Source organism: Equus caballus, unplaced genomic scaffold, assembly GCF_041296265.1.
Source record: "Equus caballus isolate H_3958 breed thoroughbred unplaced genomic scaffold, TB-T2T haplotype2-0000448, whole genome shotgun sequence".
Lineage (NCBI taxonomy): Eukaryota > Metazoa > Chordata > Mammalia > Perissodactyla > Equidae > Equus > Equus caballus.
The window spans coordinates 926,991-1,181,271 of record NW_027221892.1 but is presented as its reverse complement, the minus strand read 5'-3'; the positions used below and the strand labels follow the sequence as shown (position 1 = coordinate 1,181,271).

The window sequence follows — 254,281 nt, the reverse complement described above, 5'->3', positions numbered from 1 at the left end:
CACCCTGGCAGGAGGCGACCTCTATGTTGACCAGCCTGGAGACGGGCCCCACAGGTGCCCAGAAGGTAAGGGTGCCTGTGGAGGAGGGGCCCAGGAGTCGCAGGAGAGGGGACTCCCCTTCCTAGCCGGAGGTCTCTACCAGCAGAGAGGGAGCCTTTCTCCTCCAGCCCTGCTCCTGGTGCCACAGACCTGAAATGCCTGCATTGGAAGTGACCAGGAGGAGGCCTGGAACGGATGGGCGCACAACGGATTTGGGACAGGGAGGGGCGGGGACCACGTACCCTGGGTTTTGCCAGAGCCGGCTGCTGGGAGGTGCCTGGAGGAGTTTGGGGTTCCTGGAGGAGAGAAGAGGAGGAAATTGGGGGGAGGCCGCCTAGGTGGGTAGCTTGGGCTGGGCAGGAGGCTGGGGTGAGGAGTGGAGGAGAGGTCTTTGACGGCTCCTGAGAGCGGGATCTCATCACCGTCTCCACCCCGCTGGCACAGGGGCTCATCCCCTTCCTTGGCACATTCCTCAATTACCTACTGCTGCTGGACACCAACATGGAGGATTACCTGGAGGTGAGTGAGCCTGGAGGTGGAGCTGGGGATCAGGATTCGGAGATTTGGGAGGAGAGACTTGCACTGAGGCCTGAGCTCACAACCCTTGGCAGAGTCCTCTCGTGAGGGCCTCACAGCCACCCCGGGAGCTGGGTGTCATGGCCATCTTAGTGATGAGTGAATATAGGATCCAGGTGAGCCGCCAGTCCAGGCTGCCTGACTGCGGAGCTGCTGGAGGGTGTGTCTGAGCTGGACTCAGCCTCTCCCTCAGGCCCCGCCCCTGCAGGGAGTGAAGCCAGGCCCCTCCAAGGCAGGAAGCACACGAGTGGCTGAGCATCCCTTCCTGCCTGAGGCCTCAGTCTGTCTGTCTGTCAGAGAGGGCTGTCTTAGAATGTCCCTGAGCCATAGCCCCGTGGCCTCCTTGCTCTGGAGCTCAGAGTCTTGCCCGGGACCCATTCCCGTTTCTGGTAGCGCCTGCTCCCTGGTCGACCCTGCTGGTAGTGCAACCTGAGAAAGGGTGGAGACGGGGGCTAGCTATGGGCTAAGGGGGCTGTTGCTCATGGGCTTTGGCTCTCTGCCTTCCAGGGAAATGAGATCAATTTTGAGAAAAGGAGTGAGGTGAGCAGCTGTGGCCTCCCCGTGCGGAGGGTGGGGCTGTGGCAATCAGAGACTCCTCCGGGGAAGACCTTCTCTGGCCCGATGCCTTGGGCCTTGCTTTCCTTGGGAGAGTTCGGCACCCAGAGCTGGGAAAGCCGTCCCATTGGTGCGTGGGGGAAGGGGCTGGCACCAAGGACACCTTCCTGCAGGAGGAGCTATTTCAAGCCAACTGTGAGAACGAGCAAGTCCTGCACGGAATTGGAGGGAAGGAGGGTTCCCATGTGGGCCAAGACCCCAGACCAGCTCCTTGACCCTCTTCTCACCTGTCTGAGTCCCCAGCACGGTCCCCCACCCAGGCCCCGTCTGCATCATGTCCTTTCTCCCAGGAATTCAAAGTCACCGAGCAGATCTTCCTGCTCCAGGAGGCAGTCCATCTTTACCACATTGAGGCTGAGGAGCGATTTGGGGCCTGGTTCGAGGCCATGGAGCCCCTCAGCGAGGATGAGAGGTGAGGCGGGGCAGGAGTTGGTGAGGGCAAGGCGGACTCTCTCTGATGGCCAGCTCCAGGGAGCCCGTGCCCGTGGCTTCCGGGTCAGTCCCGGGGCTTGTCGCATGGTCACCCGTGGGGCCCTGGGACTCCAACTGCTGGCCGTCTCTGGGAGGGTCACCTGAGGTGTGGCTCCCGGTAGCTGAAAAGTCCCCTCTGTCCTTTAGCTACAGCCTGTCCTGCCACCTGGAGCCCCCACAGGAGAGGGCCGGCAAGATGCGCCGGTTTTTCCTGCCCAAGAAGAACCGCGCGTCTCTCAGCTCAGGGCTCGGTGAGTGTCCAGACAGGCAGGGACTGAAGCCAGGGGCTCCGGAAAGCTTCGGGCTAAGCACGGGCCTAGGGAGATGGACAGCCGGCACGGGGATCCCAGCTCCACTGCTGACCAGGCCTGTGAGGGACAATTCCCTTGACCTTTGTGGGACTCAGCTTCCTCTTCTGTGAAATGGGGGAAGCGAAATGCCAGCTCCCATGTCAGGGACAATGGGGTAGTGTTGACTGAACACTCAGGACAAGGTTTGGAGCAGAATGCAGTGGGGCTGAGGTGTTGGGCTGGGATACTGGTGTGACCCCCCCAATCATCAGTGTCTTCTCTTCAGTCACCAGACCCCTGACGCAGAACCCAGCAACAGTGGCAGATCCCGGTCCTTCCAACAGCTCGAGTGCAGCCTGCTCTTCAGCGGCGGGGACGCGGCTGGGAAACACGCGGGGCCCCAGGCCGGCTCCTCCCATGCTGATGGGGAGAAGAACATTCTAAGCCTTTTCCTGGGAGCCCTGGAGCCCAAGAGGGAGGGGACGACCCCACCCCACAGGCCTGGCAGCTCCACCCCAGCGCCTGTTTACCACTTGGGAAGGGGCCGTATTTCTTTCGTGTTAGTAGTTAGTGCTAGTTTTGAATTTGATGTTAAAATCCTGTTTCTGTTCCAGCCTGCGAGTCACGGTCTGGTTCTTTCCCCTCCTGTGCTCGTGTCAAGGAGACACAGACTCTCGCGTTCCTCCTGGAATGAAGAAATCTTGCAGGGTCTCGGCTTATTGTATGTGAGAGAAGGGAGAAGGGCCAGGCCCCTCCCTGGATACTGAGGGACACCTCCGCGCCCCCCCTTACTCAGAGGACGGCTTCATTTCAGTGTGGTTCACGTGGGCCAGGAGCAGAGACAGCACCCAGAGCTCCTGGCATTTAGAGGGTGGAGGTACTTTCACAGGCAGAGCAACAACCACTGGAATGCGGGTGTCTTTAAAATGGCACGGGCCAGCACCACGACCTGCCCCAGGACAGTGGCTGCTTTTCCACCCCTTTGGAGGAGAGGCCACGTTTTCGGCTTCTCTTGTGGAGGTTCCTCTTCACCAGATGTTAGGAACTTGTCGTTTTCTAATGAGGCTCTGGACAGCAGCAGCTCTAAGTGCAGAGAACGATGTAAAAGCTCAAAACGTGCATGTGGAGGGTCAAGGCCGGAGAAGGTCATGTGCAGATGGACTAAGGGCAGGCAGGACCCTCCCTCCCCCGGCCCCTCTGGGGGCTCCATGTTCACCCTTCACCTGGATTGGAATCCTCTGGGATCCTGGTCCACGGCTCCGAATTCCTTTCCCTGCAAGTTTGGTATCCAGGGGGACAGATCTGTGATGCAGCTTTGAAGGCTACATCTGGGCATCCTTCCCGACGCATCACTGCTCCTTGTCCACCAGGATTTCCTGCCTCCGTGCACTTCCTTCTGCAATTCTTGGAAGGGCAGAAATTCCCTCGAATGCCTCGGCCTCTCTGTCCCGTACCTCGTGGCCACTCCTCCCTGGCAGGGTCTGACGGATCACGGGTGGAGTCTGCTTTGCAAACATTAGATACCCTAATCCTGGCCAAAGAATGACCTATACTCTCCCTCGCTGCCCAGGGTGACATCTGGGCCCCTGTGGTTCTGAGGTGTGTGGTCTCAGGCAATCACCTGTTCACACACTCAGGCATGTTGTTTCTGACTCATCCTAACGGGGCAGGAGGACCTGAGCCTATAAACCATGCAGCCCCTCGGAGGGCTGTGTTCTCTTGCCCAGCCTTATGCTCCGTTTATGGTGTGGGTGTGAACCTTTCCCGTTGGAAGCTTTCAGAGATGAGTCGTGAGAGGAGGGTGGTTGAGGGGTCCAGCAGGGAACGCAAGCAAACGGATGACGGGTAAACACAGCCTGACAAAATTAAAACACTTAAATGGTTCCAGTCTGGTGGTGAGCAGACACTGCTCCGAGCTCACTCCAAGAACCCACCCGGTGACCAGGAGCTAGAGGGTTACCACCTGGCATTTTGAACGCCCCCCCCCCACCCCACCCCGGGAAAGACCCTGTAAGACTAGGACCACAGGAAGTGCTTGGCCCTTCTGAGTTCTCCCCTCCTTTCTGATGGCTGCAAGTGTCACCCAGACACACAGCAGCGTGAACCCTGCCAGGGAGGCCTCCTCAGTACGGCCAGCAGCTGAGGAGAAATGCTGGTTCCCAGCAGCCCAGGCCCTTCTTGGTATGGCACAGCCATCCAGGAAGGTGACTTTCTAAATGGAAGCCGGAGCCGGCTGTACCTTCCCGCCACAGAGAAAGAGAAGTGCCAAGTCCCAAGGCTAGTGCAGGCCCAGGAGGAAGACACCGTGTCCAAGGGGTTTCCCTCACAGGGCCGTGAGGCTCCTGAGAGCCGACCCTTTGGTTGCAGCGCTTTGTTTGTCATGAGCCTACCAGACGGCAGAGGACAATAACTCGCTGCCTCTTTGGGCTTCCAATGGCCAAAAATGAACTGATCGCCAGCAAAAAGAGGCCCACATGTGCAGCACCTGTATCTCATCAGTCTTTATGTTACTTTGATATAAATTTTAGAGAGAGAGCTATATATATATGTTCACTCACACACAAATATATCATGCACTCTAACTTATTCCAAACAGAATCAAGAAATAATACTCATACTCCTCAAATGCACGGTTTTGCAGCTGGTTCCCTCTCGGTAGCTGGTATTTATAAGCACCTTCTTCCAGGACCCATTTCATCTTCCCTTCGCCCTCCACAAACCCCGCGGCTGGTCATGGTGCTCTGCCTGGTTAGGGGACCATAACCTGCCTTCCTGAAGGGTCTGGGTCATGGCAGTCCTACCTGGATTGGATTCTGCTCATTCCCTGGGGACTTCAAGCCCAGGACGTGCTAGCCCACAAAACGCGGTCAGGAATCTCCTGAAGTCCACACGTGGGCTTCCTCCTCTCCAGGCTGAGGAGCAGAGGGAAGCCCGAGTCCCAGAGGAACACGAGGGCTCCAGACAGTGTCTGCTTTGCATGTCAAGATGGAGAAAACTCAGGGGAAACTCTGAGGGTGAAGCAAGGCAGTCCGTTGTCATCATTCTCTGCACTGAATCCACCCAGACGGTTCCAGCAGAGGCTCCACAACAAGCAGCCCCAAGCACCCAGGCGGGAGGCCGGCTGCGCTGTCCTGCCTGGGCTTGCCCAGTACATGCATGGTCTACATATTTTGCAAATGACCACAGCTGAAGATGCCCAAGGGCTAAGATTCACCCTGAGCTAACATCCATTGCCAATCTTCCTCGGTTTTTTTTTTTTTTTTCGCTTGAGGAAGACTAGCCTTGGGCTAAGATCTGTGCCCATCTTCCTCTATTTAACACGTGGGATGTCTGCCACAGCATGGCCCGATAAGCGGTGTGAATGTCCACAACCGTGACCCGAACGTGCCAATGCCGGGCCTCCAAAGTGGAGTGGGCCAGTTTAAGCCCTGCGCCACCCTAGGTTATTTTAACACATCACTCTCAGAAACTGATAAATCTGTCACGTGAAGGTAAGCAATTCTAAAGAGGATTTCCATAATACTGCAAGCTCCATCCCTCCAATAGACAATCAAGTCCTAACAAGCAGCGGTTTATTGTCACGTTGCTGATGCCGGAAAAGGTCTCTGTTGACAGCACGATCCCTCAAAGGCCTTGTCCATTTCTGTGAATCCAATTTCCAGCACATAGAGATCTAAAGATTGAGGCAAATGTGGTCTTTCCTCCTTGCAACTCTGAATTAACATGCAATAAAGAGCAGAAAAATGGAGACCTGGAAGCAGACCTCTTATTTGAGAACAGAGATATACCAGCGCTTTTGAAATGATCTTTGGAGTCTACCGGAGTATTGCACAGAAGGAATGATCCATTCCGACTAGGTAGGTTTTACTGTGTCGCTGTGAGGGCGACAACGGAATCATCCCGCGAATCGGTAACTCTCTGTGACTTTCAAGCGCAGATAAATAATATACTTCGGAAAGGAAAATGCGAGAGCACCGTGAAACGGAAAGCCCTCCTTGCTCTACTCAGCTGAAATCCAGTCTCTCCTCCACAAGAAATCCCTGTCTATGCTTCCTACGTCCCACAGAGGAGTTTAATAAAAGAAAAGGATTGGTATGTCTTGAAGTTGCAAGAGCTCAAGCAAGAAAACGTGGGACCCTTCAAGGAGACGTCAGTGAAGTGCCGGGCTCCATCTCAGGGGCACCAGCGTCTCCTCTCTTTCCTGGTGCTGTCAGCACATCCTTCTTGGGCGCTCACTTTCTCTGCCTGGCTGCTGAGCCTGTCCACAATCGCTCTCTCCCGCCCTCTTCCCCGTCCCCTCCTGTTTGCTCAGATCTTCCACAGTCACCAGCAATTGTTGGCCGTGGAGCTATGGGATGCCCAGACCAGTTCCCAGAATCATCTCTGCCAAATCTGAGGAAGGGCAGGGGTGTGTATGGGACTGGACGGGGCACCCCATGCGAGCGCACCCCGCAGGAATTCACCTCTGCTGCAAGGTGCAATTTTGCAAGGCTACGGCAAGTTCCAAAGGGCTTGCCACTTCTCTCCTGCCAGCAGACCTGTTGGGGCTGGTGCCACGTGCTCTCCCAGCGACCCCTCACTGCTGGGTGGGATGGCATTCTAGTAACTGGCCTTCTGAATATGTAACTGCGCATCCTCAAAGAGATGGGAATTCTTAATCCGGGCTTTGGTTTGGGTTGATTCCCACGATCACGCAGCTTCCTCTGCGAAGACTTGACCATCATCACTTCTTTTCCTCTCATCCTGTAAAAGTAATCATGAAACTGGACCCAAATGAGAAATGAAGCATGGCTTCTTAGGACAATTATCTCAGTTTCCCTATACTTCCACCCTTCCTCTCTCCCTCTGGAGCTCTTCTGACCTGTGTCCCAGGACATCGTCAAGCAGATTTGGGTCAAGGACAGAAAGCTCAAGGTCAAAACTCAGGACTGCTCCAGATCAGTTTTCCTCCCCCGTCTCGTAACACCCCCTCCTTGTTTCAGTGTGATTTTATTCTCTTTTATTGCTCTTGCCATTCTCACCTGTGCAAGTCCTGGCACTCTCTCTGAGGACACGTGATCCCCCAGCTTACTATAGATCCCAATTCCCATCCTTTCTGTGTTTTCTGACTATTCCTTTGGTTAACCCATTGGCCAGTTGTTGCTCTTAGCCTCTTTAGGGTCTAAATCAATTGTGACATTATCAACTACCCCACTCTTAGCGACTCACTCCCAGGTCCTGATATTTACATAACCCAAACGATCATGTTCACAACTAAATAAGTTAGAGTCCAGCCCCATGGCTGAGTGGTTAAAGTTGCGTGTGTTCTGCTTCAGGGGCCTGAGGTTTGCGGGTTCAGATCCCAGGTGCAGACCTACTCCACTCATCGGCCACGCTGTGGAGGCATCCCACGGACAAAGGAGAGGAAGACTGGCACAGATGTTAGCTCAGGGTAATCTTCCTCCTAAATAAAGAAATAAACCCTTCAGAAAATGTATTCATCCACCACAAATTCCTGATTTCCAATATGTCTTCAAACATTCATACAGAAGATACCTGTTCCTTCAGATCGGAAGTGATGCCAGATCACCATGTCCTCACTTTAATTTCCTCGTGGACCTGTCAGTCCTACATTCCACGGACTGTGATCTCAATAATTTCCTTGAAATAATCAAAAATTCCTTACCACTCGTCTTATTTGTGTTGTAAAACTGGAAACCCGGGAGATCCTGATTATCTGCTTTGCCATTCTACTGCTAGTCTTATGATAACTGCTGAAGAAAAAGCACACAACACGATATTTTGTCATCACCATAAAGACAAAATCATCTGCATCAACTGGGAAGCATCCATAATGCCTGGACATTTTTTTTTCTTTTTTCATCTCTCGGGTCAATAGCAAAAACACCAAGGCACTCAGTTAACAAATGGGCAAAGGAGTAGAATAGCCATTTTTCCAAAGAAGACACACAAATGGCCAACAGCCACATGAAAAGGTGCTCAGCATCACTAATCTTTAGGGAAATGCAAATCAAAACCACAAGGAGATATCACTTGACACCGGTTAGGGCGGCTATTATCAAAAAAAGTAGAGGTGACAAATGTTGGTGAGGTTGTGGAGGAAAAGGAAGCCTTGCAACTGTTGATGGGAACGTAAACTAATACTGTAATGATGGAAAATAGTCTGGAGGTTCCTCTAAAAATTAAACCTAGCGTATAATGTAGCAATCTCACGGTATTGTGTTTTGTACTTCGAATTTCTAACAGAGTATATATTCTGTTAAGTGTTCTTAAAGCAAAATAATGATAATAGTAAAGGGGGTGGGAGAAAACTTTGGTAGATGATGGATATGTTTATGGCCTCGATGGTGGTGATGGTCTCATGGGTGGACACTTATGTTCAAATTCATCAAGTTGCATACGGAAAAGTATGACATCATTACCGATTCTTCTGCACCTTAAAACACAACATGTCCTCATCCAGAAAATGAATATTGACTACGTCTGGGGACAGACGTTAGTTAGACTTATCGTGGTGGTTATTTCACGATACATGCAAATCATTATATTGTACAAATGAAACTAATATAAAGTATATGTCAATTATACCTCAATTAACAAGCGCACACATCATACAAGACTATTTGAACATTGTAAACGAGTTCAGTGAATCCCTGAAACTATGCCATCCCCAAATGTCACAGGAAGCAAGGAGGATGAAGTAAGATGGAAAGTTGTTGTGCAAAGCTGCATGCAAATTAAAATCCTTTAAGTTGCGTTCAGCTGCTGTCACTGCAAACCAAGACAAGCATGGACAGTCCTTGGTGAGTCAGCTTCCGGTCAGCTCTTCCCCAAGGCCCGGCAGTCATGCGCCCCTCCCCTAGTGGGTCACTCTGCTCTGTCCTCCAAAGTGGCCAGCAGGAAACCCTGGTAAGATTCTGGAGGACAGCCGCTTTCTATCCTAGATACTCACGTTTTAACAGACACTCGAGATGAAATGTCAAGACTTAAAAGCATAAGTGTCTATTTGTGTAGTGTAGGGTATAAGGGAAACCATAGGAGGTCTTTTCAGCATCTCTCAACTCATAATGCAAACATAGCCCTGTCTTCAGAAGGACCGTCCTTGGTCTTTGGTGCAGAGTAGGGCATGTCGCAGGTGGCACGAAGGACAGGTTGTAGCAGCACTATCCTCACTCCAACAGAACTATCTCACTGGACATGACCCCGTGGGTCTCCAAAATAAGTTACTGAACATAAAGAAAAAAACCTTTCTTGAGAGGGGCAATTTTACCGATCAAGGGAAAACTTCTGAATTTTCGCATCTTATAACAAATAAATGATATGTCCTATTCTATCCTAATGAGGTAGCATGGGTACTTCCATAATAAATACTTTTCATTTTCAGTTCAAACATGCTCAGCTGCTTTCAAAAACCAAAAAACCAAAACAGAAACCCAGGCATGTAAAATTAAGTGTTTTAACTTGATAAAGTACTAACACAGCAGTGGCTTCTAAGGGAAGAGCTTTCAAACGAAATGATCATTTTTGGTAATGACCGTAGAAGATGGTGCTATCGCTGTGAAAGGATGGAACCAATCCAGAACGAGCCAGCTTTTGATTAAGGACAACGGAATTGAATCAGATGCCAGAAATACTCACTTGGAAATCAAAGTCCCATCATCATCCCTGGAAGCATTTCTGGAACTTTCCCTTTGGACACAAATTTTTGTCTTCCAAAGGAGCAGACATAATACAGAGCAAATAGCAGACAGAGGAAGATGAGTCCCAGTTTGCCAGGCACCAAAAGGGAATTAGTGGCCCTGAGTCACATCTCTAGGAGCCCCACTGGGTGAGGGCTTTCACCAGGACCACACATGTCCACTCAGCAAGGGGAGTCCTCAGGGATGTTCACCTTACTCCCCAGCCCATCGAAACTGAAACAAGACAACCCAGAGAGAGAGAGAGAGAGAGAGAGAGCACATGTTAAATTCAATGAGTTGGGGGGCCAGCCCCACGGCCACGTGGTGGAGTTCCCGTGCCCCGCTTCAGCAGCCCAGGGTTCGGATCCTGGACAGGGACATGGCACGGCTCATCAGGCCATGCTGAGAGGGCATCCCACATGGCACAACCAGAAGGTCCTACAACTAGGATACACAACTATGAACTGGGGAGGGGAGGTTGGGGAGAAGAAGAAGGGGAAGAAGAAGAAAAAGATTGGCAACAGATGTTGGTTCAGGCGCCAATCTGGAAAAGAAACAAAAAAAATCAAATGAATTGCTCACGTAGGGCACGCAAAGCGTCTAACTGTGAGGTGAAACAATGGAAAAACAAACTTTCTGGCCTCCTGGCAGGAACCTTGTTCTTTAATGAGCACAGGCCTCGTGCTTCACTGTCTCATCCCCTGGGATGATGCTGTTTGGTGCGACAGAGGATGAACTTTCCCTGCAGAGGTCAACATGCATTTGTTTTTATAAAATCAGGATTCTGCTCTCTACTTTCATATCTCGGTTGTCAAATATCCACTGTGATTATAATCATTTTACTATTATTTGAGACAATTTCAAAGGTTACACAATATGCAATCAAAAGAATGTCCTAATTTGTTCCACAGTGGCCTGAAGGGAAAGTCACCAGACAACAGGCGGGGAGGGAAGGCTTACTTCAGCAGCAGTTTGAACAAAGGGATCTCGGAGGACCTGACGTTTTGAACTGAAACGGAGTATAGAGTAGGAATACGTGTGTGGATCCTGGGGCGGAGATGAAGGGTGACTGCTCAGTGTGCTGGCAGCAGCAGTGCTTGTTCTGTCAGGTGGTTCTGAGAGTTTGCGTTAAACATCACTCCCTGGATGTCAACTGTAGTCATCAGACGAGATCGGAGACCGAGAGGTGAAGGGGTGTCTAGTTGGCGAGGGGGAGTTAACAGCTTCCGTTGGAAATATGTTTGCTTAAGGTGCCTATAACATACACCTGGAGCATTATAGCTCAGAAATAAGATCTGGACGTGGTTTTTAGACATCGCCATCATAGAGATAACAGTGGAAGGCATTGAAGCAATAGAAGAAATGCACAAGAGTACTGAGACAACGTAGGGTCAATGGAGAGAATAGGGCTCACATTGAGTCCTGAGCTTTCGCAATAGTGCTGTGTGAGAAGGACCCTGTGAAGGACACCAGGGAGTGTGAGCTGGTTCACAGGCAGTCAGGAGCCTGAGATGTCGAGAAACGGAGGACAGGGAATCATTCCAAAAGAAAATCGTGGCCCGGTTCTGCGTTTGTTCCAAGTAATAGAAAGATGCAGAAACACTCTTTGGATTTAATTATGGGGAGATAGCTGTGATATTATCAAGATTGATTAATACACAGACCATTGTCTGAAGTGTGGGGGAGTGAGGAGCTGGTAATTCCATGAACACTGATCTTTCAGCTTCATTGTGAAGGGGAAGGAAGACGTGGGGCGAGAACTAGAGAGAAATGGGTTCAGGAGAGGCTGTTGTTTCAACAATGAAGAGATTGAATGAGTGAAAGGAATTCGATGGGGGAGGGGAGGGGAGATTGCTAGCAGAGAACATGACGTTTGGAATCAATAATAAAACTTCTCTAGAGAGGAGGAAGAAGGGAGACAATTAGGCTAAACCAAGGATCAAGATGAATTTTCAATGGAATCAGGAGAGGAGTCATTGATGGTTAAGAATGGTGGGATATTTGTAGACTTTGCGGCAGTGAGCTCAAGTATTTCTTGTAATGATCTAACTCATCAACATAGCAGGAGATGACCCCCTTGGTGGAAAGTGAGGGGAAAGGCAAGAAGTTTTTAGATTGGAAAGGCTCGGTGAAGGTCTGAACTGTTTCTGAAGCCCGGAAGGACGCACCAACTATCACGGCGCCGTAGGATGTAAAGGGAAGGAAAAGGAGGACATGTCGCTTCTCTCCTGTCAGGATGTGTGTCTGCTGGCACAGCCTGAGCCAGCAGCTGGGATGGCTGCTTTGTGTCCTGAGAAAACAGGGTCCGAGGTGGAAACCTACACCGAGGACCGGGCCGGGCAGTTCTACGGGAGATGTGCAGTGACATGTGGAGAGCCCGTGCTGCTCAAATCACAGCCTAATGTGCTAATGACATCTGAATCCCCCAATACACAAACACGCACTGTGGTAATGTCTGGTAACACCAGCTAAATTGACAGGAAAAATGTCACAGCTCAGTGTCATAAGATGGACACTGAGCATCCTGGCTGCTAGAGTATTTCGGGTCTTCGTTGTTGTCAATCTGGATGTTTCAGACATGCATCTCTCTTCTCACCACTGAGACTGTGCCTGTCGCCTCCTACTCAACCTCTGAGGCCCCACTGTGATGCCGTCGTCTTCCCTGACGCTTCCTCCTTGGCTGGTTCACCGTGTGCTCTCTCTGCTCCTGACGGTTTGCCCCTCTTTAGAGCTCTTTGCACGTGGACCCAGAGTTATTTCTTTACCCTGCATCTTTCTGGCTGGTTTGTGAGCAGGGTCTGTCTCTTATTCATCTTTGCAGCTCTGTTCTTCCACACAAGAATGCCAGCAGAAGTTGAGGGACATACCCTAAAGGGAAGACTTAGTGATTGTATTATTGGCGGTACTTTGATGTTTTGTTTTGATTTTGGTGAGGGTGCTAGAGGGTGGACTGCCAATCAGTGACAGTCCCAATCGCTCAGTGCTCAGCTTATTATTTTGACTTGAATTTTACTAATGAGTTTGTGTCATTTACTCAGTATACAACATGCTTGATTGGGCTAAATGAGGAGAATTCCATAACTCAGGACCTGCAGGGAGGCTGATGCATGCACAGCAATCTGCAGTACTGTCCCCAAAGTGGGATTACACAAGTCTGGGCAAAGTCCTCGGAGGACCAGGAGAGGGGGCCCAAGGAGGATGTGGTTGAAAACCAGAACAGTGATGACATCGCTTCACATTTTGCTCCCTTGACACCCTCAGACCTCAGGGCTTTGCTGTCTATGATCATTCTCAGAGTGCTGGGAAGCCCGTTATGTATCGCACTACTGCCGTCCCCACTACTGTAGATTTTGGTAGAGTGTTTACCTTGGCTTTGATTGCGTCTCTACAGAGCCAGCCACCTGGTGGTCTGCTCATGTCGGGTCACACTTGATATTTAGCCTTTTGTGGTCAGAGACAGCGCTGTCCTGTGTATTCATTCCTCTGGGGCCTAGAACACAGCAGGTGTCCAATCACTAGGTGGAAGGCATCCATCCTCATAGAGCCTTCAACTCTGTGCTTTGTAATTATCGACTTTAACAGAAAGATTTGAAAGTACAGTGCTTCGCAGTAATTTTCTGATATTGTCAAGAAAGACTGTCCCATCAAGAATATGAAGCGTATCTTTATGAAGTGTCTTTACTTGAATGGGGATTAAGTTGGCTGCCCTGGAGACATTTTCCTGTCATTTCTGTTCGTCTACTTGCTAGTTGCATTGTATCTTTGATAAGTACTTTCTCAAGATATTGAGCAGTGTTTGCTAAATCTTGACTTCTGTTTCTTTTATAGATAGTCACTGATGATTTTCTCCCATTCCTATCGGTCCAAAACTCTTTCATAAAGAACAGATTTGAGTATCTTCTTATTCACTGTGGAGGCTTTTGTGGTCATGATGTATATCTCATAGACTAGACCTCAGGGATATTATGCTTTTGATTAAAGATGAGTATTTATTATATTATTATGGTGTATGTAGGAGGAGAAAAATTGAGAAGGAATGATGGTTTTCAGTTTCTCAGGTATGTGTATATATATATATAAACATATATATTGAAAATTTTGGGGGCCGGCCCAGTGGCGCAGTGGTTAAGTTCGCACGTTCTGCTTCTCGGCAGCCCGGGGTTTGCGGGTTTGGATCCCAGGTGCGAACATGGCACCGCTTGGCAAAAGCCATGCTGTGGTAGGCATCCCACGTATAAAGTAGAGGACGATAGGCACGGATGTTAGCTCAGAGCCAGTCTTCCTCAGCAAAAAGAGGACGATTGGCAGTAGTTAGCTCAGGGCTAATCTTCCTCAAAAAAAAAAAAAGTTTCTTAATAATGAACGTGTTACTTTTTAACTCAGGATAAGATAAAATTTAAAAAAAAGAAGCTTGTTTATGATATAAAGGTGGAGTTGAGAACTGGGATATAATGCAGGTAAGTCATACCCAATGGAATTTACTGCAGAGCCGTGTGTTTTCATCCCGCCATTGACAAGGTGGACATTCACGCGGGTCCAAGTCAGGCTGAGTTTGCCTGGTGACCAGCTCTTTCTTCTGACCATCACCTCTGGGATGTGAGTTGCTGTCAGTGGCCCTGCTGTGGGGACCAGGGCCGGTCACAAGGTCTGCTGCAAGCCCAGGAGAGTCCCCAGTGATCCTGCTCCAGGGCCAGAACATCAGCATACCGGTGACTCCGTGTGGCTTTGTTTCCTGGGTGTATCTTGTAGGTAGCCTTGTAGACTCATCGGGTCATATTCTGATCCCTGGAATCTATGACCACGTGGCTCCTCTTACTGAAGAGGAAAAAAAAAATGTACGAAGCCATTGACCTGGACCTAGAAGAATACCGGAATAGCAGCCAGGTTAAGAAATTTCTGTTTGACACCAAGGTATGATCACAAGTTGATGGATAATCTGAACAAAGAATGATGGTAACAAATATTTTCCCAAGGCTTAATTTACTGTGTCCTGTTTATCTGCACATCTTAGAACTGAAAGCAGATGTTAATTCCAAGGGGGACTTTCACTTTCAAGGCCACTTCCCTGTGGTCTAGATCAAGCAGACCTTTATCTGGGGTCCCACTGGCACCGGACTCAGGCACCTAACCGTGGAGCAATTGCTCATTTCACAGATGCGTTTTTCCAAATCAGTTTTCTGGACTCAATCCCAAGCCGGCCTGCAGCCGGTGAGCTGGGCTCCCTAACTGTTTAAAGATTGAGGATAGTCTGAGGTTATTCCAGCTCCATGACCCTAATTGTTCATTTTTCTAGACAAAACCAAGAGACTTAGGGGCTAATCTGTAGACTGCCACGTCACTGCTGCCTTGGTGTAATAAGTAGACCCAAAGCCGAAAGCGTTACTGGCAAATTTAGATTTTTTCCTTTTCCCTTCTCCTCCTCCTCCTCCTCCTTTCTAAAACGCTTGCCTGCTAGGGTGTTTGCTAGCTATGGCTGGTTCCTGGGGGAACAGCCAAGAGAGGGAGAAGCATGCAGAAGAGAGCGATAGAGTTTCTTATCATGAAGTGTAGCTCTTCCTCAGACTAGCTCTACAGCGGCCATAGCAAGATTGAAAACTGGCTCAAACATCTGCAGAGTTCTTTGAAGCCTTCTGAAAAATAAAATACATTTAGCACACAAATTATCATCGCAATGACTGGGATAGAAATTTATAAATGAACCCAAGTTTCTGAAAGGGCCCCTTTGCCATCTAGTAACTGCAAACTTCAGCGACGAGGGGCCCTCGCCAATGGGAGTGGCTTGGGCAGGCGAAGGCAGCAGAGATCTCGTGTCCTGAGGGGAAAGTCCACTTGTACTGTTTGTCCAGACATATCTAAGTGAGGCGATAATTAACTTGCCATTAACCGTGTCACAGATGTACAGAAATTGGTGATGCAAGCAATACAATTCAACTGAGTTTTAATTAAACATTCTTTCATATAATAAAATACTTTTATTTCAATTTAGGAGGAAATTCTAATGCACCTATGGAGGTACCCATCTCTTTCTATTCACGGGATTGAGGGCGCCTTTGAGGAGCCTGGAGCTAAAACAGTCATACCTGGCCGAGTTGTAGGAAAATTTTCAATCCGTCTAGTCCCTCACATGAACATGTCCGTGGTGGAAACACAGGTAACAAACGTGCATTGTTCTTCTGTCCAGCAGCGCCGTTCCTGAGAGCCACATGCCACACAGTAGCGAGCAACTCAGTTGTTAGCATTGAAGTATCACTTTTTTCCAATACAGAAGGGACTGGAACAAATGTCAAGAAACCAACAGGATTTTTGTTCAGTAAAAATCTCTTCCCTCAATTATATGCAATTACAGTCATCAGACAAATAACCATTTGGAGTTGGAGTGATGGGAAATTTTTGAAAACTAAATGGTGCATAAAAAGGCAAGATGGGTTTTACACACAGACGGAGAAGCTACTTGTCTACGGCTGGACTGAGCCGGAAAATCTTTACCCCCAGCGTTGGTTCGTCCATGATGTCTGAAATGAACCCCCTGAAAGCAGCCACCTTAATGAAAATGTTTGTGTCTGGAAGGAGGTGCGTGCCTGAAGTATCGACCTATCATCAGTGTACCTCAAGTTGCACAGAAGGTAGACTCTGAAGAAGGGAGCTCAAGGAATACCTCGGCGCCCTCTCTCCATCCACTGTCCGCTTTTATCGTCGTCTTAGCGCTAATTACATTCTCAAAGATCCTCCTTCCCCTCTGCGTCCCTCCGTCTTTTTGTTTCCATCTTCCTCCCTCCTTCCCTTTCTGGATGGACTGTTCCTCCTCCTCACAGCACACACTTTACATGAGCGCAGGACGGTCTTCGTCTTGCTCACAGCTATGTCCCAGCACCTAGAACAGTTCCTGCCACGTGACAGGTGTGCCTTAAATCTTTGTCGAAGGGATGAATATTTCAGAGTATGGAGTTTTTCTCTGGTGGATTTCCATAATGGCAACCGGAATGGAGCCCAGGGGAGAGAGAAAGATGCTGTCAATGAGCCTCCTTCACAGCTTAGCGTGAAATTGCTCCCACTTTTTGGAAATTTCCAAGTGTGTAATGTTCCCAAAATATTCCTTAAGATACTGATAAGTCCAAAAAGAGGGATATTCAAATTGAGAAGTTCTACTTGTGTTGTGTTTCATAATTACCTCAAACATTCATCATATTTGTATTACCCACAATATCATTCAAGGTTTCATAATTACCCAAATTCATAATAAGCCGACATTAACAGTGAGACACTGTGGTCGGGGAGGGGTGGGGACGGGAGGGGGGATTGGGGGGTCTCGGGAGGGGTGGGAGTGAGAGCAAGCATTCCTCACACTGGGCGCAGCTCTCCGTCCTGGAGACCCGGCTCACTCCGCGTCCTCCCTCTGGAAGAGCTGAGGGAAAATCAGAACGCTTGAATGCGTCAGCTTGGGATTCCAATCAGTTTCTTGATACAAGGCTATGAGAGCTACTCAAAATTTTCTCTTACAACTGAAAATGTTACCTTTAGGTAAAGCAGCATCTTGAATATATATTTTCCCAAAGAAATCGTTCCAACCAGATGGTTGTTTCTATGGCACTAGGACTACACCCATGGATCGCAAATATTAAAGATAATCAGTATCTTGCAGCAAAAAGAGCCATCAAAACAGGTTAGACTTATGCTATTTTGATTGCTGGTTTACACTGGGAACAAGGGGTGGTACCCGGTGGGGCTGTAGATAAAGCAGACACTTTTAAAACTTCACTGTGGACTCTCCTTTTATATGGGCTGCATTACTGACGGTAAACGGTGTGGTTCAGGGCTCTTTACACACACTGTCTCATGAATCCTCCCAACAGCCCTCCCCGGGGTGCAGATTAAGGCGAGAAGAGATTAAATAATTTGCTGGAGGGCACTCAGCTAGAAGTAGCGAAGCCAGGGTTCAAACTCACGTTCTGGAGACCTGAATTTGGGGGAAAATGATGGACTTGGAAACCTCCCAACCCTCCTTCTGCAAAACTCATGGAAATATTGGCCGATACATAAAAACTTTTAAAAGCACAGCTGAACTTGCACGAAAGTAAAGGAAGTCCTCTGGGGTTAAAAATGAAGAAGCTAAACTGTAGTGGAGCGAGCAAGCTGGCACCGGGCTGCCCTGTGGGGACTTGCTCTTCCCGGTCACAGAGCTCTGGGTTTAATGGCCTCCAGACCTCCTTGGAGCACTAACTCTCTGCGTCTATGAGTACAAGGGACACAGACGTCAAAAATTAGAGGACAAGTCCAACACCGAGAGCCATACTTCTCTACACAATCATCCCCACTGCCCTCAATTGTAGCAGTATTTTACCAGTAAAATTTGGGGGTGAAGAAAAGAGGAAGAAGAGTTAGGAAGTTAAATGGAATGCCAGCTGAAGAGAGATGTGTGATTGAAATGTCAAATTCAACAGTAAAGACATGAAATACAGGAAAATGCAGGAATGCATAAGGCACCTTTTTGTCTGTCTGTGTGCTAAACCAGTCCTGCCAACAAAGGACAGTCGTCTGCCACATAATGAGTTTTTCGTCAACAACGGACTGCATGTATGACAGTGGTCCCATAAGATTAGCACCATATCACCTAGGCGTGTGGTAGGCTATACCACCTAGGTTTGTGTGAGTACACAACAATTAAACCATCTAACAACTAAATCACCTAACGATGCATGTCTCAGAATGTATCCTGTCGTTAAGCAATGCATGAGTGTACATCATCTTTATTCACATTCACGCCTTGCTCTGTGGATCCAGAAGACACGGCATGTTCTCTTTTGTGTCTTCATTTATTTTTCATTCCCACTCCATCTCTGGCAACTTTCCCTATAGCCTAGAAGGTTTCAACTCATCTCTTTCTAGACCCCAGGATATCCATTAAAACTGTTTCCTGGGATACCTTGAAAGTTGAGTACAAACACTGCAACATTCAGGTGAAAGTTGAGTACAGCGATTTATTCATATGTTGGTTACAAAAGAAACACAAAACACCAAAGAAATGTGTTCCTAATATTTAATATTAGTGTTTCTAATACTTAATTCGTGAAGCAACCATAAAAGTAGGTAGGTACATCTTCTGTGGTACTCTGGCCAAAAACACATGACCTCTTCCAATCGTGAAAAAACGTCAGATAAACCCAAACTGAGGGACATTTTACAAAACAACTGATCAGTACTCTTCAGCAGGGTCAAGGTCATGAAAGACAAGGGAAGACTGAGAAACAGTCACAGACAAGAGGAGACTAAGGAGCAATGACAAAATGCCGTGTGGGATTCTGCATTGGATCCTGGTACAGCAGAAGGGAAAGAGTGAAATTCAAATAAAGGCTGAGTCTAGTTAATAATATTATCCAATGTTAATTTCCTATTCTTGATAATTGTACAATAGTTATGTAAGATGTTAACATTAGGGAAAGCAGAGTAAGGAATATATGAGAACTCTCTCTGTACTACTTTTGCAACTTTTCTGTAAGTCTAACGTTACTTTAAAATATTATTTAAAAATATTTTTTGAAAGTAGATAATAGTAAATAAGGCAACCACAGTTTTCTTCTTGACTCTATTGACTATTTTAGAATATAAATTGCATGATATCAGGACGCTTACTTATCCCAGCCACCAAATTTCATGGTGGGAAAAAAAAAAAAAAAGAAAGAAAGATAAAGTGAACACGACATTTGCGGAGATCACTGGGGGTAGTCTTCTCATTAATTTATTCAATGCCTTCTTTTCCTGTGTTTCAGTGTTTGGAACAGAACCAGATATGATCCGGGATGGATCAACCACACCAATTGCCAATATATTCCAGGATGTTATCCAAAAGAGTGTGATGATGCTCCCGCTGGGCACTGTGGACGATGGAGAGCACGCGCAGAAGGAGAAAATCAACAGTGAGCAGGTTCTTGAGGGGGCTGATCTCTCAGTGTGCAAACCACAGGGTGTCCACATCAGTAACCTTCCGACATGCTGCATATTTTAGATTGAATTTATGTCATCAAATCTTCCTGTTTAAATTGTAGACTACTTTTCCTCCATTATTTGAATGGAAATAACAGTTTCTCTTTATTTCTTCTTTTGTTAGGTGGAACTACATAGAAGGATCCCAATTATTTGCTGCCTTTTTCCTAGAGACGGCTAAGCTGCATTAACAACGACGGGAACCTTCCAGCTTACATCTGAGCTGCTGACATATCCCCTCTCTCACATCCCTGGACAGGAATAGAATCTAAATATCCAGAGAATTTCTGTCCAGTAAACAATATTTTCCCTCTTTAATACGTCTTTGGACATTTGGACCAGTAATAAACTATTTTAAAGGTAGAGACACTGGAAATGGCTTAATGTCTCTGTTGCACACCTCTCTAAAGTCACAGCTACCTTCAACAACTTGATTTCCCCAAGTCTGGCCCCAGTAGTCCCCGGACTGGACTCATTCTGCCCTTCCAGCACAAGGATGGTTCTTCGATTAGACTTCTCTTGCCATTTGATTGGTGGAATTGCTCTAGTTTGCTGTGTCCTGAGGTGCTCAGGACACATAATCATTCATCCACTGACTGTCAGTACTTATGTCACCGTTGCTTTCACCACACATTCCTTTTATATTGTTAATAAAAACATTGGTCTACCCCACCGACTACCATGATTTCCCTGGGGGTTCATTTTCAGATGAGTTATTGAAGCGTGATACATATTCACTTCTTGCCTCCCCTTCACTTTTTCCTTTCTTGAAAAGTTTTGAAACAGAAATGACCAATATTCACACTCTTATGCCATTTGGGATTCCTTGTGAGAAGATGCGTCTATCTTTATTCTAAGCCTCTTTACCTTTGCTGTGAGTGACGCCAGCCCACCGCCCCTCCTGCATCCTGTTCTGTCTCACTACCCCATCGGGAGAGGCCACTCTCCCTCTGACACCTGCGCACATGGAAATTCACCACAGCAGAATCAGCCCTGATGGAATTCTCTCACCCCGTTGGGATTTTACTCAGTGACTACATCTAAATTGTTCAAAGCTTTAAATAGCATCAATTTTAGACAGAGAACTGATCAACCTGACATCAGTAACACATCCCAAATTTAAAGCTGTCAGCTCAGGTTGCATTCATCAGTCATTTCAGTCGACCATCTTGTTTGGCTTGATTGGATTTGATGGTGTAAACAAATAAACAAAAGCACGTAAGTTTTCTACAGCTAAGTATAAGTAAACAAATCACTTCAGTCTTTATGAATTCACTATTTAAATAGCATTAATGGAGAAGAAGTTAAGGGTTTATTAAAAATGTTTCTCTTATGATTCCAAATAAAAACAAAGTGCCACACATTCCATCTCTTTGTGGGTGCTTGAAATGTCAGTTTTAAAGCTTGCTGCGTCATCTCTAAAACGGCTGGATCATGGGGCCAGCTTACCCTGCCTCTTGTCACAGAAACGGGACCCACCTGTGGCATCAGCCTCGCTGAGGCATCCATAAGGAGCCACTTCTTCTCTGGTGCTGGACAACATCAAGTCCTCTTGGTTAAATATTCGCAGGTGTTTGGTACTCGTCACTATTTAAGCACAGTCCATGCTCGCCAGATTTGGTTGAATCTTGTGAGGTTTTCGGATTCCGTGGACCTACCTGATGTATTTGGCAGAGGTCCCAAGGACTAACTGTACACGAGGTTTCTGACGCCAATTTATATTTTAACAAGGGTGTTCATAGTAGTCAATTAACAAAAGTTGGTTGTAAAATATAACCATTTCTGAGCAAGGGAACATCAGTTTTACCAAGTCACTAAATAAGAAGATGTATTTGCTGATCTGCATTCCTGCTGAATCTCTGAGACCTGCAGTGTCTTGGTCAATTATTCAGCTGCCACCAGGTGAGGAGAGGAGGAGGACGAATGAGGTCATTGAATCTAGGAGATTCCAACCCTGGGATGCCTGAGTCCAGAGCCGTGGTTTTCTGCCTCCCCGGGTCATGATGGGTCTCCCCAGCTCTCATTGATGGGTCCACGTTTTCTACCCAAACCCAAGCCATGTGGCTACCTGGGTCTTGCTGTGGTTTGGGAGCCAGATAGGAAGTATTTTCCAGATAGATTACATTCAGAGGGATGACAGAAATCCGCCCAGTGATTAGCCAGAAGACCAATTAACTAGTAATAAGAAGACAAAGAGGTTGGGGATAGAGAAATTTAAGTATTTGCTTTAAAAAATTTTACCAAAGAAGCATATGCACATGGATAAAGATGACCACCCAGTATACTTATTGGGAGTATATAGTGACATGATCAGGAGGGGACGTCATCGTATTGAAGGAGGGCAACATGTCAGGTTTGGGACTGTCCAGGTTTGGACTGTCAGTTAGATTTGGTAGATGCTCTTATGGAAGATAACGAGGACTGGGAATGTTCTTGGTTTTACGTTGTATTCATAAAAATAAACCTTGCGTGAGTGTGTGCTGGACAGTGCAAGAGCCCTGTGGTGACACACGTTCTCTGCACTTGCAGCTGGAGGAAGGCAGTCGGCCACAGACACACAAAGAACCTGGTCTGGGCTTCTTCTCGCTCCACATGTTCATTCCAGCGCATCCCTCCCTCAGCCTCTGTGTTAGCCAGACACCAGCCCAGCCCAGCGCAGCCCAGCCCCCTCTTCTGAGAACTGGACCCCGATCCTCCTGCATTTTTCATTAGAACCCGTTAGAATCCGAATTCGGCTCGTGGCTTCCTAGGGTCTGCGACTCTGAGGACCCCTGCTAGGAGCATCCAGAGGCTGTTCTCCTAACCCGGAGGTGCGCACGCGCCTGGCACAGCAGGAAAACCTCGCTCCGTTAGAGGAGGCCTCAGAGGCGCCGGGCATCGCTTGGGCCGGTGGAGGCGGAGGCCGGCCGCCCGGCCCGCAGGCCTCCGGCTCCCGCCCGGCCCGGGCGCGTCCGTTTCTCCCGCACCGCCCTCGGGGTTCTTTACCGCGGGCGGGCGAGCGAAGGGGTGGAGTGAGGAGGGATGGAGAGGGAGGAGGCGGGATCGCCCGGGGGTTACCCGCTCGGGGAGCCGCTGGAAGTGCCAGGTGGCCTTCCCGGTCAGACGCCGCCAGGCTCTCAGCCTGACGCGCGTCTCCCCTTCCTTAGATTGACTCCTTCGGCTTTCCGTTTTCCTCTTGGGGAGGGGTGGGACTTCCGGTTTCATCACCGGAAGACGACGAGCCGGAGGAGTCCGTCAGAGGGGCCAGCAGGAGCGATTGCGTCGGCAAACGGGTAAGTTATTCTCTGACCGGGCCGGGGGGGGGGAGGTTTGGAGGCGGGGACCGTCCAGCGTCTGCGCGGGGCCTGGGGGCGGTGGCTTGAGGGCTCGGGCCGGGCAGCTGGGCGCCGGGAGTCCCGCCAGGGCCCTTCGCTCTTCCTCCTCCCTCCTCCCCCCGCCTCAGCCCCTCCCCCGCTCGCCGGTCCCTCCCGACGCCGCCCAGACTCGCCCGACACCCGCCCGCCGCCCGCGCGGCGTCGCAGCCGCCCTGCCCCCGCCGTCACCTGCTCGCTCCGCGAGCCGGGCTCCCGGGGACCCGGCGGGCCTCCGTTTCCCCGCGGGCCCGGGCTCTCGGCGCGGAAGCGGCGCCCCGGGCGCCCCACGCAGCCCTGCACGCAGTCGGGGCGCTTCCGACCGCCTGGCTTCTCCGACTGGAACGCGGGCGCCCAGGCGGGGAGCTGCCCGGTGGGGGGGGGGTTTCTAGTCCGGGCGGTGATGTCCGTGGCTGCCCGCCCACTCCCTGTTTTCCCCAGCGCACCGATGCGCTGCTGCCACCCTCGCCTCCTTCGGTTGAGGATGCTGGTGCCCGAGAGCACCACGCCTGGAAGTGGACGGTCCTGGCCACTCAGGGTCCAGCTGCTCTCAGCAACTAGCGGGAGACCCCAGGCTGCCGCACGTCGCTGCTGGCAGCAGCGGGATCGTCCCTGGAGATACCCACCTCTTCCTAGTGGGCGAGCACGGCCTGAGTGTGCGTGCCCGCTTTCTGGAGCTTAGTCGGGGGGAGGTGGGTGCCAGGAGCTGCTGACCCCTGCGGTTGCGTTGAGTTTTGAATAGCCTGTTTATTGGGTTGGGGGGTTCTGGACTAGGACATCTTGGCAGGGTTGGCATCTGTGGACACATATGTAGGATTATTTTCTAGGTAATCATAGCCCGAATGGTGATTGTGTCGGGACTTTACAGTCCGTGCCGGTGGAACTAGTTACAGTATGCACCTGGTTTGCGGTGAAGCGTTAGTCCAGATGCAACACTGCCTGGGGAAGGTCACTAACACGTATTGATTAGAACATCGTTAGGAGAGATTTTGATGCCTTTTGCTTTAATTAGCAAAAGGGAATGAACAGATATAATTGGGTTTTGAAATAAGCCTGTCACTATCAACAAGCATCCTGTTTCCTCCAACTTTGTTAAATGTACTTCTAGAGGCAGAATTCTGTGGAGGGAATGACGTTTTTCTGTTATTGTCCACATTAAAATGTTGCCATATTAACATTAATGCAAATTTTTGAACACTTCAAATAGTTATATTTTAACAGAATTTTGACCTGAAAAAGTCTATAACTTCCGTTCAAAGAGGTGATAATTATTTTGTTTGTTCATGTGAATATACCAAAGATGGAACTTTCACTGCAATTTTGTACTTGTATATTTGTGATAGATTTTTAACCCAGTTTTCAATTAGGAAAGATAAATTTTAACTTTTAAAAGTTTACCAAAATGTATAAACTTTCATGATTTTTGGATATTATGTCTATTTTATTTAATTACTTTGGCTAGTTCTACAGAGTTTACACACATTAATAGAAAAATGAAATTGAAGAAATGGTATAAACTTTTCCAGTGTGGTATGAGATTTCTAATTTTCATTTTTTCTAGTGTAGGAGTATTGATTTTTGTTTTAATATTTTCAATTTAAAATTCTAATTAATTCAGATTTCTCTTACTGAGTAGAAATGTGTAATTATACATTTTCTTCATTTTTTTTTCTAATGATCATATCTAAAATAATTGAATAGTGTAGTTTGGGGAAATGTTATAATGTTTTTACTGAATTTAGGTTTTCCCCCTCTATCCTTAATAGGTACTATTCTTTTTCCCACAGCTATTCAGACAGTGTGAATACTGTCCTCATGGGCCGAGGCAGCTGTACACTTAATAACTTTGGGATTGTCAACATCACCTCTCTTCTCTGAGTGTTATTGAAAAATTTGAGTAATATTTCTGTAACTATACCTCACAGTGATGCTAGCGTCAAATGAGATAATAAGAATGCTTTTTAAGTGGTAAAGAGCTATAAGTTTTACTACTGTATTTTTAGTATCTAATATGTTTACTAATGTTCACTAGCTTACAAGTTGACAATCAAAATGAGTTAGTCATTGTCTTTGAGTTTTGCCCTCTGCATTTTAAATCAATGTAGTGAACCTGAGTGGAGAAGGGAAAAACAGTCTCTGAAAATAAAAGTCAGAGCAGTCAAACTTAGTTGTATAAGAAGGAATAGTTCCAAGTTCAATGAATGTGATAAATCCTTCATTTTACTGGGTAATTGGGCAGAGTCTTTTAAAGTAGCACTCTTGTTATTTTATCTGATGTCCTGTCAGAATTAGACAAGTGGATATGAGTTGTTTCTGTCCATTCCTCATGGACCCATTTCATGGAGAGGGGGCACAAAACTTCAAAATTAAATTTGGATTTTAATTAGTATCCAATTGTAATCTTGCTTATTTTGGTTGGCAGAATAATGCAACTCCTCCTTAGCCCTATCCCTCCCAATACAAAAGATTCCACGTCCTAGTTGCTAGAATCTGTGACTATGTTATGTTACATAGTCTATGGAATATGTAGTAACGTGTAAAATGTAATAATATGTAGTGTTATAATTTAAAGCAAAGTTATTCGTTAAGGTCTATTTCAAAGTGAAATATTTTTTTTGGTAAGGTTGATTGGCCCTGAGCTAATGTCTGTTGCCAATCTTCCTCTTTTTGCTTGTACACTTAATAACTTTGGGATTGTCAACTGACCTAACGTCTGAGCCCATCTTCCTCTATTTTATGTAGGATACTGCGAAAGTGTGGCTTGACAAGTGGTGCTAGATCCGTGCCCAGGATTGGAACCTGCGAACCCCTGGCTGCTGGAGCAGAGTGTATGAACTAACCATTACACCACTGGGACGGCTCCAAAAGTGAACCATTTTATTAATGTTCATTCATTCTGTTTTTTATTGTGAACTTCAGAAGAACGCTAGGTGAGTGGTTTGGCCCTGGCATGCATCATGTATGTGTCCTGGGTTAGTGTTCTGAGGCCTGTATTGGACATCTTTAAAATGTGGTTGTTAGGGAGGCAATGTAGTTAGTGTTAGAATTCTTGGGGGTTCATATTCCAGCCTCTATGTATTAGTTGTAGGAAAATGGCCTTAGTTTCTTCCTCTCCAAGTGGAGAAATGATGTGTCTTTGAGTAGTTGATGAGATAATGTGTGTGAGCGTGGCTTAGAAACTATAAAATGCTGTCTCTGCACAGATTATTAAGACTACTCTACAGTCTTTAAATCCAGCCTTAATACATGCAACGTGAGAGTTCTGCACAACAAGAGGTCGGAAACATGGATTCTGTACCATGGGTTCTGTGGAGCAGGCAGAACCTTACCTTGCTGCCATATTGGTTTTGCCTTCTCTTACTTGAAAAACCAGACAGGCGCTTCCTTCCTTCTTTTTAGTCCCATTTGTAAGATTGATTCAGAATGGGAGTATAGGAATTAGTTTGCATTTTTCCAGAACTAATTTGTTACCTTTTTCATTTCTTGTCAAACATTTTAAGTTTAAAGAAAATGATTATTTTCCGTTTATTTAAATTCCCAAAATGCTTTATGTTCCAACAAATTCACTTCATTTAAAATTAATGAAGTTTTTGAAAAGTCTTTGTGCTAGGCACAAAAAGTAAACCATCCCACTTCTTGTCCTTGTAATCTTCAGTAACCCCAGCAGTCAGTCCCAAGATACTGGCTGTAACAGAACATTTGTCAGTGCCAGAGGTGCACGGCGGAGTAATTAGCTTGGCCTGGAGAAGTCACAGAAAATATCACAGCAACGTGGAAGACCCATGGGAGTTTTCTGTGCGGATGTAGGAGGAGAGGGCTTTTTAGGCAAAGAGGGCAGCTTGTTGGAAGGCACACCTGGTTGAGAACCAGTCAGCAGCCTAATGTGGGTCTTAGCAGGGCCTAAAAGAGGGAGAAGCGCCGAAAGAGGACAAGGTTTAGTTTGTCAAGGGCTTTGAATTGAAGGCTGTGTGCTTTACTTGGTACTTTTTCCTATGGTCAAGTTGAAACCGTCAAAGCTGTCAGATCTCCCACCCTCTGGTGTTGTCCCTTTTCCTTAATAGGTACCATTCCCTTTCGCACAGCTATTCAGACACTGAATACTGTCCTCAGGGGCTGTGTGAGAAGCTCGCTTCAGTAACTGAGGCTTTTCTGTGGAGGCCCCATTAGAGGAGGCTCTCTCCCTGGAGCCACTGAGGCACGCGAGAGGCTGGAGTTGATGACGTTCCACATAAGGCAGTAGAAGTAGAGTACAGAGGATAGAGTGGAGAGACATTTTTGATGTGGAAAGGACAGGATTAAGGGCCAGTGAAGGAGGAGGTGAGAGAGGGAGGAACTAAGAATAGTTTAGAGCACTGATCTTTGTGTAGAGAGCTGGCAGACTAGCTCCATGGAAGCAGGTTTGGGAGAGGAGAGCAAGATGAATTTGTTTTTGGTTGTATTGAGTGTTTGATATCTGTAGGTCATCCAGGAAGAGATGCTGAGATTAGAAGTAAGGTAGAGACTGGAAATAAAGGCAATGAGTCCCTGGACCATTTGAGGTGGCTGGAGAGCACGCAGAATGAATGAAGTAGACCAGGGAGGAAGATCGAGGCTGGGCAGGGGAAAGAAAAATACAAATAGCTGGGATTTGAGCATGTTCCTTCTTAGTATATGCCCGATGACGTCTGCAGAGTTTATCATTCCCTTTTAAATAGCAGGGGTCAGAACAAAGAGGACCCGAAAGGCCAGGTATTTGCTTTATTGGTGATTGTGTTTCAGCTCTGTGTGCTTTATGTTTCTCCTGTTGTACGATCAGTGTCTGAGTTGGTGATCTCTAAGCAGACGTGGAACCGTGAAATAGCATATCTCAAATTGCAGTCCAAGTTAGGAAAAAAACACACGAGGGATTTGAAATAAAAGATTTCCAAGATTCTCAAAATTCTAGGACTTTTTATTAAGTCTTGAATATACATTGAGTTGACACCTTCACAAACACAAACCCCTTTAGATTAGGAAATGACGTGGGAACGACGTTACACATTAAAAAAATCGGTCATTATATATTTATTAAAATCCTGAGGAAAACTTCAGATTTATCTAGAGCATTTTAGTATCTTACGTTCCTTTTGTATAATGCAGTGAAAATATCCATTTTGTTAGTATTATGTAATTAAAACATAACTTCTATTAAATTTTAAGTCTCTAAGTGATAGAGTTTTTAAAAAAAAATATATTACATAGTTATTTTTTAAATATCCTCCTCCAGTGAGCAGATTTGACCTAGGCATTTGGAAAACTTGGCTCAGGTTGTTTTGTCCTGATAATTAACATTAATCTTTAAATAACTCTTTTGGCTTCAACATGGGGGAAGTTTATTAAAAGGGAAATGTCATTTGCTCTCTTTTAATGAATAAAACAAAACATAATAGCTGCCAAATTTTGTAGTATGTGCACAAAGATACTATATTATAGGGAATAGCCTGTGTTTTAGCAATGTATGATGTCCTACTGTTTTATTACTATTGAGTATGTGACAGTGACCGTCATTGCAAATATTTTAAATTTAAAACAATTTACGCCCTGCGGATAGATTATTGTGCAATAGCCATTTCTTTCTAAATGACGGTTAATGGATTTATCCTTTGAATACTATGTTTAGCATAATATAGCAGAACTAAAAGTAATGATCAAAAGACCAAGGTTAGCATGTGACGTTTCCTAAAGGCTTGAAATAACTTGGCATTATGTATTAATAACATTCAGAAAACATAGTCATGCCTTAACATATTAATCTGCTTATATATTTCAGCTGAGGTGGTGATTTTTACTTTTGGCCGTCTTATAGAAAAGCTTTTTGAAAAGTTAACTTTCTCACATCAGCTGAAGTCTTTAAAAAATCTGATTAGTATTTTATAGAGAATACTTTCTTGCCTCTTTTGAATAATATAGGCTAATCATAGGCAGTAGCTTCATATATTGTTGGAAGAAGTGTAATTACAAAAATTAACTTGTCATACACCACAGCTCAGCAAAGTAACTTTCTTATAAGTCCATGGTCACAGTATGTTTTTGCAATTCAGCATCTGGCTCTGTGGGATATCGATGGCTTCTATGAAGAAAAGTACCAGGGTGAGCAATTAAATGCAAAATGACAGCATAAAATATGATCATTATGGTTATACAAAAGACGCATTTATGAATTTTGCAGATAACTGTCATTTTTCTGCTCATATTTTTCTGTTGCTTTGTTAGCTTAATAATTTTAGTACAATTTATTTTTTTCTTCTAAAAAATGAACACTGCCATTTTTATTATCCTGGCACTTGTTTATATGTCTTTTTTGTTTGTCAGTTTTGAAGATTAATGATAGTTGTTTCACTGTCTTTTGACACAATACTTTCAACTTGATTTCAAAATTGAAGAATTTAAAAAAATTGCATAGCAGTTGTATTATAAGAGTACCACTTCTTATGATGAGTAGTATTTTATCACGTGTGGTTTGGATAATAATCACCACCCGAAAGTAAGTTTTGCCAGTAGTTTCCTCGTAACATCACGTAGTGTTTTGAAGTATTTTTTATGGTATCAACTCTCTGATTTGGTCCAGGGTAAAACAGTGTTGACATGAGGAATCATATAGCAAAGTTGTTGTCTTTCTTTTGTCTCTTACTTGCAAAATGTATTCTACATGCAATGAAACTGCTGGACGTTGCGGAGAGGGAGTCACTCTGGAGGACTAAGTGTCCGTGTGACCTTTGGAGCATGCCATTGTGTGAAGCTCCGTAATGTTAACCTCCATTTTGTTAAGTTCCATTATGTTAACCCCTCTTGGCTCCTCTGCAGCCCTGCCTGTCTTTCCAGCCTTACCTTTCACTGCTGCCATTTTTGAAAACCTATGTGTTACCCAGTTGCTCTCGTTTTCTTTTACTTGTGCTTATAGTATCCCTGTCTCCCGAAATACAGTAGTCCCCCCTTATGTGGGGGGGATACGTTCTAAGACTCCCAGTGGGTGCTTGAAACTGCATAGTACTGAAGCCTGCATATACGTTTTTTCCGACATGTACACTGCTGTGATAAACTTAGAAATTGGGCAAAGTAAGAGAGTAACAGCAATAACTTCTGTTTGGCATATCCAGATTTCCAGCACGACTGCTCTTACACGTTGGGGAAATTATTAAATAAAATACGGGTGACTTGAACACCAGCACTGTGATACCTTGACAGGCGCTCTGATAACCAAGAGGGCTACTGAGTGACTGACAGGCGGGTATCGTGGATCCGGTGGAGAAAGGGATGATTCACGGCCCCGGTGAGAGGGAGCTAGATGGCACAAGATTTCATCACGCTACCTAGAATGGCGAGAAATTTAAAATTTGTGTATTGTTTATTTCTGGAATTTTCCATCGAATATTTTTAGACCTCTGCTGACTATAAGTAAGTGAAATTGCAGAAAGTGAAACCACAGGTAAGGGGGGGACCATTGTACTTGTTTTAGCCATTTGGTTAAATTCATCCTGAGCTTGAATGTGTGGTTGGAACTCTGTCCATTCTGTGAAGACTTTCTAATCTTAGCAGTCAACAGGAACTTCTTACTTTATGCTCTTGTGGCATATTTTGGGTGTCTGTTGTTATTATCAAAATATGCTTTGCAGATAGAGCATAGCTTAAGTTTTTTTTAATAAGTTTAAAAAAATCGTATTTACTGAAATCCTACTATATGCTGAGTACTGTGCTGGGTTCTGGGATGCTAGTGAAAGAGTTTATTTCTTCTGCTCAAGAAGGTCACATGCCAGTTGTAACGCAGAGTAGTAAGAACTGTGGTGGGGGCAGATGGGAATGTGCAGGCAGAGGGCTAATCCAGTGTCAGGGTTGGCAGTCTGGTTCTTGGAGGAGGCAGCAAGCCTGAGGCCTGAGGACAGCAGAGCACAGCCATGGAGCACGCGCAGGCCTTGCCCACCAGCCATAACTGCTTAGATGGCTTGGTGGATGGACCCGAATCATTGGGGACTTATGTCTCATGATGTTCTTGTTTTTTGTTTTTTTTTTTTTAAATTTAATCATTTTCGTGAGAACCTTTGAAAAAATTAATTTCCTAGTTTTCAACTTTTGGAACCTCTCCATAACCTGATTTAATATTGTCTCAGTGACTTAGGATTATTATTTTGTGCGTTGTCATGTTGGGCTCTAAGAAATCATGTCCTCTGGGCATTTTGACCCAGAGAAGGGTGTTTTTAAATATCTGAATGTTCCCTGATTACTTTTAATTTTTTCTGTCTGCTTTTTCTAGTTTTTCTTCCCTTTTCCCGTTTCACTGCTATCAGTGATCTTGTCTAGAGTAGCACAATTGCTCTCCATTATTTGCCATCGATAAGAAGCCAATGAATCAGGTTTATCAGTAAGTATCAGGAAGGGGTGATGGATCTGAGGAAGGAACTTAGAGACTCACCTTCAATCCCAGTACCTAAATTCAAACATCATCTCTTCAAATATGTTTTGCCGCTCCAAGCCCTTTTGGGCAGGTTTCTTACTTTTAGCTAAGGCTTGGTGGGTGATGTTGCTGCCTTGGTGAGTTTTTGATAGCTGAGGTGTTCGTGTTTCCCTGCATCACGATTCAGGTCATTTTGTTTTCGTTGCTCTCCTGATGTGGTCTAACTGTTTTGTCTGATTTCAGGAATGCTTTTAAATGGTTTATGTTTTAAGAATTAATAGACAAGGCTTATATTATCCATTTGTTCTTATATAACTTACTTCAATTATAGTATCAAAGCAGGCATTTTTTATTGTGATCAATTTTGAAGAAATTAGGTATATCAGTTTTATTTATTCATTATTAATTTCGTTAATAATCAAGTTCATGAATGATGAGTTTAGGAATCAGTGACACCCTCTGAATTAATTGCTTTGTTTATTTGGCAGTAAAGCAAAACTAGGACAGTATTATACATTTGCGATATGTTTCTATATTTAGATAGAGAGAGGTACTATCTGTTGTTATTAATGTTACTGTTATCTTTACCTTTTAAAAACAAATATATATACTAACAAACATGTCTGTGTGTGACTGAGAGAGAGAGTGTGTAAGTGTGTGTTTTTGTGTGTGTCCATACATATCTTTTAGCATTTCCAAATTGGCCCAGGTGATTCTAATCTAACCTTTCTGGTCAGAATTTTAAGTATGTAAAAATTCTGTATGAAAATGGTAATAAAAACGCAGTCATTCAGTTTCATAGTGCAATTACTTATTGTGACAATTCTTGTTCAGGAGGAGTCTGTTTCCACCAGCATTGTTTTGGACAGGGAGATGGCAAGTGTAGACTATACTCTTGAGTCTGTTAGGGAGTGACGCTTTTTCTACTGTAGTGCTGTAATAGCTTTACATTTTGTGATTCTGTGGGCTACGCAGACGTGATGTGTTCAAGATGAATCAGACGATAAAATTGACTTGTTTTCCATCTGATAGCTGGTACTGCTTTCAGCAGTAAAACTGAATTATTTCTACAGATCGAAAAACAATCTATGAGATATGAGGTCATTTTCCTTATATAGCCATAGTTAAATGATTTGTTTCTATGACTGGTTTTTATAGTATAACCTGTTAAGGTTTTAACCCTTATGCTCAAGACAGATTTAAGACTTAAAACAGACAAATTAGAAGAAACAAAACTAGAGATTTTTTAAAAAGTGTAACTTGTTTACAGAGTTTCCTCACCATTTAAATTTTATTCTTTCCTTTTCAACAGGTGTATAATGCTTATTTGCTTTAAAACCCTTGTTCATTCACTCACTTATTCTTTTGTTTATTTTTTTGCTCAAAAACTTTATTGCAGAATAGTTTACATACAATAAACAGCATCTATATAAAGTGCACAATTTGATGGGTTTTGACAGTTCTATACACCTCTGAAGCCATCTACAGAATCAAGATAAAAGAACATTTCTCTTACCCCCTTAAGTATCCCCATGCCTCTTTGCAGCCCACCACCTCTTCCTGCCTGCCACAGGGAACCCGTGACCTGTTTTCTGTCACTGTAAATTAATTTGCTATATCTTGTCGTATGTGCTGTTGTCTGAGTCTTTGTGTGAACACGTGTTTTCATTTCTCTTGGGTAATTACCTAGGAGGGAAATGACTGGGGTAATGTGATGACTCTGTGTTTAACTTTTTAAGAAACTGCCATCGAGTCTTCTTTAATTTCTCTCAGTCGTGTTCTCTAGTCTTTAGTGCATAGGCCTTGCACATTTTTTGGTTAAATTTATTTTTGCACAATTTTAAATCAAATCGCATGCTGTTAATATTTAAAAGTGCAATTGATTTTTGTTTATTAACCTTTTATCCTTTGAATTTCCTAAATTCATTTAATTGTTCTAGTGTGGGCGTGTGTGTGTGTATGTGTGTATTTTACATCCTGAGGATTTTCTATGTAAACGAGAATGGAAGTAGTTTTACTTGTATTTATCCGGTATTTATGCCTTCACTTCTTTGTTCCTCTTCACTTTTAGTAAGTCTTCTTCCTAAAATCTGTTCTTAGATCTGGCATTCATCTACCCACTCTGGCTGTCCTGTGGTTACAGATTGCATGAGAGTATCATTTCCAGGTTTTATATTTTGAATATATTTGTCTCTGAATGTTAATTGTGTCTTTTATGCTTAGCACATAGTTTTGATCTTTTAATACAATCTGATAATTCTTTTTAACTGTAGTGTTTATTAACATTTAATGTAATGTAGTTGGTTGGATTTATACTATTTTGCTCTTTATTATTCTGCGTCTCCTGTGTTTTCTTTGTCTGTTCCTCCTTTACTGCCTTATTCTGTGTTGACATGAATTCTGTCATCTTCTATTTATCTGGGAATGTCTTTACTGCCCCTTCATTATTAAAGTATAGTTTTGCTGGATATGTGATTCTTTATTGATGGTTTTTCTTTCAGCACTTTGACTGTATTATTATTCTGGCTTTCGGCCTCTGTTATTTCTTCTAAGTCAGCTCTTATTTGTATTTTTTTCTCCTCAGTGTGATGCAAAGTCACCTGTTGAACATGTAGCTGTTCCTTGTATGTGGTGGATTTGATTGCTTTCCAGATTTTCTTATTGTCTTTTTCTTTTTAGTAATTTGACTATGATGTTTGTAGGTGTGACTCTCTTCGTGTTTGTACTTATTCATGTTTGTTAAGCTTCTTGTATCTGTAGATCAATGTATTTCATCAAATTTAGAAAGTTTTCAGCTATTACGTTTTAAAATATTTCTTCTACCCCTTTCCCTCTTTTCTCTGTTATTGGGATTCTTACTGCACATTTGTTGAAATACTTCAAATTGTCCCATAGGTCTCTGAAGCTCTTTTCATTTTCCTTAAAGTTTTCTTTCATTTCCAATCTTCTGAGTCGATAATTAATATCATTCTATCTTTAATTTGACTGATTCTTTCCTCTGCCTTCTCAAATCTGCTGTTTTCCCATGTAATAATTTTTTCATTTCTCTTATAGTGCTTTTCATCTCTAGCATTTGTTTGGTTGTTTTTATCATTCTCATTTCCTTATTCGCATTCCCTATTTGTGGAATCACTGTTATTATATTTTTAAAAAATTTTTGAAAATTTGAAAGAGTTCTTAGAACCTCTTTACAGGAGATACTTGAAGACTTTCTCTGCTACATTGACATCTGGGCCAATTTTCCATTGACGTTTTTCTCTTCCTGAATCTGGACCATAGTTTATATTTTCTTATAAACACAGCTTATGATTTCTTTCTTTGTTGTTGTTGAAAATAAGACATTTTGTATAGTGTGATGTGGAAAGTTTGGATTTTGATGCACTTTTCTAGAATGTCTTTTTTTCCCTTAACTTGCATGGTCTTAAAAGCATAGAATTTTATCTCCCTGTGGTGTACAGACACTGATGTTTATGTTCAGTTTTTAAATGCTTGCTTACTTGTATTTTGCTTTACTCTCTGGGTGTTTCCCCTGTAAATGTAAGAATTAATGGTCACACAATGATTTGGGCAGAATTTGTAGTCAAACACCTTGAGCCCATTATGATCTTTGCCATCTGTCTTTCTGTTTGTGGGTGTACAGGGGGCACATTCAAAGTTTACCTAGTTACCAAGCCTCTGTTCTGGGGCTTTTACTGTCTACCACGTTCCCTCGAAGTTTCTTTGCTTAGTCAACCAGGCATGTGTGGGGAACTTCATCTGGTCCTTTTATTGGCCTTTCATTTATAGGATCTCCTTGCTGAGTTTCTTGCTAGTCTGACAGTTGCCCAGACTGGGCTCATACCTCTGTGGACCAATGTTGTGAGATTTCTTTGGTTGCTTCCCACCAACTTTGGTCCCTTCTGGCTGACAGAGCGATAGAGGTTTGCTGCCTGCTCCAAATAGCTTCCTCCCTCCACCACCTTAGCTCATAGCTCCTCTTTTTGTGCCAGTCATGTGTTGGTAGAGCTAGCATGCTCTCTCACCAAGTCGCGGGGATGGTAGTCTCCCAGGCAAGTGCTCCTTTCTCAGCCTCTTACCTAGGGCTTTGGATAAAGTGCATTTTCCACTCGTTGCCTGAATATGGTTTTCAGAATCATAAAATTGTTGCTTTTGACAGTCCTATGCAGTTTTATACTTGTATCTGCTGAGAAGGTCCACTGACTTCTTTATTTTGCCAAAGCTGGATATTCCTGAGTAAGCCGTTGTTTCTTCAGAAGTGTCTTCTGCTCCGTTTTCTTTCTCTCTCTCTCTTTTCCTCTGGGACTCTAGCTAATTAGTTATACATTAGACCTTTTGTAGTCCTCAGATAGGACCCTGAGAGTCTCTTTTCTTTTTTAAATTTATTTTTTATTTATTTTTCTGAGGAAGAGTGGCCCTGAGCTAATGTCTGTGCCATTCTTTCTCTATTGTGTATGTGGGATGCTGCCACAGCATGGCTTGATGATGGTGTTGTAAGTCCTCATGCGGGGTCTGAACTCATGAACCCTGAGCCGCTGAAGCAGAGTCCGTGAACTTAACCCCTACACCACCAGGCTGGCCCCTCTTTACTTTTTTTTTTAATTCTGTCTTTTTCCTTAGATTCTTTTTGTTAAATGATTGCTGTTGATCTGTCCTCAAACTCACTGATTCTTTACTTTGTCATTTCCATTTTGTTATTAAGCCCCTTTTTTTATTCTAAATATTTTATCTTTTGTTTCTGACATTAACATGTGGCTTTTTAAAGAATAATGTTTATTTCTTTGCTGAAATTTATTATTTTTTTTTCCATTTGTTTCAAACATATTTTCTTTACTTCACTTAATATTGTTGTAACAGCTACTGTATGGTTCTTTTAAAATAATTCCATCATTTTGACCATCATGTTTGCCATACATCTTTTTGCTTGAGATTTGGACACGGTTTTCTGACTCTTCCTAACTCAAGTAATTTTGGTCATTTTGAATTTTATGTTGTGTGGTCTCTGGATTTTGTTGTGTTGCTTTAAATATTGTTGGTGTTTTCATTTTAGCAGGCGGATGACTTGACTACGACCACATCGTTATCTGTCATGTCTGCAGTAGTCAGCCACTCCTATCTCATTCCTGGTGTTTAATTGCAATCTGCTTTCACTCTTGTTCGTACATGGTTTATGTTTTCTGGGTTTATTCATAGATTCAGGTGTTCCTTTAGCTCTCTCCTTTATGGTATTTACTTCTTACTCTTCTGTGGCTATCATTGCATTCGGACACTTTCCCTCTGATCCAGAAGTACAACTGGTTTTTCCCTTGTGATTTAGCTGCCTGTCTTTCGTCAGTGGTCTCCGACCCTGGATATCCTCTGGGTAAAGCCTCCCAAAAGGGGAGGCGTGCTGGATTACCTTTTGACATTTGCTTGCTTTGGGCCTTGACTCCACACTAAAAACTTCCAGCTTTTGTTTAGTCTCCAGAGCCATCACATAGTTATTTTTTTAGTATTTTATCCAGACTTCGTAGCTGTTATTTGTGAAAGGTTTGGTTTGTTAGAAGCTTAGTATTTTGTACCAGAAGTATATGAAGTGAAAGAAAAAAAAACCAAACCTCTTTTTTTTTTTTTCCAAATTGAGGAAGATCAGCCCTGAGCTAACATCTGCTGCCAATCCTCCTCTTTGTGCTGAGGAAGACTGGCCCTGAGCTAACATCTGTGCCCATCTTCCTCCACTTTATATGTGGGACACCTACCACAGCATGGCTTTTGCCAAGCGGTGCCATATTTGCACCCATGATCCAAACTGGCAAACCCTGGGCCGCCAAAGCAGAACGTGCACAGTTAACTGCTGCACCACCGGGCCAGCCCCCAAACCTCTTTAAAAATAGTTCTAAATTTTGTTGTCAAGGCATTATATGCTCGTTGTAGGAAATTGAGAGGAATTAATAAATTCTAATGAATCTGAAAAAAAATTACCCATATCCACTTTAATATTTTGATTTTTTGGGGGGGTATTACACAACTGAATGTGCTATGCATAATATTTTAAAATCTGCTTTTGGTTAAAATCATGTGAGAAGTGTTTTTCTTTGTCATTAGATATTCTTGGTAGATATTTTTATGGCAGTATAATACTTCGTATGCATGCATATGTTGGTTTATATGACCATTTTTTAATGCTTGTTACGTTGGTTGTTCAGTTTTTTACTTTTATATATGACCCTGTGGTGGACATCTTTTTGTATACATCATTGCAACCTTTTCATATTATTTTCTTAGGACAGGCCCCTAGAAGTAGACATACTGGGTTTCAAAGTGAATGATGAGGTTTTAAAGTTGTTCTTAGATACAACTGAATTGCTTTTCAGAAAGTCTGACCCATTTGACACTTGTGAGTGCTGTCCAGCTTACTGCACCTTCTAACCATTAGCATTAGATTTTTGGTATTTTCTCATTTAATGGATGGAAACTCTCATAATCTGCTTTTGGCAGTTTTTGATGAACTATTTTGGCCAAACTTCTTTATCTAATTTTTAAAAATTTACATCTCTCTGTTTTAAAATGATCCATTCATGTTCTATGCCTATTAAATGTATGTTTCAGTCTATTGTTTAAATAACTGCTTTTAAAACTATTTTAATGGTAGATGAGACAGAACCTAATTTTGTACCTGTAATACTATTAACTATGAAAACAGTTTTTTAGTATATCATTTCTTTTTGACGATCTCTTTGAATATCTTCATGTTTGCGTCTCCCCTTCCTTAGATTGACTCCTTCGGCTTTCCGTTTTCCTCTTGGGGAGGGGTGGGACTTCCGGTTTCATCTCCGGAAGACGACGAGCCGGAGGAGTCAGTCAGAGGGGCCAGCAGGAGCGATTCCGTCGGCAAACGGGGAAGTTATTTTCTGGCCGGGCCTGGGGGGAGGTTTGGAGGCGGGGACCGTCCAGCGTCTGCGCGGGGCCTGGGGGCGGTGGCTTGAGGGCTCGGGCCGGGCAGCTGGGCGCCGGGAGTCCCGCCAGGGCCCTAGGCTCTTCCTCCTCCCTCCTCGCCCCGCCTCCGCCCCTCCCCCGCTCGCCGGTCCCTCCCGGCGCCGCCCCGACTCGCCCGACACCCGCCCGCCGCCCGCGCGGCGTCGCAGCCGCCCTGCCCCCGCCGTCACCTGCTCGCTCCGCGAGCCGGGCTCCCGGGGACCCGGCGGGCCTCCGTTTCCCCGCGGGCCCGGGCTGTCGGCTCGGGAGCGGCTCCCCGGGCGTCCCACGCACCCCTGCACGCAGTCGGGGCGCTTCCGACCGCCTGGCTTCTCCGACTGGAACGCGGGCGCCCAGGCGGGGAGCTGCCCGGTGTGGGTTTCTAGTCCGGGCGGTGGTGTCCGTGGCTGCCCGCCCACGCCCTGTTTTCCCCAGCGCACCGATGCGCTGCTGCCACCCGCGCCTCCTTCGGTTGAGGATGCTGGTGCCCGAGAGCACCACGCCTGGAAGGGGACGGTCCTGGCCACTCAGGGTCCAGCTGCTCTCAGCAACTAGCGGGAGACCCCAGGCTGCCGCACGTCGCTGTTGGCAGCAGCGGGATCGTCCCTGGAGATACCCACCTCTTCCTAGTGGGCGAGCACGGCCTGAGTGTGCGTGCCCGCTTTCTGGAGCTTAGTCGGGGGGAGGTGGGTGCCAGGAGCTGCTGACCCCTGCGGTTGCGTTGAGTTTTGAATAGCCTGTTTATTGGGTTGGGGGGTTCTGGACTAGGACATCTTGGCAGGGTTGGCATCTGTGGACACATATGTAGGATTATTTTCTAGGTAATCATAGCCCGAATGGTGATTGTGTCGGGACTTTACAGTCCGTGCCGGTGGAACTAGTTACAGTACGCACCTGGTTTGCGGTGAAGCGTTAGTCCAGATGCAACACTGCCTGGGGAAGGTCACTAACACGTATTGATTAGAACATCGTTAGGAGAGCTCATTTGATGTATACTCTGTAGACTTCATGTAGCACGGCAGCCGTGTAGGGTCGGAATTACTAGTCCCTTTTCACAAACTGAGACTAAAGTTAAACAGTTTGACCAAAGTTAAGGTCAGGATTAGCGTCTCAAGTGTTTGTTACTCATTGTTTTTCAAGTTTGCTACATGTAAGGTTACTGACTCCTGCTGGCACGTCTGAAAAACACTGAGGCAAGGCTCTCTAGTAGCTGGTGTCTTCTTGCGTGACATGTAAGGCAGGTGTGATTATTACTGATAATACACTGGCTCCTGGTGCCTTTTTTAAAAAACCTGTTTATTTTGGAATAATCTCAGATTTGCAGAAAAGCTGTGAGATAGCACAGAGAGTTCCTCTTGTATTCAGCAAAGCAGAGTGGCTCCACTTGAGCAAACTGCTTCATGCCAGTCACCATTCTAGGTGCTGGAGAGAGTAACACGCTGCCCTAGATGATTTCAAGGTCTGGTGGAAGAGACAGATCCATAAACAAGTATAGTGCCTTTTGCTCAGTGCTGAAATGGAGAAAGGGGAGCACAGAGTAATTTATGTCTGACTGCCTGGGAAGGAGTGGCGCGAGCTTGCAGGATACGGCATTTGAGTTAGGTCTCAAGGATTAGTGGGTATTCACTTGATTGGTGGGACATTTCTGCCCACATTCGTGCTACCTAGGTTTGTGTTCGAAGAGAACTCTCTAACCTTTATAAAACGGACTCTTCTTATTTGATTCTCCTCTCTCCCTCTTTCTCACATCTCCTCTGAGAGGTTTTTGTCATAGTTTCCACAGGCTGTGAGAAGAATCGCGGTTTATAAATCCATGACTAGGAGATGAAATTAAGCTGTGTTTCTTAGTAATGGAAGTATCTAGATCTGTACGTTTTAAAATTCTTTCTCTTTCATAGTTGCTGAGTACTTCAGTGGTCTGATCACACACGTTCTTTATGCGAGGTTGGAGCACAGTTCTTCTGAACTATGCCCACAGCAGAGGGGTATTTTGAGTGAGTGTGTTGGTCATTGTGGGCTGCTGTAGGAAAACACCATAACCCCAGGTGGCTGAAACAACAGTCATTTACTTCTCCCAGTTCTGGAGGTTAATTCCAAGATTAAGGTGCTGATTCCTGGTGAGGGCTCTTCCTTGCTTACAGACAGCCACCTTCTTGCTGTGTCTTCACATGGCAGAGATGGAGAGAGAACTCTGGTCTCTCTTCGTCTTCTTCTAAAGACGCTGATCCCGTCTTGGAGACCCTACCGTTCTGACCTCATCTAAACCTAAGTACCTCTCAGAGACCTCATTTCCAAATACCATCACATTGGTGATTAGGGCTTCGGCATCAAAATTGTGTGTGTGTGTGGGGGGGGGGGGTGCACAATTCAGTCTGTAGTAGGTGGGTTTCTTGGAATTTTTGTTATTATGAGGAATTGCTCCAAAATAGACTTGATAGAGAACTAAATAGGAAACTGTAAAATTAGCATTTATATGGCTTTTGCTACAGCAAAGTAGTAAACAGAATTTTATTTAAAATCAGAAGAAATTATTGTAGCTATGTTAAGTCTGATTCAGAGGCTGGTGGATGCCAAGAAGAAATTTTAATTGTTTCATTTGGATGAAAGAGAGAAATACGTGGTGAAATACTGCAGTGGTGTTTTCACTTTTAGGCCTTATACAAATGAATGCTTTCATGGTTATCAAATGAGGGTGTAAGGACTGTGGTAGTGAGCTATTGCAGTTCCCTCACTGATCAGGAGGCTGAGCCCCACAGAAGCTGAGCGGCTAATGCATTGTAGAGGTGTTAGTGGCAGAGCAAGGATTGGAATCAGGCCTCCAGATTCACGGGGCCAGTCTTTCTGCTGTTCCATCAGTGGTTCTCAAACTGATGGTGCATCAGAGTCAGCTGGGGGGGCTTGTGAAAACGCAGATGCTGGGCTGGGTCTCTGAATCAGCAGGTCTGGACTGGGACTGAGAATTTGCATTTCTGACAAGTTCCTGGGTGATGTTAAAGCTGCTGACTCTGAGGGCACACTTTGAGAACCCCGGCCTTCTGTGATGTTGCCTTTGACCTCTTCTAAGAGGATAGTAAGTAAACGTCTGTGGGTTTATACCAGCTTGACCCTTCCTTGACGTTCAGAGAATCAAGTTCTTTAATTTTGTGTTGTGTACTGTAATGCACCAACAACATAATGATTAGATGGGAAAAAAGTACTAGAAATGGAGTATGTTTTAGAGTCATTTTGGCATCTTCAGGGATAATTTTTGGAGATAATTGTAGAGGTCAGAACCGCTTATGCTGAAGGGGATGCACTTGAGCTCCTAGCAGCAATCACACTAAAAAGGGTGCCGGTATTGATTGCTAGATTGTATGGGAGTGAAAAGTTCCTTCCAGTTTTGTTACTCTATGTTTTTCTTTGTCATTTTGTGTACTGAAATGTTCTTAATGTATCAAAATCTTATCAGGCCCCAGCACAGTTCCATGCCCATAGTAGATGTTAAATAAATATAAGTTGAATTGAATTAAAAAAGATTAATAGGGAAAATGAGGTAGATTATTTATCTGGAGAGACTTCAGTGCCCTAGGAAAGTTAGTCGGCTCTCTAGATTATCCCAATCACAGGTTTTTAGTGAATACTTACAGATTATTCTGGTTTACGCCTTATTTGCAATTACTGGGTTTTTTTTAGCACAATTATTGGAGGAGGTAGCATAGTTTTTTTTTTCCTTTTTCTCCCCAAAGCCCCCCAGGACATAGTTGTAGATTCTTCGTTGTAGGTCCTTCTAGTTGTGGCATGTGGGACACCACCTCAGCGTGGTTTGGTGAGCAGTGCCATGTCCACGCCCAGGATTCGAAGCAACGAAACACTGGGCCACCTGCAGTGGAGCGCACGAACTTAACCGCTCAGCCACAGGGCCAGCCCCGAGGAGGTAGCATATTTTTATGTAAGAGTTATTGAGTGATCCCCCATATCTCTTTATCATTCATCTGAAGTTACTTTTGCAAACTTTTTACTTTGAAATAATTTTAGAAGTAGAAAAAAATGGCAAAAATAGCCCGGAGAATTCGTATATACCTTACACCCAGCGTCCCTTTGTTAGCCTCTTATGTAACCATAGTGCGGTTATTGAAACCAGGCAGTTGATAGAGTTAATCTAAAGTCTTCTATTCGGGTTTCACCCGTGATGTCTTTTTTCTGGTCGAGGATCCAGTCCAGTAGCCCACACTGCATTTAGTTATGGTGTCTCCTTGGTGTCTTCCAATTTGTGACAGTTTTTTATCTTTCGTGACCTTGGTACTTTTCCAGAGTACCGGTCAGTTATTTTGCAGAATGTCCCTCAGTTTGGATTTATCTGGTGTTCTTTCATGATTAAATTGAGGGTTAAGCATTTGTGACAAGAATACCACAGTGGTGAGGTTGTTCCCTTCTCAGTGCATCATATTGGCACATGTGTGATGTAGATAGGTCTTATCGCTGGTGAATGTTAACTTTTGATCTCTTGGTTGAGGTGTCTGACATGTTTCTGTGCTCCAAAGAAAAAAATTTTCCCTTTGTAATTAATGACTCTCGTAAGTTTACTGATTGTAGTGCAGATGTTTAAATGAAATGAATATAGAATGTCAGAATCCTTTGAGCCTGACCCTAATTATGAGATCTTTCTTATCTTGGAGGCTTCATTATTATTTGTTAGATCCCAACATAGTAGGGAAGGGTAAAGCTGTAGACTTGTAGAAGAACAGTTATTTGTTCAAGAACTTGTACCTGATCTTGGTCAGTCTTAGTCTTGAATTGTCAACAGCGGAAGCTCTTTGTTCCAATTCTTTTTCTGTGGTTCTGCGATCTGTCTCGCATCTGTCTTCCAGTGGATGACTTTCCATAACTACATTGCGTTTCTTAAGATTCTCCCTAGAGCATTTTTGTAGAAGATTTGTGTGCTTCAGTTCATCACAAGGCAGTTGCTCCAAGTATCCTCTTGTTGACCCACTTCCTAGTCCATACGGCTGAGCGTGTGTGTTCTCTTTGTAGACTATGCTGATGAGGTGCTGCAGATATTACATAGATACACAGACACATATAAATGGTCTGTATTTTCAAAACGTATATCCCTTTAATATGCCAACAGGAGTCAGTTGGAAGATATGTATGTGGCCTGTCTCCCTCCCCCTCATCCCCCTCCAAAGCTTGTAAGCTCCTTAGAAGCAGGGAACAGATCTCTTTTTGTTTACCAGTCACTTGCTTGGTGCTTGGCATACACAAGGCTCTCCATAAATATTTGAGAATAAAAGAATATCATATGTGCATCTTGTTAACTGGTTTTGGAAATTACCAGACTATTAGAAACATCTTTCCACATTAACACAGCTATGTAATCATCATAGTATTCCACTATAGTCATGCCTTGCTTAACAATGGGGATACGTTCTGAGAAATGTGTAAGTGATTTTATCATTGTGCAAACATCATAAAGTGTACTTTCACAAACCTAGATGGTCGAGCTGTTGACACGAATAATCAATAGTCATTCTACAGCGGGGAGTTTTATTCGAGCCAAGCTGAGGACTGCAGCCTGGGAGTGCAGCCTTCGTAAGTGCTGTGAAGAAGAGTGATTTTTCAGCACCATTATATACCATTTCCAAACAGACATACATCAAGTGTGACAGGGGTACATTCTCTCAAGGGTTCAAGGAGATACTTTGTTATAGATGAGTACATACACAGTGGGTCAGCATGACCCCAGTGTCATGGGAAAGGACACTTATCTTCAAAAAGTACTGGTGTCATAAGAAGAGAGGCATTGGTTCTTACCTTCAAAGAGTACATTCTGGGGCCGGCTCTGTGGCTGAGTGGCTAAGTTCGCGCACTCTGCTGCGGCGGCCCAGGGTTCGCATCCTGGGTGCGGACATGGCACCGCTCATCAGGCCACGTTGAGGTGGCTTCCCACATCCCACAACTAGAAGCGCCTGCAACTAACATATACAACTGTGTGCGGGGGGGGGGGGGGGGGGGGGGTTGGGGAGATAAAGCAGAAAAAGAAATATTGAAAAAAAAAGAGTACATTCTTTATTTTGGGACAATATACAACGAACATTTGACAGGCTGTAAGTCAGGCTTCTTTGGTTTAAATAAAATTTAGTCCAAATCGCATTTAAACCAGAACGGCTTCCCCATACACCTCAATATATAAAATTTTCTTCTATCATAGCCTCCTACACATGTAGGCTCTGTGGTACTAATCTCATGGGATGGCCATCATCTACGTGATGTACTGTTGACTGAAACGTCCTTAGGTGGCGCATGACCATATATGGATGTGCTGCAGCAGCTACGTCTGTAACCCATCCTGCGTTGTTGGAGATTAGGCTGTTTCCAATTTTTTCTATTAGAAAGAGTTCCATGGTGAATATTCCTAAATATGTATTTTGTTCAGTTGTTTCCTTAAGATAAGTTCTGTAAAGAGTCATTGATAGCTCAAAGAAGATATGTATTTTAAGGCTTTTGATATATTGCAAATAACCCTCTAGAAAGTTTGTATAGATTTATATTCCAGCCAGTACTGTTGAGAATGCTCATTTTGCCACACTTTCCCCAATGCTCAACTTTCAGTTTTTTAGAATAAGACTAAATTTAGAGTTAAAAAAATTTGTTTTTTGTTTTTACGATTTGCACCTTTGTTTTTCTTCTTCTTCTCCCCAAAGCTCCCCAGTGCATAGCTGTGTATTGTACTTGTAGGCCTTCCTGGTTGTGCTCTGTGGGACGCTGCCTCAGCATGGCCTGATGAGTGGTGCCATGGCCCTGCCTGCAGCCAGGATCCGAACTGGCAAAAGCTGGGGCTGCTGAAGCCGAGTGTGTAAACTTAACCACTTGGCCACAGGGCTGGCCTCTTTTTTTGTGTGTGTGGTATTTTTAAGGATTCTTCCTGGAGTATGGTGGGGTGGGGATCATAGTCTCACTAATTTGCTAATAACCCTCCAAGTTTTCCGTATGAAAATTATCCAGTGTTTGGTTTGCCTTGATGAGAGAGCAGAATAAACCTCAATAAGGTAGGGGTTAACAGGAATCATTATCCTCTCTGAAGTTATAGTTGGTCATATCTGTGGGCCTTAGCCAATAGGAAACTTCTTGAGAGTGGGATACATTTCTAATTCATATCATTCAGAAAAATCAACTACAGGTGAATTAAAGGCTTAAATACAGAAGGCAAAACTATGAAATTTTTGGAAGACAATGTAGGACAGTAATTGTGTGAGTCTAATACAAGGAAGAGCTTCTTAAACAGATCAGAGAAGGTGTAGACCATAAAGGAAAAGATTGACCGCTTTGACAGCATTAATTTGACAGCTTGTGGTTATGAAAAGAAACCATCAAGAAAGTGAACAGACAAGTCACAAGTGAGAATAGATATTTTCAGTACGTATTATTGAGAAAGGATTGTATCTAGAAAGGTAAACAGTGACAAATCAGTAAGAACAATAGAAAAATGGGCCTATGACCCAAGTAGGCATCTCACAGAAGAGGAAACCTGCATGCAGAGATTCTCGACTTCGTTAGCAATTAGGGAAAGGCAGTTTAGGACCAACGTGGTGTATAGTTTCATAACATTGGGTTGGCAACAGTGTAAAAATCTGACAATGTCTGCTGTTTAGGAAGGGCGGAAATAACTGGAATGCTTACACACAACTGGTGGGATTGTAAATTGGTACCATAACTTTGGGATTACCTAGTAAAGTTAAAGATGGATGTACACTTTGACCCAGTGATTCTACTCCTGGGTCTTTATCCTGGAGCAGTGCTTCTAAATTGTGTTTTCAGCATCTCACAGGAACTTCTTATAAATGCAAAATTTGGGGCTCCACCCTAGACCTATTGAATCAGAGGCTTTGGGGATGAGCCAGCTTTCAGTCTTAACAAGCCGTTCAGGTGGTTTAATGCATGCTAAAATTGGCAAACTGGTGCCCCAGAGAAACGCATGTATGTGAGTGCCTGAGGACATGACAAAATGCTCACAGTTGCACTGTTTGTAAAAGGCAAAAACTGGAAGCAGTGTCCATCCGAGGAGAATGGATAAATTGTATTCCTATAGGAGTGCAACTGAATGGATTTTAGCCACCTGCACCACTGAGGATTATTGTCAGGAATATCATATTGAGGAAAAAAAGCTACTTCCAGAAGAATGCACATAGTATTTTTCCTTTTTTAAAGTTTTGAAACATGTGAAGCAAAAGTCCATACTGTTAGGAATACAGATATGGCAAAGTAATAAAGCAGATTAATTACAAACACATTCAAATTAGTGGGTAGCTCTATTAGAAGAGAGAAGGTGATAGGGATCCCGAAACGGAACTGAAAGATAGGAATTTAATTTTTTTCTTTTTTTTTTTTGGTGGGGAAGACTCGTCTTGAGCTAACATCTGTTGCCTGTCTCCCTCTGTTTTGTGTGTGGGATGCCTCCACAGCATGGCTGATGAGTGGAGTAGGTTTGTATCTGGGATGCGAAGCTGTGAACCCAGGCTCCTGAAGCTGAGTGTGCAGAATTTTAACTGCTTGGTCATGGGGCTGGCCCCCTGAATTTAATTTTCTTAAACTGTGATCTGTACTCAGGGTTTTCTTATGTTATGCTTAGTGCCTCGCACATATTCAAATTATTTTTTGTACCTGCCAAATTTTTAAAAAACATACACTTATGTCTTTTCTTTTTGCGAAGTCTGTCTACACAGGGACTATTCAGTTTGTATGAAAAAGATCTGGTGGGGGTGATGGTGGAGAAGATATGTTCTGGCAGCATTATGGTCTGAAAGTACTTTCAGCAGTAGGGATATCAAACAGAAGATTGTTTTTGATGATGATGATGGTTAATACTTGCTGAGCACTTGCCAGGTGCCAAACACTGGTCTAAGGACATTACGTACTGAGTTTATCCTCAGTTAACTGAGGATTGAGCCTCACAGTGAGCATATGGGGGTTGGTACCACGACTCCTCCTGTTTCCTAGGGGAGGAAAGGTGTGTGTGGATACAGAGGTGAAAACGGTAGAGGCTGGCTGACTCCTAACACTCTGTCAGACCTGGTCAGAGGGAGAGGACAGCCAGACAAGACTGTTATGCCTGAGAGCGTTGGAGTTTCGAGACAAAAAGGAAAAGTCAAAATAGGAATGGGAGTGTGGAAGACTGTGGAGAGGGAAGGCTGTATATACCCGCATTTTTGAAGTTGCTTTCTTTATGTTAGTAGGTTTGTTTCTAAACCAGCGTATATGAGTGTCATTCTAGCAGATGCTGAGTCCCTAAAGCAGAAAAGTAATTGGATTTTGTTTTTAGTTTTAAGGATTGCATCTTCCAGTTCATTAGAAATTGGTAAGATCACACCATAGGATTTGGGAAATCTTACTTCTTTGCTTAGGCAGTTTGGTTGCTAAAAAGGGCACTTTTGGGGACTCTCCCTTTGCCTATTGTTTTCTAGCCTTTGATAATTGTTTTTGTATCATAATTATCTCATATTATGAGGACTATTTCTTAGATACACATTGGTTATATTGTAAACTTTATTTTAAGCCACCGTAGTATGACAGTCACTCCTTAAAATGAACAAATACAGAAAAAATTAAAAGATGTTCCAGAAGCCATAAGTCAAATGATATGAAACCAAATAGCACTACTGTTTTTGTTTGGTATTCAATTCAGAGTGCTCAAATTGTCTAAACCACATGAACTGTCAAGCATTTGTAATTGTGTAATGTCATGCTTTCCAGCAGAGTCAGCCCCTTACTAAGCTGACAGCCAGGAGAGTCCTTCCATAGCAGGGATGTCTGCATTTGAGACACATGTAGTGCTTGTTGGAGATCCGAACATAGGCTTCTTAAAACAAATTTTAAGTACTTCAGCTCTTCTAGTTTCAGATGCATTTTGCTGAAGCTGGATAATCTCAGTCTTAATTGCCAGTGCTTTTCAATGTGTTTCATGTTCCTATTTCTCTTTTATTTTCTCTTATATGCTTTTTTCCTCCCTTTAAACAAAAACACGAAAAGTTTTAAATAAAAACAAGTAAGGTAATAGGAAGCCTAATAGGAAAAAGATATTTATTGTTTGATGCATTTGGAATAATAGCAGTGTAATCATCAAATGTAGCCAAAGCCCAGCATGCTTGTCAGTTACTAAGGATAATGGAAACTTTGTGTTTTAAACCTAGAGCAAGCAACAAACCACTTCTTTCAAAGTGTGTAATTCACTTGTGATTTCTGCTGATCGTGGATTCCGGACCAGAATTTGATGCGTATTATTGGATCAATTATTCTAGAATGAGAAATCACAGTTATAGAAGTTCATATAACTATAAAACCATTAGAATTTAAACTAAGGTGGTAATCTGCTTTTACAAATAGCTTAGACAATTTAGATCATTCGAGGAGAGGTAGTAGGAATTATAGTCTTTCAAAAAATGAGACCAAATGGTTTTCATTAAGAATCTTCAGGGTCTGTAATCTGGTTTTCCATATGGGTGGTGTTTAACACCCTAGGATTTCAGGGTGGGAGGTGGAGGCAGTGTTTGCTAAAAGTGACATTCCTCAGAGTCATTTTGCATGAGAGATTGTTTTGGAATCCCTGTGTGACATCCCTATTGAGTGCGTTTGTTTACTCTCCTTCCTCATTCACCTTTCTTCTCCTTTTTTCCCCTCTTCTCCACACTTCAGCTCTCTGTCTAGTAAATATATGTTAGGTTTATATTATTTTTTTTTGAAGTTAGAAGGGACTTTACTCCAGGGGGTCCCAAATCTGGCTCATCAGAATCACTCAGGGAGCTCTCTGAAACTACAGATCCTTGTCCTTACCCCAGACTCTCTTAATCAGGATCTCTCCATGGGTGGGACCAAGGGATTCATGTTTGGCTGATTAGCTAAACTGATAAATGATTGGTATTGTCTGTGGCTCCCTTGTGTTACAGACGTGGAGGTAGTAAGTCCAGGCATGCTCTTCCAGGGACAGTTGCGTTTCTCAGAAAAGGTTGTCGAAGGTCTTGCAAAGCCTTCATTAATGGTAGAGTGACAAGCGATATGATAATTTTTGGGCATTGGTATGTGGCAGAGATGGCTAGCTGTCCATCTAAATCGGTTCTGTCCTTCCATAAGATACAGTTCTACAGCTCCAGGTTTCACTTTTCAGATTCCCTTGCGGCGAAGCAGGTATGAGTGGAAGTGGTAGATGCCCCTGTCCGGGAGGGGGAAATTTCCCCCTTATTCCTCTTGAGTTCTTGTGGCTGGCCTCATAGTAAAATGAACACAAGACAGATTAAAGAGAAAACTCGAATGTAATGCGTACACGTGGGAGATCATAAAATTAACGCTCAGAAGTGACCAAAGCAGGCAGCTTTTATACTTTTTACACACAGAAACACTAAATTTGTGAGGATTTGACAGGACAAAGATACTTAGGTTTGGGTGCTTCATTAGTAAGCAATCTAAGCAGAGTTTGGACTTGTGGTGGTAAATTAGTAAAAAAGTAACAAGGTGTGTTTATACAGGCCTCTCCGCCCTGAATTCCACCCCCTCCCAGCCCCACCCTTTTTGCTTGAGGAAGATTGTTCCTGAGCTATCATCTGTGCCAACCTTCCTCTGTTTTATGTGGGATGACGCTGCAGTGTGGCTTGATGAGCGGTGCTAGGTCCGCCCCGGGATCCGGACCTGCAAACCCTGGGCCGCCGAAGCAGAGCACGCCAACTTAACCCTTATGCCGTTGGGTCAGCCTCGTGAGGAAGCTGTTTTTCACATGGGAGATTCGTTTGCTGCTTTCAGGGGGAAATGGAAAGGGTCAAAGTGCAATTTTTGCATCAGCTGCTTCTCAAATAACTAAGTCAAAATAATCAGCGTGCCATTGTAGCATATTTTGGGGGCAGTCTGCCCTGGGTCCCAACACTGCTTTTGAGTCAAGATTGCAAGACTACTGTTAGTTATGTCTGACCAGATACTGAAAGTCAAAGGTCAGCAGATGGAAGCAGAGCTGGTTGGGACATGGAGAATTGTCTCAGAGCACGTCTCGATGATACTTCATCAAGAGTCTGCTGCTTCCAGGCTTGCTTTCTTCAGTCAGCTGAATGCAGGGAACGAGGAAGCTCCAGGGCAGAGCTGCAAGATGGAAGGAGCCAGGATCCCTGAGTCGGCCTGCAACAGACCGCCTGCTGACCAGGAACACCTGCCGTGGAAGTTTACCAGAGCGAGAGAGAGGCTTCTGTTGTGCTTTGGCCAGTTGTAAGTGCACGTTTTATACCAGTATGGTATTAGGGCATTATCTTCTTGTTAGATGGATTCTAGCCACTGTATCCAAATCTCAAAGGAAAGGCAGGTTCTGAGTATGTAGAAAATTAGTATTCTGCAGTTTTCCTTCTCCACGTGTATAATTCTGTTATCTGTTCCTCAGAATGTAGACGTGTGATGTGACAGAGTTGGGACGTTTTATTAGGCTGCAGTACTTTCTTAGAGGTGTAATCTGAAGGAGGCTACTACTCAGGTGAAAACTGGTGAATGAGGATTTGTGATGCCAACTGTGAAGGTTGCCAGCAGTGGAGGAGAGACTGATCTTCAGAGCACTCTCGTTTAATAATGATCTTAGGGCTAAGAATTATTAGTTTTTATTGATTTCCTAGAATTTACATAATTGAAAAATTAGCAAATGTATAAGGTATGTATGATGTGGCATTTTCCAAACTTAAGTCATTTCCCTACTCCTTCATTGTTTTTGCTGTGTTTTATACCACAGCATTTTATCTCACTCTTGTTTTTTGTTTGTTGTTCTGTTTGTTTGGTAACGTCTGTTGCCAAGCTTCCTTTTTTTGCTTGAGGAAGATTCTCCCTGAGCTAACATCTGTGCCAGTCTTCCTCTATTTTGCATGTGGGATGCTGCCACAGCATGGCCGATGAGTGGTGTAGGTCTGCACCTGGGACCCGAACCCACCAACCTGGGCCACTGAAGTGGAGTGTGCCGAACTTAACCACTACACCACAGGGCCGGCCCCTTTCTCACTTTTTTCTTTTTAAACTTAGCATTGTCATAAGAAGTAATACATGTGGAGTCATAGGTTGGTGTGTTATTTTTTCCTAATATCTATTTGAATAATACATACTTATTTAAAAATCCCAACATGTGGTAGATAACTTTATTTTAAACGCCACTAGTGATATTTCTGTCATACTTGGGAAATACTGTTCACATAATGAATATTATTTTTTAGGATCTTCAGTGCTTAATCCATAAAATCCTAATAGAAATAGATGCAGTCACAGGAAACTAGCGGACGTACTGTGTCTGACAGGGCTTTGGTTACAGCTTTTTCCTATCACAGATTAGTATTCTGTTTGATTAATATCTACATTTGTTTGTGACTGAGGGACAACGAAAACAGTGTATTTAAATAATTTTTGAACAGTGTTAAGCAGGATGTGCTTCTAAAGTTAGTGAGGAATGGGCCTAAGGAAGTGCTAATGACCGTGACATTAAGATACAAAAATCTTGGAAAATACTGATACTTGTGGTAGAGAAAGAATTGGATAATCCCGTGATCCGAGGGTGAAGAAGATAATGAGGCTTGAACGGCCCGGGGAAGCGTTGTTCCCTGCTCAGGTGAGTGTCAGGGCATCGCTGCTGGTGAACAGATGGGAAGGTCTCGAGCCCTTCCTTCCTGACTCTGACCAGCTCATTCCCTAGAGACCATCACAGACAATAAGAGGCTCGTGTGGTTTCTGAGGCAGCGGCTTGGTCAGAATCTAAAATGTTTTGACTACAAATTACTTCTGGGTACCTGCATTAATTTCCTAGGGTCACTGTAACAAGTTGCCACAAACTGGGTGCCTAAAAAAACCATAAATGTCCTCTCCTCCAGCTCTGGAGGCAAGATTCTCAGATCCAGTTGTCGGCAGGGCCGCGTTCCCTGCAGAGACTGCGGGGAGCATCCACTTCACGCCCCTGTGGCTTCTGGTGGCTGAAGCTTCCTCAGCTGGTGGCCACATCCCTCCAATGTGTCTCTGTCCTCACGTCGCCCCCTCTTCTATGTCTGTCTTCTCTTGTGTGTGTCTTATAAGAACAGCTGTCACTGGATTGAGGGCCCACCTGGATCCTACAGGATGATCTCATCTCAAATCTGTAATTTAACTACAACTGCAAAGGCCCTTTTTCCAAATAAGGTAACAGTCACCAATTTCAGGGGTTAGGATGTGGACATATCTTTTGGGGACCACCGTGCAGCCCACTACAGTATTTGAATAATGTCTATGAAGTTTAGGGCTCATTTTATTACATTTCCCATATTTCCCTAATTCTTAGCTGTTTTTCCTCTTATTTCTTTCATTAATAAAAACAAAAACAAAGAATGCATCCCTCTATGTCAGGCATCTGTTGTCACAATAACGAGCATAATAAACCCACTTCAAAACGTAACTTGGGTAGAACAAAAAACCTGTTACTGACCATTTCTGCACAGTCTCGGGGGTAGCTGGCTGCTTGCGCTGGTCTCGGACGGGCTCTGCCGAGCTCTGTTGGGCTCACTCAGGTGTCCGCATTCAGCTGGCTTGTCAGCTGGGTGCTGGCTGGTCTGGAATGTCCTCTAGGGGGAGTGAGGCATCTCTCCTCCACATGGTTCCTGATCCCCCAACAGGCTACACAGACGTGTTCTCATGATCACGACAGAGGGGAAATCAACTCCACAGGCACACACAGCTTCTGAAGGCCTAGGGTCAGAACTGGCACACTGGCACATTTGCCCACTCTGTTGACCAAAGCAGCTCACAAGTCTAGGCCTGTTTCGAAGGGCTGAGTTGGCAGACGCTGCAAGTCACATGGCGAAGGGCACAGAAACCGAGGGATGTGAAATATTGGAGCCTCCGTGCCACCCAGCCACAGCAACTTCCTACACCCAACCAGGAATCTGCCACTTCTAACAGGGTTCATTGAAACTCTTCCAAATGTCATTTCAGTTAAGATAGAGGATTCAAACTTTATTAGCTTTTTAAATACATATTTTGCATCTCATTTGTGAATGGGTTTCTCCTCTAATTCAGCAAAAATATGTTTTAGTTTTCAGAACCTTGCTGTACTCACCTTACAAGGCTTGAACAGCTGTATAATGAGCATCTTATTACATTTAAATGATAAAGAAAAACTCAAGTTGCTCTGTAGTCAACATATTCCACATAATAGCCAAATTCCCAAAGAAAATGTAAACTATTGTAAAATATTGAAATAGTCAACAGCATGAGGAACTGTGGTAGAAGCCTTTACTCCAATGAAAAAAAGGACATGCGCTGCACCTGACGTATTTTGTGACACTGTTGTGTCACAACGGTGCAGGATGAATCAGCACAGTGGAGAGTGGTCATCTTGCTACATCTGTTCTAAATAACTTAATACAGATGTGACTGCAAACCACAAAAATCAGTGCCATTCAGCCAAATTTAGTCATACCCTAAGTCAGCTTTGTCGTTCTCAAGCCTTCTGATACGAGAGAATATGGGATGTAGGGAAAGTTGAGAGTTGGAGACAGGAGTCAGTTGCATTTAAAACTATTTCAACGTTACAAAAAAATCTCTGACCAGGTGAACAAACTGCTGGATTTTATCCCAAGGCCCTTAAGGAGTGCAAGCAAGTGTAGGAACCCTGATGGCTGAGCTTCATTAGCTTGATGGAAAATGCTTAAGATCATAGCTTTTATGGATTAATCTAGGATCAGAGTGGCAGCCGCTAAAGGGAATAGTTCCAAATTTGCTTGAAGCAGAGGACCGTCTCTGGACCTCACTGTCACATAGCTGCAACTGGCTGAAGGATCAATAATACAGATGATGATCCCTGGGAGTAAAGACCACACCCTCCCCCAGGCTTTCATATGATTCCTGAAACAGGGTTTTATCTTCTCTCTCTCTTACTTTCGTGATATTTTAACAATTTTAATAACTGTCATTCATTTAAGAATGTCTAAAGTTAGTTATGATTAGTCTCCTCCCAAGATATACAAGATGACGCATATAATTTATAGGTATTCACTTTGGTTCTTTTCCAAATCTGCCTGGTCCTTACTGAAAGAGTTTTTCTTTTTCTTATTTTCAATTCCTTCTTTTATCTGTTTAATCACTTACACATATTTTATAGTTTATTGATTTGTTTAGTGCTAGCTGTTGCTGCAAAAACGCAATCAGTCTCTGTGCCATGTATTCCTTGCAAACAGAAATCAGATCAACAGGTATTTGGGGCTGAGTGGTCTTCCTTGTGCCTATTTGAGTATACATCTTGGATCCTCCTCCTCCAAACCCATACTGTTCTCTCCATTCTGCAAGGTTGAGAATGGAGGATTGTATTTTGGAAGTTTCTATCAAGTAGGCCTGAAAGTGACACATTCCATAGGCCAGAACTTGGTCATATGGCCATAGCCAACCATAAGGGAAACTTGGAGATGTAATGACTCCATCTCTGAATCCGAGAGGAAGATGAAATACATTGAGAGAACAGCTAGCCAGTCTACACCACATAGTCTCCGTCCAATAATTCTATTCTGCTTTTCTTGACAGATTAGTGATGCGATTTGTTTCTGTCTGCTGCTGACATCATGATAGCTTGCTTCCTCTTGTATTTTGTTATTTTAGATTCAAAGTTTCCATTTGGTGCGACTTTATCTCAGAAATCCTGTGTCGTCTGAGTTCCCAGACCTCATAAGTAAAGCAATACAAATATGAGCACAAAAATCCATGTGAATGGAAGCATGTGGTCATAAAATGTTAGGGGGAAAATTTTTTTTCTACCCTTCCCACAGCCAGAACTGAAGCAGACAATATTTCTTTTCATTTCCTATTGAAGGTGGGCATTTTCTTTTGGTCCACATTTACACGGAGAGCAGAGATCCTTTGCAAGTCCCGGCTTCATGCTCAAATCTGTTGCTCAAATTCCCACATCCTATGTGACCATTAGCACTCAAGCCCTTTGATCACCACTATCAACAATTGCCACAAGCACGGCTGAAGCATCGGTGCTCCCTTTCAGCCCTAGTGTAGAACTTACACGTTGTCTTGTGGACGACTATCAGCCAAGCCTTCGGTCACCACTATACAGACGTGCCTCCTGGCACAGCAGCTGTGTCAGCTCTCACTTTCCACTCCAGCTGTCCATTCACTCTTTGTTTTTGGAGCCGAGGTGTTACACTTTCAATCATGAGCATTTCAGTATACCTTTACAATGGTGTTTGCAATATTCTAAGTGCTTTTGTCATGAGAGAATTTTCAAAGTCCCTTCTCTTCTATATTCCTGAAACAGAGTTTTATCTTCTCTCTCTGACTTTTGTGATATTTTAACAATTTTAATAACCGTAATTCATTTAAGAATGTCTAAAGTGAGTTATGATTAGTCTCCTCCCAAGATATACAAGATGCTTATTATCTGTTACTTCCAGTTACTCCACTGCCTCCTGTCTTACACACTTTTCTTTTCCATAATTTTTTATATCTCCAGAACTTGGGTAAACCTTAATTGGACTTACCCATGTATCTAACAGATTCTTCGATCCCCATTGGATCTAGTATCCTATTCCTTCCTAGTGTGGAGACTTCCCTCCTCCTAAATGACACCCTTTGTAAGTTCTTTTATGAATGTCTATAAGTGGTAGACACCTCCTGCCTCGTGGTTTCTCTAGAAAATGTCTATTTCATGCCTACGCTTAATGGTAGTTTACCTGGGCTTGGAATTCTAGAATGATAGTTAATTTTTCTGAGCACCATGAATATATAATATTATCTTTCGACATTTTATTGATGTTAACTTTAACGTCAAGCTTACTGTTTTTTGTAGTTATCCTGTCTTTTTTCCCCAGGCTGCTTGTAAGATCTGACTCTGAAATTTCCTTTAGAATATTTCTAGGTATAGATTTATTGTTACTTATCCTTTTGGGGGGTAATTATACTTCTGGGATCTAACGATTTAAGATAAGTCTGGAATATTTTCAATCATTTTCACATCATATATTGCCTCTTTCCTTTCCTCAAAGACATTCCATTAGATATGTTAGACCATACAGTTTTATCCCACAAGCTCATTAAACCTTACATATTTGTTTTTCACTCTAATCTGCATTCCCTTTAGTCCTTTCTTCTGGTTAACTAATTCTGTCTTCAGTTGTATCTAAACTGTTATTTTACCCGTGTAAGGTGTTTTAAATTTTAATAAAACTTTTGTTTATAAAATTCTACTTTTTTATACCTACCCCTTCGTGGTATCTTATTTTTCAGATTTTAAGATTGTGTCTTAATCATTTAAAATATGCTTTTTATAATTTATCATACCACTTTTATAAATTCTTAGCATTCTAAACCTACTTTCAGTTGATATTAATTACATTCAATCATGTTAGGTTTTTTCATAATGGGCCTTATAACTTGGCATCTTTAGCTCATAATTTGTCATGCTTTATCTATGGAAATACCGTGCAGCTTGTCAGAGTACAGAACCAAGAAACCAGAAGTCAAAGCCAAGCACCATGGGGAAAAACAAAACAAAAGCAAGAAAAAAACCCTCCAGAGAGTAGGGCTGAGCCTACATCAGAGAACTGCCAGCATGCACCTGGGTGTACCTCAGAATTGCTGTGGATACACAGCATATGTATCCGACACTGTATCACTGTTACATAACAAATTTTTTTTTTTTGCCATCTTTTTAAGTGGGTATATCAGTAGCAGTTATCCAATGCCTGTATCCCCACAGATGTGTATGTTTGGAAGAGGGGTGTGGCTAGAGGGGGCAGAAAACTTACCTCTTTGCTTCACAGGTCTTCATATCAAGGGTGACTGTATCTGAAGAACTTAATCTGGCCTGGATCTGATTTAGATTATGAGATCCTGGGCCTTGAACCGGACCCAAATGCTGTAATGAAATCAAATTTTTGAGGGGTCTTGGGAGAAGGTAAGTATGTTTTGCAAGTGAGAGGAATTTAAATAATTTGTAGCCCAAATGCAGACTGTGGTGTTTTTAAAATATGTCCATAAATCCTTTAACACTCTTCTCATTGAGGGCAGTTTCCGTGTCCCCTTCCTTCAAATCTCAGCTGATATAAGTAACTCACTTTTAACAAATAGAATATAGCAGATGTGATGCTGCAGGACTCCTGAAGCTATGTCATGAAAGGCAATGTTGATTCTGACTTGTTTGCAAAGACGCTTGCTTTTGGAACCTTGGGGCCACCATGCAGTGGAAATCCCAAGTCACACGGAGAGGCCAAATGCTGGTGCTCCTGTGAACCCTCACTGAGGACCCAGACTACAGCCAAAATCAACTCACAGACATGTGAAGACTCCTCTGATTGATTCCAGCCACCAGCCACGGAGTCACCCTGACCTGTCAAGTCTTCACGAGCCTGTGCCCCAGACACCATGCAACATGTAGAAGCTTCCTCCTATGCTTTTCCTGAATTCTAAACCCACAGAACCCATAAGTATATGGAAAGGTGGTTTTCAGCCAGTAGTTTTGTAAGAATTTGTTATCTAACAATAGAAACCCCAATATAGGATTTGTAAATTTATATTTATACTAGAAGCTAAAACTTCATAATGCAACTGTTGTGTAGCCTGGGTGTAGAGTTTCTCTTGCTACGGAAATGCAATTAATTTAGAATATACTTTTATATTTATTTTTCGGCTAGACTTTTCCTAGGTACAGTTGTGGTGGACACTGAAGCCACACCAACTGGATGGCACACATTTAGTGACAAATTCTTAGAGGAATCCCAGCTGGAGTCCAAGAAAAAAACAAAGACTTGTCTGTCAACTCCCTGTGTTTGTGGGTTTCTATTTCAGCCAAGTTTTTCATTGAGGGTTAGTTTTACTGTAGGGGTTTCATTGTGAAACACGGATCCTTCAGGGTCCCAGTACAGAGTTCCTCTTCCAGTAGGGATAGTAAAACCCAATCCTCTAGGTTCTAGAGAAGCTCCCCACCCATCCTCCCATACCCATCAACTTAGGGAAGCGGTCCACCAGCCTCAGCACTGGATGCTCATTGAGCTTGTTCTGAACTCCTCCTCCTTTGTGGAAAACGAGGCATTGTGCTTTCCTTTATATGACCTCAATTTTGCAGGTACAAGAATGCTTGATATAATTTGTCTTGCATATCCAGGCGTTTACAGTGGAAGGTTTTTCAGATTAGCTACTCATGCACAGTGCCATGCCTTATTTTATTTTTTGTTATGAACAAAAAATGGTGCCTTTAGAAAACATAAATAAGCATTTTCAATGTTTTTTACTATGTATTTGTTCAAATAATGATAAATGTTTTTATTTTACCAAAATGAAGTAATATCAGACACAGTGTCTTCTAACTCTTTTTACTTAAAGATACTTCATGGCTATATTATCCATGTTATTAAACACAACATTTATTAAATACTCATAACTTTTATTGCCTCTATTTTGTACTATTGGATTACTTCAAATATTTTCTGTTAGTCTTCTAATATTGGCTGGTTATGTTTCAAATATTTCAAAATTAAAAGCAGATTTGTGATGATTATCTAAATATTTTCTGATGTGTGGTCTATGTTTTGGCTTATGGTACCTGCTTGATTTCTCTCCAAGGGGAGGTGGTTTTGTATTTTAATTAGGCATGCATCTTCATTATGCACATCAATTCATATAGAACTATTTTAACCCACCACCGAACTTGATTGTCACGGTAGCTGTGCTGCTTTAGTCAACTGGAAACAGAGTAGCTAAATCCCAGATACTCTGGAGTTGGACTGTCCAACACAGTAGCCATTAGCCACATGTGGCTATTGAACACTTGAAATGCAGATAGTCTGAATTGAGATAGGCTGTAAAAGCCAGATTTTGAAAACTTAGTACAAAAAAAGAAGATCAAATATCTCATTACTAAGTGTACACTACGTACACATTGAAATGACAATACTTGGAAATACTGGCTTAAGTAAAACAAATCATTAAAATTAATTTCACCCGTTTAGTCTTACTTCTATTTTTAGTGCTTAGGGGACTGCTGAAGGGCTAGATGGTGAATGGGAAGTTCCTTTTGATAGCGAAAGTACACAACTTTATTCCAAGTGGAGACAAAGGTTGGGGTTACAAGCTGAACAGGTGAAATCCAGTCACATTCGTCTCTCCATCTGACGTTGGGAATGGATCCAGAGAATGGAGATGATGGTTTCACCCAAGTATTTCCGCAATTAGGAGCTCCTTTATGAAATAAATGCATATCTAGCCAGGAAAATAGTCCATTTTTATTCTGGTCTCACGGATATGTACAGGAGAAGAAATTAATAGTAAAATGGTGTGTTCATACATTGTTGTAGACTTTCAAAATACATTTTTAAAAGAACAATTTAATGAAACACATTTATAGCACTTTTTCCATTCTTGAAACTTCCAAAAGTGACTTTTTTCAGATTGAAAACAAAAATGAATTTGCCTCAACTTTTGTTATACTGTTACTAATGAGCTCAGAGTGAAAATTATGTCTTAAAAACATAATAATAATATCTTAAACATAATAATGATAATCTTGAACATAATAAAGATACTATTAAACAGTTGTCTTAAATTTACCAAATAAATAGATGTGCTATTATAAGATAATACTATTCCTGTTGTTTCTCTATCTCTTTCAGGATCATATATGTAACTTCAAAATTAAATCGCCCCTTTTAATTTTCTCTTTTCCACGGCCCAATATTTTCTCACAGAACACAATGTGTTATTATCATCTACCCTAAGTCTATCCTATTGCGTTAGTAAGAAAAACCAACTTAATAGCAGCAGCAACGGATCAACGAGTATATAAAAGCTACGGTGCCTGGCAGCACATTGTTAAACCCTCTGTCATGTGCATTATGGGTACATCAGCCCTTTATGTTCTCACAGAAACATCTTTATATCTACAAGTTTTTGCTACAACTATTTACTTCTGTTTTCTAGCGTAGTACCATTCAAACTGCAATACCTGTTTTCATTACATTTTCCAGAATGCCTAGGTACAGTTTTTGAAAGCACATTTTAAAAAATGTACATTGAAAACTTCTATTATGATCTTTTTTTGAAGTAGTGCACCTTTTCTAAAGTATTTTTAATTATTTTATATTTATAAAAATATATTTTGTAAATATCAAGTACCCTATAAAATATATGTATATTATGTTATTTAAATAGAACCTAGAATACTTGACATTCAACAAATATATACTGAATGAATAACTTTTTTGATGACGTTGGCAGTCCTTAGTGGTTGGCTAATCAATTTCCATCCCCAAGGATGTTCTGCCTCTCCCATCTACCAACTGTAGAGGCAGGCATAGTTAAGTCTCAGTGCGTCAGCCTCATTGCCCTTAGAGGGAATCAAATGACACAGCTATGGATAATAAGATGTATATGAAAGTCTGCAAGGGGTGGTCATGAGAAAACTTTTGCTTCCTTATGAACAGGGCAGCTATAGCTTGAACCATTCTCCCCGCTTCTTCCTGCCCTTTAAGGTTATTCTTACTGGAGCCATGGTGATCATCTTAGGGTCTTGGGGAGAGGCCATGAGAATTGCAGATACAGAAACTGCAAGATTATTGAACTGCTATGGCTATTACCGTCACTACCAATTCTTCTTAGGTGATAAAAAATAAGAAAAAAACTAATTTGTTTAAGCCATTGCTAGGCAGACTTTCCTTGACAATGACTATGATAAGAAATAATACAATGACCAAGATGAAAGTATTATTGAGAGCCAGGTCGTAGACATCACTCAAACACAGTGACCGCACCAATTCTTTGTTTTATCGCATGGCCTCCTTTTCCAGTCCTCTTTTCCAACTCTGCTTTCTTGGAAGGGAATTCATGAGCTGTAATACTTGAGGACATTCTCCTCTGTAGGTTTCAGGATTTTCTTATCTGCCATATTCACCACCCGTCCAGGAGCAAGACCAAAGAAAATCTGCCTTGGGTCCTTTCGAGTAGTAACTTTGAAGAGTTCATCTTTAGTAACGTCAGGTAAAATATAACCATACTTCTGGGCGAGTTCAAGTCTTGCTTCAGGAAATTTGGCCGGATCCGCCAGGTCACCACGATTCTTTGCATCAGTATAATACGGCACCAGTGCTTCAGGTGCAAGCATTCGTTTTGGAATGGGTTGTCCACGCAGAAAGAATGGAACAGGTTTGCATAGAATTTCTAAAACAATTTTTAAATTAAAAAAAGAGAAAGGCAAATGTTGACTATTTTATTTACATGATGGTTTTCTTTTAATAATGGTATTTTATAATCATTAATTTTTAAATATGACCAAGATGAGAACTTAATTCCAAGAACTCTTTTAATTAAATAAGCTTGTTTTAAGTAAACAAATGGAAATGCTTAATTTTCAAAAGTTTGTATCTTGAAAGTCAGAGTTACTCCTGGGTTACCAACCATTAGTGAGTTTCTACACATAGGTAACATTGTATTTAAGCCCTGTGTTCAAAAACAAAAACAAAACCTTTTTATGACCTACTGGCTGAGGTCTATCAGAGGACAGAGCCCCACCAGCCACAGCACTAATAAGAAATCCTGAAACAGAAAACAGAGGTGTCCAAACGGCAAGTCAAACAGCCATGAGGACTTTTACAATCCTCACATGCAGCCAGCATGAGACAAAGAGGGAGAGAAGAAAATGACTGCGGAGCAAGCTTACCCAGACTTCTGGGATCACAGAAGGCTGTAGTAACGACACCACCACTCTCTTCGATTGCAGCAATGGCTAGTTCCGAAGCCAACTGTACTTCAATATTAACTTTCGCCTTAAAGGTATCAGCACCCTGTAACACGTCAAAATAGTCTGTGAGTAGCTAGCTTGGCTAAAAGTAAATTAACTATGGCAAGCTTCCTTTTTACACTGTGTTTCCTCCTCCAAAATGCCCACAATGTAACAGCAATTCCTACTTCAAAGACTTCTGCTTCCAGGTCCTATCAAATAACATCAAATTCTTTTACATTTTCTAGGCCCCCTTCTTTTACCAATTTTCCTTCCCTGTGAGCAGAGATGACTATATTTTCACTTGATGTATTTCGTAGACACCAATATAAGCACCCATTCCCAGTACTTCGGTAATAGTTGGCTGTTTAACCCTCATAACAACCCTATGACAGGATTATTGCTAAACCAACTTCACAGATGGGGAAACTGAAGCACAGATAGGTTAAATACCTTGCCCAAAATCACAAAGCTAGGATTCTAACCCAGACAGTCCAGCCACAGTATGTGTTCTTAACCACAACATTATGCTGTAGGATACAGATCATGACTTATCTTCCTATCCCTTAACAAGCAAGAGGCCAAGAGAAGGTTAAAGAGGGGCACGAGTGGGCTAGAATCAGCGAAAGAATAAAATATCTGAGCTTTGGAGGGGTCACCCCCTCTAAGAAAAAAGGGAGCAAAGGACAACAGAAATTCACTTTGCATTCATTATTGACTTTACTACAGCCTCTAAACTGACAGAAAATAAGTTTACCTTTCCCTACCATGGTCAACACTGAAAAATGTAGTCCTGAACTTTTTTAAGTTCTACTTTTGATCACTTTAGTTAGGATGTGCTATATTTTAATTTCAAAACAGATTCTGACAAAAATAAAAAGATGGCATCATTACCATTCTTTTTGTAGTGATAAGAATTTTTTCCTATTTTGGTGTGGTTGAAACAAGCTGGCTCCCAATCAAGTTCCTTTTATTAATTATGAACCTTTAATATATTTAAAAAATATTCCAGCAATTCTAAGATACACTTTTTCCATCTATGATACCGACCTGCATTTTAATAATTATGGTACGTTTGACTCAATAAAGTAAGGTCTTGCCATATTATTTGTGATTTTTTTTTTTTTTTCTGCTGAGGAAGATTCACCCTGAGCTAACATCTGTTGCCCGTCTTTCTCTATTTTGTCTGCGGGTTGCTGCCAGAGCATGGCCGTCGACGAGTGGTGTGGGTCTGTACCCAGGAACTGAACCCAGGCCACAAAAGGGGAGGGCGCCAAACTTAACCACTAGGCCACAGGGCCAGCCCCTATAATTTGTGATTTTTAATTACTATTCCATAGATTGCTTGACCACTCCCCATCCTTGGACACTGGGGTTAGTTGCAGTATTTTAAGTATTATAAAAGCATTTTTAGGAATGTCTTTCTATCAGTTAGGTTTATTTTGTTTTTCCTTGAAAACATGTCTTTCCAAATTGGTAATTTTATGCTGAAGGATCAGAAAGTCTTATTATCCACTATTTACTACAAATCTGAAATCAATTTACAGCGCTGTAAACGATGTGGAACTGTACTTACACAACCACTGCCCTGGTGTCGTTTTCAGGATTATTTTTGTTAGTTTAATAGACACATACCTGTGAGTTGCTGGGATGCGCAGTTTAACAGCTGAAGAGGTCACGGATTTTTCCATGTCAATTTACATGTGCATTCCCTTATACACCCAGAGTAGGATACTGAGACTTAATCGCATATTTGGTAATCTATCTTCAAATCATCTTATTTGAAAATCCTTTATCCGTAAGGTTTACTTTTTCAAAGGAATCTAAAAGGTTTTTCCATAAACATATGCCTCCCTCTAGTGGACACTAAGTTACTCACACAGTTACATTACTGACAACAAGGAGGAGGAGCAGTTAATTAACAACACGTTTATTTGCTTATGAAATGCCTGGCCAATGTCTATAAATAGAAAAGTCCTTTACTGCGATTAGAATTGGATTTGATCCCTTTCTTCCATAAATACTGAGTTATTATCATGAGCCAATATTTCCAATATTGCAAACATAGGAATGAATCACAGTACCTGCTCTCAAAGAACTTACATCACACTGAGGAAGACAGTGAAAAATAAATGCATTACTTAGTAATAAATGTCAGGTGTTCATATATTCAAAGAAAAAATACTTCGGGCAGAGTAATGCAGACAGAGTACGACTGTGGGGGAAGCGGGTGGGGGCTGAGTGTTCCTTTATAAAAGAAAATCAAAAAAGACCTTTCTGATATTATCAGATCTGAACAGAGAACCAAAGGGAGGGAGGGAACAAGCTGAACGGACACACGGGAGAAGAGCATTCCCGGACCATGGGAACAGAGGCCCCTCGACGTGATCATGCTGGCTTTCTAAAACCACAACTGAGTATAAACACAATCACCACTATGTAATGGTTATAACAATTCAAAAGGGATAAAAACAAAGGAGGCAGAGTATAGATTATATGAAAATCAGAAATAGCCTCCTATCTAACTCCAAAAATACTAATCCAGACTTACCTCCTCTACCAGCTGGACACCATAATCCCTTTTATATGGCTGGATGGTCACACCTCTCCCATTGACAAGCTGGGTTAAGTCAATAGGCTGAGTAGGATCAACTCGACCCAAATCAATAAGACACTGCAGCCTGTTGAGACTCAAAGGCTGATACCGGCGTCTGAAGCTACAAAACAAGAAAGTAACAGTTGGAAAACTCAACTCTCTTCCTCTTAAGTTCTCCAAATCAACTTAAAAGTTTTGTTCTCTATTTTCCTCCAACAATTTAGATGGTAACAAAATAAGACCCTCCTGACTACAACAGAAACGTTATACTGCTTGATTTTTGGTAACGACACAAAACCAGTATTTCCTTTATTTTGCTAAAAATACTTTGCCTCTTAAGCATTTTACTTCACTCATTTACACAAATCAACAAACAAATTTGGGGAAAATTTAACCCACTATCTGAATTATGCATTAATGGAACTCAAAGTAACCATCGTAGTTGTCATTTATTGGGTAATCACAATGAGCCAGGTTTTTATATATATTATTGCTAAGCCTCTAAACAACCAGGAGAGCAGGCATCATTATCTCCATTTTGCAGGCTCAATGTCTGGGCTTTTTTCCCTGCTATTCCAAACTAATTGCACGACTAAAGATGCTTCAGAGGAACAGGGGCAAAAGTTTGCTTCAAAGTGACTATCAATTTCTACCAAGCTATTTTTTAGGTGATTCTCAGCGAAAAACAGGGCTTTCTACTTTAAAAAGCAGAACAACCTACCTATGTCCTTCATTAAACCCGTATTTTGGGATTTGTATGTAAAATGGAGTCTGGCCTCCCTCAAAGCCCAGTCGGGGCCGGGTTCCTCTCTGTCGTTCTCCTTTATCTGTCGCCTCTGCCACATCTTCTACCTCTTCTCCGCCCCCTCGGTCGTCTTTCCTAAAGGAAAGAACAAAGTTTTATGATCTACAGATGCCTTTTTATAAACTGTATCTCATCTTTTCGTTGTATATTTTTTGTTACACCATTTATTCATCCAACCAACCAGTACTAGCTAACACTACCTTGTGCCAAGCACTGTCCTAGCTGCTCTAGCGTCCAAACACTCTAAATCAGCATCTTTGCCTCTGAAGATGTACCTAATTCTTGCAACCAAAGTGCAAGCTGTGTTTCAAAGGCAAACTTCCAAGGATGGGATGGGGATAAGGGTTCTACAACAGGCTCGAACGGAAAAAAACCTAGAGTTAAACATCCACAACAAACAAAGCTTACATGATAGTTAAGAAATTCTATTTTGGAATTGTAAATATGTCATTGCTACCCATACATTATTTTATTTAAAGATTAATTTATAAAGAAAACATTTTTCTTAATTTACTTCCTGTCACTTCACGAAGGCAACGAACTGATTTTCAAAATTACAGTACGTCACCTAACAGCTTTTCTGGCTGTATTTAGTGATTTGAAGAGACATCTAACGGAATAAATCAATTCAACTCTTTCCCATGAAGCTATACTGGAAAAGTCCTTCATTTTAATTCCAATTTTGAACGGGACAATCATTTTGCAGTGCGACTTCGCTCCTACGCCCTAGCATAATTATGCTTTTAAGCATAAACCGTATTACGAGTTGACACCACGCGAGAAGATTTTCCTCTGCAGTTAAGGAGAACAGGGACTCAGAAACCCTACCTCCATCCCAATACCCTCTGGAGTAAGCAGTCCCCGGAAAGCGCGGGCAGTGCAGGGCCGCTTCCATCGCCCCGTGCGCCAGCGCTTGCCCGCAACGCCACCAGCCACTTACCAGTTTCCTGGAGCCCGGATTCGGCTTTAAGTTGGCCAGGCTAACCCGGGGCAGGGTCCGGAGCAGGTCCAGAGCCCTGGACCCACTGCCCTGCACCGAACCTGCCATGACCCCCCCAGGAAGAGCCTCCAAGGGCACCGGGCCGCGTCGGAGCCCACGTGGTCTGGGGCGCTGCTTTACGGCTGCGGCCCCGCCCCTGTCGCAGTGCCGCGAGCGCGCCAGCGCCCTGGAATCCGGCAGCGGCTTCGGAAGCTTTAGAAGACTGACATGTCGGTGTTGCTCTGCCTTTTTTTTTTTTGTAAATTCGCTGCGGATGTCTTCATGGTTTGAGAGATCGTGGCTTGAGCCCGGGCTTGAACGTCCGGTGTTCTCTTCCGCCACAGCAAACGCGCACTGCAAACGCTGCGGTCTGCGGTCCTCAAGAGGCAGCGTCTTCTCTGACCGCGCCGTGGAGAATGAGATAACCTGAGCGCAGAATTACTAATTTTGAATTTGGCTAATCAAACACAGTGAGATTAAACAATACTCAGAGTCCAGCTAGTAAAATGCCTGGCTAATACTAACCTGTGTAATGAAATTCAACCTACGCATTCCCATCAGTGTGCTTCTACGTGTACTGCATTGACCCACCGAGTCGCTGAGATACGAACTTCACTGAGCTGCTCGTGATGACAGGTGCCATAGGAGCGCTTGGCACGTGTCATCGCTGTGTTGTCAGCCTTATTCGATCAATAGCTTGTGGAGGTAGATGTTACTACCTTTTACGGACCGGGACGGTAAGGGTTGGCAAGGTCGGGTAGCTTGACCAAGGTCTCACAACAAGCGGCAGAGCCAGGACTCACACTTACACTGCCTCCTAGTAGAACAGTAGTGTTTCCTAGGATATAAAATTGAATATCTGCAGCATAGAACACATAACATTATTTTCAAGCTAAAAAATAGCTTCCCTATTTTTGTCTTAAGTGAATGTGGTATAGAAAACAAGGTTCCTTTCTTTTTCTTTCTCTTATTCTTTTTATATTTCACTTGTCTCGCTGGGGAGTTTTCTTTCTGGTTCCTCTTAGTGATCACAAATAGTGAAGGAGAGAAATTTTTGGAGGGGAGCTACTTCTATGTTTAATTAAACCCTTTTCAACTTATTTTAAAACAAGTATAAAATACTACAGAAAGAAAAATTTGCATTCATGCTTTATTTAAGCAATATTTATGAGCAAGACACTGAAACCTGTTACTGAAAAATATACGTGGATGAAGTCAAACAAGATCTCGCTCCCACGTTGTTTGAAATCGAGTAGGACAGACTTTCCCAAATTGAGTATTTTATAAAAGTTAAAAAAAAAAAGTACGTCTCTTGTGGACCTAATAATGCAAATTCAAGAAAAATACAGATATATGAGTTCTATAAAACAATGTGAAGATAAAGTCCAGACTCTATTTAGAAGTACAAAAGAAAATACTGAAAAAAAATAAGCTAGTTCCTGCCTTTAAGAGGTTTCACTTCAATATATTTCATAATCTTTTCTTTAGAATTTTCATACTTCTGAGAGGAAAATTACAAAATATGTTGCAAAATGTGCCCTCATCTACAGAAATATATACAATTTTTTTCTCTACCTAGAAAATCGTTTGCATTAAGTAATGAACTTTTGGATGAGTGTTAACACCAATAATGTTTCTCATGGAAAAAATGTGTATTGAATAAATGAGATACAGGAAATAAAAAACAATGTGCTGCATTTCTTGCAAGTAGATGCTCTTTGTTGTGTAGGTTATATAATGCTATTGGTGAACATCCGTTAATAATAGTGGAAATAATTGTTTGTAGTTAATTGTAGGCCGTTTGTTTATCCCATATCCAACATGTTGATGAAGCATATAAAACTGTCAAAATAATTTAATGAGTTTCATCTGTGTTTTAAGAATGTAGTTTAAGGTGTGTGGTGAATAAGTCATCAACCCTTACCTGAAGCCTATAGTTTTACATCATCATTATCACTGCATGATAATACTTACTAAGCACCCACCTGCTTGGGGTGTTGTGCTATACTCTGTTTAAATGATGTTAATGAGACCTTGCCATAAGAAAACATCTCAACAAGAGATTTAAAGTCCATCCTAATTCCAGTCCCAGTTGATAGTGACTACTGAATCATTACGTAAAAAGAATAAAACAAGCCCTGTAAAGATGGTGTAATTTGAAGTTCCTTGGGAAGGCCTCTTTCTCACACACTCCCAAATAATTTTCCCCTACCTATCCCAGTGCCTTAACAGTCTGCCAACAGAGATGAATTCTTTTGAGCTCATTATTTAGAGTTAAAATTCTCAAGGTGGGTAGAGAATGAGAGAGGGGGATGAAAATAAAAGGGGATAAATTTATCACATGAGGTACTTGGTATGAACCGTAATACTAATACACCGTGCAGTGAAGCATCTGATCAATTTAACCCTCTGTTTCTGAGATTAAAAAACAAAAACATGCATATAAAACTCTCCCATCTAATCTCCCTAAATGAGATCACACATTAAATAATATTTGGCAGGGATGGGAACAGGAGGAGGAAGGGAATTTCAGTTATTAGATTATTACTGATTTTTACCATGAGCCAAAACCAAATCATTTTTATTTTTTATTTATTTTTTAAATTTAAGTGCAAAAGCACTGAAGAGCTTTACTACAAATTACAACCTAGAAACACGTTAACTGAACAATTAAAATTCATACAATCAGATTTAGATATATAACAACACAAAGTAGGAACAGAATTACAGTACAACACAAGACAGATACATGAATTCATTAGAAAATATTGTAATAAATAATTCATGAATCATAGAGCAATTGATTTATGCATAAATATAACTAATTGCCTAACAATCAGTTTATATTAACAAAATCTGTCAAAATCAAGGCAGCCAGAGTTTTACTAAATTACTGTGACAATGGAAATACTGCAATTAAAAAACAAATACAAGTATTTGTACTGTAAACAACTAAAAAAATCAGTCTCACTAAAGTTAGTATACAATTTAATATAAAATTATCATTAGCTACCAGAAATGGTTTAAACAACTTTACTGAGCAGTAGTTTTCTAAAAACAGAGGCACCGTTTTTTCTTTTCCTTCTTTTTTTTTTAAAATATAAAATACTTGAGGAACATTCAAATAAGTAGAAAGCACATAATGGTTGCTTTCACCTTCATTAAAAGTCTGCTGAAACTGGATTTTTCAGAAAATTGTCAATTAATAAGTAATAACTGGTAACTAAATTTATAAAGTACTTTGAAAGTTTAACATAGAGAATATCTTAATGGAATCACTGGGGGGAAGGGGAAGCCATAAATTTCCCTGCCTTTCCAAGTTTGTATGATCAAAAGTGAACTCAGTAACTAGAAACATTTTGTTTCTTTTAAAAGTTAGGAGTTGGGGGCTGGCCCCGTGGCCGAGTGGTTAAGTTCGCGCGCTCCGCTGCAGGCGACCCAGTGTTTCGTTAGTTCGAATCCTGGGCGCGGACATGGCACTGCTCATCAGACCACGCTGAGGCAGCGTCCCACATGCCACAACTAGAAGAACACACAACGAAGAATATACAACTATGTACCGGGGGGCTTTGGGGAGAAAAAGGAAAAAATAAAAAAATCTTAAAAGTTAGGAGTTGATCATTACCTACAAACTATCAAAAAATATTTAATTTACTATTTCTGACCAAAAATAAATAATACAAGTACTAAAACGCGGCAAATTAACTATAATATTACCTATAAAACTACTGAGCACTGTGAAGTCAATAGCAAAATGATCCCTGATTTTATGAATCCTGTCAAGTTTTTGGTCAGGTCATCTTTTAAATGATATAAAAGTGTTCTGTAAGTATCCCTTTACTATAAACTTCTCAATCAATTTATTAATGTAAATATAGTGTGAGGAATAAAAAAGCTCAATACAATATAAATATTATGTAATGCCTTCAAGCCCCCAAATTTTTGCAAGTAAAATTCTGTATAAAGAGGTCAATAAAATTGTGTTGAAACATTAACTTTGCTTTTCACTGGGGGCGCGGGGGGCGGGGAGGGGAAATACATTAAATCATCCAAGTTCTGGCCCTCACAAAATATGGCTTAATTCTTTAAAAAGAAAGATGACCCTGACATCTGCTGTTTTGCAATCTATTATGTATACTTTCTTGGGGGAATAAAAAAGAGCGAGAGGATTCATACCCTAGCATGCAGGTAACATTAATTGCTGAAGAGGGTTCAGTATAGATCGAAGAGACCAAATATCTACTTGGTTGTGTATTTCCCTCTCTTCAGTTTCCTTATACATATGTAAGCAGTTTTTCAATGTAATAGCTGAAAATCTCTTTAGTATTACATGTATATGTGATTATTAGATACACACAAACACAAGTGTAAAAACACAAGTATTTGACAAGGTGCACTTATTTTTTAAATTCAGCTTTAAGTATTCCTTTTGGACTTAGGAAAACTGGCTTAGAAAAATGATCAGAACCTGACTTTTAACAGAGCAAAGGGGCACTCGGAGAACTGTGAACATATGAAGCAAATCCCCAATCTTTATATGGAGGCACATGCTTTATAACATTTTACCACTAAAACGGCATACTCCATAAATCCAACATGGATACTCTGAACCACATTTTAAAACTGCTATATAAAAATTACTGGTCTCTTTTATGAGGCTAGTAAAAGTTAAAATGCACTGCCCAGCTTCTAACTGCCCAATTAGTAGAGTTTACATTACTGAAAGTTCAAAACAGCTTCAGTGTTAAATATTTGTAAATCCATTTAAGACCCTGAACAAACTGCAAATTTGGTTATTAGCAAAACGATAATGTATCGCCCACCAAAATGAAATCTGTAATTCATTTTTGATAAACTGAAAATGTTTTGAAATGTCACAGCAGCAAATATATTAAAGTTACACTGAGGTTTTTCAATAGTAGGAGTCTATCACAATCCTTAAAATTTAAAGTAGTCATAACATCAACCAACCAGCACATTTAAACCAAAATGATCATTCTCAAGCTTTTTCTGTGCCCATTATAAACATGCTCTAAGTTGCATTCCAACTTTCTTTTCTAATCTTACACATTAGCTTATTTTTCAAATGAAAAACAAAATTAAATTATTTTAATAATTAAATTTAAATTACTTTTTGTTCTTAGTATTCCATCTTATATTAAAGGATTTTATAGCTCCTGGGGTTAACAATGTGTCAGTTTTTTTCAAAAAGTGTATACCTTATAAACCCCAACTTCCTGCTACAACAACTGTTAAATGATAAATATTAAATTTCATTATACATATCATTTAAGGTTTTCTTGTCTATTCCTGGTGGATGCACTTGAGTGCATTTCATATTTCATAGAATGCACTGTAGTGTCCTAATACTGTATATATTAATTTTTCTTAGTATGGAGATAGCTGCGTATTTAAACTCTGATTGGTTGGTTGACGTACTTACAGTAACTCTAAGTATGTTAGGTAAAAATGTTTAAAAACTATTAATATCATATTTCCATTATAAGATGGTTTAACTGAATGGCTGGGGTGGTCTTTCACCTATAAAAATGTTTCACTTGACAATTACTTGTTTTCCCACAACGCTTTATGCTATTGACTACTAAAGAAAACCTCAATCTTTTTCACCTATTTATACAAGGATTAAATACAAACTATCAGAATTAAGTAAGCAACTATATAATTCTGTCCACAGTGAAAACCCTGAATAAAACTTTTTTTCAAAAGGCATGTAAGTGGTTTTTCAACTGCAAAATTTCATGTCTCCTGTCAGAGTGAGCATCTGTAATTCCCACGTGTGTGTATATAGACACACAAACACACACCTGTGCACATACACACACACACACAAACACACGTACAAACATTTTCCTAACAAGTAATCTACACAGGCTTGCTGCTGTTTTTGCAGCTGCCAGTCCCTGAATCTGTCATATTATATAACCCAGTGTCTGGTACTCGGAGTTTCTTCGGAGGAGGAGTCTTCAGTGTTCCAGATCTTTCTTTTACCTTGTATTCTAAAGTGCCGTGAGGTACCCCATAAATTCCTTGTGCTTTGGAAGCACTCATTTTGCCACTCATTACCATTGCAATAGCCTCTTCCATTATTTCATGATCATACTGCCGATAACGGCCACGTTTTTTCCTGGGCTGCTTATTATCTTTTCGATCCAATCCATCTTCAGTATTTTCAGAGGTTCCATCAACTGTTCCATTTTTAGAATTAAGACACAAAGGAGAGAGGTCCCCGGGTAGAAAGTAAGAGTCAACACTTGAGTGAGTTACGGGCCCAGAACATTCTATTTTCTTCTGTTTAGGGAGTATATTTTTCAGTTTTTGGAGAGCTGATCCTTCTAGGACTGGAGAGGTTTTGGAAACTTGATACATAACATCCAGCAGACCAGGACCATCAGGTTGTGGTTTTGAAACAGAACTTACTCGTAGTTGAGGAATTTTTAACTGTACAGTAGGACGTGAAGTTTCATATTGTAGGCTTTCATTTTTTTCTTTAAATTAGATTGAGTTTACTTTTTTCTGTGCGCTCTGCTTGAGCTCTTGCCCACAGGGCTACTTTATGCAGCACTGCACAAGTTTCTTTACTGTCTTTATATGAGTAACTATCACTGAAATCTCGAGCTTTGTTTTTAAAAGATGCAGGCTTCCCTGCTGGTAAGGCTTCTAAGTGGAGAAGTAAAGTTTTTTGAGGTATGCCTGCTTTATTTCTGTCCAGTGCTCCAGACTGAATGTCTTTCAAAGCTTTTGAGAGCAAACCATCTGCAAACTCAGCACTTCTCTCCACATAGTCCTCTCTGTTTCTCTGTAGTCTCCCAGCCATTGAATTTTCAGAAGAAGGATCGCATACGGACGACTCTTCAGATTTTATGCTGGTTTTCTTTGTAGAGAGATCTAACACTCCATCCCCTTGCTGAGTATTTTGTTCTTGCATTCGATTCACAGTGAGGTCTAAGGGGCCTTCCTGTTCTTCCTGAAGGGAGTTTTCTGCTTGATTCATTTGAATACTTTTACATATTAGACTTGGTCCAATTGAACCATTTCTATTCTCTTGAATTTTACCACTTTTTGAAATATACTCAATTGCAAACTGACGTATCATCTTTTTCATTAATTCCTGAGCAACTAGGGGAATGTTAGGATCACAGTTCTGAGGAAGGTCTTTCTTTCGAAAGAGTGCATTTAGCTAATTTTCTGCTTGGCATTCAGTCTTTCAGTGTTGGACTGGCCCTGAGATGACAGTTTCTCTGTTGGTGTTGACTGTGAAGAATCAAGAGATGGTAGACAATCCTTCAAATAAACTCAGGGCTGTTCGTAGCCGTGGTCCATAAAGCCCTTCTAAAATACTCTCAAAACCTACACAGTGCATGAGACGGTGGCGCCAAGAGTCGAGTTCCCGCCGGCATCCTCTCCTCTCCGCCGCGCACCGAGGGCTCCGGCACCGGGCGGCGAGGGCAGCGGCCACTCTCTCTCTTCCCTTGTCCATCCGCGTCCCGCGTCACGCGCCCTCATTTACATACGAGCGGCGCAGGCACGAGGCAGGGGCGCGAGCCCCGGAGCGCCAAAAACAAATCATTTTAAGAATGAGACCAAGAATAGACTCATTTTGTAATGATCAAAGTTGAGGAGCAGAAAACAACCAGAGATGTGCTTTTCCTCAGTGAAGGCGGGAGGAAGCCAGGGGCAGGAGGGCAGTGAATCCCTTTGATACTGGGAGAAAACCAATTCCGAGAGAGCCAATCAGAGGGCACGGGAAGGGGCTGGAAATAAATGTCACCTCGACAAAACCTACCCAGTTGTATCAAAGCTTGGCCCTGACTTCAAGGCCTTCATTCGCAGTTAAATAGTTTCTGTTTTAATTTTATTAAAGTATACTAACGCATACATTTGTTATGAAAAAAATCAAGTCATACAAAATAATAATGAGGGACAAAAGTTCTCCACAGGCAATTACTTTTCACTTTGTTTTTTATTTCTTCCGGTGACTGCCTCCATATTTATAAATTAAAGGATCTCAATCACTAATTGTTTTATCAATTTTTGACATTGTGGATTCACTTATGACAGGTGAGGATTTAGATAATTTAAACTATTTCCTCTTAGTATTTTAGTTATTTTATGATAAACCGTATAATTTAAATAAGGTAAGTACTTCAAACATCTGTTTTTTTGGATTTTCAACTTTCAAAATTATACATTAGCTCCTCACTCTGTGCGAGATGAAGATACTCACACACCTAACCTCTCACACTTCTTTGCTCCTTCTACTTGCCAACTTCTGTTAGCTATATATTTTCTTTAACATTGTTATAGATTATAATGTACTTATACACTTTAAGTGATCATTTAGGGTAAATAAGAAGCTACAACAATCACTGTATTTGCTCTCTCTAGAACACTTTTCATTATTGCCCTCTTTCCTGGCCACAAAGAACTGGCTTTCAGGTTGACAAGCTTTCTTTAAATTCCTGATCACAAACCTTAAGCTGGTCATCCTTTTCCAGGGTTTTAGAAAACTTACTTTTTCGCTCTCCGCGATGACTATTTTGTATGTTCTCTCTTGGCCAATGATTTTCCTTTACACTTCAGAAAAAAGTCACGAGATAGGGAACTTCTCCCACATCCCACCACTAAATGTACAATCCTTCCTACAACTGCATTTATCTTCTGCATCATATTAAAGAGAAGGAAGTGGCTTTTCTTCTGTTAATCTTCAGTCTTTCCAGCTGTGATCTGGACTCCTATGTCTGCTACCCACTTAGGGGTTTAGTTGTTTTCCTTATCCCCTCTCTTTACTGCATCATCAATCTCTCCTCAGGCTGGATGGTCTCTTCATCATAAAAAATGTTGTAATATCGCTCATCTTAAAAAAACAAAGACAAAACACCACTTTTCTTTACCCCGTAATCCCTCTAGCTGAGCCTATTTCTCTGCTTGCTTTCATAGCAAAACTTCTTGAAAGAGTTCTACGTGGACTCTCTTTTCCTCCTCTTTGATTCATACGTTTTCCTATGAATAACCTCCATATTGCCAAATCTGATAAGAAATGCAAATCAAAATCACAATTGAGATATCACCTCACAAATGTTAGGATGACTATTACCAAAAAACAAAAAATGGCAAGTGTTGGCAAGGATGTGGAGAAATTGGAACCCTTGCACACTGTCGATGGGAATGTAAAATGGTGCAGCCACTATGGAAAACAGTATGGAGGTTCCTCAAAAAATTAAAAGTAGGGGCTGGCCCAGTGGTGTAGTGGTTAAGTTCAGCTCTCTCCGCTTCTGCAGCCCAGGTTTGCAGGTTCAGATCCCGGGTGCAGACATACACCGCTTGTCAAGCCATGCTGTGGTAGCAACCCACATATAAAATAGAGGGAGATTGGCACAGACGTTAGTTCAAGGCCACTCTTCCTCAAGCACAAAGGGGAAGATTGGCAGCAGATGTTAGCTTAGGGCCAGTCTTCCTCAAAAAAAAGAAAAATTAAAAATAGAGGCTGGCCTGGTGGTATAGTGGCGAAGTTCATTCGCTCCACTTTGGCGGCTGGGGTTTCATGGGTTCAGATCCCAGGTGTGGGCCGACACACCATTCATCAAGCCACTCTGTGGTGGCATCCCACGTACAAAAAATAGAGGAAGACTGGGGCCAACCCGATGGCATAGTGGTTAAGTTCGTGTGCTCCACTTTGGCGACCTGGGGTTCGGAGGTTCAGATCCTGGGCATGGACCTAGCACCATTCGTCAAGCCACACTGTGAAAGCATCCCACATACAGTAGAGGAAGATTAGCACAGATGTTAGCTCAGCGACAATCTTCCTCAAGCAAAAAGAGGAAGATTGGCAACAGGTGTGTTAGCTCAGGGTCAATCTTCCTCACCAAAAAAAACCACATTAAAATAGACTACCACATGATCCTGCAATTCTACTCCTCGGTATATATGCAAAGACTTGAAATTAGGATTGTGAAGAGATATCTACACTCCCACATTTATTGCAGCATTATTCACAATAGTCAAGATATAGAAACAACTCAAATGTCCATCAATAGTCAAGTGGATAAAGAAAATGAGGAAAATGCGAGATAGACACACAATTAAACATTATTCAAACTTAAAAATTAAGGAAATACTACCATTTGTAAAAGCATAGATGGACCCGGAAGATATTATGCTAACTGAATACCATTCACAATCGCAACAAAAAGAATAAAATACCTCGGGGTAAATTTAACCAAGGAAGTGAAGGACCTATATAATGAAAATTGCAAGGCCTTTCTGAGAGAATTGGATGACGACATAAGGAGATGGAAAGACATTCCATGTACATGGATTGGAAGAATAAACATAGTTAAAATGTCCGTTCTACCTCAAGCAATCTACAGATTCAACGCTATCTCATCAGAATCCCAATGACATTCTTTACAGAATTAGAACAAAGACTCCTAAAATTTATATGGGGCCACAAAAGACCCCGAATTGCTAAAGCAATCCTGAGAAAAAAGAACAAAACGGGAGGCATCACAATCCCTGACTTCAAAACTTACTACAAAGCTACAGTAATCAAAACAGCATGGTACTGGTACAAAAACAGGTGAACAGATCAATGGAATAGAATTGAAAGCCCAGAAATAAAACCACACATCTATGGACAGCTTACCTTCGACAAAGGAGCTGAGTGCATACAATGGAGAAAAGAAAGTCTTTTCCAAAAATGGTGCTGGGAAAACTGGAAAGCCACATGTAAAAGAATGAAAACTGACCATTCTTTTTCACCATTCACTAAAATAAACTCAAAATGGATCAAAGACCTAAAGGTGAGACCTGAAACCATAAGGCTTCTAGAAGAAAACGTAGGCAAGTACACTCTCTGACATCAGTATTAAAAGGATCTTTTCGGACACCATGTCTTTTCAGAGAAGGGAAACAACAGAAAGAGTAAACAAATGGGACTTCATCAGACTAAAGAGCTTCTTCAAGGCACATGAAAACAGGATTGAAACAAAAAAAACAACCCACTAACTGGGAAAAAATATTTGCAAGTCATATATCTGACAAAGGCTTGATATCCATAATATATAAGGAACTCTCACAACTCAACAACAAAAAAAATCAAACAACCCGATCAAAAAATGGGCTGGAGACATGAACAGACATTTCTCCAAAGAAGATATACAGATGGCTAATAGGCACATGAAAAGACGCTCATCATCGCTGATCATCAGGAAAATGCAAATGAAAACTACACTGAGATATCACCTTACACCCATTAGAATGACAAAAATATCTAAAGCTAATAGTAACAAATGTTGGAGAGGTTGTGGAGAGAATGGAACCCTCATACACTGCTGGTGGGAATGCAAACTACTGCAGCCGCTATGGAAAACAGTATGGAGATTCCTCAAAAAACTAAAAATAGAACTACCATACGATCCAGCCATTCCACTACTGGGTATCTATCCAAAGAGCTTGAAGTCAGCAATCCCAAAAGTCCTATGCACCCCAATGTTCACTGCAGCATTATTTACAATAGCCAAGACATGGAAGCAACCTAAGTGCCCATCAACAGATGAATGGATAAAGAAGTTGTGGTATATATATACAATGGAATACTACTCAGCTGCAAAACAGAACAAAATCATCCCATTTGCAACAACATGGACGGACCTTGAGGGAATTACGTTAAGTGAAATAAGCCAGTTAGAGAAGGATAATCTCTGTATGACTCCACTCATAGGAGGAATTTAAAAATGTGGACAAAGAGAACAGATTAGTGGCTACCAGGGGAAAGGGGGGGTGGGGGGCGGGCACAAAGGGTGAAATGGTGCACCTACAACACGAATGACAAATATTAATGTACAACTGAAATCACACAAGATTGTAACCTATCATTAACTCAATAAAAAAAAGATATTATGCTAACTGAAACAAGTCAGTCACAGAATGACAAATATAGCATGATTTCTCCTATAGGAGGTATCTAAAATAGTCAAACTTAGACAAGCAGAAAATAGATTGGTGGTTGCCAGGGGACGGGAGTGGGGAAAATGGAGAGTTGTTGTTCAGCATCAAGTTTTAGTTATGCAGGATACATAAGTTCTAGAGATCTACAACATTATAAACTTAAGAGGATAAGTCTTAGGTTAAATGTTCTTCCCACACACACACACAAAAGCAAAGGGACGTAAGAAATCTTTTGGAGGTGATGGATATATTTATTACCAGGATTGTGGTGATGGTATCATGGGTGTAAGCATATTGTCCAACTTCATCACAATGTATACATTAACTATGTACAATTTTTTAATGTTAATTATACCTCAACAAAGCTGAAAAAAATATAAATTCTCTGTTCTCTTAAATGAGTTCTTAGCAGCATTCAAAGCAGTTGAGCACTTGCTCCTTGAAATACTTTTCTTGTTGGGTTTCTGGATAGCCCATGCTTCTCTCACTTTTAGTGGCTCCTCTTATACTATCTAACCCCTAAATGTTGAAATCTATTTTTCCTATGCAGGTGATGGGGTTCAGGGCATGCCCACACCCCCGCCCCGCCCACCGCAAGATGCACCACTCTGGTATGTGGATTATTTCAAGCTGAAGAAAATAAAGGCTCAGAAGACTCAGGAAGAACATTCCACCTTCTCCCCAACTGACTAAAAGAAATTTAAAATAAAGGCCAGTCCCCAGGACAAGCCATCACCTTAGATAACTCTGGGTATCTGGTAGACTGGGAGGATCCTTGCTAAGCCCATTCTTATCAAAGTTCTATTTACCAAACATTTGCTTTTCCATTTCCAGGAGTTGCCTTCCTCCCCTTTGAAGCTCCAAATCACTACCCCCAACATCCTCCTTGTCTGTAGCTGAAGAAATTTAAACAGGCAGCCTCAGCCAGATGACTGAGTTACTGTTTCTCCTGAGTTTCTCCCATGTATACATGCTATTAAACTTTGTTTGATTTTTCTCCTGCTAACCTGCCTTTTAAATTATTTGACCAGCCATAAGAACCTTAAGAAAAAGGGGTGGGGGAGGAATTCTCCCACTTCCCCAACACAGGTGATCTTAAATGGTTTATAAATTCTCAGGTTTATATCTGCATCCCAAATCTGAGTTCAACTTGTTTGTATTGACAAATAAAAATGGCAAGCAATAGGATATATTGGAGAATATGAGGAAGCCATTTGGTGTAAACCTAATTCGGCCTCACCTTGTCTTTCCAAAAGGGCCTGACCGTGGCTGTTGAGCATGCATTGTATATCTGCTTTAGATATTCCCTATGGCAAGAACAAAGGCCCTTGAGATAAAGGTGCAACTTCCCTCCCTCTCCCAAAGTTGGCATCTCCTTAAGGCTTAAGCGTCTTTCCTTAGGCTAGAAACTGATTGCTGTGCTCACCTGTGACTGCCCAGCTCGAGACAACAGACTTGCCTCCTGCTACGCCCTCTGAGATAGCAGACCCACTACCTGCGGTGTCCATCAAGAGCTGTGCCGACAGGGCAATCTTGTGACTATTGTGGGAGGGACATTTCAATCATATGTGAAACGTCCTGCTTGGCGGTATATAACCACTCTGTACACCTCACTTCTTTGGTGCCCTTTCTTCCTGTGGGAAGAAAGGCCCCGGGCCATGGTCCTCAGATTTCAGCTCAGAACAAATTCACCCATATTTTCGTTTATAGATTGCTTATGGATTATTTTCATGGACAGTATCTAGCTGTTTAATTGATATCTTGACTAGGATGTCTTCATAACATAGTCAGAAGGAAATTCTAGATATCCAACTCTCTGCCACAGTCCCCCCAAAGTGCTCTTCCCTTATATTCCCCATCTCATTAAATGGCACCTCCATTTATCTAGTTATTAAAGCCAGCAACCTAAGAGTCTTCTTGATGCTTCTCTTCCCTAATTCCCACATAAACAAGACCTATCTTTTTGATCTGCAAACACCATACTTGTTCAACCCCCCTTTATCTTGCCTAGAACAATGCTAGAGTTTACTGACTGATCTACTTTCACTTCCACTGTTGCCCACTTCCAGTCCATTCTCCAAAAGTAGTCAGAGTCTCATTACCCTTCAGTGACTTCACATTGCACTTACCATGGCCTGTAAAAATCAGGCTAATCTGATTCTTTCATGTCTCTCTATCCTCAAAGTGCTGGGAATACTGCAGTGAATGAAACAGGCAAGTCTTCTATTCTCATGGAGTATTCTGGGGGCTTTTTTTGGCAGGGGGTGGGGAATAGAATAAAGAAGTGCAGATAAATAAAACCATTTCTGAAAGTAAAGAGTACTATGAAGACAATTAAACAGGGGATTGTGTTAGACAGCAACTGATATTTGCGGTGGGTTTTAGACTGCGTGGTCAAGGATTGCCTCTCTGAAGGGACATTTGAACTGAATGATACAAAGGAATTTTTAGCACTTTCTCAGCAAAGGTTTATTTCTTGATTGTATCATAATCTCATCAAGGATCATCTGGGAACTCTAGTTTTTATCTAATTCCAGGACCCAGGCTGAGAGAGCAGCCACCAAACTGAAACTTGCAGGTTGCTGTGACAAAAGGAAGTAAGATTCTGAAGGGCCTCACACCAGCAATGAAAAGCTCTAGTCTGTAAGTGACACAGATTTCTTCCACCTATACTTTATTAACCAGAACTATTCACATGACCCCACCCAAACCAAGAATCTGGGAATCGCAGTCCTACCACGTCCTGGAAGGCAGAGAATCAGAAATATTCGGAAAACATAATTAACTACTACTATAGTCCTTCATGTTCACAGGGGAAAATATAAAGGAGGGAAAGTCATAGATACATGCATGGTAGTGGCAGGAGTTCTCCTACAACTGTGCAAGGCCATTAGAATTGCTAGTTCTGGTTCCTCTGGGAGGCATATGGTAGAAACAGAAGACAGTTTGGTGAAGCTTTCCGAGTCTTGCTGCTATCTGATCCCTCTAATACTGAGGAAATGGTTTCTTACTGTTTTGCAGACCTGGAAGAATGAATCCACAGAATGTGACCTCATTGTCCCTACTCAGGATTCTAGTTTGCTCACTTCAGTCAAGGTGCCTTAAACTTTTCTAAAAGTCAAGAACAGTCTGGAAATACATATATTCTCCATATCAACTTCTCAGAGCAAAAATCAAAGAAATGGGCACAAGACCGGCTCAATGTTTTTTATGAATGATTGATAATATTAATTTGAAGACTATTTCTTACATATTATACATCCATTTGTAGAGGGAGTAAAAGGTTATAGACACCACTAAGACATACCTGCTTTTTCTTCTAGCATTTTCAGTTTGTCTTTTTAAAAAACTTAATCCTTTGTTCTGTTTGAAATCTTTCAATTGTGAAATATTTCAGGACTGATATTAAATGTGACTAACACTAAGCCAAATACCTATGTGCCCAATACCCAGCTTATGAAATAAAATATTATAAAAATAGTCATAGGTCTTGTTTTTGCACGCTTTTTGGTGAGGAAGATTGGCCCTGAGCTAACATCTGTTGCCAAGCTTCCTCTTTTTTGTCTCCCAAAAGCCCCAGTACATAGTTCTATATCCTAGTTATAAGTCATTCTAGTTCTTCTATGTGGGAGGCTGCCACAGCATGGCTTGATGAGCGGTGTGTAGGTCTATGCCGAGGATCCGAACCAGCGAACCCCAGGCCGTGGAAGTGGAGAGCATGAACTTAACCACTCGGCCATGGGGATGGCCCCCTATAGGTCTCTTTTTATACCTAATCACATTCCTCTTTCTCCCAGCTTCCCCAGAAGTAACCACTATTCTGAATTTAGAATTTATCCTTCTTGTGCTTTTCTTTGTACTTTTACTACATCTGTATGTATCTGTTATCAATATGTAGTATTTTTGAGATTTGGGGTTCTAGCAATGATGGGGTAAACACAACTGGATTAAAAAGAAAACAACAAGACTTATCCTCCCACCACACACAACTAAGAAACCGGACAAAACATACAGTGGTTTCCAGATATTAGACAACAGTCAGTGAAAGATAATGATCTCTGAGAGAAATGAAACAAAAGATGTGAGCCATATTATTGCCCCAGCTTACAGCCTGGAGAGAATTTTTAGGCTATGTGCAGGCAGGAAGTACCCAAACGGAGCCTGCTGGTTCCAGGAGCTAAAGATACAGAGCTCATACAAGGAAATCTTATGAGCATTTATGGGATGAAGTATGAGAGAAGACAGATCTGCGCAGGAAGAGCTCCAAATGAGTACTGATCAATGCAGGTGTGTGAGGAAACTACTCAAGGCCAGTGAAAGACCATGAGAAAGATTCAAGTATAGCCATCCCAGAACTCACACAGGGCTGGTAATACTCTATATTCCCACTAGCCAAATAAAAAAAACCTCCTAATACAAGGACATTCTCAAGAGGGTATCACATCAGTGTTGGGACCAAATTAGTCCTATACTAAAAGTTGTACTGGATCCACCTAACAAAGCAAGAAAGCAAGCCTCAAAATGGCAGAGTTGATTACAAATGGCTTAACTGAATCTCAAAACAAAGCCTGAAAATATTTTAGAAAAAAAATACAGAAACTCCAACAACTAAGAAAATAAAATTCACACTATGTGGCACTTGACAAAAAAAAATTACCAGATATGCAAGAGACAGGAAAATAAGACCTAAAATGAAAAGAAAAATCAATCGATATGAACAGACCCAGAGATGACAGAAACAGTTGGCAAGAATGTTTAAACACTTAGTATAAATATAGTTCATATGTTCAAGAAGGATGAAAGATGAGCATTTTAAGGAGATATGGAAGATGTAAAAGAAATCTATTCCTCAGCAATATGAATTTACTTAACACTACTGAATTGTGCTACACTCATAAATGGTTAAGATGGTATATTTTATATTTTTAGCATGGTAAAACAACCTTTGTTAATCTAAAAGGAAACAAACAAAACAAACCACAAATAAACATCTAGAAGTGAAAATACAATGTCTGAGAAGAAAAACAGTATGGTTAAAATTATCAACAGGTTAGACACTGTAGAAGAAGATTAATGAACTTAAAGACAACAGAAATCATCTAAAATGAGAGAGAGGAAAGATTGGAAAAAACTAAACATCAGCGAGCTATAGAAAAACATCATGTGCCCTAATACAGATATAACTGCACTCCCAAAAAGGAGGAGACAGATAGGACTGAAAATTTTGAAGGACTTACGGATGAAATTTTTCCAAATTTAATGAAAACCATAAACTCATATTTCCAAGAAGCTCAATGAACCCCAAGCAGAAGAAACAAAGAAAACTACACCAATGCACATCATAATCGTATTGCTTAAAATCAGTGATAAGGAAAAAACGTAAAAGCAGCCCAAAAAAAGACACGTGTACAGAAGAAAAATGAGAATTACAGCAGACTTCTCACTGGATTGAATGAAAGCCAGAAGAAAACGGAGCAACACCTTTAAAGAGCTGAAAGAAAAATAATGGTTGCCCAGAATTCTATATACAGTAAACATACATTTCAGAAATGAAAATGAAATAAATACTATTTCAGACATATCAAAGCTAAAATTCATCACCAGCAGCCCAGCAATATAATACATATTAAAGAAAATCCTCCAGACAGAAGGAAAATGACACCAACTATAATTCTGGATATACACAAGGAAATAAAGAGCACTGGAAACGCAAAGTTTGTGAGTAAATACAAAATACACTTTTCCCTAATTTTTAAACATCTTTAAAACATTACTGACCGGTTAAAACAAAAATGTAACAATGCATGTGGGGTTACTAATATATGTAGAAATAAAATGTATATCCACAATAACCTAAAATCTAGGAAAGGTGAAATGAAAGTAAACTATTGTAATGAGCTTATACTATACATGAAGGATAATAATATGATCAGAAGGTAGAGCGCAATAAGTGGAAGATGTCTAATATAAACCCTAAAACAACTTATAAAATAAAGAAAACAAAGAGTACAGATAACATGAAAAGAATATTGACTTATTCCTAACAAGTCAATAAAGGAGATTAAATGGAATTAGAAAATGTAAAATTTTCTGCCTTCTAAAAGAAGGCAGAAAAAAAATACAAAGAGATCACAAATAAGAGAGAGAATGAATAAATAGCACAATGGTACATTTAACCACTTTAATCACAACAACCAGTAATCATTTTAACTGTGAATGCTGTAAAAAAAAATCAAAAGGCAGAGATTTTTGAAACAGGAAAAGATAGAGACTGTCATGAAAAGGTAGAGACTGTCAAATTGTATGGAAAAGAACAACAACACTAAATACATATTCACCTAATGACAGAACTTCAAGATACATAAAACAGAAAATGATAAAATTAAAAGAACTGCACCAATCCACAATTATAGCCACTATTATAGATGTCAATACCCTTCTCTCAATAAATGACAAATGAAGTAGACAGAAAAATCAGTAAAGGAAGACCCGAATAACTCTATCAACCAACATTCTACCTAACATTTTTCCCAAATACAACTGGATCACTGACCAAGATAGACTGTAAGATTGGCCGTAAAGAAAGTCTCAATAAATGTAAAAGAATTCAAATAATAAAAACTATGCTTTCTGGCCACAATGGTATTACATTAGAAACTAACAACAAGCCAAAGCAATCTCGAGAAAAACCAACAAAGCTGGAGGTATCACAATCTCTGAATTCAAAACATACTACAAAACTACAGTAATCACAACAGCGTGGTACTGGTACAAAACACACACACAGCTCAATGGAACAGAACTGAGAGTCCAGAAATAAAACCACACATTTACGGACAGCTAATTTTCGACAAAGGAGCTAAGTACAGACAATAGAGAAAGGAAAGTCTCTTCAATAAATGGTGTTGGCAAAACTGGACAGCCACAGGCAAAAGAATGAAAGTAGACTATTATCTTACACCATACACAAAAATCAACTCAAAATGGATTAAAGAGATGAATGTAAGACATGAAACCATAATACTCCTAGCTGAAAACATAGCCAGTATGCTCTTCAACATTAGTCTTCGCAGTATCTTTTTGAATACCATGTCTCCTCAGGCACTGGAAACAAAGAAAAAAATTAACAAACGGGACTACATCAAACTAAAAGTCTTCCCCATCAACAAAATGAAAAGACAATCCACCAACTAGGAGAAAGTATTTGCAAGTCATATATCCAATAAGGGGTTAATTTCCAAAATATATAAAGAACTCACACAACTCAACAACAACAAAACAAACAATCCAATCAAAAAATGGGCAGAGGATATGAACAGACATTTTTCCAAAGAAGATTTACAGATGGCCAACAGGCACATGAAAAGATGTTCAGGGGACGGCCCGTTGGCACAGCGGTTAAGTTCACACCTTCCACTTTGGCAACCTGGGGTCTCCAGTTCAGATCCCGGGGGCAGACCTACACAATGCTTCTCAAGCCATGCTCTGGCAGGCATCCCACATAAAATAGAGGAAGATGGGCACGGATGTTAGCTCAGGGCCAGTCTTCCTCGGCAAAAAAAGGAGGATTGGCAGCAGAAGTTAGCTCAGGGCTAATCTTCTCCAAAAAGGAAAGAAAAGAAAAGATGCTCAACATCACTGATAATTAGAGAAATGCAAACCAAAGCTACAATGAGATATCACCTCACATCCATTGGAATGGCTATTACTAAAATGACATGAAATAACAAGAGTTGCAGAGGATGTGGAGAAAAGGGGAGCCTCATATACTGCTCGTGGGAATGCAAACTGCTACAGCCGCTACGGAAAACAGTATGGGGATTTCTCAAAATATTAAGAATAGAACTACCATACAATCCAGCTATTCCACTTCGGGGTAGATATCCAAAGAAGACGAAAACACTAATTTGAAAAGATACATGTACCCCTATGTTCATTGCAGCATTATTCACAATAGCCACAACCGGGAAGCAACCTAAGTGCCCATCAACAGATGATGGATAAAGATGTGGTATATGCACACAATGGAATACGACCCAGCCATAAAAAAGACGAAATTGTGCCATTTGAGACAACACGGATGGACCTTGAGGGTATTATGCTAAGTGAAATGTTAGACAGAGAAGGACAAATACTGTATGATTTCACTCATGTGGAATATAAACAAACAAACACACAAACACACAGAAACAGAGAACAGATTGGTGGTTACCAAAGGGGAAGAGGGTGGGGGAAGGCCAAAAGGGGTAAAGGGGCACATATATATGGTGACAGACGGAAACTAGACTTTTGGTGGTGGACATGATGTAACTTATACAGAAGCTGAAATATAATGATGTACACCTGAAATTTACACAATATTAAAAACCAACGTGACCTCAATTACAAAAATTTTCAAACTCAGAGAAAACAGTATTTGAAAGAGAACTGAGGGGCTGGCCCCGTGGCCGAGTGGTTAAGATCACGCGCTCCGCTGCAGGCGGCCCAGTGTTTCGTTGGTTTGAATCCTGGGCGCGGACTGGGCACTGCTCATCAAACCACGCTGAGGCAGCGTCCCACACGCCACAACTAGAAGGACCCACAACGAAGAATATACAACTATGTACCAGGGGGCTTTGGGGAGAAAAAGGAAAAAAATAAAATCTTAAAAAAGATAACTGAAAAATCCGCATATATATGGAATCTAAACGTATTTCTAAATAACTCATGCATCAAAGAAGAAATCCCAGAAGAAATTTTAAAATATTTTGAATAGAATGGAAATGAAAGCATGACATATCAAAATTTGTGGGGTATACCCAGGCAGTTCTTAGAGGAAAATTTATAGCATTAAAAACTCAGAAGAGAAGAGAAGAAAATTCTCAAAACTATGGTTAAAGCTTAAGAAGCCAGAAAAAGAAGAGCAAAGTAAACCCAAATAAGTAGGAAAAAAGTAAATGAAAGGAAGAAATCAATAAAAATAAAAAACAACCAAAAATGACAAAAAGAGAGAAAACCAATTAAACCAAAAACGATTTGTCTGAGATCAATAAAACTGACAAATCTCAAGCAAGTCCAATAAGGATAAAAAAGAGAAAAGACACAAATAAATAATATCAGGAAAGAGAGAGAAGACATCACTACAGAACCTTCAAACATTAAAAGTGATATGGGAATAGAGTAGACAATTTTACGCCAACAAACTAATGACTTAGATTGAATAGACAAATTCCTTGAAAGACACAAACTAGCCAAGTTGACTCAAGAAGTAATAGAGACAGGACTTCCAGAATGGTGGTATAAGGAGCTCGGCAGAACATTTCCCCATGAAACGATCATTTAAATGATCAAAATTGGAGCCAGCCTGTGGCACAGTGGTTAAGTTCGCACATTGCACTTTGGCGGCCCGGGGTTCGCCGCTTCGGATCCTGGGTGTGGACATGGCACCACTTGGCAAGCCATGCTGTGGTAGGCATCCCACACATAAAGTAGAGCAAGATGGGCACAGACGTTAGCTCAGGGCCAGTCTTCCTCAGCAAAAAAAGAGGAGGATTGGCAGCAGATGTTAGCTCAGGGCTAATCTTCCTCAAAAAAAAAATGGTAAAAATTATTATTATTTTTAAATTTAAATTTTCTGGAAATTGTCCTAATGGCATACAGCAAATTAAAAAACATTTACTCAGGAAAATCTAGTAAATCTGGGTAAGAACAGCAAGTCTGTGCCATTTGAGCCATGTCCCACTCCTACCTCCACCCCTCCTACAAGTCGGAGTGATCCAGCTTTACAAGAAAATGAGACCCTCTCTCTCCTCTTAGCTCGCAGTCTAGGGTGAGAGTTTCTCCCTGGGAGAGCAGGCTGCTGCAGTCTCTAACGTTCTCAGCTTCATGTTGCAGAAGTTCTATTCCAGGCAAATGTAGCCAAGAGGACTGGGGCTCTGTTACCCCAAGTAGCCCCTACTTGGAAGGTGGACCTCTACCACAGGTAGGAGCAGGTTGAAAACACTGGGCCCTGAGCACCCACACCCCAGCTTGCTGACAGGATGCAGGTTCCATACCAGGAAGTATGTCACGGGCTGAAGTGTGTTCCTGAAAAATTCGTATGTTGAAGTCCTAACTCCCAGTACCTCATAATGTGATTGTATTTGGAGAAAAGGTCTTTAATGAGGTCATTAGGATGGGCTCTAATCCAATATGACTGGCGTCCAAACAAGAAGAAGAAATTTGGACAAAGACTCGTCTAAAGGGAAGACCTCGTGAAGACACAGGGAGAAGACGGTAACCTACAAACCACGGAGAGAGGCCTCAGAAGAAACAGCTCTGCCCACAACTTGATCTTGGACTCCTCACCTCCAGAACTGTGAAAAAATTAATTTCCGTAGTTTAAGCCCCCCAGTCTGTGGTAATTTGTTAAGGCAGCCCTAGCAAACTAATACAGATTTTGGTACCAGGATGTAGGGTGCTGCTGTAACAGATACTTAAAATTGTGGAAGTGGCTTTAGAACTGGGGAATGGGTAGAGGCTGGAAGAGTTCTGAGGTGCAAGTTAGAAAAAGAAACCAAAATTGAAGATTTGAAAGTTCTCAACCTATCTACATTACAAAAAAATGAGAAAATCTGTTCTGGAGAGAACATCAAGGGTGTGGCTGGACAATCACTCACTAAAGGAGCCCAACAATAAATCTGAACCGAAAGATGGACAAACCCGAAAACTTAAACACAGACTGATGGAGATTATGCAATCTGAGGAGCAGAGAGAAAAAAGAATGAGGAAAAATGAACAGAGCCTTAGAGAATTGTGGAACACCATTAGGCACACCAACCTATGTGTAATGGAAGTAACAGAAGGAGAGGAGAGAGAGAAAAGAGCAGAAAAATATTGACTATGTAGTGATCGAAAACTTCCCAAATATGATAAAAACAATATATATCCCTGAAGCTCAACAAACTCTAAGTCGGAGAAATGAAAGGAGGGCTACACCAAGACGCATCATGGTCAGATGTTGAAAGCTGAAAGTATATATCCAAAGGAATTCAAAGCAGGGACTCAAACAGATATTTTTATGCCAATGTTCATTGAAGCATTATTCACTAAAACCAAAAGGTGAAAACAATCCAAGTGTCCATCCACAGATGAAAGGATAAGCAAAACGTAGTGTATATGTACAAAGGTATATTATTCAATGATAAAAAGGAATAAAGATCTGATACATGACACAACATGGATGAACACTGAAAACATTATGCTAAATGAAATAAGCCATGCAAATGGACAAATACTGTATGAATCCACTGATATGAAGTATCTAGAATAGGCAAATTCATAGAAATAGAAAGTAGATTAGACATAACCAGGGGTTAGAGAGAGGGTAGGGTGGAGACTTATTGCTTAACAATTACAGACTTTCTGTTGGGGGTGATGAAAAAGTTTTGAAAACAGTGGTGAAGGTTGCACAACATTTTGAATGGAATTAGTGCTACTGAATTGTACACTTAAAAATGGTTAAAATGACAAATTTTATGTTGAATATATTTTACCACAATTTTAAAAAATCAATAATGTAATATATCGAAACCCACTGAATTGTACACTTGTAATGGGTGAGTGGTATGGTATGTAAATTATATCTCAATAAAGCTGTTTTTTACCCTTAATAAAAAGATATAAAGAACATAACTAGCTTTATGCCTACTAAGGAAATTGATTTCCACTTCAGGCCTAGATGACTTTATGGCTGAATTCTACTAAACATTTTTTTTCGAACTTTACAGAAGTATAATTGACAATAAAAATTGCATGTACTTAAGGTGTACAATGCAAACCGTTGATATACACATACATTGTGAAATGATTATTACAGTCAAGTTAACTAACACATCCATCACAGTTACTTTTTTGTTGTGTGTGGTGAGAACACTTCAGATCTACTGTCTTGGGGCTGGCCCAGTGGCATAGCAGTTAAGTTTGCGTGCTCTGCTTTAGCGGCCCAGGGTTCACCGGTTCGGATCCTGGGCACGGACATGGGAACCACTTATCAAGCCATGCTGTGGCAGGCGTCCCACATGTAAAGTAGAGGAAGATGGGCACATATGTTAGCTAAGGGCCAATCTTCCTCAGCAAAAAGAGGAAGATTGGTGGCAGATGCTAGCTCAGAGCTAATCTTCCTCAAACAAAACTACTCTCTTAAAAAATTTCAAGTATACAATACAGTATCATTAACTATAATCACTATGCTGTACAATAGGACCCAAAGGTTATTTGTCTTATAACTACAAGTTTGTACCCTTTGACAAGCATTTCCCTATTCCCCCCCCACCTTCTTCCAAACATCCCAGGAGGGAGTATACCAGTTCTACGCAAAATCTTCCAGACTTTTAAAGAGGAAGGAATACTGTCCAACTCACTTTATGTAGCCAACATTATCCTGATACCAAAACCAGATAAAGACATTACAAGAAAAAAGAACTATAAACCAATATCCCTCATGAAAATAGATGGAAAAATTCTTCACAATTTTTGAACAAACAACTTATCATGAATTGAGTGAAAAAACAAAATATATCATGACCAAGTGGGGTTTAACCCAGGAATGCAAAGTTGACTTAATGTTAAAATCAATTAATATAGTTCACCATGTCAACAAACTAAAGAAAAAATAATCATTTTAATATATATATAAAAACATTCGATGCACAAAGATTCATTCAGTACAATAACTCTCAACAAACAAGGAATAAAAGGGAATTCTTTCCACCTGATAAAGAGTATCTACAAAAACCCTACAGTTGACATTATATTTCAGGATGCAAGACTGAATGCTTTTACCCTAAGATCTGGAATGAAGCAACAATGTTTACCTACCACTTCTATTGGAGGTCCTAGACAGTACCGTAAGGCAAAAGAAAAAATCAAACATGCAGATTGGAAAAGAAGTAAAACTGTCTTTATTTTCAAGTGCATAATTGTCTAAGAAAACCCTGAGGAATCTACAAATAAAAGCTACTAGAACTTTTAAGTGAGTCTAGCAACATTGCAGATACGAGGTCAATATGCAAAAATTAGTTACATTTCTATGTCTAGCAAGAAATGGTCAAACTGAAATTTAAAGTACCATTTTCAATAACGTAAACATGGATTTTCTAGGAATAAATTTGAGAAAAGATATTCAGGACTATACACTGAGAAGTGTAAAACATTGCTGACAGAAATCCAAGATTACCTTAATAAATGGAGAGAGATACTGGTTCATGGATCGGAAGACTCAGTTGTCATTTTTCCTCAAATTGACCTGTAGATTTGAGAGAATCTCAATGAAAATCTCAATAGGTTCTTTTGAAGAAATACATTAGTCAACCCTAAAATGAATATGGAACTACAAAGGATATAGAATAGCCAAAACAACTTGGAAATAGAAGAGCAAAGTAGAAGGACTAAAACTACTTGATTCCAAGCTTATCATAAAGAGACAGTAATCCAGACAACGTGGTATTGGAATAGTCACAGGCCAGCGGAACACCATAGAGAGTTCAGAAGTAGACTCACAAATTTATGGACAATAGATTTTTAAAGTAACAGTTTTATTAAGATATAATTCACATACAATACAATTCACGCATTTTAAATGTACGATTAAATGGTTTTTCGTATATTCAGAGAGTTGCGCAACCATCATTACTATTTAATTTTAGAAAATTTAGGTCACCCACAAAAGAAACCCTGTATCAATTAGCAGTCACTCCCCATTTCCTCCTGAATCCTCCTACCCTGGCCCTAGGCAGCCACCAATCTACTTTCTGTTTCAATGGACTCGCCTATTCTAGACATTTCACATAAATGGTATCATACAATATGTGGTCTTTTGTGACTGGATTCTTCACTTAGTTTAATGCTTTCAATGTTGTAGCATGTATCATTTCTTTTCCTTGCTTAGTAATATTTCATTGTATGGATATACCACCTTTTTGGTTATTTATTCATGAGTTGATGGACATTTGCTTCCCCTTTGGGGCTTTTACAAATCATTCTGCTATGAGCATTTGTTTACAAGTTTTTGCGAGGACATACGTTTTCAGTTATCTTGGTTATATACTTGGGAGTGAAATTGCTGAGTAACTTTATGCTTAACCTTTTGAAGAACTGCCAGACTTTGGAAAATATCCCAAGCAGTTGCACTATTTTACATTCCCAACAGCATGAATGTTCCAATTTTTCTACACCCTAGCCAACACTTACCTGTCTTTGGTGATTATGGCCATCCAAGCAGATGTGAAGTGGTATCTCATTTGGTTTTAATTTGCATTTCCCTATTAGTTAATTATGTTGAGTATTTTTTCATGTGTTTATTGGCCATTTGTATATCTTCTTTGGAGAAATGTCTATTCAAATCTGAGAAACCATTGCCTAATCCAAGGTCACAAAGATTTAAATCTACGTAGTCTTGTAAGAGTTTATAGGTTTAGCTCTTGCATTTAGCTCTTTGATCCATTTGAGTAAATTTTTGTATATGGTATGAGATAGCTGTACAACTTCATTCTTTTTATGTGGCTATCCTGTGGACAAATGATTTTTGACAAAGAAGCCAAGAGAATTCAAAGAGGAAATGATCATCTTTTCAATAAATGGTGATAGGAAATTGGAGAGCCATATACGCAAAAAAAAGTCTTAATCGTTGTTTCACACCATATGGAAATATTAGTTCAAAATGGATCATAATAAGTGTCTAAATATAAGAGCCAAAATTATAAATTTTCTAGAAGAAAATATAGGAGAAAATCTTAGTGATGTTGGGTTAAGCAAAAATTTCTTAAATAAAGCATAAACTAAAATAAAAGGCATAAACTATAAAAGAAAAGTCAATAAATTTGACTTCATGAAAATTAAAAATTTTTGTTCCTTAAAAGACACATAAGAAAATAGACGATCCAGCCACAGATTGAGAGAAAGTGTTTTCAAAACACGTATCTGACAAAGTAACTGTATCTAGAATAGACATAAAATTCTTACAACTCAATAATAATAAGAGAATCCAGTTTATCACATGGGCAAAAGATTTGATCAGATGTTTAAACTAACTATTTTGGAAAACATTTTGGCAGGTTCTTAAACAGTCAAGACTTCACCTTCCAGTTGATTCAGTACTCCCACTCCTAGAGAAATGTGAACATACATGCACATGAAAACTTGTACAAGATTCTTTATAGCAGCTTTATTTGTAATAGCCCCAAACCGCAAGCAACTCAAAAGCCCATCAGCGGGGGAACAGATAAACAAATTGCGTTATATCTATATAATGGGTGCTACTTAGCAATAAAAGAAATGACAGCTGATACAACAACATGGATGAATCTCTAAACAGTGATGCTGAGAGAAAGAAGTGTTAGAAAATGCAAACAAATCTATTGTGACAAAATAATCAGAGGTCTCCTGGGGATGGGGCACAGAGGGAAGAGACAGGGATAGACTACAAAGGAGCAAGAGAAGTTTTGTGTGTGATGGATATGTTCCTTATTTTGATTGTGGTTATAGTTTGAGTAGTATATAACAAGACAAAACTTATCAAATTGTACACTTTAGGTATGTGCAGTTCATTGTACATCACATATCTTAAAACATCGGAAAGAAACAATATATGGTACTTTAATGTGTTTTCACATATAAATGAATTTATCCGTTTTCTTGTTGATGAGTGTCTAGGTTGTTCTCAGTTTTCAATTTAGAAAGAGCGCTGCAGTTAATATTCTTATATGTCTCTCTGTGTACGTACATGTGAGGGTTTCCAAAGTAGGCCCCCAGAGTAGAGTTGCTGGGTCATAGCTATGCACATCTGCCACTTTACTGGATCTTCCCAAATTGTTCTTCAGGGTCATTCCCTTTTATACCACACACCATTAGCAGTGTACGCAATTTAAGCTTGTTCCACTCTTTCCAATATCATGGATCTAAAGTAATAAATTGTTTTAATTTGTACTTCTTTAATTATTAGAAAAGTTGGGCACTTCCTTGTAAATGCTAGTCATTTGAATTTCTGGATACTGACTAAAATTTGGTGGGAGGAATAATGGAGGAACCACCTGAATTTTCTCCCAAATGTAGCCAATTACTTTAATATCATTTGCTGAAAAATTATCATTTTCCACTGATTTGAAATGCCACCTCTAATATGTACTTATTTCTCCCGTGTGCTTTTTTTTTTTTCCTGGAGTTTTAATTCTGTTCTAGAAATAAATCTGAGTAACTAAGGGCATTCAGTAAATGACCTGATCTGCTTATCCTTTCCTACATTGGTAATTTACTCTTGCAATTTTTGTAATTCTAGATGATGTTGATGAGGAGGAAAAAAATTTTTTCCTTTACTTTCTCAGGTTCAATAACTGGGGTCTTGCAAATTGAACTGACAAAAGACAGATTAACAGGAGAAAAAGGTTTATTTCATATGCATATGGTGGAGGGGCCTCAGAAATGACATGAAAATCCTAAAGAGGCAGACTGTTACCATTTTCACAAAGGGAAATAAATTTGTGAAGAAATGACAAGACAAAGGAAAAGAGGTTTGAGCTTCTAAGGGTGGTAAATTGTGAGGAGGTAAATATAGGGGGAAACTAAGGAAAGATAAAGGTTATTTATTAAAATTTGTTTGTGCAGGCTCATGTTGGTGCCGATTTTCTGTCTTCTTCATAGCCATAAAACTCCCTTAGGAGAAGAGACTTATGGCAGCCCTCAGCTTTTAGAAGTTTCTGCTCTTAGTCAGATAAAGAATCTCCAAGAAGGCTTCTTTCTGTATCTGTTGATTCTCAATGGCCTTACCTCAAAATAATCCATATGGCATATTTTGGGTGGTGCATTCTAATCCCCTTCAATAAACTGCCAATTACTCTATTTCTTTTTTAACATTCCTGGATACTCCTACATGTTTATGAATTTTAGAATTAGTTTTTAAGATTAAAAGAATTTCCAGAACTAAAAGAAACAACTGGGTTCAAGCAGAACAAGAATTAATAACCTGGGACTGAATAAGCTGAGAAGGATAGTTACAATTTTTACGACTTCTTGTTTGAAACATTTCTGGTTCTTTGGTGTTTTGTTTTTCCAGATTTAAGGAAACTTTTTCTCTTAAGCTACCTATGATTTACAATTGGTAAAGTATACCTTTGTAAACAAAGAGGAAACATTTACTTTTTCTCCCTGTATGATCCCTCCAGAATTTAGAAACTCAAGTGTTCTTTTCATGGCAATACAGTAAGTTACTTGCATAATTTCAATAAGAATCTGTTCTCCTTCTAACAGGGTACAATTGAAAACACTGGCTATGTTACCAAGGCTTTGACTGGAATGTCATAGTTGAGAGAGAGATGCATAGATTCAGACATGACCAGACAGCTGTAAGGAACTGCCTGAAACTTGGCTCGGCTTCCTGGCCTCAGAGGCTTTGAAAGAGTCAAATCTGAGATTCCTTATAAAAAGTTCCAGCAAAGCAGTCTTAAAAGAGCTTATGTGGTCAATCACCATTCTTGCTACACTCATGTAAATAATCAGGCCAAGTTTAATACAAACAAATTAGTTTTACTGTGATTATCTTTGGTAAAAAATGGGGTAATTGTAGAGAGAAAAATTATGTTTGCACCTTTGTAGATATTTAGATTCTAACCCTGTTAATTGTCTTTGAGGTTTTGTTATATACCTGTAAACTGAACTGGATCCTAAATTCTTCTAATTTTCTCAAATATCTGGCTACCACTCTCCAACCGAATGTTTCCTATTGCCTCCCATCCTTCTGATTTGGAATCACTGAGACCAAAGACTGTCCTTGAATCTCCTTGGAAAGGAATATACTAGGTCTTCCTCCCGACCCAGATGGCAGCCAAACCTCCAGGACTTAAACCTTGGCTACACATCTCACAGTGGAAGAAAGCTCCTCCTGACCTCTGGTCCTTTACAAACACTGAAGACCTCTGAATCAAACTGATGAGCAGGAGAAGCAGCTGACATTGACGTAGACTGCTTCCACCCAAGACACCAGATCAAGATTTCCCATTTTAACTAAACATGAAACACTGTCTTCCTCTCTTTCTTTCCTTTACTCTGGCATTGGCCTGGCAAGATAATGCCACCATCATATCTCCCAAGCCATTACTAAGGGAGAGCAACCTTTCAGACAGCTGGATTCATCATCAAAAACTCCAATCTGTTCATGATGCTGGAACCCATGAACAATGCCACCTGAGCAGTAATGGTTTACGCCCCAACAGGATTTAATTTCATCGGTGGTGGTGATCATTCTCCTTGGACCTATAAATGCTTAGATGGCTAACACATAACTGGGCAATGCCCCTTAGGTTATCTAACTGTGCCACTCAACTGTTCTCAAATAGGCTAAGACACTTCATTGGTCAACTCCCCTAATCATCCAATTCGAAAAGACCTGCCAGGAGGCCTTCATGATTCAGGATGTGCTTCTTTCGGCAGGTCCCTACTTCCTTTGTTAGGAGTGAGTACAAATGAGGCTGTGATCAGAAATCCCTCCTTAACTCTTGAAAGTATTGCAGAATTCGCTGCTAAAGCAATAGCTGCCCAATGAAAATCTCTAGACTCTCAGCTCAAAGTAGTTCTTGATAATATGACAGCCCTTGATCATTTGTTAGCTGAGCAAGGATGTGTCTGTGCTGTGGCCACCACCCGCTGCACCTGGATTAACACTTCTGGGGAAGCTGAAATTTAGTTACATAAAATCACTGAGTGCGCCACTTGGCTTAAAAAGGTGACTCCTTCAACAGAGTATTTCTTTCACTTATTGGATTTTGATTGGTTTGGGTCTTGGGGACCATGGCTCTGAAGTGCACTCCAGACATGGGAATTATCCTACCAGTAACAGTCATAGTAATCTCCCTGATGCACTGTATTCTCTCAAAAGCTTTAAATGCGTGTTTGCAGCTGCTAACCATCAAGCAAATGAATGTGAAGTCGTGACCTGTGAATACCACAGGATTCGGCAGAAAACCTCATGACCTGTGACTATAACACGGAGAAACAGTAAAAGCTGCGAGACCAACAGAGCGGTAGCTGAGAGTGGCACTAATGCCTTAAATTTTGATCACATCTTTCAAGTTATGCTAAGAGTCTCATGCAAAGGGGGAGAACTGTTAAAAAAGAAAAAACAGGAACAAAATGGTGTCACTTGTGCTAAGTCCCACATCAATAAATCAAGACTTAATTGCACTTTCAGTCTCTCACAGGAATGTGACCTTTAACTAGTCAATCTGGAATTACCTGGTCGGCATGAGTGAGTAATCTGCCTCATAGATCCCCACACTACTCTTCCCCAAAGGAAGGTGATCTTGCCCGAATCTGCTCTTTGCTAGAAACTTCCTTTATTCCGTCCCTTCTGCCCCTAACAGCCTTCCACTTTGCATAGCTCCTTGGACCTCCCTTCTATTTGCTAGCTGGGATGCTGCTCAATTCATGAATTGTTGAATAGAGCCAATTCGATCTTCAAATTTACTCAGTTGGCTTTTGCTTTAAACACCTTAGCATCATCATCCTCTGAAAATAATGCTAATTTTGTCTTTTTTCTATTACTATATTTCTTTCTTTCTCTTATCTGGGGGACAAAGAGATTAATTAGAACACTAAGGTTCCTTAGAGGATGTAAGACTTCGGTGAATCTTGCAGGAATAGCAGCATTTGGACTGGCTAAGAGGGGAGGATGACAGAAATATAGCCACGCATTGCTCAATGATGGGGATACATTCTGAGAAATGTGTTAGGCAGTTTCATCATTGAGCGTACTTACACAATTCATCATAGAGTGTACTCACACAAACCTAGATGGTATAGACTACTACACACCTAGGCTATATGGTACTAATCTTACGGGACCACCCTCCTATATGCCCTCCGTCCTTGACCCAAACGCTGTTATGCTGTGCATGTCTCTAGATAAAATTGAGCTGTCCTACTCCCAACTAACGGAAGTCAGTTGATAGAACCGCTGGTGGCACCTGGAACTCTACATATTACATCACAGAAAAACTCAGACTAGTAGTGTCTTGGAAGATGTTTTGTTCATAGTAAGTGTGAAAATAAAGGAAAACCTCTTTTAAAATGGAGTCATGAAACCCTGAAGGGGGACCTCTCACGTACATACCACTCACTGCTGCCTGCCTAACTGGCAGGAAGATGGACGATAAGAATTATTTTAACCAGGCCTATTTGTATAAAATTCTCTCAGTCCCAACTTCTTATCCGTGATGATAAGAATGTAACTTTTCTGCTGGTGCAACGGAGGACATCTTCACCTAGGAATTTCATCTCCTGCTTTTAAGAAAAGGAAGGAAGATCCGTCCCTGCCGCAGCGACAACGCATTGTCACAACCTTACACTCTTGTTCTTCTCCAATGAACTTTTATTCTAAATAACCCTCCTTAATTTCCTCCTAACACCTAATAAAAACTAACTTTCCCCTTGTCTCTTCCAACTTGCCTATGGTTCACCATAGTTTGCACGTCCAGAATTGCAATTCCTCGGCTATTCCCAAATAAACTCATTTTTTGAGCTTGCCCCCCAGACAGCTTCATTTAGGTTGACATAACAGCTAAAGATAGTTTTAGTCTCTATTAACATCACAACCAAATACTTAAATCACAACCAAGTACTTAAAAGCCTGACATAATTGTAGACTCATAAGTGAAATGTCACATTATCATTTTCAATAAATCAGCATCAATTTAACATTTCGGAGAGCCCCCCAAATTCTCAGCACTCAAATCCAAGACAAGAAAGATAAAAAACAGTACGACTGCATTCTGGTTATCCTATGAATTAAAGTGGAGTGAGTGTGAGTGAGTGTGTGTGTGTGTGTGTGTGTGTGTTTTAAAGCCTTTTGTTCACCAGCTTCTTTCCCTATCTTACACTGTACTCCCTAAGGACTGTGTATATCATTTAACTTTCTCCATTGAACGATAAACTTCAGAAGGTCTGGCCATTTTGGTTCTACGGGGTTTCTATCTCTTGCGCTTTCCCAGATCATACCATGTATTTAATATGCATTGACCCACCTGTGCAGAAAAGGGACCGTCTAGTCTCATGCTTAAATCAGTACTATGTCACTATCCATCGATCAATAAGTTGTGCATTCTCGGTGACAACTGAATGTTTTCTCTTTCAGCTGAAGTTTAAAGGAGGAGGGGAGTCGACTCCAAAACTGCACACTGGTGTAGCCCCAAACGGAAATACAGCGAAAGCTCGAGCGACCTCTCCCAGCGCAAACGAGTCCACCCCAGCTTCAGGAAACGAAGGAGTATGTGGGGTTGCGGATGACTGGCTTTGGGGCTCATTCTTTTCACTACAGCGCCCCAGGAGCGGAAGGCAAGCCCAGGCTCCAGGGACCACGCAGTCCCGCTGGGGCTGAGAGCGTCTCCCCCAGGGTGTCCCGGACGCCCGGCAGGAAAGAGCGCCGCCGGGCCGCCGACACCTGAGCGCGCGCCCGGTGGGGCGGGCCGGGAGCCCTCTCTCCCTTCCGCCTGCGACGCGCGTTGTCGGTCGAGCCGGTGTATGTGCGGTAATAACATGTCTGCCCCGCTTCCCGCCATCATCCCCGCCGCCCGGAAGGCCACTGCTGCGGTGAGTGGCGGCAGCCGGGGCTCGGAGGGGACCCTCGGCCCGCTGCTCACCACTGCCCTTCGCGCAGGGTTGGCGTCGCTGACCGCCTGGCGGCCGGTGGGTGGGTTCCCTCCGCCGGGTCCGGGGTGGGCTGGGTGGGGTGGGGTGGGGTGGTCGGTGTCGGGAGGGCGCCGGGGCTGCGGCCGGGCCGGAGGATCAGCGCGCCCGCCCCCGTCAGCCCCGAGCCCTCTGCATTGCGGAGCGAGTCCCCAGCTTGTAAGGACCGGCGTTAGCGGCCAGGCACCCTAACTCGAGGTGGCTCCGTTGCTCGTTTCTCTCTTGTTTGTGGGTGAGGGAAGTCTGAAGTCCTCAAGAAAATGACTTTATTTTCTTACCTTGCACTCGTGTCCTGAATTAAAGAAGTTTGAAGATTGGCAACTTATGACATCACAGGGTGCTGTTTTTTAGAAAACCGTGTACGAGGAGCTCAAATGTCTTTTTAACCCCGGAAGCTCCTTTTTGTGATGGAAAAAGTCTACAGTTTACATGAGACTTGCATGGTTTGACTTGAAACAAACTATTTTTCCTAGAATGTTATTTGCACTTAAGAATGTCTAACTGGGACCTCTTTAAGTGCTAAGGCCGCACATTAATTATCTTCGGAACTACAGTGAGAGAAATTAAGTATTTTTCCCACTGAAGAGAGCTCTATGGAGTTTGATTTGCTGAAGGTAGTGTTCTGAAATTCTGGCATCCAGAATTGACCAACGCTAGTGTGTATCAATTCTGTGTGGGTTTATTTGGGCATTGTTTATTAATTTTTTCTCTTGTAGGTGATTTTCCTTCATGGATTGGGAGATACAGGGTAGGTACCATTATTTTTAATAACAGTAATGAAATGGGGTCATGCAACTCTACTTACATGATCAAAGGTTTAATGTTAATGAACTCTAGGATTGTATGAAAAAAGATTGCTAGTGATATTTCTTACAGTCCAGTAATATGATAGAATCTTTTCTTTTTTAAAAACCTCCAGAATTTCCTCTCATCATCGTGAATTCGTCATTTTTCAACTCCTGTTTCTGGAACGTATTAAAATTGCAAACGCCTCCTTGAGTTGCTGTGGGCATTGGATACCAGAGATGGGTGGAATGTTTGTAGAGAGTGTGCAACTGAGAGCTTTCCGGAGGAGTTAAAATTTCAGGGCAAGTTGAGGAGAACAACTGGTTGATTTTGATAAGAGCAATAATCGCAATGTGAGGTATACGGCATTCTGAATGAAAGCTTAATTATGCCCTTAAGAGAAAAAATCAGTTCAAGGGTCGGGGAGGCAACTCAAAGATTTATTTGGCAGTTTATCAAACAGATTTTGTTGTGCTAACTTGAGATGTACAATTTATCTTTCAGTCAGGCTTTTCCTATATTGTGAAGTGTTTGTTTTTAATTTAAATTGTGATTATCTGTTTGAAACTTAGGTAAAACTGTAACAAAATTGCAGAATTAGAGGAAAACTGAAGATAAACAAATTTTGAGTAGGTGGTCAAATAAACTATTAAATAAACTATTAAATCTTCTTTATAAGGGTGAGTTGGGCTAGATTAATTCTTCAAAGTGATTCCTGATATTCTTTTATGCCCTTTAAGTAGAGGTACATGACAACACGGAAAAGATTGTAGGACTCTTTCCGGCAATGAGGTAGTCCTATGAAAATGATAGACTTATATTTTACTATTTATTTTCCTGAACAGGTTTAGAGAAGCTCTCTTTTATAATCAAACCCTTCTTGATACTGAGAGCCGGGGAGGAACTTGCTACCCTGTCACTTGCCCAATAAAGAGAGCTTCTAGGCCTGAAGAATCAGTCCAAGAAAAAAAACTTCAGTGTAGAAAGCTTCTCTGTGGGCCCCCATTTTGACATATTCTGTAGACTGAAGTTAAGAGTGAAAATGAACAATGTGAGATTAAAAATACCAAGAGCATCCAGGACATCTTGACCGAGAATTAAGTTTACATACAAAATTAGCTGGCCAGCCCCATGGCCGATTGGTTAAGTTCACGTGCTCCGCTCCGGTGACTCAGGGTTCACCGGTTCCGATCCTGGGCGCAGACCTGCACGCTGCTCATCAAGCCATTCTGTGGCAGCATCCCACGTGGAAGAACTAGAATGACTTACAACAATTCAGGCGTGAGGAGGGGAGAAGTCCTAAGGCTCTGACATTCATACCGTGTCCCTGGTTCCATTCTAAGCTAGGAAATGCTAACTCTTATGAGGTTCATGTAGAAGAGTGAGCTTCGGGTCTTTTCTCTCAAAATTCTATGACGAGACTAACCAAAGGTGGGAATTCTAATGAGGGAACTTGGCTGAACTTTAGGCTTTGAACACTGAATCTAGGATATCGCTGAGAGTGTAAGTACATGAAGTGGATTAAGTGACGGAGTGATGGCCATAGTGAAGATTTACTGGGCTCCGAAATAGGAGAGAAATCACTGAACATGAGGCTCAACTTATGTCCTATCTACGGAAAGCCCATTAAGGGAAGATCAATTTTAGAAAATGTTAAAGAACAACCAGGTTTAAATTTAGTACCAATACTGAATACTCATTGATTTTAAAGAAAAATATATATGCATATGCTATAATGCTAGTACCCCATTTTAAATAGAAAAATTACCATACCTGACTCACCTTCTCTTCACTGAAAGAGAAATTACTAATCTTAAAAATGAAATTGTCTAATTGCCATTATATTTACATTTCTCTACATTTTATCAGTGCCAAAACATTTAAAATATATCCTTCTAGAAAATAAATATACTACAGAAGATAAAACTAGTTGAAAACACAACCATGTAACGTTTTAAGGCACTGCATTCCATTAGACAGAACCCAAAGTGAACTGAGTACAAAGACACAATGTGAAGTTTATACGTGAGACTCTTCCCTTCTCTCCGATTTTGGACTCCAGTGTTAATCTACATGAAGTCAGCTCCCTAGCTACACAAAACATAACTTCTCAGGATTTATTTGAATTGTTATAAGCAGGTAATTAAGTAAACTAAAAGAAGTCTAACTGAAAATTCAATGTGCAAGTAAGCCGAGATACACTTGATAAGGATTCCATATGCTAATGGCCTTGGTGCCACGCCAGCTCTTTCCTCTGAAGTTCTCAGATTTCATCAATCTTTGTGGACTGGCAGCTCAGCAGCTCCCTCACCTTCACTGAGCCACAAACACGTCTGGGCCATCTGTGTCCTGAAGACAGGGGAGGACATATCAGCATTTCCCCTTCCCCAGGAATTCAGTTGACATTCTTTAGTAAAATACACAAAAGAACAGATTGCACTTCATCTATAGGGCAATTTCACATTTCGCAAAGCTGTATGGTGCACAAATCTCATCCATACACATCTGAGGTCGTCAATTCATCATCTCATTATAGCAAGAAAGAACAAACATTCAACAAATATATATTGAGTGCCTAGCATATGAAAGGAAGGACACTGATATGAACCCATTCTTTGCCCTCATATTCTATTAGAAGCCATGTGACATATACGCAAAGGAACTCACACAAGGCCAAATAGGATCACGTGTGTGATACACACCAAGATCTAGAGCAGTATAATGAGCAAGAGATCCTACTCCCAAGTAGAATAGCTGGCTAAAATAGTAGAAATGTTATTTCAGCTAAACCTTGAAGAAACTAAAACCGTTTTTGTCTTCTGTTGAAGAAGCAGATAGGAAGAGTTAAACATCTCAAGTAGAAGGAAGGGATTAGGCAAAGCCAAAAACACACACAGTGAGTGTGCAAGGCCGTGAGCAGTCCAGACAGCGACAGCACTGGCTGTCTACTGCACAGCAACTTAAAACAAAGGCAAATGACCAGCCCGGACCAGACCACAGAAGGCTCTGACTTCAAAGCTGGGATTTATCCAGTAGCGTCAGTGGGGAGTCACCAAAACACAGCACCGCTTAAGGAAGGTTAATTTTTCAGTACACAGGACATAGTATAGGTCGAGAAAGCCTCGAGACAGAAAAAGTACATTCTAATAGTTTAACTGATAAAGCCCAGAACTAGAATGATGTCAGTAAGCGGGAGTGCAAGGTGATTTAATAAGTATCTTAAAGTGATCTAGAAAAGTATCTTATAGTGATCTACAGAAGATGAAACAGAAATGAGGAAATTTATGCAAATATAAATTAAAAGGAAAAATCTTCATCAGAAAGCTTATTCGAACAAGTACCTTGTAACCAACGGAGACAGGGGATGGGGTCTTTCTTAAAGAAGAATTCAAAAATCACCCAATTGGGACGGACAGTTTAAGGGCTCATTCTTCTGGAGACAGATTTCGTTTACTCATTCAACAAACACTTATTGCAAGCCTACTGTGTACCAGAAAGCATCGTTAATTCCCTCAAGAACAAAGCAAACAACAGAACAAGCAGGGGATTCACTGTTGGCCCTTAAGAAAGGCATCATCTCTGTCCTCTCTGAAAGAACTGGGACTTGTTCCACTGGAGAAAGAAAATGAGCCTCGAATTTCTTCCCATAGTCAGGTTTCAAGACTCACAAGACATAGCAGGTGTTCAGACTACAATAATGAGATATGTTATTCCCAAATCTTAAAGCACATGCTGCCTATGCAAATTCAACAACATCCAACTCCACAAAGATTTTCAAATATGCAATTCCACTTAGACTATCAACTCTTATCCAAATTCTCAACTAGCTGTTCCTTGACTAAAAAGTTACCTGTAACTTGATCTTCAGTGTTACCCATAAAAAATTATTAGCCCAGCAAGAAACTCCCAAAAGAAAGTCCCCGCTCTGACTGAAACAGTCTCTGCTGTGGTTTAAAAAGAAGAAAAAAAAAACACACTTGCAAGAAAGAAATCGAAACACTCCAATACTCTTTAAGAACAAGAACAAAACAAATCAATAGCAGCCCTCTGATGACACCTGGTGGCCGCTTCTCACAGGAAGTTTCTTTCAGCATTTTAAAGAAATTATTCCAGGAAACGTTAACAGTTCTCAACCACTTCACATGCTATCTTGACTATGGGCAGCACACATGAAGTCTCTCCCCTCATTTCCCTCCTTTTTGTTCCAGTTTTCACTTATTTTGTTCCAGTCTTCACTTCTCTTTTCATCTCTTCTCTCTTTTCTAACCAGTAGACATTAAGGCAGCTTGAGCTTGCTTTCTGTCTCTTTCTCACACCCTCTCTCACTCACACACACACACACACACTCACACTCACAGACATCCTCTCTCACTGGTACAAGGCCACCCACACAGGAAACCACCTTCTCCCTGCCTCCGTCCCACGCCATCTCACCCTTCACCCCTCCTAGACTTACCCAAATTAGTGGTGCAAGCAGTGTGCAGTTAGCACGTGTTGGCACCAGGCCCATGGTAAAGTCACAACAGGGGATAGTGTGCAGCATGGCTGGCGTGCACACACGTGCATTTATAAAAGCTCCCAATGCTCTTTTGCCCTTTCCCTTTGAGGAGGTCAAAAAAGGACGAACTCCAGAAGTTGTGGAGATCCTACAGCACAGTCTCCTCCTGGAAGGGCAAGGTAGGACACGTAAGACTTCCTACAAGCCTATTGCGAGCTGAGCAAGACAGGAATAAACGGAAATTAGCGGACTGCTCAGATCTCTTTCTTAATCTACCATTTTCAATTGGACCTTTTATCGAAAGTATATGTCTTATACGATTACCTGATTTAATAAAGTACCACCAAGTCCATATATAGTCTGTTCAGGAGAAAACTGTAGTATTCGTTGTCGTTACAAAACACCATGTGCATAACCTAAGGGGAACCAAAGGGAGCTGTGCTTTATGTAATCCTCCTCTCACCACACTCTCCCATCAGAAACATCACTTTGTAACAGAGACCACAAAATAAAGTATCTGATCCTACAAAGAAAAAAATCACTCTTCTATGAAAATGCTAACAGTCACAAGTTGAATAACTTCTTCCATGACAAAAGAGTAAAATTTAACACCCTAAAAACCATTTATTGGTAACATCAGAAGCAATTTTACCACAAATGGATGTGTAACATAGTTGTTTATTCACAATGGGATCAGCTCCTGAACACTCGGGTCCAGCCAAACCCACCTCCTCAACGTGCCAGGGACAGGCTGCATTGCATTCCTAAGGGTAAGTCTGTTAACTCTACCTTCCCCCACTAGGAAAATGCCTGTGGCGATTCAGAATGAGTCCACAAATTCTCTGACACTCCCTTCAAAAGGTGGAGCCTAATTCCCTCCCCTTGGTGTGGGCTGGCCTTGGTGACCAAGTGCTTGCAAGGGACAGAAAACAGTGGCAGTGAGGGTTTTCGGCTCTGGAGACACAGTCACAGAGGTGCCGGTATCCTGCTTGCCCCCTCTCTTGATCACTCCGCCCAGGGAAGTGGGGGACCTGTCGCAAGAACACTTCTGCAGCCTGTGCACATGGAGGCCCAGGGGGCAAGGAACCGAAGCCTCCTACCAAGAGCCAAAGAGGAACTGGGGCCTCCTGCCAACAGCCATGGGAGTGAGCTGCCTGGAGAGCAGCTCCTCCAGCCCCAGGCAAGCCTTCAGATGATTGCAGCCCCTACAAAATCCTGACTGCAGCCACGACCAACTGGGTAATGAGCCTACTCCACACCCTGACCCACAGAAACTGGGGGATAATAAATGCTTATTTGCTTTAAGCCACTAAGTTCTGACATAATTTGTTACACATCGGTAGATAACTAATATAATGCCCTCTCTCTCCTTTGCACCTTGGCAAGAGTAGATAGGGCTCAAGTTCACCCCTCGTTTGTATATATTTTACATAGATTTCCTTTCCTATACCCTCCAACCTTTAACAAGAATGTTCTATACTATCACAATAGTATTAAGGTACACGGGAGGAGGTCCACGAAGTATACTGGTTGAAGAGAAGAATTCCCATCAAACTTCTGAAAGATTTCAAAACTTAATAAACTGACATTTACATTTATGCCTCTCCCACTACCAAAACCAGACTTGACACGGCTTACAATGAAAAACTGGGATACTAAAATCAAGAATTATTAAAGAGCTAACTAACAAAGACATGAGGTAGAGAGTTTCAAATTTAGATTTGTATGGAATAAAAGAAATGTCTTCATGTTTCCTGAAAAACCTCATTTTGGATGAAGGCATTCATTCTTATTGGCCCCTAGAATCATTTATAGCAAACAACTTGCCTCAAAGATAACAGTAGCCATGAGTTCCTGTCCAGCTAAGCTCAGAAATGTTAGCAACCTCTATTTCTACTCTTCCCCAAACCTGATGGGGCAGCCCATGCAGTAAACACCTATACAGCCACATGCCACTGGGGCTGAATGAGTCACAATCCTTTTGGCCACACAGAATACAAAACTTCCTCACCCTCACCTAGCAGGAGGCATTCAAACTTCGGAGATGTAGGGGCCTCTGGTCACAGGACTCACATCTGATTAAGTTCCACCTCCAAAGCATCTCACATGCCATGTCTAGCCTACTTCTAAAAATAACCTTCCCCAGCCAGAGTCCAAGGACAAACCCAAGACAAGCTAGAACTATGTGCTCTTAAGCCCAAATGGTCAGAGTAAATAAAACTATCGACAGAGAGAAAAAAATTCGCACTCAAGTCAGAAGAGAATACTGTTCCTATTCCAGGGGATACCCATGTTCTGTTTCAAATACCTAATTTGATTCTGCCTGCAAGTTAAAAATTAGAATATTTGCTTAGTGCTTAAGTTAGAGCTAAAACAATCATTAAAAAGCCATACTAATAGGGATCAAGCCATGGTGACTGTAACAGAATAAACAGACCTCACCCCTTTCATTATCAAAGAGTCTCCCCTTCCCAACACTACTCGTGAGGATGTAGTAAGAGCAACATAACGTGACAAGTCATGGGACAAAAATAAACTGTAACATTAGCCCAGTTTTCTTACTTGGCTGTTTCTTTTATTAAAATGTTCCTACACTTCAAGTACTATTTTCCAAATACATTAAATTGATCCAGTAATAAAGTCAATTTTATGGCGATCTTAACCACCTCTGACAAAGCTATCTTGTGTAGTAGGAAAGATTTTACACAAAAAGTTAAAATCCAATATATCTCCTTTCAAAATGTATTTTTAAAATTAATGCTTTGTTAATATTTCCATCTAATTGTTTTGATTTTTCTCAAAAGGAAGAAAATTCTTATTGGAACAGGAAAACAGCATAAAAAAAGGAAAATTCTATGAGTAAAACAGAAAATGAAAAATTTCAATGCCATTAAAAGCAGACACACACGATCATTCGTGTCGTATGCCATTTGAAAAGGTTGTTTTATCATCAATGTAACTAATCACAATGAAACCATCTCTTACAACTAAAGACATTATAACGAATTTTCTTCACAGCTACAGAGAGACGGGATTTGCTGTTTCACATCAAATAGAACAGGCTACATAAATTCTTCTTCCTATTTATTGTAAAATATAATTTCATCTATAACATCAGTCATGAAATATTAAAACAAACAACAGACTTTATATCCTTTTCTTAATTTAGTTTGAACGGTCTATTCGCTCAAAAAGGGGGGAGGTTTGCAATCACACACATCTCTAGACTCTTTCACCATCTCAGCAGGTTCTCTCTATAAACGTTATGCCATTCATTCGAGAATGCTATCATTTTTCTGTAACTTTCCTGATCCCCTTTTCCTTAGTTTTCACCTAGCAAAACTGCATTTCCATTTTCAAGTTTTCCCTCTAAATTCTCCTTCTGAATTCCATTTTGCTGCTTTTCACTAAAGCTCTGTCAGTGTCTCTCACATCTCACTGTCAATTAATTGTTCTAAGTGAGAAAAGGGCAAAAAATCTCCAAAGTTTAAACGATTGTTCTTTGACTATTTTAACATACTCCTGTTTTAACTGATCTAACACAAATTACAAAATTAACTCATCTGAAGTTCTATCACTTTTCCTTTATTTACCTTGCCTGCTTTTACTATCCTGCCTGCTGGTATAGGGTGTTAATGATTCAAATCATAAAAAATGGGTAAAGGAAGTCAGGAGCGAAAACAGGACTATATATGAAGTTAGACTCTTCAAAAGGAAAACCAAAAAGACTAAGTTTCAATGTGCTCACTGTCTATAGTGTATAAGACTCATCTACAAAGTTCTGGAACACCTGAAATAAGCAACTTGCTTTTCAACTTTAAACACAGATGTTTTAGAACAAATTTAAAGTATTAATTTATACACCAAGGGACAAACTTACCAAAATGACGGAAGAAGTTAACATTTAAATTATATATAAATCCAATGGTTTAGGCAAATTCTAGAACTTTAAAACCATTTGAGAGGGGAGAGAAGCAGCACGTGGGTACTTCCTCAGCTACCAAGGATCGCCAGGGCACCCCTCCAACAAAGTACTCTTTCCTGCTGACACTGATAGGAAATGTCCCCAGGACAACATCTTACATACTCTCAAGTGAACAAAAAGATATGGGCAAATAAAAGGAGAAGAAGAGGAAAATGTGAAAAACTTCCCTACTGGAATTCTTTCCTCAATACCTGAAATTTAAGTCACTAATCTAACAACGCTTCCCCGGGGCCGGTCAAGCCTCATTATCTTCTTCACCCTCGGATCACGGGATTATCAAATTCTTTCTCTACCACAAGTATCAGTATTTTCCAAGATTTTTGTATCTTAATTTCACGGTCATTAGCACTTCCTTAGGCCCATTCCTCACTAACTTTAGAAGCACATCCTGCTTAACACTGTTCAAAAATTATTTAAATACACTGTTTTCGTTGTCCCTCAGTCACAAACAAATGTAGATATTAATCAAACAGAATACTAATCTGTGATAGGAAAAAGCTGTAACCAAAGCCCTGTTAGACACAGTACGTCCGCTAGTTCCTGTGACTGCATCTATTTCTATTAGAATTTTATGGATTAAGCACTGAAGATCCTAAAAAATAATATTCATTATGTGAACAGCATTTCCCAGGTATGATAGAAATATCACTAGTGGCGTTTAAAATAAAGTTATCTACCACATGTTGGGATTTTTAAATAAGTATGTATTATTCAAATAGATATTAGGAAAAAATAACACACCAACCTATGACTCCACATGTATTACTTCTTATGACAATGCTAAGTTTAAAAAGAAAAAAGTGAGAAAGGGGCCGGCCCTGTGGTGTAGTGGTTAAGTTCGGCACACTCCACTTCAGTGGCCCAGGTTGGTGGGTTCGGGTCCCAGGTGCAGACCTACACCACTCATCGGCCATGCTGTGGCAGCATCCCACATGCAAAATAGAGGAAGACTGGCACAGATGTTAGCTCAGGGAGAATCTTCCTCAAGCAAAAAAAGGAAGCTTGGCAACAGACGTTACCAAACAAACAGAACAACAAACAAAAAACAAGAGTGAGATAAAATGCTGTGGTATAAAACACAGCAAAAACAATGAAGGAGTAGGGAAATGACTTAAGTTTGGAAAATGCCACATCATACATACCTTATACATTTGCTAATTTTTCAATTATGTAAATTCTAGGAAATCAATAAAAACTAATAATTCTTAGCCCTAAGATCATTATTAAACGAGAGTGCTCTGAAGATCAGTCTCTCCTCCACTGCTGGCAACCTTCACAGTTGGCATCACAAATCCTCATTCACCAGTTTTCACCTGAGTAGTAGCCTCCTTCAGATTACACCTCTAAGAAAGTACTGCAGCCTAATAAAACGTCCCAACTCTGTCACATCACACGTCTACATTCTGAGGAACAGATAACAGAATTATACACGTGGAGAAGGAAAACTGCAGAATACTAATTTTCTACATACTCAGAACCTGCCTTTCCTTTGAGATTTGGATACAGTGGCTAGAATCCATCTAACAAGAAGATAATGCCCTAATACCATACTGGTATAAAACGTGCACTTACAACTGGCCAAAGCACAACAGAAGTCTCTCTCTCGCTCTGGTAAACTTCCACGGCAGGTGTTCCTGGTCAGCAGGCGGTCTGTTGCAGGCCGACTCAGGGATCCTGGCTCCTTCCATCTTGCAGCTCTGCCCTGGAGCTTCCTCGTTCCCTGCATTCAGCTGACTGAAGAAAGCAAGCCTGGAAGCAGCAGACTCTTGATGAAGTATCATCGAGACGTGCTCTGAGACAATTCTCCATGTCCCAACCAGCTCTGCTTCCATCTGCTGACCTTTGACTTTCAGTATCTGGTCAGACATAACTAACAGTAGTCTTGCAATCTTGACTCAAAAGCAGTGTTGGGACCCAGGGCAGACTGCCCCCAAAATATGCTACAATGGCACGCTGATTATTTTGACTTAGTTATTTGAGAAGCAGCTGATGCAAAAATTGCACTTTGACCCTTTCCATTTCCCCCTGAAAGCAGCAAACGAATCTCCCATGTGAAAAACAGCTTCCTCACGAGGCTGACCCAACGGCATAAGGGTTAAGTTGGCGTGCTCTGCTTCGGCGGCCCAGGGTTTGCAGGTCCGGATCCCGGGGCGGACCTAGCACCGCTCATCAAGCCACACTGCAGCGTCATCCCACATAAAACAGAGGAAGGTTGGCACAGATGATAGCTCAGGAACAATCTTCCTCAAGCAAAAAGGGTGGGGCTGGGAGGGGGTGGAATTCAGGGCGGAGAGGCCTGTATAAACACACCTTGTTACTTTTTTACTAATTTACCACCACAAGTCCAAACTCTGCTTAGATTGCTTACTAATGAAGCACCCAAACCTAAGTATCTTTGTCCTGTCAAATCCTCACAAATTTAGTGTTTCTGTGTGTAAAAAGTATAAAAGCTGCCTGCTTTGGTCACTTCTGAGCGTTAATTTTATGATCTCCCACGTGTACGCATTACATTCGAGTTTTCTCTTTAATCTGTCTTGTGTTCATTTTACTATGAGGCCAGCCACAAGAACTCAAGAGGAATAAGGGGGAAATTTCCCCCTCCCGGACAGGGGCATCTACCACTTCCACTCATACCTGCTTCGCCGCAAGGGAATCTGAAAAGTGAAACCTGGAGCTGTAGAACTGTATCTTATGGAAGGACAGAACCGATTTAGATGGACAGCTAGCCATCTCTGCCACATACCAATGCCCAAAAATTATCATATCGCTTGTCACTCTACCATTAATGAAGGCTTTGCAAGACCTTCGACAACCTTTTCTGAGAAACGCAACTGTCCCTGGAAGAGCATGCCTGGACTTACTACCTCCACGTCTGTAACACAAGGGAGCCACAGACAATACCAATCATTTATCAGTTTAGCTAATCAGCCAAACATGAATCCCTTGGTCCCACCCATGGAGAGATCCTGATTAAGAGAGTCTGGGGTAAGGACAAGGATCTGTAGTTTCAGAGAGCTCCCTGAGTGATTCTGATGAGCCAGATTTGGGACCCCCTGGAGTAAAGTCCCTTCTAACTTCAAAAAAAAATAATATAAACCTAACATATATTTACTAGACAGAGAGCTGAAGTGTGGAGAAGAGGGGAAAAAAGGAGAAGAAAGGTGAATGAGGAAGGAGAGTAAACAAACGCACTCAATAGGGATGTCACACAGGGATTCCAAAACAATCTCTCATGCAAAATGACTCTGAGGAATGTCACTTTTAGCAAACACTGCCTCCACCTCCCACCCTGAAATCCTAGGGTGTTAAACACCACCCATATGGAAAACCAGATTACAGACCCTGAAGATTCTTAATGAAAACCATTTGGTCTCATTTTTTGAAAGACTATAATTCCTACTACCTCTCCTCGAATGATCTAAATTGTCTAAGCTATTTGTAAAAGCAGATTACCACCTTAGTTTAAATTCTAATGGTTTTATAGTTATATGAACTTCTATAACTGTGATTTCTCATTCTAGAATAATTGATCCAATAATACGCATCAAATTCTGGTCCGGAATCCACGATCAGCAGAAATCACAAGTGAATTACACACTTTGAAAGAAGTGGTTTGTTGCTTGCTCTAGGTTTAAAACACAAAGTTTCCATTATCCTTAGTAACTGACAAGCATGCTGGGCTTTGGCTACATTTGATGATTACACTGCTATTATTCCAAATGCATCAAACAATAAATATCTTTTTCCTATTAGGCTTCCTATTACCTTACTTGTTTTTATTTAAAACTTTTCGTGTTTTTGTTTAAAGGGAGGAAAAAAGCATATAAGAGAAAATAAAAGAGAAATAGGAACATGAAACACATTGAAAAGCACTGGCAATTAAGACTGAGATTATCCAGCTTCAGCAAAATGCATCTGAAACTAGAAGAGCTGAAGTACTTAAAATTTGTTTTAAGAAGCCTATGTTCGGATCTCCAACAAGCACTACATGTGTCTCAAATGCAGACATCCCTGCTATGGAAGGACTCTCCTGGCTGTCAGCTTAGTAAGGGGCTGACTCTGCTGGAAAGCATGACATTACACAATTACAAATGCTTGACAGTTCATGTGGTTTAGACAATTTGAGCACTCTGAATTGAATACCAAACAAAAACAGTAGTGCTATTTGGTTTCATATCATTTGACTTATGGCTTCTGGAACATCTTTTAATTTTTTCTGTATTTGTTCATTTTAAGGAGTGACTGTCATACTACGGTGGCTTAAAATAAAGTTTACAATATAACCAATGTGTATCTAAGAAATAGTCCTCATAATATGAGATAATTATGATACAAAAACAATTATCAAAGGCTAGAAAACAATAGGCAAAGGGAGAGTCCCCAAAAGTGCCCTTTTTAGCAACCAAACTGCCTAAGCAAAGAAGTAAGATTTCCCAAATCCTATGGTGTGATCTTACCAATTTCTAATGAACTGGAAGATGCAATCCTTAAAACTAAAAACAAAATCCAATTACTTTTCTGCTTTAGGGACTCAGCATCTGCTAGAATGACACTCATATACGCTGGTTTAGAAACAAACCTACTAAGAAAAAGAAAGCAACTTCAAAAATGCGGGTATATACAGCCTTCCCTCTCCACAGTCTTCCACACTCCCATTCCTATTTTGACTTTTCCTTTTTGTCTCGAAACTCCAACGCTCTCAGGCATAACAGTCTTGTCTGGCTGTCCTCTCCCTCTGACCAGGTCTGACAGAGTGTTAGGAGTCAGCCAGCCTCTACCGTTTTCACCTCTGTATCCACACACACCTTTCCTCCCCTAGGAAACAGGAGGAGTCGTGGTACCAACCCCCATATGCTCACTGTGAGGCTCAATCCTCAGTTAACTGAGGATAAACTCAGTACGTAATGTCCTTAGACCAGTGTTTGGCACCTGGCAAGTGCTCAGCAAGTATTAACCATCATTATCATCAAAAACAACCTTCTGTTTGATATCCCTACTGCTGAAAGTACTTTCAGACCATAATGCTGCAAGAACATATCTTCTCCACCATCACCCCCACCATATCTTTTTCATACAAACTGAATAGTCCCTCTGTAGACAGACTTCGCAAAAAGAAAAGACATAAGTGTATGTTTTTTAAAAATTTGGCAGGTACAAAAAATAATTTGAATATGTGCGAGGCACTAAGCATAACATAAGAAAACCCTGAGTACAGATCACAGTTTAAGAAAATTAAATTCAGGGGGCCAGCCCCATGACCAAGCAGTTAAAATTCTGCACACTCAGCTTCAGGAGCCTGGGTTCACAGCTTCGCATCCCAGATACAAACCTACTCCACTCATCAGCCATGCTGTGGAGGCATCCCACACACAAAACAGAGGGAGACAGGCAACAGATTTAGCTCAAGACGAGTCTTCCCCACCAAAAAAAAAAAAAAAAAAATTAAATTCCTATCTTTCAGTTCCGTTTCGGGATCCCTATCACCTTCTCTCTTCTAATAGAGCTACCCACTAATTTGAATGTGTTTGTAATTAATCTGCTTTATTACTTTGCCATATCTGTATTCCTAACAGTATGGACTTTTGCTTCACATGTTTCAAAACTTTAAAAAAGGAAAAATACTATGTGCATTCTTCTGGAAGTAGCTTTTTTTCCTCAATATGATATTCCTGACAATAATCCTCAGTGGTGCAGGTGGCTAAAATCCATTCAGTTGCACTCCTATAGGAATACAATTTATCCATTCTCCTCAGATGGACACTGCTTCCAGTTTTTGCCTTTTACAAACAGTGCAACTGTGAGCATTTTGTCATGTCCTCAGGCACTCACATACATGCGTTTCTCTGGGGCAGCAGTTTGCCAATTTTAGCATGCATTAACCCACCTGAACGGCTTGTTAACACTGAAAGCTGGCTCATCCCCAAAGCTTCTGATTCAATAGGTCTAGGGTGGAGCCCCAAATTTTGCATTTATAATAAGTTCCTCTGAGATGCTGAAAACACAATTTAGAAGCACTGCTCCAGGATAAAGACCCAGGAGTAGAATCACTGGGTCAAAGTGTACATCCATCTTTAACTTTACTAGGTAATCCCAAAGTTATGGTACCAATTTACAATCCCACCAGTTGTGTGTAAGCATTCCAGTTATTTCCGACCTTCCTAAACAGCAGACATTGTCAGATTTTTACATTGGGTTGGCAAAACCCAATGTTATGAAACTATACACCACGTTGGTCCTAAACTGCCTTTCCCTAATTGCTAATGAAGTCGAGAATCTCTGCATGCAGGTTTCCTCTTCTGTGAGATGCCTACTTGGGTCATAGGCCCATTTTTCTATTGTTCTTACTGATTTGTCACTGTTTACCTTTCTAGATACAATCCTTTCTCAATAATACGTACTGAAAATATCTATTCTCACTTGTGACTTGTCTGTTCACTTTCTTGATGGTTTCTTTTCATAACCACAAGCTGTCAAATTAATGCTGTCAAAGCGGTCAATCTTTTCCTTTATGGTCTACACCTTCTGTGATCTGTTTAAGAAGCTCTTCCTTGTATTAGACTCACACAATTACTGTCCTACATTGTCTTCCAAAAATTTCATAGTTTTGCCTTCTGTATTTAAGCCTTTAATTCACCTGTAGTTGATTTTTCTGAATGATATGAATTAGAAATGTATCCCACTCTCAAGGAGTTTCCTATTGGCTAAGGCCCACAGATATGACCAACTATAACTTCAGAGAGGATAATGATTCCTGTTAACCCCTACCTTATTGAGGTTTATTCTGCTCTCTCATCGAGGCAAACCAAAAACTGGATAATTTCAATACGGAAAACTTGGAGGGTTATTAGCAAATTAGTGAGACTATGATCCCCACCCCACCATACTCCAGGAAGAATCCTTAAAAATACCACACACACAAAAAAAGAGGCCAGCCCTGTGGCCAAGTGGTTAAGTTTACACACTCGGCTTCAGCAGCCCCAGCTTTTGCCAGTTCGGATCCTGGCTGCAGGCAGGGCCATGGCACCACTCATCAGGCCATGCTGAGGCAGCGTCCCACAGAGCACAACCAGGAAGGCCTACAAGTACAATACACAGCTATGCACTGGGGAGCTTTGGGGAGAAGAAGAAGAAAAACAAAGGTGCAAATCGTAAAAACAAAAAACAAATTTTTTTAACTCTAAATTTAGTCTTATTCTAAAAAACTGAAAGTTGAGCATTGGGGAAAGTGTGGCAAAATGAGCATTCTCAACAGTACTGGCTGGAATATAAATCTATACAAACTTTCTAGAGGGTTATTTGCAATATATCAAAAGCCTTAAAATACATATCTTCTTTGAGCTATCAATGACTCTTTACAGAACTTATCTTAAGGAAACAACTGAACAAAATACATATTTAGGAATATTCACCATGGAACTCTTTCTAATAGAAAAAATTGGAAACAGCCTAATCTCCAACAACGCAGGATGGGTTACAGACGTAGCTGCTGCAGCACATCCATATATGGTCATGCGCCACCTAAGGACGTTTCAGTCAACAGTAGATCACGTAGATGATGGCCATCCCATGAGATTAGTACCACAGAGCCTACATGTGTAGGAGGCTATGATAGAAGAAAATTTTATATATTGAGGTGTACGGGGAAGCCGTTCTGGTTTAAATGCGATTTGGACTAAATTTTATTTAAACCAAAGAAGCCTGACTTACAGCCTGTCAAATGTTCGTTGTATATTGTCCCAAAATAAAGAATGTACTCTTTTTTTTTTTCAATATTTCTTTTTCTGCTTTATCTCCCCAACCCGCCCCCCCCCCGCACACAGTTGTATATCTTAGTTGCAGGCGCTTCTAGTTGTGGGATGTGGGACGCCGCCTCAACGTGGCCTGATGAGCGGTGCCATGTCCGCACCCAGGATGCGAACCCTGGGCCGCCGCAGTAGAGTGCGCGAACTTAGCCACTCAGCCACAGAGCCGGCCCCAGAATGTACTCTTTGAAGGTAAGAACCAATGCCTCTCTTCTTATGACACCAGTACTTTTTGAAGATAAGTGTCCTTTCCCATGACACTGGGGTCATGCTGACCCACTGTGTATGTACTCATCTATAACAAAGTATCTCCTTGAACCCTTGAGAGAATGTACCCCTGTCACACTTGATGTATGTCTGTTTGGAAATGGTATATAATGGTGCTGAAAAATCACTCTTCTTCACAGCACTTACGAAGGCTGCACTCCCAGGCTGCAGTCCTCAGCTTGGCTCGAATAAAACTCCCCGCTGTAGAATGACTATTGATTATTCGTGTCAACAGCTCGACCATCTAGGTTTGTGAAAGTACACTTTATGATGTTTGCACAATGATAAAATCACTTACACATTTCTCAGAACGTATCCCCATTGTTAAGCAAGGCATGACTATAGTGGAATACTATGATGATTACATAGCTGTGTTAATGTGGAAAGATGTTTCTAATAGTCTGGTAATTTCCAAAACCAGTTAACAAGATGCACATATGATATTCTTTTATTCTCAAATATTTATGGAGAGCCTTGTGTATGCCAAGCACCAAGCAAGTGACTGGTAAACAAAAAGAGATCTGTTCCCTGCTTCTAAGGAGCTTACAAGCTTTGGAGGGGGATGAGGGGGAGGGAGACAGGCCACATACATATCTTCCAACTGACTCCTGTTGGCATATTAAAGGGATATACGTTTTGAAAATACAGACCATTTCTATGTGTCTGTGTGTCTATGTAATATCTGCAGCACCTCATCAGCATAGTCTACAAAGAGAACACACACGCTCAGCTGTATGGACTAGGAAGTGGGTCAACAAGAGGATACTTGGAGCAACTGCCTTGTGATGAACTGAAGCACACAAATCTTCTACAAAAATGCTCTAGGGAGAATCTTAAGAAACGCAATGTAGTTATGGAAAGTCATCCACTGGAAGACAGATGCGAGACAGATCGCAGAACCACAGAAAAAGAATTGGAACAAAGAGCTTCCGCTGTTGACAATTCAAGACTAAGACTGACCAAGATCAGGTACAAGTTCTTGAACAAATAACTGTTCTTCTACAAGTCTACAGCTTTACCCTTCCCTACTATGTTGGGATCTAACAAATAATAATGAAGCCTCCAAGATAAGAAAGATCTCATAATTAGGGTCAGGCTCAAAGGATTCTGACATTCTATATTCATTTCATTTAAACATCTGCACTACAATCAGTAAACTTACGAGAGTCATTAATTACAAAGGGAAAATTTTTTTCTTTGGAGCACAGAAACATGTCAGACACCTCAACCAAGAGATCAAAAGTTAACATTCACCAGCGATAAGACCTATCTACATCACACATGTGCCAATATGATGCACTGAGAAGGGAACAACCTCACCACTGTGGTATTCTTGTCACAAATGCTTAACCCTCAATTTAATCATGAAAGAACACCAGATAAATCCAAACTGAGGGACATTCTGCAAAATAACTGACCGGTACTCTGGAAAAGTACCAAGGTCACGAAAGATAAAAAACTGTCACAAATTGGAAGACACCAAGGAGACACCATAACTAAATGCAGTGTGGGCTACTGGACTGGATCCTCGACCAGAAAAAAGACATCAGGGGTGAAACCCGAATAAAGACTTTATTTTTTATTTCTATTTTTTTTTAAAGATTTTATTTTTTCCTTTTTTCTCCCCAAAGCCCTCCGGTACATAGTTGTGTATTCTTCGTTGTGGGTCCTTCTAGTTGTGGCATGTGGGACGCTGCCTCAGCGTGGTTCGATGAGCAGTGCCATGTCCGCGCCCAGGATTCGAACTAACGAAACACTGGGCCGCCTGCAGCGGAGCGCGCGAACTTAACCACTCGGCCACGGGGCCAGCCCCCCGAATAAAGACTTTAGATTAACTCTATCAACTGCCTGGTTTCAATAACCACACTATGGTTACATAAGAGGCTAACAAAGGGACGCTGGTTCTAAGGTATACAGGAATTCTCTGGGCTATTTTTGCCATTTTTTTCTACTTCTAAAATTATTTCAAAGTAAAATGTTTGCAAAAGTAACTTCACATGAATGATAAAGAGATATGGGGGATCACTCAATAACTCTTACATAAAAATATGCTACCTCCTCGGGGCTGGCCCTGTGGCTGAGCGGTTAAGTTCGTGCGCTCCACTGCAGGTGGCCCAGTGTTTCGTTGCTTCGAATCCTGGGCGTGGACATGGCACTGCTCACCAAACCACGCTGAGGTGGTGTCCCACATGCCACAACTAGAAGGACCTACAACGAAGAATCTACAACTATGTCCTGGGGGGCTTTGGGGAGAAAAAGGAAAAAAAAAATATGCTACCTCCTCCAATAATTGTGCTAAAAAAAACCCAGTAATTGCAAATAAGGCGTAAACCAGAATAATCTGTAAGTATTCACTAAAAACCTGTGATTGGGATAATCTAGAGAGCCGACTAACTTTCCTAGGGCACTGAAGTCTCTCCAGATAAATAATCTACCTCATTTTCCCTATTAATCTTTTTTAATTCAATTCAACTTATATTTATTTAACATCTACTATGGGCATGGAACTGTGCTGGGGCCTGATCAGATTTTGATACATTAAGAACATTTCAGTACACAAAATGACAAAGAAAAACATAGAGTAACAAAACTGGAAGGAACTTTTCACTCCCATACAATCTAGCAATCAATACCGGCACCCTTTTTAGTGTGATTGCTGCTAGGAGCTCAAGTGCATCCCCTTCAGCATAAGCGGTTCTGACCTCTACAATTATCTCCAAAAATTATCCCTGAAGATGCCAAAATGACTCTAAAACATACTCCATTTCTAGTACTTTTTTTCCATCTAATCATTATGTTGTTGGTGCATTACAGTACACAACACAAAATTAAAGAACTTGATTCTCTGAACGTCAAGGAAGGGTCAAGCTGGTATAAACCCACAGACGTTTACTTACTATCCTCTTAGAAGAGGTCAAAGGCAACATCACAGAAGGCCGGGGTTCTCAAAGTGTGCCCTCAGAGTCAGCAGCTTTAACATCACCCAGGAACTTGTCAGAAATGCAAATTCTCAGTCCCAGTCCAGACCCGCTGATTCAGAGACCCAGCCCAGCATCTGCGTTTTCACAAGCCCCCCCAGCTGACTCTGATGCACCATCAGTTTGAGAACCACTGATGGAACAGCAGAAAGACTGGCCCCGTGAATCCGGAGGCCTGATTCCAATCCTTGCTCTGCCACTAACACCTCTACAATGCATTAGCCGCTCAGCTTCTGTGGGGCTCAGCCTCCTGATCAGTGAGGGAACTGCAATAGCTCACTACCACAGTCCTTACACCCTCATTTGATAACCATGAAAGCATTCATTTGTATAAGGCCTAAAAGTGAAAACACCACTGCAGTATTTCACCACGTATTTCTCTCTTTCATCCAAATGAAACAATTAAAATTTCTTCTTGGCATCCACCAGCCTCTGAATCAGACTTAACATAGCTACAATAATTTCTTCTGATTTTAAATAAAATTGTGTTTACTACTTTGCTGTAGCAAAAGCCATATAAACGCTAATTTTACAGTTTCCTATTTAGTTCTCTATCAAGTCTATTTTGGAGCAATTCCTCATAATAACAAAAATTCCAAGAAACCCACCTACTACAGACTGAATTGTGCACCCCCCCCCCCCCACACACACACAATTTTGATGCCGAAGCCCTAATCACCAATGTGATGGTATTTGGAAATGAGGTCTCTGAGAGGTACTTAGGTTTAGATGAGGTCAGAACGGTAGGGTCTCCAAGACGGGATCAGCGTCTTTAGAAGAAGACGAAGAGAGACCAGAGTTCTCTCTCCATCTCTGCCATGTGAAGACACAGCAAGAAGGTGGCTGTCTGTAAGCAAGGAAGAGCCCTCACCAGGAATCAGCACCTTAATCTTGGACTTAACCTCCAGAACTGGGAGAAGTAAATGACTGTTGTTTCAGCCACCTGGGGTTATGGTGTTTTCCTAGAGCAGCCCACAATGACCAACACACTCACTCAAAATACCCCTCTGCTGTGGGCATAGTTCAGAAGAACTGTGCTCCAACCTCGCATAAAGAACGTGTGTGATCAGACCACTGAAGTACTCAGCAACTATGAAAGAGAAAGAATTTTAAAACGTACAGATCTAGATACTTCCATTACTAAGAAACACAGCTTAATTTCATCTCCTAGTCATGGATTTATAAACCGCGATTCTTCTCACAGCCTGTGGAAACTATGACAAAAACCTCTCAGAGGAGATGTGAGAAAGAGGGAGAGAGGAGAATCAAATAAGAAGAGTCCGTTTTATAAAGGTTAGAGAGTTCTCTTCGAACACAAACCTAGGTAGCACGAATGTGGGCAGAAATGTCCCATCAATCAAGTGAATACCCACTAATCCTTGAGACCTAACTCAAATGCTGTATCCTGCAAGCTCGCGCCACTCCTTCCCAGGCAGTCAGACATAAATTACTCTGTGCTCCCCTCTCTCCATTTCAGCACTGAGCAAAAGGCACTATACTTGATTATGGATCTGTCTCTTCCACCAGACCTTGAAATCATCTAGGGCAGCGTGTTACTCTCTCCAGCACCTAGAATGGTGACTGGCATGAAGCAGTTTGCTCAAGTGGAGCCACTCTGCTTGGCTGAATACAAGAGGAACTCTCTGTGCTATCTCACAGCTTTTCTGCAAATCTGAGATTATTCCAAAATAAACAGGTTTTTTAAAAAAGGCACCAGGAGCCAGTGTATTATCAGTAATAATCACACCTGCCTTACATGTCACGCAAGAAGACACCAGCTACTAGAGAGCCTTGCCTCCGTGTTTTTCAGACGTGCCAGCAGGAGTCAGTAACCTTACATGTAGCAAACTTGAAAAACAATGAGTAACAAACACTTGAGACGCTAATCCTGACCTTAACTTTGGTCAAACTGTTTAACTTTAGTCTCAGTTTGTGAAAAGGGACTAGTAATTCCGACCCTACACGGCTGCCGTGCTACATGAAGTCTACAGAGTATACATCAGATGAGCTCTCCTAACGATGTTCTAATCAATACGTGTTAGTGACCTTCCCCAGGCAGTGTTGCATCTGGACTAACGCTTCACCGCAAACCAGGTGCGTACTGTAACTAGTTCCACCGGCACGGACTGTAAAGTCCCGACACAATCACCATTCGGGCTATGATTACCTAGAAAATAATCCTACATATGTGTCCACAGATGCCAACCCTGCCAAGATGTCCTAGTCCAGAACCCCCCAACCCAATAAACAGGCTATTCAAAACTCAACGCAACCGCAGGGGTCAGCAGCTCCTGGCGCCCACCTCCCCCCGACTAAGCTCCAGAAAGCGGGCACGCACACTCAGGCCGTGCTCGCCCACTAGGAAGAGGTGGGTATCTCCAGGGACGATCCCTCTGCTGCCAACAGCGACGTGCGGCAGCCTGGGGTCTCCCGCTAGTTGCTGAGAGCAGCTGGACCCTGAGTGGCCAGGACCGTCCCCTTCCAGGCGTGGTGCTCTCGGGCACCAGCATCCTCAACCGAAGGAGGCGCGGGTGGCAGCAGCGCATCGGTGCGCTGGGGAAAACAGGGCGTGGGCGGGCAGCCACGGACACCACCGCCCGGACTAGAAACCCACACCGGGCAGCTCCCCGCCTGGGCGCCCGCGTTCCAGTCGGAGAAGCCAGGCGGTCAGAAGCGCCCCGACTGCGTGCAGGGGTGCGTGGGGCGCCCGGGGAGCCGCTCCCGAGCCGACAGCCCGGGCCCGCGGGGAAACGGAGGCCCGCCGGGTCCCCGGGAGCCCGGCTCGCGGAGCGAGCAGGTGACGGCGGGGGCAGGGCGGCTGCGACGCCGCGCGGGCGGCGGGCGGGTGTCGGGCGAGTCGGGGCGGCGCCGGGAGGGACCGGCGAGCGGGGGAGGGGCGGAGGCGGGGCGAGGAGGGAGGAGGAAGAGCCTAGGGCCCTGGCGGGACTCCCGGCGCCCAGCTGCCCGGCCCGAGCCCTCAAGCCACCGCCCCCAGGCCCCGCGCAGACGCTGGACGGTCCCCGCCTCCAAACCTCCCCCCAGGCCCGGCCAGAAAATAACTTCCCCGTTTGCCGACGGAATCGCTCCTGCTGGCCCCTCTGACTGACTCCTCCGGCTCGTCGTCTTCCGGAGATGAAACCGGAAGTCCCACCCCTCCCCAAGAGGAAAACGGAAAGCCGAAGGAGTCAATCTAAGGAAGGGGAGACGCAAACATGAAGATATTCAAAGAGATAGTCAAAAAGAAATGATATACTAAAAAACTGTTTTCATAGTTAATAGTATTACAGGTACAAAATTAGGTTCTGTCTCATCTACCATTAAAATAGTTTTAAAAGCAGTTATTTAAACAATAGACTGAAACATACATTTAATAGGCATAGAACATGAATGGATCATTTTAAAACAGAGAGATGTAAATTTTTAAAAATTAGATAAAGAAGTTTGGCCAAAATAGTTCATCAAAAACTGCCAAAAGCAGATTATGAGAGTTTCCATCCATTAAATGAGAAAATACCAAAAATCTAATGCTAATGGTTAGAAGGTGCAGTAAGCTGGACAGCACTCACAAGTGTCAAATGGGTCAGACTTTCTGAAAAGCAATTCAGTTGTATCTAAGAACAACTTTAAAACCTCATCATTCACTTTGAAACCCAGTATGTCTACTTCTAGGGGCCTGTCCTAAGAAAATAATATGAAAAGGTTGCAATGATGTATACAAAAAGATGTCCACCACAGGGTCATATATAAAAGTAAAAAACTGAACAACCAACGTAACAAGCATTAAAAAATGGTCATATAAACCAACATATGCATGCATACGAAGTATTATACTGCCATAAAAATATCTACCAAGAATATCTAATGACAAAGAAAAACACTTCTCACATGATTTTAACCAAAAGCAGATTTTAAAATATTATGCATAGCACATTCAGTTGTGTAATACCCCCCCAAAAAATCAAAATATTAAAGTGGATATGGGTAATTTTTTTTCAGATTCATTAGAATTTATTAATTCCTCTCAATTTCCTACAACGAGCATATAATGCCTTGACAACAAAATTTAGAACTATTTTTAAAGAGGTTTGGGGGCTGGCCCGGTGGTGCAGCAGTTAACTGTGCACGTTCTGCTTTGGCGGCCCAGGGTTTGCCAGTTTGGATCATGGGTGCAAATATGGCACCGCTTGGCAAAAGCCATGCTGTGGTAGGTGTCCCACATATAAAGTGGAGGAAGATGGGCACAGATGTTAGCTCAGGGCCAGTCTTCCTCAGCACAAAGAGGAGGATTGGCAGCAGATGTTAGCTCAGGGCTGATCTTCCTCAATTTGGAAAAAAAAAAAAAAAAGAGGTTTGGTTTTTTTTTCTTTCACTTCATATACTTCTGGTACAAAATACTAAGCTTCTAACAAACCAAACCTTTCACAAATAACAGCTACGAAGTCTGGATAAAATACTAAAAAAATAACTATGTGATGGCTCTGGAGACTAAACAAAAGCTGGAAGTTTTTAGTGTGGAGTCAAGGCCCAAAGCAAGCAAATGTCAAAAGGTAATCCAGCACGCCTCCCCTTTTGGGAGGCTTTACCCAGAGGATATCCAGGGTCGGAGACCACTGACGAAAGACAGGCAGCTAAATCACAAGGGAAAAACCAGTTGTACTTCTGGATCAGAGGGAAAGTGTCCGAATGCAATGATAGCCACAGAAGAGTAAGAAGTAAATACCATAAAGGAGAGAGCTAAAGGAACACCTGAATCTATGAATAAACCCAGAAAACATAAACCATGTATGAACAAGAGTGAAAGCAGATTGCAATTAAACACCAGGAATGAGATAGGAGTGGCTGACTACTGCAGACATGACAGATAACGATGTGGTCGTAGTCAAGTCATCCGCCTGCTAAAATGAAAACACCAACAATATTTAAAGCAACACAACAAAATCCAGAGACCACACAACATAAAATTCAAAATGACCAAAATTACTTGAGTTAGGAAGAGTCAGAAAACCGTGTCCAAATCTCAAGCAAAAAGATGTATGGCAAACATGATGGTCAAAATGATGGAATTATTTTAAAAGAACCATACAGTAGCTGTTACAACAATATTAAGTGAAGTAAAGAAAATATGTTTGAAACAAATGGAAAAAAAAATAATAAATTTCAGCAAAGAAATAAACATTATTCTTTAAAAAGCCACATGTTAATGTCAGAAACAAAAGATAAAATATTTAGAATAAAAAAAGGGGCTTAATAACAAAATGGAAATGACAAAGTAAAGAATCAGTGAGTTTGAGGACAGATCAACAGCAATCATTTAACAAAAAGAATCTAAGGAAAAAGACAGAATTAAAAAAAAAAGTAAAGAGGGGCCAGCCTGGTGGTGTAGGGGTTAAGTTCACGGACTCTGCTTCAGCGGCTCAGGGTTCATGAGTTCAGACCCCGCATGAGGACTTACAACACCATCATCAAGCCATGCTGTGGCAGCATCCCACATACACAATAGAGAAAGAATGGCACAGACATTAGCTCAGGGCCACTCTTCCTCAGAAAAATAAATAAAAAATAAATTTAAAAAAGAAAAGAGACTCTCAGGGTCCTATCTGAGGACTACAAAAGGTCTAATGTATAACTAATTAGCTAGAGTCCCAGAGGAAAAGAGAGAGAGAGAAAGAAAACGGAGCAGAAGACACTTCTGAAGAAACAACGGCTTACTCAGGAATATCCAGCTTTGGCAAAATAAAGAAGTCAGTGGACCTTCTCAGCAGATACAAGTATAAAACTGCATAGGACTGTCAAAAGCAACAATTTTATGATTCTGAAAACCATATTCAGGCAACGAGTGGAAAATGCACTTTATCCAAAGCCCTAGGTAAGAGGCTGAGAAAGGAGCACTTGCCTGGGAGACTACCATCCCCGCGACTTGGTGAGAGAGCATGCTAGCTCTACCAACACATGACTGGCACAAAAAGAGGAGCTATGAGCTAAGGTGGTGGAGGGAGGAAGCTATTTGGAGCAGGCAGCAAACCTCTATCGCTCTGTCAGCCAGAAGGGACCAAAGTTGGTGGGAAGCAACCAAAGAAATCTCACAACATTGGTCCACAGAGGTATGAGCCCAGTCTGGGCAACTGTCAGACTAGCAAGAAACTCAGCAAGGAGATCCTATAAATGAAAGGCCAATAAAAGGACCAGATGAAGTTCCCCACACATGCCTGGTTGACTAAGCAAAGAAACTTCGAGGGAACGTGGTAGACAGTAAAAGCCCCAGAACAGAGGCTTGGTAACTAGGTAAACTTTGAATGTGCCCCCTGTACACCCACAAACAGAAAGACAGATGGCAAAGATCATAATGGGCTCAAGGTGTTTGACTACAAATTCTGCCCAAATCATTGTGTGACCATTAATTCTTACATTTACAGGGGAAACACCCAGAGAGTAAAGCAAAATACAAGTAAGCAAGCATTTAAAAACTGAACATAAACATCAGTGTCTGTACACCACAGGGAGATAAAATTCTATGCTTTTAAGACCATGCAAGTTAAGGGAAAAAAAGACATTCTAGAAAAGTGCATCAAAATCCAAACTTTCCACATCACACTATACAAAATGTCTTATTTTCAACAACAACAAAGAAAGAAATCATAAGCTGTGTTTATAAGAAAATATAAACTATGGTCCAGATTCAGGAAGAGAAAAACGTCAATGGAAAATTGGCCCAGATGTCAATGTAGCAGAGAAAGTCTTCAAGTATCTCCTGTAAAGAGGTTCTAAGAACTCTTTCAAATTTTCAAAAATTTTTTAAAAATATAGTAACAGTGATTCCACAAATAGGGAATGCGAATAAGGAAATGAGAATGATAAAAACAACCAAACAAATGCTAGAGATGAAAAGCACTATAAGAGAAATGAAAAAATTATTACATGGGAAAACAGCAGATTTGAGAAGGCAGAGGAAAGAATCAGTCAAATTAAAGATAGAATGATATTAATTATCGACTCAGAAGATTGGAAATGAAAGAAAACTTTAAGGAAAATGAAAAGAGCTTCAGAGACCTATGGGACAATTTGAAGTATTTCAACAAATGTGCAGTAAGAATCCCAATAACAGAGAAAAGAGGGAAAGGGGTAGAAGAAATATTTTAAAACGTAATAGCTGAAAACTTTCTAAATTTGATGAAATACATTGATCTACAGATACAAGAAGCTTAACAAACATGAATAAGTACAAACACGAAGAGAGTCACACCTACAAACATCATAGTCAAATTACTAAAAAGAAAAAGACAATAAGAAAATCTGGAAAGCAATCAAATCCACCACATACAAGGAACAGCTACATGTTCAACAGGTGACTTTGCATCACACTGAGGAGAAAAAAATACAAATAAGAGCTGACTTAGAAGAAATAACAGAGGCCGAAAGCCAGAATAATAATACAGTCAAAGTGCTGAAAGAAAAACCATCAATAAAGAATCACATATCCAGCAAAACTATACTTTAATAATGAAGGGGCAGTAAAGACATTCCCAGATAAATAGAAGATGACAGAATTCATGTCAACACAGAATAAGGCAGTAAAGGAGGAACAGACAAAGAAAACACAGGAGACGCAGAATAATAAAGAGCAAAATAGTATAAATCCAACCAACTACATTACATTAAATGTTAATAAACACTACAGTTAAAAAGAATTATCAGATTGTATTAAAAGATCAAAACTATGTGCTAAGCATAAAAGACACAATTAACATTCAGAGACAAATATATTCAAAATATAAAACCTGGAAATGATACTCTCATGCAATCTGTAACCACAGGACAGCCAGAGTGGGTAGATGAATGCCAGATCTAAGAACAGATTTTAGGAAGAAGACTTACTAAAAGTGAAGAGGAACAAAGAAGTGAAGGCATAAATACCGGATAAATACAAGTAAAACTACTTCCATTCTCGTTTACATAGAAAATCCTCAGGATGTAAAATACACACATACACACACACACGCCCACACTAGAACAATTAAATGAATTTAGGAAATTCAAAGGATAAAAGGTTAATAAACAAAAATCAATTGCACTTTTAAATATTAACAGCATGAGATTTGATTTAAAATTGTGCAAAAATAAATTTAACCAAAAAATGTGCAAGGCCTATGCACTAAAGACTAGAGAACACGACTGAGAGAAATTAAAGAAGACTCGATGGCAGTTTCTTAAAAAGTTAAACACAGAGTCATCACATTACCCCAGTCATTTCCCTCCTAGGTAATTACCCAAGAGAAATGAAAACACGTGTTCACACAAAGACTCAGACAACAGCACATACGACAAGATATAGCAAATTAATTTACAGTGACAAAAAACAGGTCACGGGTTCCCTGTGGCAGGCAGGAAGAGGTGGTGGGCTGCAAAGAGGCATGGGGATACTTAAGGGGGTAAGAGAAATGTTCTTTTATCTTGATTCTGTAGATGGCTTCAGAGGTGTATAGAACTGTCAAAACCCATCAAATTGTGCACTTTATATAGATGCTGTTTATTGTATGTAAACTATTCTGCAATAAAGTTTTTGAGCAAAAAAATAAACAAAAGAATAAGTGAGTGAATGAACAAGGGTTTTAAAGCAAATAAGCATTATACACCTGTTGAAAAGGAAAGAATAAAATTTAAATGGTGAGGAAACTCTGTAAACAAGTTACACTTTTTAAAAAATCTCTAGTTTTGTTTCTTCTAATTTGTCTGTTTTAAGTCTTAAATCTGTCTTGAGCATAAGGGGATAAAACCTTAACAGGTTATACTATAAAAACCAGTCATAGAAACAAATCATTTAACTATGGCTATATAAGGAAAATGACCTCATATCTCATAGATTGTTTTTCGATCTGTAGAAATAATTCAGTTTTACTGCTGAAAGCAGTACCAGCTATCAGATGGAAAACAAGTCAATTTTATCGTCTGATTCATCTTGAACACATCACGTCTGCGTAGCCCACAGAATCACAAAATGTAAAGCTATTACAGCACTACAGTAGAAAAAGCGTCACTCCCTAACAGACTCAAGAGTATAGTCTACACTTGCCATCTCCCTGTCCAAAACAATGCTGGTGGAAACAGACTCCTCCTGAACAAGAATTGTCACAATAAGTAATTGCACTATGAAACTGAATGACTGCGTTTTTATTACCATTTTCATACAGAATTTTTACATACTTAAAATTCTGACCAGAAAGGTTAGATTAGAATCACCTGGGCCAATTTGGAAATGCTAAAAGATATGTATGGACACACACAAAAACACACACTTACACACTCTCTCTCTCAGTCACACACAGACATGTTTGTTAGTATATATATTTGTTTTTAAAAGGTAAAGATAACAGTAACATTAATAACAACAGATAGTACCTCTCTCTATCTAAATATAGAAACATATCGCAAATGTATAATACTGTCCTAGTTTTGCTTTACTGCCAAATAAACAAAGCAATTAATTCAGAGGGTGTCACTGATTCCTAAACTCATCATTCATGAACTTGATTATTAACGAAATTAATAATGAATAAATAAAACTGATATACCTAATTTCTTCAAAATTGATCACAATAAAAAATGCCTGCTTTGATACTATAATTGAAGTAAGTTATATAAGAACAAATGGATAATATAAGCCTTGTCTATTAATTCTTAAAACATAAACCATTTAAAAGCATTCCTGAAATCAGACAAAACAGTTAGACCACATCAGGAGAGCAACGAAAACAAAATGACCTGAATCGTGATGCAGGGAAACACGAACACCTCAGCTATCAAAAACTCACCAAGGCAGCAACATCACCCACCAAGCCTTAGCTAAAAGTAAGAAACCTGCCCAAAAGGGCTTGGAGCGGCAAAACATATTTGAAGAGACGATGTTTGAATTTAGGTACTGGGATTGAAGGTGAGTCTCTAAGTTCCTTCCTCAGATCCATCACCCCTTCCTGATACTTACTGATAAACCTGATTCATTGGCTTCTTATCGATGGCAAATAATGGAGAGCAATTGTGCTACTCTAGACAAGATCACTGATAGCAGTGAAACGGGAAAAGGGAAGAAAAACTAGAAAAAGCAGACAGAAAAAATTAAAAGTAATCAGGGAACATTCAGATATTTAAAAACACCCTTCTCTGGGTCAAAATGCCCAGAGGACATGATTTCTTAGAGCCCAACATGACAACGCACAAAATAATAATCCTAAGTCACTGAGACAATATTAAATCAGGTTATGGAGAGGTTCCAAAAGTTGAAAACTAGGAAATTAATTTTTTCAAAGGTTCTCACGAAAATGATTAAATTTAAAAAAAAAAAAACAAAAAACAAGAACATCATGAGACATAAGTCCCCAATGATTCGGGTCCATCCACCAAGCCATCTAAGCAGTTATGGCTGGTGGGCAAGGCCTGCGCGTGCTCCATGGCTGTGCTCTGCTGTCCTCAGGCCTCAGGCTTGCTGCCTCCTCCAAGAACCAGACTGCCAACCCTGACACTGGATTAGCCCTCTGCCTGCACATTCCCATCTGCCCCCACCACAGTTCTTACTACTCTGCGTTACAACTGGCATGTGACCTTCTTGAGCAGAAGAAATAAACTCTTTCACTAGCATCCCAGAACCCAGCACAGTACTCAGCATATAGTAGGATTTCAGTAAATATGATTTTTTTAAACTTATTAAAAAAAACTTAAGCTATGCTCTATCTGCAAAGCATATTTTGATAATAACAACAGACACCCAAAATATGCCACAAGAGCATAAAGTAAGAAGTTCCTGTTGACTGCTAAGATTAGAAAGTCTTCACAGAATGGACAGAGTTCCAACCACACATTCAAGCTCAGGATGAATTTAACCAAATGGCTAAAAAAAGTACAATGGTCCCCCCCTTACCTGTGGTTTCACTTTCTGCAATTTCACTTACTTATAGTCAGCAGAGGTCTAAAAATATTCGATGGAAAATTCCAGAAATAAACAATACACAAATTTTAAATTTCTCGCCATTCTAGGTAGCGTGATGAAATCTTGTGCCATCTAGCTCCCTCTCACCGGGGCCGTGAATCATCCCTTTCTCCACCGGATCCACGATACCCGCCTGTCAGTCACTCAGTAGCCCTCTTGGTTATCAGAGCGCCTGTCAAGGTATCACAGTGCTGGTGTTCAAGTCACCCGTATTTTATTTAATAATTTCCCCAACGTGTAAGAGCAGTCGTGCTGGAAATCTGGATATGCCAAACAGAAGTTATTGCTGTTACTCTCTTACTTTGCCCAATTTCTAAGTTTATCACAGCAGTGTACATGTCGGAAAAAACGTATATGCAGGCTTCAGTACTATGCAGTTTCAAGCACCCACTGGGAGTCTTAGAACGTATCCCCCCCACATAAGGGGGGACTACTGTATTTCGGGAGACAGGGATACTATAAGCACAAGTAAAAGAAAACGAGAGCAACTGGGTAACACATAGGTTTTCAAAAATGGCAGCAGTGAAAGGTAAGGCTGGAAAGACAGGCAGGGCTGCAGAGGAGCCAAGAGGGGTTAACATAATGGAACTTAACAAAATGGAGGTTAACATTACGGAGCTTCACACAATGGCATGCTCCAAAGGTCACACGGACACTTAGTCCTCCAGAGTGACTCCCTCTCTGCAACGTCCAGCAGTTTCATTGCATGTAGAATACATTTTGCAAGTAAGAGACAAAAGAAAGACAACAACTTTGCTATATGATTCCTCATGTCAACACTGTTTTACCCTGGACCAAATCAGAGAGTTGATACCATAAAAAATACTTCAAAACACTACGTGATGTTACGAGGAAACTACTGGCAAAACTTACTTTCGGGTGGTGATTATTATCCAAACCACACGTGATAAAATACTACTCATCATAAGAAGTGGTACTCTTATAATACAACTGCTATGCAATTTTTTTAAATTCTTCAATTTTGAAATCAAGTTGAAAGTATTGTGTCAAAAGACAGTGAAACAACTATCATTAATCTTCAAAACTGACAAACAAAAAAGACATATAAACAAGTGCCAGGATAATAAAAATGGCAGTGTTCATTTTTTAGAAGAAAAAAATAAATTGTACTAAAATTATTAAGCTAACAAAGCAACAGAAAAATATGAGCAGAAAAATGACAGTTATCTGCAAAATTCATAAATGCGTCTTTTGTATAACCATAATGATCATATTTTATGCTGTCATTTTGCATTTAATTGCTCACCCTGGTACTTTTCTTCATAGAAGCCATCGATATCCCACAGAGCCAGATGCTGAATTGCAAAAACATACTGTGACCATGGACTTATAAGAAAGTTACTTTGCTGAGCTGTGGTGTATGACAAGTTAATTTTTGTAATTACACTTCTTCCAACAATATATGAAGCTACTGCCTATGATTAGCCTATATTATTCAAAAGAGGCAAGAAAGTATTCTCTATAAAATACTAATCAGATTTTTTAAAGACTTCAGCTGATGTGAGAAAGTTAACTTTTCAAAAAGCTTTTCTATAAGACGGCCAAAAGTAAAAATCACCACCTCAGCTGAAATATATAAGCAGATTAATATGTTAAGGCATGACTATGTTTTCTGAATGTTATTAATACATAATGCCAAGTTATTTCAAGCCTTTAGGAAACGTCACATGCTAACCTTGGTCTTTTGATCATTACTTTTAGTTCTGCTATATTATGCTAAACATAGTATTCAAAGGATAAATCCATTAACCGTCATTTAGAAAGAAATGGCTATTGCACAATAATCTATCCGCAGGGCGTAAATTGTTTTAAATTTAAAATATTTGCAATGACGGTCACTGTCACATACTCAATAGTAATAAAACAGTAGGACATCATACATTGCTAAAACACAGGCTATTCCCTATAATATAGTATCTTTGTGCACATACTACAAAATTTGGCAGCTATTATGTTTTGTTTTATTCATTAAAAGAGAGCAAATGACATTTCCCTTTTAATAAACTTCCCCCATGTTGAAGCCAAAAGAGTTATTTAAAGATTAATGTTAATTATCAGGACAAAACAACCTGAGCCAAGTTTTCCAAATGCCTAGGTCAAATCTGCTCACTGGAGGAGGATATTTAAAAAATAACTATGTAATATATTTTTTTTTAAAAACTCTATCACTTAGAGACTTAAAATTTAATAGAAGTTATGTTTTAATTACATAATACTAACAAAATGGATATTTTCACTGCATTATACAAAAGGAACGTAAGATACTAAAATGCTCTAGATAAATCTGAAGTTTTCCTCAGGATTTTAATAAATATATAATGACCGATTTTTTTAATGTGTAACGTCGTTCCCACGTCATTTCCTAATCTAAAGGGGTTTGTGTTTGTGAAGGTGTCAACTCAATGTATATTCAAGACTTAATAAAAAGTCCTAGAATTTTGAGAATCTTGGAAATCTTTTATTTCAAATCCCTCGTGTGTTTTTTTCCTAACTTGGACTGCAATTTGAGATATGCTATTTCACGGTTCCACGTCTGCTTAGAGATCACCAACTCAGACACTGATCGTACAACAGGAGAAACATAAAGCACACAGAGCTGAAACACAATCACCAATAAAGCAAATACCTGGCCTTTCGGGTCCTCTTTGTTCTGACCCCTGCTATTTAAAAGGGAATGATAAACTCTGCAGACGTCATCGGGCATATACTAAGAAGGAACATGCTCAAATCCCAGCTATTTGTATTTTTCTTTCCCCTGCCCAGCCTCGATCTTCCTCCCTGGTCTACTTCATTCATTCTGCGTGCTCTCCAGCCACCTCAAATGGTCCAGGGACTCATTGCCTTTATTTCCAGTCTCTACCTTACTTCTAATCTCAGCATCTCTTCCTGGATGACCTACAGATATCAAACACTCAATACAACCAAAAACAAATTCATCTTGCTCTCCTCTCCCAAACCTGCTTCCATGGAGCTAGTCTGCCAGCTCTCTACACAAAGATCAGTGCTCTAAACTATTCTTAGTTCCTCCCTCTCTCACCTCCTCCTTCACTGGCCCTTAATCCTGTCCTTTCCACATCAAAAATGTCTCTCCACTCTATCCTCTGTACTCTACTTCTACTGCCTTATGTGGAACGTCATCAACTCCAGCCTCTCGCGTGCCTCAGTGGCTCCAGGGAGAGAGCCTCCTCTAATGGGGCCTCCACAGAAAAGCCTCAGTTACTGAAGCGAGCTTCTCACACAGCCCCTGAGGACAGTATTCAGTGTCTGAATAGCTGTGCGAAAGGGAATGGTACCTATTAAGGAAAAGGGACAACACCAGAGGGTGGGAGATCTGACAGCTTTGACGGTTTCAACTTGACCATAGGAAAAAGTACCAAGTAAAGCACACAGCCTTCAATTCAAAGCCCTTGACAAACTAAACCTTGTCCTCTTTCGGCGCTTCTCCCTCTTTTAGGCCCTGCTAAGACCCACATTAGGCTGCTGACTGGTTCTCAACCAGGTGTGCCTTCCAACAAGCTGCCCTCTTTGCCTAAAAAGCCCTCTCCTCCTACATCCGCACAGAGAACTCCCATGGGTCTTCCACGTTGCTGTGATATTTTCTGTGACTTCTCCAGGCCAACCTAATTACTCCGCCGTGCACCTCTGGCACTGACAAATGTTCTGTTGCAGCCAGTATCTTGGGACTGACTGCTGGGGTTACTGAAGATTACAAGGACAAGAAGTGGGATGGTTTACTTTTTGTGCCTAGCACAAAGACTTTTCAAAAACTTCATTAATTTTAAATGAAGTGAATTTGTTGGAACATAAAGCATTTTGGGAATTTAAATAAACGGAAAATAATCATTTTCTTTAAACTTAAAATGTTTGACAAGAAATGAAAAAGGTAACAAATTAGTTCTGGAAAAATGCAAACTAATTCCTATACTCCCATTCTGAATCAATCTTACAAATGGGACTAAAAAGAAGGAAGGAAGCGCCTGTCTGGTTTTTCAAGTAAGAGAAGGCAAAACCAATATGGCAGCAAGGTAAGGTTCTGCCTGCTCCACAGAACCCATGGTACAGAATCCATGTTTCCGACCTCTTGTTGTGCAGAACTCTCACGTTGCATGTATTAAGGCTGGATTTAAAGACTGTAGAGTAGTCTTAATAATCTGTGCAGAGACAGCATTTTATAGTTTCTAAGCCACGCTCACACACATTATCTCATCAACTACTCAAAGACACATCATTTCTCCACTTGGAGAGGAAGAAACTAAGGCCATTTTCCTACAACTAATACATAGAGGCTGGAATATGAACCCCCAAGAATTCTAACACTAACTACATTGCCTCCCTAACAACCACATTTTAAAGATGTCCAATACAGGCCTCAGAACACTAACCCAGGACACATACATGATGCATGCCAGGGCCAAACCACTCACCTAGCGTTCTTCTGAAGTTCACAATAAAAAACAGAATGAATGAACATTAATAAAATGGTTCACTTTTGGAGCCGTCCCAGTGGTGTAATGGTTAGTTCATACACTCTGCTCCAGCAGCCAGGGGTTCGCAGGTTCCAATCCTGGGCACGGATCTAGCACCACTTGTCAAGCCACACTTTCGCAGTATCCTACATAAAATAGAGGAAGATGGGCTCAGACGTTAGGTCAGTTGACAATCCCAAAGTTATTAAGTGTACAAGCAAAAAGAGGAAGATTGGCAACAGACATTAGCTCAGGGCCAATCAACCTTACCAAAAAAAATATTTCACTTTGAAATAGACCTTAACGAATAACTTTGCTTTAAATTATAACACTACATATTATTACATTTTACACGTTACTACATATTCCATAGACTATGTAACATAACATAGTCACAGATTCTAGCAACTAGGACGTGGAATCTTTTGTATTGGGAGGGATAGGGCTAAGGAGGAGTTGCATTATTCTGCCAACCAAAATAAGCAAGATTACAATTGGATACTAATTAAAATCCAAATTTAATTTTGAAGTTTTGTGCCCCCTCTCCATGAAATGGGTCCATGAGGAATGGACAGAAACAACTCATATCCACTTGTCTAATTCTGACAGGACATCAGATAAAATAACAAGAGTGCTACTTTAAAAGACTCTGCCCAATTACCCAGTAAAATGAAGGATTTATCACATTCATTGAACTTGGAACTATTCCTTCTTATACAACTAAGTTTGACTGCTCTGACTTTTATTTTCAGAGACTGTTTTTCCCTTCTCCACTCAGGTTCACTACATTGATTTAAAATGCAGAGGGCAAAACTCAAAGACAATGACTAACTCATTTTGATTGTCAACTTGTAAGCTAGTGAACATTAGTAAACATATTAGATACTAAAAATACAGTAGTAAAACTTATAGCTCTTTACCACTTAAAAAGCATTCTTATTATCTCATTTGACGCTAGCATCACTGTGAGGTATAGTTACAGAAATATTACTCAAATTTTTCAATAACACTCAGAGAAGAGAGGTGATGTTGACAATCCCAAAGTTATTAAGTGTACAGCTGCCTCGGCCCATGAGGACAGTATTCACACTGTCTGAATAGCTGTGGGAAAAAGAATAGTACCTATTAAGGATAGAGGGGGAAAACCTAAATTCAGTAAAAACATTATAACATTTCCCCAAACTACACTATTCAATTATTTTAGATATGATCATTAGAAAAAAAAATGAAGAAAATGTATAATTACACATTTCTACTCAGTAAGAGAAATCTGAATTAATTAGAATTTTAAATTGAAAATATTAAAACAAAAATCAATACTCCTACACTAGAAAAAATGAAAATTAGAAATCTCATACCACAGTGGAAAAGTTTATACCATTTCTTCAATTTCATTTTTCTATTAATGTGTGTAAACTCTGTAGAACTAGCCAAAGTAATTAAATAAAATAGACATAATATCCAAAAATCATGAAAGTTTATACATTTTGGTAAACTTTTAAAAGTTAAAATTTATCTTTCCTAATTGAAAACTGGGTTAAAAATCTATCACAAATATACAAGTACAAAATTGCAGTGAAAGTTCCATCTTTGGTATATTCACATGAACAAACAAAATAATTATCACCTCTTTGAACGGAAGTTATAGACTTTTTCAGGTCAAAATTCTGTTAAAATATAACTATTTGAAGTGTTCAAAAATTTGCATTAATGTTAATATGGCAACATTTTAATGTGGACAATAACAGAAAAACGTCATTCCCTCCACAGAATTCTGCCTCTAGAAGTACATTTAACAAAGTTGGAGGAAACAGGATGCTTGTTGATAGTGACAGGCTTATTTCAAAACCCAATTATATCTGTTCATTCCCTTTTGCTAATTAAAGCAAAAGGCATCAAAATCTCTCCTAACGATGTTCTAATCAATACGTGTTAGTGACCTTCCCCAGGCAGTGTTGCATCTGGACTAACGCTTCACCGCAAACCAGGTGCATACTGTAACTAGTTCCACCGGCACGGACTGTAAAGTCCCGACACAATCACCATTCGGGCTATGATTACCTAGAAAATAATCCTACATATGTGTCCACAGATGCCAACCCTGCCAAGATGTCCTAGTCCAGAACCCCCCAACCCAATAAACAGGCTATTCAAAACTCAACGCAACCGCAGGGGTCAGCAGCTCCTGGCACCCACCTCCCCCCGACTAAGCTCCAGAAAGCGGGCACGCACACTCAGGCCGTGCTCGCCCACTAGGAAGAGGTGGGTATCTCCAGGGACGATCCCGCTGCTGCCAGCAGCGACGTGCGGCAGCCTGGGGTCTCCCGCTAGTTGCTGAGAGCAGCTGGACCCTGAGTGGCCAGGACCGTCCACTTCCAGGCGTGGTGCTCTCGGGCACCAGCATCCTCAACCGAAGGAGGCGAGGGTGGCAGCAGCGCATCGGTGCGCTGGGGAAAACAGGGAGTGGGCGGGCAGCCACGGACATCACCGCCCGGACTAGAAACCCCCCCCCACCGGGCAGCTCCCCGCCTGGGCGCCCGCGTTCCAGTCGGAGAAGCCAGGCGGTCGGAAGCGCCCCGACTGCGTGCAGGGCTGCGTGGGGCGCCCGGGGCGCCGCTTCCGCGCCGAGAGCCCGGGCCCGCGGGGAAACGGAGGCCCGCCGGGTCCCCGGGAGCCCGGCTCGCGGAGCGAGCAGGTGACGGCGGGGGCAGGGCGGCTGCGACGCCGCGCGGGCGGCGGGCGGGTGTCGGGCGAGTCTGGGCGGCGTCGGGAGGGACCGGCGAGCGGGGGAGGGGCTGAGGCGGGGGGAGGAGGGAGGAGGAAGAGCGAAGGGCCCTGGCGGGACTCCCGGCGCCCAGCTGCCCGGCCCGAGCCCTCAAGCCACCGCCCCCAGGCCCCGCGCAGACGCTGGACGGTCCCCGCCTCCAAACCTCCCCCCCCCCCGGCCCGGTCAGAGAATAACTTACCCGTTTGCCGACGCAATCGCTCCTGCTGGCCCCTCTGACGGACTCCTCCGGCTCGTCGTCTTCCGGTGATGAAACCGGAAGTCCCACCCCTCCCCAAGAGGAAAACGGAAAGCCGAAGGAGTCAATCTAAGGAAGGGGAGACGCGCGTCAGGCTGAGAGCCTGGCGGCGTCTGACCGGGAAGGCCACCTGGCACTTCCAGCGGCTCCCCGAGCGGGTAACCCCCGGGCGATCCCGCCTCCTCCCTCTCCATCCCTCCTCACTCCACCCCTTCGCTCGCCCGCCCGCGGTAAAGAACCCCGAGGGCGGTGCGGGAGAAACGGACGCGCCCGGGCCGGGCGGGAGCCGGAGGCCTGCGGGCCGGGCGGCCGGCCTCCGCCTCCACCGGCCCAAGCGATGCCCGGCGCCTCTGAGGCCTCCTCTAACGGAGCGAGGTTTTCCTGCTGTGCCAGGCGCGTGCGCACCTCCGGGTTAGGAGAACAGCCTCTGGATGCTCCTAGCAGGGGTCCTCAGAGTCGCAGACCCTAGGAAGCCACGAGCCGAATTCGGATTCTAACGGGTTCTAATGAAAAATGCAGGAGGATCGGGGTCCAGTTCTCAGAAGAGGGGGCTGGGCTGCGCTGGGCTGGGCTGGTGTCTGGCTAACACAGAGGCTGAGGGAGGGATGCGCTGGAATGAACATGTGGAGCGAGAAGAAGCCCAGACCAGGTTCTTTGTGTGTCTGTGGCCGACTGCCTTCCTCCAGCTGCAAGTGCAGAGAACGTGTGTCACCACAGGGCTCTTGCACTGTCCAGCACACACTCACGCAAGGTTTATTTTTATGAATACAACGTAAAACCAAGAACATTCCCAGTCCTCGTTATCTTCCATAAGAGCATCTACCAAATCTAACTGACAGTCCAAACCTGGACAGTCCCAAACCTGACATGTTGCCCTCCTTCAATACGATGACGTCCCCTCCTGATCATGTCACTATATACTCCCAATAAGTATACTGGGTGGTCATCTTTATCCATGTGCATATGCTTCTTTGGTAAAATTTTTTAAAGCAAATACTTAAATTTCTCTATCCCCAACCTCTTTGTCTTCTTATTACTAGTTAATTGGTCTTCTGGCTAATCACTGGGCGGATTTCTGTCATCCCTCTGAATGTAATCTATCTGGAAAATACTTCCTATCTGGCTCCCAAACCACAGCAAGACCCAGGTAGCCACATGGCTTGGGTTTGGGTAGAAAACGTGGACCCATCAATGAGAGCTGGGGAGACCCATCATGACCCGGGGAGGCAGAAAACCACGGCTCTGGACTCAGGCATCCCAGGGTTGGAATCTCCTAGATTCAATGACCTCATTCGTCCTCCTCCTCTCCTCACCTGGTGGCAGCTGAATAATTGACCAAGACACTGCAGGTCTCAGAGATTCAGCAGGAATGCAGATCAGCAAATACATCTTCTTATTTAGTGACTTGGTAAAACTGATGTTCCCTTGCTCAGAAATGGTTATATTTTACAACCAACTTTTGTTAATTGACTACTATGAACACCCTTGTTAAAATATAAATTGGCGTCAGAAACCTCGTGTACAGTTAGTCCTTGGGACCTCTGCCAAATACATCAGGTAGGTCCACGGAATCCGAAAACCTCACAAGATTCAACCAAATCTGGCGAGCATGGACTGTGCTTAAATAGTGACGAGTACCAAACACCTGCGAATATTTAACCAAGAGGACTTGATGTTGTCCAGCACCAGAGAAGAAGTGGCTCCTTATGGATGCCTCAGCGAGGCTGATGCCACAGGTGGGTCCCGTTTCTGTGACAAGAGGCAGGGTAAGCTGGCCCCATGATCCAGCCGTTTTAGAGATGACGCAGCAAGCTTTAAAACTGACATTTCAAGCACCCACAAAGAGATGGAATGTGTGGCACTTTGTTTTTATTTGGAATCATAAGAGAAACATTTTTAATAAACCCTTAACTTCTTCTCCATTAATGCTATTTAAATAGTGAATTCATAAAGACTGAAGTGATTTGTTTACTTATACTTAGCTGTAGAAAACTTACGTGCTTTTGTTTATTTGTTTACACCATCAAATCCAATCAAGCCAAACAAGATGGTCGACTGAAATGACTGATGAATGCAACCTGAGCTGACAGCTTTAAATTTGGGATGTGTTACTGATGTCAGGTTGATCAGTTCTCTGTCTAAAATTGATGCTATTTAAAGCTTTGAACAATTTAGATGTAGTCACTGAGTAAAATCCCAACGGGGTGAGAGAATTCCATCAGGGCTGATTCTGCTGTGGTGAATTTCCATGTGCGCAGGTGTCAGAGGGAGAGTGGCCTCTCCCGATGGGGTAGTGAGACAGAACAGGATGCAGGAGGGGCGGTGGGCTGGCGTCACTCACAGCAAAGGTAAAGAGGCTTAGAATAAAGATAGACGCATCTTCTCACAAGGAATCCCAAATGGCATAAGAGTGTGAATATTGGACATTTCTGTTTCAAAACTTTTCAAGAAAGGAAAAAGTGAAGGGGAGGCAAGAAGTGAATATGTATCACGCTTCAATAACTCATCTGAAAATGAACCCCCAGGGAAATCATGGTAGTCGGTGGGGTAGACCAATGTTTTTATTAACAATATAAAAGGAATGTGTGGTGAAAGCAACGGTGACATAAGTACTGACAGTCAGTGGATGAATGATTATGTGTCCTGAGCACCTCAGGACACAGCAAACTAGAGCAATTCCACCAATCAAATGGCAAGAGAAGTCTAATCGAAGAACCATCCTTGTGCTGGAAGGGCAGAATGAGTCCAGTCCGGGGACTACTGGGGCCAGACTTGGGGAAATCAAGTTGTTGAAGGTAGCTGTGACTTTAGAGAGGTGTGCAACAGAGACATTAAGCCATTTCCAGTGTCTCTACCTTTAAAATAGTTTATTACTGGTCCAAATGTCCAAAGACGTATTAAAGAGGGAAAATATTGTTTACTGGACAGAAATTCTCTGGATATTTAGATTCTATTCCTGTCCAGGGATGTGAGAGAGGGGATATGTCAGCAGCTCAGATGTAAGCTGGAAGGTTCCCGTCGTTGTTAATGCAGCTTAGCCGTCTCTAGGAAAAAGGCAGCAAATAATTGGGATCCTTCTATGTAGTTCCACCTAACAAAAGAAGAAATAAAGAGAAACTGTTATTTCCATTCAAATAATGGAGGAAAAGTAGTCTACAATTTAAACAGGAAGATTTGATGACATAAATTCAATCTAAAATATGCAGCATGTCGGAAGGTTACTGATGTGGACACCCTGTGGTTTGCACACTGAGAGATCAGCCCCCTCAAGAACCTGCTCACTGTTGATTTTCTCCTTCTGCGCGTGCTCTCCATCGTCCACAGTGCCCAGCGGGAGCATCATCACACTCTTTTGGATAACATCCTGGAATATATTGGCAATTGGTGTGGTTGATCCATCCCGGATCATATCTGGTTCTGTTCCAAACACTGAAACACAGGAAAAGAAGGCATTGAATAAATTAATGAGAAGACTACCCCCAGTGATCTCCGCAAATGTCGTGTTCACTTTATCTTTCTTTCTTTTTTTTTTTTTTTCCCACCATGAAATTTGGTGGCTGGGATAAGTAAGCGTCCTGATATCATGCAATTTATATTCTAAAATAGTCAATAGAGTCAAGAAGAAAACTGTGGTTGCCTTATTTACTATTATCTACTTTTAAAAAATATTTTTAAATAATATTTTAAAGTAACGTTAGACTTACAGAAAAGTTGCAAAAGTAGTACAGAGAGAGTTCTCATATATTCCTTACTCTGCTTTCCCTAATGTTAACATCTTACATAACTATTGTACAATTATCAAGAATAGGAAATTAACATTGGATAATATTATTAACTAGACTCAGCCTTTATTTGAATTTCACTCTTTCCCTTCTGCTGTACCAGGATCCAATGCAGAATCCCACACGGCATTTTGTCATTGCTCCTTAGTCTCCTCTTGTCTGTGACTGTTTCTCAGTCTTCCCTTATCTTTCATGACCTTGACCCTGCTGAAGAGTACTGATCAGTTGTTTTGTAAAATGTCCCTCAGTTTGGGTTTATCTGACGTTTTTTCACGATTGGAAGAGGTCATGTGTTTTTGGCCAGAGTACCACAGAAGATGTACCTACCTACTTTTATGGTTGCTTCACGAATTAAGTATTAGAAACACTAATATTAAATATTAGGAACACATTTCTTTGGTGTTTTGTGTTTCTTTTGTAACCAACATATGAATAAATCGCTGTACTCAACTTTCACCTGAATGTTGCAGTGTTTGTACTCAACTTTCAAGGTATCCCAGGAAACAGTTTTAATGGATATCCTGGGGTCTAGAAAGAGATGAGTTGAAACCTTCTAGGCTATAGGGAAAGTTGCCAGAGATGGAGTGGGAATGAAAAATAAATGAAGACACAAAAGAGAACATGCCGTGTCTTCTGGATCCACAGAGCAAGGCGTGAATGTGAATAAAGATGATGTACACTCGTGCATTGCTTAACGACAGGATACATTCTGAGAAATGCATCGTTAGGTGATTTAGTTGTTAGATGGTTTAATTGTTGTGTACTCACACAAACCTAGGTGGTATAGCCTACCACACGCCTAGGTGATATGGTGCTAATCTTATGGGACCACTGTCATACATGCAGTCCGTTGTTGACGAAAAACTCATTATGTGGCAGACGACTGTCCTTTGTTGGCAGGACTGGTTTAGCACACAGACAGACAAAAAGGTGCCTTATGCATTCCTGCATTTTCCTGTATTTCATGTCTTTACTGTTGAATTTGACATTTCAATCACACATCTCTCTTCAGCTGGCATTCCATTTAACTTCCTAACTCTTCTTCCTCTTTTCTTCACCCCCAAATTTTACTGGTAAAATACTGCTACAATTGAGGGCAGTGGGGATGATTGTGTAGAGAAGTATGGCTCTCGGTGTTGGACTTGTCCTCTAATTTTTGACGTCTGTGTCCCTTGTACTCATAGACGCAGAGAGTTAGTGCTCCAAGGAGGTCTGGAGGCCATTAAACCCAGAGCTCTGTGACCGGGAAGAGCAAGTCCCCACAGGGCAGCCCGGTGCCAGCTTGCTCGCTCCACTACAGTTTAGCTTCTTCATTTTTAACCCCAGAGGACTTCCTTTACTTTCGTGCAAGTTCAGCTGTGCTTTTAAAAGTTTTTATGTATCAGCCAATATTTCCATGAGTTTTGCAGAAGGAGGGTTGGGAGGTTTCCAAGTCCATCATTTTCCCCCAAATTCAGGTCTCCAGAACGTGAGTTTGAACCCTGGCTTCGCTACTTCTAGCTGAGTGCCCTCCAGCAAATTATTTAATCTCTTCTCGCCTTAATCTGCACCCCGGGGAGGGCTGTTGGGAGGATTCATGAGACAGTGTGTGTAAAGAGCCCTGAACCACACCGTTTACCGTCAGTAATGCAGCCCATATAAAAGGAGAGTCCACAGTGAAGTTTTAAAAGTGTCTGCTTTATCTACAGCCCCACCGGGTACCACCCCTTGTTCCCAGTGTAAACCAGCAATCAAAATAGCATAAGTCTAACCTGTTTTGATGGCTCTTTTTGCTGCAAGATACTGATTATCTTTAATATTTGCGATCCATGGGTGTAGTCCTAGTGCCATAGAAACAACCATCTGGTTGGAACGATTTCTTTGGGAAAATATATATTCAAGATGCTGCTTTACCTAAAGGTAACATTTTCAGTTGTAAGAGAAAATTTTGAGTAGCTCTCATAGCCTTGTATCAAGAAACTGATTGGAATCCCAAGCTGACGCATTCAAGCGTTCTGATTTTCCCTCAGCTCTTCCAGAGGGAGGACGCGGAGTGAGCCGGGTCTCCAGGACGGAGAGCTGCGCCCAGTGTGAGGAATGCTTGCTCTCACTCCCACCCCTCCCGAGACCCCCCAATCCCCCCTCCCGTCCCCACCCCTCCCCGACCACAGTGTCTCACTGTTAATGTCGGCTTATTATGAATTTGGGTAATTATGAAACCTTGAATGATATTGTGGGTAATACAAATATGATGAATGTTTGAGGTAATTATGAAACACAACACAAGTAGAACTTCTCAATTTGAATATCCCTCTTTTTGGACTTATCAGTATCTTAAGGAATATTTTGGGAACATTACACACTTGGAAATTTCCAAAAAGTGGGAGCAATTTCACGCTAAGCTGTGAAGGAGGCTCATTGACAGCATCTTTCTCTCTCCCCTGGGCTCCATTCCGGTTGCCATTATGGAAATCCACCAGAGAAAAACTCCATACTCTGAAATATTCATCCCTTCGACAAAGATTTAAGGCACACCTGTCACGTGGCAGGAACTGTTCTAGGTGCTGGGACATAGCTGTGAGCAAGACGAAGACCGTCCTGCGCTCATGTAAAGTGTGTGCTGTGAGGAGGAGGAACAGTCCATCCAGAAAGGGAAGGAGGGAGGAAGATGGAAACAAAAAGACGGAGGGACGCAGAGGGGAAGGAGGATCTTTGAGAATGTAATTAGCGCTAAGACGACGATAAAAGCGGACAGTGGATGGAGAGAGGGCGCCGAGGTATTCCTTGAGCTCCCTTCTTCAGAGTCTACCTTCTGTGCAACTTGAGGTACACTGATGATAGGTCGATACTTCAGGCACGCACCTCCTTCCAGACACAAACATTTTCATTAAGGTGGCTGCTTTCAGGGGGTTCATTTCAGACATCATGGACGAACCAACGCTGGGGGTAAAGATTTTCCGGCTCAGTCCAGCCGTAGACAAGTAGCTTCTCCGTCTGTGTGTAAAACCCATCTTGCCTTTTTATGCACCATTTAGTTTTCAAAAATTTCCCATCACTCCAACTCCAAATGGTTATTTGTCTGATGACTGTAATTGCATATAATTGAGGGAAGAGATTTTTACTGAACAAAAATCCTGTTGGTTTCTTGACATTTGTTCCAGTCCCTTCTGTATTGGAAAAAAGTGATACTTCAATGCTAACAACTGAGTTGCTCACTACTGTGTGGCATGTGGCTCTCAGGAACGGCGCTGCTGGACAGAAGAACAATGCACGTTTGTTACCTGTGTTTCCACCACGGACATGTTCATGTGAGGGACTAGACGGATTGAAAATTTTCCTACAACTCGGCCAGGTATGACTGTTTTAGCTCCAGGCTCCTCAAAGGCGCCCTCAATCCCGTGAATAGAAAGAGATGGGTACCTCCATAGGTGCATTAGAATTTCCTCCTAAATTGAAATAAAAGTATTTTATTATATGAAAGAATGTTTAATTAAAACTCAGTTGAATTGTATTGCTTGCATCACCAATTTCTGTACATCTGTGACACGGTTAATGGCAAGTTAATTATCGCCTCACTTAGATATGTCTGGACAAACAGTACAAGTGGACTTTCCCCTCAGGACACGAGATCTCTGCTGCCTTCGCCTGCCCAAGCCACTCCCATTGGCGAGGGCCCCTCGTCGCTGAAGTTTGCAGTTACTAGATGGCAAAGGGGCCCTTTCAGAAACTTGGGTTCATTTATAAATTTCTATCCCAGTCATTGCGATGATAATTTGTGTGCTAAATGTATTTTATTTTTCAGAAGGCTTCAAAGAACTCTGCAGATGTTTGAGCCAGTTTTCAATCTTGCTATGGCCGCTGTAGAGCTAGTCTGAGGAAGAGCTACACTTCATGATAAGAAACTCTATCGCTCTCTTCTGCATGCTTCTCCCTCTCTTGGCTGTTCCCCCAGGAACCAGCCATAGCTAGCAAACACCCTAGCAGGCAAGCGTTTTAGAAAGGAGGAGGAGGAGGAGGAGAAGGGAAAAGGAAAAAATCTAAATTTGCCAGTAACGCTTTCGGCTTTGGGTCTACTTATTACACCAAGGCAGCAGTGACGTGGCAGTCTACAGATTAGCCCCTAAGTCTCTTGGTTTTGTCTAGAAAAATGAACAATTAGGGTCATGGAGCTGGAATAACCTCAGACTATCCTCAATCTTTAAACAGTTAGGGAGCCCAGCTCACCGGCTGCAGGCCGGCTTGGGATTGAGTCCAGAAAACTGATTTGGAAAAACGCATCTGTGAAATGAGCAATTGCTCCACGGTTAGGTGCCTGAGTCCGGTGCCAGTGGGACCCCAGATAAAGGTCTGCTTGATCTAGACCACAGGGAAGTGGCCTTGAAAGTGAAAGTCCCCCTTGGAATTAACATCTGCTTTCAGTTCTAAGATGTGCAGATAAACAGGACACAGTAAATTAAGCCTTGGGAAAATATTTGTTACCATCATTCTTTGTTCAGATTATCCATCAACTTGTGATCATACCTTGGTGTCAAACAGAAATTTCTTAACCTGGCTGCTATTCCGGTATTCTTCTAGGTCCAGGTCAATGGCTTCGTACATTTTTTTTTTCCTCTTCAGTAAGAGGAGCCACGTGGTCATAGATTCCAGGGATCAGAATATGACCCGATGAGTCTACAAGGCTACCTACAAGATACACCCAGGAAACAAAGCCACACGGAGTCACCGGTATGCTGATGTTCTGGCCCTGGAGCAGGATCACTGGGGACTCTCCTGGGCTTGCAGCAGACCTTGTGACCGGCCCTGGTCCCCACAGCAGGGCCACTGACAGCAACTCACATCCCAGAGGTGATGGTCAGAAGAAAGAGCTGGTCACCAGGCAAACTCAGCCTGACTTGGACCCGCGTGAATGTCCACCTTGTCAATGGCGGGATGAAAACACACGGCTCTGCAGTAAATTCCATTGGGTATGACTTACCTGCATTATATCCCAGTTCTCAACTCCACCTTTATATCATAAACAAGCTTCTTTTTTTTAAATTTTATCTTATCCTGAGTTAAAAAGTAACACGTTCATTATTAAGAAACTTTTTTTTTTTTTGAGGAAGATTAGCCCTGAGCTAACTACTGCCAATCGTCCTCTTTTTGCTGAGGAAGACTGGCTCTGAGCTAACATCCGTGCCTATCGTCCTCTACTTTATACGTGGGATGCCTACCACAGCATGGCTTTTGCCAAGCGGTGCCATGTTCGCACCTGGGATCCAAACCCGCAAGCCCCGGGCTGCCGAGAAGCAGAACGTGCGAACTTAACCACTGCGCCACTGGGCCGGCCCCCAAAATTTTCAATATATATGTTTATATATATATATACACATACCTGAGAAACTGAAAACCATCATTCCTTCTCAATTTTTCTCCTCCTACATACACCATAATAATATAATAAATACTCATCTTTAATCAAAAGCATAATATCCCTGAGGTCTAGTCTATGAGATATACATCATGACCACAAAAGCCTCCACAGTGAATAAGAAGATACTCAAATCTGTTCTTTATGAAAGAGTTTTGGACCGATAGGAATGGGAGAAAATCATCAGTGACTATCTATAAAAGAAACAGAAGTCAAGATTTAGCAAACACTGCTCAATATCTTGAGAAAGTACTTATCAAAGATACAATGCAACTAGCAAGTAGACGAACAGAAATGACAGGAAAATGTCTCCAGGGCAGCCAACTTAATCCCCATTCAAGTAAAGACACTTCATAAAGATACGCTTCATATTCTTGATGGGACAGTCTTTCTTGACAATATCAGAAAATTACTGCGAAGCACTGTACTTTCAAATCTTTCTGTTAAAGTCGATAATTACAAAGCACAGAGTTGAAGGCTCTATGAGGATGGATGCCTTCCACCTAGTGATTGGACACCTGCTGTGTTCTAGGCCCCAGAGGAATGAATACACAGGACAGCGCTGTCTCTGACCACAAAAGGCTAAATATCAAGTGTGACCCGACATGAGCAGACCACCAGGTGGCTGGCTCTGTAGAGACGCAATCAAAGCCAAGGTAAACACTCTACCAAAATCTACAGTAGTGGGGACGGCAGTAGTGCGATACATAACGGGCTTCCCAGCACTCTGAGAATGATCATAGACAGCAAAGCCCTGAGGTCTGAGGGTGTCAAGGGAGCAAAATGTGAAGCGATGTCATCACTGTTCTGGTTTTCAACCACATCCTCCTTGGGCCCCCTCTCCTGGTCCTCCGAGGACTTTGCCCAGACTTGTGTAATCCCACTTTGGGGACAGTACTGCAGATTGCTGTGCATGCATCAGCCTCCCTGCAGGTCCTGAGTTATGGAATTCTCCTCATTTAGCCCAATCAAGCATGTTGTATACTGAGTAAATGACACAAACTCATTAGTAAAATTCAAGTCAAAATAATAAGCTGAGCACTGAGCGATTGGGACTGTCACTGATTGGCAGTCCACCCTCTAGCACCCTCACCAAAATCAAAACAAAACATCAAAGTACCGCCAATAATACAATCACTAAGTCTTCCCTTTAGGGTATGTCCCTCAACTTCTGCTGGCATTCTTGTGTGGAAGAACAGAGCTGCAAAGATGAATAAGAGACAGACCCTGCTCACAAACCAGCCAGAAAGATGCAGGGTAAAGAAATAACTCTGGGTCCACGTGCAAAGAGCTCTAAAGAGGGGCAAACCGTCAGGAGCACAGAGAGCACACGGTGAACCAGCCAAGGAGGAAGCGTCAGGGAAGACGACGGCATCACAGTGGGGCCTCAGAGGTTGAGTAGGAGGCGACAGGCACAGTCTCAGTGGTGAGAAGAGAGATGCATGTCTGAAACATCCAGATTGACAACAACGAAGACCCGAAATACTCTAGCAGCCAGGATGCTCAGTGTCCATCTTATGACACTGAGCTGTGACATTTTTCCTGTCAATTTAGCTGGTGTTACCAGACATTACCACAGTGCGTGTTTGTGTATTGGGGGATTCAGATGTCATTAGCACATTAGGCTGTGATTTGAGCAGCGCGGGCTCTCCACATGTCACTGCACATCTCCCGTAGAACTGCCCGGCCCGGTCCTCGGTGTAGGTTTCCACCTCGGACCCTGTTTTCTCAGGACACAAAGCAGCCATCCCAGCTGCTGGCTCAGGCTGTGCCAGCAGACACACATCCTGACAGGAGAGAAGCGACATGTCCTCCTTTTCCTTCCCTTTACATCCTACGGCGCCGTGATAGTTGGTGTGTCCTTCCGGGCTTCAGAAACAGTTCAGACCTTCACCGAGCCTTTCCAATCTAAAAACTTCTTGCCTTTCCCCTCACTTTCCACCAAGGGGGTCATCTCCTGCTATGTTGATGAGTTAGATCATTACAAGAAATACTTGAGCTCACTGCCGCAAAGTCTACAAATATCCCACCATTCTTAACCATCAATGACTCCTCTCCTGATTCCATTGAAAATTCATCTTGATCCTTGGTTTAGCCTAATTGTCTCCCTTCTTCCTCCTCTCTAGAGAAGTTTTATTATTGATTCCAAACGTCATGTTCTCTGCTAGCAATCTCCCCTCCCCTCCCCCATCGAATTCCTTTCACTCATTCAATCTCTTCATTGTTGAAACAACAGCCTCTCCTGAACCCATTTCTCTCTAGTTCTCGCCCCACGTCTTCCTTCCCCTTCACAATGAAGCTGAAAGATCAGTGTTCATGGAATTACCAGCTCCTCACTCCCCCACACTTCAGACAATGGTCTGTGTATTAATCAATCTTGATAATATCACAGCTATCTCCCCATAATTAAATCCAAAGAGTGTTTCTGCATCTTTCTATTACTTGGAACAAACGCAGAACCGGGCCACGATTTTCTTTTGGAATGATTCCCTGTCCTCCGTTTCTCGACATCTCAGGCTCCTGACTGCCTGTGAACCAGCTCACACTCCCTGGTGTCCTTCACAGGGTCCTTCTCACACAGCACTATTGCGAAAGCTCAGGACTCAATGTGAGCCCTATTCTCTCCATTGACCCTACGTTGTCTCAGTACTCTTGTGCATTTCTTCTATTGCTTCAATGCCTTCCACTGTTATCTCTATGATGGCGATGTCTAAAAACCACGTCCAGATCTTATTTCTGAGCTATAATGCTCCAGGTGTATGTTATAGGCACCTTAAGCAAACATATTTCCAACGGAAGCTGTTAACTCCCCCTCGCCAACTAGACACCCCTTCACCTCTCGGTCTCCGATCTCGTCTGATGACTACAGTTGACATCCAGGGAGTGATGTTTAACGCAAACTCTCAGAACCACCTGACAGAACAAGCACTGCTGCTGCCAGCACACTGAGCAGTCACCCTTCATCTCCGCCCCAGGATCCACACACGTATTCCTACTCTATACTCCGTTTCAGTTCAAAACGTCAGGTCCTCCGAGATCCCTTTGTTCAAACTGCTGCTGAAGTAAGCCTTCCCTCCCCGCCTGTTGTCTGGTGACTTTCCCTTCAGGCCACTGTGGAACAAATTAGGACATTCTTTTGATTGCATATTGTGTAACCTTTGAAATTGTCTCAAATAATAGTAAAATGATTATAATCACAGTGGATATTTGACAACTGAGATATGAAAGTAGAGAGCAGAATCCTGATTTTATAAAAACAAATGCATGTTGACCTCTGCAGGGAAAGTTCATCCTCTGTCGCACCAAACAGCATCATCCCAGGGGATGAGACAGTGAAGCACGAGGCCTGTGCTCATTAAAGAACAAGGTTCCTGCCAGGAGGCCAGAAAGTTTGTTTTTCCATTGTTTCACCTCACAGTTAGACGCTTTGCGTGCCCTACGTGAGCAATTCATTTGATTTTTTTTGTTTCTTTTCCAGATTGGCGCCTGAACCAACATCTGTTGCCAATCTTTTTCTTCTTCTTCCCCTTCTTCTTCTCCCCAACCTCCCCTCCCCAGTTCATAGTTGTGTATCCTAGTTGTAGGACCTTCTGGTTGTGCCATGTGGGATGCCCTCTCAGCATGGCCTGATGAGCCGTGCCATGTCCCTGTCCAGGATCCGAACCCTGGGCTGCTGAAGCGGGGCACGGGAACTCCACCACGTGGCTGTGGGGCTGGCCCCCCAACTCATTGAATTTAACATGTGCTCTCTCTCTCTCTCTCTCTCTCTCTGGGTTGTCTTGTTTCAGTTTCGATGGGCTGGGGAGTAAGGTGAACATCCCTGAGGACTCCCCTTGCTGAGTGGACATGTGTGGTCCTGGTGAAAGCCCTCACCCAGTGGGGCTCCTAGAGATGTGACTCAGGGCCACTAATTCCCTTTTGGTGCCTGGCAAACTGGGACTCATCTTCCTCTGTCTGCTATTTGCTCTGTATTATGTCTGCTCCTTTGGAAGACAAAAATTTGTGTCCAAAGGGAAAGTTCCAGAAATGCTTCCAGGGATGATGATGGGACTTTGATTTCCAAGTGAGTATTTCTGGCATCTGATTCAATTCCGTTGTCCTTAATCAAAAGCTGGCTCGTTCTGGATTGGTTCCATCCTTTCACAGCGATAGCACCATCTTCTACGGTCATTACCAAAAATGATCATTTCGTTTGAAAGCTCTTCCCTTAGAAGCCACTGCTGTGTTAGTACTTTATCAAGTTAAAACACTGAATTTTACATGCCTGGGTTTCTGTTTTGGTTTTTTGGTTTTTGAAAGCAGCTGAGCATGTTTGAACTGAAAATGAAAAGTATTTATTATGGAAGTACCCATGCTACCTCATTAGGATAGAATAGGACATATCATTTATTTGTTATAAGATGCGAAAATTCAGAAGTTTTCCCTTGATCGGTAAAATTGCCCCTCTCAAGAAAGGTTTTTTTCTTTATGTTCAGTAACTTATTTTGGAGACCCACGGGGTCATGTCCAGTGAGATAGTTCTGTTGGAGTGAGGATAGTGCTGCTACAACCTGTCCTTCGTGCCACCTGCGACATGCCCTACTCTGCACCAAAGACCAAGGACGGTCCTTCTGAAGACAGGGCTATGTTTGCATTATGAGTTGAGAGATGCTGAAAAGACCTCCTATGGTTTCCCTTATACCCTACACTACACAAATAGACACTTATGCTTTTAAGTCTTGACATTTCATCTCGAGTGTCTGTTAAAACGTGAGTATCTAGGATAGAAAGCGGCTGTCCTCCAGAATCTTACCAGGGTTTCCTGCTGGCCACTTTGGAGGACAGAGCAGAGTGACCCACTAGGGGAGGGGCGCATGACTGCCGGGCCTTGGGGAAGAGCTGACCGGAAGCTGACTCACCAAGGACTGTCCATGCTTGTCTTGGTTTGCAGTGACAGCAGCTGAACGCAACTTAAAGGATTTTAATTTGCATGCAGCTTTGCACAACAACTTTCCATCTTACTTCATCCTCCTTGCTTCCTGTGACATTTGGGGATGGCATAGTTTCAGGGATTCACTGAACTCGTTTACAGTGTTCAAATAGTCTTGTATGATGTGTGCGCTTGTTAATTGAGGTATAATTGACATATACTTTATATTAGTTTCATTTGTACAATATAATGATTTGCATGTATCGTGAAATAACCACCACGATAAGTCTAACTAACGTCTGTCCCCAGACGTAGTCAATATTCATTTTCTGGATGAGGACATGTTGTGTTTTAAGGTGCAGAAGAATCGGTAATGATGTCATACTTTTCCGTATGCAACTTGATGAATTTGAACATAAGTGTCCACCCATGAGACCATCACCACCATCGAGGCCATAAACATATCCATCATCTACCAAAGTTTTCTCCCACCCCCTTTACTATTATCATTATTTTGCTTTAAGAACACTTAACAGAATATATACTCTGTTAGAAATTCGAAGTACAAAACACAATACCGTGAGATTGCTACATTATACGCTAGGTTTAATTTTTAGAGGAACCTCCAGACTATTTTCCATCATTACAGTATTAGTTTACGTTCCCATCAACAGTTGCAAGGCTTCCTTTTCCTCCACAACCTCACCAACATTTGTCACCTCTACTTTTTTTGATAATAGCCGCCCTAACCGGTGTCAAGTGATATCTCCTTGTGGTTTTGATTTGCATTTCCCTAAAGATTAGTGATGCTGAGCACCTTTTCATGTGGCTGTTGGCCATTTGTGTGTCTTCTTTGGAAAAATGGCTATTCTACTCCTTTGCCCATTTGTTAACTGAGTGCCTTGGTGTTTTTGCTATTGACCCGAGAGATGAAAAAAGAAAAAAAAATGTCCAGGCATTATGGATGCTTCCCAGTTGATGCAGATGATTTTGTCTTTATGGTGATGACAAAATATCGTGTTGTGTGCTTTTTCTTCAGCAGTTATCATAAGACTAGCAGTAGAATGGCAAAGCAGATAATCAGGATCTCCCGGGTTTCCAGTTTTACAACACAAATAAGACGAGTGGTAAGGAATTTTTGATTATTTCAAGGAAATTATTGAGATCACAGTCCGTGGAATGTAGGACTGACAGGTCCACGAGGAAATTAAAGTGAGGACATGGTGATCTGGCATCACTTCCGATCTGAAGGAACAGGTATCTTCTGTATGAATGTTTGAAGACATATTGGAAATCAGGAATTTGTGGTGGATGAATACATTTTCTGAAGGGTTTATTTCTTTATTTAGGAGGAAGATTACCCTGAGCTAACATCTGTGCCAGTCTTCCTCTCCTTTGTCCGTGGGATGCCTCCACAGCGTGGCCGATGAGTGGAGTAGGTCTGCACCTGGGATCTGAACCCGCAAACCTCAGGCCCCTGAAGCAGAACACACGCAACTTTAACCACTCAGCCATGGGGCTGGACTCTAACTTATTTAGTTGTGAACATGATCGTTTGGGTTATGTAAATATCAGGACCTGGGAGTGAGTCGCTAAGAGTGGGGTAGTTGATAATGTCACAATTGATTTAGACCCTAAAGAGGCTAAGAGCAACAACTGGCCAATGGGTTAACCAAAGGAATAGTCAGAAAACACAGAAAGGATGGGAATTGGGATCTATAGTAAGCTGGGGGATCACGTGTCCTCAGAGAGAGTGCCAGGACTTGCACAGGTGAGAATGGCAAGAGCAATAAAAGAGAATAAAATCACACTGAAACAAGGAGGGGGTGTTACGAGACGGGGGAGGAAAACTGATCTGGAGCAGTCCTGAGTTTTGACCTTGAGCTTTCTGTCCTTGACCCAAATCTGCTTGACGATGTCCTGGGACACAGGTCAGAAGAGCTCCAGAGGGAGAGAGGAAGGGTGGAAGTATAGGGAAACTGAGATAATTGTCCTAAGAAGCCATGCTTCATTTCTCATTTGGGTCCAGTTTCATGATTACTTTTACAGGATGAGAGGAAAAGAAGTGATGATGGTCAAGTCTTCGCAGAGGAAGCTGCGTGATCGTGGGAATCAACCCAAACCAAAGCCCGGATTAAGAATTCCCATCTCTTTGAGGATGCGCAGTTACATATTCAGAAGGCCAGTTACTAGAATGCCATCCCACCCAGCAGTGAGGGGTCGCTGGGAGAGCACGTGGCACCAGCCCCAACAGGTCTGCTGGCAGGAGAGAAGTGGCAAGCCCTTTGGAACTTGCCGTAGCCTTGCAAAATTGCACCTTGCAGCAGAGGTGAATTCCTGCGGGGTGCGCTCGCATGGGGTGCCCCGTCCAGTCCCATACACACCCCTGCCCTTCCTCAGATTTGGCAGAGATGATTCTGGGAACTGGTCTGGGCATCCCATAGCTCCACGGCCAACAATTGCTGGTGACTGTGGAAGATCTGAGCAAACAGGAGGGGACGGGGAAGAGGGCGGGAGAGAGCGATTGTGGACAGGCTCAGCAGCCAGGCAGAGAAAGTGAGCGCCCAAGAAGGATGTGCTGACAGCACCAGGAAAGAGAGGAGACGCTGGTGCCCCTGAGATGGAGCCCGGCACTTCACTGACGTCTCCTTGAAGGGTCCCACGTTTTCTTGCTTGAGCTCTTGCAACTTCAAGACATACCAATCCTTTTCTTTTATTAAACTCCTCTGTGGGACGTAGGAAGCATAGACAGGGATTTCTTGTGGAGGAGAGACTGGATTTCAGCTGAGTAGAGCAAGGAGGGCTTTCCGTTTCACGGAGCTCTCGCATTTTCCTTTCCGAAGTATATTATTTATCTGCGCTTGAAAGTCACAGAGAGTTACCGATTCGCGGGATGATTCCGTTGTCGCCCTCACAGCGACACAGTAAAACCTACCTAGTCGGAATGGATCATTCCTTCTGTGCAATACTCCGGTAGACTCCAAAGATCATTTCAAAAGCGCTGGTATATCTCTGTTCTCAAATAAGAGGTCTGCTTCCAGGTCTCCATTTTTCTGCTCTTTATTGCATGTTAATTCAGAGTTGCAAGGAGGAAAGACCACATTTGCCTCAATCTTTAGATCTCTATGTGCTGGAAATTGGATTCACAGAAATGGACAAGGCCTTTGAGGGATCGTGCTGTCAACAGAGACCTTTTCCGGCATCAGCAACGTGACAATAAACCGCTGCTTGTTAGGACTTGATTGTCTATTGGAGGGATGGAGCTTGCAGTATTATGGAAATCCTCTTTAGAATTGCTTACCTTCACGTGACAGATTTATCAGTTTCTGAGAGTGATGTGTTAAAATAACCTAGGGTGGCGCAGGGCTTAAACTGGCCCACTCCACTTTGGAGGCCCGGCATTGGCACGTTCGGGTCACGGTTGTGGACATTCACACCGCTTATCGGGCCATGCTGTGGCAGACATCCCACGTGTTAAATAGAGGAAGATGGGCACAGATCTTAGCCCAAGGCTAGTCTTCCTCAAGCGAAAAAAAAAAAAAAAACCGAGGAAGATTGGCAATGGATGTTAGCTCAGGGTGAATCTTAGCCCTTGGGCATCTTCAGCTGTGGTCATTTGCAAAATATGTAGACCATGCATGTACTGGGCAAGCCCAGGCAGGACAGCGCAGCCGGCCTCCCGCCTGGGTGCTTGGGGCTGCTTGTTGTGGAGCCTCTGCTGGAACCGTCTGGGTGGATTCAGTGCAGAGAATGATGACAACGGACTGCCTTGCTTCACCCTCAGAGTTTCCCCTGAGTTTTCTCCATCTTGACATGCAAAGCAGACACTGTCTGGAGCCCTCGTGTTCCTCTGGGACTCGGGCTTCCCTCTGCTCCTCAGCCTGGAGAGGAGGAAGCCCACGTGTGGACTTCAGGAGATTCCTGACCGCGTTTTGTGGGCTAGCACGTCCTGGGCTTGAAGTCCCCAGGGAATGAGCAGAATCCAATCCAGGTAGGACTGCCATGACCCAGACCCTTCAGGAAGGCAGGTTATGGTCCCCTAACCAGGCAGAGCACCATGACCAGCCGCGGGGTTTGTGGAGGGCGAAGGGAAGATGAAATGGGTCCTGGAAGAAGGTGCTTATAAACACCAGCTACCGAGAGGGAACCAGCTGCAAAACCGTGCATTTGAGGAGTATGAGTATTATTTCTTGATTCTGTTTGGAATAAGTTAGAGTGCATGATATATTTGTGTGTGAGTGAACATATATATATAGCTCTCTCTCTAAAATTTATATCAAAGTAACATAAAGACTGATGAGATACAGGTGCTGCACATGTGGGCCTCTTTTTGCTGGCGATCAGTTCATTTTTGGCCATTGGAAGCCCAAAGAGGCAGCGAGTTATTGTCCTCTGCCGTCTGGTAGGCTCATGACAAACAAAGCGCTGCAACCAAAGGGTCGGCTCTCAGGAGCCTCACGGCCCTGTGAGGGAAACCCCTTGGACACGGTGTCTTCCTCCTGGGCCTGGACTAGCCTTGGGACTTGGCACTTCTCTTTCTCTGTGGCGGGAAGGTACAGCCGGCTCCGGCTTCCATTTAGAAAGTCACCTTCCTGGATGGCTGTGCCATACCAAGAAGGGCCTGGGCTGCTGGGAACCAGCATTTCTCCTCAGCTGCTGGCCGTACTGAGGAGGCCTCCCTGGCAGGGTTCACGCTGCTGTGTGTCTGGGTGACACTTGCAGCCATCAGAAAGGAGGGGAGAACTCAGAAGGGCCAAGCACTTCCTGTGGTCCTAGTCTTACAGGGTCTTTCCCGGGGTGGGGTGGGGGGGGGGGCGTTCAAAATGCCAGGTGGTAACCCTCTAGCTCCTGGTCACCGGGTGGGTTCTTGGAGTGAGCTCGGAGCAGTGTCTGCTCACCACCAGACTGGAACCATTTAAGTGTTTTAATTTTGTCAGGCTGTGTTTACCCGTCATCCGTTTGCTTGCGTTCCCTGCTGGACCCCTCAACCACCCTCCTCTCACGACTCATCTCTGAAAGCTTCCAACGGGAAAGGTTCACACCCACACCATAAACGGAGCATAAGGCTGGGCAAGAGAACACAGCCCTCCGAGGGGCTGCATGGTTTATAGGCTCAGGTCCTCCTGCCCCGTTAGGATGAGTCAGAAACAACATGCCTGAGTGTGTGAACAGGTGATTGCCTGAGACCACACACCTCAGAACCACAGGGGCCCAGATGTCACCCTGGGCAGCGAGGGAGAGTATAGGTCATTCTTTGGCCAGGATTAGGGTATCTAATGTTTGCAAAGCAGACTCCACCCGTGATCCGTCAGACCCTGCCAGGGAGGAGTGGCCACGAGGTACGGGACAGAGAGGCCGAGGCATTCGAGGGAATTTCTGCCCTTCCAAGAATTGCAGAAGGAAGTGCACGGAGGCAGGAAATCCTGGTGGACAAGGAGCAGTGATGCGTCGGGAAGGATGCCCAGATGTAGCCTTCAAAGCTGCATCACAGATCTGTCCCCCTGGATACCAAACTTGCAGGGAAAGGAATTCGGAGCCGTGGACCAGGATCCCAGAGGATTCCAATCCAGGTGAAGGGTGAACATGGAGCCCCCAGAGGGGCCGGGGGAGGGAGGGTCCTGCCTGCCCTTAGTCCATCTGCACATGACCTTCTCCGGCCTTGACCCTCCACATGCACGTTTTGAGCTTTTACATCGTTCTCTGCACTTAGAGCTGCTGCTGTCCAGAGCCTCATTAGAAAACGACAAGTTCCTAACATCTGGTGAAGAGGAACCTCCACAAGAGAAGCCGAAAACGTGGCCTCTCCTCCAAAGGGGTGGAAAAGCAGCCACTGTCCTGGGGCAGGTCGTGGTGCTGGCCCGTGCCATTTTAAAGACACCCGCATTCCAGTGGTTGTTGCTCTGCCTGTGAAAGTACCTCCACCCTCTAAATGCCAGGAGCTCTGGGTGCTGTCTCTGCTCCTGGCCCACGTGAACCACACTGAAATGAAGCCGTCCTCTGAGTAAGGGGGGGCGCGGAGGTGTCCCTCAGTATCCAGGGAGGGGCCTGGCCCTTCTCCCTTCTCTCACATACAATAAGCCGAGACCCTGCAAGATTTCTTCATTCCAGGAGGAACGCGAGAGTCTGTGTCTCCTTGACACGAGCACAGGAGGGGAAAGAACCAGACCGTGACTCGCAGGCTGGAACAGAAACAGGATTTTAACATCAAATTCAAAACTGGCACTAACTACTAACACGAAAGAAATACGGCCCCTTCCCAAGTGGTAAACAGGCGCTGGGGTGGAGCTGCCAGGCCTGTGGGGTGGGGTCGTCCCCTCCTTCTTGGGCTCCAGGGCTCCCAGGAAAAGGCTTAGAATGTTCTTCTCCCCATCAGCATGGGAGGAGCCGGCCTGGGGCCCCGCGTGTTTCCCAGCCGCGTCCCCGCCGCTGAAGAGCAGGCTGCACTCGAGCTGTTGGAAGGACCGGGATCTGCCACTGTTGCTGGGTTCTGCGTCAGGGGTCTGGTGACTGAAGAGAAGACACTGATGATTGGGGGGGTCACACCAGTATCCCAGCCCAACACCTCAGCCCCACTGCATTCTGCTCCAAACCTTGTCCTGAGTGTTCAGTCAACACTACCCCATTGTCCCTGACATGGGAGCTGGCATTTCGCTTCACCCATTTCACAGAAGAGGAAGCTGAGTCCCACAAAGGTCAAGGGAATTGTCCCTCACAGGCCTGGTCAGCAGTGGAGCTGGGATCCCCGTGCCGGCTGTCCATCTCCCTAGGCCCGTGCTTAGCCCGAAGCTTTCCGGAGCCCCTGGCTTCAGTCCCTGCCTGTCTGGACACTCACCGAGCCCTGAGCTGAGAGACGCGCGGTTCTTCTTGGGCAGGAAAAACCGGCGCATCTTGCCGGCCCTCTCCTGTGGGGGCTCCAGGTGGCAGGACAGGCTGTAGCTAAAGGACAGAGGGGACTTTTCAGCTACCGGGAGCCACACCTCAGGTGACCCTCCCAGAGAGGGCCAGCAGTTGGAGTCCCAGGGCCCCACGGGTGACCATGCGACAAGCCCCGGGACTGACCCGGAAGCCACGGGCACGGGCTCCCTGGAGCTGGCCATCAGAGAGAGTCCGCCTTGCCCTCACCAACTCCTGCCCCGCCTCACCTCTCATCCTCGCTGAGGGGCTCCATGGCCTCGAACCAGGCCCCAAATCGCTCCTCAGCCTCAATGTGGTAAAGATGGACTGCCTCCTGGAGCAGGAAGATCTGCTCGGTGACTTTGAATTCCTGGGAGAAAGGACATGATGCAGACGGGGCCTGGGTGGGGGACCGTGCTGGGGACTCAGACAGGTGAGAAGAGGGTCAAGGAGCTGGTCTGGGGTCTTGGCCCACATGGGAACCCTCCTTCCCTCCAATTCCGTGCAGGACTTGCTCGTTCTCACAGTTGGCTTGAAATAGCTCCTCCTGCAGGAAGGTGTCCTTGGTGCCAGCCCCTTCCCCCACGCACCAATGGGACGGCTTTCCCAGCTCTGGGTGCCGAACTCTCCCAAGGAAAGCAAGGCCCAAGGCATCGGGCCAGAGAAGGTCTTCCCCGGAGGAGTCTCTGATTGCCACAGCCCCACCCTCCGCACGGGGAGGCCACAGCTGCTCACCTCACTCCTTTTCTCAAAATTGATCTCATTTCCCTGGAAGGCAGAGAGCCAAAGCCCATGAGCAACAGCCCCCTTAGCCCATAGCTAGCCCCCGTCTCCACCCTTTCTCAGGTTGCACTACCAGCAGGGTCGACCAGGGAGCAGGCGCTACCAGAAACGGGAATGGGTCCCGGGCAAGACTCTGAGCTCCAGAGCAAGGAGGCCACGGGGCTATGGCTCAGGGACATTCTAAGACAGCCCTCTCTGACAGACAGACAGACTGAGGCCTCAGGCAGGAAGGGATGCTCAGCCACTCGTGTGCTTCCTGCCTTGGAGGGGCCAGGCTTCACTCCCTGCAGGGGCGGGGCCTGAGGGAGAGGCTGAGTCCAGCTCAGACACACCCTCCAGCAGCTCCGCAGTCAGGCAGCCTGGACTGGCGGCTCACCTGGATCCTATATTCACTCATCACTAAGATGGCCATGACACCCAGCTCCCGGGGTGGCTGTGAGGCCCTCACGAGAGGACTCTGCCAAGGGTTGTGAGCTCAGGCCTCAGTGCAAGTCTCTCCTCCCAAATCTCCGAATCCTGATCCCCAGCTCCACCTCCAGGCTCACTCACCTCCAGGTAATCCTCCATGTTGGTGTCCAGCAGCAGTAGGTAATTGAGGAATGTGCCAAGGAAGGGGATGAGCCCCTGTGCCAGCGGGGTGGAGACGGTGATGAGATCCCGCTCTCAGGAGCCGTCAAAGACCTCTCCTCCACTCCTCACCCCAGCCTCCTGCCCAGCCCAAGCTACCCACCTAGGCGGCCTCCCCCCAATTTCCTCCTCTTCTCTCCTCCAGGAACCCCAAACTCCTCCAGGCACCTCCCAGCAGCCGGCTCTGGCAAAACCCAGGGTACGTGGTCCCCGCCCCTCCCTGTCCCAAATCCGTTGTGCGCCCATCCGTTCCAGGCCTCCTCCTGGTCACTTCCAATGCAGGCATTTCAGGTCTGTGGCACCAGGAGCAGGGCTGGAGGAGAAAGGCTCCCTCTCTGCTGGTAGAGACCTCCGGCTAGGAAGGGGAGTCCCCTCTCCTGCGACTCCTGGGCCCCTCCTCCACAGGCACCCTTACCTTCTGGGCACCTGTGGGGCCCGTCTCCAGGCTGGTCAACATAGAGGTCGCCTCCTGCCAGGGTGTTGACAGGGCCAGTGAGCCGACGCTCCCCTCCAAGTGTCCTCCCAGACCCCTCCCAGATCGGGGACCCTGGACATGTGGCCCCAGTCACCTGGTGCCCCTGCGGCTCCCGCCTCCAGGGTGCTCTGATTCCAGAGCCATCCCAGCTCCAACACTCACTCCTGTGTGACCTTGGGCCCGCCCAGGCCTCCCTGAACCTGTTACCTCGTCTGGAAGGTTTGACGAACTCTGTCTGCCTCCCACAGTCTCCTGAGGCCCAAGCGTCATCTGACCGTCATCACTGCTCTCCGCTCAAGCCTGCCTCTGGAGCCAGGTCCAAGCTCCCCACATTCCTCCCCACCCTTGAGCCTCGGCACCCACTGTGAGGCCTGCACCACGGCTCATCTCCCTCTGGCTCCCAGATGAGGAGACCAAGGCCCACACAGGGGCAGGGACTTGCTCAGGGGGCCCCAGAGGAGAGGCTGCTCCCCCTCCCAGCCACAGGCCCCTGTCTCCTCTGCCTTCACACCACCCTCTGCCCAGCCGCTGACCACAGTGCTGTCCTCGGGACTCTCAGGCTGTGTTCGGGCCCCCAGCTGGGCCGAGCCACGGATGGAGGGAGATGAGGTGTCTCAGGAGGCCTGGTCAAGTGGCTTCTGCCAGCCCCAACGCCCAGGAGTCTCTGATCCCAGGCCGAGGCCAAGGCCTTGCTAAAGCCCTCAGCTCCCTAGGATCCCCTCAGGGAGTTCCCCTGCACAGAATTCTTTCTTCATCCGCTCAGGATGGGGACCCCGAATGCCACGTCTGACTAGCAGGGGAGGGGGCGACCAGGGCACTGCGGGGTGGCATTTCCTTTCTGTTTTACGAGGAAACTTCTGACGTCTGGGCGGGAAGGATCCCTGAAGAAGCCATCAGTTCCCTGGGCACTTGCCCTTGCCCTCCGGGGCACATGTCATCGCCAACAAGGACCTGGGTGAGCATCCCACTGGGACTGTCTGCAGCGCCCACTTTAGGGGCCAGAGTGGGGAGTCACCGAGGGGACACAGATCTGTCCCAGGTCCAGTGTCCGTCCCAAGGCTGGGAAGCCCCTGAGTGCCCCCGGCCCGTGGGATCCGGCAGTGCCCATCCCTCAGGCAGGCAGGGTGCCCTTCTTGCGAGGCACAGTGAAGACAGAAGGAGCAGTGGGGCCCTGGCTTCCTGAGCACAGACTGGGCTGACTTCGGAAGAAAGGAAGCCCGCCCACTCGCTCCAGCCAGTGGCCAGGAGGAAGATGCAGGGCAGCTGATGGAGCAGCATGGAAGCCAGACACCGGCACCTTCTGCCAGGTCCTCAGCCTCCTGGAACAGTCCAGCCCGCACCATTCTATCCCATGCCCCTGGCCTCCTGTCCCAAACTGCCCCCACCTGCCCATGGAGCTAGCACATCCCTCTTCCTGTCCATCTTTTCCTGACCAACTTCACGTGACAGGAGAACCAAAGCTCATCCTGCCGGGTCCCCTCCCCTCTCGCTCCCCCTCCTTCCAGATGTGCAGCCTCCGTCTTACCTTCACCAGCTGCCTCCTGCTCACCCACTGGTCTTTGACGAACCTCTTCAACTTTCGAGAGCTCTTCCTGAGGGGAGAGGAAAGGAGGAAAGAAAACCCGGGGCGGTTGAAGGCGACATGCCTTTGGCTGAGAACCCGGAAGGTTCAAAGGGCCTGGGGCCTGGACGAGGGTTTTCCCCGGGTTCTTCGGAGCTCTGAGGTCACCGTGGGACTCGGGTGGAGGCTCTCCTGCGGTCACCTGGGGCCTCCATTCCCACTCCGACTGAGCACATTGTTTCTAACACCGTTGGTTGCCGATGAGGGCTCCGTTGCTGCGAAGTACACCCTTGGAAATCTCCAGTGTGGCTCAATCCAGGATGTGACAAGGGGGGAGCCACTGCCTAGGGTCTCAGAGAGTCTCAGAGACCCGAGCAAGGAGGCCAGTCCCCATCCCTAGGGTCCGCTGCCTCCCAGATGGTCCTAGCTGAATGAGGGGTCCATGGCAGTCGCACGGGGGATGTCTGGTCCGCCCTGGTGGTGCTTGGATGGAGCACGGCCTACCCACCTGGCAACTCGTCCCCATGTCTTTTGCAGACGGCTGATGGAGGGGCTCTGCAGAGCAGACACGATGGCACGCAGGGACGCATAATTTCCAAGGACTCGGCACTCCTGAGGAAGGGAAGGGAATGAGCTGCGACGGCGGGCTGGAGCCCTGCTTCCTCTGGCTTGTGTCCCCTCGTGGGCTTCTGCTGTCCTGGATGAGGCAGATGCCCAGGGAAGCGAGGGAGGGCACACCTGGGAGCTGATGAGTAACGCTCGCGGGCAGGAAGATTTTAGCTCAACCCAGGGCGGGAAGGGAGCTTCCCACCACTGGGACCAGCACTCAAGGTCAGCAGGCCCTTGGCAGCAAGGGGCCTAGGACTTTGCCGAGGCCCAGACCACCGACTTCAAGGCTGAAAGCTGCGAGAGGAGAAGGGGCAGTCCCCCTGACTCCAGGGAGGGGCTCCCTGGGCCCTGCCACTACTGACCTTGGCCACCTGAATCCACAGCTCGACGACTCTGGCCCTGTCCTGGGCCGTCATGCTGAGGTCCCCAAGGCACGTCGTGATGACGCAGCCGGACACGTGAAGAAACTGGTTGATAGTGGCCCGAACCGTGGGAGCCAGGTACTCCTTGCTCCCATTGGGCCGCTGGCACCACACAAAACCCAGGCAGTGGCGGGGCTCCACCTTCTTGAACAGCTCCTGGGGAGGATGGGGACTGTCACCTGACCCTGCCACACCCGAGCTCAGAGTCTGCAGGCCCCCGCAGCCCCAGGCAGGAGGCACTGGTCAGCTGCAGCTCAGGAACCTGAGGAGGTGGCCTGAAGCTTCTGGGAGTCTCTGGGTTTTGTCTGTGTCCGCTGAGGCCGCCCAGCGCAGGATGACCGAGGACCCAATAGGGGCGGGGAAGAGAAGTCCCATTGGCTCGCAGCCCAGTCTTGCTTCCCCCAAGCACCAGAACACGGCTCACACCTGCCCATCTCAAGGGGCATCTTCCACCCGTTCTCATCACCCCCTGGTCCCACTCCCCTTTCAGCTGCACGTTCCCCCGAGGCAGCAACAACCATGGGCTTTGTTTGCCTGTCTTCCATGTAGGTAAGGACGCACTAGGTGTCTAATAAGTACGGAGGCTGTTGAGGTCTCCTGGGCCGATGGGTGAGTGACCCAGGACTTGGCAGCACTCCAGTGAGCTTCCCTCCCCCACCAGAGGGCTATTCTCTGCCCCGCTTCCTCTCTGTTCGACCTCATCCATCCGCACAGCCACTCTGCCCAGCAGGTGCCCGCCCTTGGTGTGCTCTCTACTGTCCATGTGGGGACAGCAAGGACTTGGGGGCCAGAAGGTGGCCCAGGTCACCCGGTGGGTAAGTGGGGGAGCTGTGACTTGCACCCACATCGTTGGATTGCGGCTGAGGGAACAGGAGGTCTGGGGCAGCTGATGGCCCACCAAGGCGGGCCCCACCTAGCCCAAGAGCCCCGCTGCTCACCGCATCCATCCGGGTCAGCTGCTCGGCCACCAGCTTCGGAGGGAAGTCCAGCAGCTTAGGCCTCTCCTCTCTCAGCTCGGCGCTCGCTTCTGCGGTGACTTCGGCAGCTGGAGGCAGAGATCGTCCAAAAGTCAATGGCGCATCTTGCTCCAGCTCAGAAGCTGGCACTGGGGCTGAAGCTGATGGCGCTCGCTCCGGCCCTGGAGAGGCCGATGGAGGTGAGGCTGCTGGAGGTGAGGCTGCTGGTGGTGAGGCCGCCTCCAGCTCCGGCGCGGACGGTGGAACTACAGCTGGAGCTGCCTCTGGCCCCGGAGCTGGCCCTTGCTCTGGCTCTAGAGCCGGCAGGAGCTCTGGAACTGGCGCTGCAGCAGGAGAAAGAGAAAGTTTCACCTACGTACCCGACTTTACAAGACAGGAGAGACTCCGCTGTCTTGAAGGGAGCCCCAGCCCGTGAACCCCACCGCAGACAGTCTTCCCAGACTGCTGTGCCCTCACCTTCCAGCTCTGCCCTCCTGGGCCCCAGATGTTGCAGCTGGACCTGGGGAAGGTAGGCAGGGCCTCCCAGGTGCGACCCAGGCCAGATGACACGCAGAGAGGCCAGCCGCATCCTGAAAGAGGGAAAGGGCGTGGGCTCCCAGAAATCCTGCATTGGGTCCAGCCAGGTTCCCACCATAGAAGACGCGGTACTGGGCGGAAGCAGTTGGGCCACAGAGCCAGAGGCCTGGCCGTCGCTTCCACACTGTCCTCCCAAGGCACCCTGCTTTGGGTCTGGGCCCTGTGCCTGCCCCTTTCCACCAGGGGGGAGTCCCACCCCGGCGCTGACTCCTGTGTGGCCATCCTGGCAGTGGCAGGCCTGCTCATCCAGCAGGTGGAACACGGGGTTTGTGTGAGTCTCTTCTTCCCACTGCCACTCTTCTCGCAAAGAGGCTGGACACAGTCCAGCCCAGCCCTCCACGCCCTTGTGCAAGTGGACTGAGGACTGAGGCCGATGTGTGAGCGGCTCGCTAACACCCCTTCTCTTCTGGGCCTGCTGGTGGTGGTCAGAAGGGGTGGATATGGAGAAGGGGAAGCGGAGGGAGACGGGACTGTGGTGGGGATGGGTCGCCAGGGAACAGCTCAAGCCAGCCTCCCCTCTGGTTCCCAGGGGCTCTGGGACCCCACCCACAGCTCTCTTTCACTCCTATCCCCTTGCAGTAGAAGCCATCAGACCTCAGCCCTCCCAGAGGAATCAAAAGATGAGTGAGATCAGAGTTGTGCCGGGCCCGCCCCAGCCACAGTCCTCTGTCCTCTTGTTCTCCCCCAGCCCTGTTCTGTGGAGACAGGAGGCCCTCGTCTGGCACTCAAAGAACACTCAGGTCTTTAGTTGGCGCTGGGGTCCATCACGCATGAGAACGTGGGAAGAGGCCTCCAGTCGTAAAGGAGCATAGGAGGGCATCCCCTGGGACAGGCGGGGGACAGGATCTGTGGATGATATGGTGTGTGACTATCTGAGTCTCAGGCTGCTGCGGGGGTCCAGGGGCTGTGTCTGCTTCATTCACTGCGTTGTGCCAAGTGTCTCTAAAGCTCCCGCATGTCACAGGTGCTTAATATACAGTGTTCTCGAATGAACTCCAACCAGAAGCATCCCCGGTAGCTGAGTGGGCCTGGGGCCCCTCTGCGGCCCCGGAGACCCCTCCTTGGCTACTCCAAGGACCCGCCCCACGACCAGCTGGATGGAATCCCACACTCCCTGCCAGAGTGCTTTCCGTGTGCCTTTGCAAACTCAGAAAGGCCCCATCCCAGCGATGGGGGAGCAGACTGCTCTTCATCGGGGAGAGGGAAAGAATAACCAGGAACAACCACGGCACGTCTCTCAGCCCCTTCTGTAGAGCCAGGCCCCAGGGAAGCACCTGCCGTGGCTCATCCCATTCGTGCCCACCAGAACCCGATGAAGTTTATCCTCTCCCACTCCACTTTGCAGAGGAGCAATCGAAGCTCAGAGAGATGGAGGGCCGTTTCCAAGACACACAGCTGGCAGTGGGCAGAGTCACCACTGTGCTGAGGAGGGGCTGGGCACTCACGTAGCAAGTAGGTGGTCCAGGACCCCGTGGGAGGTGAGGACAGCCGCGCAGTCAAACACGATGGTGGTGACGTTGGCCATGTTTCGAGGCGCCAAGGCTGGTCCTATGGACGGCGGCAGCCTCTCCAGCAGGCCTGCCTGGAGGGCCCGCATCCTGCAGGCCTCATTCCGCTGCCCGAGTGACTCTCCGCGCTGGGTGAGATGAGGAAGGACACAGAGTCACCAGCACCAGCGTGAACCTCCAGGAAGTCAAGGTCTGGAGGTCCCCCAGGAACTGTGAGCCCCTCAGGGATGTGTGCAGAGGAGGGACAGGATTGCCCACAGCCAACCGGTTTCCAGGCTTGAAAAGTCCAATTTGAGTTTGGGCGGGGGGAGGATTATACGATGAGTTCCTCAGGACACTTGGCTGGCTTGGCAAGGACAGACCGCCCCGCACCAAAGCGTGCATTAAGAGCACTGACCAGCGAATCCAACACAAACATCCCCATTCTAGAGATGAGAGGACGGAAGCTTCGGGCTGCCAAGTGGCTGCTCAGGGTCCTGTGGGTCGGAACTGAGAACCGCCCTAAGCCAGGGCTGCAGGACTCCCCCGCTCCCCCACCTGAGGCTTCATGTGCTCCTGACATGAAGGGAAATGTCTGGTGGGAACCTCAGCCCTCCCCAGTCGGGAGACAGTGCACGGGCAGACAGACGCTGTGAGGATCTGGCTGACTACAAGAAAGGACGCTGGTTTTTCTTTCTTTTACACGAAAGGGAGGTTTGAGACCCTCGTTACAGAGGTTTCAGATTCAGAAAATGGCAGATTTCAAAGATGCCCCTGGCCGAGTGTGAAGCGCAAACATCAGTGTTTTGTCTACTCCGCCTGGGGTTAGGAAAGAGCGACTTCCCACCCTCCTAGGTAGCTGGTGAGGAGGCGTGGAAGTCCAGATTCCTTTGGGACTGGGCCCTTGGGACACTCCAGTGGGAAAGCCCTGGGCGGGTCCAGGGGAGGGCTCCAGATTTGACTCTGGATTGTGGACACACCCCGGTGATCTCAGGGCCCCGGGTGTCACTCACTCTCCCCTCAGTCCAGCCCCGGGCAAGGTCGGTGGTCTGCTGCACTTGCCCCCTGTCCAGGGAGATGGAGCCGTAGGACCCATGCGCCAGCTCCTGGACCATCTCCTGGGTGGAGCTCTGCAAAGACAGCGTCCGGTGGCCGCGGCGGCAGGTAGCAGGGGCCTGCCTGCACTTGCCCACAGGGGGAAAACTCTCCCGCACACCGAGCACAGACAGAGGGGCATCCGCATAGACCTCCAGACAGGGAGCGAATGAGATGACACCTCACGGGCTTGGGATTCACCTACGGGTAGGGCAGCTTGGCTCCCAGCACTCACCTTCCATCCTGCCAGCCACCACCTGGGATATGAACACGACATACCGCCAGGCTTCCAAGCCCTAACCGTCTGCTCCCGTCCAGGGTAGCTCCACGCTCATCCCTGCCTTCCGTCACTCCATGCCCGCCAACACACACACACAATAAGGGTCAAGGGGTGTGGGGCTGCCCGCATGGGAGGGTGGGATCACACTTGTGGCCTGACCCGGAGTGGCCCGCCCTGGGCTGCCTTGTGTTACCTGAGGGTTCCTTCTTCCGAATGGCCTGAGGTCTTGGAGGTGCGGTCTCAGCCAATGTCGACAGCGCTGGAGAAGACTGTCATTGTTGGCTCTCTGTGCGCCAGAGCCTCGCAAAGAGGGGATACACGAACACATCCTCCTGTGTCGAGTGTCTCTGGTCAAATGGGCTATGTGTACAAAATGGCTGCCTGGTGACCAGAGTTCTAAGCTCTGTTGGGGTCGGTCGCCAAGGAAGTGAGGTCATGTCTCCAAGGTTCCAGGATGGGGGGCCCTTCCCTCCATCAGACCCACCCAAAGCCCCCTCGGGGCTGTTGACCGCTCACCCTCCTTGCCCGTGTCATCTCCCGAGCTGTACAGAAAGTTCCATCACAGCCCTCCCCACAGCTCCTTGGGATCGGAACCAGCGCCCCAGCTTTGAAGAGAGAGCGCCCAGTTCGGATCTCCTTTTTCCTAGCAGTTCTGTGTCCTGGAAAAGCCACTGTGCCTCTCAGGGCCTCCCCAGTCTCCCAACCTGCACGATGGGATGGCGCTAGAAACACATTCCCAGGGACGTCTTCGGGTGGACATGTGATAACGCCTCCCATATCTGGGAGGTGGTGCCGCCTGGGTCTGGTCCCCGAACTTAGAGGTGGAAGAATTACAAGAAGGGGTGGATGCAGTCGGGAATACCTCTCCAAACAGGCCTGGATTCCAGCCGTGTGATTTGGGAAAAGTCACTGCCCCTTGGGGGCTCCTTGTCAGGTCTGCACCTTCAAGGGTTGGAAGTTCGAGGAAATTCAGATATTGTCATTCACTAGCATTCAACCTTTCCCAGTCTCCTGTTGGCCGTAGAACCAGACCCAAGCGCCTCATTGTCGGCCTATGTGGTGGGCAGCCTCCACCAAGGCTCCCAGCGCTCCCTCCCTCCTGCTGTGCACATCCTTGTGGAACCACTACATCCTGAGTAACTGGTTTCTGAGCAATAGAATACAGCCCAGCTGATGGAATGTCACATCCAAGTTTTAATTACAAAAACTCTGTCACTTCCCTCTTGCTTGCTTTCCTGAGTTCCCTCCCTTTATCTCCCCCTCTGTTTCCATCTCTTGCGCTCTCTCTCTGACACATTTCTGGAAATGAGATAGCAAGTGGCGATGATTTCAGTTGCCCTATGTAGAGGCCAAGGGAGGCGAGATCTGAGGGAGCGCCCAGCCAACAGTCACATGGAGACTCAGACTCTCAGTCCCAATGACTCCTGACACCACCCGTGTGAGTGACTTGGGAGCAAATCCTCCCCTAGTCTAGCCTCAGTTGAGACTGAAGGTCCTGCTTCACGGAGACCTGGAGGCAGAGGCTCCCAGCTAAGCCGTGCCCAATGCCTAGACCACGGAAACCGGGAGAAGTTCAATATTCGTACTTCAGAGGTGCAACTTTTGGGAGCAGTGTTGTGAGAGAGAAACCCAAATGAACGCAGACTACCGGGTTCCCTGGTCTGGCCCCATTAACCGCCGCCCCTGCCGCAGCTCCTGTTGCTTCTCAGGCTCCCTCCAGCCGCCTGGGCAGCTTTCTGACCTCCTCTGCTCACGCTCACTTCTGCCCCAGAGTCTCAGCACCAACAGCGCCTTTCCCCCGACTCCCTGTTCCCGGACCTACGCAGGCGTGGCTCAGTCTTGTCCTTCTGGTCACAGCCTAGGTCACTTCAGTGAGGCCTTTCAGAATCTCCCAGGCACAGTCTCTGCCACCACACATCTCACATCTGGAAGCGTCTTCAATTGTTTCCTCCTTCTTGCTCCCATTTGGATAAAGTGAGCCCAGGACGAGGGGCTGTCTGCTTTGGCTGAAGGAGACGTAATTCCTTCTGGTTACCCCGGGCACACGGCTGTCTCCTCCAGGCTGAGTTTTTCCCACCACCAGTCCGTCGGGAAGGCGCACTAGCCTTCCCTCTCTCCCGTGGGGCTGGTGTCCCAGGAACACGGTGAGCCGTCCTCTCTCCCTGTCATGCAGCACCAGCCCCTCACCCCACGGCCAGAGAACTAGCACCCGGTCTGAGACTCCACCACATCCTGAATTCAGTTACTGCTGAGACCCTCCCATCCATTTGGGGATTCCCTGGTACCTCCTGAGGGCGTCTTTCCCTGAGACCCCACTCCCAGCCTGCCCTTGCTTATTCCAGTAACAATGGCCTTTCCTCAGAGCCCCCCCAGTCTGGAGAAGAAATGTGTTGAAAGGTTCTCTGTGTTAATTTTCAGGGCCGGGGGAAATTGGTAGAAGTAATTTGGGTGTTTCTGTGCAATAGTTCCCAGGAAGAAGATTCAGCCCTAAAAAGAAATGAACTTCTGACACATGGTACAACGTGGATGAACCTTGCAAACCTTACGCTCAGTGAAATAAACGCAACCCAGAAAGACACCTATGATACGGTTCCCCTTACATGACGTGCCGAGCACAGGCAAATTCATCGAGATGGAAGGAAGAATAGAAGTTCACAGGGGCTGGAGCTGAGGGTCATGGGGAGGCAGTGTTTAATGGGGACAGAGTTTCTGTTTGAGATGATGAAAAGAAGTCTTGGAAATGAACACGGTGATGGTTGCGCAGTATTGTGAATGCATTTGATGCCACTGAATTGTCCACGGAAAAATGGTTCAAATGGCCAAGTCTAGGTTATGCATACTTTGCCACAATCAAAAGGCACTTAAAAATGCAGCGGGGGGTCAAGATGCAGGTTCTGGGGCCCTCAAGTCAGCATATGGGCCAGGTAGGTGTCCAGGGTCTGAGATCTTGGACCCTGGTGAGGCTCTGGAGTGGTCCTGATTGATGCTAGTTTACAAGTTCAAAGTAACAAGATTGGAGCAATTTCACCGATTGGGGGATAAGAAAGGAAACAACTGCATTCAGTCCCATCCAACGTGGAAGAGACCTTTTTCTTAATGGGAAGCAAATGTCAGTCCTTCAAGGAAGTCACTTCTCAACGTCTCTACCCCTCCCCAACCCCACCCGCTACTCCCAGAAAGACGCCGCAGTGCAGAGCTCGGGTACCGTGGTTGTGGCCTCATCCGTGAGTCATGTTTGGGGTCAGATCCCCTGTTTTCCTTCCCCAGCCATGTGACCCTGGGCATGTCACTCAACATGACTGAACCTCCATTTCTTCAACCGTAAAATGGGGAGAATCATCCTGGTAGGGAAATTATGAAGGTCACAAGACTTTCTCAGAGGAGGTAGCACATGGCAGAGGCATTATGCTGAGAGCCGCGCCCCACAGGTCACACGTTTTCTGATTCTGTTGATACGACCTTCTCAAAACAACAGCATTATAAAGATGGAGAACAGATGAGTGAAGGCCAGGGGCTGGCCGGGCAGATGTGACTACGAAAGAGCAGCACGAGGGAGGGCTTGTGGGGATGGGACAGTTCTGTGTGTGGATTGCAGTGGTGGTGGCGCAAATCTGCATGTGTCATAAAATGGCATTGAACCGCGCGCGCGCGCATACACGCACACGCACACACACACACACCCCCCAGTGAGCTCACGTCAAACTAGCGACATCAGAAGTCTGCGGTCTGTGGGTTTAACACTGCCAATTCATGTCCTGGTCGTGACACTGTACTAGAGTCCCGCAAGATGTTAACCCCCGGCGGAAGCTGGTGGAAGGGTCCAAGGCACTCTGTACTATTTTTGTTGCAACTTCATGTGCTTTCATATTTATTCAAAGGGAAAAGTTAACAGTGAAAGACACAACAGGACACAGCCTGGCACGTAGTAAGTGGCAAACAACACGGTTCTCGGTGACAATTCTTTGCGATTGTAATTGCACGTTCATTTCCAGTCTCTCTCCATACACAGTGACCTTGGTGAGGGACGGACACACCTCACTAACGTCGTCTGCCCTCTGCCCAGCACAGAGCACGCGCCCACTCAATATTTGTCCACTAAATCCCCCGTGGTCCCTGCGCCAGGTGTTCTTACGTCCACGTTCACGGACCCTCCACGACAACCTTAGGCAGTGTTATTCTTCGTGCTGGGCAGGTGAGGAAACTGAGGCACAGAGAGGGAAAGTAAATTGTTCCAGGTCAACACACTGGACCGACGAGGAGGTGCCATGCCCTGCTCTGGAGGAGAGCAGAGGCTGTCCATGGCAGCTCCAGGGTCCCTCACGGCGGCTCCTCTCTGCGACTGCCAGGTCCTAACTTTGAGGCCAAATAGCTTGACTTCCTAGAGGGAGCTGGAGAGAGAAGTCACCTACCTGTGGCGCTGGGGGGGGGGGGTCGGTGGCACCAGTGGGTTCTGTGGGAGGAGCATGGAGGTCGCAGCAGCTGAGGAGAAATGGTCTGGAGTGAGACCGGGGACTCCGAGGGGGGGCATGGAGGCCACCGCGTGCATCTTTCCTATCCAGCCTGAGCCACTGATTGCGGGTCCTCTGGCTTCTTCTCCCGTGGGTGCCCTGGGATGAGGAGATCAGTCGCTCTCCCTAAGGGGCCTGCAGCACACGGTCATCAGAGCCCTGAGGACTCACCGCGGGGAGTGAGGGCTGAGGTCCGATGTGTAACCTGCTGTGAGAAAAGGAGACAGAATTGGCATGCAAGAGGGGCACGAATGTCCAAAATACAGCCCGAGGACCACCAGCCCCACCCACAACTGACACTTCCAGTCTACACGGTTCCACATTAGGATTTAGGAGCAACTATCTCTTATTCCTAAAAGGCTGACAAATCAAAGATCCAGTCCCTGTTTTCATGAGTTTGCAATTTATGTGTGAGATCAATGCGCTAACCTTGCTCGAACATGGGTTTGCAAATTGTGCTCTTCAGGTTCCAGAGGTATTTAGAGGTGCTGGCAGGGAGAGAGAGGAATAGCCAGACTCTTGAATGCCCATTGGCTTCAGAGGGATACTCTCTTTCATCTGACTGGAGAAAGGCTTCTGTGCCTCAGGCAAGGGGACGAATCACAGCCCCAGAGTGCAGAGCTGCAAAGGGAAGAGAAGGATTCACAAAGTGCAGGGCCTTGGGGTCCCTGAGCCTTGAGGGAGGTTGCTCAGCTGGAAGACTAGACACACAGGATGGCTCCTGAGGAACACTGGAGAGTGCACATCCTCCTGGGGCCCATCCTTAGCTTCAGTATGGGGTTACTAAATAGATGCTCCCCAACGACGTAGAGGCTGTCGCTGTCCAGGATGAAGGAGCCCAGCTGAGTGCCTCCACAGGTCTCATGTCTCAGCTTCCGTGACAGCCCCTCTTTTTCCAGCTTAAGGCCCACAGTGTCAGGATGGTGAGTGAGGACAGTATCATCTCCGCCGGCTGTTGCAGTTTTCTCAGGCCTGGAGCTGGAGGGACACAGGCATGGGGAGGTGGGGACTCCAGGCAGGGGCGCTGAAACGCCTCCCTGAGGGAGGGGACAGAGACAGCAGGAAGACTGACGGGCAGCTTGGAACAGCCTTGGTGCTGGGGGAGGGTTGTAAGTGAATAGGACAGCCAAGGTCCCTGAACACAGAGGACGTAGCACCTCCAAATGTTGGTGTCGGTGCTCAACTCTGAAAGGACGTTCATGATACGGCAACGCACACCCTAACAACAAAGCATGCGGCAGCGAGCGGAGGAGGACTCTGGGCACAGGACCAGGTGAAGCAAGGCAACATCAAGTTGCTTAAATTGCAGCTCTGCCACTCACTTTCTGCATGCCTCTGGGTAAGTCTCCCAACCCCTCTGGCTCCTTTTCTTCATCTGTCCAGTGAGGTGAGAGTTCAGACCTCACAGCACTTAGCACTAGTAACTGTTCGATGAAAAGCGGCCATTTTCCTTAGGTATTAATAGGGCCCGCATTCTTGGTGTCAATGGACCTGGCAGGGAGAGAGACTGAGCCTTTTGAAGGCAACACTTAGGGCAAGCAGCCGTCCTGGGATGGAGGCGGCGATTGGGCTGTGTGGGATCTCAGAGCCAGAAACATCTCAGGGCCAGTGGAAAGGGAAGACACGCTGCATCACGGCTGCAGGACAATGGCGAGGACCTTTGGAGCTGGGTCGTTTCATCCTCAGACAAACGGGTTCACGACTGGGAGGTTCACACGAGGGCTGAGGCCACCCAAGTGCTCCTGCGGGGGTTCCCACGTGCTGGGGTCCTTCTCACAGTTGGGTGTAAGAAAGGGTGCGAGTCCTTTACCGCTTGTTGTCTACATGTCGGGACCTTTGCTAAGCACTTTTCATTTTCATCCTCACACAAATTCCTCTCCCCAGTGAGAAGCAGAGTCTACTTCCCCATCTCTTGAATCTGGGCTCGGCCACATGACAGGCCTTGGCTAATGGACGTTAGTGAATGTGACGGAAGCAGAGGCTTGGGAAGCACGTGTACACTAGGGCTTGCCATTTCTTGCTGCTCCTGGAACTCGGAGCAGCTCAATGAGCCCAAGGTGCCCACTGGGGGATGAGAGAATGTGCGGGAGACCCGAGGTCCGCCAGCCAGCGGCCGACCGCAGGCACATCAGTGAGCCTCAGCTGAGATCAGCTGAGCCAGCCCCGGCAGGAGAACTTCCCAGCAGCATTCAGAACAAATCACTATCCAGCAGAATGTGGGCTAAATTGGTTCTGCAGAAAAGCAAACTGAGCCCTTCCGATTGACCGATGAGGTGGCCGAGGCACAGAGATGTTTAGCAACTGGTCAGGGACACACAGTCTTGAAGCAGGGAACTAGGATCGGAACACAGGCCTGTCAGACCCCCCAAAAACCATGTGACCACTGTGCTCTACTGCTCAGGAATCCTTCTGGGGGCGCGCAGACATAACTTGGTCTGTAGCACATGTCACATATTTAACATTCTGCTGGAACTAGGCATGTTACACAAATGGTTGAGCTGGTCAGGACGGAGCGGTGAGGAAGTGGAGAGTGTGCATCATGTCTACAGCATGTAGAAAATGTGCAGGGTCTTGACTCACGAAACAAAGAATTCCTGAAGGCGGAATTCAAATTTCAGGACTCCAGTTTATATCCCATGACTCCAGACTCACATGGCAGGATTAAGGGATGGGGAGGCCCAGCCTGGGTCAGGACACAAGCATGAAAAAGACTCATAGACTTGACTTTTTTCTTCTTTTTTTTGAGGAAGATTAACCCTGAGCTAACATGCACTGCCAATCCTCCTTGTGTGCTGAGGAAGATTTGCCCTGAGCTCACATCTGTGCTGATCTTCCTCTATTTTATACGTGGGATGCCTGCCAAAGCGTGGCTTGAGAAGTGGTACATAGGTCCACGCCTGGGAGCTGAGTGGGCCAGTTCACCGGAACCACAGACCGCTGAAGCAGAGTGTGCACACTTAACTGCTACGCCACCGGGCCAGCCCCCATGGACTCAATTTTAAAAATGAATCTTCAGAGCTGGGGTACGACAGGTTCCACGGCATCAATCAAGCCTCTATATCAGGTTCCTGGAAACTCAGGGGCTCTCAGATCCACATTGGGGCCAGATGAGGAGACAGGGCTAGAGTCAAAGTCATGACTAAGATCCAGAAAGATTTTCTGTCTGTTCAAATAGAACCCACAAATGTGGACACGTACAGACATTGCTACATTCATGCATTCATTCCAGCAAGCAGCATAAAGCGAGTGTCAACTAGGTACTCGGCGCCAAGGTGACAAATGCATAAAGACTGAATACAGCAAATGATAGTAAATTCCATGAAAGAAATACTCAGGGTGATATGGGAAGAGAAAACCTGAGGGCCAGGTGTGTATTCAGAAGTGCTACTTCATAGAAGGTGGTCTGGCAAGGTCTTTCAGAGCAGCTGATGGTTGAGCTGAGATTTGAACGGCAGTGAGGTGCCAGGCATAGCTGCTCTGCAGGAAGAGGCAGGATAAAGGCCTGATAGAGGTTAGGACATTAGTAGAACAGACAAGTGTCTGAAGTGGTTAACGACAGAAAGAAACCGAGAGAAAAGATGAAATGAGACAGCTATGAGGAACAAAGATTGGGAATGTGGAGGTCCTCACACACAGGAGAGACAAGACTGAAATTCTTTTGCTAAACGTTGTTTTCTTTCCTCCTCTTCTTCTTCTCCCCAGTGCCTCCCAGTACATAGCTGTCTATTCTAGTTGCAGATCCTTCTAGTTGCACTATGTGAGACACGGCCTCAGCGTGGCCTGATGAGTGGTGCCAGGTCCGCACCCAGGATCCAAACGGGTGAAACCCTGGGCCACTAAAGCAAACCACATAAACTCAGCCACTTGGCCACGGGGCCGGCCCCCTAGACTGAAACTCTAGCCCAACGCTCAGCAGCCCTGCTATCTCTTCCCTCCAGGGCAAGGGCACCTGCTGAAACGACAAGTGTTAAGCAACCCCAAAAGGACTACGAAGGACAGAGGCATCTCATGAGGAAACAGTGCACAGCTACTGAGCCTCTCCCGACTCTTCTCAGGACAAGAGCATGTTGATCAATCTTTTAGAAGCATTATCTATTGTTTCAACGTGGGAACCCCCGCAGGAGCACTTGGGTGGCCTCAGCCCTCGTGTGAACCTCCCAGTCGTGAACCCGTTTGTCTGAGGATGAAACGACCCAGCTCCAAAGGTCCTCGCCATTGTCCTGCAGCCGTGATGCAGCGTGTCTTCCCTTTCCACTGGCCCTGAGATGTTTCTGGCTCTGAGATCCCACACAGCCCAATCGCCGCCTCCATCCCAGGACGGCTGCTTGCCCTAAGTGTTGCCTTCAAAAGGCTCAGTCTCTCTCCCTGCCAGGTCCATTGACACCAAGAATGCGGGCCCTATTAATACCTAAGGAAAATGGCCGCTTTTCATCGAACAGTTACTAGTGCTAAGTGCTGTGAGGTCTGAACTCTCACCTCACTGGACAGATGAAGAAAAGGAGCCAGAGGGGTTGGGAGACTTACCCAGAGGCATGCAGAAAGTGAGTGGCAGAGCTGCAATTTAAGCAACTTGATGTTGCCTTGCTTCACCTGGTCCTGTGCCCAGAGTCCTCCTCCGCTCGCTGCCGCATGCTTTGTTGTTAGGGTGTGCGTTGCCGTATCATGAACGTCCTTTCAGAGTTGAGCACCGACACCAACATTTGGAGGTGCTACGTCCTCTGTGTTCAGGGACCTTGGCTGTCCTATTCACTTACAACCCTCCCCCAGCACCAAGGCTGTTCCAAGCTGCCCGTCAGTCTTCCTGCTGTCTCTGTCCCCTCCCTCAGGGAGGCGTTTCAGCGCCCCTGCCTGGAGTCCCCACCTCCCCATGCCTGTGTCCCTCCAGCTCCAGGCCTGAGAAAACTGCAACAGCCGGCGGAGATGATACTGTCCTCACTCACCATCCTGACACTGTGGGCCTTAAGCTGGAAAAAGAGGGGCTGTCACGGAAGCTGAGACATGAGACCTGTGGGGGCACTCAGCTGGGCTCCTTCATCCTGGACAGCGACAGCCTCTACGTCGTTGGGGAGCATCTATTTAGTAACCCCATACTGAAGCTAAGGATGGGCCCCAGGAGGATGTGCACTCTCCAGTGTTCCTCAGGAGCCATCCTGTGTGTCTAGTCTTCCAGCTGAGCAACCTCCCTCAAGGCTCAGGGACCCCAAGGCCCTGCACTTTGTGAATCCTTCTCTTCCCTTTGCAGCTCTGCACTCTGGGGCTGTGATTCGCCCCCTTGCCTGAGGCACAGAAGCCTTTCTCCAGTCAGATGAAAGAGAGTATCCCTCTGAAGCCAATGGGCATTCAAGAGTCTGGCTATTCCTCTCTCTCCCTGCCAGCACCTCTAAATACCTCTGGAACCTGAAGAGCACAATTTGCAAACCCATGTTCGAGCAAGGTTAGTGCATTGATCTCACACATAAATTGCAAACTCATGAAAACAGGGACTGGATCTTTGATTTGTCAGCCTTTTAGGAATAAGAGATAGTTGCTCCTAAATCCTAATGTGGAACCGTGTAGACTGGAAGTGTCAGTTGTGGGTGGGGCTGCTGGTCCTCGGGCTGTATTTTGGACATTCGTGCCCCTCTTGCATGCCAATTCTGTCTCCTTTTCTCACAGCAGGTTACACATCGGACCTCAGCCCTCACTCCCCGCGGTGAGTCCTCAGGGCTCTGATGACCGTGTGCTGCAGGCCCCTTAGGGAGAGCGACTGATCTCCTCATCCCAGGGCACCCACGGGAGAAGAAGCCAGAGGACCCGCAATCAGTGGCTCAGGCTGGATAGGAAAGATGCACGCGGTGGCCTCCATGCCCCCCCTCGGAGTCCCCGGTCTCACTCCAGACCATTTCTCCTCAGCTGCTGTGACCTCCATGCTCCTCCCACAGAACCCACTGGTGCCACCGACCCCCCCCCCCCAGCGCCACAGGTAGGTGACTTCTCTCTCCAGCTCCCTCTAGGAAGTCAAGCTATTTGGCCTCAAAGTTAGGACCTGGCAGTCGCAGAGAGGAGCCGCCGTGAGGGACCCTGGAGCTGCCATGGACAGCCTCTGCTCTCCTCCAGAGCAGGGCATGGCACCTCCTCGTCGGTCCAGTGTGTTGACCTGGAACAATTTACTTTCCCTCTCTGTGCCTCAGTTTCCTCACCTGCCCAGCACGAAGAATAACACTGCCTAAGGTTGTCGTGGAGGGTCCGTGAACGTGGACGTAAGAACACCTGGCGCAGGGACCACGGGGGATTTAGTGGACAAATATTGAGTGGGCGCGTGCTCTGTGCTGGGCAGAGGGCAGACGACGTTAGTGAGGTGTGTCCGTCCCTCACCAAGGTCACTGTGTATGGAGAGAGACTGGAAATGAACGTGCAATTACAATCGCAAAGAATTGTCACCGAGAACCGTGTTGTTTGCCACTTACTACGTGCCAGGCTGTGTCCTGTTGTGTCTTTCACTGTTAACTTTTCCCTTTGAATAAATATGAAAGCACATGAAGTTGCAACAAAAATAGTACAGAGTGCCTTGGACCCTTCCACCAGCTTCTGCCGGGGGTTAACATCTTGCGGGACTCTAGTACAGTGTCACGACCAGGACATGAATTGACAGTGTTAAACCCACAGACCGCAGACTTCTGATGTCGCTAGTTTGACATGAGCTCACTGGGCGGTGTGTGTGTGTGTGTGCGCGTGTGCGTGTATGCGCGCGCGCGCGGTTCTATGCCATTTTATGACACATGCAGATTTGCGCCACCACCACTGCAATCCACACACAGAACTGTCCCATCCCCACAAGCCCTCCCTCGTGCTGCTCTTTCATAGTCACATCTGCCCGGCCAGCCCCTGGCCTTCACTCATCTGTTCTCCATCTTTATAATGCTGTTGTTTTGAGAAGGTCGTATCAACAGAATCAGAAAACGTGTGACCTGTGGGGCGCGGCTCTCAGCATAATGCCTCTGCCATGTGCTACCTCCTCTGAGAAAGTCTTGTGACCTTCATAATTTCCCTACCAGGATGATTCTCCCCATTTTACGGTTGAAGAAATGGAGGTTCAGTCATGTTGAGTGACATGCCCAGGGTCACACGGCTGGGGAAGGAAAACAGGGGATCTGACCCCAAACATGACTCACGGATGAGGCCACAACCACGGTACCCGAGCTCTGCACTGCGGCGTCTTTCTGGGAGTAGCGGGTGGGGTTGGGGAGGGGTAGAGACGTTGAGAAGTGACTTCCTTGAAGGACTGACATTTGCTTCCCATTAAGAAAAAGGTCTCTTCCACGTTGGATGGGACTGAATGCAGTTGTTTCCTTTCTTATCCCCCAATCGGTGAAATTGCTCCAATCCTGTTACTTTGAGCTTGTAAACTAGCATCAATCAGGACCACTCCAGAGCCTCACCAGGGTCCAAGATCTCAGACCCTGGACACCTACCTGGCCCATATGCTGACTTGAGGGCCCCAGAACCTGCATCTTGACCCCCCGCTGCATTTTTAAGTGCCTTTTGATTGTGGCAAAGTATGCATAACCTAGACTTGGCCATTTGAACCATTTTTCCGTGGACAATTCAGTGGCATCAAATGCATTCACAATACTGCGCAACCATCACCGTGTTCATTTCCAAGACTTCTTTTCATCATCTCAAACAGAAACTCTGTCCCCATTAAACACTGCCTCCCCATGACCCTCAGCTCCAGCCCCTGTGAACTTCTATTCTTCCTTCCATCTCGATGAATTTGCCTGTGCTCGGCACGTCATGTAAGGGGAACCGTATCATAGGTGTCTTTCTGGGTTGCGTTTATTTCACTGAGCGTAAGGTTTGCAAGGTTCATCCACGTTGTACCATGTGTCAGAAGTTCATTTCTTTTTAGGGCTGAATCTTCTTCCTGGGAACTATTGCACAGAAACACCCAAATTACTTCTACCAATTTCCCCCGGCCCTGAAAATTAACACAGAGAACCTTTCAACACCTTTCTTCTCCAGACTGGGGGGGCTCTGAGGAAAGGCCATTGTTACTGGAATAAGCAAGGGCAGGCTGGGAGTGGGGTCTCAGGGAAAGACGCCCTCAGGAGGTACCAGGGAATCCCCAAATGGATGGGAGGGTCTCAGCAGTAACTGAATTCAGGATGTGGTGGAGTCTCAGACCGGGTGCTAGTTCTCTGGCCGTGGGGTGAGGGGCTGGTGCTGCATGACAGGGAGAGAGGACGGCTCACCGTGTTCCTGGGACACCAGCCCCACGGGAGAGAGGGAAGGCTAGTGCGCCTTCCCGACGGACTGGTGGTGGGAAAAACTCAGCCTGGAGGAGACAGCCGTGTGCCCGGGGTAACCAGAAGGAATTACGTCTCCTTCAGCCAAAGCAGACAGCCCCTCGTCCTGGGCTCACTTTATCCAAATGGGAGCAAGAAGGAGGAAACAATTGAAGACGCTTCCAGATGTGAGATGTGTGGTGGCAGAGACTGTGCCTGGGAGATTCTGAAAGGCCTCACTGAAGTGACCTAGGCTGTGACCAGAAGGACAAGACTGAGCCACGCCTGCGTAGGTCCGGGAACAGGGAGTCGGGGGAAAGGCGCTGTTGGTGCTGAGACTCTGGGGCAGAAGTGAGCGTGAGCAGAGGAGGTCAGAAAGCTGCCCAGGCGGCTGGAGGGAGCCTGAGAAGCAACAGGAGCTGCGGCAGGGGCGGCGGTTAATGGGGCCAGACCGGGGAACCCGGTAGTCTGCGTTCATTTGGGTTTCTCTCTCACAACACTGCTCCCAAAAGTTGCACCTCTGAAGTACGAATATTGAACTTCTCCCGGTTTCCGTGGTCTAGGCATTGGGCACGGCTTAGCTGGGAGCCTCTGCCTCCAGGTCTCCGTGAAGCAGGACCTTCAGTCTCAACTGAGGCTAGACTAGGGGAGGATTTGCTCCCAAGTCACTCACACGGGTGGTGTCAGGAGTCATTGGGACTGAGAGTCTGAGTCTCCATGTGACTGTTGGCTGGGCGCTCCCTCAGATCTCGCCTCCCTTGGCCTCTACATAGGGCAACTGAAATCATCGCCACTTGCTATCTCATTTCCAGAAATGTGTCAGAGAGAGAGCGCAAGAGATGGAAACAGAGGGGGAGATAAAGGGAGGGAACTCAGGAAAGCAAGCAAGAGGGAAGTGACAGAGTTTTTGTAATTAAAACTTGGATGTGACATTCCATCAGCTGGGCTGTATTCTATTGCTCAGAAACCAGTTACTCAGGATGTAGTGGTTCCACAAGGATGTGCACAGCAGGAGGGAGGGAGCGCTGGGAGCCTTGGTGGAGGCTGCCCACCACATAGGCCGACAATGAGGCGCTTGGGTCTGGTTCTACGGCCAACAGGAGACTGGGAAAGGTTGAATGCTAGTGAATGACAATATCTGAATTTCCTCGAACTTCCAACCCTTGAAGGTGCAGACCTGACAAGGAGCCCCCAAGGGGCAGTGACTTTTCCCAAATCACACGGCTGGAATCCAGGCCTGTTTGGAGAGGTATTCCCGACTGCATCCACCCCTTCTTGTAATTCTTCCACCTCTAAGTTCGGGGACCAGACCCAGGCGGCACCACCTCCCAGATATGGGAGGCGTTATCACATGTCCACCCGAAGACGTCCCTGGGAATGTGTTTCTAGCGCCATCCCATCGTGCAGGTTGGGAGACTGGGGAGGCCCTGAGAGGCACAGTGGCTTTTCCAGGACACAGAACTGCTAGGAAAAAGGAGATCCGAACTGGGCGCTCTCTCTTCAAAGCTGGGGCGCTGGTTCCGATCCCAAGGAGCTGTGGGGAGGGCTGTGATGGAACTTTCTGTACAGCTCGGGAGATGACACGGGCAAGGAGGGTGAGCGGTCAACAGCCCCGAGGGGGCTTTGGGTGGGTCTGATGGAGGGAAGGGCCCCCCATCCTGGAACCTTGGAGACATGACCTCACTTCCTTGGCGACCGACCCCAACAGAGCTTAGAACTCTGGTCACCAGGCAGCCATTTTGTACACATAGCCCATTTGACCAGAGACACTCGACACAGGAGGATGTGTTCGTGTATCCCCTCTTTGCGAGGCTCTGGCGCACAGAGAGCCAACAATGACAGTCTTCTCCAGCGCTGTCGACATTGGCTGAGACCGCACCTCCAAGACCTCAGGCCATTCGGAAGAAGGAACCCTCAGGTAACACAAGGCAGCCCAGGGCGGGCCACTCCGGGTCAGGCCACAAGTGTGATCCCACCCTCCCATGCGGGCAGCCCCACACCCCTTGACCCTTATTGTGTGTGTGTGTTGGCGGGCATGGAGTGACGGAAGGCAGGGATGAGCGTGGAGCTACCCTGGACGGGAGCAGACGGTTAGGGCTTGGAAGCCTGGCGGTATGTCGTGTTCATATCCCAGGTGGTGGCTGGCAGGATGGAAGGTGAGTGCTGGGAGCCAAGCTGCCCTACCCGTAGGTGAATCCCAAGCCCGTGAGGTGTCATCTCATTCGCTCCCTGTCTGGAGGTCTATGCGGATGCCCCTCTGTCTGTGCTCGGTGTGCGGGAGAGTTTTCCCCCTGTGGGCAAGTGCAGGCAGGCCCCTGCTACCTGCCGCCGCGGCCACCGGACGCTGTCTTTGCAGAGCTCCACCCAGGAGATGGTCCAGGAGCTGGCGCATGGGTCCTACGGCTCCATCTCCCTGGACAGGGGGCAAGTGCAGCAGACCACCGACCTTGCCCGGGGCTGGACTGAGGGGAGAGTGAGTGACACCCGGGGCCCTGAGATCACCGGGGTGTGTCCACAATCCAGAGTCAAATCTGGAGCCCTCCCCTGGACCCGCCCAGGGCTTTCCCACTGGAGTGTCCCAAGGGCCCAGTCCCAAAGGAATCTGGACTTCCACGCCTCCTCACCAGCTACCTAGGAGGGTGGGAAGTCGCTCTTTCCTAACCCCAGGCGGAGTAGACAAAACACTGATGTTTGCGCTTCACACTCGGCCAGGGGCATCTTTGAAATCTGCCATTTTCTGAATCTGAAACCTCTGTAACGAGGGTCTCAAACCTCCCTTTCGTGTAAAAGAAAGAAAAACCAGCGTCCTTTCTTGTAGTCAGCCAGATCCTCACAGCGTCTGTCTGCCCGTGCACTGTCTCCCGACTGGGGAGGGCTGAGGTTCCCACCAGACATTTCCCTTCATGTCAGGAGCACATGAAGCCTCAGGTGGGGGAGCGGGGGAGTCCTGCAGCCCTGGCTTAGGGCGGTTCTCAGTTCCGACCCACAGGACCCTGAGCAGCCACTTGGCAGCCCGAAGCTTCCGTCCTCTCATCTCTAGAATGGGGATGTTTGTGTTGGATTCGCTGGTCAGTGCTCTTAATGCACGCTTTGGTGCGGGGCGGTCTGTCCTTGCCAAGCCAGCCAAGTGTCCTGAGGAACTCATCGTATAATCCTCCCCCCGCCCAAACTCAAATTGGACTTTTCAAGCCTGGAAACCGGTTGGCTGTGGGCAATCCTGTCCCTCCTCTGCACACATCCCTGAGGGGCTCACAGTTCCTGGGGGACCTCCAGACCTTGACTTCCTGGAGGTTCACGCTGGTGCTGGTGACTCTGTGTCCTTCCTCATCTCACCCAGCGCGGAGAGTCACTCGGGCAGCGGAATGAGGCCTGCAGGATGCGGGCCCTCCAGGCAGGCCTGCTGGAGAGGCTGCCGCCGTCCATAGGACCAGCCTTGGCGCCTCGAAACATGGCCAACGTCACCACCATCGTGTTTGACTGCGCGGCTGTCCTCACCTCCCACGGGGTCCTGGACCACCTACTTGCTACGTGAGTGCCCAGCCCCTCCTCAGCACAGTGGTGACTCTGCCCACTGCCAGCTGTGTGTCTTGGAAACGGCCCTCCATCTCTCTGAGCTTCGATTGCTCCTCTGCAAAGTGGAGTGGGAGAGGATAAACTTCATCGGGTTCTGGTGGGCACGAATGGGATGAGCCACGGCAGGTGCTTCCCTGGGGCCTGGCTCTACAGAAGGGGCTGAGAGACGTGCCGTGGTTGTTCCTGGTTATTCTTTCCCTCTCCCCGATGAAGAGCAGTCTGCTCCCCCATCGCTGGGATGGGGCCTTTCTGAGTTTGCAAAGGCACACGGAAAGCACTCTGGCAGGGAGTGTGGGATTCCATCCAGCTGGTCGTGGGGCGGGTCCTTGGAGTAGCCAAGGAGGGGTCTCCGGGGCCGCAGAGGGGCCCCAGGCCCACTCAGCTACCGGGGATGCTTCTGGTTGGAGTTCATTCGAGAACACTGTATATTAAGCACCTGTGACATGCGGGAGCTTTAGAGACACTTGGCACAACGCAGTGAATGAAGCAGACACAGCCCCTGGACCCCCGCAGCAGCCTGAGACTCAGATAGTCACACACCATATCATCCACAGATCCTGTCCCCCGCCTGTCCCAGGGGATGCCCTCCTATGCTCCTTTACGACTGGAGGCCTCTTCCCACGTTCTCATGCGTGATGGACCCCAGCGCCAACTAAAGACCTGAGTGTTCTTTGAGTGCCAGACGAGGGCCTCCTGTCTCCACAGAACAGGGCTGGGGGAGAACAAGAGGACAGAGGACTGTGGCTGGGGCGGGCCCGGCACAACTCTGATCTCACTCATCTTTTGATTCCTCTGGGAGGGCTGAGGTCTGATGGCTTCTACTGCAAGGGGATAGGAGTGAAAGAGAGCTGTGGGTGGGGTCCCAGAGCCCCTGGGAACCAGAGGGGAGGCTGGCTTGAGCTGTTCCCTGGCGACCCATCCCCACCACAGTCCCGTCTCCCTCCGCTTCCCCTTCTCCATATCCACCCCTTCTGACCACCACCAGCAGGCCCAGAAGAGAAGGGGTGTTAGCGAGCCGCTCACACATCGGCCTCAGTCCTCAGTCCACTTGCACAAGGGCGTGGAGGGCTGGGCTGGACTGTGTCCAGCCTCTTTGCGAGAAGAGTGGCAGTGGGAAGAAGAGACTCACACAAACCCCGTGTTCCACCTGCTGGATGAGCAGGCCTGCCACTGCCAGGATGGCCACACAGGAGTCAGCGCCGGGGTGGGACTCCCCCCTGGTGGAAAGGGGCAGGCACAGGGCCCAGACCCAAAGCAGGGTGCCTTGGGAGGACAGTGTGGAAGCGACGGCCAGGCCTCTGGCTCTGTGGCCCAACTGCTTCCGCCCAGTACCGCGTCTTCTATGGTGGGAACCTGGCTGGACCCAATGCAGGATTTCTGGGAGCCCACGCCCTTTCCCTCTTTCAGGATGCGGCTGGCCTCTCTGCGTGTCATCTGGCCTGGGTCGCACCTGGGAGGCCCTGCCTACCTTCCCCAGGTCCAGCTGCAACATCTGGGGCCCAGGAGGGCAGAGCTGGAAGGTGAGGGCACAGCAGTCTGGGAAGACTGTCTGCGGTGGGGTTCACGGGCTGGGGCTCCCTTCAAGACAGCGGAGTCTCTCCTGTCTTGTAAAGTCGGGTACGTAGGTGAAACTTTCTCTTTCTCCTGCTGCAGCGCCAGTTCCAGAGCTCCTGCCGGCTCTAGAGCCAGAGCAAGGGCCAGCTCCGGGGCCAGAGGCAGCTCCAGCTGTAGTTCCACCGTCCGCGCCGGAGCTGGAGGCGGCCTCACCACCAGCAGCCTCACCTCCAGCAGCCTCACCTCCATCGGCCTCTCCAGGGCCGGAGCGAGCGCCATCAGCTTCAGCCCCAGTGCCAGCTTCTGAGCTGGAGCAAGATGCGCCATTGACTTTTGGACGATCTCTGCCTCCAGCTGCCGAAGTCACCGCAGAAGCGAGCGCCGAGCTGAGAGAGGAGAGGCCTAAGCTGCTGGACTTCCCTCCGAAGCTGGTGGCCGAGCAGCTGACCCGGATGGATGCGGTGAGCAGCGGGGCTCTTGGGCTAGGTGGGGCCCGCCTTGGTGGGCCATCAGCTGCCCCAGACCTCCTGTTCCCTCAGCCGCAATCCAACGATGTGGGTGCAAGTCACAGCTCCCCCACTTACCCACCGGGTGACCTGGGCCACCTTCTGGCCCCCAAGTCCTTGCTGTCCCCACATGGACAGTAGAGAGCACACCAAGGGCGGGCACCTGCTGGGCAGAGTGGCTGTGCGGATGGATGAGGTCGAACAGAGAGGAAGCGGGGCAGAGAATAGCCCTCTGGTGGGGGAGGGAAGCTCACTGGAGTGCTGCCAAGTCCTGGGTCACTCACCCATCGGCCCAGGAGACCTCAACAGCCTCCGTACTTATTAGACACCTAGTGCGTCCTTACCTACATGGAAGACAGGCAAACAAAGCCCATGGTTGTTGCTGCCTCGGGGGAACGTGCAGCTGAAAGGGGAGTGGGACCAGGGGGTGATGAGAACGGGTGGAAGATGCCCCTTGAGATGGGCAGGTGTGAGCCGTGTTCTGGTGCTTGGGGGAAGCAAGACTGGGCTGCGAGCCAATGGGACTTCTCTTCCCCGCCCCTATTGGGTCCTCGGTCATCCTGCGCTGGGCGGCCTCAGCGGACACAGACAAAACCCAGAGACTCCCAGAAGCTTCAGGCCACCTCCTCAGGTTCCTGAGCTGCAGCTGACCAGTGCCTCCTGCCTGGGGCTGCGGGGGCCTGCAGACTCTGAGCTCGGGTGTGGCAGGGTCAGGTGACAGTCCCCATCCTCCCCAGGAGCTGTTCAAGAAGGTGGAGCCCCGCCACTGCCTGGGTTTTGTGTGGTGCCAGCGGCCCAATGGGAGCAAGGAGTACCTGGCTCCCACGGTTCGGGCCACTATCAACCAGTTTCTTCACGTGTCCGGCTGCGTCATCACGACGTGCCTTGGGGACCTCAGCATGACGGCCCAGGACAGGGCCAGAGTCGTCGAGCTGTGGATTCAGGTGGCCAAGGTCAGTAGTGGCAGGGCCCAGGGAGCCCCTCCCTGGAGTCAGGGGGACTGCCCCTTCTCCTCTCGCAGCTTTCAGCCTTGAAGTCGGTGGTCTGGGCCTCGGCAAAGTCCTAGGCCCCTTGCTGCCAAGGGCCTGCTGACCTTGAGTGCTGGTCCCAGTGGTGGGAAGCTCCCTTCCCGCCCTGGGTTGAGCTAAAATCTTCCTGCCCGCGAGCGTTACTCATCAGCTCCCAGGTGTGCCCTCCCTCGCTTCCCTGGGCATCTGCCTCATCCAGGACAGCAGAAGCCCACGAGGGGACACAAGCCAGAGGAAGCAGGGCTCCAGCCCGCCGTCGCAGCTCATTCCCTTCCCTTCCTCAGGAGTGCCGAGTCCTTGGAAATTATGCGTCCCTGCGTGCCATCGTGTCTGCTCTGCAGAGCCCCTCCATCAGCCGTCTGCAAAAGACATGGGGACGAGTTGCCAGGTGGGTAGGCCGTGCTCCATCCAAGCACCACCAGGGCGGACCAGACATCCCCCGTGCGACTGCCATGGACCCCTCATTCAGCTAGGACCATCTGGGAGGCAGCGGACCCTAGGGATGGGGACTGGCCTCCTTGCTCGGGTCTCTGAGACTCTCTGAGACCCTAGGCAGTGGCTCCCCCCTTGTCACATCCTGGATTGAGCCACACTGGAGATTTCCAAGGGTGTACTTCGCAGCAACGGAGCCCTCATCGGCAACCAACGGTGTTAGAAACAATGTGCTCAGTCGGAGTGGGAATGGAGGCCCCAGGTGACCGCAGGAGAGCCTCCACCCGAGTCCCACGGTGACCTCAGAGCTCCGAAGAACCCGGGGAAAACCCTCGTCCAGGCCCCAGGCCCTTTGAACCTTCCGGGTTCTCAGCCAAAGGCATGTCGCCTTCAACCGCCCCGGGTTTTCTTTCCTCCTTTCCTCTCCCCTCAGGAAGAGCTCTCGAAAGTTGAAGAGGTTCGTCAAAGACCAGTGGGTGAGCAGGAGGCAGCTGGTGAAGGTAAGACGGAGGCTGCACATCTGGAAGGAGGGGGAGCGAGAGGGGAGGGGACCCGGCAGGATGAGCTTTGGTTCTCCTGTCACGTGAAGTTGGTCAGGAAAAGATGGACAGGAAGAGGGATGTGCTAGCTCCATGGGCAGGTGGGGGCAGTTTGGGACAGGAGGCCAGGGGCATGGGATAGAATGGTGCGGGCTGGACTGTTCCAGGAGGCTGAGGACCTGGCAGAAGGTGCCGGTGTCTGGCTTCCATGCTGCTCCATCAGCTGCCCTGCATCTTCCTCCTGGCCACTGGCTGGAGCGAGTGGGCGGGCTTCCTTTCTTCCGAAGTCAGCCCAGTCTGTGCTCAGGAAGCCAGGGCCCCACTGCTCCTTCTGTCTTCACTGTGCCTCGCAAGAAGGGCACCCTGCCTGCCTGAGGGATGGGCACTGCCGGATCCCACGGGCCGGGGGCACTCAGGGGCTTCCCAGCCTTGGGACGGACACTGGACCTGGGACAGATCTGTGTCCCCTCGGTGACTCCCCACTCTGGCCCCTAAAGTGGGCGCTGCAGACAGTCCCAGTGGGATGCTCACCCAGGTCCTTGTTGGCGATGACATGTGCCCCGGAGGGCAAGGGCAAGTGCCCAGGGAACTGATGGCTTCTTCAGGGATCCTTCCCGCCCAGACGTCAGAAGTTTCCTCGTAAAACAGAAAGGAAATGCCACCCCGCAGTGCCCTGGTCGCCCCCTCCCCTGCTAGTCAGACGTGGCATTCGGGGTCCCCATCCTGAGCGGATGAAGAAAGAATTCTGTGCAGGGGAACTCCCTGAGGGGATCCTAGGGAGCTGAGGGCTTTAGCAAGGCCTTGGCCTCGGCCTGGGATCAGAGACTCCTGGGCGTTGGGGCTGGCAGAAGCCACTTGACCAGGCCTCCTGAGACACCTCATCTCCCTCCATCCGTGGCTCGGCCCAGCTGGGGGCCCGAACACAGCCTGAGAGTCCCGAGGACAGCACTGTGGTCAGCGGCTGGGCAGAGGGTGGTGTGAAGGCAGAGGAGACAGGGGCCTGTGGCTGGGAGGGGGAGCAGCCTCTCCTCTGGGGCCCCCTGAGCAAGTCCCTGCCCCTGTGTGGGCCTTGGTCTCCTCATCTGGGAGCCAGAGGGAGATGAGCCGTGGTGCAGGCCTCACAGTGGGTGCCGAGGCTCAAGGGTGGGGAGGAATGTGGGGAGCTTGGACCTGGCTCCAGAGGCAGGCTTGAGCGGAGAGCAGTGATGACGGTCAGATGACGCTTGGGCCTCAGGAGACTGTGGGAGGCAGACAGAGTTCGTCAAACCTTCCAGACGAGGTAACAGGTTCAGGGAGGCCTGGGCGGGCCCAAGGTCACACAGGAGTGAGTGTTGGAGCTGGGATGGCTCTGGAATCAGAGCACCCTGGAGGCGGGAGCCGCAGGGGCACCAGGTGACTGGGGCCACATGTCCAGGGTCCCCGATCTGGGAGGGGTCTGGGAGGACACTTGGAGGGGAGCGTCGGCTCACTGGCCCTGTCAACACCCTGGCAGGAGGCGACCTCTATGTTGACCAGCCTGGAGACGGGCCCCACAGGTGCCCAGAAGGTAAGGGTGCCTGTGGAGGAGGGGCCCAGGAGTCGCAGGAGAGGGGACTCCCCTTCCTAGCCGGAGGTCTCTACCAGCAGAGAGGGAGCCTTTCTCCTCCAGCCCTGCTCCTGGTGCCACAGACCTGAAATGCCTGCATTGGAAGTGACCAGGAGGAGGCCTGGAACGGATGGGCGCACAACGGATTTGGGACAGGGAGGGGCGGGGACCACGTACCCTGGGTTTTGCCAGAGCCGGCTGCTGGGAGGTGCCTGGAGGAGTTTGGGGTTCCTGGAGGAGAGAAGAGGAGGAAATTGGGGGGAGGCCGCCTAGGTGGGTAGCTTGGGCTGGGCAGGAGGCTGGGGTGAGGAGTGGAGGAGAGGTCTTTGACGGCTCCTGAGAGCGGGATCTCATCACCGTCTCCACCCCGCTGGCACAGGGGCTCATCCCCTTCCTTGGCACATTCCTCAATTACCTACTGCTGCTGGACACCAACATGGAGGATTACCTGGAGGTGAGTGAGCCTGGAGGTGGAGCTGGGGATCAGGATTCGGAGATTTGGGAGGAGAGACTTGCACTGAGGCCTGAGCTCACAACCCTTGGCAGAGTCCTCTCGTGAGGGCCTCACAGCCACCCCGGGAGCTGGGTGTCATGGCCATCTTAGTGATGAGTGAATATAGGATCCAGGTGAGCCGCCAGTCCAGGCTGCCTGACTGCGGAGCTGCTGGAGGGTGTGTCTGAGCTGGACTCAGCCTCTCCCTCAGGCCCCGCCCCTGCAGGGAGTGAAGCCTGGCCCCTCCAAGGCAGGAAGCACACGAGTGGCTGAGCATCCCTTCCTGCCTGAGGCCTCAGTCTGTCTGTCTGTCAGAGAGGGCTGTCTTAGAATGTCCCTGAGCCATAGCCCCGTGGCCTCCTTGCTCTGGAGCTCAGAGTCTTGCCCGGGACCCATTCCCGTTTCTGGTAGCGCCTGCTCCCTGGTCGACCCTGCTGGTAGTGCAACCTGAGAAAGGGTGGAGACGGGGGCTAGCTATGGGCTAAGGGGGCTGTTGCTCATGGGCTTTGGCTCTCTGCCTTCCAGGGAAATGAGATCAATTTTGAGAAAAGGAGTGAGGTGAGCAGCTGTGGCCTCCCCGTGCGGAGGGTGGGGCTGTGGCAATCAGAGACTCCTCCGGGGAAGACCTTCTCTGGCCCGATGCCTTGGGCCTTGCTTTCCTTGGGAGAGTTCGGCACCCAGAGCTGGGAAAGCCGTCCCATTGGTGCGTGGGGGAAGGGGCTGGCACCAAGGACACCTTCCTGCAGGAGGAGCTATTTCAAGCCAACTGTGAGAACGAGCAAGTCCTGCACGGAATTGGAGGGAAGGAGGGTTCCCATGTGGGCCAAGACCCCAGACCAGCTCCTTGACCCTCTTCTCACCTGTCTGAGTCCCCAGCACGGTCCCCCACCCAGGCCCCGTCTGCATCATGTCCTTTCTCCCAGGAATTCAAAGTCACCGAGCAGATCTTCCTGCTCCAGGAGGCAGTCCATCTTTACCACATTGAGGCTGAGGAGCGATTTGGGGCCTGGTTCGAGGCCATGGAGCCCCTCAGCGAGGATGAGAGGTGAGGCGGGGCAGGAGTTGGTGAGGGCAAGGCGGACTCTCTCTGATGGCCAGCTCCAGGGAGCCCGTGCCCGTGGCTTCCGGGTCAGTCCCGGGGCTTGTCGCATGGTCACCCGTGGGGCCCTGGGACTCCAACTGCTGGCCGTCTCTGGGAGGGTCACCTGAGGTGTGGCTCCCGGTAGCTGAAAAGTCCCCTCTGTCCTTTAGCTACAGCCTGTCCTGCCACCTGGAGCCCCCACAGGAGAGGGCCGGCAAGATGCGCCGGTTTTTCCTGCCCAAGAAGAACCGCGCGTCTCTCAGCTCAGGGCTCGGTGAGTGTCCAGACAGGCAGGGACTGAAGCCAGGGGCTCCGGAAAGCTTCGGGCTAAGCACGGGCCTAGGGAGATGGACAGCCGGCACGGGGATCCCAGCTCCACTGCTGACCAGGCCTGTGAGGGACAATTCCCTTGACCTTTGTGGGACTCAGCTTCCTCTTCTGTGAAATGGGGGAAGCGAAATGCCAGCTCCCATGTCAGGGACAATGGGGTAGTGTTGACTGAACACTCAGGACAAGGTTTGGAGCAGAATGCAGTGGGGCTGAGGTGTTGGGCTGGGATACTGGTGCGACCCCCCCAATCATCAGTGTCTTCTCTTCAGTCACCAGACCCCTGACGCAGAACCCAGCAACAGTGGCAGATCCCGGTCCTTCCAACAGCTCGAGTGCAGCCTGCTCTTCAGCGGCGGGGACGCGGCTGGGAAACACGCGGGGCCCCAGGCCGGCTCCTCCCATGCTGATGGCGAGAAGAACATTCTAAGCCTTTTCCTGGGAGCCCTGGAGCCCAAGAGGGAGGGGACGACCCCACCCCACAGGCCTGGCAGCTCCACCCCAGCGCCTGTTTACCACTTGGGAAGGGGCCGTATTTCTTTCGTGTTAGTAGTTAGTGCCAGTTTTGAATTTGATGTTAAAATCCCGTTTCTGTTCCAGCCTGCGAGTCACGGTCTGGTTCTTTCCCCTCCTGTGCTCGTGTCAAGGAGACACAGACTCTCGCGTTCCTCCTGGAATGAAGAAATCTTGCAGGGTCTCGGCTTATTGTATGTGAGAGAAGGGAGAAGGGCCAGGCCCCTCCCTGGATACTGAGGGACACCTCCGCGCCCCCCCTTACTCAGAGGACGGCTTCATTTCAGTGTGGTTCACGTGGGCCAGGAGCAGAGACAGCACCCAGAGCTCCTGGCATTTAGAGGGTGGAGGTACTTTCACAGGCAGAGCAACAACCACTGGAATGCGGGTGTCTTTAAAATGGCACGGGCCAGCACCACGACCTGCCCCAGGACAGTGGCTGCTTTTCCACCCCTTTGGAGGAGAGGCCACGTTTTCGGCTTCTCTTGTGGAGGTTCCTCTTCACCAGATGTTAGGAACTTGTCGTTTTCTAATGAGGCTCTGGACAGCAGCAGCTCTAAGTGCAGAGAACGATGTAAAAGCTCAAAACGTGCATGTGGAGGGTCAAGGCCGGAGAAGGTCATGTGCAGATGGACTAAGGGCAGGCAGGACCCTCCCTCCCCCGGCCCCTCTGGGGGCTCCATGTTCACCCTTCACCTGGATTGGAATCCTCTGGGATCCTGGTCCACGGCTCTGAATTCCTTTCCCTGCAAGTTTGGTATCCAGGGGGACAGATCTGTGATGCAGCTTTGAAGGCTACATCTGGGCATCCTTCCCGACGCATCACTGCTCCTTGTCCACCAGGATTTCCTGCCTCCGTGCACTTCCTTCTGCAATTCTTGGAAGGGCAGAAATTCCCTCGAATGCCTCGGCCTCTCTGTCCCGTACCTCGTGGCCACTCCTCCCTGGCAGGGTCTGACGGATCACGGGTGGAGTCTGCTTTGCAAACATTAGATACCCTAATCCTGGCCAAAGAATGACCTATACTCTCCCTCGCTGCCCAGGGTGACATCTGGGCCCCTGTGGTTCTGAGGTGTGTGGTCTCAGGCAATCACCTGTTCACACACTCAGGCATGTTGTTTCTGACTCATCCTAACGGGGCAGGAGGACCTGAGCCTATAAACCATGCAGCCCCTCGGAGGGCTGTGTTCTCTTGCCCAGCCTTATGCTCCGTTTATGGTGTGGGTGTGAACCTTTCCCGTTGGAAGCTTTCAGAGATGAGTCGTGAGAGGAGGGTGGTTGAGGGGTCCAGCAGGGAACGCAAGCAAACGGATGACGGGTAAACACAGCCTGACAAAATTAAAACACTTAAATGGTTCCAGTCTGGTGGTGAGCAGACACTGCTCCGAGCTCACTCCAAGAACCCACCCGGTGACCAGGAGCTAGAGGGTTACCACCTGGCATTTTGAACGCCCCCCCCCCCACCCCACCCCGGGAAAGACCCTGTAAGACTAGGACCACAGGAAGTGCTTGGCCCTTCTGAGTTCTCCCCTCCTTTCTGATGGCTGCAAGTGTCACCCAGACACACAGCAGCGTGAACCCTGCCAGGGAGGCCTCCTCAGTACGGCCAGCAGCTGAGGAGAAATGCTGGTTCCCAGCAGCCCAGGCCCTTCTTGGTATGGCACAGCCATCCAGGAAGGTGACTTTCTAAATGGAAGCCGGAGCCGGCTGTACCTTCCCGCCACAGAGAAAGAGAAGTGCCAAGTCCCAAGGCTAGTCCAGGCCCAGGAGGAAGACACCGTGTCCAAGGGGTTTCCCTCACAGGGCCGTGAGGCTCCTGAGAGCCGACCCTTTGGTTGCAGCGCTTTGTTTGTCATGAGCCTACCAGACGGCAGAGGACAATAACTCGCTGCCTCTTTGGGCTTCCAATGGCCAAAAATGAACTGATCGCCAGCAAAAAGAGGCCCACATGTGCAGCACCTGTATCTCATCAGTCTTTATGTTACTTTGATATAAATTTTAGAGAGAGAGCTATATATATATGTTCACTCACACACAAATATATCATGCACTCTAACTTATTCCAAACAGAATCAAGAAATAATACTCATACTCCTCAAATGCACGGTTTTGCAGCTGGTTCCCTCTCGGTAGCTGGTGTTTATAAGCACCTTCTTCCAGGACCCATTTCATCTTCCCTTCGCCCTCCACAAACCCCGCGGCTGGTCATGGTGCTCTGCCTGGTTAGGGGACCATAACCTGCCTTCCTGAAGGGTCTGGGTCATGGCAGTCCTACCTGGATTGGATTCTGCTCATTCCCTGGGGACTTCAAGCCCAGGACGTGCTAGCCCACAAAACGCGGTCAGGAATCTCCTGAAGTCCACACGTGGGCTTCCTCCTCTCCAGGCTGAGGAGCAGAGGGAAGCCCGAGTCCCAGAGGAACACGAGGGCTCCAGACAGTGTCTGCTTTGCATGTCAAGATGGAGAAAACTCAGGGGAAACTCTGAGGGTGAAGCAAGGCAGTCCGTTGTCATCATTCTCTGCACTGAATCCACCCAGACGGTTCCAGCAGAGGCTCCACAACAAGCAGCCCCAAGCACCCAGGCGGGAGGCCGGCTGCGCTGTCCTGCCTGGGCTTGCCCAGTACATGCATGGTCTACATATTTTGCAAATGACCACAGCTGAAGATGCCCAAGGGCTAAGATTCACCCTGAGCTAACATCCATTGCCAATCTTCCTCGGTTTTTTTTTTTTTTTCCCTTGAGGAAGACTAGCCTTGGGCTAAGATCTGTGCCCATCTTCCTCTATTTAACACGTGGGATGTCTGCCACAGCATGGCCCGATAAGCGGTGTGAATGTCCACAACCGTGACCCGAACGTGCCAATGCCGGGCCTCCAAAGTGGAGTGGGCCAGTTTAAGCCCTGCGCCACCCTAGGTTATTTTAACACATCACTCTCAGAAACTGATAAATCTGTCACGTGAAGGTAAGCAATTCTAAAGAGGATTTCCATAATACTGCAAGCTCCATCCCTCCAATAGACAATCAAGTCCTAACAAGCAGCGGTTTATTGTCACGTTGCTGATGCCGGAAAAGGTCTCTGTTGACAGCACGATCCCTCAAAGGCCTTGTCCATTTCTGTGAATCCAATTTCCAGCACATAGAGATCTAAAGATTGAGGCAAATGTGGTCTTTCCTCCTTGCAACTCTGAATTAACATGCAATAAAGAGCAGAAAAATGGAGACCTGGAAGCAGACCTCTTATTTGAGAACAGAGATATACCAGCGCTTTTGAAATGATCTTTGGAGTCTACCGGAGTATTGCACAGAAGGAATGATCCATTCCGACTAGGTAGGTTTTACTGTGTCGCTGTGAGGGCGACAACGGAATCATCCCGCGAATCGGTAACTCTCTGTGACTTTCAAGCGCAGATAAATAATATACTTCGGAAAGGAAAATGCGAGAGCACCGTGAAACGGAAAGCCCTCCTTGCTCTACTCAGCTGAAATCCAGTCTCTCCTCCACAAGAAATCCCTGTCTATGCTTCCTACGTCCCACAGAGGAGTTTAATAAAAGAAAAGGATTGGTATGTCTTGAAGTTGCAAGAGCTCAAGCAAGAAAACGTGGGACCCTTCAAGGAGACGTCAGTGAAGTGCCGGGCTCCATCTCAGGGGCACCAGCGTCTCCTCTCTTTCCTGGTGCTGTCAGCACATCCTTCTTGGGCGCTCACTTTCTCTGCCTGGCTGCTGAGCCTGTCCACAATCGCTCTCTCCCGCCCTCTTCCCCGTCCCCTCCTGTTTGCTCAGATCTTCCACAGTCACCAGCAATTGTTGGCCGTGGAGCTATGGGATGCCCAGACCAGTTCCCAGAATCATCTCTGCCAAATCTGAGGAAGGGCAGGGGTGTGTATGGGACTGGACGGGGCACCCCATGCGAGCGCACCCCGCAGGAATTCACCTCTGCTGCAAGGTGCAATTTTGCAAGGCTACGGCAAGTTCCAAAGGGCTTGCCACTTCTCTCCTGCCAGCAGACCTGTTGGGGCTGGTGCCACGTGCTCTCCCAGTGACCCCTCACTGCTGGGTGGGATGGCATTCTAGTAACTGGCCTTCTGAATATGTAACTGCGCATCCTCAAAGAGATGGGAATTCTTAATCCGGGCTTTGGTTTGGGTTGATTCCCACGATCACGCAGCTTCCTCTGCGAAGACTTGACCATCATCACTTCTTTTCCTCTCGTCCTGTAAAAGTAATCATGAAACTGGACCCAAATGAGAAATGAAGCATGGCTTCTTAGGACAATTATCTCAGTTTCCCTGTACTTCCACCCTTCCTCTCTCCCTCTGGAGCTCTTCTGACCTGTGTCCCAGGACATCGTCAAGCAGATTTGGGTCAAGGACAGAAAGCTCAAGGTCAAAACTCAGGACTGCTCCAGATCAGTTTTCCTCCCCCGTCTCGTAACACCCCCTCCTTGTTTCAGTGTGATTTTATTCTCTTTTATTGCTCTTGCCATTCTCATCTGTGCAAGTCCTGGCACTCTCTCTGAGGACACGTGATCCCCCAGCTTACTATAGATCCCAATTCCCATCCTTTCTGTGTTTTCTGACTATTCCTTTGGTTAACCCATTGGCCAGTTGTTGCTCTTAGCCTCTTTAGGGTCTAAATCAATTGTGACATTATCAACTACCCCACTCTTAGCGACTCACTCCCAGGTCCTGACATTTACATAACCCAAACGATCATGTTCACAACTAAATAAGTTAGAGTCCAGCCCCATGGCTGAGTGGTTAAAGCTGCGTGTGTTCTGCTTCAGGGGCCTGAGGTTTGCGGGTTCAGATCCCAGGTGCAGACCTACTCCACTCATCGGCCACGCTGTGGAGGCATCCCACGGACAAAGGAGAGGAAGACTGGCACAGATGTTAGCTCAGGGTAATCTTCCTCCTAAATAAAGAAATAAACCCTTCAGAAAATGTATTCATCCACCACAAATTCCTGATTTCCAATATGTCTTCAAACATTCATACAGAAGATACCTGTTCCTTCAGATCGGAAGTGATGCCAGATCACCATGTCCTCACTTTAATTTCCTCGTGGACCTGTCAGTCCTACATTCCACGGACTGTGATCTCAATAATTTCCTTGAAATAATCAAAAATTCCTTACCACTCGTCTTATTTGTGTTGTAAAACTGGAAACCCGGGAGATCCTGATTATCTGCTTTGCCATTCTACTGCTAGTCTTATGATAACTGCTGAAGAAAAAGCACACAACACGATATTTTGTCATCACCATAAAGACAAAATCATCTGCATCAACTGGGAAGCATCCATAATGCCTGGACATTTTTTTTCTTTTTTCATCTCTCGGGTCAATAGCAAAAACACCAAGGCACTCAGTTAACAAATGGGCAAAGGAGTAGAATAGCCATTTTTCCAAAGAAGACACACAAATGGCCAACAGCCACGTGAAAAGGTGCTCAGCATCACTAATCTTTAGGGAAATGCAAATCAAAACCACAAGGAGATATCACTTGACACCGGTTAGGGCGGCTATTATCAAAAAAAGTAGAGGTGACAAATGTTGGTGAGGTTGTGGAGGAAAAGGAAGCCTTGCAACTGTTGATGGGAACGTAAACTAATACTGTAATGATGGAAAATAGTCTGGAGGTTCCTCTAAAAATTAAACCTAGCGTATAATGTAGCAATCTCACGGTATTGTGTTTTGTACTTCAAATTTCTAACAGAGTATATATTCTGTTAAGTGTTCTTAAAGCAAAATAATGATAATAGTAAAGGGGGTGGGAGAAAACTTTGGTAGATGATGGATATGTTTATGGCCTCGATGGTGGTGATGGTCTCATGGGTGGACACTTATGTTCAAATTCATCAAGTTGCATACGGAAAAGTATGACATCATTACCGATTCTTCTGCACCTTAAAACACAACATGTCCTCATCCAGAAAATGAATATTGACTACGTCTGGGGACAGACGTTAGTTAGACTTATCGTGGTGATTATTTCACGATACATGCAAATCATTATATTGTACAAATGAAACTAATATAAAGTATATGTCAATTATACCTCAATTAACAAGCGCACACATCATACAAGACTATTTGAACACTGTAAACGAGTTCAGTGAATCCCTGAAACTATCCTATCCCCAAATGTCACAGGAAGCAAGGAGGATGAAGTAAGATGGAAAGTTGTTGTGCAAAGCTGCATGCAAATTAAAATCCTTTAAGTTGCGTTCAGCTGCTGTCACTGCAAACCAAGACAAGCATGGACAGTCCTTGGTGAGTCAGCTTCCGGTCAGCTCTTCCCCAAGGCCCGGCAGTCATGCGCCCCTCCCCTAGTGGGTCACTCTGCTCTGTCCTCCAAAGTGGCCAGCAGGAAACCCTGGTAAGATTCTGGAGGACAGCCGCTTTCTATCCTAGATACTCACGTTTTAACAGACACTCGAGATGAAATGTCAAGACTTAAAAGCATAAGTGTCTATTTGTGTAGTGTAGGGTATAAGGGAAACCATAGGAGGTCTTTTCAGCATCTCTCAACTCATAATGCAAACATAGCCCTGTCTTCAGAAGGACCGTCCTTGGTCTTTGGTGCAGAGTAGGGCATGTCGCAGGTGGCACGAAGGACAGGTTGTAGCAGCACTATCCTCACTCCAACAGAACTATCTCACTGGACATGACCCCGTGGGTCTCCAAAATAAGTTACTGAACATAAAGAAAAAAACCTCTCTTGAGAGGGGCAATTTTACCGATCAAGGGAAAACTTCTGAATTTTCGCATCTTATAACAAATAAATGATATGTCCTATTCTATCCTAATGAGGTAGCATGGGTACTTCCATAATAAATACTTTTCATTTTCAGTTCAAACATGCTCAGCTGCTTTCAAAAACCAAAAAACCAAAACAGAAACCCAGGCATGTAAAATTAAGTGTTTTAACTTGATAAAGTACTAACACAGCAGTGGCTTCTAAGGGAAGAGCTTTCAAACGAAATGATCATTTTTGGTAATGACCGTAGAAGATGGTGCTATCGCTGTGAAAGGATGGAACCAATCCAGAACGAGCCAGCTTTTGATTAAGGACAACAGAATTGAATCAGATGCCAGAAATACTCACTTGGAAATCAAAGTCCCATCATCATCCCTGGAAGCATTTCTGGAACTTTCCCTTTGGACACAAATTTTTGTCTTCCAAAGGAGCAGACATAATACAGAGCAAATAGCAGACAGAGGAAGATGAGTCCCAGTTTGCCAGGCACCAAAAGGGAATTAGTGGCCCTGAGTCACATCTCTAGGAGCCCCACTGGGTGAGGGCTTTCACCAGGACCACACATGTCCACTCAGCAAGGGGAGTCCTCAGGGATGTTCACCTTACTCCCCAGCCCATCGAAACTGAAACAAGACAACCCAGAGAGAGAGAGAGAGAGAGAGAGCACATGTTAAATTCAATGAGTTGGGGGGCCAGCCCCACGGCCACGTGGTGGAGTTCCCGTGCCCCGCTTCAGCAGCCCAGGGTTCGGATCCTGGGCAGGGACATGGCACGGCTCATCAGGCCATGCTGAGAGGGCATCCCACATGGCACAACCAGAAGGTCCTACAACTAGGATACACAACTATGAACTGGGGAGGGGAGGTTGGGGAGAAGAAGAAGGGGAAGAAGAAGAAAAAGATTGGCAACAGATGTTGGTTCAGGCGCCAATCTGGAAAAGAAACAAAAAAAATCAAATGAATTGCTCACGTAGGGCACGCAAAGCGTCTAACTGTGAGGTGAAACAATGGAAAAACAAACTTACTGGCCTCCTGGCAGGAACCTTGTTCTTTAATGAGCACAGGCCTCGTGCTTCACTGTCTCATCCCCTGGGATGATGCTGTTTGGTGCGACAGAGGATGAACTTTCCCTGCAGAGGTCAACATGCATTTGTTTTTATAAAATCAGGATTCTGCTCTCTACTTTCATATCTCGGTTGTCAAATATCCACTGTGATTATAATCATTTTACTATTATTTGAGACAATTTCAAAGGTTACACAATATGCAATCAAAAGAATGTCCTAATTTGTTCCACAGTGGCCTGAAGGGAAAGTCACCAGACAACAGGCGGGGAGGGAAGGCTTACTTCAGCAGCAGTTTGAACAAAGGGATCTCGGAGGACCTGACGTTTTGAACTGAAACGGAGTATAGAGTAGGAATACGTGTGTGGATCCTGGGGCGGAGATGAAGGGTGACTGCTCAGTGTGCTGGCAGCAGCAGTGCTTGTTCTGTCAGGTGGTTCTGAGAGTTTGCGTTAAACATCACTCCCTGGATGTCAACTGTAGTCATCGGATGAGATCGGAGACCGAGAGGAGAAGGGGTGTCTAGTTGGCGAGGGGGAGTTAACAGCTTCCGTTGGAAATATGTTTGCTTAAGGTGCCTATAACATACACCTGGAGCATTATAGCTCAGAAATAAGATCTGGACGTGGTTTTTAGACATCGTCATCATAGAGATAACAGTGGAAGGCATTGAAGCAATAGAAGAAATGCACAAGAGTACTGAGACAACGTAGGGTCAATGGAGAGAATAGGGCTCACATTGAGTCCTGAGCTTTCGCAATAGTGCTGTGTGAGAAGGACCCTGTGAAGGACACCAGGGAGTGTGAGCTGGTTCACAGGCAGTCAGGAGCCTGAGATGTCGAGAAACGGAGGACAGGGAATCATTCCAAAAGAAAATCGTGGCCCGGTTCTGCGTTTGTTCCAAGTAACAGAAAGATGCAGAAACACTCTTTGGATTTAATTATGGGGAGATAGCTGTGATATTATCAAGGTTGATTAATACACAGACCATTGTCTGAAGTGTGGGGGAGTGAGGAGCTGGTAATTCCATGAACACTGATCTTTCAGCTTCATTGTGAAGGGGAAGGAAGACGTGGGGCGAGAACTAGAGAGAAATGGGTTCAGGAGAGGCTGTTGTTTCAACAATGAAGAGATTGAATGAGTGAAAGGAATTCGATGGGGGAGGGGAGGGGAGATTGCTAGCAGAGAACATGACGTTTGGAATCAATAATAAAACTTCTCTAGAGAGGAGGAAGAAGGGAGACAATTAGGCTAAACCAAGGATCAAGATGAATTTTCAATGGAATCAGGAGAGGAGTCATTGATGGTTAAGAATGGTGGGATATTTGTAGACTTTGCGGCAGTGAGCTCAAGTATTTCTTGTAATGATCTAACTCATCAACATAGCAGGAGATGACCCCCTTGGTGGAAAGTGAGGGGAAAGGCAAGAAGTTTTTAGATTGGAAAGGCTCGGTGAAGGTCTGAACTGTTTCTGAAGCCCGGAAGGACGCACCAACTATCACGGCGCCGTAGGATGTAAAGGGAAGGAAAAGGAGGACATGTCGCTTCTCTCCTGTCAGGATGTGTGTCTGCTGGCACAGCCTGAGCCAGCAGCTGGGATGGCTGCTTTGTGTCCTGAGAAAACAGGGTCCGAGGTGGAAACCTACACCGAGGACCGGGCCGGGCAGTTCTACGGGAGATGTGCAGTGACATGTGGAGAGCCCGCGCTGCTCAAATCACAGCCTAATTTGCTAATGACATCTGAATCCCCCAATACACAAACACGCACTGTGGTAATGTCTGGTAACACCAGCTAAATTGACAGGAAAAATGTCACAGCTCAGTGTCATAAGATGGACACTGAGCATCCTGGCTGCTAGAGTATTTCGGGTCTTCGTTGTTGTCAATCTGGATGTTTCAGACATGCATCTCTCTTCTCACCACTGAGACTGTGCCTGTCGCCTCCTACTCAACCTCTGAGGCCCCACTGTGATGCCGTCGTCTTCCCTGACGCTTCCTCCTTGGCTGGTTCACCGTGTGCTCTCTGTGCTCCTGACGGTTTGCCCCTCTTTAGAGCTCTTTGCACGTGGACCCAGAGTTATTTCTTTACCCTGCATCTTTCTGGCTGGTTTGTGAGCAGGGTCTGTCTCTTATTCATCTTTGCAGCTCTGTTCTTCCACACAAGAATGCCAGCAGAAGTTGAGGGACATACCCTAAAGGGAAGACTTAGTGATTGTATTATTGGCGGTACTTTGATGTTTTGTTTTGATTTTGGTGAGGGTGCTAGAGGGTGGACTGCCAATCAGTGACAGTCCCAATCGCTCAGTGCTCAGCTTATTATTTTGACTTGAATTTTACTAATGAGTTTGTGTCATTTACTCAGTATACAACATGCTTGATTGGGCTAAATGAGGAGAATTCCATAACTCAGGACCTGCAGGGAGGCTGATGCATGCACAGCAATCTGCAGTACTGTCCCCAAAGTGGGATTACACAAGTCTGGGCAAAGTCCTCGGAGGACCAGGAGAGGGGGCCCAAGGAGGATGTGGTTGAAAACCAGAACAGTGATGACATCGCTTCACATTTTGCTCCCTTGACACCCTCAGACCTCAGGGCTTTGCTGTCTATGATCATTCTCAGAGTGCTGGGAAGCCCGTTATGTATCGCACTACTGCCGTCCCCACTACTGTAGATTTTGGTAGAGTGTTTACCTTGGCTTTAATTGCGTCTCTACAGAGCCAGCCACCTGGTGGTCTGCTCATGTCGGGTCACACTTGATATTTAGCCTTTTGTGGTCAGAGACAGCGCTGTCCTGTGTATTCATTCCTCTGGGGCCTAGAACACAGCAGGTGTCCAATCACTAGGTGGAAGGCATCCATCCTCATAGAGCCTTCAACTCTGTGCTTTGTAATTATCGACTTTAACAGAAAGATTTGAAAGTACAGTGCTTCACAGTAATTTTCTGATATTGTCAAGAAAGACTGTCCCACCAAGAATATGAAGCGTATCTTTATGAAGTGTCTTTACTTGAATGGGGATTAAGTTGGCTGCCCTGGAGACATTTTCCTGTCATTTCTGTTCGTCTACTTGCTAGTTGCATTGTATCTTTGATAAGTACTTTCTCAAGATATTGAGCAGTGTTTGCTAAATCTTGACTTCTGTTTCTTTTATAGATAGTCACTGATGATTTTCTCCCATTCCTATCGGTCCAAAACTCTTTCATAAAGAACAGATTTGAGTATCTTCTTATTCACTGTGGAGGCTTTTGTGGTCATGATGTATATCTCATAGACTACACCTCAGGGATATTATGCTTTTGATTAAAGATGAGTATTTATTATATTATTATGGTGTATGTAGGAGGAGAAAAATTGAGAAGGAATGATGGTTTTCAGTTTCTCAGGTATGTGTATATATATATATATAAACATATATATTGAAAATTTTGGGGGCCGGCCCAGTGGCGCAGTGGTTAAGTTCGCACGTTCTGCTTCTCGGCAGCCCGGGGTTTGCGGGTTTGGATCCCAGGTGCAAACATGGCACCGCTTGGCAAAAGCCATGCTGTGGTAGGCATCCCACGTATAAAGTAGAGGACGATAGGCACAGATGTTAGCTCAGAGCCAGTCTTCCTCAGCAAAAAGAGGACGATTGGCAGTAGTTAGCTCAGGGCTAATCTTCCTCAAAAAAAAAAAAAAAAGTTTCTTAATAATGAACGTGTTACTTTTTAACTCAGGATAAGATAAAATTTAAAAAAAAGAAGCTTGTTTATGATATAAAGGTGGAGTTGAGAACTGGGATATAATGCAGGTAAGTCATACCCAATGGAATTTACTGCAGAGCCGTGTGTTTTCATCCCGCCATTGCCAAGGTGGACATTCACGCGGGTCCAAGTCAGGCTGAGTTTGCCTGGTGACCAGCTCTTTCTTCTGACCATCACCTCTGGGATGTGAGTTGCTGTCAGTGGCCCTGCTGTGGGGACCAGGGCCGGTCACAAGGTCTGCTGCAAGCCCAGGAGAGTCCCCAGTGATCCTGCTCCAGGGCCAGAACATCAGCATACCGGTGACTCCGTGTGGCTTTGTTTCCTGGGTGTATCTTGTAGGTAGCCTTGTAGATTCATCGGGTCATATTCTGATCCCTGGAATCTATGACCACGTGGCTCCTCTTACTGAAGAGGAAAAAAAAAATGTACGAAGCCATTGACCTGGACCTAGAAGAATACCGGAATAGCAGCCAGGTTAAGAAATTTCTGTTTGACACCAAGGTATGATCACAAGTTGATGGATAATCTGAACAAAGAATGATGGTAACAAATATTTTCCCAAGGCTTAATTTACTGTGTCCTGTTTATCTGCACATCTTAGAACTGAAAGCAGATGTTAATTCCAAGGGGGACTTTCACTTTCAAGGCCACTTCCCTGTGGTCTAGATCAAGCAGACCTTTATCTGGGGTCCCACTGGCACCGGACTCAGGCACCTAACCGTGGAGCAATTGCTCATTTCACAGATGCGTTTTTCCAAATCAGTTTTCTGGACTCAATCCCAAGCCGGCCTGCAGCCGGTGAGCTGGGCTCCCTAACTGTTTAAAGATTGAGGATAGTCTGAGGTTATTCCAGCTCCATGACCCTAATTGTTCATTTTTCTAGACAAAACCAAGAGACTTAGGGGCTAATCTGTAGACTGCCACGTCACTGCTGCCTTGGTGTAATAAGTAGACCCAAAGCCGAAAGCGTTACTGGCAAATTTAGATTTTTTCCTTTTCCCTTCTCCTCCTCCTCCTCCTCCTTTCTAAAACGCTTGCCTGCTAGGGTGTTTGCTAGCTATGGCTGGTTCCTGGGGGAACAGCCAAGAGAGGGAGAAGCATGCAGAAGAGAGCGATAGAGTTTCTTATCATGAAGTGTAGCTCTTCCTCAGACTAGCTCTACAGCGGCCATAGCAAGATTGAAAACTGGCTCAAACATCTGCAGAGTTCTTTGAAGCCTTCTGAAAAATAAAATACATTTAGCACACAAATTATCATCGCAATGACTGGGATAGAAATTTATAAATGAACCCAAGTTTCTGAAAGGGCCCCTTTGCCATCTAGTAACTGCAAACTTCAGCGACGAGGGGCCCTCGCCAATGGGAGTGGCTTGGGCAGGCGAAGGCAGCAGAGATCTCGTGTCCTGAGGGGAAAGTCCACTTGTACTGTTTGTCCAGACATATCTAAGTGAGGCGATAATTAGCTTGCCATTAACCGTGTCACAGATGTACAGAAATTGGTGATGCAAGCAATACAATTCAACTGAGTTTTAATTAAACATTCTTTCATATAATAAAATACTTTTATTTCAATTTAGGAGGAAATTCTAATGCACCTATGGAGGTACCCATCTCTTTCTATTCACGGGATTGAGGGCGCCTTTGAGGAGCCTGGAGCTAAAACAGTCATACCTGGCCGAGTTGTAGGAAAATTTTCAATCCGTCTAGTCCCTCACATGAACATGTCCGTGGTGGAAACACAGGTAACAAACGTGCATTGTTCTTCTGTCCAGCAGCGCCGTTCCTGAGAGCCACATGCCACACAGTAGTGAGCAACTCAGTTGTCAGCATTGAAGTATCACTTTTTTCCCATACAGAAGGGACTGGAACAAATGTCAAGAAACCAACAGGATTTTTGTTCAGTAAAAATCTCTTCCCTCAATTATATGCAATTACAGTCATCAGACAAATAACCATTTGGAGTTGGAGTGATGGGAAATTTTTGAAAACTAAATGGTGCATAAAAAGGCAAGATGGGTTTTACACACAGACGGAGAAGCTACTTGTCTACGGCTGGACTGAGCCGGAAAATCTTTACCCCCAGCGTTGGTTCGTCCATGATGTCTGAAATGAACCCCCTGAAAGCAGCCACCTTAATGAAAATGTTTGTGTCTGGAAGGAGGTGCGTGCCTGAAGTATCGACCTATCATCAGTGTACCTCAAGTTGCACAGAAGGTAGACTCTGAAGAAGGGAGCTCAAGGAATACCTCGGCGCCCTCTCTCCATCCACTGTCCGCTTTTATCGTCGTCTTAGCGCTAATTACATTCTCAAAGATCCTCCTTCCCCTCTGCGTCCCTCCGTCTTTTTGTTTCCATCTTCCTCCCTCCTTCCCTTTCTGGATGGACTGTTCCTCCTCCTCACAGCACACACTTTACATGAGCGCAGGACGGTCTTCGTCTTGCTCACAGCTATGTCCCAGCACCTAGAACAGTTCCTGCCACGTGACAGGTGTGCCTTAAATGTTTGTCGAAGGGATGAATATTTCAGAGTATGGAGTTTTTCTCTGGTGGATTTCCATAATGGCAACCGGAATGGAGCCCAGGGGAGAGAGAAAGATGCTGTCAATGAGCCTCCTTCACAGCTTAGCGTGAAATTGCTCCCACTTTTTGGAAATTTCCAAGTGTGTAATGTTCCCAAAATATTCCTTAAGATACTGATAAGTCCAAAAAGAGGGATATTCAAATTGAGAAGTTCTACTTGTGTTGTGTTTCATAATTACCTCAAACATTCATCATATTTGTATTACCCACAATATCATTCAAGGTTTCATAATTACCCAAATTCATAATAAGCCGACATTAACAGTGAGACACTGTGGTCGGGGAGGGGTGGGGACGGGAGGGGGGATTGGGGGGTCTCGGGAGGGGTGGGAGTGAGAGCAAGCATTCCTCACACTGGGCGCAGCTCTCCGTCCTGGAGACCCGGCTCACTCCGCGTCCTCCCTCTGGAAGAGCTGAGGGAAAATCAGAACGCTTGAATGCGTCAGCTTGGGATTCCAATCAGTTTCTTGATACAAGGCTATGAGAGCTACTCAAAATTTTCTCTTACAACTGAAAATGTTACCTTTAGGTAAAGCAGCATCTTGAATATATATTTTCCCAAAGAAATCGTTCCAACCAGATGGTTGTTTCTATGGCACTAGGACTACACCCATGGATCGCAAATATTAAAGATAATCAGTATCTTGCAGCAAAAAGAGCCATCAAAACAGGTTAGACTTATGCTATTTTGATTGCTGGTTTACACTGGGAACAAGGGGTGGTACCCGGTGGGGCTGTAGATAAAGCAGACACTTTTAAAACTTCACTGTGGACTCTCCTTTTATATGGGCTGCATTACTGATGGTAAACGGTGTGGTTCAGGGCTCTTTACACACACTGTCTCATGAATCCTCCCAACAGCCCTCCCCGGGGTGCAGATTAAGGCGAGAAGAGATTAAATAATTTGCTGGAGGGCACTCAGCTAGAAGTAGCGAAGCCAGGGTTCAAACTCACGTTCTGGAGACCTGAATTTGGGGGAAAATGATGGACTTGGAAACCTCCCAACCCTCCTTCTGCAAAACTCATGGAAATATTGGCCGATACATAAAAACTTTTAAAAGCACAGCTGAACTTGCACGAAAGTAAAGGAAGTCCTCTGGGGTTAAAAATGAAGAAGCTAAACTGTAGTGGAGCGAGCAAGCTGGCACCGGGCTGCCCTGTGGGGACTTGCTCTTCCCGGTCACAGAGCTCTGGGTTTAATGGCCTCCAGACCTCCTTGGAGCACTAACTCTCTGCATCTATGAGTACAAGGGACACAGACGTCAAAAATTAGAGGACAAGTCCAACACCGAGAGCCATACTTCTCTACACAATCATCCCCACTGCCCTCAATTGTAGCAGTATTTTACCAGTAAAATTTGGGGGTGAAGAAAAGAGGAAGAAGAGTTAGGAAGTTAAATGGAATGCCAGCTGAAGAGAGATGTGTGATTGAAATGTCAAATTCAACAGTAAAGACATGAAATACAGGAAAATGCAGGAATGCATAAGGCACCTTTTTGTCTGTCTGTGTGCTAAACCAGTCCTGCCAACAAAGGACAGTCGTCTGCCACATAATGAGTTTTTCGTCAACAACGGACTGCATGTATGACAGTGGTCCCATAAGATTAGCACCATATCACCTAGGCGTGTGGTAGGCTATACCACCTAGGTTTGTGTGAGTACACAACAATTAAACCATCTAACAATTAAATCACCTAACGATGCATGTCTCAGAATGTATCCTGTCGTTAAGCAATGCACGAGTGTACATCATCTTTATTCACATTCACGCCTTGCTCTGTGGATCCAGAAGACACGGCATGTTCTCTTTTGTGTCTTCATTTATTTTTCATTCCCACTCCATCTCTGGCAACTTTCCCTATAGCCTAGAAGGTTTCAACTCATCTCTTTCTAGACCCCAGGATATCCATTAAAACTGTTTCCTGGGATACCTTGAAAGTTGAGTACAAACACTGCAACATTCAGGTGAAAGTTGAGTACAGCGATTTATTCATATGTTGGTTACAAAAGAAACACAAAACACCAAAGAAATGTGTTCCTAATATTTAATATTAGTGTTTCTAATACTTAATTCGTGAAGCAACCATAAAAGTAGGTAGGTACATCTTCTGTGGTACTCTGGCCAAAAACACATGACCTCTTCCAATCGTGAAAAAACGTCAGATAAACCCAAACTGAGGGACATTTTACAAAACAACTGATCAGTACTCTTCAGCAGGGTCAAGGTCATGAAAGACAAGGGAAGACTGAGAAACAGTCACAGACAAGAGGAGACTAAGGAGCAATGACAAAATGCCGTGTGGGATTCTGCATTGGATCCTGGTACAGCAGAAGGGAAAGAGTGAAATTCAAATAAAGGCTGAGTCTAGTTAATAATATTATCCAATGTTAATTTCCTATTCTTGATAATTGTACAATAGTTATGTAAGATGTTAACATTAGGGAAAGCAGAGTAAGGAATATATGAGAACTCTCTCTGTACTACTTTTGCAACTTTTCTGTAAGTCTAACGTTACTTTAAAATATTATTTAAAAATATTTTTTGAAAGTAGATAATAGTAAATAAGGCAACCACAGTTTTCTTCTTGACTCTATTGACTATTTTAGAATATAAATTGCATGATATCAAGACGCTTACTTATCCCAGCCACCAAATTTCATGGTGGGAAAAAAAAAAAAAAAGAAAGAAAGATAAAGTGAACACGACATTTGCGGAGATCACTGGGGGTAGTCTTCTCATTAATTTATTCAATGCCTTCTTTTCCTGTGTTTCAGTGTTTGGAACAGAACCAGATATGATCCGGGATGGATCAACCACACCAATTGCCAATATATTCCAGGATGTTATCCAAAAGAGTGTGATGATGCTCCCGCTGGGCACTGTGGACGATGGAGAGCACGCGCAGAAGGAGAAAATCAACAGTGAGCAGGTTCTTGAGGGGGCTGATCTCTCAGTGTGCAAACCACAGGGTGTCCACATCAGTAACCTTCCGACATGCTGCATATTTTAGATTGAATTTATGTCATCAAATCTTCCTGTTTAAATTGTAGACTACTTTTCCTCCATTATTTGAATGGAAATAACAGTTTCTCTTTATTTCTTCTTTTGTTAGGTGGAACTACATAGAAGGATCCCAATTATTTGCTGCCTTTTTCCTAGAGACGGCTAAGCTGCATTAACAACGACGGGAACCTTCCAGCTTACATCTGAGCTGCTGACATATCCCCTCTCTCACATCCCTGGACAGGAATAGAATCTAAATATCCAGAGAATTTCTGTCCAGTAAACAATATTTTCCCTCTTTAATACGTCTTTGGACATTTGGACCAGTAATAAACTATTTTAAAGGTAGAGACACTGGAAATGGCTTAATGTCTCTGTTGCACACCTCTCTAAAGTCACAGCTACCTTCAACAACTTGATTTCCCCAAGTCTGGCCCCAGTAGTCCCCGGACTGGACTCATTCTGCCCTTCCAGCACGAGGATGGTTCTTCGATTAGACTTCTCTTGCCATTTGATTGGTGGAATTGCTCTAGTTTGCTGTGTCCTGAGGTGCTCAGGACACATAATCATTCATCCACTGACTGTCAGTACTTATGTCACCGTTGCTTTCACCACACATTCCTTTTATATTGTTAATAAAAACATTGGTCTACCCCACAGGCTACCATGATTTCCCTGGGGGTTCATTTTCAGATGAGTTATTGAAGCGTGATACATATTCACTTCTTGCCTCCCCTTCACTTTTTCCTTTCTTGAAAAGTTTTGAAACAGAAATGACCAATATTCACACTCTTATGCCATTTGGGATTCCTTGTGAGAAGATGCGTCTATCTTTATTCTAAGCCTCTTTACCTTTGCTGTGAGTGACGCCAGCCCACCGCCCCTCCTGCATCCTGTTCTGTCTCACTACCCCATCGGGAGAGGCCACTCTCCCTCTGACACCTGCGCACGTGGAAATTCACCACAGCAGAATCAGCCCTGATGGAATTCTCTCACCCCGTTGGGATTTTACTCAGTGACTACATCTAAATTGTTCAAAGCTTTAAATAGCATCAATTTTAGACAGAGAACTGATCAACCTGACATCAGTAACACATCCCAAATTTGAAGCTGTCAGCTCAGGTTGCATTCATCAGTCATTTCAGTCGACCATCTTGTTTGGCTTGATTGGATTTGATGGTGTAAACAAATAAACAAAAGCACATAAGTTTTCTACAGCTAAGTATAAGTAAACAAATCACTTCAGTCTTTATGAATTCACTATTTAAATAGCATTAATGGAGAAGAAGTTAAGGGTTTATTAAAAATGTTTCTCTTATGATTCCAAATAAAAACAAAGTGCCACACATTCCATCTCTTTGTGGGTGCTTGAAATGTCAGTTTTAAAGCTTGCTGCGTCATGTCTAAAACGGCTGGATCATGGGGCCAGCTTACCCTGCCTCTTGTCACAGAAACGGGACCCACCTGTGGCATCAGCCTCGCTGAGGCATCCATAAGGAGCCACTTCTTCTCTGGTGCTGGACAACATCAAGTCCTCTTGGCTAAATATTCGCAGGTGTTTGGTACTCGTCACTATTTAAGCACAGTCCATGCTCGCCAGATTTGGTTGAATCTTGTGAGGTTTTCGGATTCCGTGGACCTACCTGATGTATTTGGCAGAGGTCCCAAGGACTAACTGTACACGAGGTTTCTGACGCCAATTTATATTTTAACAAGGGTGTTCATAGTAGTCAATTAACAAAAGTTGGTTGTAAAATATAACCATTTCTGAGCAAGGGAACATCAGTTTTACCAAGTCACTAAATAAGAAGATGTATTTGCTGATCTGCGTTCCTGCTGAATCTCTGAGACCTGCAGTGTCTTGGTCAATTATTCAGCTGCCACCAGGTGAGGAGAGGAGGAGGACGAATGAGGTCATTGAATCTAGGAGATTCCAACCCTGGGATGCCTGAGTCCAGAGCCGTGGTTTTCTGCCTCCCCGGGTCATGATGGGTCTCCCCAGCTCTCATTGATGGGTCCACGTTTTCTACCCAAACCCAAGCCATGTGGCTACCTGGGTCTTGCTGTGGTTTGGGAGCCAGATAGGAAGTATTTTCCGGATAGATTACATTCAGAGGGATGACAGAAATCCGCCCAGTGATTAGCCAGAAGACCAATTAACTAGTAATAAGAAGACAAAGAGGTTGGGGATAGAGAAATTTAAGTATTTGCTTTAAAAAATTTTACCAAAGAAGCATATGCACATGGATAAAGATGACCACCCAGTATACTTATTGGGAGTATATAGTGACATGATCAGGAGGGGACGTCATCGTATTGAAGGAGGGCAACATGTCAGGTTTGGGACTGTCCAGGTTTGGACTGTCAGTTAGATTTGGTAGATGCTCTTATGGAAGATAACGAGGACTGGGAATGTTCTTGGTTTTATGTTGTATTCATAAAAATAAACCTTGTGTGAGTGTGTGCTGGACAGTGCAAGAGCCCTGTGGTGACACACGTTCTCTGCACTTGCAGCTGGAGGAAGGCAGTCGGCCACAGACACACAAAGAACCTGGTCTGGGCTTCTTCTCGCTCCACATGTTCATTCCAGCGCATCCCTCCCTCAGCCTCTGTGTTAGCCAGACACCAGCCCAGCCCAGCGCAGCCCAGCCCCCTCTTCTGAGAACTGGACCCCGATCCTCCTGCATTTTTCATTAGAACCCGTTAGAATCCGAATTCGGCTCGTGGCTTCCTAGGGTCTGCGACTCTGAGGACCCCTGCTAGGAGCATCCAGAGGCTGTTCTCCTAACCCGGAGGTGCGCACGCGCCTGGCACAGCAGGAAAACCTCGCTCCGTTAGAGGAGGCCTCAGAGGCGCCGGGCATCGCTTGGGCCGTTGGAGGCGGAGGCCGGCCGCCCGGCCCGCAGGCCTCCGGCTCCCGCCCGGCCCGGGCGCGTCCGTTTCTCCCGCACCGCCCTCGGGGTTCTTTACCGCGGGCGGGCGAAGGGGTGGAGTGAGGAGGGATGGAGAGGGAGGAGGCGGGATCGCCCGGGGGTTACCCGCTCGGGGAGCCGCTGGAAGTGCCAGGTGGCCTTCCCGGTCAGACGCCGCCAGGCTCTCAGCCTGACGCGCGTCTCCCCTTCCTTAGATTGACTCCTTCGGCTTTCCGTTTTCCTCTTGGGGAGGGGTGGGACTTCCGGTTTCATCACCGGAAGACGACGAGCCGGAGGAGTCCGTCAGAGGGGCCAGCAGGAGCGATTCCGTCGGCAAACGGGTAAGTTCTTCTCTGACCGGGCCGGGGGGGGAGGTTTGGAGGCGGGGACCGTCCAGCGTCTGCGCGGGGCCTGGGGGCGGTGGCTTGAGGGCTCGGGCCGGGCAGCTGGGCGCCGGGAGTCCCGCCAGGGCCCTAGGCTCTTCCTCCTCCCTCCTCCCCCCGCCTCAGCCCCTCCCCCGCTCGCCGGTCCCTCCCGACGCCGCCCAGACTCGCCCGACACCCGCCCGCCGCCCGCGCGGCGTCGCAGCCGCCCTGCCCCCGCCGTCATCTGCTCGCTCCGCGAGCCGGGCTCCCGGGGACCCGGTGGGCCTCCGTTTCTCCGCGGGCCCGGGCTGTCGGCTCGGGAGCGGCTCCCCGGGTGCCCCACGCACCCCTGCACGCAGTCGGGGCGCTTCCGACCGCCTGGCTTCTCCGACTGGAACGCGGGCGCCCAGGCGGGGAGCTGCCCGGTGTCGGTTTCTAGTCTGGGCGGTGGTGTCCGTGGCTGCCCGCCCACGCCCTGTTTTCCCCAGCGCACCGATGCGCTGCTGCCACCCGCGCCTCCTTCGGTTGAGGATGGTGGTACCCGAGAGCACCACGCCTGGAAGTGGACGGTCCTGGCCACTCAGGGTCCAGCTGCTCTCAGCAACTAGCGGGAGACCCCAGGCTGCCGCACGTCGCTGTTGGCAGCAGCGGGATCGTCCCTGGAGATACCCACCTCTTCCTAGTGGGCGAGCACGGCCTGAGTGTGCGTGCCCGCTTTCTGGAGCTTAGTCGGGGGGAGGTGGGTGCCAGGAGCTGCTGACCCCTGCGCTTGCGTTGAGTTTTGAATAGCCTGTTTATTGGGTTGGGGGGTTCTGGACTAGGACATCTTGGCAGGGTTGGCATCTGTGGACACATATGTAGGATTATTTTCTAGGTAATCATAGCCCGAATGGTGATTGTGTCGGGACTTTACAGTCCGTGCCGGTGGAACTAGTTACAGTATGCACCTGGTTTGCGGTGAAGCGTTAGTCCAGATGCAACACTGCCTGGGGAAGGTCACTAACACGTATTGATTAGAACATCGTTAGGAGAGCTCATTTGATGTATACTCTGTAGACTTCATGTAGCACGGCAGCCGTGTAGGGTCCGAATTACTAGTCCCTTTTCACAAACTGAGACTAAAGTTAAACAGTTTGACCAAAGTTAAGGTCAGGATTAGCGTCTCAAGTGTTTGTTACTCATTGTTTTTCAAGTTTGCTACATGTAAGGTTACTGACTCCTGCTGGCACGTCTGAAAAACACTGAGGCAAGGCTCTCTAGTAGCTGTTGTCTTCTTGCGTGACATGTAAGGCAGGTGTGATTATTACTGATAATACAGTGGCTCCTGGTGCCTTTTTTAAAAAACCTGTTTATTTCGGAATAATCTCAGATTTGCAGAAAAGCTGTGAGATAGCACAGAGAGTTCCTCTTGTATTCAGCAAAGCAGAGTGGCTCCACTTGAGCAAACTGCTTCATGCCAGTCACCATTCTAGGTGCTGGAGAGAGTAACACGCTGCCCTAGATGATTTCAAGGTCTGGTGGAAGAGACAGATCCATAAGCAAGTATAGTGCCTTTTGCTCAGTGCTGAAATGGAGAAAGGGGAGCACAGAGTAATTTATGACTGACTGCCTGGGAAGGAGTGGCGCGAGCTTGCAGGATACAGCATTTGAGTTAGGTCTCAAGGATTAGTGGGTATTCACTTGATTGGTGGGACATTTCTGCCCACATTCATGCTACCTAGGTTTGTGTTCGAAGAGAACTCTCTAACCTTTATAAAACGGACTCTTCTTATTTGATTCTCCTCTCTCCCTCTTTCTCACATCTCCCCTGAGAGGTTTTTGTCATAGTTTCCACAGGCTGTGAGAAGAATCGCGGTTTATAAATCCATGACTAGGAGATGAAATTAAGCTGTGTTTCTTAGTAATGGAAGTATCTAGATCTGTACGTTTTAAAATTCTTTCTCTTTCATAGTTGCTGAGTACTTCAGTGGTCTGATCACACACATTCTTTATGCGAGGTTGGAGCACAGTTCTTCTGAACTATGCCCACAGCAGAGGGGTATTTTGAGTGAGTGTGTTGGTCGTTGTGGGCTGCTCTAGGAAAACACCATAACCCCAGGTGGCTGAAACAACAGTCATTTACTTCTCCCAGTTCTGGAGGTTAAGTCCAAGATCAAGGTGCTGATTCCTGGTGAGGGCTCTTCCTTGCTTACAGACAGCCACCTTCTTGCTGTGTCTTCACATGGCAGAGATGGAGAGAGAACTCTGGTCTCTCTTCGTCTTCTTCTAAAGACGCTGATCCCGTCTTGGAGACCCTACCGTTCTGACCTCATCTAAACCTAAGTACCTCTCAAAGACCTCATTTCCAAATACCATCACATTGGTGATTAGGGCTTCGGCATCAAAATTGGGTGTGTGTGTGGGGGGGGGGGGGGGGTGCACAATTCAGTCTGTAGTAGGTGGGTTTCTTGGAATTTTTGTTATTATGAGGAATTGCTCCAAAATAGGCTTGATAGAGAACTAAATAGGAAACTGTAAAATTAGCATTTATATGGCTTTTGCTACAGCAAAGTAGTGAACACAATTTTATTTAAAATCAGAAGAAATTATTGTAGCTATGTTAAGTCTGATTCAGAGGCTGGTGGATGCCAAGAAGAAATTTTAATTGTTTCATTTGGATGAAAGAGAGAAATACGTGGTGAAATACTGCAGTGGTGTTTTCACTTTTAGGCCTTATACAAATGAATGCTTTCATGGTTATCAAATTAGGGTGTAAGGACTGTGGTAGTGAGCTGTTGCAGTTCCCTCACTGATCAGGAGGCTGAGCCCCACAGAAGCTGAGCGGCTAATGCATTGTAGAGGTGTTAGTGGCAGAGCAAGGATTGGAATCAGGCCTCCAGATTCACGGGGCCAGTCTTTCTGCTGTTCCATCAGTGGTTCTCAAACTGATGGTGCATCAGAGTCAGCTGGGGGGGCTTGTGAAAACGCAGATGCTGGGCTGGGTCTGTGAATCAGCGGGTCTGGACTGGGACTGAGAATTTGCATTTCTGACAAGTTCCTGGGTGATGTTAAAGCTGCTGACTCTGAGGGCACACTTTGAGAACCCCGGCCTTCTGTGATGTTGCCTTTGACCTCTTCTAAGAGGATAGTAAGTAAACGTCTGTGGGTTTATACCAGCTTGACCCTTCCTTGACGTTCAGAGAATCAAGTTCTTTAATTTTGTGTTGTGTACTGTAATGCACCAACAACATAATGATTAGATGGAAAAAAGGTACTAGAAATGGAGTATGTTTTAGAGTCATTTTGGCATCTTCAGGGATAATTTTTGGAGATAATTGTAGAGGTCAGAACCGCTTATGCTGAAGGGGATGCACTTGAGCTCCTAGCAGCAATCACACTAAAAAGGGTGCCGGTATTGATTGCTAGATTGTATGGGAGTGAAAAGTTCCTTCCAGTTTTGTTACTCTCTGTTTTTCTTTCTCATTTTGTGTACTGAAATGTTCTTAATGTATCAAAATCTGATCAGGCCCCAGCACAGTTCCATGCCCATAGTAGATGTTAAATAAATATAAGTTGAATTGAATTAAAAAAGATTAATAGGGAAAATGGGGTAGATTATTTATCTGGAGAGACTTCAGTGCCCTAGGAAAGTTAGTCGGCTCTCTAGATTATCCCAATCACAGGTTTTTAGTGAATACTTACAGATTATTCTGGTTTACGCCTTATTTGCAATTACTGGGTTTTTTTTAGCACAATTATTGGAGGAGGTAGCATATTTTTTTTTTCCTTTTTCTCCCCAAAGCCCCCCAGGACATAGTTGTAGATTCTTCGTTGTAGGTCCTTCTAGTTGTGGCATGTGGGACACCACCTCAGCGTGGTTTGGTGAGCAGTGCCATGTCCACGCCCAGGATTCGAAGCAACGAAACACTGGGCCACCTGCAGTGGAGCGCACGAACTTAACCGCTCAGCCACAGGGCCAGCCCCGAGGAGGTAGCATATTTTTATGTAAGAGTTATTGAGTGATCCCCCATATCTCTTTATCATTCGTCTGAAGTTACTTTTACAAACTTTTTACTTTGAAATAATTTTAGAAGTAGAAAGAAATGGCAAAAATAGCCCAGAGAATTCGTATATACCTTAGAACCAGCGTCCCTTTGTTAGCATCTTATGTAACCATAGTGTGGTTATTGAAACCAGGCAGTTGATAGAGTTAATCTAAAGTCTTTATTCGGGTTTCACCCCTGATGTCTTTTTTCTGGTCGAGGATCCAGTCCAGTAGCCCACACTGCATTTAGTTATGGTGTCTCCTTGGTCTCTTCCAATTTGTGACAGTTTTTTATCTTTCGTGACCTTGGTACTTTTCCAGAGTACCGGTCAGTTATTTTGCAGAATGTCCCTCAGTTTGGATTTATCTGGTGTTCTTTCATGATTAAATTGAGGGTTAAGCATTTGTGACAAGAATACCACAGTGGTGAGGTTGTTCCCTTCTCAGTGCATCATATTGGCACATGTGTGATGTAGATAGGTCTTATCGCTGGTGAATGTTAACTTTTGATCTCTTGGTTGAGGTGTCTGACATGTTTCTGTGCTCCAAAGAAAAAAATTTTCCCTTTGTAATTAATGACTCTCGTAAGTTTACTGATTGTAGTGCAGATGTTTAAATGAAATGAATATAGAATGTCAGAATCCTTTGAGCCTGACCCTAATTATGAGATCTTTCTTATCTTGGAGGCTTCATTATTATTTGTTAGATCCCAACATAGTAGGGAAGGGTAAAGCTGTAGACTTGTAGAAGAACAGTTATTTGTTCAAGAACTTGTACCTGATCTTGGTCAGTCTTAGTCTTGAATTGTCAACAGCGGAAGCTCTTTGTTCCAATTCTTTTTCTGTGGTTCTGCGATCTGTCTCGCATCTGTCTTCCAGTGGATGACTTTCCATAACTACATTGCGTTTCTTAAGATTCTCCCTAGAGCATTTTTGTAGAAGATTTGTGTGCTTCAGTTCATCACAGGGCAGTTGCTCCAAGTACCCTCTTGTTGACCCACTTCCTAGTCCATACAGCTGAGCGTGTGTGTTCTCTTTGTAGACTATGCTGATGAGGTGCTGCAGATATTACATAGATACACAGACACATAGAAATGGTCTGTATTTTCAAAACGTATATCCCTTTAATATGCCAACAGGAGTCAGTTGGAAGATATGTATGTGGCCTGTCTCCCTCCCCCTCATCCCCCTCCAAAGCTTGTAAGCTCCTTAGAAGCAGGGAACAGATCTCTTTTTGTTTACCAGTCACTTGCTTGGTGCTTGGCATACACAAGGCTCTCCATAAATATTTGAGAATAAAAGAATATCATATGTGCATCTTGTTAACTGGTTTTAGAAATTACCAGACTATTAGAAACATCTTTCCACATTAACACAGCTATGTAATCATCATAGTATTCCACTATAGTCATGCCTTGCTTAACAATGGGGATACGTTCTGAGAAATGTGTCAGTAAGTGATTTTATCATTGTGCAAACATCATAAAGTGTACTTTCACAAACCTAGATGGTCGAGCTGTTGACACGAATAGTCAATAGTCATTCTACAGCGGGGAGTTTTATTCGAGCCAAGCTGAGGACTGCAGCCTGGGAGTGCAGCCTTCGTAAGTGCTGTGAAGAAGAGTGATTTTTCAGCACCATTATATACCATTTCCAAACAGACAGACATCAAGTGTGACAGGGGTACATTCTTTCAAGGGTTCAAGGAGATACTTTGTTATAGATTAGTACATACACAGTGGGTCAGCATGATCCCAGTGTCATGGGAAAGGACACTTATCTTCAAAAAGTACTGGTGTCATAAGAAGAGAGGCATTGGTTCTTACCTTCAAAGAGTACATTCTGGGGCCGGCTCTGTGGCTGAGTGGCTAAGTTCGCGCACTCTGCTGCGGCGGCCCAGGGTTCGCATCCTGGGTGCGGACATGGCACCACTCATCAGGCCACGTTGAGGCGGCGTCCCACATCCCACAACTAGAAGTGCCTGCAACTAAGATATACAACTGTGTGCGGGGGGGGGGGGGGGGATGGGGGGTTGGGGAGATAAAGCAGAAAAAGAAATATTGAAAAAAAAGAGTACATTCTTTATTTTGGGACAATATACAACGAACATTTGACAGGCTGTAAGTCAGGCTTCTTTGGTTTAAATAAAATTTAGTCCAAATCGCATTTAAACCAGAACGGCTTCCCCGTACACCTCAATATATAAAATTTTCTTCTATCATAGCCTCCTACACATGTAGGCTCTGTGGTACGAATCTCATGGGATGGCCATCATCTACGTGATGTACTGTTGACTGAAACGTCCTTAGATGGCGCATGACCATATATGGATGTGCTGCAGCAGCTACGTCTGTAACCCATCCTGCGTTGTTGGAGATTAGGCTGTTTCCAATTTTTTCTATTAGAAAGAGTTCCATGGTGAATATTCCTAAATATGTATTTTGTTCAGTTGTTTCCTTAAGATAAGTTCTGTAAAGAGTCATTGATAGCTCAAAGAAGATATGTATTTTAAGGCTTTTGATATATTGCAAATAACCCTCTAGAAAGTTTGTATAGATTTATATTCCAGCCAGTACTGTTGAGAATGCTCATTTTGCCACACTTTCCCCAATGCTCAACTTTCAGTTCTTTAGAATAAGACTAAATTTAGAGTTAAAAAAATTTGTTTTTTGTTTTTACGATTTGCACCTTTGTTTTTCTTCTTCTTCTCCCCAAAGCTCCCCAGTGCATAGCTGTGTATTGTACTTGTAGGCCTTCCTGGTTGTGCTCTGTGGGACGCTGCCTCAGCATGGCCTGATGAGTGGTGCCATGGCCCTGCCTGCAGCCAGGATCCGAACTGGCAAAAGCTGGGGCTGCTGAAGCCGAGTGTGTAAACTTAACCACTTGGCCACAGGGCTGGCCTCTTTTTTTGTGTGTGGTATTTTTAAGGATTCTTCCTGGAGTATGGTGGGGTGGGGATCATAGTCTGACTAATTTGCTAATAACCCTCCAAGTTTTCCGTATTGAAATTATCCAGTTTTTGGTTTGCCTCGATGAGAGAGCAGAATAAACCTCAATAAGGTAGGGGTTAACAGGAATCATTATCCTCTCTGAAGTTATAGTTGGTCATATCTGTGGGCCTTAGCCAATAGGAAACTCCTTGAGAGTGGGATACATTTCTAATTCATATCATTCAGAAAAATCAACTACAGGTGAATTAAAGGCTTACATACAGAAGGCAAAACTGTGAAATTTTTGGAAGACAATGTAGGACAGTAATTGTGTGAGTCTAATACAAGGAAGAGCTTCTTAAACAGATCACAGAAGGTGTAGACCATAAAGGAAAAGATTGACCGCTTTGACAGCATTAATTTGACAGCTTGTGGTTATGAAAAGAAACCATCAAGAAAGTGAACAAATCACAAGTGAGAATAGATATTTTCAGTACGTATTATTGAGAAAGGATTGTATCTAGAAAGGTAAACAGTGACAAATCAGTAAGAACAATAGAAAAATGGGCCTATGACCCAAGTAGGCATCTCACAGAAGAGGAAACCTGCATGCAGAGATTCTCGACTTCATTAGCAATTAGGGAAAGGCAGTTTAGGACCAACGTGGTGTATAGTTTCATAACATTGGGTTGGCAACAGTGTAAAAATCTGACAATGTCTGCTGTTTAGGAAGGTCGGAAATAACTGGAATGCTTACACACAACTGGTGGGATTGTAAATTGGTACCATAACTTTGGGATTACCTAGTAAAGTTAAAGATGGATGTACACTTTGACCCAGTGATTCTACTCCTGGGTCTTTATCCTGGAGCAGTGCTTCTAAATTGTGTTTTCAGCATCTCACAGGAACTTATTGTAAATGCAAAATTTGGGGCTCCACCCTAGACCTATTGAATCAGAAGCTTTGGGGATGAGCCAGCTTTCAGTCTTAACAAGCCGTTCAGGTGGTTTAATGCATGCTAAAATTGGCAAACTGGTGCCCCAGAGAAACGCATGTATGTGAGTGCCTGAGGACATGACAAAATGCTCACAGTTGCACTGTTTGTAAAAGGCAAAAACTGGAAGCAGTGTCCATCCGAGGAGAATGGATAAATTGTATTCCTATAGGAGTGCAACTGAATGGATTTTAGCCACCTGCACCACTGAGGATTATTGTCAGGAATATCATATTGAGGAAAAAAAGCTACTTCCAGAAGAATGCACATAGTATTTTTCCTTTTTTAAAGTTTTGAAACATGTGAAGCAAAAGTCCATACTGTTAGGAATACAGATATGGCAAAGTAATAAAGCAGATTAATTACAAACACATTCAAATTAGTGGGTAGCTCTATTAGAAGAGAGAAGGTGATAGGGATCCCGAAACGGAACTGAAAGATAGGAATTTAATTTTTTTCTTTTTTCTTTTTGGTGGGGAAGACTCGTCTTGAGCTAAATCTGTTGCCTGTCTCCCTCTGTTTTGTGTGTGGGATGCCTCCACAGCATGGCTGATGAGTGGAGTAGGTTTGTATCTGGGATGCGAAGCTGTGAACCCAGGCTCCTGAAGCTGAGTGTGCAGAATTTTAACTGCTTGGTCATGGGGCTGGCCCCCTGAATTTAATTTTCTTAAACTGTGATCTGTACTCGGGGTTTTCTTATGTTATGCTTAGTGCCTCGCACATATTCAAATTATTTTTTGTACCTGCCAAATTTTTAAAAAACATACACTTATGTCTTTTCTTTTTGCGAAGTCTGTCTACAGAGGGACTATTCAGTTTGTATGAAAAAGATATGGTGGGGGTGATGGTGGAGAAGATATGTTCTTGCAGCATTATGGTCTGAAAGTACTTTCAGCAGTAGGGATATCAAACAGAAGGTTGTTTTTGATGATAATGATGGTTAATACTTGCTGAGCACTTGCCAGGTGCCAAACACTGGTCTAAGGACATTACGTACTGAGTTTATCCTCAGTTAACTGAGGATTGAGCCTCACAGTGAGCATATGGGGGTTGGTACCACGACTCCTCCTGTTTCCTAGGGGAGGAAAGGTGTGTGTGGATACAGAGGTGAAAACGGTAGAGGCTGGCTGACTCCTAACACTCTGTCAGACCTGGTCAGAGGGAGAGGACAGCCAGACAAGACTGTTATGCCTGAGAGCGTTGGAGTTTCGAGACAAAAAGGAAAAGTCAAAATAGGAATGGGAGTGTGGAAGACTGGAGAGGGAAGGCTGTATATACCCGCATTTTTGAAGTTGCTTTCTTTATCTTAGTAGGTTTGTTTCTAAACCAGCGTATATGAGTGTCATTCTAGCAGATGCCGAGTCCCTAAAGCAGAAAAGTAATTGGATTTTGTTTTTAGTTTTAAGGATTGCATCTTCCAGTTCATTAGAAATTGGTAAGATCACACCATAGGATTTGGGAAATCTTACTTCTTTGCTTAGGCAGTTTGGTTGCTAAAAAGGGCACTTTTGGGGACTCTCCCTTTGCCTATTGTTTTCTAGCCTTTGATAATTGTTTTTGTATCATAATTATCTCATATTATGAGGACTATTTCTTAGATAAACATTGGTTATATTGTAAACTTTATTTTAAGCCACCGTAGTATGACAGTCACTCCTTAAAATTAACAAATACAGAAAAAATTAAAAGATGTTCCAGAAGCCATAAGTCAAATGATATGAAACCAAATAGCACTACTGTTTTTGTTTGGTATTCAATTCAGAGTGCTCAAATTGTCTAAACCACATGAACTGTCAAGCATTTGTAATTGTGTAATGTCATACTTTCCAGCAGAGTCAGCCCCTTACTAAGCTGACAGCCAGGAGAGTCCTTCCATAGCAGGGATGTCTGCATTTGAGACACATGTAGTGCTTGTTGGAGATCCGAACATAGGCTTTTTAAAACAAATTTTAAGTACTTCAGCTCTTCTAGTTTCAGATGCATTTTGCTGAAGCTGGATAATCTCAGTCTTAATTGCCAGTGCTTTTCAATGTGTTTCATGTTCCTATTTCTCTTTTATTTTCTCTTATATGTTTTTTCCCCCCTTTAAACAAAAACACAAAAAGTTTTAAATAAAAACAAGTAAGGTAATAGGAAGCCTAATAGGAAAAAGATATTTATTGTTTGATGCATTTGGAATAATAGCAGTGTAATCATCAAATGTAGCCAAAGCCCAGCATGCTTGTCAGTTACTAAGGATAATGGAAACTTTGTGTTTTAAACCTAGAGCAAGCAACAAACCACTTCTTTCAAAGTGTGTAATTCACTTGTGATTTCTGCTGATCGTGGATTCCGGACCAGAATTTGATGCGTATTATTGGATCAATTATTCTAGAATGAGAAATCACAGTTATAGAAGTTCATATAACTATAAAACCATTAGAATTTAAACTAAGGTGGTAATCTACTTTTACAAATAGCTTAGACAATTTAGATCATTCGAGGAGAGGTAGTAGGAATTATAGTCTTTCAAAAAATGAGACCAAATGGTTTTCATTAAGAATCTTCAGGGTCTGTAATCTGGTTTTCCATATGGGTGGTGTTTAACACCCTAGGATTTCAGGGTGGGAGGTGGAGGCAGTGTTTGCTAAAAGTGACATTCCTCAGAGTCATTTTGCATGACAGATTGTTGACATCCCTATTGAGTGCACTTTGTTTACTCTCCTTCCTGATTCACCTTTCTTCTCCTTTTTTCCCCTCTTCTCCACACTTCAGCTCTCTGTCTAGTAAATATATGTTAGGTTTATATTATTTTTTTTGAAGTTAGAAGGGACTTTACTCCATGGGGTCCCAAATCTGGCTCATCAGAATCACTCAGGGAGCTCTCTGAAACTACAGATCCTTGTCCTTACCCCAGACTCTCTTAATCAGGATCTCTCCATGGGTGGGACCAAGGGATTCATGTTTGGCTGATTAGCTAAACTGATAAATGATTGGTATTGTCTGTGGTTCCCTTGTGTTACAGACGTGGAGGTAGTAAGTCCAGGCATGCTCTTCCAGGGACAGTTGCATTTCTCAGAAAAGGTTGTCGAAGGTCTCGAAAAGCCTTCATTAATGGTAGAGTGACAAGCGATATGATAATTTTTGGGCATTGGTATGTGGCAGAGATGGCTAGCTGTCCATCTAAATCAGTTCTGTCCTTCCATAAGATACAGTTCTACAGCTCCAGGTTTCACTTTTCAGATTCCCTTGCGGCGAAGCAGGTATGAGTGGAAGTGGTAGATGCCCCTGTCCGGGAGGGGGAAATTTCCCCCTTATTCCTCTTGAGTTCTTGTGGCTGGCCTCATAGTAAAATGAACACAAGACAGATTAAAGAGAAAACTCGAATGTAATGCGTACACGTGGGAGATCCTAAAATTAACGCTCAGAAGTGACCAAAGCAGGCAGCTTTTATACTTTTTACACACAGAAACACTAAATTTGTGAGGATTTGACAGGACAAAGATACTTAGGTTTGGGTGCTTCATTAGTAAGCAATCTAAGCAGAGTTTGGACTTGTGGTGGTAAATTAGTAAAAAAGTAACAAGGTGTGTTTATACAGGCCTCTCCGCCCTGAATTCCACCCCCTCCCAGCCCCACCCTTTTTGCTTGAGGAAGATTGTTCCTGAGCTATCATCTGTGCCAACCTTCCTCTGTTTTATGTGGGATGACGCTGCAGTGTGGCTTGATGAGCGGTGCTAGGTCCGCCCCGGGATCCGGACCTGCAAACCCTGGGCCGCCGAAGCAGAGCACGCCAACTTAACCCTTATGCCGTTGGGTCAGCCTCGTGAGGAAGCTGTTTTTCACATGGGAGATTCGTTTGCTGCTTTCAGGGGGAAATGCAAAGGGTCAAAGTGCAATTTTTGCATCAGCTGCTTCTCAAATAACTAAGTCAAAATAATCAGTGTGCCATTGTAGCATATTTTGGGGGCAGTCTGCCCTGGGTCCCAACACTGCTTTTGAGTCAAGATTGCAAGACTACTGTTAGTTATGTCTGACCAGATACTGAAAGTCAAAGGTCAGCAGATGGAAGCAGAGCTGGTTGGGACATGGAGAATTGTCTCAGAGCACGTCTCGATGATACTTCATCAAGAGTCTGCTACTTCCAGGCTTGCTTTCTTCAGTCAGCTGAATGCAGGGAACGAGGAAGCTCCAGGGCAGAGCTGCAAGATGGAAGGAGCCAGGATCCCTGAGTCGGCCTGCAACAGACCGCCTGCTGACCAGGAACACCTGCCGTGGAAGTTTACCAGAGCGAGAGAGAGGCTTCTGTTGTGCTTTGGCCAGTTGTAAGTGCACGTTTTATACCAGTATGGTATTAGGGCATTATCTTCTTGTTAGATGGATTCTAGCCACTGTATCCAAATCTCAAAGGAAAGGCAGGTTCTGAGTATGTAGAAAATTAGTATTCTGCAGTTTTCCTTCTCCACGTGTATAATTCTGTTATCTGTTCCTCAGAATGTAGACGTGTGATGTGACAGAGTTGGGACGTTTTATTAGGCTGCAGTACTTTCTTAGAGGTGTAATCTGAAGGAGGCTACTACTCAGGTGAAAACTGGTGAATGAGGATTTGTGATGCCAACTGTGAAGGTTGCCAGCAGTGGAGGAGAGACTGATCTTCAGAGCACTCTCGTTTAATAATGATCTTAGGGCTAAGAATTATTAGTTTTTATTGATTTCCTAGAATTTACATAATTGAAAAATTAGCAAATGTATAAGGTATGTATGATGTGGCATTTTCCAAACTTAAGTCATTTCCCTACTCCTTCATTGTTTTTGCTGTGTTTTATACCACAGCATTTTATCTCACTCTTGTTTTTTGTTTGTTGTTCTGTTTGTTTGGTAACGTCTGTTGCCAAGCTTCCTTTTTTTGCTTGAGGAAGATTCTCCCTGAGCTAACATCTGTGCCAGTCTTCCTCTATTTTGCATGTGGGATGCTGCCACAGCATGGCCGATGAGTGGTGTAGGTCTGCACCTGGGACCCGAACCCACCAACCTGGGCCACTGAAGTGGAGTGTGCCGAACTTAACCACTACACCACAGGGCCGGCCCCTTTCTCACTTTTTTCTTTTTAAACTTAGCATTGTCATAAGAAGTAATACATGTGGAGTCATAGGTTGGTGTGTTATTTTTTCCTAATATCTATTTGAATAATACATACTTATTTAAAAATCCCAACATGTGGTAGATAACTTTATTTTAAACGCCACTAGTGATATTTCTATCATACCTGGGAAATGCTGTTCACATAATGAATATTATTTTTTAGGATCTTCAGTGCTTAATCCATAAAATTCTAATAGAAATAGATGCAGTCACAGGAACTAGCGGACGTACTGTGTCTAACAGGGCTTTGGTTACAGCTTTTTCCTATCACAGATTAGTATTCTGTTTGATTAATATCTACATTTGTTTGTGACTGAGGGACAACGAAAACGGTGTATTTAAATAATTTTTGAACAGTGTTAAGCAGGATGTGCTTCTAAAGTTAGTGAGGAATGGGCCTAAGGAAGTGCTAATGAACGTGAAATTAAGATACAAAAATCTTGGAAAATACTGATACTTGTGGTAGAGAAAGAATTTGATAATCCCGTGATCCGAGGGTGAAGAAGATAATGAGGCTTGACCGGCCCCGGGGAAGCGTTGTTAGATTAGTGACTTAAATTTCAGGTATTGAGGAAAGAATTCCAGTAGGGAAGTTTTTCGCATTTTCCTCTTCTTCTCCTTTTATTTGCCCATATCTTTTTGTTCACTTGAGAGTATGTAAGATGTTGTCCTGGGGACATTTCCTATCAGTGTCAGCAGGAAAGAGTACTTTGTTGGAGGGGTGCCCTGGCGATCCTTGGTAGCTGAGGAAGTACCCACGTGCTGCTTCTCTCCCCTCTCAAATGGTTTTAAAGTTCTAGAATTTGCCTAAACCATTGGATTTATATATAATTTAAATGTTAACTTCTTCCGTCATTTTGGTAAGTTTGTCCCTTGGTGTATAAATTAATACTTTAAATTTGTTCTAAAACATCTGTGTTTAAAGTTGAAAAGCAAGTTGCTTATTTCAGGTGTTCCAGAACTTTGTAGATGAGTCTTATACACTATAGACATTGAGCACATTGAAACTTAGTCTTTTTGGTTTTCCTTTTGAAGAGTCTAACTTCATATATAGTCCTGTTTTCGCTCCTGACTTCCTTTACCCATTTTTTATGATTTGAATCATTAACACCCTATACCAGCAGGCAGGATAGTAAAAGCAGGCAAGGTAAATAAAGGAAAAGTGATAGAACTTCAGATGAGTTAATTTTGTAATTTGTGTTAGATCAGTTAAAACAGGAGTATGTTAAAATAGTCAAAGAACAATCGTTTAAACTTTGGAGATTTTTTGCCCTTTTCTCACTTAGAACAATTAATTGACAGTGAGATGTGAGAGACACTGTCAGAGCTTTAGTGAAAAGCAGCAAAATGGAATTCAGAAGGAGAATTTAGAGGGAAAACTTGAAAATGGAAATGCAGTTTTGCTAGGTGAAAACTAAGGAAAAGGGGATCAGGAAAGTTACAGAAAAATGATAGCATTCTCGAATGAATGGCATAACGTTTATAGAGAGAACCTGCTGAGATGGTGAAAGAGTCTAGAGATGTGTGTGATTGCAAACCTCCCCCCTTTTTGAGCGAATAGACCGTTCAAACTAAATTAAGAAAAGGATATAAAGTCTGTTGTTTGTTTTAATATTTCATGACTGATTTTATAGATGAAATTATATTTTACAATAAATAGGAAGAAGAATTTATGTAGCCTGTTCTATTTGATGTGAAACAGCAAATCCCGTCTCTCTGTAGCTGTGAAGAAAATTCGTTATAATGTCTTTAGTTGTAAGAGATGGTTTCATTGTGATTAGTTACATTGATGATAAAACAACCTTTTCAAATGGCATACGACACGAATGATCGTGTGTGTCTGCTTTTAATGGCATTGAAATTTTTCATTTTCTGTTTTACTCATAGAATTTTCCTTTTTTTATGCTGTTTTCCTGTTCCAATAAGAATTTTCTTCCTTTTGAGAAAAATCAAAACAATTAGATGGAAATATTAACAAAGCATTAATTTTAAAAATACATTTTGAAAGGAGATATATTGAATTTTAACTTTTTGTGTAAAATCTTTCCTACTACACAAGATAGCTTTGTCAGAGGTGGTTAAGATCGCCATAAAATTGACTTTATTACTGGATCAATTTAATGTATTTGGAAAATAGTACTTGAAGTGTAGGAACATTTTAATAAAAGAAACAGCCAAGTAAGAAAACTGGGCTAATGTTACAGTTTATTTTTGTCCCATGACTTGTCACGTTATGTTGCTGTTACTACATCCTCACGAGTAGTGTTGGGAAGGGGAGACTCTTTGATAATGAAAGGGGTGAGGTCTGTTTATTCTGTTACAGTCACCATGGCTTGATCCCTATTAGTATGGCTTTTTAATGATTGTTTTAGCTCTAACTTAAGCACTAAACAAATATTCTAATTTTTAACTTGCAGGCAAAATCAAATTAGGTATTTGAAACAGAACATGGGTATCCCCTGGAATAGGAACAGTATTCTCTTCTGACTTGAGTGCGAATTTTTTTCTCTCTGTCGATAGTTTTATTTACTCTGACCATTTGGGCTTAAGAGCACATAGTTCTAGCTTGTCTTCGGTTTGTCCTTGGACTCTGGCTGGGGAAGGTTATTTTTAGAAGTAGGCTAGACATGGCATGTGAGATGCTTTGGAGGTGGAACTTAATCAGATGTGAGTCCTGTGACCAGAGGCCCCTACATCTCCGAAGTTTGAATGCCTCCTGCTAGGTGAGGGTGAGGAAGTTTTGTATTCTGTGTGGCCAAAAGGATTGTGACTCATTCAGCCCCAGTGGCATGTGGCTGTATAGGTGTTTACTGCATGGGCTGCCCCATCAGGTTTGGGGAAGAGTAGAAATAGAGGTTGCTAACATTTCTGAGCTTAGCTGGACAGGAACTCATGGCTACTGTTATCTTTGAGGCAAGTTGTTTGCTATAAATGATTCTAGGGGCCAATAAGAATGAATGCCTTCATCCAAAATGAGGTTTTTCAGGAAACATGAAGACATTTCTTTTATTCCATACAAATCTAAATTTGAAACTCTCTACCTCATGTCTTTGTTAGTTAGCTCTTTAATAATTCTTGATTTTAGTATCCCAGTTTTTCATTGTAAGCCGTGTCAAGTCTGGTTTTGGTAGTGGGAGAGGCATAAATGTAAATGTCAGTTTATTAAGTTTTGAAATCTTTCAGAAGTTTGATGGGAATTCTTCTCTTCAACCAGTATACTTCGTGGACCTCCTCCCGTGTACCTTAATACTATTGTGATAGTATAGAACATTCTTGTTAAAGGTTGGAGGGTATAGGAAAGGAAATCTATGTAAAATATATACAAACGAGGGGTGAACTTGAGCCCTATCTACTCTTGCCAAGGTGCAAAGGAGAGAGAGGGCATTATATTAGTTATCTACCGATGTGTAACAAATTATGTCAGAACTTAGTGGCTTAAAGCAAATAAGCATTTATTATCCCCCAGTTTCTGTGGGTCAGGGTGTGGAGTAGGCTCATTACCCAGTTGGTCGTGGCTGCAGTCAGGATTTTGTAGGGGCTGCAATCATCTGAAGGCTTGCCTGGGGCTGGAGGAGCTGCTCTCCAGGCAGCTCACTCCCATGGCTGTTGGCAGGAGGCCCCAGTTCCTCTTTGGCTCTTGGTAGGAGGCTTCGGTTCCTTGCCCCCTGGGCCTCCATGTGCACAGGCTGCAGAAGTGTTCTTGCGACAGGTCCCCCACTTCCCTGGGCGGAGTGATCAAGAGAGGGGGCAAGCAGGATACCGGCACCTCTGTGACTGTGTCTCCAGAGCCGAAAACCCTCACTGCCACTGTTTTCTGTCCCTTGCAAGCACTTGGTCACCAAGGCCAGCCCACACCAAGGGGAGGGAATTAGGCTCCACCTTTTGAAGGGAGTGTCAGAGAATTTGTGGACTCATTCTGAATCGCCACAGGCATTTTCCTAGTGGGGGAAGGTAGAGTTAACAGACTTACCCTTAGGAATGCAATGCAGCCTGTCCCTGGCACGTTGATGGAGGTGGGTTTGGCTGGACCCGAGTGTTCAGGAGCTGATCCCATTGTGAATAAACAACTATGTTACACATCCATTTGTGGTAAAATTGCTTCTGATGTTACCAATAAATGGTTTTTAGGGTGTTAAATTTTACTCTTTTGTCATGGAAGAAGTTATTCAACTTGTGACTGTTAGCATTTTCATAGAAGAGTGATTTTTTTCTTTGTAGGATCAGATACTTTATTTTGTGGTCTCTGTTACAAAGTGATGTTTCTGATGGGAGAGTGTGGTGAGAGGAGGATTACATAAAGCACAGCTCCCTTTGGTTCCCCTTAGGTTATGCACATGGTGTTTTGTAACGACAACGAATACTACAGTTTTCTCCTGAACAGACTATATATGGACTTGGTGGTACTTTATTAAATCAGGTAATCGTATAAGACATATACTTTCGATAAAAGGTCCAATTGAAAATGGTAGATTAAGAAAGAGATCTGAGCAGTCCGCTAATTTCCGTTTATTCCTGTCTTGCTCAGCTCGCAATAGGCTTGTAGGAAGTCTTACGTGTCCTACCTTGCCCTTCCAGGAGGAGACTGTGCTGTAGGATCTCCACAACTTCTGGAGTTCGTCCTTTTTTGACCTCCTCAAAGGGAAAGGGCAAAAGAGCATTGGGAGCTTTTATAAATGCACGTGTGTGCACGCCAGCCATGCTGCACACTGTCCCCTGTTGTGACTTTACCATGGGCCTGGTGCCAACACGTGCTAACTGCACACTGCTTGCACCACTAATTTGGGTAAGTCTAGGAGGGGTGAAGGGTGAGATGGCGTGGGACGGAGGCAGGGAGAAGGTGGTTTCCTGTGTGGGTGGCCTTGTACCAGTGAGAGAGGATGTCTGTGAGTGTGAGTGTGTGTGTGTGTGTGTGTGTGTGTGAGTGAGTGAGAGAGGGTGTGAGAAAGAGACAGAAAGCAAGCTCAAGCTGCCTTAATGTCTACTGGTTAGAAAAGAGAGAAGAGATGAAAAGAGAAGTGAAGACTGGAACAAAATAAGTGAAAACTGGAACAAAAAGGAGGGAAATGAGGGGAGAGACTTCATGTGTGCTGCCCATAGTCAAGATAGCATGTGAAGTGGTTGAGAACTGTTAACGTTTCCTGGAATAATTTCTTTAAAATGCTGAAAGAAACTTCCTGTGAGAAGCGGCCACCAGGTGTCATCAGAGGGCTGCTATTGATTTGTTTTGTTCTTGTTCTTAAAGAGTATTGGAGTGTTTCGATTTCTTTCTTGCAAGTGTGTTTTTTTTTTCTTCTTTTTAAACCACAGCAGAGACTGTTTCAGTCAGAGCGGGGACTTTCTTTTGGGAGTTTCTTGCTGGGCTAATAATTTTTTATGGGTAACACTGAAGATCAAGTTACAGGTAACTTTTTAGTCAAGGAACAGCTAGTTGAGAATTTGGATAAGAGTTGATAGTCTAAGTGGAATTGCATATTTGAAAATCTTTGTGGAGTTGGATGTTGTTGAATTTGCATAGGCAGCATGTGCTTTAAGATTTGGGAATAACATATCTCATTACTGTAGTCTGAACACCTGCTATGTCTTGTGAGTCTTGAAACCTGACTATGGGAAGAAATTCGAGGCTCATTTTCTTTCTCCAGTGGAACAAGTCCCAGTTCTTTCAGAGAGGACAGAGATGATGCCTTTCTTAAGGGCCAACAGTGAATCCCCTGCTTGTTCTGTTGTTTGCTTTGTTCTTGAGGGAATTAACGATGCTTTCTGGTACACAGTAGGCTTGCAATAAGTGTTTGTTGAATGAGTAAACGAAATCTGTCTCCAGAAGAATGAGCCCTTAAACTGTCCGTCCCAATTGGGTGATTTTTGAATTCTTCTTTAAGAAAGACCCCATCCCCTGTCTCCGTTGGTTACAAGGTACTTGTTCGAATAAGCTTTCTGATGAAGATTTTTCCTTTTAATTTATATTTGCATAAATTTCCTCATTTCTGTTTCATCTTCTGTAGATCACTATAAGATACTTTTCTAGATCACTTTAAGATACTTATTAAATCACCTTGCACTCCCGCTTACTGACATCATTCTAGTTCTGGGCTTTATCAGTTAAACTATTAGAATGTACTTTTTCTGTCTCGAGGCTTTCTCGACCTATACTATGTCCTGTGTACTGAAAAATTAACCTTCCTTAAGCGGTGCTGTGTTTTGGTGACTCCCCACTGACGCTACTGGATAAATCCCAGCTTTGAAGTCAGAGCCTTCTGTGGTCTGGTCCGGGCTGGTCATTTGCCTTTGTTTTAAGTTGCTGTGCAGTAGACAGCCAGTGCTGTCGCTGTCTGGACTGCTCACGGCCTTGCACACTCACTGTGTGTGTTTTTGGCTTTGCCTAATCCCTTCCTTCTACTTGAGATGTTTAACTCTTCCTATCTGCTTCTTCAACAGAAGACAAAAACGGTTTTAGTTTCTTCAAGGTTTAGCTGAAATAACATTTCTACTATTTTAGCCAGCTATTCTACTTGGGAGTAGGATCTCTTGCTCATTATACTGCTCTAGATCTTGGTGTGTATCACACACGTGATCCTATTTGGCCTTGTGTGAGTTCCTTTGCGTATATGTCACATGGCTTCTAATAGAATATGAGGGCAAAGAATGGGTTCATATCAGTGTCCTTCCTTTCATATGCTAGGCACTCAATATATATTTGTTGAATGTTTGTTCTTTCTTGCTATAATGAGATGATGAATTGACGACCTCAGATGTGTATGGATGAGATTTGTGCACCATACAGCTTTGCGAAATGTGAAATTGCCCTATAGATGAAGCGCAATCTGTTCTTTTGTGTATTTTACTAAAGAATGTCAACTGAATTCCTGGGGAAGGGGAAATGCTGATATGTCCTCCCCTGTCTTCAGGACACAGATGGCCCAGACGTGTTTGTGGCTCAGTGAAGGTGAGGGAGCTGCTGAGCTGCCAGTCCACAAAGATTGATGAAATCTGAGAACTTCAGAGGAAAGAGCTGGCGTGGCACCAAGGCCATTAGCATATGGAATCCTTATCAAGTGTATCTCGGCTTACTTGCACATTGAATTTTCAGTTAGACTTCTTTTAGTTTACTTAATTACCTGCTTATAACAATTCAAATAAATCCTGAGAAGTTATGTTTTGTGTAGCTAGGGAGCTGACTTCATGTAGATTAACACTGGAGTCCAAAATCGGAGAGAAGGGAAGAGTCTCACGTATAAACTTCACATTGTGTCTTTGTACTCAGTTCACTTTGGGTTCTGTCTAATGGAATGCAGTGCCTTAAAACGTTACATGGTTGTGTTTTCAACTAGTTTTATCTTCTGTAGTATATTTATTTTCTAGAAGGATATATTTTAAATGTTTTGGCACCGATAAAATGTAGAGAAATGTAAATATAATGGCAATTAGACAATTTCATTTTTAAGATTAGTAATTTCTCTTTCAGTGAAGAGAAGGTGAGTCAGGTATGGTAATTTTTCTATTTAAAATGGGGTACTAGCATTATAGCATATGCATATATATTTTTCTTTAAAATCAATGAGTATTCAGTATTGGTACTAAATTTAAACCTGGTTGTTCTTTAACATTTTCTAAAATTGATCTTCCCTTAATGGGCTTTCCGTAGATAGGACATAAGTTGAGCCTCATGTTCAGTGATTTCTCTCCTATTTCGGAGCCCAGTTAATCTTCACTATGGCCATCACTCCGTCACTTAATCCACTTCATGTACTTACACTCTCAGCGATATCCTAGATTCAGTGTTCAAAGCCTAAAGTTCAGCCAAGTTCCCTCATTAGAATTCCCGCCTTTGGTTAGTCTCGTCATAGAATTTTGAGAGAAAAGACCCGAAGCTCACTCTTCTACATGAACCTCATAAGAGTTAGCATTTCCTAGCTTAGAATGGAACCAGGGACACGGTATGAATGTCAGAGCCTTAGGACTTCTCCCCTCCTCACGCCTGAATTGTTGTAAGTCATTCTAGTTCTTCCACGTGGGATGCTGCCACAGAATGGCTTGATGAGCAGCGTGCAGGTCTGCGCCCAGGATCGGAACCGGTGAACCCTGAGTCACCGGAGCGGAGCACGTGAACTTAACCAATCGGCCATGGGGCTGGCCAGCTAATTTTGTATGTAAACTTAATTCTCGGTCAAGATGTCCTGGATGCTCTTGGTATTTTTAATCTCACATTGTTCATTTTCACTCTTAACTTCAGTCTACAGAATATGTCAAAATGGGGGCCCACAGAGAAGCTTTCTACACTGAAGTTTTTTTTCTTGGACTGATTCTTCAGGCCTAGAAGCTCTCTTTATTGGGCAAGTGACAGGGTAGCAAGTTCCTCCCCGGCTCTCAGTATCAAGAAGGGTTTGATTATAAAAGAGAGCTTCTCTAAACCTGTTCAGGAAAATAAATAGTAAAATATAAGTCTATCATTTTCATAGGACTACCTCATTGCCAGAAAGAGTCCTACAATCTTTTCCGTGTTGTCATGTACCTCTACTTAAAGGGCATAAAAGAATATCAGGAATCACTTTGAAGAATTAATCTAGCCCAACACACCCTTATAAAGAAGATTTAATAGTTTATTTAATAGTTTATTTGACCACCTACTCAAAATTTGTTTATCTTCAGTTTTCCTCTAATTCTGCAATTTTGTTACAGTTTTACCTAAGTTTCAAACAGATAATCACAATTTAAATTAAAAACAAACACTTCACAATATAGGAAAAGCCTGGCTGAAAGATAAATTGTACATCTCAAGTTAGCACAACAAAATCTGTTTGATAAACTGCCAAATAAATCTTTGAGTTGCCTCCCCGACCCTTGAACTGATTTTTTCTCTTAAGGGCATAATTAAGCTTTCATTCAGAATGCCGTATACCTCACATTGCGATTATTGCTCTTATCAAAATCAACCAGTTGTTCTCCTCAACTTGCCCTGAAATTTTAACTCCTCCGGAAAGCTCTCAGTTGCACACTCTCTACAAACATTCCACCCATCTCTGGTATCCAATGCCCACAGCAACTCAAGGAGGCGTTTGCAATTTTAATACGTTCCAGAAACAGGAGTTGAAAAATGACGAATTCACGATGATGAGAGGAAATTCTGGAGGTTTTTAAAAAAGAAAAGATTCTATCATATTACTGGACTGTAAGAAATATCACTAGCAATCTTTTTTCATACAATCCTAGAGTTCATTAACATTAAACCTTTGATCATGTAAGTAGAGTTGCATGACCCCATTTCATTACTGTTATTAAAAATAATGGTACCTACCCTGTATCTCCCAATCCATGAAGGAAAATCACCTACAAGAGAAAAAATTAATAAACAATGCCCAAATAAACCCACACAGAATTGATACACACTAGCGTTGGTCAATTCTGGATGCCAGAATTTCAGAACACTACCTTCAGCAAATCAAACTCCATAGAGCTCTCTTCAGTGGGAAAAATACTTAATTTCTCTCACTGTAGTTCCGAAGATAATTAATGTGCGGCCTTAGCACTTAAAGAGGTCCCAGTTAGACATTCTTAAGTGCAAATAACATTCTAGGAAAAATAGTTTGTTTCAAGTCAAACCATGCAAGTCTCATGTAAACTGTAGACTTTTTCCATCACAAAAAGGAGCTTCCGGGGTTAAAAAGACATTTGAGCTCCTCGTACACGGTTTTCTAAAAAACAGCACCCTGTGATGTCATAAGTTGCCAATCTTCAAACTTCTTTAATTCAGGACACGAGTGCAAGGTAAGAAAATAAAGTCATTTTCTTGAGGACTTCAGACTTCCCTCACCCACAAACAAGAGAGAAACGAGCAACGGAGCCACCTCGAGTTAGGGTGCCTGGCCGCTAACGCCGGTCCCTACAAGCTGGGGACTCGCTCCGCAATGCAGAGGGCTCGGGGCTGACGGGGGCGGGCGCGCTGATCCTCCGGCCCGGCCGCAGCCCCGGCGCCCTCCCGACACCGACCACCCCACCCCACCCCACCCAGCCCACCCCGGACCCGGCGGAGGGAACCCACCCACCGGCCGCCAGGCGGTCAGCGACGCCAACCCTGCGCGAAGGGCAGTGGTGAGCAGCGGGCCGAGGGTCCCCTCCGAGCCCCGGCTGCCGCCACTCACCGCAGCAGTGGCCTTCCGGGCGGCGGGGATGATGGCGGGAAGCGGGGCAGACATGTTATTACCGCACATACACCGGCTCGACCGACAACGCGCGTCGCAGGCGGAAGGGAGAGAGGGCTCCCGGCCCGCCCCACCGGGCGCGCGCTCAGGTGTCGGCGGCCCGGCGGCGCTCTTTCCTGCCGGGCGTCCGGGACACCCTGGGGGAGACGCTCTCAGCCCCAGCGGGACTGCGTGGTCCCTGGAGCCTGGGCTTGCCTTCCGCTCCTGGGGCGCTGTAGTGAAAAGAATGAGCCCCAAAGCCAGTCATCCGCAACCCCACATACTCCTTCGTTTCCTGAAGCTGGGGTGGACTCGTTTGCGCTGGGAGAGGTCGCTCGAGCTTTCGCTGTATTTCCGTTTGGGGCTACACCAGTGTGCAGTTTTGGAGTCGACTCCCCTCCTCCTTTAAACTTCAGCTGAAAGAGAAAACATTCAGTTGTCACCGAGAATGCACAACTTATTGATCGATGGATAGTGACATAGTACTGATTTAAGCATGAGACTAGACGGTCCCTTTTCTGCACAGGTGGGTCAATGCATATTAAATACATGGTATGATCTGGGAAAGCGCAAGAGATAGAAACCCCGTAGAACCAAAATGGCCAGACCTTCTGAAGTTTATCGTTCAATGGAGAAAGTTAAATGATATACACAGTCCTTAGGGAGTACAGTGTAAGATAGGGAAAGAAGCTGGTGAACAAAAGGCTTTAAAACACACACACACACACACACACACTCACTCACACTCACTCCACTTTAATTCATAGGATAACCAGAATGCAGTCGTACTGTTTTTTATCTTTCTTGTCTTGGATTTGAGTGCTGAGAATTTGGGGGGCTCTCCGAAATGTTAAATTGATGCTGATTTATTGAAAATGATAATGTGACATTTCACTCATGAGTCTACAATTATGTCAGGCTTTTAAGTACTTGGTTGTGATTTAAGTATTTGGTTGTGATGTTAATAGAGACTAAAACTATCTTTAGCTGTTATGTCAACCTAAATGAAGCTGTCTGGGGGGCAAGCTCAAAAAATGAGTTTATTTGGGAATAGCCGAGGAATTGCAATTCTGGACGTGCAAACTATGGTGAACCATAGGCAAGTTGGAAGAGACAAGGGGAAAGTTAGTTTTTATTAGGTGTTAGGAGGAAATTAAGGAGGGTTATTTAGAATAAAAGTTCATTGGAGAAGAACAAGAGTGTAAGGTTGTGACAATGCGTTGTCGCTGCGGCAGGGACGGATCTTCCTTCCTTTTCTTAAAAGCAGGAGATGAAATTCCTAGGTGAAGATGTCCTCCGTTGCACCAGCAGAAAAGTTACATTCTTATCATCACGGATAAGAAGTTGGGACTGAGAGAATTTTATACAAATAGGCCTGGTTAAAATAATTCTTATCGTCCATCTTCCTGCCAGTTAGGCAGGCAGCAGTGAGTGGTATGTACGTGAGAGGTCCCCCTTCAGGGTTTCATGACTCCATTTTAAAAGAGGTTTTCCTTTATTTTCACACTTACTATGAACAAAACATGTTCCAAGACACTACTAGTCTGAGTTTTTCTGTGATGTAATATGTAGAGTTCCAGGTGCCACCAGCGGTTCTATCAACTGACTTCCGTTAGTTGGGAGTAGGACAGCTCAATTTTATCTAGAGACATGCACAGCATAACAGCGTTTGGGTCAAGGACGGAGGGCATATAGGAGGGTGGTCCCGTAAGATTAGTACCATATAGCCTAGGTGTGTAGTAGTCTATACCATCTAGGTTTGTGTGAGTACACTCTATGATGAATTGTGTAAGTACGCTCAATGATGAAACTGCCTAACACATTTCTCAGAATGTATCCCCATCATTGAGCAATGCGTGGCTATATTTCTGTCATCCTCCCCTCTTAGCCAGTCCAAATGCTGCTATTCCTGCAAGATTCACCGAAGTCTTTCATCCTCTAAGGAACCTTAGTGTTCTAATTAATCTCTTTGTCCCCCAGATAAGAGAAAGAAAGAAATATAGTAATAGAAAAAAGACAAAATTAGCATTATTTTCAGAGGATGATGATGCTAAGGTGTTTAAAGCAAAAGCCAACTGAGTAAATTTGAAGATCGAATTGGCTCTATCCAACAATTCATGAATTGAGCAGCATCCCAGCTAGCAAATAGAAGGGAGGTCCAAGGAGCTATGCAAAGTGGAAGGCTGTTATGGGCAGAAGGGACGGAATAAAGGAAGTTTCTAGCAAAGAGCAGATTCGGGCAAGATCACCTTCCTTTGGGGAAGAGTAGTGTGGGGATCTATGAGGCAGATTACTCACTCATGCCGACCAGGTAATTCCAGATTGACTAGTCAAAGGTCACATTCCTGTGAGAGACTGAAAGTGCAATTAAGTCTTGATTTATTGATGTGGGACTTAGCACAAGTGACACCATTTTGTTCCTGTTTTTTCTTTTTTAACAGTTCTCCCCCTTTGCATGAGACTCTTAGCATAACTTGAAAGATGTGATCAAAATTTAAGGCATTAGTGCCACTCTCAGCTACCGCTCTGTTGGTCTCGCAGCTTTTACTGTTTCTCCGTGTTATAGTCACAGGTCATGAGGTTTTCTGCCGAATCCTGTGGTATTCACAGGTCGCGACTTCACATTCATTTGCTTGATGGTTAGCAGCTGCAAACACGCATTTAAAGCTTTTGAGAGAATACAGTGCATCAGGGAGATTACTATGACTGTTACTGGTAGGATAATTCCCATGTCTGGAGTGCACTTCAGAGCCATGGTCCCCAAGACCCAAACCAATCAAAATCCAATAAGTGAAAGAAATACTCTGTTGAAGGAGTCACCTTTTTAAGCCAAGTGGCGCACTCAGTGATTTTATGTAACTAAATTTCAGCTTCCCCAGAAGTGTTAATCCAGGTGCAGCGGGTGGTGGCCACAGCACAGACACATCCTTGCTCAGCTAACAAATGATCAAGGGCTGTCATATTATCAAGAACTACTTTGAGCTGAGAGTCTAGAGATTTTCATTGGGCAGCTATTGCTTTAGCAGCGAATTCTGCAATACTTTCAAGAGTTAAGGAGGGATTTCTGATCACAGCCTCATTTGTACTCACTCCTAACAAAGGAAGTAGGGACCTGCCGAAAGAAGCACATCCTGAATCATGAAGGCCTCCTGGCAGGTCTTTTCGAATTGGATGATTAGGGGAGTTGACCAATGAAGTGTCTTAGCCTATTTGAGAACAGTTGAGTGGCACAGTTAGATAACCTAAGGGGCATTGCCCAGTTATGTGTTAGCCATCTAAGCATTTATAGGTCCAAGGAGAATGATCACCACCACCGATGAAATTAAATCCTGTTGGGGCGTAAACCATTACTGCTCAGGTGGCATTGTTCATGGGTTCCAGCATCATGAACAGATTGGAGTTTTTGATGATGAATCCAGCTGTCTGAAAGGTTGCTCTCCCTTAGTAATGGCTTGGGAGATATGATGGTGGCATTATCTTGCCAGGCCAATGCCAGAGTAAAGGAAAGAAAGAGAGGAAGACAGTGTTTCATGTTTAGTTAAAATGGGAAATCTTGATCTGGTGTCTTGGGTGGAAGCAGTCTACGTCAATGTCAGCTGCTTCTCCTGCTCATCAGTTTGATTCAGAGGTCTTCAGTGTTTGTAAAGGACCAGAGGTCAGGAGGAGCTTTCTTCCACTGTGAGATGTGTAGCCAAGGTTTAAGTCCTGGAGGTTTGGCTGCCATCTGGGTCGGGAGGAAGACCTAGTATATTCCTTTCCAAGGAGATTCAAGGACAGTCTTTGGTCTCAGTGATTCCAAATCAGAAGGATGGGAGGAAATAGGAAACATTCGGTTGGAGAGTGGTAGCCAGATATTTGAGAAAATTAGAAGAATTTACGATCCAGTTCAGTTTACAGGTATATAACAAAACCTCAAAGACAATTAACAGGGTTAGAATCTAAATATCTACAAAGGTGCAAACATAATTTTTCTCTCTACAATTACCCCATTTTTTACCAAAGATAATCAGAGTAAAACTAATTTGTTTGTATTAAACTTGGCCTGATTATTTACATGAGTGTAGCAAGAATGGTGATTGACCACATAAGCTCTTTTAAGACTGCTTTGCTGGAACTTTTTATAAGGAATCTCAGATTTGACTCTTTCAAAGCCTCTGAGGCCAGGAAGCCGAGCCAAGTTTCAGGCAGTTCCTTACAGCTGTCTGGTCATGTCTGAATCTATGCATCTCTCTCTCAACTATGACATTCCAGTCAAAGCCTTGGTAACATAGCCAATGTTTTCAATTGTACCCTGTTAGAAGGAGAACAGATTCTTATTGAAATTATGCAAGTAACTTACTGTATTGCCATGAAAAGAACACTTGAGTTTCTAAATTCTGGAGGGATCATACAGGGAGAAAAAGTAAATGTTTCCTCTTTGTTTACAAAGGTATACTTTACCAATTGTAAATCATAGGTAGCTTAAGAGAAAAAGTTTCCTTAAATCTGGAAAAACAAAACACCAAAGAACCAGAAATGTTTCAAACAAGAAGTCGTAAAAATTGTAACTATCCTTCTCAGCTTATTCAGTCCCAGGTTATTAATTCTTGTTCTGCTTGAACCCAGTTGTTTCTTTTAGTTCTGGAAATTCTTTTAATCTTAAAAACTAATTCTAAAATTCATAAACATGTAGGAGTATCCAGGAATGTTAAAAAAGAAATAGAGTAATTGGCAGTTTATTGAAGGGGATTAGAATGCACCACCCAAAATATGCCATATGGATTATTTTGAGGTAAGGCCATTGAGAATCAACAGATACAGAAAGAAGCCTTCTTGGAGATTCTTTATCTGACTAAGAGCAGAAACTTCTAAAAACTGAGGGCTGCCATAAGTCTCTTCTCCTAAGGGAGTTTTATGGCTATGAAGAAGACAGAAAATCGGCACCAACATGAGCCTGCACAAACAAATTTTAATAAATAACCTTTATCTTTCCTTAGTTTCCCCCTCTATTTACCTCCTCACAATTTACCACCCTTAGAAGCTCAAACCTCTTTTCCTTTGTCTTGTCATTTCTTCACAAATTTATTTCCCTTTGTGAAAATGGTAACAGTCTGCCTCTTTAGGATTTTCATGTCATTTCTGAGGCCCCTCCACCATATGCATATGAAATAAACCTTTTTCTCCTGTTAATCTGTCTTTTGTCAGTTCAATTTGCAAGACCCCAGTTATTGAACCTGAGAAAGTAAAGGAAAAAATTTTTTCCCTCCTCATCAACATCATCTAGAATTACAAAAATTGCAAGAGTAAATTACCAATGTAGGAAAGGATAAGCAGATCAGGTCATTTACTGAATGCCCTTAGTTACTCAGATTTATTTCTAGAACAGAATTAAAACTCCAGGAAAAAAAAAAAAGCACACGGGAGAAATAAGTACATATTAGAGGTGGCATTTCAAATCAGTGGAAAATGATAATTTTTCAGCAAATGATATTAAAGTAATTGGCTACATTTGGGAGAAAATTCAGGTGGTTCCTCCATTATTCCTCCCACCAAATTTTAGTCAGTATCCAGAAATTCAAATGACTAGCATTTACAAGGAAGTGCCCAACTTTTCTAATAATTAAAGAAGTACAAATTAAAACAATTTATTACTTTAGATCCATGATATTGGAAAGAGTGGAACAAGCTTAAATTGCGTACACTGCTAATGGTGTGTGGTATAAAAGGGAATGACCCTGAAGAACAATTTGGGAAGATCCAGTAAAGTGGCAGATGTGCATAGCTATGACCCAGCAACTCTACTCTGGGGGCCTACTTTGGAAACCCTCACATGTACGTACACAGAGAGACATATAAGAATATTAACTGCAGCGCTCTTTCTAAATTGAAAACTGAGAACAACCTAGACACTCATCAACAAGAAAACGGATAAATTCATTTATATGTGAAAACACATTAAAGTACCATATATTGTTTCTTTCCGATGTTTTAAGATATGTGATGTACAATGAACTGCACATACCTAAAGTGTACAATTTGATAAGTTTTGTCTTGTTATATACTACTCAAACTATAACCACAATCAAAATAAGGAACATATCCATCACACACAAAACTTCTCTTGCTCCTTTGTAGTCTATCCCTGTCTCTTCCCTCTGTGCCCCATCCCCAGGAGACCTCTGATTATTTTGTCACAATAGATTTGTTTGCATTTTCTAACACTTCTTTCTCTCAGCATCACTGTTTAGAGATTCATCCATGTTGTTGTATCAGTTGTCATTTCTTTTATTGCTAAGTAGCACCCATTATATAGATATAACGCAATTTGTTTATCTGTTCCCCCGCTGATGGGCTTTTGAGTTGTTTGCGGTTTGGGGCTATTACAAATAAAGCTGCTATAAAGAATCTTGTACAAGTTTTCATGTGCATGTATGTTCACATTTCTCTAGGAGTGGGAGTACTGAATCAACTGGAAGGTGAAGTCTTGACTGTTTAAGAACCTGCCAAAATGTTTTCCAAAATAGTTAGTTTAAACATCTGATCAAATCTTTTGCCCATGTGATAAACTGGATTCTCTTATTATTATTGAGTTGTAAGAATTTTATGTCTATTCTAGATACAGTTACTTTGTCAGATACGTGTTTTGAAAACACTTTCTCTCAATCTGTGGCTGGATCGTCTATTTTCTTATGTGTCTTTTAAGGAACAAAAATTTTTAATTTTCATGAAGTCAAATTTATTGACTTTTCTTTTATAGTTTATGCCTTTTATTTTAGTTTATGCTTTATTTAAGAAATTTTTGCTTAACCCAACATCACTAAGATTTTCTCCTATATTTTCTTCTAGAAAATTTATAATTTTGGCTCTTATATTTAGACACTTATTATGATCCATTTTGAACTAATATTTCCATATGGTGTGAAACAACGATTAAGACTTTTTTTTGCGTATATGGCTCTCCAATTTCCTATCACCATTTATTGAAAAGATGATCATTTCCTCTTTGAATTCTCTTGGCTTCTTTGTCAAAAATCATTTGTCCACAGGATAGCCACATAAAAAGAATGAAGTTGTACAGCTATCTCATACCATATACAAAAATTTACTCAAATGGATCAAAGAGCTAAATGCAAGAGCTAAACCTATAAACTCTTACAAGACTACGTAGATTTAAATCTTTGTGACCTTGGATTAGGCAGTGGTTTCTCAGATTTGAATAGACATTTCTCCAAAGAAGATATACAAATGGCCAATAAACACATGAAAAAATACTCAACATAATTAACTAATAGGGAAATGCAAATTAAAACCAAATGAGATACCACTTCACATCTGCTTGGATGGCCATAATCACCAAAGACAGGTAAGTGTTGGCTAGGGTGTAGAAAAATTGGAACATTCATGCTGTTGGGAATGTAAAATAGCGCAACTGCTTGGGATATTTTCCAAAGTCTGGCAGTTCTTCAAAAGGTTAAGCATAAAGTTACCCAGCAATTTCACTCCCAAGTATATAACCAAGATAACTGAAAACGTATGTCCTCGCAAAAACTTGTAAACAAATGCTCATAGCAGAATGATTTGTAAAAGCCCCAAAGGGGAAGCAAATGTCCATCAACTCATGAATAAATAACCAAAAGGTGGTATATCCATACAATGAAATATTACTAAGCAAGGAAAAGAAATGATACATGCTACAACATTGAAAGCATTAAACTAAGTGAAGAATCCAGTCACAAAAGACCACATATTGTATGATACCATTTATGTGAAATGTCTAGAATAGGCGAGTCCATTGAAACAGAAAGTAGATTGGTGGCTGCCTAGGGCCAGGGTAGGAGGATTCAGGAGGAAATGGGGAGTGACTGCTAATTGATACAGGGTTTCTTTTGTGGGTGACCTAAATTTTCTAAAATTAAATAGTAATGATGGTTGCGCAACTCTCTGAATATACGAAAAACCATTTAATCGTACATTTAAAATGCGTGAATTGTATTGTATGTGAATTATATCTTAATAAAACTGTTACTTTAAAAATCTATTGTCCATAAATTTGTGAGTCTACTTCTGAACTCTCTATGGTGTTCCGCTGGCCTGTGACTATTCCAATACCACGTTGTCTGGATTACTGTCTCTTTATGATAAGCTTGGAATCAAGTAGTTTTAGTCCTTCTACTTTGCTCTTCTATTTCCAAGTTGTTTTGGCTATTCTATATCCTTTGTAGTTCCATATTCATTTTAGGGTTGACTAATGTATTTCTTCAAAAGAACCTATTGAGATTTTCATTGAGATTCTCTCAAATCTACAGGTCAATTTGAGGAAAAATGACAACTGAGTCTTCCGATCCATGAACCAGTATCTCTCTCCATTTATTCAGGTAATCTTGGATTTCTGTCAGCAATGTTTTACACTTCTCAGTGTATAGTCCTGAATATCTTTTCTCAAATTTATTCCTAGAAAATCCATGTTTACGTTATTGAAAATGGTACTTTAAATTTCAGTTTGACCATTTCTTGCTAGACATAGAAATGTAACTAATTTTTGCATATTGACCTCGTATCTGCAATGTTGCTAGACTCACTTAAAAGTTCTAGTAGCTTTTATTTGTAGATTCCTCAGGGTTTTCTTAGACAATTATGCACTTGAAAATAAAGACAGTTTTACTTCTTTTCCAATCTGCATGTTTGATTTTTTCTTTTGCCTTACGGTACTGTCTAGGACCTCCAATAGAAGTGGTAGGTAAACATTGTTGCTTCATTCCAGATCTTAGGGTAAAAGCATTCAGTCTTGCATCCTGAAATATAATGTCAACTGTAGGGTTTTTGTAGATACTCTTTATCAGGTGGAAAGAATTCCCTTTTATTCCTTGTTTGTTGAGAGTTATTGTACTGAATGAATCTTTGTGCATCGAATGTTTTTATATATATATTAAAATGATTATTTTTTCTTTAGTTTGTTGACATGGTAAACTATATTAATTGATTTTAACATTAAGTCAACTTTGCATTCCTGGGTTAAACCCCACTTGGTCATGATATATTTTGTTTTTTCACTCAATTCATGATAAGTTGTTTGTTCAAAAATTGTGAAGAATTTTTCCATCTATTTTCATGAGGGATATTGGTTTATAGTTCTTTTTTCTTGTAATGTCTTTATCTGGTTTTGGTATCAGGATAATGTTGGCTACATAAAGTGAGTTGGACAGTATTCCTTCCTCTTTAAAAGTCTGGAAGATTTTGCGTAGAACTGGTATACTCCCTCCTGGGATGTTTGGAAGAAGGTGGGGGGGGAATAGGGAAATGCTTGTCAAAGGGTACAAACTTGTAGTTATAAGACAAATAACCTTTGGGTCCTATTGTACAGCATAGTGATTACAGTTAATGATACTGTATTGTATACTTGAAATTTTTTAAGAGAGTAGTTTTGTTTGAGGAAGATTAGCTCTGAGCTAGCATCTGCCACCAATCTTCCTCTTTTTGCTGAGGAAGATTGGCCCTTAGCTAACATATGTGCCCATCTTCCTCTACTTTACATGTGGGACGCCTGCCACAGCATGGCTTGATAAGTGGTTCCCATGTCCGTGCCCAGGATCCGAACCGGTGAACCCTGGGCCGCTAAAGCAGAGCACGCAAACTTAACTGCTATGCCACTGGGCCAGCCCCAAGACAGTAGATCTGAAGTGTTCTCACCACACACAACAAAAAAGTAACTGTGATGGATGTGTTAGTTAACTTGACTGTAATAATCATTTCACAATGTATGTGTATATCAACTGTTTGCATTGTACACCTTAAGTACATGCAATTTTTATTGTCAATTATACTTCTGTAAAGTTCGAAAAAAAATGTTTAGTAGAATTCAGCCATAAAGTCATCTAGGCCTGAAGTGGAAATCAATTTCCTTAGTAGGCATAAAGCTAGTTATGTTCTTTATATCTTTTTATTAAGGGTAAAAAACAGCTTTATTGAGATATAATTTACATACCATACCACTCACCCATTACAAGTGTACAATTCAGTGGGTTTCGATATATTACATTATTGATTTTTTAAAATTGTGGTAAAATATATTCAACATAAAATTTGTCATTTTAACCATTTTTAAGTGTACAATTCAGTAGCACTAATTCCATTCAAAATGTTGTGCAACCTTCACCACTGTTTTCAAAACTTTTTCATCACCCCCAACAGAAAGTCTGTAATTGTTAAGCAATAAGTCTCCACCCTACCCTCTCTCTAACCCCTGGTTATGTCTAATCTACTTTCTATTTCTATGAATTTGCCTATTCTAGATACTTCATATCAGTGGATTCATACAGTATTTGTCCATTTGCATGGCTTATTTCATTTAGCATAATGTTTTCAGTGTTCATCCATGTTGTGTCATGTATCAGATCTTTATTCCTTTTTATCATTGAATAATATACCTTTGTACATATACACTACGTTTTGCTTATCCTTTCATCTGTGGATGGACACTTGGATTGTTTTCACCTTTTGGTTTTAGTGAATAATGCTTCAATGAACATTGACATAAAAATATCTGTTTGAGTCCCTGCTTTGAATTCCTTTGGATATATACTTTCAGCTTTCAACATCTGACCATGATGTGTCTTGGTGTAGCCCTCCTTTCATTTCTCCGACTTAGAGTTTGTTGAGCTTCAGGGATATATATTGTTTTTATCATATTTGGGAAGTTTTCGATCACTACATAGTCAATATTTTTCTGCTCTTTTCTCTCTCTCCTCTCCTTCTGTTACTTCCATTACACATAGGTTGGTGTGCCTAATGGTGTTCCACAATTCTCTAAGGCTCTGTTCATTTTTCCTCATTCTTTTTTCTCTCTGCTCCTCAGATTGCATAATCTCCATCAGTCTGTGTTTAAGTTTTCTGGTTTGTCCATCTTTCGGTTCAGATTTATTGTTGGGCTCCTTTAGTGAGTGATTGTCCAGCCACACCCTTGATGTTCTCTCCAGAACAGATTTTCTCATTTTTTTGTAATGTAGATAGGTTGAGAACTTTCAAATCTTCAATTTTGGTTTCTTTTTCTAACTTGCACCTCAGAACTCTTCCAGCCTCTACCCATTCCCCAGTTCTAAAGCCACTTCCACAATTTTAAGTATCTGTTACAGCAGCACCCTACATCCTGGTACCAAAATCTGTATTAGTTTGCTAGGGCTGCCTTAACAAATTACCACAGACTGGGGGGCTTAAACTACGGAAATTAATTTTTTCACAGTTCTGGAGGTGAGGAGTCCAAGATCAAGTTGTGGGCAGAGCTGTTTCTTCTGAGGCCTCTCTCCGTGGTTTGTAGGTTACCGTCTTCTCCCTGTGTCTTCACGAGGTCTTCCCTTTAGACGAGTCTTTGTCCAAATTTCTTCTTCTTGTTTGGACGCTGGTCATCTTGGATTAGAGCCCATCCTAATGACCTCATTTTAGCTTAATTACCTCATTAAAGACCTTTTCTCCAAATACAATCACATTATGAGGTACTGGGAGTTAGGACTTCAACATACGAATTTTTCAGGAACACACTTCAGCCCGTGACATACTTCCTGGTATGGAACCTGCATCCTGTCAGCAAGCTGGGGTGTGGGTGCTCAGGGCCCAGTGTTTTCAACCTGCTCCTACCTGTGGTAGAGTTCCACCTTCCAAGTAGGGGCTACTTGGGGTAACAGAGCCCCAGTCCTCTTGGCTACATTTGCCTGGAATAGAACTTCTGCAACATGAAGCTGAGAACGTTAGAGACTGCAGCAGCCTGCTCTCCCAGGGAGAAACTCTCACCCTAGACTGCGAGCTAAGAGGAGAGAGAGGGTCTCATTTTCTTGTAAAGCTGGATCACTCCGACTTGTAGGAGGGGTGGAGGTAGGAGTGGGACATGGCTCAAATGGCACAGACTTGCTGTTCTTACCCAGATTTACTAGATTTTCCTGAGTAAATGTTTTTTAATTTGCTGTATGCCATTAGGACAATTTCCAGAAAATTTAAATTTAAAAATAATAATAATTTTTACCATTTTTTTTGAGGAAGATTAGCCCTGAGCTAACATCTGCTGCCAATCCTCCTCTTTTTTTGCTGAGGAAGACTGGCCCTGAGCTAACGTCTGTGCCCATCTTGCTCTACTTTATGTGTGGGATGCCTACCACAGCATGGCTTGCCAAGTGGTGCCATGTCCACACCCAGGATCCGAAGCGGCGAACCCCGGGCCGCCAAAGTGCAATGTGCGAACTTAACCACTGTGCCACAGGCTGGCTCCAATTTTGATCATTTAAATGATCGTTTCATGGGGAAATGTTCTGCCGAGCTCCTTATACCACCATTCTGGAAGTCCTGTCTCTATTACTTCTTGAGTCAACTTGGCTAGTTTGTGTCTTTCAAGGAATTTGTCTATTCAATCTAAGTCATTAGTTTGTTGGCGTAAAATTGTCTACTCTATTCCCATATCACTTTTAATGTTTGAAGGTTCTGTAGTGATGTCTTCTCTCTCTTTCCTGATATTATTTATTTGTGTCTTTTCTCTTTTTTATCCTTATTGGACTTGCTTGAGATTTGTCAGTTTTATTGATCTCAGACAAATCGTTTTTGGTTTAATTGGTTTTCTCTCTTTTTGTCATTTTTGGTTGTTTTTTATTTTTATTGATTTCTTCCTTTCATTTACTTTTTTCCTACTTATTTGGGTTTACTTTGCTCTTCTTTTTCTGGCTTCTTAAGCTTTAACCATAGTTTTGAGAATTTTCTTCTCTTCTAATATGAGTTTTTAATGCTATAAATTTTCCTCTAAGAACTGCCTGGGTATACCCCACAAATTTTGATATGTCATGCTTTCATTTCCATTCTATTCAAAATATTTTAAAATTTCTTCTGGGATTTCTTCTTTGATGCATGAGTTATTTAGAAATACGTTTAGATTCCATATATATGCGGATTTTTCAGTTATCTTTTTTTTTTTTTAAGATTTTATTTTTTTCCTTTTTCTCCCCAAAGCCCCCTGGTACATAGTTGTATATTCTTCGTTGTGGGTCCTTCTAGTTGTGGCGTGTGGGACGCTGCCTCAGCGTGGTTTGATGAGCAGTGCCCAGTCCGCGCCCAGGATTCAAACCAACGAAACACTGGGCCGCCTGCAGCGGAGCGCGTGATCTTAACCACTCGGCCACGGGGCCAGCCCCTCAGTTCTCTTTCAAATACTGTTTTCTCTGAGTTTGAAAATTTTTGTAATTGAGGTCACGTTGGTTTTTAATATTGTGTAAATTTCAGGTGTACATCATTATATTTCAGCTTCTGTATAAGTTACATCATGTCCACCACCAAAAGTCTAGTTTCCGTCTGTCACCATATATATGTGCCCCTTTACCCCTTTTGGCCTTCCCCCACCCTCTTCCCCTTTGGTAACCACCAATCTGTTCTCTGTTTCTGTGTGTTTGTTTGTTTGTTTGTTTATATTCCACATGAGTGAAATCATACAGTATTTGTCCTTCTCTGTCTAACATTTCACTTAGCATAATACCCTCAAGGTCCATCCGTGTTGTCTCAAATGGCACAATTTCGTCTTTTTTATGGCTGGGTAGTATTCCATTGTGTGCATATACCACATCTTTATCCATCATCTGTTGATGGGCACTTAGGTTGCTTCCCGGTTGTGGCTATTGTGAATAATGCTGCAATGAACATAGGGGTACATGTATCTTTTCAAATTAGTGTTTTCGTCGTCTTTGGATATCTACCCCGAAGTGGAATAGCTGGATTGTATGGTAGTTCTATTCTTAATATTTTGAGAAATCCCCATACTGTTTTCCGTAGCGGCTGTAGCAGTTTGCATTCCCACGAGCAGTATATGAGGCTCCCCTTTTCTCCACATCCTCTGCAACTCTTGTTATTTCATGTCATTTTAGTAATAGCCATTCCAATGGATGTGAGGTGATATCTCATTGTAGCTTTGGTTTGCATTTCTCTAATTATCAGTGATGTTGAGCATCTTTTCTTTTCTTTCCTTTTTGGAGAAGATTAGCCCTGAGCTAACTTCTGCTGCCAATCCTCCTTTTTTTGCCGAGGAAGACTGGCCCTGAGCTAACATCCGTGCCCATCTTCCTCTATTTTATGTGGGATGCCTGCCAGAGCATGGCTTGAGAAGCATTGTGTAGGTCTGCCCCCGGGATCTGAACTGGAGACCCCAGGTTGCCAAAGTGGAAGGTGTGAACTTAACCGCTGTGCCAACGGGCCGTCCCCTGAACATCTTTTCATGTGCCTGTTGGCCATCTGTAAATCTTCTTTGGAAAAATGTCTGTTCATATCCTCTGCCCATTTTTTGATTGGATTGTTTGTTTTGTTGTTGTTGAGTTGTGTGAGTTCTTTATATATTTTGGAAATTAACCCCTTATTGGATATATGACTTGCAAATACTTTCTCCTAGTTGGTGGATTGTCTTTTCATTTTGTTGATGGGGAAGACTTTTAGTTTGATGTAGTCCCGTTTGTTAATTTTTTTCTTTGTTTCCAGTGCCTGAGGAGACATGGTATTCAAAAAGATACTGCGAAGACTAATGTTGAAGAGCATACTGGCTATGTTTTCAGCTAGGAGTATTATGGTTTCATGTCTTACATTCATCTCTTTAATCCATTTTGAGTTGATTTTTGTGTATGGTGTAAGATAATAGTCTACTTTCATTCTTTTGCCTGTGGCTGTCCAGTTTTGCCAACACCATTTATTGAAGAGACTTTCCTTTCTCTATTGTCTGTACTTAGCTCCTTTGTCGAAAATTAGCTGTCCGTAAATGTGTGGTTTTATTTCTGGACTCTCAGTTCTGTTCCATTGAGCTGTGTGTGTGTTTTGTACCAGTACCATGCTGTTGTGATTACTGTAGTTTTGTAGTATGTTTTGAATTCAGAGATTGTGATACCTCCAGCTTTGTTGGTTTTTCTCGAGATTGCTTTGGCTTGTTGTTAGTTTCTAATGTAATACCATTGTGGCCAGAAAGCATAGTTTTTATTATTTGAATTCTTTTACATTTATTGAGACTTTCTTTACGGCCAATCTTACAGTCTATCTTGGTCAGTGATCCAGTTGTATTTGGGAAAAATGTTAGGTAGAATGTTGGTTGATAGAGTTATTCAGGTCTTCCTTTACTGATTTTTCTGTCTACTTCATTTGTCATTTATTGAGAGAAGGGTATTGACATCTATAATAGTGGCTATAATTGTGGATTGGTGCAGTTCTTTTAATTTTATCATTTTCTGTTTTATGTATCTTGAAGTTCTGTCATTAGGTGAATATGTATTTAGTGTTGTTGTTCTTTTCCGTACAATTTGACAGTCTCTACCTTTTCATGACAGTCTCTATCTTTTCCTGTTTCAAAAATCTCTGCCTTTTGATTTTTTTTACAGCATTCACAGTTAAAATGATTACTGGTTGTTGTGATTAAAGTGGTTAAATGTACCATTGTGCTATTTATTCATTCTCTCTCTTATTTGTGATCTCTTTGTATTTTTTTTCTGCCTTCTTTTAGAAGGCAGAAAATTTTACATTTTCTAATTCCATTTAATCTCCTTTATTGACTTGTTAGGAATAAGTCAATATTCTTTTCATGTTATCTGTACTCTTTGTTTTCTTTATTTTATAAGTTGTTTTAGGGTTTATATTAGACATCTTCCACTTATTGCGCTCTACCTTCTGATCATATTATTATCCTTCATGTATAGTATAAGCTCATTACAATAGTTTACTTTCATTTCACCTTTCCTAGATTTTAGGTTATTGTGGATATACATTTTATTTCTACATATATTAGTAACCCCACATGCATTGTTACATTTTTGTTTTAACCGGTCAGTAATGTTTTAAAGATGTTTAAAAATTAGGGAAAAGTGTATTTTGTATTTACTCACAAACTTTGCGTTTCCAGTGCTCTTTATTTCCTTGTGTATATCCAGAATTATAGTTGGTGTCATTTTCCTTCTGTCTGGAGGATTTTCTTTAATATGTATTATATTGCTGGGCTGCTGGTGATGAATTTTAGCTTTGATATGTCTGAAATAGTATTTATTTCATTTTCATTTCTGAAATGTATGTTTACTGTATATAGAATTCTGGGCAACCATTATTTTTCTTTCAGCTCTTTAAAGGTGTTGCTCCGTTGTCTTCTGGCTTTCATTCAATCCAGTGAGAAGTCTGCTGTAATTCTCATTTTTCTTCTGTACACGTGTCTTTTTTTGGGCTGCTTTTAAGTTTTTTCCTTATCACTGATTTTAAGCAATACGATTATGATGTGCATTGGTGTAGTTTTCTTTGTTTCTTCTGCTTGGGGTTCATTGAGCTTCTTGGAAATATGAGTTTATGGTTTTCATTAAATTTGGAAAAATTTCCTCCGTAAGTCCTTCAAAATTTTCAGTCCTATCCGTCTCCTCCTTTTTGGGAGTGCAGTTATATCTGTATTAGGGCACATGATGTTTTTCTATAGCTCGCTGATGTTTAGTTTTTTCCAATCTTTCCTCTCTCTCATTTTAGATGATTTCTGTTGTCTTTAAGTTCATTAATCTTCTTCTACAGTGTCTAACCTGTTGATAATTTTAACCATACTGTTTTTCTTCTCAGACATTGTATTTTCACTTCTAGATGTTTATTTGTGGTTTGTTTTGTTTGTTTCCTTTTAGATTAACAAAGGTTGTTTTACCATGCTAAAAATATAAAATATACCATCTTAACCATTTATGAGTGTAGCACAATTCAGTAGTGTTAAGTAAATTCATATTGCTGAGGAATAGATTTCTTTTACATCTTCCATATCTCCTTAAAATGCTCATCTTTCATCCTTTTTGAACATATGAACTATATTTATACTAAGTGTTTAAACATTCTTGCCAACTATTTCTGTCATCTCTGGGTCTGTTCATATCGATTGATTTTTCTTTTCATTTTAGGTCTTATTTTCCTGTCTCTTGCATATCTGGTAATTTTTTTTTGTCAAGTGCCACATAGTGTGAATTTTATTTTCTTAGTTGTTGGAGTTTCTGTATTTTTTTTCTAAAATATTTTCAGGCTTTGTTTTGAGATTCAGTTAAGCCATTTGTAATCAACTCTGCCATTTTGAGGCTTGCTTTCTTGCTTTGTTAGGTGGGTCCAGTACAACTTTTAGTATAGGACTAATTTGGTCCCAACACTGATGTGATACCCTCTTGAGAATGTCCTTGTATTAGGAGGTTTTTTTTATTTGGCTAGTGGGAATATAGAGTATTACCAGCCCTGTGTGAGTTCTGGGATGGCTATACTTGAATCTTTCTCATGGTCTTTCACTGGCCTTGAGTAGTTTCCTCACACACCTGCATTGATCAGTACTCATTTGGAGCTCTTCCTGCGCAGATCTGTCTTCTCTCATACTTCATCCCATAAATGCTCATAAGATTTCCTTGTATGAGCTCTGTATCTTTAGCTCCTGGAACCAGCAGGCTCCGTTTGGGTACTTCCTGCCTGCACATAGCCTAAAA

The 254,281-nt window shown here is 44.3% G+C and overlaps 5 protein-coding genes, 1 long non-coding RNA gene and 2 pseudogenes across 11 annotated transcripts in view; 3 read left to right on the top strand and 5 right to left on the bottom strand.

Annotated features, from left to right (window-relative positions):
- Window positions 1-2,696, top strand: part of LOC138922080 (ral guanine nucleotide dissociation stimulator-like) — a 2,998-nt gene extending 302 nt beyond the window's left edge. Inside the window, exons 2-7 of the mRNA XM_070258907.1 lie at window positions 12-65; window positions 484-558; window positions 1,123-1,155; window positions 1,521-1,642; window positions 1,849-1,952; window positions 2,278-2,696. Coding sequence (XP_070115008.1) covers window positions 12-65; window positions 484-558; window positions 1,123-1,155; window positions 1,521-1,642; window positions 1,849-1,952; window positions 2,278-2,435 — 546 coding nt within the window. The 3' untranslated portion in view covers window positions 2,436-2,696. The remainder of the gene's footprint in view (window positions 1-11; window positions 66-483; window positions 559-1,122; window positions 1,156-1,520; window positions 1,643-1,848; window positions 1,953-2,277) is intronic.
- An 18,241-nt stretch (window positions 2,697-20,937) lies between these two features.
- Window positions 20,938-22,823, bottom strand: LOC138922101 (uncharacterized). The gene is made up of 2 exons (XR_011435183.1): window positions 22,634-22,823; window positions 20,938-21,823 (listed from the first exon to the last, which is right to left on the bottom strand). It is a non-coding gene; the product is annotated as an uncharacterized lncRNA (long non-coding RNA).
- On the top strand, window positions 22,356-245,186 carry LOC138922078 (cuticle collagen 34-like). Of its 5 annotated transcripts, none has more exons than XM_070258906.1 (4): window positions 22,356-22,458; window positions 22,795-22,920; window positions 25,741-25,928; window positions 38,155-42,280. In XM_070258906.1, exons 3-4 carry the CDS (start codon window positions 25,882-25,884, stop codon window positions 38,909-38,911), a joined length of 804 nt encoding a protein of 267 aa, XP_070115007.1. In that variant the 5' UTR covers window positions 22,356-22,458; window positions 22,795-22,920; window positions 25,741-25,881; the 3' UTR covers window positions 38,912-42,280. The 5 variants fall into 5 exon arrangements, 1 of the variants encoding a protein (XP_070115007.1); XR_011435167.1 differs by lacking the exons at window positions 22,356-22,458; window positions 25,741-25,928; window positions 38,155-42,280 and adding exons at window positions 78,961-79,021; window positions 80,948-81,053; window positions 81,432-81,890 and having other exon boundaries at window positions 22,836-22,920; XR_011435164.1 differs by lacking the exons at window positions 22,356-22,458; window positions 38,155-42,280 and adding an exon at window positions 78,961-79,416 and having other exon boundaries at window positions 22,512-22,920.
- LOC138922079 (large ribosomal subunit protein uL15m-like) lies at window positions 59,553-66,876 on the bottom strand (annotated as a pseudogene).
- Window positions 69,019-74,086, bottom strand: LOC138922063 (ligand-dependent nuclear receptor corepressor-like protein pseudogene; annotated as a pseudogene).
- LOC138922085 (uncharacterized) lies at window positions 91,605-138,926 on the bottom strand. 2 transcript variants are annotated; one of them, XM_070258914.1, is made up of 3 exons: window positions 138,842-138,926; window positions 135,834-136,021; window positions 119,717-123,603 (listed from the first exon to the last, which is right to left on the bottom strand). In XM_070258914.1, the coding sequence occupies exons 2-3, from the start codon at window positions 135,878-135,880 to the stop codon at window positions 123,081-123,083; spliced, it is 570 nt and encodes a 189-aa protein (XP_070115015.1). In that variant the 5' UTR covers window positions 135,881-136,021; window positions 138,842-138,926; the 3' UTR covers window positions 119,717-123,080. The 2 variants fall into 2 exon arrangements, 1 of the variants encoding a protein (XP_070115015.1); XR_011435168.1 differs by lacking the exons at window positions 119,717-123,603; window positions 138,842-138,926 and adding an exon at window positions 91,605-91,674 and having other exon boundaries at window positions 135,834-135,972.
- On the bottom strand, window positions 159,159-169,156 carry LOC138922050 (ral guanine nucleotide dissociation stimulator-like). The gene is made up of 14 exons (XM_070258887.1): window positions 168,958-169,156; window positions 168,403-168,519; window positions 167,348-167,538; window positions 165,783-165,895; window positions 165,288-165,649; window positions 164,290-164,505; window positions 163,827-163,930; window positions 163,283-163,349; window positions 161,698-161,751; window positions 161,205-161,279; window positions 160,608-160,640; window positions 160,121-160,242; window positions 159,811-159,914; window positions 159,159-159,485 (listed from the first exon to the last, which is right to left on the bottom strand). Exons 1-14 carry the CDS (start codon window positions 169,090-169,092, stop codon window positions 159,328-159,330), a joined length of 1,851 nt encoding a protein of 616 aa, XP_070114988.1. The 5' UTR covers window positions 169,093-169,156; the 3' UTR covers window positions 159,159-159,327.
- On the top strand, window positions 183,260-193,254 carry LOC138922061 (ral guanine nucleotide dissociation stimulator-like). The gene is made up of 14 exons (XM_070258899.1): window positions 183,260-183,454; window positions 183,893-184,009; window positions 184,874-185,064; window positions 186,517-186,629; window positions 186,763-187,124; window positions 187,907-188,122; window positions 188,482-188,585; window positions 189,063-189,129; window positions 190,661-190,714; window positions 191,133-191,207; window positions 191,772-191,804; window positions 192,170-192,291; window positions 192,498-192,601; window positions 192,927-193,254. Exons 1-14 carry the CDS (start codon window positions 183,320-183,322, stop codon window positions 193,082-193,084), a joined length of 1,851 nt encoding a protein of 616 aa, XP_070115000.1. The 5' UTR covers window positions 183,260-183,319; the 3' UTR covers window positions 193,085-193,254.
- Window positions 245,187-254,281: the final 9,095 nt, after the last annotated feature.

Coding starts and splice junctions, on each gene's coding strand:
- LOC138922085 (XM_070258914.1), bottom strand. CDS start 135,880: ATGTTCATTCATTCTGTTTTTTATTGTGAACTTCAGAAGAACGCTAG. Junction 123,604..135,833: donor GAACTTCAGAAGAACGCTAG/GTGAGTGGTTTG, acceptor CCCCTTCCTTAG/ATTGACTCCTTCGGCTTTCC.
- LOC138922078 (XM_070258906.1), top strand. CDS start 25,882: ATGTTCATTCATTCTGTTTTTTATTGTGAACTTCAGAAGAACGCTAG. Junction 25,929..38,154: donor GAACTTCAGAAGAACGCTAG/GTGAGTGGTTTG, acceptor CCCCTTCCTTAG/ATTGACTCCTTCGGCTTTCC.
- LOC138922061 (XM_070258899.1), top strand. CDS start 183,320: ATGTGTTCGTGTATCCCCTCTTTGCGAGGCTCTGGCGCACAGAGAGCC. Junction 186,630..186,762: donor CAGGAGGGCAGAGCTGGAAG/GTGAGGGCACAG, acceptor CTCCTGCTGCAG/CGCCAGTTCCAGAGCTCCTG. Junction 188,586..189,062: donor ACATGGGGACGAGTTGCCAG/GTGGGTAGGCCG, acceptor CTCTCCCCTCAG/GAAGAGCTCTCGAAAGTTGA.
- LOC138922050 (XM_070258887.1), bottom strand. CDS start 169,092: ATGTGTTCGTGTATCCCCTCTTTGCGAGGCTCTGGCGCACAGAGAGCC. Junction 167,539..168,402: donor GGGGCTGGACTGAGGGGAGA/GTGAGTGACACC, acceptor CATCTCACCCAG/CGCGGAGAGTCACTCGGGCA. Junction 165,896..167,347: donor CTGGACCACCTACTTGCTAC/GTGAGTGCCCAG, acceptor TCCCTCTTTCAG/GATGCGGCTGGCCTCTCTGC.